The sequence below is a fragment of the Prunus avium genome, chromosome 5 (assembly GCF_965620075.1).
Source record: "Prunus avium chromosome 5, drPruAviu1.hap1.1, whole genome shotgun sequence".
Lineage (NCBI taxonomy): Eukaryota > Viridiplantae > Streptophyta > Magnoliopsida > Rosales > Rosaceae > Prunus > Prunus avium.
The window spans coordinates 18,083,791-18,322,818 of record NC_142288.1 but is presented as its reverse complement, the minus strand read 5'-3'; the positions used below and the strand labels follow the sequence as shown (position 1 = coordinate 18,322,818).

The following is a 239,028-nucleotide window of genomic DNA, read 5'->3' as shown; positions in this document are numbered from 1 at the left end:
TACCACCACACGCATTTTCATTTCCTGAAAATGCAAATTCGTTTTCTTATTTTCATTCTCTGAAAATATTCTCAAAAAACATTTTCCGAAAACGTTCCCTTCACATATGTCAGCCATGGAAATTGAATGTGCTATGGCGGAACAGGCTATATCCCACCCAGCCTATCCCAAAAAAAGAAGGAAAGATTATCGGGAACTATTCAAAACACCCAAGTCAAATTGGCGAAGCTCAATTCGCTTGTAGGATCTAAGCTTTTCTCCATGTCATTCATTCCACTCCCTGAAAAAATTGCAAAACTGGTTTTAATTTGTTTTAAAAGTTTTATTTAGCATTCTTTAAAGCAACTTTAAAAAAAAAAAAACAGCGCAAAGGACTCACAAGTGTAGTGGTTTGGAGCAATTGCTCCCTCAAGCAAGGTCCTGAATTCGAGTCTTAACATTTGTGTAGTGTGTGTAAGTTTAGTATATTATCGCCCCTCTTAATAGGAAAGTTCTTTAGAAAAAAATAGAAGAGGGAATTTGAACTTAACATTGGAAAGTGAAGTATCATTATATATAAAAGTTGAATGGTTATTTAAGAAAAATCTTATGGTGGATTATTTTGGGTAGAATCGCGGCTGTCGTAGAGTTAGGATTTAGGGCTAAGTTATTGAGTTCAACAATAAATCCCAAGCAATGAGGGGGAAGTTGAGTGGTAGAGCCATTCTTCTTGGTGGGGGCGGCGCTCTTCCTACGCCTGTGGAGATGTTGCATTCTTGCTTGGTCCCTCCTGGTGTGGCACTAGCTACTCAAGTTGATTGAGATCTTCTGCCTACCTACCTAGTGGTATGCTTCTAGTGAGTTGGGTTAAAAGTGTTGAATTCAATTTAACACTTAATTTTTTTTTTCCACGTAGCCACGTGGATTAGCAGAGTTACATGGACAACCAATTATAAATTTTCTTTAAAAATAAAAATGAAAAGAGCCGTAACCTACCAGATATAAGAGATAGATGAAAAAAAAGTCTCATGTGATATTAAACTTGTGTTCAGGCAAGTAAAAAATAATCCCAATGAGTGACAGGCTTACAAATAAGGATTAACTGCAAAGAACCCACTAGTGTAGTGATTTGGAGCGATTGCTCCTTTATGTTAGGTCCTGAATTCGAGTCCTAGCATTCGTGTAGTTTGTGTGAGTTTAGTATGTTATCGCTCTTCTCAATAGAAAAATGTCATTTAAAAAAGGGTTAACTTGAGTGTTAAGACGGACATAGGGGCTAATGGTGTAACAATTTGAAACTTTAAAGTAATTTTTTGCCTATTTTCAAAAGACATTAACCTAATAGTTACAGTGTCAAACCACAATGTTGGAAAATATAATTAACCCTTAATCATCATATTAGGTTCGTGACTGTATGTGTTGTGAAAGCACATATGGAAGGATCCAAAAAGTTGGAACTTTATTCATATTATATCCTTACAACTTGAAAGTACACCATCCCACTAAATCTAGGGGCAAGCCAAGTGCACTTGCTCCTACCCAGCATACAATAACAATAGTTCCTAGTCATGACAAGCAAGCAACTAGCATTACATGGAATAATTATAATATATTAACCAACATGAAATTTCTGTCCTAATATTTGGATAAAAGTTTGGGATGATCTCAAAACATGTGCAGTTAATTGAGCTGAATGTCTGTCTCATAGGAAACCCCAGCTTTCCAGTCTCCAGGGATGGCTTTGTTTGACTGCACCAATTTCAACCCTGCACTGCCACTCAATAGTATCCTCACGATAATGGCGCCACTAGTTGGGTTTGTAGTGTCCCAAACAGCTCCATATGCTCTGCGCATGACCCTCCATTGTTGGGCATCCTCCTGCCCCAAAAAAACATATTATATTCGACAAGTAATGCTCTGTGCATCACATTTACATACTACATTATAAATCGTATCAATAAATCACATTGTATAGAGATAACAAGTGAGTCTCGCCTCTATTAAAGATGTATATTCGGTTGTCAATGACCTTTTGGTCTAGTGACACTGTGCCAGCTTACGCTTTATTAGAAAAGGTTCTGAGTTTAAATTGATGCAGTGTTTCAAATGAAGTATAATTTACCTGCCACAACTCAACAGCTGTGATGTCGTATTGGCCAGCTACATATTGAATCACTATAGCCAAGTATCCAGGAAATTTGCTATTTTCATGGACTTTGACCACAACGTTGTTACCAGCGAACCTGCAGGGGATCCTTCTGTATTCAATTTCAACCACACCATAAGCAAATAGCCTTTCAGCTGCAGCTGGGTTACTTGCCAACTTTGCATAGGCTCTTCGGCTGAAGATGAAGTCTGTTCTGTCTCCTTCCCCATGATCTGTCACCACAGCATTCAACCCATCACTACTGCAATGTTGAGGGTCACTGCACCTAACCTGAATCACAAGCAAAAGACTTGATTAAGCAAATTAATTAGGGTTACAATTAAATTAATGGAGCCACTTGTTTAATTGTTTAATATTGTTAGTGCTAACCAACATAATTAGTGTTCATCAACTTTGAAAAATGATTGAGTAGATTCAAGAGTACCTGGTAACATGCACCACAGCCAGTTCCATCCCGGTACAGCCTAGCAACTGCAGACACTTGGCCGTCGTTGACTGTCCTTCCATATTCTCCATAGCCACAAGCTCCAGCTACATGAGCATACCATTGCAATTAGTAATCACCCCCTTTTCAAGATGATAAATACTATTTAATCTGTAATCTTTATACATGCATGTAGTGGCGGATCCAGGATTCAAAAGTCAAGTAGGCGAAACTTATGTTAAAAACTCGATGGTACAAGTGAATTTCATTAATACACATAAAAATACACACCTAACTATACATGAGTGACATACTAAGCCTTACCCTCAAATATGCATCTCTATACACATTGGCTAAACAAAGTTTTCATATGTGTGGGGGCTTCTCACAACATATAAATAATAAAAATTCAAATTCTCACAAGACATACAAAAACCCAAAAAAATCATATTATCTATTCATTACAATCATAATTGTCCTCGACGAGTTTTCATATTTTGAAATCATAAAATAAAATTAAAATTCACCAACACAGGTTCACAAGTTCACAATTGCAACAAAGGGACATACAATTACATACTAAGCAAGAAAATTTATAAGAAATAGACAAGTACATACTTAGAGTTGAATAGCGATTTAGAAAATATTTCTAAAAGCCCAATAAAATCAATAGAAAGAAGAAATCAAAATTTCACAAACTAAAAAAAACATAAGTAGAGAGAAAACAAGAGAAAGATTAACAGACTGTAATTAAATAAATTAAACTAATTAAATTTGATATGGAGTTTGAGAGAAAAACTCACAAGTAGTAAAAAAGTGTGATACATGTCTGTGCCAAGAAAAGAGAAAAAAAAAAAGGATAAATTTTTAAAAATTTATGTCAAAAGGTCATACATAATAATAATAGGTATAAACCTAGGGGGGTATGTTTTTCTTCTCTTTATTTTTTCTTTCCCACTTGTTTAGTCTAGGAGCCACATGATTGTACTTTTGAAGTGGGGGTATAAATCATATATCTTAATAATAGAGTAAGCTGCAGTGTACTTCTGAAGTGGGCCCCACATGATTGTATATGAGTAATTATTTATTTGGGAAAAACTGGAGTAGGCGGCAGCCTACTCTGCCCTTGGCGTAGGACCGCCACTGCATGCATACATGATAATGTTCTCTTTTCATATCATAAGATGTTTATCTTGTCAAATTGTGAATCTAAATCATTAGTGAGGTTAGTTGTATCCAGATTACGTGGCCAAAGTCCACAGTCTAGTAACAAAAGTATCTGACTCGAAACATAAATATGACTAGAGAATATATATTTTTTGCAAGACAAGTGGCCATGTCGGATCAATCAAGATCACGTGCTCAAACTATATTCTACCTAACAATGCTCATGATTAATAGTCTAGCAACATGGGCGTCACAAACACACATATACACAGGAATGAAAGCATACATTAGTAGGAAAGGTTATACATACTTGGGGTCCCGTAGCAATCTGGGCTACCATAATAGGTTGCTCTAGAGCTTGTAAATGTGCCTTGAGAGGTACACAGTGCAGGCAAGAGCACCATGATACAAAGAAAACAAATTTTGTGCTTAAGGGAAAATTCCATGTCTCAGTGATGACAAAGTTTCCCAAGCAATGAGAGGAGGTTAATTATAGAAAAAGGAAGCTGATCAAGTAGATTAAGCCAAAGGGTTTAGGAAAAGAGTTGTGAGAGCAAAGATATCTGAGTACAATATTTTTATAGTTGAGGCTGGGGTTAGTGCATGCTGAGGTGGTAAATAGTTTTTCTTCTTCTTCCACTTTGGAACCATCGGAGCTGGAGCTTAGGATTGGGTTGATGACGTGTACACTTATGTGGGACCCCTTTATTGAGCCCTTATTATTATTATCGATAAACAATGAGACATCTTAGGCACATGCTACAAGTTATCTCATTACATAACTAATAACATGACGAAAAAAATAGATACATTATTGTATGAAACCGGTGATAGTAATATCTCTCTCTAATTACATCACCATGTGTACTTAATCAAGAGAAAGAAGAGATTGTTATTTCTGCATTTTCTTTTGATATGAACTTAATCAAGAGTGGGTGAAAATAACGGACATTGTTTGTCTTCTTTCGAAGAAAATATTCTTCATCTGTGCAAAACGCAAAGAAATTTTAATTGGGCCGAGCCACTTCAATCCACTATCTCTAGTTTATCTAAAAGACACGTGTATACATATCCTAATCAAATTTAATTGGGCTTTCAAGTCAAATACCAAGAGCTATGAGATATAGACTGGAGTAATTGAATTGAAACCCACCAAAGCCACCACCAGGTTTGGTTGTAACGCACTGACGAGGTTTTCTTCGGGTCAAAGTTTAGATTAGAAGAAGAGCAAAAGAAACTTGTAGCCAACCAAAAGAAAGAACCTTTTTCGGAAATGTTAATGTAAGTAATGGGGAGGACTTTGACTTGTCTAAAAGTCGCACGTTTAAACGAAGTTTTGTGCCCTCCATTTGGGTGAATCTTGATCCTTGCCTTCCATTTGGGTGCTTCCAAGCAAACCAGGCACATGGAATATGAGCTTAATTAGGGATTATTGCCTTCATTATCTTAACCATTATCACGAACATTCTACCTTCAAGTATTTTCTTCAAGATTGAATAGGCATAAACTATAGAAATACCAGAATTGTACGGCCACGGGCGAGTCCTCCATCAAAAATATGGTTTTCATTTAATAACAAATCAACAAACATCTTTAACAAGTGTAAATTAAAAGAAAAGAACAGAAAAGAACATGTCACTTTCGTTTTTTCAACTGGTTTTACACTTAATCATGCTAGAACTAGATGTACCTTTGACCAAAGAAGAATACAATGACAGTTATTTGTACTTGATACAAATTTAGGCTATGTATTATGCCTTCCTTTGCTGCACTGGAAATATTTGTGTTACCAACTGCAGCTCTTGACTGGAAATATTTGTGCAACTCTTGTTCCAGAACTCTCGAAAGCTAATCGCCACATAAACTTCAATCTGAAAAAGTTGGTTTGAAATCACAAGTTAAAATGCACAACTGGCAATGAAAAATGAGACATCCCAGACCTCACTAATTTGGAGCATAACTACAATATTATCCTTTAAGCACCAATTTACAAACATGTAGAAATCCTATTTATATTTATATTGCAAATTGAGATTCACTAGTCTTCAATAAAAGTAATTAGCATTTAGTGCATAGACACAATTTGTTTTGTTATGACCTCAGCGAAAGTATTATTTTAATTAGCAACTGTAGACAAAGAATTTTTCTAACTTAAGTTTCTCGGTCCACATTTTAAAATAAAATTACATAACTATTACCAAGATTAAATTCATCTACGCCATAATAACATACTTGAATCAACTACAAACGACAAAGACTTTCTATCATATTAACTAATTCATACTGTCATAATTCCAGGAATGTGACTTTCACAATAAATAGGGCTCAAAAATGACATCACATCCATAAATGGGACAACCACTTAGAGCAAATAATGGAAGAGAAACTGTAGAGAGTGCACTGAAATATGTATAAGGTTCATATCTTCAGATGTGCTACTTTGACACATCCCTCTCTTACACTTATAACTTGGGATGACAGGAAAAGGGCAAAAGGTAATGTTGTTGGATAATGAAACCAAAACTACAAGCCACGATGCATACCCCACCAACCAAAATGGCCTTCATTAGTCATCTTCACTCCCAATTTTGGCAATCAACAAAGAATAAAAGGCAAATGTAAGCTGTAAAGCAAGCTAACCATATGGTCAACCCAACAACTTTAGACAGCACCTATTCCAGGTGCCGCTTTACAGAATCGTAAGGAAAAATAGTGATAAAGGTCCGGCCATGAAAAGAACACGCATTTACATTCCAATTCCAGAATAACCTACCCTCATACTAAAGCAACGTAATGGTTAATAATTGAAACTGGGAGTGATTGTGAGCACTAAATTTTTGAAAGGCATAAAAACGACACTAGAGAGAGCAAATTTCTCAGTCAACAGAAAGTACATATCCAAACAACCCAGTTCCTCTTCCATACTAGCCTGTTGAGTTTATTAAAGGCCATCATACCACAGCATATGTGGCAGTTCCAACATTACACTAAATATGCTAAAAAGAACTATAATGTCAACGTTGTGGAATGATGTCCTGTGGTCTACTATCCAAGAACATGGGTTTCCAGCCTCACCAGGGGGTTCATGTGGCTGAGGGAAGGGGATTTTCCACTCTTTCTCACTACCAGAACTTTTTATGAAACCAGAACTTTACACCCTTTCTCAAATAACCAGAACTTAATGCACAACAAAGTCAAATCCAGTAGTTCTGAATGACAACCCAACTAATTGGACTCCCATGAAGCCGTCAAAATTATTGAACAACAGAAAACATGCACTGCATAGAAGTTCAGAAAGTTTAGGACAATTTCTGACAAAATTCCAGTTGATTTTCATAATCAAATATTAGCCATTATAAATTTCATGTAATGAAAAAAAAATATGAACATCACTAACTTAAAATCTGACAATAACTCATTATTTCCCTGTACCTGAATATTCCTTCTGACGATCATTCAAAGTCTTCCTACGGAATAAGTTGTGCTTTTTTCAGGTCTGAGACAACTCCTCTGTCTTCGGTAGTCCTTTCATTGTATAGTACCTGGAAAAAACAATTGAAAATGGGTAAATATAGGTTTGGTATGAATTAGACTAAAAATGTAATAACTCTTTCTATTGGAAGTACCTTGTCTATGATGCCATATTCAACTGCTTCACTAGGACTAAAATATTTCGGACGTCTAATGTCTGCTTCAATTTGCTCAGTTGACTTTCCAAGATGCTTTGAAAAGAGCTTAACCTAGAACCCAAATTAAACAATAAACATTGAGTTGATAAGTCACCTCATGTTTAAATGCACTTTTTTGTTTGCATGAATGTCAAAATGCACATTCAAATGAAAAGTTCATAGAATTATTCACTTCTGGACTCAACACACAGATGTTTAACATACCACCGTATGTTCAAAGAACATTTAATAATATATTTATTTGAAAAGGAATGAGGGGGATGCTCTCCGTAAGAAGATTCTTTTTGTTATTGCTTGTTTTAATCAACGGATTTGTTTCATCTATTTGTCTATTCATCAATGAGGACTGAAATAGAAGCTGAAGAAATAATGAAACCAGTCTTTCCTTTTTCCTTCTTTTCGTTTACTTTCCCATTAATTATTACACCTAAACTAAATTCTGTAATCTTATACAGAGAGTAATTGTTTCATGGTAAAATATAAATACTCCCAAACTCAACCAACATTCAAGCGAGTAAATTCTGCAAAATTAATAAACATGCTACAGAAAAGAGAAAAATGGAAGAATAGAACAGAAATGAGCTCAACCACCAAAGAAGAAGTCTGCTATTCTTTGAAAATTTTAAAAAATCATAAGACCAGCATTCAAACTAGTCAATGAGAGCAGAGTGAAGAACGGGAGACATGTGGTGACCATCAATCTTACCAACTCGTCTTTAACATTCCTCACTTCCCTTCTTGCAAGTTCAATATCTGTTGCTTGACCTTGAAACCTTGCAATTGGCTACATATAGATAAAGAAAGAAGACAAAAGGTTAAGGTAAAATTTAATCCATGTATAAGTTCCACTTAACGAGATAAAAAGTACTAATTCCAGCCTTGCAATAAAATGTAAGAAACATGCCAGATAGTACACAATTTTAGAGCTAAAAAAATTTGTGATAAATATAGAACCTGCTTCATCATGATTGTTGATGAGGGTAAAGCAGAACGGTTTCCCTTCGAACCAGCAGCCAAAAGTAAGGCAGCTTCTCCCCAAGCATTACCAACACAAAGAGTAAATATAGGTGGTTTGACATACCTGCAGCAGTTAGAAATTAGTTTGAATCATTCGGGGAAAAATTCAGATCATCTCTAAAGTGCAATGAATGGAAACTAGTATTGATCAACATGAATAAATGACCTAACAGAAGAATAGAGATGGATGACCTCATGACATCATATATTGCAAAAGCCTCTGTTTCGTAACCCAACTTCTCACCACCCTGAAGAATACAAGAGAAGAGTCATATAAAATGAACAACTATTATATGGAAATAAAAGAGGAAAAACAAACAAGGCCAATTTTTTAACAATCTTCATTGTTCTATTAACAGTAGATGCAGAAGGGACGTAATATGAGAATTACTATACTTTACTTATGTAGTTATAAAGCAACTACACTGTTTTTTGGTCAAAGTGAAAAAGGACGAGCAGAAAAAAAGGGCTAACAGCTAAAGATAACAAGAATTTCTGTTTCTCCTAAGTCCTAACACACCTGCCAGCAAATTGATTAAAAATGTAGCACTTGTCAGAGATGAATTTGAATTACGACTGTGGAAGAAGCCCAAAAACTACCACACAAGAGAAAACTAAAATTGTAATTACAAATCATACATTCTTTAACTAAGTTCTTTCTAAAGGAGGTACCTTATGATAATACTGCTGCAACAAATGTAGATATTACTATGAAATCCTTACAACCACCACTATCCCACCATAAGGATCAATCACAAACCTTCTCCTTTGCAACCACCACAAGTTGGAATCACCTATGATTGTATCAGAACCGCTATTTTAATAGATTGGAACCAATCCATTAGCACTACTATAACTACCTTTGGCACTAACACCAACATCGAAGCAACTGCTGGAATGAGCTATCAGCACAATTACCAAACACAATTTCTTTTCTCATATCTCACCATATATGCACAATGACGCAATAAGCATGCACTCTGTAGCTACTACCACGTGATGAATTGACTGATACCATCAAAATGTAAAACCGTAGATATGGATACAAAATTGACAACAAAGGCGATCCCATTATTGCCTCCCCGGCATCGACCTTTCATCTATGACCAAACATTGGTCCAGTCATCTTCTAGTTATATCGTACTATCATGACTTAATAATAAAAGGCTGCTGACCATTAAGTTTGGTCGTCCTTCAATCATGCCAATCTGTTAAACAAGCAGAGAGTAACACTAGAACTAGCGAAAAATAAATGAAGGGTCCTGAATGTTAACCTTGGTTGTTCCAGTAGAATTTACGTACAAGTAAATGGGCTTCGTTTCATCTTCATACTGAAGGTAGAGAAACTCCGCCAGTATCAACTCCGTCACTGAAGGAACAAGTGACATGCCCAAGTACACAATTCGATTTTTGTACAGATATGATGCCAGGTCTGGAGGCGGTTGCTCCCATGCACTTCCTCTTTGGAACGGAATAACCTAAACACACAAATTTCCAACTTCATTATACAATAATCAATAACAACATTACCCATTACCCAAAATCCCAAATTTATTGGACGGTAATTAAAATTGAGCCTAAATTTTGTTATATTTAAAATGAAAAGAAAAAACAAAAACAAAATTGAGAGTGAAATGTGGGAAGGAAATTGGGGGAGTACCATGGTGACGACACCGCGTTTGGGCTTGGAGCCACGGAAAGACCCCGGGTTGAGGCTCGAGGGGCGGAGCTTGTGGCCGGAAAATTCGGAAGAGATGCTGGTGCCAGCGAAGGGAGAGAGGAAATTGGTGGAGAGGGAAGCTCTGGGAAGGGTAGGGGACGACGTCGTTTGGGTGCGGCTAGAGTTTAGGGCTCGGCGAGTGGTTGGTGATGCTAACATGCGCGTGTGAAGCGCGAAGCTTGAAGCCGTGGTGGCGACCTCCATTGATGGTTTGGAGCGGTCGTTAACTGGAGAAGGCTGTGGCCAACTGTGAGTCTGAGAACTGGAAAAGAGAAAAATGGAAGAAGATATCGAAACAAAATAGATTGGGCTTTCAGTTTTCGGGTTAAAACAATCTTGAGCCCACAAAAGAGGGAGGCTCCAGCCCAATATATGTTTATTAGGGCATTCATTTGGACGTAAAAAAGAAATCAGCACGTCTTCGATTTGAATTTGCTCACAATCTCTAAAGTAGAGGTTCGAGATCCTTTTTACATTACTTCCTTTTCTTTGAAGTGAAAGCGATAGATTTATTTTTTTGGTTACTTTTGGATTTGAAAAATTTCTTTAACAACTTGCTCACTATTGGATTGCTTCCTAATTTGAACATTCGTTTGTCACATTCTTAATCAATGCATAACATTGCCCTAAACTCAAACTTGCAACAATTGCACTTAACTTCATTATCATATTCAAGGATTAGAACTGTAAAGTTTAAACTCTTTGTTTTCACTCCGATCATCATACCTTTCCCCTTTGAAATATTAAATTTAGTATCTCAAATGATGAATTCGTGTGAAATATAGTCAGTACAAGATCAACAAATCCATGGAAACTTTAGTAATTCTTCCGCTCTCAAGATAAATTCTCCCGTTTGTGCCTCACAAAAGGAACTAGCAGGTTGATGGATCATTACCCAAATGATATAACATAATATTGCTAAAACATAGAGAATATTGAGAGTAGAGAGTGGAAAGTGTAGAGAGAATGAGAGTTGTAGAATATTTTCTGATTTTTCACTTATGTTTCATTACTTACAATCAACACATATATATACAAGTTCCTAAGACATTAGTCAAGCCCCCCAAGTTAGGCAACCAACCAAGTTAGGCAACCAAACTAATTAGGCAACCAAACTAATTAGGCAACCAAACTAGTCAAGCCCCCCAAATATTGTAGGTGCCAAACATTAATTGACTACATAATTAACACATTAATTTACTACATAATTAACACATTAATTGACTAAACATTGTAGGCTACCAACCATTGTAGGTGCCAAACTAATCCTCATTAATTGACTATTGCTAACACTCCCCCTCAAGTTGGTGCATAGATATCATCAATGACCAACTTGCCAAAAGATAGACTGTCGTTATTAATATTTCCGCATCAAGCTTCTTCTTAATAGAATGTCGATCCACTTCAACATGCCCCCTCACGTGGGACCACTACATGGTGGGCCACACGTGGAGCAAAGGCCACATCGAAGTTAATCATTTCGGTCTGTCGGTGGCAACACCAAATCCAAGTGCAGCCAATTGGTCGGTAGATCACATAAACCATGCGAACAAGGCAAAGGCAAAACAAAGAACACAGAAACCCTGTGAACACGGCAAAGGTAAGGTAAAGGACACAGAAACCCTGTGAACACGGCAAGGACACAGAAACCCTGTGAACACGGCAAGGACACAGAAACCCTGTGAACACGGCAAAGGTAAGGTAAAGGACACAGAAACCCTGTGAACACGGCAAGGACACAGAAACCCTGTGAACACGGCAAAGGTAAGGTAAAGCATGGTAAAGTGTGGCAAGGTAAAGCCAAACCCTAAAAAATAGGATAAGGCAAGGGTACGGAAAGTCAAGAGCAAAGGCAGGGTCAACGGGCATGACCACATCGGAAACACACCGGTAAAGGCAAGAACACGGTAGAAGCAACAACAACACTGTCCTCAACAAGAGACAACAACACTGGCAGCAGCAAGAGCAACACTGGTACCAGCAAGAGCAATATAAAGCACTGGCACCAGCAAGACAAGGCAGGGCAGACAACTGTGGCAGTAGCAACAGCAGAGGCAACTTCTCTTCACTCCTCATCTCCCCCTGAAGAGAAGGGGTCGATGAAGCCATATGATCAGTGGTACTGGCACAAGTGAGAGAAATCTAAGACACTGGCACCAGCAAGAGCAATATAACTATCCCCAGCAACACTGTCCCCAACAACTCTCATAACAGGTAGGAGCAACAACACTGTTAACAGCAAAGGGACACAAAAGGCAAGAGCTGGCACCATCAAAGGATGGTGTAAGCAGCAACAACAATACTAGCAGCGTCACAAATACTTCCATTATTGCAGACACAACTTCTCTTCACTCCTCCTCTCCCCCTGAAGAGAAGGGGTTGTCAGAACCATAAAAGCGGTGGCACTTGAGAAACAGAAGCTGACTGAAGCTCAGATGTAGAAGAATCAGTCATGGCAGATAGGTAACTGAATTGCAGGCAGCGGAATAGATGAGCAGCAGTGTCACTCCCCCTCAAATCCGACGACGTATGAGAGTCGAGATTTGGAGAAAGCAACACCGGTAATGACAATAAAGTTGCAGCACCCAAATAAAGTTGCATCTATCTCCCCCTCAAATTTGACACTGGTAGAGGGTCGAGATTTGGAAGAAGAGAAAATGAAATAATAGTAAAGAGACTCAAACATGCCAGTCTCGTGGTAGAAACAAATGCAAGGAAAGGTGGAATGGAGATGGGCATCCGACAACTGGAGAAAAGGAATAAAAGATGGAAAAGAGTCTGCAACCCAAAAAGAAAGAAGGATTAAAAATGAATGAAGGTGGATGACGTGTATGCACACATAGAGAGAAAGGGATGAATATTGTATAGATAGGGTAGGTGACGTGGACAAGTGTAAGAGGTGTTGAAACGGAAGAGGCATATGGTGCAAAACAAGTCCAATAAAATAAAGGGAAAAGGAAGCCAAGTTATTGGCGTGAAAGAGAAGAGGTAGCAAAGAAAAGATTTTCATATATATATATGGGTAGACAGAAAACTTTGATACCCACCAAAACATTGGGCAGAAATGTGGTGTGCATGAGAACGAAGAGATGAGGAGAAAACACCCGTGGGTAACACAGAGAAAAGTGAAAGGCAACAAGGGAGAAGAAATATATCAGACAAAAATGGGATGGAAATAGAGTGGAAGAAATAATTTAAGGAAATAAAGGGGAATAAAGTAAGAAGTATGTGATAGGTGGTGAGAAAAGAAACCATAAATAAGAAAACACAAGATGTTGGCGTGAGAGAGAGAAATAGTCAAATTGGAAAGGGAAAAAAAAAGGTAGACAAGATAGAAATAAGACAAGAAAATAAAACACCATTGGGCCTACAAGTTGGCAAAAGCAAATAAAATCATAAAATCAATAAAGAAAAGAAGAGCAAATAGGGAAGAGAAATCCCAATGAGAGAAACTCAAACACAGAGAAGAGCTTATACGGGAGCTAAACAATGAGAGGGGTTGGAAAGAGAGAGTTGAAAGGAGAGCTCGTTAGAGAGCAAAGAGATGATGCAAACACCAGAGTGGCTATGCAAAGGGAACAGCAGCAGTAGTGTAGCTCGGCATGACAGAGACAAGGCCGAGTAGGAAAAGGCTCAGCAAGCGGTGACGAGGCTCGCGGAGGAAAGGAAATGGCTCGGTGAGCGATGACGAGGCTCTCGGAGGAAAGAGATCATGGTGATCAAGGAACGTACTGCCCATAGGAAACAAATTAGGCCATCGTGGCCAAGGGACTTATTGCCCATACAGATAAAAGAGAGGAAATTTAATGGAAACAAGAGAATTTACAGCAACATGAAAAAATGCCAACGACTCTCAATTTGATAGAGGATCTTAAGGATTAGCCATTAGGCTCTGATACCATGCTAAAACATAGAGAATATTGAGAGTAGAGAGTGGAAAGTGTAGAGAGAATGAGAGTTGTAGAATATTTTCTGATTTTTCACTTATGTTTCATTACTTACAATCAACACATATATATACAAGTTCCTAAGACATTAGTCAAGCCCCCCAAGTTAGGCAACCAACCAAGTTAGGCAACCAAACTAATTAGGCAACCAAACTAATTAGGCAACCAAACTAGTCAAGCCCCCCAAATATTGTAGGTGCCAAACATTAATTGACTACATAATTAACACATTAATTTACTACATAATTAACACATTAATTGACTAAACATTGTAGGCTACCAACCATTGTAGGTGCCAAACTAATCCTCATTAATTGACTATTGCTAACAAATATTGAATGTTTATTCTATCTCACATGATTGGTACGTAGTAGTTGGAAAGTATTATGATGCTCTGTTGCTTCATATATAGATTAATGGCTTCGGTGACCCCTGCCTTGATCTGTTTTTCAAAGTGACACCACACGTCAAGAACTACATGGTGGATGAGGACAAGGACGACGCTAAGCGGGCTTCCAATAATTCCCGTTCCCTTAACTACCTGAAGCAACAAAACCTGGTCCCACAATCCCCTAACCACCCTCAAGCTCATCTGCTACCTCTATGCTGGAAAACGGTACTAATTGGAAGCTTTCGAAACTGCCGCCTCTTGGCTCCACCAGAACCACCCCAAGACTCTCGCATGCAACGCCGTCTCTATTGCCCACTCCTTTGGCGGCTTGAGGAGGCTGCTGCTGAAAAAAGTACTACAATCGTCAAGGCATGTTTAACGCGCGAAGGCAGTGTGCGGTTAAGGGGTATTCGGGAGGAGGTGAAAGCAGCAGCAGCAGCAGCCAAGTGACTGTCAAGGAAGATTTGAAGCCAGAGTAGATGATCAAGAAGTTGTTTGTGTTCACCTACTGCATGCATACCCTCAGGATTTTATGATAGCTGCGCTTGGGAGACTAAGTATGAGGCCATACAGAGAATGTTTAAGGACAAAGGGTATGGGGATGGGGATGATGGCGTGCCACATATTCTGTTTTGGAATATTTCCAACTGGAATTCGCCATCGATTGATTTACCTTTGATTGATTCGCCTCGTCCAGGGTTGACTCTGTTGCGTGGCTGGTCCAACAATTTGGTCAAGTCCTTCTTGGACAATGGCGGGGATTTTCGCCTGCATCATCTCATGGAAGCTTACAAAGAATTTTATGCCAAACCAATTAAGAATTCAAGGGAAGGGGAACTAGAGAAGACCTTACAGTCATGGGGTGGACCACAGAGAACTAGGGAGTTGTCCCTACCTATTTACTTCCATCCCACCATACAAATCTCTTTTTGTCTTATGTTTCTTGTTTTGTGGTTCCTGTACGTAGTTACAGTTGACTTCTACCTTGACGACAATTGACATGATGACTCTTCCTGCTTTCCCAGCAATACTATGAAGTTGCTTCCTAAGTTTACATGTTGCAGATTGGCTTCATGGTAGTGTTTGTGCCTCTGAAATCCAACGGCCATGCATGGATGGCCGCCGGTGATTGTGTTGTGAATGCGGTTGCGAGCGTGCCACTATTGGCGGCGAGAACTCCAACAGATTGAGACTGTAGATAATGGATTGCGCGCCGAATAAATGACTAATAATCAAGTGATTGTGAATTGGGAGGGGAAACATACCCAATAAAGTTCTTTTCTATGCCTTGAGTGCTAAGGACTTCAATATTTATCTAGTACAATATGTTATCAAATACATGAAAAGTGAAACGGACAGAAAGTAAATACAATGAAGCATACAAGTCAGACAAGGCTCGGAGAGACCCTATCAAACCGAAACAACTCCTATCGGACAAACTGTGATTTACTTGAGACAATACAGTGAATTCGAACTTAATATTGGGAAGTGAAGTATCATTGTAGTATAAAAATGAGTGGTTGTTTAAGAAAAATCTTATGGTGGATTATTTCGGGTAGAATCGCAGCTGTCGTAGAGTTAGGATTTAGGGCTAAGTTATTGAGTTCAACAATAAATCCCAAGCAATGAGGGGGAAGTTGAGTGGTAGAGCCATTCTTCTTGGTGGGGGCGGCGCTCTTCCTACGCCTGTGGAGATGTTGCATTCTTGCTTGGTCCCTCCCTGGTGTGGCACTAGCTACTCAAGTTGATTGAGATCTTCTGCCTACCTACCTAGTGGTATGCTTCTACTGAGTTGGGTTAAAAGTGTTGAATTCGATTTAACACTTAATTTTTTTTTTTTTCACGTAGCCACATGGATTAGCAGAGTTATATGGACAACCAATTATAAATTTTCTTTAAAAATAAAAATGAAAAAAGCCCTAACCTACTAGATATATATAAGAGATAGATGAAAAAAGTCTCATGTGATATTAAACTAGTCTTCATATAAGTAAAAAATAATCCCAATGAGTGGACACACTTAAAAAAAAGAATTGACTGCAAAGAACCCACTAGCGTAGTGATTTGGAGCGATTGCTCCCTCATGTTAGGTCCTGAATTCGAGTCATAATGTCCGTGTAGTTTGTGTGAGTTTAGTATATTATCGCCATTCTCAATAGAAAAAGTCCTTTAAAAAAGAGTTAACTTGAGTGTTAATGATGTAACAATTTGAAACTTTAAAGTAATTTTTTGCCAATTTTCAAAAGATGTCAACCGAATAGTTACAGTGTCAAACCACAATTTTGGAAAGTATAATTAACCCTTAATCATCATATTAGGTTCGTGACTGTATGTGTTGTGAAGCACATATGGAAGGATCCAAAAAGTTGGAACTTTATTCATATTATATCCTTACAACTTGAAAGTACACCATCCCACTAAATCTAGGGGCAAGCCAAGTGCACTTGCTCCTACCCAGCATACAATAACAATAGTTCCTAGTCATGACAAGCAAGCAACTAGCATTACATGGAATAATTATAATATATTAACCAACACGAAATTTCTGTCCTAATATTTGGATAAAAGTTTGGGATGATCTCAAAACATGTGCAGTTAATTGAGCTGAATGTCTGTCTCATAGGAAAGCCCCGCTTTCCAATCTCCAGGGATGGCGTTGTTTGCCTGCACGAATTTCTCCCCTGCACGGCCACTCACTTGGAACCTCAAGTTAATGGAGCCACTAGGTGGGTTTGGAGTGTCCCAAACTGCTCCATATGCTCTGCGCATGGCCCTCCATTGTTTGCAATCCTCCTGCCCCAAAAAAACATGTTATATTAGGCGAGTAAGGATATGTGTATCACATTTACGTACCACATTATAAACCGTATCAATAAATCACATTGTATAGAGATAACAAGTAAGTCTCATCTCTGTTAGAGATGTATATTCGGTTGTCAATGACCTTTTGGTCTAGTGACACCGTGCGAGCTTACGCTTTATTTGAAGACGTTCTGAGTTTAAATTGATGCAGCATTCAAAGTGAAGTATAGTTTACCTGCCATAACTCAACAGATGTGATGTCATTTTGGCCAGCTACATATTGAATCACTAAAGCCAAGTATTCAGGATATTTGCTATTCTCATGGACTTTGAACACAAGGTTGGCACCACCAGAGAACCGGCAGGGGATCCTTCTGTATTCAATTTCAACCACACCATAAGCAAATAGCCTTTCAGCTGCAGCTGGGTTACTTGCCAACTTTGCATAGGCTCTTCGGCTGAAGATGAAGTCTGTTCTGTCTCCTTCCCCATAATCTGTCACCACCGCATTCACCCCATCACTACTGCAATGTTGAGGTTCTCTGCACCTAACCTGAATCACAAGCAAAAGACTTGATTAAGCAAATTAATTAGGGTTACAATTAAATTAATGGAGCCACTTGTTTAATTGTTTAATATTGTTAGTGCTAACCAACATAATTAGTGTTCATCAACTTTGAAAAATGATTGAGTAGATTCAAGAGTACCTGGTAACATGCACCACAGCCAGTTCCATTCCGATACAGCCTAGCAACTGCGGACACTTGGCCGTCGTTGACTGTCCTTCCATATTCTCCATAGCCACAAGCTCCAGCTACACGAGCATATACCATTGCAATTAGTAATTACCCCATTTTCAAGATGATAAATACTATTTAGGAACTTTTAGTGGATGCTACTATCATTTTGCTACCAAATAGTTAACTTAAGTCTTCGTACATGCATGCATGATAATGTTTTCTTTTCATAGTACTATTTAACATCAAAAGATGCTTACCTTGTCAAATTGTGAAACTAAATCATTAATGAGGTTAGTTGTATCCAGACTACGTGGCCAAGTCCACAGTATATAGTAACAAAAGTATTTGACTCGAAACATATGTATGACTAGAGAATATTTGTTTTTGCAAGACAAGTTGCCACGTTGGATCAATCAAGATCACGTGCTCAAACAATATTCTACTTAACAATGCTCATGATTAACAGTCTAGCAACATGACATACACATGAATGAATGTTTACATTAGCAGGAAAGGTTATACATACTTGGGGTCCCATAGCAATCTGGGCTACCATAATAGGTTGCTCTAGAGCTTGTAAATGTGTCTTGAGAGGTACACAGTGCAGGCAAAAGCACCATGATACAAAGAAAACAAATTTTGTGCTTAAGGGAAAATTCCATGTCTCAGTGATGACAAAGTTTCCTAAGCAATGAGAGGAGGTTAATTATAGAAAAAGGAAGCTGATCAAGTAGATGAAGCCAAAGGGTTAAGGAGGAGGGTTGTGAGAGCAAAGATATCTGAGTCCAATATTTATAGTTGAGGCTGGGGTTAGTGCATGCTGAGGTGGTAAAATACCTTTTCTCCTTCTTCTTCCACTTTGGAAATACAGGGTGCTAAAGAAATCGGAGCTGGGGGCTTATAGGATTAGGTTGAGGACGTGTACATTTCTGTGGGACCCCTTTATTGAGCCCTTATCATATAAAACAAAAATATTTTGTTAATGGAGATTGGAGAGAATAGAATACATACTCACAAGAAGTGTAGTCTAACTTTTTCTCTTGTTCTTTGAATCTACAAGTTTGATTAAATTAGGGTGTTCTTAGGTTATAATTACAATCGGGACCATTCTCTCTTTATTCTTCCTTAGGTTGGGCGAAAACCATTTCGTATTTTGTGTACAAATTATTGTCAATAAACAATAAGAAATCATACTTGCATGTAATAAGTTATCTCATTACATAACTAATTATATGACAAAATAAATAAATACATTATTGTATGAAACCGGGTGATAGTAATAACTCTCTCTAATTACAACACCACGTGTGTACACATTTAGCAAGAGAAAAAAGAGATTGTTTTGATAATCAATGTTATTACTGAATTTTCTTTTGATATGAACTTAATCAAGAGTCGGTGGACACCGTTTGTCTTCTTTGGAAGAAAATATTCTTCACCCGTGCAAAACACAAAGAATTTTTTCAATTTGGCGTTGTAATGACTCAAATGGTTGTTTTCAATTTGGATTCTACTAGCTCCGAGCTACTTCAATCCACTAAGTCACTAGCCAAATACCAAGAGCTATGGGATATAAACAACTTGGAGTAATTGAAACCCACCAAAGCCACCACCAGGTTTGGTTGTAACGCACTGAGGAGGCCTATTAGACTGTGAGATAAAACTAAAAGCATATAGGGCTTCTTCGTGTCAAAGTTTAGATTAGAAGAAGAGCAAAAGAAACTTGTAACCAACCAAAAGAAAGAACTTTTTTTTGGAAAAGTAATGTAATGGGGTGAAGTCACACGTTTAAATCGCAAGTTTTGTGTGTGGCCAAAGAGGTTGATATTGGGGTAGGTGAATCTTGATTTGGTTGCTTCCAAGCAAACCAGGCACAAGGAATATATATGTATACCTTCAAGTATTTTGTTCAAGATTGAATAGGCATAAACAATAGAAATACCAGAATTGTACGGCCAAGGGCGAGTCCTCCATAGAAAATATGGTTTTCATTTAATAACAAATCAACAAACATTTAGGCTATGTATTATGCCTTCCTTTGCTGCACTGGAAATATTTGTGTTACCAACTGCAGATCTTGACTGGAAACTGCAGCTCTTAACTAATTCATACTGATTATATCATAATTCCAGGAATGAGACTTTCACAATAAATATTGGGGCTAAAAAATGACATCACATCCATAAATGGGACAACCACTAAGAGCAAATAATGGAAGAGAAACTGTAGAGAGTGCACTGAAATATGTGTAAGGTTCATATCTTTTGACACATCCCTCTCTTACACTTGTAACTTGGGATGACAGGAAGAGGGCAAAAGGTAATGTTGTTGGATAATGAAGCCAAAACTACAAGCCACGATGCATACCCCACCAACCAAAATGGCCTTCATTAGTCATCTTCACTCCCAATTTTGGCAATCAACAAAGACTAAAAGGCAAATGTAAGCTGTAAAGCAAGCTAACCATATGGTCAACCCAACAACTTTAGACAGCACATATTCCAGGTGTCGCTTTACAGAATCGTAAGGCAAAATAGTGGTAAAGGTCGTATGGCCATGAAAAGAACACGCATTTACAACCCAATTCCAGAATAACCTAAAGCAACGTAATGGCTTAATAATTGAAACTGGGAGTGATTGTGAGTACTCAATTTTTGAAAGGTATAAAAACGACACTAGAAAGTACATATCCAAACAACCCAGTTCCTCTTCCATACTAGCCTGTTGAGTTTATTAAAGGCCATCATACCAGAAAACACGCACTGCATAGAAGTTCAGAAAGTTTAGGACAATTTCTGACAAAATTCCAGTTGATTTTCATACTCAAATATTAGCCGTGTAGTCCTTTCATTGTACAGTACCTGGAAAAAAACAATTGAAAATGGGTAAATTAAGGTTTGGTATGAATTAGACTAAAAATGTAATAACTCTTTCTATTGGAAGTACCTTGTCTATGATGCCATATTCAACTGCTTCACTAGGACTAAAATATTTCGGACGTCTGCCATGAGGGCATATTGTATTGATTTATACAGCATTATAGATAGAGTCCTATATCAAGTATGATAAGAATACAATGTAATCAGATAAGCAAGAGGAATCCCACATGGGATAAACGTAAATACAAGATAGAGTCCTAAGAACAATAACCAACGCATTAGCACTACTATAACTACCTCTGGCCGCTATTTTAATAGTTGCACTCTGTAGCTACTATCACTTGGTGAATTGACCAATACTATCAAAATGTAAAATTGACAACAAAGGCGATCCCATTATTGCCTCCCCAGCATCGTCCTTTGCCCATCTATGGCACCGTCTGTTTCTTTTCTTTATCTGGCATTTTTGCTTTAACTTGTATCATGTTTTGGTCTTTGACTGTGTTGTATGCATGCTTGTAGTCCCCTCCTAATTGGACTCCTGCTTCTGTTTTTGCTTGCGCTATTTCCGCCCTGGTTTTAATCTCCAGGGTCCAACAAAAAAAAAAAAAAAAAGCATCGACCTATCACCTATGATCAAACATTGGTCCGGTCATCTTCTAGTTATATCCTACTGTCATGACTTAATAATAAAAGGGTGCTGACTATTAAGTTAGGTCGTCCTTCAATCATGCCAATCTGTTAAACAAGCAGAGAGTAATACTAGAACTAGCTCTAGGAAAATTCGGAGGAGATGCTGGTGCTGAGGAAGGGAGAGAGGAAATTGGTGGAGAGGGAAGCTCTAGGAAGGGTAGGGGACAACGTCTTTTGGGTGCGGCTAGAGTTTAGGGCTCGGCGAGTGGTTGGCACTGCTAACATGCGCGTGTGAAGCGCGAAGCTTGAAGCCGTGGTGGCGACCTGCATTGATGGTTTAGAGCGGTCGTTAACTGGAGAAGGCTGTGGCCAACTGTGAGTGAGAGAAATGAAAAAGAGAAAAATGGAAGAAGATATCGAAACAAAATAGATTGGGCTTTCGGTTTTCGGGTTAAAACAATCTTGAGCCCGCAAAAGAGGGAGGCTCCAGCCCAATATATGTTTATTAGGGCATTCATTTGGACCTAAAAAAGAAATCAGCACATCTTCGATTTGAATTTGCTCACAATCTCTAAAGGTGGAGGCTCAAGATCCCTTTTACATTGCTTCCGTTCCTTTGAAGTTGTTGAGGCCCAAAAAATCAAGGGTTGGGCCCAAATAAATTCCCGGCCCAGTGCGACACCTTATTAAGAAGAAACCCGATTCAGAGCATGCGAAATTCTTCATGCACGCTTGCACGAGCCACGATCCGCATGCCATGCCAAATAAATGTGTAATCCGTCATGCTAAGAATTGAAATGAGCCTATAAAATACACTAGCTCTAAGAGCCCATGCTAATTATCCTGTCAAGCATTATGTCTCTTTTCAAAGACGACAAAATTCAAGCACGCCAAGCGACATGCAATGCCAAGCGAAAATCATTATTATTACACCTAGCCACGCTACAAGCTTAAGTGGGCCCAAGCCACGTAAATGCCCGGGGCTTGCTGAGAAGGTTGTGGTATGGATGGGTACAAGCGTTCACAAGGCCTATTTAAGGGATCAAGGAATGAGAATTTTGGGCTACTTGGGAGTACCAAAATTCAAGCCCATTTCTTGGCCCCAAACACATGAGCTAGCATGAGAGAGAGAATATGACCCAAAGCCTTAGAAAGAATACAATGGTCTGCTTAGAAAACCCTGTGTTAATTAGAATGCCCAAAATACTTTGTTAAAAACGCAACAGGCAAACTGCTTCCAGCAGCTTGACGAAAACCTGTCAAACGATAGAAGTAACAAGCTAAAGACCCAACACTGTACATACGAGCCCAGCCCAAAGCCTTATGAAAAACCTGGCGTCGTGCTCCATTCTTGTTAGGACTTCAAGATGGTCAAATAGGAAGCCATGACAGAGACCAACGGAAATCCATGAGTGTAGGAAGAATACCCATCAGACAAAAGCCTCTATCCATATTCTTTTCCACTGCAAGCTCTATCTTGAAAAACCAGAGGGAAAGCAGGTGGTGCTTCACCCTTATGGAGAAGACCAGCTGTGTCAAAACCTTGGAACCACAAAGGGCTCCTTACCCATGCGCCTTGAATAGGAAAATTGCATCAAATAGGATCAAGTGGGAAGGAGCAACGAAAAGGGAGAAGAAGGTTAGATGAAATTAGGGATTCTTTGTGCCTATAAAAGGGAGCTTCTTCTACCCATCAAAACCAACCCACATATGGAGGGCAAGCTTCCTCTCTCACCTACAAAACCCTGCAATTTCGTGCCCTATTCCTCCATTTCCTCCCATTTTCGCTCCTGTTAGACTGTTCCAAAGTTTGATACAGCTCTCGTTGAGTTGCCGGAAACTGCTCAACAAACCCACCTTTCTTCCTCTTTCTCTCTTTCTTCAACAAATCCTTCCAAAATACCTTCCCCCTTTCCTTAGAACCCCTATTTCTCATACTCTCTCTTTAATGCTAAACTCATGATTGCTTTGCTCCCATGCCACAAGCCTCTCATGCCAAGCTAAAGGATTTATCTGTAAGCCATCGTTATTTTTGTTGGTGAAGACAACCAGGGTGTTTCCTAAGGTTCTACTGGCCTTTCGAAACATTCTTGGGGCCTAGTTCTTGAACTCAGACACAAGGGGGTAATTTCACTCATTTGCTCCTTACAGCAGCCCAGCCCATTCGTAGCTGCCAGAAGAAAAAGACCCCTACAACAGTATCAAGCGTGACATCATTTTACTTTACTTGCTTAATTTTATTATTTTTATCTCATCTGAAAGCAATTGTGAGGATCATATGTATTTCTTAAGAGGTCATTACAACTTAAGAGTGGAAATGCGTGTACCTAGTAACATTCCAGTCTAGATTCTAGACTCTGCATTCGCAAAACGATCAACATGATAAACAGTCCAGATTTATAGTATGGCAGGTGTGGTGCGGTTGGCAAACTACCACCTCCAGCTGGCTAGCTATTTGGTGCCTCAATGGCAGGGTTTGAAACTCATTGGAAGTACTTTGTAGTTAGGGGCAAGTTGAACTCCGAGCGGTGATTAATCCCATCCTTTGAGTGTGGGGACTCCTTGTGGTATTTACCAAAAATATAATGCATCTTCTTTTGATGTGTGGTCTGGCTAGAGAACTTTTTCCTATAATAGTACGTACAAACAATTAAAGGAATATATAAGGTCTTATGAAACTAGGTTAATTAAGTTTGCAGACTTTCAAGCAAGAATCCATGTGCTTTCAAGGAATATTTATACCTAAATGGCATCCTTAAAAGAAATTAAAGTCAACTTGTAACATCATTTCTCCATGGACTAACCTTTAAAATATGCATCTCGACCTAATTCCAGTCAACCCCATTCAACACGCTTTGTAATTAATTAAATCGTTCAAAGTTACTCAACTTAGGCACTCACACTCACTATATAATTATCATAAGGGCCATAGTTGTGATCAAGGGGTAAGAACTAAGTTCCAAACAAGAGATAATTTTATATAATCAATGGCTGGTCTCTCTTCCTTCGTCCGCTTTCTCATTATGTTTATGTTCATTGCATCCATCTTGCTCATGCATCCATCTCAGATTCATGCAGGTTCGGTTCGCGATTCAGAAACAGTTTTTGAAATTTAGAATTCCTTTTGAGAATTTGAGTTGTACCCTGAATATTTTTTTTCTTTCTCATTTCCTTTAATTTGTACTTTTATTTAGCAATTGTTGATCAAGGATACATTATGTTATGTGTTTTATATTTGGCTACAGATTTGAAGGTGAGCAAATTTGGCCGGAAAATCAGACCAAGCCCACCCCCTCCTCCAGCAGGAAACTTTCGGAAGCAACAAAGCCCACCACCTCCTCCAATGGGTGCACCTCTAATCTAAGACCTGCAGTCTCATCCATTTTTCTCAACCACCTTCGTAGCCATCTCCTTTAAATATTTGTCCAATTAAACCCTCTGCAAAAATCAGCAAATAGTTTTTCAGTTGTGTGATTTGTATTTTGGCCAGATTGCTGAAAGTGTTTGGGGTTTTAGGATTCTCTGCAATTTGGGTTCATCTATTCTATAGTAATTGGTTATAACTTGTATTTTCAGTATTGACCTTGTGGCTAATTTATTGTCCGGGGGAAACTCACACACGGTTACCATGGGACTTGAACCCAAGAACACTTGGGAGAATACCAGAGGCCTGCGCCAATCCAACTAACACCCCATTACTTGTCCTTTCATCTACATCATCTGTTAGAAAAATAGTCTGTTCTGCAAAAGTACATCAGACTACTTGTATAGGCAGTAGATGATTAACAGCCCAATAACTTCTCTAAAATTTCAAGTAACTAACATGTCAAAACCAACAGCTATAATCTGAATGAGAGATACGCATTAGTTATCACCAACAGCCAAAATATGATAGAAATGTTAAAAGGGATTTCAACAACTATAAAATTGAAACTAAAGATCTGCAACTTGTTTGACCAAAAATAAGTGTGCCATTTCACAGTGATATAATTCAATGACCAAACAATTTCTGATTTGGAGTGAATGAGGTCGTCTTGCATATATCTATAAGACAGGATATAAGAGTCTTAGTGATGGTATATCATTAGTTCTTGCATACTAGCCTCTCCGCACGCGCTTCCGCGCTTGCGAGAGGCTTTTAAAAAATAAAAGAAAATTATTTTAAAATTAAAAAAGATAATGGGTAGTTGTGTTCTATAAAAATAGGATCCATTATCTGATTTTTCTTTTAATTTTAATTTTTTTAATATGAAAAAGTATGAATTTACCATATTATCCTCATTTAATTAATAATTTCAATTCTTAATGTTTGCATTAACCAAGGGCATTTTTTGGTATTTTGAATGTTTCACCATTCTCTGCCTTTTGCTTTATATATATAGATATTTATAAGAAGAGGGATATAAGAGTCTTGATGATGCTACATTGGTTACAAGATGATTAAAGTACATTAGATAACAATACAAAATATATTATTGCAGTCTAAAATAATTAAGGGAATTAACAATTCATTGGAGGTGAGGCTAATTTGGATTGGAGTACAATTTAAGAAAAAAACGAATTAAGGGAATCGCCACAGCTAACCCAACACGACCCAATGACACACCAATAGAAAACATAGGAATGACCATCGTCTTCAGGATATTTTAATTTCCTCAAATATCTCAAAGATTTGATCGGAAAGGAGTAAACATTAAAGTGAATATATATTCATCTCTGAAACTTGGTTTATAAAAGCAAGAAGACGTTAGAAATGTACGTACATATAAGCACACACACACAAAGTACGAGTCTTTTGCATAAAGTGGTGAACAATAAGTTCGTGAATACAAGTACAAAACTCATGACTTTTAGTCACCAATTTCACCTTTATTTCCCTCTTTCAACTCATTCCAAAGGATCAACAGCACTGTCACCTCCAGTGAAACTTGAACCATTTACTTCAAGGCTGCCCGTTCACGCAAGCCCCTTGGATGCAAATTGAGGGGATTTGTCCTAACCTGCTAAACCAGGTGGAGCCTATACAGGTACACTTGTAATTACATAGCTGGAAGGTTTTGATCAATAAAAGAAAAATGTCCAAACTTTCAGACTTTACACTACAAACTTCATTATGGCCAAAGAGAAAAAGTAATGCTACACCTTGATTCAATTTTTCAAAGAAGGTTTTCAAAGACAAAAAGAACCCAACCCCAATACAGAAGAAGGGCTAGAAAAGACAAACTTACTATGATCAAATTCTGGCCCCAAAGTCTCAATAGTAACAAGTTAACAACCCTCTAAGTCTCTCCATCTTAGGTACACCAGCCCAGCACGATAGTGTGTGTAAGCTGCCGCCACAACCAAGATATGGAAAAGCTGGTGACTCTGGCCAGCAATATCAAACTTCCCCGGTCTCCACCGCTCCGGTATCCTTGTAGCATAAATCAAAGCCCCCAGTCCATAAAGAACCCCCATTAGCACTTCATAGCCGGTTGTCTGAAGGGCTTCTGGTTGATTCCTGAACACTATGAGTTTATGAACCAAAGGAACGACACCAGACACACCCATCCCAAAATAGAGAGAAGCACGAAAACTACGGAACTTGGGTCCTTGAAAAAGTGGGAGGAGGGAGAAAACAATGGTGGCGATACCTAGTATTGTTATGAAGCCCAAGTAGAGGTTGCAAAAGAAAGGGTTGCACAGGAAGGAGTAGTAAACAGGAGGGTAAAATGAGGTTGTGATGAGTGCAGCGATGCCTGCATAGTCACATCTAAGCACTATGTAGGAAAGGCGAGCTGAATGGCAAGCAAGGAGGTGGCATGTGCTGCTGGCTAGCAAGCAGAACATGGCTCCACCTAGGAAGACAAAGAAGGGCCACCTTGTAATAGGTCGATACATAAGGGGGGCCACCATGTTCATCACATCATCTGTAACTCCATGCTGCAGTTATTAAACAAGTAACAAAGGAATCAGGCTGTGAAACATGGAAACACAAGGACAACATCAAATTAAATATTATGTTCCCATAGGTATATAGAACGGCTTTGATACAGAAAATTCATAGAAAATGGCATGTATCAGGTAGCTTGAAGAAAAACTCTTGAATAAAAGGAAAACAAATGTGGTGAAAGAATTTGAAAAGTACTGAATGACAGTTTTGCATCATACTACAAGCAGAGTTACATTTCAATATCAAGGATGCAGGACAATACCAGAACAGAATTCTCTGTTTGATAGGCATGGGAGAATCGCTCAGGCAAGCACTTGGCGAGAAGTTCCCTTATATTCCCTGACACTGAGGAGATAAAATCCATAGAGGGCAAAGAGTGCTTAAAATCGTCTTTTAATCTATAAATATCAGACATGTTGGGTAGTGAAGGGAGGCAATTCAACAGTTCTGGATGAATTTTGTACAAATCAGCTCTTCTAATCATGTCAGGCAAACGTTGGAAGGAAGAAAGATCCATGAGGTCTGGAGCTTTTGTTGCTGTGTATATGGTTAGGAAAAGGAAAAGGAAGAACCCGATCAAATGCCTGGGAAAAAAAAAAGCAAACAAAGTTTAAGAGCAACGGTCTTAAAAGCATTTCTCAGCAATCAATGTTATTTTCATGAGAGGCACAGCTTCAAATATAATCCAAATCATGTATCACAGTGCAAGTATTGACCACATAGATGTAAAATAAATAAGAACGAGAGAAAAGAAAAACATAATAAGCTTTGGACTTGGATTATAAAAACGTAATAAGTTTTTGAGCTAAAGTACTTACGTCCACACATTGAGAGTCTCATTATGAATGGAGAAGATGCTTAGAAACACCTGCTTCAATGGCCATTCTGATCGGTAATAACCCAGAATGTACTCGTTGTCCCTTAAAAAGCTAGGCAATGCATGGTATTCAATAAGCTGATATTTCACTTTCTTCCATAGCCTCGTTCCCTTCCCTTCTTTCGAAGACACTTTGTTTCCATTTTCGCAGTCAAATTGATTATTTAATGCTCTCATCTCTACAACCCAGAAACAAGAAGCATTGAGGAGCATCCTCATACTAAAAACAAGACTACAAACTAATGTCTCATGAAAATTTGAGGAAAGACATCATAAGCTAATACAATAGGCATTGAAGGGCAAAAACGTTTCTTTGAGAAACAGAGTTATACAAGGGAACATGCATCACATTCACAAAATCTGAGCAATACCAGAGGGGTTCATTTCATTACTGATACGCACATCATCCCATATTCTTATCTTGCTTATATCATTTCGGAATTCGCTCTAATATCGGCATATGATTAAATATTTCATATATACCTTTGATATTACACAAAATTATCCAGACTATGGTTTCTTTTGTGGAATTTATTGCCTTTTTATCTTCTCCCCGAACAGCTAATCTTCAAAGACATCACAAATTTATTAACAAAACAGAACAATTCTCAACACATTGAGAGCTTTCCCAAGAAAATATATGCAAAGTAGTTGAGCCAGGCCACAATGTAATCGATGTTTCATATACCATGATTAAGATCAATAGATTATTAAATAACACAAAATTCGACGACAAAACATTAGATTTAGAAGACAGATGAGAAAACCACCTGATATTGGAGAATCACCGCCCATGATCAAAACCCAGAAGAGTTTTTTATTTTATATTTTTTAAATTTGGGTTTCTTTTATGGAAACTACCAAAGAAAAGCGTCGATAGAAACAATGGCAGGTCTAGATACTCTTTTTTTTTTTTTTTTTTCTCGGAAAAACTATCTTTCCTGGGAAAAAAAAAATTCCAGGGAAAGAAAATTCCCCGAGAAAAGTAGAAAATTCAGCAGAAAACAGTGTGGTGAGAAAGGGACAGACAAGTAGCGCTCGGTGGGATGAATTTTCGGTGCTGTCGTTAAATACCAGGGAGCGTTGAAACGACATCGCATATTTTAAAATCTTTTAAGTATTTAAAATTAAAAAATAAAGTAAAATAATAATTAAATACCAGGGAGCGTTGAAACGACATAACAGAACGGAGCATTTTTGCGTGTGTCTTCACCTCAGAAGCTCAAGAACACACCATACATCCAATGCTTTGAGGAGGATGAGGATGAAGAGAAAGCTTCAAGGGCTGTCCTAGTACCCATTGCTATGTCCAGCACTGGTTCTGATCAGAACTTCAGTAATGAAGGAACACGTCTTATCGATATTACTTTTTTATTTCTTCCTCTTTTCTTAATAAACATTTTAAATACTAACATTACACAAGTTCTAACACGCAAATGATGATCCATTTGTTTAGTTATCTAATTAAAAGTCAACATTTTTATTTAAACATGTTAGAATATTTAAATAAGTTATCCTCAATCTTCCCAGCAAAGAAAAAGATATTATATATTTGCTATGATCTCTAAATTATATTTTTCTTTTCCATACCTAAAATAAAATAAAATAATACAAAAGAAAATTCAAGAGAGCATAACCACAAAAGAAGTAGAAAAAACAAAAATTAAGTCTGCATGATAATCTTCTAAATAAAGTAAGCATAACAAAAATTGAGTCTGCGTGACAATCTTCTAAATAAAGTAAACATAATGCTCATCATCACCATCATGATTAGGCTAGCAATGGCTTGCTGCTCAAGAAACACTAATCGCTTGGCCCTGCCTCATAGCAGGGGAGTTGATCTCCAATTGAAAATTCTTCAATGCCCTCGGATGATTCGAACCGTACACCATTATCCGTTGAGACTGAGAGATATCGAATCTTTTTGCCATTAATAAATTTGTACCATAATAGACTGAGCGCGATTTCCTTCACATAGATCTCTGGTGTAGCATATACAACAACCAAAACTTTGTCGCCGGCCTCGAAACCCGTCTCAACTGGCTCTGCAACTGCAATCCAAAGGTGATCTCCCAACTTGCGGTTTTGCATTGAAAATACCCAGCCGTGAGTAGTGCCCTTACTTAAATTAAGCATTACAATTGAATGTGTGTTTATAGATTCCGGCTCACGAAGAGTACGTTGAGCGACACAAACAACGAACTCATATAAAGTATGAATAGCTTGAGGCACCTCAAAAGTGAGAGAGTAACCCCCGATGTAGGGGAACCAGTTTGGAATATCCTTTGCATTGAGAGTATGACCAAATCCAGGAACCGGTCTCCATCCCTAGAGGAGCAACATTTGTTAAAGCAATGTGTAAAATTAATACATGATCCTGCTCCGAGAGAGAGAGAGAGAGAGAGAGAGAGAGAGCGCACCTCTAGCAAAAACTTCTTAAGATAAACAGTGATTGATTTGCACCCTTGCATGTAAATCCACACTAGTTCCTCATTAAGATTACCCATGCCTAAAATGTGATTAGGTAGTCCATCAGATGTAATACACGTGATGTAGTTACTTGTCATTTCTGAAAAATTTGGCAATCTTTCCAGTGCAGTGCAGTAATTTGCCGACAGTTTGCACAAATTCTTTGGTAAATCTGTGATGGCTCGAAGGTTTGTGCAATGATCCAAGGATAGAAAGTTCAGCTTGGAAAGGCCACTGACGTTTGGTAAGGTATGAAAATGATTTCCACTTATATCTAAATGGTCTATATGAGGTAGACCCCAAATGCCATTAGGAATTGCACCATCAGTTAAATTGCAGTTTGCAAGACTCAACTTTTCTAGACAGTTCAAGCCCCGGAATGAAGGAAGCAATAAATCAGGCGATTTAGGAATATTTCGTGGCAAGGCCCATGACCTTTTAAGACCGAATCTTGTGGACGGAGACCATTTCCGGTCACATAGAGATAAGTTTCTAAGGTTCTTCAGTCTTACTATAGTAAATGGTACTTTCCGTATGGCTGTTCTGTCTGCAAGAAGAGTTGTCAAGGATACCATCTCCCCCAAGTCTTCAGCCAAGTTTTCAAATCTTGAACAGCCAGAAAGAACAAGAACTTCAATAGATTTTGACTTGTATAAACTCCTTGGGAGATCCTTGAGCAGATTGCAGTCTTCCAAATCTACAACAGAAAGTCTTCCAAGATGTCCAATGGATTCGTGAACCTCAGGCAAACTCACACAGCCTTTGAGCATCAATTGTTCGAGATTCGGGAGTTTTGAAAAGTCTGGTGACAGTGTTAGGTGATGGGAGTTACTTAGATCAAGAAACTTCAACTTCTCAAGCAACTGTTTGCGTAAACCCAAAAGGAAGCGGAAATCAAAGTCCAAATAAAAGAGAACAGAAAGCAACATGTTAGTATGCACAACACCAAAATCAAATCAATAATAATTTGGTTGAGCTGTATTTACCGGAGGATCCTTCCAAACCTGGCAGAGGTTGCTATACGTCAGGTCAAGAGCAACTAGGTTTTGTAGACTAAAGTCTTTCGGTATGAACCTTAGAGGGAACCCATGCCAACAGAGCCATCTTAACTCTTTGGGAAAACATTGATGGACTCCATTGAGCTGTACGTAGTTGAGTTGGAGCAATCTCAGTCTCTGCATCTTTGTAAATGCTTTTGCACTGAAACTAACCTTGTTACATCTTGGCAACTTTAGCACGAGCCCTTCTACTTCTTCAGTTCCCTGTTAAAAATAAATAATAATTAGGAAAGGAGTTTCTGTGTGAAGATTGCTCTAAATTGATCACAGAGAGATGCACGACGAACAGTCTGGTTACTGCATGGTTCTACTTAATACCATTACAAATTTTGTAGTTGTTGATTTTGCATAATCTTGGCAAGATATATCCCCTAACGGCAACACATGGCATAGAATATATGAGTATGTGAAACATAAAAAGCATTGATTGGAAAAGTTCTTACAGAGTGTTTTGTCAATACATCAGCTACATCCTTATAATGCCACAATCTTGTACGTTTTCCATGCTCCTTCGGGAATTTTTCACGGACAATTTCTCTTCCCATATCTCGAATCAAATCATGCATCATCAGCTTGTTTGTTTCGCTAACAGTTACAAGGCACCTTTGCAGGAGCACACTCATTCCTATTTCTGCAGAAAAGTCACAACCATCCAATATTTGGTTGACATTGTTCTTGTCCATACCAATAAAGAAGCAAGATATATCAAGGAATATATCCCTCTCATTATCATCATTTAGCCCATCAAAGCTTATTCTAAGCTTTTCATGAATTTCGTGATGAGGACTTCTTTTCAACTTCTCCAACACACTTTTCCACTCTGGTACGCTTCTTCCAACAAGAAAAGAACCTAGAACTTGTAGTGCTAGAGGTAAACCTCCACAGTAAGCAACTACACTTTTCGAGAGTTCATAATATCCTTCTTTAGGGTAACTATTTTTAAAGGCATGCCAACTGAGAAGCTCTAGAGCTTCTGTTTCATTCATTTCTGGAGCCAAATATATTGCATCAACTTCAAGTTGCTTCAGCAAATGTTCATCTCTTGTGGTTATAATGATTCGACTTCCTGGCCCAAACCAATTACGATTTGCAGCTAATGCATTTAGTTGGTCCACTCGATCTGTATCATCAATTATGACAAGTGCCCTTTTACCTCGAAGTCTTTCTTTGATCACATTGATCCCTCTGTCAACACTATCTACCTTTATCTTGGTTGGTTTCAAGACATCAGACAGAAGTTGTTCTTGCAAGCAAACCAAACCATTATATTGCTTTGCAGCTTCCCTAACGTTTGAAAGGAAACTTTTAGCTTCAAAGATATGATAAAATCGGTTATAGATGGCTTTGGCAACGGTTGTTTTACCCACTCCACCCATCCCCCAAATTCCGACTATGCAAACATCATCTGATCCTACATATAGATGACTGCTCATGTTTTCTACGCGAAAATCAATTCCAACTGGGTAGACCGCTTCAAATAAGTATGTGCTGTTCAGGTGCCTAGTAATCTCATCAATAATTTTCTTGATAAACTTTGCCTCATGCCTGGTAGGTAAATTGTATTCAGAAATAGTAAGCCTCTACAAAATTAAACTGAATCAATAACTATGTACTTATTCTTTTCCTCTGTACAAGAAAGTAAAATTCAACTTTTTTTCCTTTTCGGTTACGAACGTAAAGTTCAACATGTACTCATAAATTGAATAATCAAAATCTCTTCAAATTCTGTTAAGTAATAGAAAGTAAAAGAAGTTAAATAATTGTCCAGGGAGCATAAAATATATATTTACCCATCAGCAGTGTTTCTGAGATCCCAGCCAGACAAAGTTGCAGCTTCAGTAAGAGCAGATCTCCACCTCAGTACCTTATCCATATCTAACAGGAAGCGGTCAGAGTGTTTCACAAATGCTTCTCCAAAACTACCAGTCTGTTTCCTCACATCTGAAGGATCAGCATCATAGAATATTGGAAAAACCATTTGCCTTAGTGTTCTTTTACACTCCATGATCTTCACAAGCTCCTCAAGACACCAACTGGAAGTGGCATAGCTCCTCGAGAATACGATGACAGAGATCCTGGACATTTCGATTGCCCGCACCAGCTCCGCTGATATATCTTCCCCTCTTCTAAGCTCATCATCGTCAATAAAGACATTGGTTCCGGCGTCTTTTAGTGCCATATGGAGGTGACCCGTGAAGTTTTTGCGTGTGTCTTCGCCTCTGAAACTCAAGAACACGTCGTAAGTCCAATGCTTTGAGGACGAGGATGAAGAGAGGAGTTCATAGGCTGGGCAAATACCCACCATTGCTACCTAGCTCTCGGGGACGCAAAAGTTATTTGTTTGCTGATTCTTTTCAATGCAACAAGTTGCGCCCTCACATACATATAATACATACACCACTTGCTTAGGTCCGGCCGACATCAGGAGAGAACTCCATATATTTATTTTTAATTTTTATTTAAACATGTTGCAATATTTTATTAAGTTATCTTTAATCTTTCAGCTTAAAAAAAAGGTTTTTATGTTTCTATTATATATTTCAATTATTGACTTTTATTTAAATAAATCTGACAATTGGCAATAAGTGATCTTTACCAATTGTTTTTTGATCTGGACAACGTGCAGGTCAATTACATTTTGCACTAATCTTGCAAAATCAACTTCCCTCCACCGTCAGTCAAACTATCAAGTTAACCTTTTTTTTTCCCCGACTTGATAAGCCAATTTTTTTCTTACATAAACCCCCATATGGATTTCATGTGACACAAGTCATTAATCTGACTTTCATGTAGTCCCTGAACTTATCTAGCTTTTCAAGAGTTTTGACAAAGACTTTTTAAGAGCAATAGTCCTTGAACTTATGCCCAAATTTTCATTTTGTTATTCGAATTCGAAAAATGATTCATGTTGTCTCTGAACTTATGTTCCGTACCCTCATAACTTGTTATAATTTTTTATCAAATATAAGGGTAAAATGGTTATTTTAGGTAGTTCGCACTTACGATTTTTTAAAGATTTAATTGTCTGCTCCAAACTCGAATATTGGCTCTAATTGTCTCAACTTCATTTTCTCTTGTACCATTGGTCCCACAACAACCACTAGCGAAGTGTTGAAGTTTTTGGCTCACCGTGATGAGGGAGGAAAGAAGGAACCAAAATGGCTGTAAGGAGGAGCGGTTTGAGATGAAGAAGATGCAACGGGTGAAGAAGAAGAAGGTATTGACGCTCAAGCGGCATAGCCCAATTTTTGGCATGAACCCAGGTGCTCGAGTGGCAAGGAGGCACACTCGAGCAGCAGTTCCCAGACACGCAACATGTCCAAGCGGTTGGCGTGATTCTCTCCTATTTTGACGTGATTTCTTATTTTATTAGGGTTTCTTAGCCTAATTAAATAGGGTTTTGGTTTCCTATTCCTAGTTGTTGACCCAAAAAATCCAAGGCTAGGCCCAAATATAATATCGGCCCAATGCTATACTTTATTGAGAAGAAACCTGATTTGGGCACGTGAAAGTTCGTCATATGTGCTTGCACACATGCCACGCCAAGCAAATAAGCAACACGCCACGCTACAAGCTTAAGTGGGCCTAAGCCACGCGAACGCCTGGGGCTTGCTGAGCGGGTTGTGGTATGGATGGTTACGAGTATTCACAAGGCCCATTAATGGTCCAAGGAGTGGAAGTTTTGGGCTACTTGGGAGTACCCATTCCTTGAGCCCAAACATATGGGTAAGCATGAGAGAAAAACCTAGTAGCCCATCACCTTAAGAAAACCTAATAGCCTATAACACGTGAGAAAATCCACATTAGCCAAAGCTTCCAACAGTCTGACGAAATCAAAGGGAACTCACAAGCCGTTGGAAACAAAACAGCCCAGCCCAGCACCTTATAAAATATCCAACGTCGTGTATCTCTGTTAAAACCATATCGCAGCCAAACCACCAAAACCAAGCAAACCCATGTGCTGATCACCTTTTTGACCAAGCACCCTTACCCATTCTTTCCTCTTCAAGCTTTGGTGAGAAAACAAGAAACAAAAGTGGGCGGCTCCTCACCCACATGGAGAAGCCCAGCTGCCTGAGGACCTTGGAACCCCAAAAAGCTGCGTGCCTATGGGTTCAGGCTAGGGAAATTTCACCAAACAAGAGTAAATGGAAGAAAGTGAGGAAAAAGGGGAGAGGGTGGCTTGACAAAATTAAGGTTTTTAACGCCTATAACAGGAGCCACTTTCTTCCCAGCAAAACACACAACAAAACCGATCGAAGGCAAGCATCCCCTCTGGAATCCTTCAATTTCATGCTTTGTTCTTCCATCTTCCTCCTTTCTCTCTCTCAAAACCCACATCCAGAGAGAGCAAGCATCATCTCTCATCTCTGGAACCCTCCGATTTCAAGCCTTGTTCTTCCATTGCTTCCCATTTTCTCTTCTATCAAATCGCCCAGGAGCTTGACGAAGCTTTCGTCAAGCTGCTGGAAATATGCTAAAGCCACCCATGCTTTCATCTTCTTCCTCGCTCTCTCTCTCATAACACATATTCAGAGAGCAAGCTTTCCTCTCATCTTCAAAACCTAGCAATTTCGTGCACTATTCATCCTTCTTCCCCATTTTCCCTCTTGGCAGAACTGTTCCAGTACTTGACAGAACTTTCGTCAAGCTGCCAAAAACTTGCTCAAGCCACCCGTTCCTCTTCCTCATCTCTTCCTCTCTCTCCTCAACAAATCCTCCCAAAAACTCTCTCTTCCCCTTACTTCGAGCCTATGTTTCTCATAGGAAACCCAAGCCTTCTCTCTCTCATGCTAAACTCATGAATGCTCAGCTCCCATGCCACAAACTTCTCATGTCAAGCCTAAATATTTATCTGCAAGCAATTATCTTTTTTGTTGGTGAAGATAACTAGGGTGTTTCCTAAGGCTCCGCTACCCTTTCGAAGCACACTTGGGGTTTGATTCTCGAACTCAGACACAAGGGGCGATTCCAGCCATTTGCTCTTTACAGCAGCCCAGGCCTATTCGTCAAGCTGCTGGAACGAAAAAGCCCATACACTAGTCAACTTGTAACTTAAGTCCTATGCATTATAAATTTAGGTTAAATTAAGGAGAGGAAAATTCAAGAGAGAATTTTCAAGAGAAAGACACAATAGATTTCAAGAGGGAATTCTAGGGTGTTTTTCCAAGGGCATTAAGGGTTTGAGCAAAGGGTGAGAGAAAGGAGAGCTAGGATTCTTGTAAGAGCTAAGGGGGTTTAAGATTGTAACCAGAGTTGTTCTTACATACTAGTGAATTTCTCGGATGGATCACTAAGAGGACATAAGCACGAGGCTGATCCTCTATAAATCATTGTATTCTTGTGTGTGCTTTCTTTCTCTCTTCGATGTGTATGCTTTATTCTCAAAAGAATTTGTGTGTGTACTGTTGCATAGTCCATCAATGACAAGGTCTTGGAGTGTTTGTGCACAACACGAAGAATAAAGCGAAGGTCCCAATCTCTAAAGCCGTAATTGGTTTCAGTGAGAGATATTTTTGAGTGATCCAAATCCTCCGAGATTAATTTTCAATGCACACAAACTACTAAGATGTCATGGGGGTTCGAACCCGAGACCACTAATATGCAAGTCAAAGCCCTTTTACATTCATTATCTTGATTTCTCTTTCTCTTTCAATTGATCTGGTCAGGATTGAGGAGATTGGATGGATGGATGGATGGGTGGGTGGGGAGGGAAGAAGAAGAGAGAGTAGCCATGGGAGGTGGCTGATCAAATTTTGGAGTAGGTTTGTGTTGACATAAATTTTTTAATTTATTTTGAATGGTATAGTTGGATTTAAGGTTTTGAAAAAAAAAATAGTGGGGGAAATGGGTGTAAATAAACAAATGTAGAAGAATATTAAAGTGCCTTAAAGGTACAATGGATTATTGAATTTGGTATAGTGGATATTCTATAGTCAATTACATTGGATTATGGAATTTGATTTTCAAAAAAAGTATAATTAAACAAATGTAATTGGTAATACTTCGTGATTTTATGTGGACCCTCAAATTTCCAAGAGTGTTAGGGGAGCAGAGAAAACAGATGATAAGAATAACGCTTGTTCTCCACCGTCAAACTCTTTCTTCTTTTTATCACAACAATTTTTGAGTTCTTGGATCACAAGACTATTAGTTTTCTCCAACATCTCAACTTTTTATTATTATAAGGCAATAGGTTAACTTCTCGGGTATCAAGTCCCTTAATTTGTTAAGGGATCTTGGTTGGTTGTGTTTCCCAAATTTGAAGAGGTTGGTAAAACAGTTAGATGCAAGCTGGGTGGATTGATGCAGAAGAAGAAATACTCAAGGGAGGAAAAGCTTACGGGTTGAAAATGGATGGGGATAAGGAGTTGCTTTTACCGTATAAAAAAATGAGTTGCTTTTAAGCTTGAGCTATTGGGGAAAAATAAATGGAAGGCGCGAATTGCATGCACGTAGTAGATGAAAAATAAAATTTACCATAACATAACTCCTTCATGCAATTTGTTAACTTTCGAATTTGGATTGTTGCCATTGTTTACATGTGACTCTTTTAGTTACTATTGTGGGTACGCCTTTTGTTTACACACACACACACACATTTCCATCTTATTATTCCGTCTTTTTTATTTTCATGTACCAAATTCAATCAAATTTCACTTGCCCATATTTTCATTGCAGTTATTCCATCTTATTCCCCCACTAAAGTATTTTTGTCGACCAAAATCATTCAATCATAAAAGGAAGAAAATCTAGCAAGGACCACGCAAATTTCGCAACAAAAATAAAAATAAAAATAAATGTTTCCTATTTGATGCTCCTAAAATAACAATTACAAGTAAGTTTTTCTGCCTTATAAATATATACTGTAGTCACTAAGGTCATTTCCAATCCCTGAGGCCGAACCCAAAAAATCCTAAATTTTAGCCTAATTTCTCTCCCAACCAAGAAAAGTAGGGGGCTAAAATTTGGAAAAATCCAAACTTAGGACAAGCTATAGTCTGGACAGGAATTTTTGTGCGTGGAGCCCACACAACCATGATGCAACCTATGTGCAACGAGGTAACAATGGGGCCCGTACTTCTGGTGCTACAGAAGGTGTCGTGCACTAGTGTCACAACTCTTTTTTTTCTTTCTATTTTTTTTATTCCAACAGTAACCCAAATCAATGATCCATATTAAATCCAAGCTATTTTAATGGTAAAAAAAAAAATCCAATGGTTGAAATTTAAATCCAACGGTTAAAATAATATTTAAAATTAATATAAATCATATCCAACCCCAAAACTCAGTCCAAACTCTATAAAATATACCCACCTATTTCTCAAATAAAATTATATTTATGGAATTTCAATTTTTTACGTCAAATTGTTCAAAAAATTAAATTATGAAGTCATTTAAAAAGATTAAATGAAGAAAATTTATCCATGGAAAAAATTAAGTAGACTTAAACCATTCTTAAACAATTTAATAAAGTTGCAAACTTAAATTTGAGTATGAAGGGTTAAGGGGAAAATGGTTTGAGTTCGGGCAAAATCCAGATAGTTATTTTTTAGAGGTGGGAAATTTGAGTTTGGGACCAAATAGGTTGAAGAAGGCCTAATCAATTTTATTCAATACCAAACATTTATAGCTTGAGTGTAAATTGTAGTCATTGCAGCCTCAACAAGTCCACCGGCTTTTAAATAGTCACGTACTTCTCCCTTTTAATAGGCTTTTAAGCCAATGTTGCAATAATTTTAGAGCAATATGATCACAGTAGGAAAGCAGTCACATAATGTACTGTAAGGATTTATACGCATCCAATGTTATAAAATAATTAGAGTATGAAAGTACCACTGAATATTGAGGTGGAATTATATTTGCTCTTATGATTTTACACTGATAGAATTTTCTCTTTCAGATAAAACTCTATAACTCTCAGATTTCTCACTTTCTTTTCTCTCCTCACTGGCGTGCTCTCATTCTCTTCTCTAATGGTGTGTCTTGCAAAGCAGTAGGAAGCTGATATATAGGCAAATTGGATGGAAGCAGCCAAGGCTCTTATGAATGTGCAGTAAGGGCAAGTTACAGACAAGATTTATCCAAAGTCTTCAAATAAATAGTTAGTGGGCTCCACTCAAAGACTTTTACAACACTCCCCCTCGGAGACCACAAGTCCCTTGATTGGTTGTCTCATTAAAACCTTACTTGGAAAAACCTAGTAGGTACAACTTCATTTGGGACATTAGAACAATGTTGAATGCGCACATATTGCCTCGTTAAAACCTTGCTAGGAAAAATCCAGTGGGAAAAATCATAGTCAAAGGAAAAAAAGTACAGCTCACATATGTCCTGTGTTAGAGGACTCTTGAATGCTCCCCCTTATTTTGCATGCTTCAATTCAATAACTTGCAGAGTTGACGTAATCTGATACCATGCACTAGCTTTTGGAATGTACATTTTGGCATAGATGTGGTGAAGTGGTCTGCCAGGTTATCTCTTGAACGGATTTGTCTGACTTTGATTTCTTGACTATTCTCAAGCTCATGTGTGTAGAAAAACTTTGGTGACATGTGCTTGGTCCTATCACCCTTGATGTATCCTCCTTTGATCTGAGCAATGCAAGCTGCATTGTCTTCATTCAGGATGGTTGGAGTGTCTGTTGCTGAGGGTAGGGCACATGTGTTTCGGATGTGATGAATCACCGACCTTAACCAAACACATTCACAACTGGCTTCTTGGAGCGCTAGTATTTTTGAGTGATTAGAAGATGTAGCTATCAACGTTTGTTTCGTTGAGCGCCACGAGATTGCAGTTCCTCAACATGTAAATACATACCCAGTTTGTGAGCGTCATTTATGAGGATTATAGAGGTATCCTGCATCTGCATATCCAACAAGACTCGGGGCATTGGTCGATTCTCTGGAATAGAATAAGCCCATGTCTGTTGTCCCATAAAGATATCGTAGAATATGTTTGATGCTGGTCCAATGTCGGCTTTTTGGTGCAGAGCTATATCTTGCTAACAAATTTACTAAAAATGTTATGTCTAGTCCGGTACATTTTGCTAAGTATAATAAAGCATCTATTGCACTGAGGTATGGTACTTCTAGACCAAGGACCATTTCAGCATCCGTTTTTGGACGATATGGATCTTTCTTAGTGTCAAGGGACTGAACGACCATTGGAGTGCTAAGTGGATGAGCCTTATCCATGCCAAATCGCTTCAATACTTTTTCAGTATAAGTTGATTGAAGAAGCAAAATCCCACTAGCATTATGCTCAATCTGCAAGCCGATACAATATTTTGTCTTTCCAAGGTCTTTCATCTCAAATTCATGTTTGAGATAATGAGCAGTCTTTTAGAGCTCTTTAGGAATTTTGACTAGATTCATGTCATCGACATATATTGCCACTATTACAAATCCAGACTTTGATTTCTTAATAAACACAGTTGGGCAAATAAGATCACTTGTGTATCTTTTTTAAGTAAATACTTACTGAGACGATTGTACCACATTCGCCCAGATTGCTTTAGTCCATACAAAGCAGCTTAAGTCCTTCTTGGACTTTCATGTATTTATCTGCATCCAATTCTCCATACAAATATGTGGTAATGACAGCCATAAGTTTTATGTCAAGTTTTTCTAAAACCCCCAAACTTATTAAGTAACGGAACATAATTGCACCCATTACGAGAGAGTATGTTTCCTCGTAATCAATCCCAGGCCTTTGTGAAAAACCTTGAGCAATGAGTTGCGCTTTATACCTACGATCTCATTTTTCTCATTGTTCTTTCTCGTAAATACCCATTTATAACCTACAAGGTTCACATTGGGTGGAGTTAGAGCAATAGGTCCAAAAGAACTCCATTTTTTAAAAGAATTTAATTCTGCCTAGATTGCATATTTCGACTTGGGCAAATCTTGTCTCTGTGTGCATTTATCAATAGAGTAAGGCTCAATATCATCATCTTTTATGATCTCAGTAGCCACTGAGAATGCAAATATATCATCGATGAAATCTCTTTTCTATTCCACAATTCATTAGTTGTTGTATAATTTATGGAGATTTCTTAAATTTCAAGTATCACTACCAATTTAGAGGCATTTGTCTCACCAAGGACATTTTCCTTTCAGGAAGTACCTGTGCCTCTTCGGGGACATTTGAATCATGAATTGTGGGTTCTCCATTCATTTCATTTGGATTCATTTTGGCCATCGACTTCCTCTTTCAAGGAACTGAATCCTTTGAGCCTAGTGGTCTGCCACGTTTTAGGCGTGCAACATATGAATCATTTGCTGACATATTGTTTTGTCCATTATGGACATTAATCCTTGTAGGTGCATTTGTTGTTGGGATATGTGATTTTGTCACTTTTGTTGCATCATTAAATGCATCTGGGATTTAATTGCCAATACTTTGAAGATGAACGACCCTCCTCATATCGTTTCCGCATTGAGCGATACGAGGATCGAGATGAGACAAAGTAGGTACACCCCACGATAATTTACGTCATTTTTTAGGAATGAGTTTGCCTTGTTGTTCTTTAGGAACAAATTTTTCTCCCCTTAATAGTGGGAAAATTGTCTCCTTAAAATGACAATTCGCAAATCATGCGGTAAAGATATCACCCATCAGGGGCTCCAGATATCGAATGATAGATGGTGAATCAAAGCCAACATAAATTCCCAATCTGCGTTAAGGACCCATCTTAGTACTTTGGGGTGGTGCAATGGGCACATAAACCACACAACCAAAAACTCTTAAATGTGAAATGTTTGGTTGATTACCAAACACGAGTTATACTGGAGAATATTGTTGGCAATGGGCCTCAACCGCACTAGTGATGGTGCATGTAAAATGGAATATCCCCAAGAAGAAACTGGCAACTTTGTCTTCATGATCAAAGTGCGAGCTATTAACTGAAGATGCTTAATCAAAGCTTTGCCAAACCATTTTGAGTATGAACATGAGGAACATGATGTTTAATGTCAATGCTCAGTGACATGCAGAAGTCATCAAAAGTCTGAGATGTAAGTTCACCAACGTTATTGAGTCCAATTAACTTAATGGGATAATCTGGGAATTGGGCTCATAATTCAATTATCTGAGCCAAGAGCCTAGCAAATGAAATATTCCGAGTGGACAAAAGGAAAACATGTGACCATTGGGTAGATGCATCAACCAATACCATAAAGTACCGAAATGGTCCGCAAGGGGGATGAATAGGTCCACAAATGTCCCCTTGGATTCTTTGTTAAAATGATGGGGATTCAACATCAACCCTTGGTAGAGATGGTTTGATTACCAACTTCCCTTGTGAACAAGCCTAGCAAGAGCTATCACTTAACACCATAATGTGTTTTGTCAACAAGGGATGTCCTTTAGAATTGGTAATGATTGTACGCATCATGGTGGATTCAGGATGACCCAACCGGTTATGCCAAAGCTTAAAAGCATTTGAGTCAATGAACTTTTGGTCCACGACATTATGCGCCTCAATTGTCCATATGGTTGTACGGTACAACCCTGATGAGAGCGCACAAAGCTTCTCCAGTATACGCTTATGGGGATCACTGGATGTAATGCAAAGATATTCCATATTTCCCTAATTTTTTGTTTCAATGTGGTAGCCATTCAAACGTATATCTTTAAAACTCAATAGATTTCTTCTAGAGTTAAATGAATATAATCCTAAGTGGACAGTATTGTTCAATTTGGTAATAACTTGGGATGTTCCTGAGCCTTCAATCAGATTTGTAGGACCTGATATGGTTGTTACCTTTGCTTTTGTAAGCATCAAGTTTGAGAAATACTTTCAATCTCGAAGGATCGTGTGAGTAGTCGCACTATCTGCGAGACAAATATTTTGTTAGTGTTCTTATTTTGGGAACATCCATAATTTATATCCATATCTTCAAATAAATAAATAAGCTGAATCAATAAACAATTATTCAATGTAAAGGAAAAACATTGCCACTTTTATTGAATTGAAATGAAAGTTAAAAGCAATACTTCAAATAATAGAAATGGTACATAAGGGGAATTAATCTAATTCGGACCCATAAACTTCATTCCCCCTTTCAATAATAAAGTCAGATATATCCAGATGCGTCATGTCTAACTGACGCAATATTTCCAATGGGTCATGTCTGGATGGTAGATCTAGTATATCCATTGGATCAAGATGATCAATATAATTTGTCTCCACTTTATTATCCTTAAGTGAAGATTGACAAACATTCGCCAAATGTTTCGGTGTACTACAGGTACCCCTCCCGATGTCCCTTTATGCTACATCTGTGACTAGCACCCTTAATATTTCTAAGCACATAGCTTGTTTGAGCTTTCCCCTTATTCCGGGATGCATTTTTTTTGCTCGTGGCTAGATGGCTCATTAGACCCAAGCCATATGAATGGGTACCATGATCTTTTCTATTCCTTTGCTAGCAGTCGCACATGCCTCCTCGCCCACGTATGTGGTACTGCCTTGAGAGGAGGTGACATTCACTTCCTGAGATGCATCATTTTTAGGGAATGGTGTTGAGCCTTTTGGGTGAGATTGGTGATTTTTCAACTGAAGCTCGTTGTTATGCTTGGCCAATAAGAGGTAGGATACCAACTTTGAGTACTTTGTAAAACCACTATTCCTATATTGTTGCTGCAGGAGCACATTTGAGACATGAAAATTACTGAGGGTTTTTTCAAGCATATCCTCCTCAGAGATATTCTCGCCACACAACTTCATCAAGGAGATAATTTTGTGCATCGCCGAGTTGTACTCAGACACTGACTTGAAATATTGGAAGTGCGTCCACTCATATCTGGCTCTTGGGAGGATCACTGCCTTTTGGTGATTATACCTTTCGCATAAGGCTTTCCACAAAACTAGTGGGTTATCGACCGCCACGTATTCGCTTTTCAACACTTCATGAATGTGGCGGCAAAGAAAGATCATAGCCTTTACGTTTTCTTGTGGGGATGCATCACTTCCATCCACAATGGTTTTTCCAAGGCTATTGGCCTGCAGATGGATCTTGGCATCTAGGACCCATGATATATAGTTGTTCCCATATATGTCTAAAGCAGCAAATTCCAGCTTTGCTAAGCTTGCCATCTTCAAAAGAAAATGAGATGTATCAGAATTTGTAATGACATGTTTGCACTTTGTTAGAACTTCAGGTTCTCAACAAGATTTTGTTTTTGAACTTCAGGCCAAAAATATTTTGCAAATTTACCTTAAACTTCAGGTTCGGGATCTAAGACATTAAGCCATTTCTTAACAGAAACTTCAGGTTCCTTTAATTGTTTGAGGAACTTCAATCCCCTATTGTTCATGTATATTAACTGATGATTTCTTTCGTAAAAATAAAGTGCAGTAAAAGAAAAAAATTAAATGGCATATTAATATTATATATTGGGTTTACCACATCACACACTGGTATTTACAGATGCTTAATTGCATCGTCCAAGTTGTGTATATCATTGTGGCATTTATATATCCAATATAGAATAAGTTATCATATTGTGGGCAATATAAATGCGCCACTATTCAAGATATAATAAGATCAGTTTTAATATCACATCACCATTTTTATTACAATAATATATGTTACAACGTGATGGGCAATGAAACTACACTACCATAAAATAATAGGATAAGGGATAAAACAGCGTCATTCCAAATTATAGTTGTTCACCCGTTTTGATTTGTTTCCTGTGATGGTAGGGTAAAGTTCCCCATTAATCCAAAGACCATGGTTGGTCAATAAATTAACTTTCTTTGTGTGTCGAGCGTGCCACCGTTAGCAATTTTTCAATTCTAACAGACTTGAGAGTAAAAATAACTTGCGCCCCAAGCTATTGACTTTGAACAAACGATTGTGAATTTGGGTGAGGAATATCTCCCAAGTAAGTTTTTTTCTATACCTTAGATTGGTAAGGACTTCATAATTTATCTAAATAAAATTGGGAAGTAAAGCAAAAATACAAGTGTTTGAAAATAAAAACAAGTTCAAGGAGAACTGTTTGAAATACAGTAAATGAAAGGAACTACTAAGTCCGGAAATATATCAAAATATTGGACTTCGAATTCTGCCTGAAATGCCATTTCTGAGACTATTTTAGTCAAGCTGGATTGCACTGGATTGTGTGGCTGAACTGGATTGCCTGGACTGGACTGAATTGGATGCACCTTCAACTAATAAATATTAGCTGGAAATCGATACCAATGTTGAAATTGGCAGAGCTATAATCAAGTTGAGTTGTGAGTGGCTGGGAATTCTGAGCAGAATCTCAAGGATAGCTTTGAAGGTCCTTGGTACCTTGGTTGGCTTTGCTTCTATTGAAGGCTAGAATGATCAGTGAACTGATTGTTTCTTTTGTATTTGTTTTGTTGATTGTTGGTGGTCCTTTTTTCAGTTCTCATCCCTTGTATTTATAGGAATTTTGGTTCCTAAAAATATCTGGAAAATATCTCCTGGAAAATATCAATTGTGATGAATATCTTTTCCTTGTAACTTGTGAAGAAAATATCCCTCTTTTGAAGGCACATGGATGTTTTGCAGAGATACTCAGCATGCTTTCTCTAAGAATTCCTTTTGAATACCTTCTGGCCATTTTTGTAACTTGTGCTTCAAAATATCTTAATTGATGAGACCACACGGGTCTGTAGTTCCTGAGACTTAAATGGCTATAGGAGATAACTTTTGCTTTTACCTTTCTGTTGATATGGTCTTGAGTTAATGAAGGTCAGACCTCAAGTTTCAAAATATGTAATCTGGAAACTTGGGAAAGCTATTTTGGCTTATTTTATCTCTTGGAATGATATGAGCTTCTTTTCCAATTTTTGGCAAGTGGAGCCCGAATAGCCAGTTGGGCTGATGAGTAAAAAATAGGGAGTTTCACTAAAATACCCAAAATGGGGGCTGAAATTATAAAAATACCCAACACCCAAAACACTTTATAAACATACCCAAAACTCATCATTACACACACTCAAAACCCATTTATAAACATACCCAAAACCCATCATTACACACATACCCAAAACCCATTTTGGGTATGTTTCTATGTTTAAATAGTGCTTGGGTATTTTTATAAATACATGTCTAGGATTGGGTATTTTTATAAATATCTATAAAAAATAAGTCCAAATGTATTTTGGCTAGAATGGAGAGTTTGGCCAAAAAGTGCAAATTTTGGTACAAACAACAGTATGAAAAAATAAATTAAACAAACATGACTGAAACAACATAAAAATTGTGAGAGTACAAAAAAGAAAGTTTGCATGTTGTCGTAATAGTAAAGTGAGAGTAGGCATATGATAGATAGGAGATAGAGAAATAACCACATAATGTTTAACTAGGAAAATTTAGAGGTGAAGAAGAGAGACTATCGTGCTGATAACATGTTATAAAATAGTCATAGTATGAAGTATCACTGAATATTGAAGTGGAATTATATTTGCTCTTAGTGCTTACACAAATAGAATTTTCTCACTCTCTTCTCTTTCCTCATTGGCGTGCTCTTATTCTCTTCTCTGATGGTGTATCTTGCAAAGCAATATAGGCAAATTGGATGGAAGCAGCTAAGGCTCCTGTGAATGTGCAGTAAGGGTAAGTTGCAGACAAGCTATAAAGTCTTCAACTAAATAGTTAGTGGGCTCCACTCAGAGACTTTTACAACATCCAAGACATACATAGAATAGTTTTAGTTGCATTATTATCACATTGGCACTTTGTCAACCTATTAATTGCTTGCAGCAAACAAAGAGGATGATTGAACAAAAAATTGGGTCTTGTGTGGTCACCTAATCCTCACTCTATGAGTCGGGCTTGATATTTTGACATGAAACATCGCTCAACCACCGTTAATTAATACAGACGCAGAGCCACTAAGAGCATCCACAATGGGCTCCCTAAACCACCTACTTAGAAAAATTTTAGGGAGGAATTGTAAAAATACAACTCCAATCATGCTCTCTATCCACCTCCTAAAATAGGAAAACCTCTAGAAGCTCCTAAATCTGAGGAGAGAGAAATGACTCTTAGTGACTCCCTATAATTTAATTCTGCTTTATTTAATGAGTATTTCAAACCTTTATTTAATGCTAACTATTTTTTATCTTTTTTTTAATAGAGATGGACCAATCTAAAAAAAGATATATTATTTATGACTCTCTAAACTAGAGAGCATGATTGAACTTGTTTATTGGCTCCCTCCTCAAATTTTTATTTATTGGATTTGTTGTTTATTGTATGATATATAATATTATAAAATAAATTAGATTAGATTTGAATATTCCAATAGAAAGAAGAAATACAAACAATTTAGTAGATTAATTTTTATTTTATGTATGCACTTTTTTCATGACCAATTTGTCCTCATTAACAATTTATAATTACAATTTTATCCAACAACAAAGACCATTGGTATTCTTTCTTATTTTATATTTCTAATAAGGGTATAATTGAAAAGTTAAAAAAATTTGTTTTACATTCATACTCAAACCAAACATGAGAAAGGAAATAAAGTGGTATTTTCTAATTACTTACTTTTCCAACATTACCAAACATGAGAAATAAATTTTCCATTTACCGTTCGTTAGAAAAAGACATGAGAAACAATTTCTCATCAAATTATTCATAATCAAACGGGGCCTAGTGTGAAATTAACTCTACGATGAGGTAATAATTTCTAAATCCTTTTAGAAAAAGATTTTAGGTGGAAACAAAAGAGTAGTTGAAGGCGCATGTGCATGGTATCGTGTTACTACCATCCGCACCATAAAATACCTCATCTTTGCATAATGAAATACTTGCCACCACTGAGCTGCAAAATAAAAAACTTCTCATTTGGATTTTGGCCAATTCGGATAGCTCAAGTAAAGCGACCATGCTCTAATTCACATTCCCTTTTTCCTGCAATCAATCAAACAAACAATGTCAATTTCCATGGCCTTGTTTTCTCCCACAACCCACATCCCAACCCTCTCTCCCTCTTCATCTTACTCCAAACCCCACTTGACCCACAAGCCTTATCTTCTCAGACCCAAGAACCCTCTCTTCACGACCAAAGCTTCAGCCGAAAATGGAGCAGGAGCTCTCGCCCCAGCTGCCACTGCTGTGAAGCCAGAAGCAGAGTCCAAGGTCCCCGAACCCGTCGAGCCTGTTCCGGTGAAGACTGAGAGCTCTGCTGGGGCTAATGGGTCAGCTGCTGCACCGGCTGAGGAGGTGAAGGTGGTCGGCTTGTTTGAGGACAGCAGATGGGTCAATGGGACTTGGGATTTGAAGCAGTTTGAGAAAAGTGGCAAAACTGACTGGGATGCTGTTATTGATGCTGGTATGGGTTCTGGGTATCTGTTCTTTTGGTCTTTAATTCTTAATGCTTTTTTTTTTAGTTCTGATGCAACTGTTTGATTTGGAAGGAGATTTAATTTCTTTTTAATTATTGTTTAACTCTATTCAAAATAACGCCAATGTTAAATTTGAACTTACTATTTTCTAGTTTTTTCCCCTGCTCCATACGGATCCTTGAAACAAGTATTGGATGAGGGAGAAGCATGATTAGGCCCAATTGAGAATTTTATGTGTAGAATGGGAATACCTGCTGAAAGTGCAAGACCCAAGTGGTTTAATTTGATTTCTGAACTTGCATGTCAATTTGAGAGCAGATAAAAGTTTTGAAACTTAGATGAAGAGATTTCTATGTAAGTTGTCAGGAACCCAAATTTGATTTTTCTCAGACTAATCTACTTTGATCCTCACACTTCATGCTGCTTTATTTTCTTATGTTGGTTTTGGTCTTCATAGCTGGTTGTGTTCTAATTGTGCAATATGTAGATGCACTCTTTCCTTGTTCCTCAATTAAGAAATGTATTCAGGCTAAATTTGGAAATTGAAACAGTAAGTAAAAGAAATTGTTCACATAAGAAGTTGGGAGATATTTCCCAAAGATTTAGACTTTCATTTCTCTTTTTTTTGAGACTCACACTGATAAAGAATGAAATAACTGTCCCATTGACAAAAAGAGCAAGTTGTGAGTCTAGTTTACTTACTGCATATTCAGATATGAACCGTACCTACTATAGTTTCACAGCAGCGTGAATTTCTGTAGTTCTTTTATAATTGTTTTATAGTAAGATCATCTATCCAAGGCTTTTGTTGATTCTTAGTCTAGCATCAATTGCTGCCTGAAATAGAGTAGGATTAAAGGAGCATCCGTTAGATGTTGGTGCACCCTGTATTTAGCTAAAAAATTTATGAATTTAAAAGTTTTCTTTTGCAAAGAAGAGAAACAGATGAGGTGAATTTAGAATCCATTTATAATTGTTTCTTTGGTGAGTAACTTGCATCATTCTGATAATTCAGAAATTACTTGCTTTCTGATGCACCAGTTTGCATAACCATTTTCAGAGGCTAGGAGGAGAAAATGGCTCCAGGACAACCCGGAATCTTCCAGTAATGAGAACCCTGTATTCTTTGATACTTCCATTGTACCTTGGTGGGCATGGATAAAGAGATACCATTTACCTGAAGCTGAACTACTCAATGGTATGTTCAGATCCACTGAATTTAAAAGAATTGAAATGAGGGAAATGGCAATGCACCTCAGACTAATATATGTTCTGCTCTTTTGGGTTTTATGCAGGTCGTGCTGCTATGGTAGGATTTTTTATGGCTTATCTGGTTGATAGCTTGACTGGAGTAGGTCTAGTTGACCAAATGGGCAATTTCTTCTGCAAAACATTATTGTTCGTGGCTGTGTCAGGAGTGCTTCTGATCCGCAAAAATGAAGATGTTGAAAACCTAAAGAAGCTACTGGACGAGACAACATTTTATGACAAGCAATGGCAAGCAACCTGGCAGGATGAGACCCCAGCTAGCAGTCCCAAGAATAAGTAGTTGAATTGTTGATGTTTGGCAGTTTGAATGTAGGTTATTTTCTTCTTCCTTCATTTGAGTTACTGTAATTTCTATGTGCTAGTGGAGAATGAAGCCTCATATTCAATCTTTGTATTTTGGCCCTCATTGTTAGTACTTGTGCGTTTACAGTGACAAGTCACGTTCGAAATTTACTGTGGATCTGTTTTCCTTGTTGAATCCGTGACTCTGCACCATTTGCTCTCTGAACTCCCTCTGCTTCTCCATTGGAAACACTTTGAGTTAATAAACAAACGCCTTTCTTCCACCTCCCTTATATAGGCACAAGAAGTGGCTAAAATTGACCTCCCACTTCAAGCAGCCACCAACTGCATTAATGCAAGTCTAGCAAGGGTAAAAGCCAATGCCACAGATACATCTCCTGTCCTGCATATGCATTCAAGGATTTACCGTGTGCACCGTCCAACCCAGTTCAATTATGGGGATGGCAACGGGGTAGGGCTGGGTTCATGTTTGCCCTCTCCGTCTCCATTCCCATAAAAATTATTTGTCCCCATCCCCACCCTATATCATGTTGGGTATGGGCGTGAGAATGGGGACGGGTAGTCCCCATTTGAGGCAGGTCAACACTGGGATCTGGTGTAACATCGAAAATTGTCACCCTTACATTCAATGTAGAAGTCATTAAAGTAATGACTTGTCTAGCAACCATCACATAGAAAATAACAACTATACTCTCATTTCATCAAATAACTTTAACAAGTTCACAACTTTAACAAGTTTATGAACTTGTCATATTAAGCAGACCCACCCTTGCAAAGTTGCAATAAATGAAAAAAAATGCTTGCAATAAATGAAAGACTCTGTCTGCAATAAATGAAAGGAAAAGGTAAATTCCCATGAAAAATAGCCAAAAAGAAAGGGGACAAAAAAAAAGAAGGAGAAGAAGAAAGAACCACTACTGAGCTTAAATGGCGTCGTTTCGGCGTTTTGCTTAAATTAAAACCCTTTAAAACCCCTGTTGATGTCGTTGAATGTTCATGCATTGACTTGGAGTCTTTGATAACATTGACTTCGGGTCTTTGAGTCCATGAAAAACCGTTCGCATTTTCCATGATCTTTCTTTCTGTCTGTGACCCAAACCTGCTTCCCGAGTATATTCCAAAATCGCCATTTCAACCTCGAAGTTATAATCAATTTACGAATCAAACCATCGGTTTCAAAAAGAATCATCAACGCACCGCTCGTTTGTTCATTGTCGCGTTACGATTTTCCATTTCAATTGGACGCTTTGAAACTGCTCATACTCGAAGATTTTCCGGTAATCTTTTTTCTCTTTTTTCTTGTTCTGCATTATGGTTATTTTTTCATTTGATATTTTTATTTGCACATGTATTTGTTTGCTGGGATTTAAATCAAGTTCTTTGAATTTTGGTTTCTGTTTTCGGTGCCGAGAAAGTACTCAAAAATGAACCACATTGCCGTATTTATGAACATTAGGTTGTTTGTATTTTTAGTCTTCTTTCCATGTTTTCTGGGGTTAGTTTTTATGACCAAAGTTGGATTCTTTGAGTTGGTAAGGTGTTGTCTATCTCCCCTTTCTTACATCCTTTCATGAGCACTCTGGATGTAATTGGGGTTCGGATTCCTGAGTGCTTTAAACATTGTCTTGTAATCTTGTGGGTTGTGAGGTTTGTAGCTTTTAATTGTTTTTGTTGTTAGACCATTGCAAATAAGTGTGTTTTTAATAATTACTCTGCTTTTAGGTTTTTGAGCATTTCATTTCATTCCATTGGGTTAAGAGTTGGAATGGGGGTCGTAGGGGCGACGAAGCATTTGGAATCATCGAGAATAATTGCTGCGCTTGATGTAAGTCATTCTGAGGAAAGACTGGGACAATTTACCATGGAAAATGGTGAGTTATTTTTCCATACCAAGTCAACTAAGTTCAAGAGGCAGATAGTATCTGCTGTTCGTGATTTCCCCCCGGGGTGTGGACGATTTGCTCATTTGAACTCTTTGAGACATGCTAAGGATGCCACTTCTGTGGGTACTTCAACAGAAAGTTTGCTTAGTGGGGGTAAAAATGTTGGTGGACATCGTGGGGTTGAAAAGCTGATGCTCTCAAATGGTCAGGGAGACGAGACTGACTTGATGAATGGTAATGATGTGGATTCTGTGGAGACAGTTGAATCAGTAAGCGCCTTAGAGCATGAAAGATCTGATTCTCTGAAGAATCTACTTCAGTTAAACAATTCGAGAACTGTTGAAGAGGCAGCTTCTGTTGGTACTGAGGAGAGTTTGATCAGCAGGGATACTAATGTTCATGGAAAAAGGGTTGAAAACTTAATGCTCTCAACTGATCATGTGCATGAGACTGACTTGATGAATGGTAAGGCTTCTGGTACTGTGGAGACAGTTGAACCTGTGACAGATTTGGAGCATGAAGCATCTGATTTGCTGAAGAGTATGCATCAGTTGTCAAACAATTTGAGACCCGTTGACGAGATAGCTTCTGTTGGTACCGCTGAGTATTTGCTGAGAAGGGGTAAGAATGGTGATGGGCAGGAGATTGATAAGCTGATGGTGTCAACTGGTCAGGTGGATGTGACTGTCTCGATGATTGGTACGGCTTCTAGTACTGTGGAGACGGTTGAATCTTTAATGGCCTTACAGAATGAAGTATCTGATTTGTTGAAGAACCCATATCAGCTTGGTGTGGCTACTCCAAAGGAAGAGATGGTTGCTGTTCTTTCAGATAGAAATTTTTGTTCGCCACGTGATGGATCCATTTCTGTTTCTATTGGAAATGGTCTTGAGAAGACTGCAGCGAAGAAATGTCCTTCTCGAAGACTAGTATCAGCTGTTCGGGACTTCCCTCCTCTCTGTGGAAGAAATGCTTGTAAGTTTGGTCAAGTGAAGTCGTGTATGGGTGATGAACCAACACAATCGAACACAGCGAAGACTAGTGTAAAACAAATAAGAGAGGATTTTCAAGAAGAGTTTCATAAGAATGAATTGGGAGGGAATGTTTCTGAAGTTATTAGAGACAAGGTTCAACCTAAATGCAAGGGGCATGCTGTACAAGAAATGGAGAGACGGGATAAATGTAAACCAAGTTATAAGCTGAAGGCGGTTTGGAAAGATACAAGAGAAAAGTGCATTGAGAAAAGTCCGCAAGAAAGTTCACAGCTTCCGTCGAATAGAGTAATTGTGCTGGCTTTGATGGCTCCGTCAAATTCTCAATTTAGGAAGGGGAGAAGGGTCCGCAAGCATATACCAGATTGCATTTGATGAAAGGAAACGAAAGAAACTTCGTCTTAAATGTTAGCTAGAAAGACCTAAAACTGCTTCCAGGACAGAAAAGGCAGCTAAACTCATCAGAACCATTCATCAACAAATGAGCCTTCAAGTTTTGACGTGGAGGTTGAACGCTGACATTTTTCAATGAGCCGGCTGCCCTGTTTTTGCCTAAAAGCTAAAATGATCTGTTATTGGCACTTTGAAAATTACACGTGGAGGAGCATGATGACTTTTGTGGAGTGCCAATAACAGCTTCCGTTTTTTTTATTTTTGTAAAGTGAAGTATGAATCCTGGAAGCATGCTGTGGAGCATCACAATAGGAGTTGGTTAATTGTTACATCTGTTCTTTTTTACACCATGAAAATTTCCCCAAGCTACGGATTTCTAGCATGAAATTTGGCTTTACGTTTTGCACATAACACATGCATGTCAATCCATTATAATTCATCTTTTATATTGTCTGCTTCCTTTTTGTTAGTTTACTTTTATTTTAGGTTCGTCACGGAAGGGATTTTGGTAGCTTGCATTCAAGGCAAACGCCCAATGATAAACTTGATTGCCAAATAAAATTCTGAACGTGAATAAACTAAGTACATTCTGAATGTTAATAAACTGAGTACTATTATTTCTTTAATAACAACCCCATTACCTTCATTCATTTCCCATTACATGCACGACTGAAATTTAAAAAAAAGAAGATAAGTTTCTCTTCTTTTACCTTTTTTGTAACGACTAAGAGAACCATCTGATGGGCAAAAAAACATAGCAAATAAAAAGTAAATTCATGCTTCCCAGCCCCTCAAGGTCGTAGCACGCGCAACCCGGTTCACCCCAAGAGTAAAAGCTCCCATTCTCAAGTTGCAGTTATGAATTTGACACATTGCTTTGATGTCATGGAAAGCCTTGTGCATGTACCTTTTAAGCTCACAGTTAACTTTTTCTTCTTCCCACATAAATCCTTGAATATTCTGCAGACCAGAGATGGGAGGATTTTAATTTAAGCCATATATCACAATAGAGGTCATACAGGGCTACAATGGGGGTTCTGTTATCATTAAAGGCTAAATGATAGAAAAGAAGTATTCCCTATATTTGTGAAATGTTTGTAAATTAAATTTGACAAAAAGGACATCTTACGCGATTTATTTACCTGAACCCATTCAAAGTAGCTCACCGTCACACCACCGGCATTTGCATATATGTCGGGGAGAATAACAACTCCCTTGTTGGACAAAATCTGTAGAAGAGGAATTGAATACCTAAGTATGCAAGTTCAGCGACCGGTATGCTAATCTAAGTTTGTAAAAGTGAATTTGTCTTATTACCTCATCTGCTTCAGGGTCAGTGGGATGATTTGCAGCTTCTATTATGAATTTTGCCTTCACATCAGCTGCATTTTCCCTTAAATATAAAATTTGAATAAACTATTATCAAAAACAGGAAAACCGGTATACAATTTTTTTGACTCCACCACAAGTGGGGCTTTTGACACAAAATTTCTGATAAGTATTTAGACATATCCTTTTATGATGTTCTCATGAAGCAGAATACATACTTGTTAATGACCCCTCCTAGGGCACATGGAATGAGAACATCACATTCATGAACAAGCAAGTCATTCGGGTCCATAGAATCTGCCCCTTGGAATTCCTTCAAACTTGCATTGCTCTCTTTGTATCTCAGCAGAGCTGGAATATCAATTCCATCTGGATTTTTAATTGCACCAGTGATGTCACTAACAGCAACGACCTTACCCCCTCTATCATGGATCAACTTGGCTGCCCATGATCCAACATTTCCAAAACCCTAAAATGTATCAACATAATTGTGAAACAATGTACGAAATGGTTAGAAGCAGAACACATATTCATGTCATCACGAATAGACGCCAAGGACAAAGAAGTTTTGATCATGATTTAGGAAAATACCTGGATAACAAACTTCATACCAGAAATTGACTTCCCATATTCAGCAAGTACAGACTCTGTTGCGAAAACCACCCCAAGTCCAGTCGCAGACTCCCTTCCAAGTGAACCCCCAAGATCCTAAATTGGCAACATTATGAATAGAAGAAAAAAAAATTATATGGGTCATTTAATTCTATTGAGTGGAAACAATTACAAGCACTTTGGGGTGGGTGATACTTACAATAGGTTTTCCAGTCACAACTGCAGGTGAATGCCCATGAAACTTTGAGTACTCATCAAGAATCCAAGCCATTGTCTGTGATATTTGAGAATTAAGAAAAGTGCAACTTTCCACCAAACATAACAAAATATTCATCATTTCCATCAGCAAAGGCCGTATTATCAATTTAGTCTGACTGGAAAGAGGATACCTGCGCATTAGTTCCCATGTCAGGGGCAGGAACATCCCTGTGAATTCCAATGAGATCATGGATCCTCTGAGTAAACACACGAGTTAACCGTTCTAATTCACTGATACTCAAGTCCCTTGGGTTGCACCCAATCCCACCCTTAGCTCCACCATAAGGAATGTTTGCTACAGCTGTTTTCCATGTCATTAGTTGAGCTAGAGCATTCACTTCATCTGGGTCAACCTTGCACCATTGAATATTTGATATTTCAGCACACGATGTATATTAAGAAAGCTTAAATGCATGTGGATATTAATTGTGCCAATCCATGAGAGGATTTACTGGTAATACCAATTTAAGATTTATGAAGACATGTCAGCTCTTAGTTTCACTAAATTGCCAGTGGGTCAAATTTGGGTGCACAACAAAGCCAATCCTCATCAAAATATAGAGTTTACATGTCCAGAAGTCTTTCCTCTTATTTAAAAACACAGGAATAAAGGAAAATGTAGATGGGCATAGAACTGCTGCAGGACAAATGTGGTTCATTTATTGGTAATCTGTATGCATGAAGAATTAACTGCAGAAACATCAATACTAAATAATTTAACACAATGTGTAGGACATTTATAGCTAGTTGAACATTTTCACTGACAATAAAATTATTTTGGTGTTCTATATATGTGAGTTTAAGGTCATATGTGGAAAACCATTAAACATAAAGATCATGTTTCAAGTTCTTATTGCAGTTACTGCTTGAAGCAACACCTTCTTTGTTTGGTACGCAAGCAGAATTGTATTAACACTGATGGCAGCAACGCTTGTTAAGGACATCTTTTTATGTCTAAATTAATTTGTCAATTTCCTAATAAAATTGAATGTAGCTGTTACTACTACTACTACAAACAACATGTGTTGCTATTATAAGTGGAACTCACCATCAGCACAGTCTAGGTAATATATCCGGCAGTCACTATCATTCAGATTTCCCCTTCCAAATGTTGCATACTCCTAAAAGGTTTAATAGATTTATGGTGTCGGCCAACTTAAAAGGGAAACAGGGCATTCTATGTTTTCATGTTGATACAACGATAACTAACTGAAAAGGAAAGTACAGAAAGGAGAAACTTATTAAGCATAATAAAACCACACTAGACGACAACTAAAGATGTACTACATTAATCACACCAGCATGCGCAAAATATCAATGATGTTTGGGCTTTACAATATGAATACAGGTAATGTTGTTACATAAGGCGTTTATAGCCAATCAATCATTGGTCACCTATATAAAAACAATTTTACATTGTTCAATTGTCGTTTATCTTCCCATCATACGTTTTCTAGGAAGAATCCAACCTCATTGCTAAGAAACCCTTTTTGTTACATCAAATATCTTGAGGCACATGGATATGCTCATCAAACCGTTTAACAAAACACGGGTTTGACATAACAAACTGTGAAATTCTCCCAATTATTGAGGGTATGTGGGAATCAAGGTTTAACCGTTGATATAATCGTAAATATTACCAAAGGTCCAAAATTGGATGAATCTACAATCAAAACCACAAATGTGAATCCTAATATAAACATAGATAAGTCTTCCTGGCATAAACGCAAACACAATGAGCTCACTTTATACAAATACTGCAACCAGTACGAATCTACTTAATAAAACAAACATTCTTATGACCTTCAACCATTAAAGTGCTCAACTTTTACAGACTAAGAATTCAATTGGGTCAGAGACCAGAAACCCAAATCAACTTGGACATTCACGGGAGATATCAACATTGACATAAAACATCAACAAGATGAAGAGAGAGAAAGAAGAAAGAAATGTAAACCTCAGGGTGGTAACGGATTCCTCCTTTCATCGGCCCACGAGCATTGTCATGTTGGATTCTAAACCCAACATAAGAAACCAGAGTGCCATCATCTTTTGGAATTGTACACTCAACCTGCAAAAACAACATCATAAAAACCCAAAAAAGAAGAAAACCAAATATGAAGGAAGAATTTATGGAATGAGCAAGCAAGAGACAATTACTTTGATTTCTCTAAAGGGAATCAAAAGGCTTTTCTCAAGCTTAGAATCCAGCCCAAGAATGCGAGCTGCATGACGAAAGTTGCGGTTGGTGGCTGCAAGAGCATTCATGGGTGCCTGAAATAAATGAAATAGTGAAAACCCAGAAGCTGAAAGCAAGCCAGAAGAACACCAAGACAAGATCAAGATGAGCTGGGGTCAAGCGAGTGGTATTTATATATGCCAAAAAAAAATAGAATTTAATTGATGGGACATGTAGCTGAAAAGTATGGTTAAAAGCTGGGATCTTTATAAACTTATATTCCTTGAAGAATCAATAAAATAAATGTATTTCCATTGTTGGAAAATGGTGTAGTTGTTTTTGACTTGTAGGACTCTGACACTGCAGCTTTTCAAGTGCACGTTCAAAAGTAGAAAGTGACAGCAAGGTTGGTTACTAGGATATGACCACTGAGGGCTGCTTTTGGTTTTTGTCTTATGTGCTATTAGTGGCGGATTCATGATTCAAAATCCAAGTAAGCGAAACTTACCTTAAAAACTCAACGGTATGAGTGAATTTTATTTATAAAAATAAAAAAATACACCTAGTAAGGGGAGACATAATGAGTCTTACCCTCAAATATGCATATACATAAATAAAAGCTTAACAAAAGCATTGTACTAGATGATGACCCATCATTCTTTTTATTAAAAAAAGAGAACAAATTCTTTGTTTTCTTAGGGTTCCGATTGTGATCCGACATGATAAAAGATAACATATTTAATCAAATATCACAGCAAAAAATCAAACAAATTCTCATAATAACATCAATGTCTTTAATGAAACATTAACATACCAACATCAAATCAAACATCTCAACAATACCAACATCAAATCAAACATCTCAACAAAGAGGAGACAATACTCAATTTCAAAGACCTAATTAATTTCAACAAAATCCCAAATTATAATTCATTTCTAATTAAACCTTAGAATACTCAATTTCAAATTAAAATTAAAATTAAGATGCATACATGTATTTTAGGAAAACCCCAAAAAGAGAAAATAATTAAAGAGGAGAGAATGAGAAATACTTGTTAATAAGGAAGGAGAAGGTATCTTTTGTTTTTTTGAAGTATAATATAAGCGGGCATGGCACATGGTTGGAGTGGAGAATGTCGATTGGGCTGGAGCATTTGAGTTGACATTGCTTTTATTGTTTTTGTTAAATGAGAAAGTTTGAGTGGGCTGGGCTATTGTTTTTGTTAAGGGGAAACATTTGAGTGGGTTGGGGTTGAGTAGGCAAAAGAGATATAATTGTATTAAGTATTGGGTAATATTTGGTTTGGCTAAAAATGGAGTAGGCGGCTTGTTGCGTAGATTTAGCTCCACCAAAATGGATTAAGCTGCATCCTCAACTTGTGATACTCGCAAGTGCACGAACCGTTGGTAGTTTAGCGTATGTAAGTGCGAGGTCGATTCCACAGGGATTGGTGATTGAATGATCCAATTCAGTTTTCCTACACAAAACAGAAGCAAAAACAAAGAACATGAAAGAAGGAAGAAAATAAGAAAGTAACTCAAGCAAATAAGTTCCCAAGTTCAATTTAGATTAATGGATTGATTCTAGCTAAAGTATGATTAAGCCATGGTGTGTGGTCATAACCTTGTGTTCCTAATTCCCTAATTTGATCATTTGTTGTCTAACCTAAAATTAAGCATTAGGAACCCATTAAGCATAGAAGAACATTTTAAACAACCAAGTATGTATCTAATCCCTGTTGTCGAATGTCCATACATACTCTTCCTATTCATAGTTCAATTCGAATTAAAGCATGGTGTATACTCTTAATTCAAACCAAGATAGCTAACATGCAAGCCTAAATGGTGATCAATCATTCAAACTAGCATATTAACTTATAAGCATAATGAATAAGAACAAAAACCATAATTGAAACTTGGAAACTAATTCAACTTGAAAACTTAAGAAAAGAATTTACATAACAAAGAAAAATAAATTACAACTAAGAAAACATTAAGGAAACTAAGAGAACTTTGAGGAAGAAAGGAAGTGTTTGAGAACTTTGAGGAGGGAGAAGAAAGTGTTTGGGAACTTTAGAGAATTTTGGAAGAACATGTGTTTGAGAGCTTTGAGGATTTTGGAAGGGAATGTGTTTAAGACATGGAGAATTTGGAAGAGAGTGTTTGAGAACTTGGAGGATTTGGAGAAGAAAGTAGAGAGGTGTTTTGAGAGCTTTGTGGATTTTGGAAGAGAGTGTTTAGGAACTTTGAGAATTTGGAAGAGAGTGGTTGAGAACTTGGAGGATGTTTGTGAACTTGGAGAATTTGAGAACTTAGGGAAGGAAGAGAAATGTGTTTGTGAAGTGTTTGAGACATGGAGACTTTTGGAAGAGAAGGGAAGTAGAGAGATGTTTGAGAACTTTGAGGATTTTGGAAGAACATGTGTTTGAAAGCTTTAGAGAATTTGATGAAGGAAATGGGAGAAGTGTTTGGGAAGTGTTTGGAGAAGAGAGTATTTGAAGAATTTAGAAGAAGAGAAAGGAAAAGTGTTTGATATTTAGTACAAAGAAAATTTAATAGAATGATCTTATTACAACAATTGAGAACTACAAAGGGAAACTAAGAGAATTTGAGGGAGAGAAGGGAAGGGAGCTCTAGAGAAGTGCTTGAGAGCTCCCCCCCTTGGGGTGTTATTACAAGCTTAGAGAACCTCCCTATTTATAGGCCTAGGAGAAGTGAAAATCTGAATTCAATATGGCTAATGCATACAACACTTGTTTTATAAAATCTGAAATGGTTGATGCACTTGTATTAGAAAATCTAAATTGGGTGATGCACTTGTATTAGAAAATCTTGAATGGTTGATGCACTTCCCCAATAAATCCCACCAGCAGCCCTAGCTCATCTTCATGTCACCATGACCAAGCTTCCAACCAGAAATGATAGCTCATGCCTAGCTCACCATGACCAAGCATCCAACCAGCACATGCTGAGATCAGCATGACCAGCAACTTCAAGGGCTTACAACTTGGGCTTCTCTTAATCAAATTAGGACTTTAAGCACTTGAAATTGAAGTTCAGAATGTCTTCTTTCCAGCCATATGTTATTTGGGCCAATCCAAGGTCGGAGTAAGAAGTTAAGGCCAAAACAAATTGCTAACTCATTTTCCGCGCTGAAAACAATCCATCCTGAGCATGGCTCTGTGTTTGCTAGGTAACAGACTCCAGATATATCCAATGGGCCTGAAATTTGGATATGTTATAGTACACACCCATTGGAACAACTTTCATGAAGAATGTGGCCTCATCCGAGCTATGTAGGTTGCTGAAACAAAGCTTGCAATATGACCTACGGAACTGGACTGGCAAGGGGCTGTAGCCATAATGAATTTGTCTTTAAGCTCTTCATCAATTCATCCAAATTAGGCCTTAACATGCTTGAATTGCATGAATTATGTTCTCCAAAGCCATCATTGTTACCTAAAGCTCAATTAACTGAAAGATAAACACAAAAAGGATTAAAAGCACAAGTTTAACTCAAAAACATAACCAAATCATAAGCTAGAAGGGTAAGAAATAATATACAATTATGAACCGATCAAATACCCCCAAACCTAGATTTTGCTAGTCCTCGAGCAAAACAACACAAAACAAAGTTAAAAACAAAACTAGAAGTTAACTAAACCACTTTCGTAGGTAACTCGATTGCATTTAGCATATGCAACAAGCCTTTAAACCTCTAGGCATCCCTAGTAGGAGGAGTTGTGTCTCCTGAGGGTTTAACAGATACGATACCCACAAACGTTTTACTGACTCTGTAAAACAAAGTAATTAGAAAACTTAAAGATTGTTAGTCCTTAAGCAAAACCAAAAACAAAAACAAACACAAAAAACACAAAGAACTTAAAACAATTTTTCGGAACATTTTCTGAAGAGAAATGACTCATGCACATGACTTAAACGTTTTAACAGTAAAAGCTCAATTTTTAGACATTATTTACAAAGCGGCAAAGTTCTAAACACAATATGCTCAAAGTGTAGTAGTGTGATAGCCAAATGCAACAAATTCCCCAATCTTAGTTTTCACACAATTTCAAAAATCATACAAAGCATAAGTTCAACTTTAAATCTCACCAAAGTTGTCCTCTCACAAATGAATCACTCAGAAGAGGGCTATAATGCATCACTCAGTTATAAACATGAGAATAGAGTTAAACCATAAGGACTTAACTCGAAATAGAAAGATGAAGAACTTGCATTAATATGATCTCAAGAAGGATGCCAAACACTTAAAAGTAGAAAAATGAATGCAATTCAACCATATGACATTTAAGATCAATTTAGGTCTTTAACATAGGTTGTAATTGGGCCAAGGGTGTAAGGTGAGTAAGAAATGAAAGGTATGGATAATACAAAGTCCAAGGAACTCGCAATGTAAGAGCATCAAATAATTATTTACAAGACTTCGAATCATCACGATTAGATTTTTTTTCTTTTACATGATCAAAACTCCTTATACCTTCATTTACATTGATTCACTCATTTCCTTTAATTCAACAAACACCAATTTATTTTGAAGGCCCAAAAATGAAATTTCATTCAACCACCACTTTTCTCTTTTCTTTCACCAATTGTGTGAATTTTTTTTTTCTTCGAAATGTAACACCTCTTCCCAAACTTAGTGTGAAAAACACATCTCAATTAAAGCTCATGAGTTCCTTAGAAAGGTAAATATTTGTTTTTCAGGCTAAGGCGAGGAAATATAATTGGTAAATGAAAGAAAAAGGTTTACATGTAGGCTCAAAATGGTTAACAATGGAAAATCATGCTTAAGCATGCATAAGGTTAGCTTGAAAGGCACAAACGATCCAAAGAAGGCCTTAATATCATTTCTTTAAATGTCATGAAGTCAAATTGCACAAGAATGAATGACTTTTAAGTGTTCAACCAAATCAATGAATAATGAGATCAAACAACAACTTAGATGACAAGAAAATAAGAGTATGTATATAACACTCATGAAATGAAGTACAAGGCTCAAAAGCTCACTTTATATGGTTATATAAGTCTAATTTGTGCTTGATACAATTCTTTGGGTCATGCAAATCCTTTAATTGGAAAATTATGAAACAAATGGCAAGTGCAAAGGTTTCGAACATATCATGATAGAACAATGCCAATTTTTTTTTTTTTTTTTTTAATAAAGAAAAAAAACACTAAAATAAAATGAAATCCAATTTTCATTTAAGTCATGCAAACATTTATCACTATCTCATCATAAGTGTTCGGAAAGTGACTCAAAACAAAAACAAAACAAAACAATACTTAAAATAAAAACAAGCAAAAAAAATAAATAATTTTTTTTTTCAATTATTATTTTTTTTAATTTTTTTTTTTTAATTTTAAGAAAAACCAAATTTACTTGCTAAACTCCAATACCCCCAAACCTAGAAATGAACATTGTCCTCAATGTTTAAAAATTAGCCACAAACAATGTCATAACAACAAATGAAGGGTATTAAAGCAAATAAAAATCACAAAACATACAAAAATAAAATAAAACAATTACAAAATAAAAATTACAAAACAAACAATCAAATAAAAAAAATAAAAAAATAAAAAAATAAAAAACACGAAACAGTAAAACACTCAAAACAGTAAGCCCTAACAGATAGTCTTACACAAACTGAAACCCAAACAATTGAAAGCACAACCCAAAATGATATTAACCCAACAACGGTAAAACCCGACCCAACATGAAATCTGAAGCCCACACGTTTAAATTTAATTTTTTCTTAAAAAGATAAAACGTGAATTATGAGCGCAAAGCGGGATTTCTAAAAAGAGGGAATGTGGTCCCTGATGTTGTTTCATGGATAGTCACGGGCAGAAAGCAAGAGCCACGTGTTGACGCATAGAGGCGCCGCAGACTCCACAAGCAGAAATTACGGGGCCATGGAAAGGCGCGACGACTTTGCTGAACGCGTCCGTTCAGACAAAGCAAGTCGTGACAAATGAGTTGGAAACGGTTGGAAAGTGAGAAGATTGTGGGACTCGAGGAACGCTGGATATTCAGAAAACGCTTAGACGCTGCAACGGCTAGGGTTTGTCAAAGACTACATCTATAAGAAGGAAAAAGAAGGGAAAAAAAAAAAACAAAAAAAACACACAAACTCAGAAACACAAAAGAGAAAAGAAGCAAGAAAAAGAAAAAAAAAGTGAGAAATCAAATGGCTTCTTCCTACCCCTTTTCGTTAGATCTCAACCTAGCTCCACCGACTCAGACACGAGGCCAAGCAGTAGCACCAGTATGGATGCCCTACTTTGCCTCAGCACGGGGGCCTGTGACTGTAGCTGACTCAATACTCCTGGACAACGATGTTGCCATTGGAGTGGGCAGAAATTTAGTGACTCCTAAAGATATACGTGTTCTGGGGACAAGGGATGACAACAGGGTCGTGAGCGATGCACTGGCACTGAGCGTGCAGAGTACGGCAACAGTCGCAAGTTTGGGTCATCGCCTACTTGCGAAGTCCCATGAGGTAGAGGTGCTGAAAGGTCAGTTGGCGGCGGAGCGAAGTATGGTTGAGGAGTGTCAGACTGCTATAAAAAGCTTGAAAAGGGAGAGGTCAAGGATAGTGGAGGTGAATCGACACCAGCTAGAAGTATTGCGGGACGAGAATAAAAACCTATCAAAAATGGTAGAGTTGTACTCTCGCGACATGCGAAAACAGCTGGAGGACCTAGACCGACCGGGTAAACGCAAACAAGCAGATCGCGAGAGTAGTTACGCTCAAGCTAAGATTGCGATCTTTGGGAGCTCAAGTGATGAGCCCCAAGAAGCTGTGCGTGAAGCCCCGGAAGAGGACAGCCAGAGGGCCAAACTCAAAGCTCCAATGGTCGAGACACCAAGCACCGAGAAGAAATGATTTCCTACTGCATTATTGTTGTTTTTATTTTATTTTGTTGTTTTTGTATTTTCGTTATTTTGTTTCGGAAATAAAAGAGTAAGGTTGCAGAAAGAAAAAGAAAAAGAAAACACACTTCCCAACTAAAATAAAACAAAGACGACAAACGGAAAAGAAAACACATTTCCCTAACTAAAATAAACTAAAGATGATAGCCGAAAGGGAAAAGCAAAAACACAAAGCTCTAGAAAATGAAAGTAACGGGCAAAAACATTAAACACCAGAAAACACGGAGGAAAAAAAAAAGAAAAGTAAAGTAAAGGTGCTCCCCCTTGAAGCGATTAGGTCGAGCATGCCCGGGAAATCCGAAATGGTGTTGGCTCTCTCTCATCAGCATATGTCTATTTAAACCACACCTCTGCAAGCGGATGATACCCAGCATTTCTTCCTGCAAACTCAAGGAAAAACATCAAAAAATTCAGAAGCAAAACAAATGGCATCCTCATGCACTCACCTTGATGATCTCAACCTTGAGCTCTCACTTGCACCACCGAATGCCCAGACAAGGGCTCCTCCAAACACTGTCTTTCCAAACTCCACATATCATCATGGTACGGCCTCAAACTTTGCTGAGGTAATACCGAACTTTTCTGAGGCAGTGCCGAACAGAGCAGCGCTGCTGGAAGGCATGATTGGCAGCAAGCTCACATCGACAGATCATCTGTATGTGGCAAAGAGGTCTGACAAGGCAGCAGTGGAGGAGTCCCACAATTTAACTGTGCTCCACGCGGTCTCGGCTACCAATTTGGGCATGCGTTTACTGGCGAGAACACGGGAGTGTGCCGCGATGAGCGAGGAAATAGTTTCCTTGAAGGCTATGGTGGCGGACTTGCAGAAGCGGCTCTACTGTGCCAATCAGCACGTGGAAGCACTGCAAAGAAAAAATGAGGACCATGTGGAGCTGCTGCAGATTCTGCAAGTAAGAGATAATAGAGGCATGCCATGAAGATGAAGATGAAGACGAAGAAGAAGAAGAAGAAGTTGTTTTTTTTTTTAATTTTATTTTATTTTAAATTTTTTACTTTTTTTTTTCTTTGTTTGTAATGCAGTGTTTGAGTGAAATAAAAATAATATGTTTTTAACACTCAGAAATAAACTAACTAACCACACCACGTAAATAAATACATAAACTATCTTAACAAAACAAAAAAAAAAAAAAACAAAGAAGTTCCAAATTGATTTTTAAAAAAAATTTATTATTATTTACAACTAACTGACCACACAAAGAAAAATAAATAAATAAATAAAAAGAAGTTCCAAATTGCAATTTACAAGGATAAAAAAAATAAAAACTCAAATTTCAATTTTTTAAAATTTTTTTTTTTTTATAAATATTTTATTTTAAAAACACACAAATATACAAGCAACTCATGGATGACCAGTTAAGGGCCTCAGAAAACACAGCCAGGGGATCCGGGAAGGTTGGAGGGGTCACAAAGGTCCCACTTAAAACCCAAACTCTTAGACACCGAAGGTGTCGCCTAAAGAACTCCTAGACACTGTATTGACGGAGACGCTCACTGGAGTTACCACGAGTCAGCTAATATAAAAAATCTTTTTAAATTTTTTTTTTTAATAAAAGAAATAGAAAATTAAAATTACTAAAATAATAACAAAACAACTAAAGAGAAAAGATTGGAATACTCCCCCTTGAAGCGATTAGGTCGAGCATGGATGCATTTGGAGGTCGCGACTTCTCCCACTGCTCCACACTCCCCATTCTTATGATTGAGGTTGCCATCTCTCTCCATTTTTATTAAGCTATCATAAATTGCTAAAACGAACACGAAAAACTTGAAACAGAATTAAAGGATTACGAAATATAAAAAAAAAAAAACTAAAAATGAAAAGGAAAAATCAACACACGTCCAATTCCATGCTTCAAAGCAACAAGCACCAATGAGTTGTGTAAGCTGGGACTTAAACCCAGTTCTCTTGCTTGTTGGGCAATTGTCCTTTTCTGTTGGACTACAAACACAACTTGTCCATTAACGTCATTAACTTTAAAACTTGAAATTGTCCAGTTAAGAAAAAAAAATAAAGTAGGAAAGCCAAATAGAATCAAACAATGTTACCGATCCCCGGCAACGGCGCCAAAAACTTGTTGCGTAGATTTAGCTCCACCAAAATGGATTAAGCTGCATCCTCAACTTGTGATACTCGCAAGTGCACGAACCGTTGGTAGTTTAGCGTATGTAAGTGCGAGGTCGATTCCACAGGGATTGGTGATTGAATGATCCAATTCAGTTTTCCTACACAAAACAGAAGCAAAAACAAAGAACATGAAAGAAGGAAGAAAATAAGAAAGTAACTCAAGCAAATAAGTTCCCAAGTTCAATTTAGATTAATGGATTGATTCTAGCTAAAGTATGATTAAGCCATGGTGTGTGGTCATAACCTTGTGTTCCTAATTCCCTAATTTGATCATTTGTTGTCTAACCTAAAATTAAGCATTAGGAACCCATTAAGCATAGAAGAACATTTTAAACAACCAAGTATGTATCTAATCCCTGTTGTCGAATGTCCATACATACTCTTCCTATTCATAGTTCAATTCGAATTAAAGCATGGTGTATACTCTTAATTCAAACCAAGATAGCTAACATGCAAGCCTAAATGGTGATCAATCATTCAAACTAGCATATTAACTTATAAGCATAATGAATAAGAACAAAAACCATAATTGAAACTTGGAAACTAATTCAACTTGAAAACTTAAGAAAAGAATTTACATAACAAAGAAAAATAAATTACAACTAAGAAAACATTAAGGAAACTAAGAGAACTTTGAGGAAGAAAGGAAGTGTTTGAGAACTTTGAGGAGGGAGAAGAAAGTGTTTGGGAACTTTAGAGAATTTTGGAAGAACATGTGTTTGAGAGCTTTGAGGATTTTGGAAGGGAATGTGTTTAAGACATGGAGAATTTGGAAGAGAGTGTTTGAGAACTTGGAGGATTTGGAGAAGAAAGTAGAGAGGTGTTTTGAGAGCTTTGTGGATTTTGGAAGAGAGTGTTTAGGAACTTTGAGAATTTGGAAGAGAGTGGTTGAGAACTTGGAGGATGTTTGTGAACTTGGAGAATTTGAGAACTTAGGGAAGGAAGAGAAATGTGTTTGTGAAGTGTTTGAGACATGGAGACTTTTGGAAGAGAAGGGAAGTAGAGAGATGTTTGAGAACTTTGAGGATTTTGGAAGAACATGTGTTTGAAAGCTTTAGAGAATTTGATGAAGGAAATGGGAGAAGTGTTTGGGAAGTGTTTGGAGAAGAGAGTATTTGAAGAATTTAGAAGAAGAGAAAGGAAAAGTGTTTGATATTTAGTACAAAGAAAATTTAATAGAATGATCTTATTACAACAATTGAGAACTACAAAGGGAAACTAAGAGAATTTGAGGGAGAGAAGGGAAGGGAGCTCTAGAGAAGTGCTTGAGAGCTCCCCCCCTTGGGGTGTTATTACAAGCTTAGAGAACCTCCCTATTTATAGGCCTAGGAGAAGTGAAAATCTGAATTCAATATGGCTAATGCATACAACACTTGTTTTATAAAATCTGAAATGGTTGATGCACTTGTATTAGAAAATCTAAATTGGGTGATGCACTTGTATTAGAAAATCTTGAATGGTTGATGCACTTCCCCAATAAATCCCACCAGCAGCCCTAGCTCATCTTCATGTCACCATGACCAAGCTTCCAACCAGAAATGATAGCTCATGCCTAGCTCACCATGACCAAGCATCCAACCAGCACATGCTGAGATCAGCATGACCAGCAACTTCAAGGGCTTACAACTTGGGCTTCTCTTAATCAAATTAGGACTTTAAGCACTTGAAATTGAAGTTCAGAATGTCTTCTTTCCAGCCATATGTTATTTGGGCCAATCCAAGGTCGGAGTAAGAAGTTAAGGCCAAAACAAATTGCTAACTCATTTTCCGCGCTGAAAACAATCCATCCTGAGCATGGCTCTGTGTTTGCTAGGTAACAGACTCCAGATATATCCAATGGGCCTGAAATTTGGATATGTTATAGTACACACCCATTGGAACAACTTTCATGAAGAATGTGGCCTCATCCGAGCTATGTAGGTTGCTGAAACAAAGCTTGCAATATGACCTACGGAACTGGACTGGCAAGGGGCTGTAGCCATAATGAATTTGTCTTTAAGCTCTTCATCAATTCATCCAAATTAGGCCTTAACATGCTTGAATTGCATGAATTATGTTCTCCAAAGCCATCATTGTTACCTAAAGCTCAATTAACTGAAAGATAAACACAAAAAGGATTAAAAGCACAAGTTTAACTCAAAAACATAACCAAATCATAAGCTAGAAGGGTAAGAAATAATATACAATTATGAACCGATCACGGCTGCCTACCCTGCCCTTAGGGTAGGACCGCCCCTGTGTGCTATGACCGTGACCATATCATTAAAGTCTAAATTGTTCTAAAGGGTATACTGGTGAAATACCCCTGAACTTGTACCTCGCTTTCAATTAAGATAAATGTATTTCCATTGTTGGAAAATGGTGTAGTTGTTTTTGACTTGTAGGACTCTGACACTACAGCTTTTCAAGTGCACGTTCAAAAGTAGAAAGTGACAACAAGGTTGGTTACTAGGATATGACCACTGAGGGCCGCTTTTGGTTTTTGTCTTATGTGCTATGACCGTGACCATATCATTAAAGTCTAAATTGTTCTAAAGGGTATACTGGTGAAATACCCCCTGAACTTGTACCTCGCTTTCAATTAGCCCCCTATCCTTTTTTTTGTAGAAAATTAAGGAACCGATCTATTTTTTTTTCGCCAATGTGCCTCTCGACGTCAGAATTTGGCACTTTCCATCCATTCTGCCATGAAGATGGAGGTCACTTTAGTTCTTTCGCGTGTCCACGCAAGTCATCTCAGTGTAAATCCAAAAGTCGAAGGAGGCTAGGTCACTTTCAGAAAAGAAAAGAAAAAGCAAAAAAACTGAGATCAGAGCGTTCGAAAGTTTGGGGGAATTGGGGATTTCACGAAATCGACCTGCATAGTGGCTGACGTTGACAAATCGGTGAGGTTGTCATATGAATCTTGAAGCAACACGCCTGTATTGACCAAGAAAGATGCCTATTGAAGTACGGAGTAGTGAGCAGCCTCCCAAGTAGAGTAAGTCTTCAACTTTCCCTTTCTTTTCATTGTTTAAGTGGTTGTGGTCCATAGGTTGTCGGTAGAATTGGATTTTTCCATCTTCATGCCTTGCTGTAAGATTCCTTTTTTAATAGAAAAGTGTGGTCCCAAAGTAAAGCATGTGCGTTGGTTTGTCTGTGTGTGGCTGATGTTAGTAAAGGCTGGTGCCGATTGGTACGTTTGTTGTAGTAAATTGAAGTTGCTGAGTTCATTATTTGTTGTTTGTAGATGATCCAGAGTTACTTACAATTGAAATTCACCATGGGGGGTATTTTAAAAAGGGAAAGTATGTGGGAGGTACTGTCCAATGGGCAGACAACTATAATACAGATAAGTTGTCAATGCTGGACTTATATGATGTTGCTGAATCACTAGGATACAACCACATAAAAGTCGATTATCGTTATAGGTCCACAACATTGGGTTATATGGCAATTCGAGGAGACTTGGATGTGCTTGATTTTGTGCGTGAGACACATGCATCAAGGGTTCACGGTTTGTACATCACAGAAAAACCAGAACCACAGAGAGATAATGAACCCTCTGCAGCTGTATTTAACTTTCATAATTTGCTTCAATCACAATTGATACATTTAGATGTACAAGATGATGTGAACATTGCTGATGATGCCGATGATGAAGCTGAAGAGGAAGATGAGGAAGAAGCTGTAAATGTTGATGCAGAGGATGATGACGAAGAGTGCCTGCAGTTCATAGATAGTGACTATGAGCAAACAGATGAAGAACAAAAGAGACAAAAGGGAGCAGAAGATGACAGGTGGTTTGATATGCATGCAGTGGAGGAAGCTGCTGAAGAATCACAGAGAGAACCTGGTGAAGTTCCAAGTGATGACTACAATTCAGAGGACCTTCTAAGTGTTTCAGAAGAGGAAGATGAAGTTGATGAAAATCTAGGTGTGAAAAAGGTTAGTCGTGGACGAAAAGCTCCTAGGTTCAAGCAATTTAAAAGTGATACTGATTTATTTAATCCAGTATTTCATATTGGCATGGAGTTTGCTAACATGGAACAATGTAGGGAGGCCATAAGATTCTATGCAGTTTCAAGTGCTAGGCCACTGAGATGGGTGAAGAATGACCCTCACAGGGTTAGGGTGGTGTGTGGAAGTGGAGGAAAGGCTGAAAAAAAGGGTTTAGGAAAAAGAAATGCATAAAAAAAAAAAATGTGTACAAAATGTTGAAGATGATGGTGGAGAAGAAAATGGAGAAAATGGTGGAGAAAATGGTAAAGAAAAAGGTAAAAAAAAGAGGGATGTCAAGTGTGATTGGTTGCTATATGCATATTATGTGGGCAAAGGGCCTACTACTAGGATCAAGACATATCAACCAAAGCATTCATGTGGAAGGATGCAGAAGACCAAGTTTGCCACTTCTTCTTGGCTTGCTCAAAGGTTTGATGAGGATTTGAGAGATAATCCTAATATGTCTGTGATGGATTTCATGAAGATCGTGAGGAAGAATTATGGCATAGATATCACTGCAAACTAGTTTTACAAAGCCAAGAGCATAGCTAAAGAGAGAATACATGGAAGTATTGAAGAATAGTACGCAAAATTGTGGGATTACTGTGAAGAGTTGAAGACAAACAATCCAGGCAGCACTGTATTAATCAAGACTGATTTGCGTGGGGACAACCCAGTATTTAAAAGAATATATATATGTTTTGGTGCATTGAAGAAGGGCTTTATTGCAGGATGCAGGCCAGTTGTGGGTTTCAATGGTTGTCATGTGAAGGGAACTCATCCAGGACAGATTTTATCTGCAATTGGTATTGATGCGAATAATTGGATGTACCCTATCGCATTTGCTGTGGTTGAAGTAGAAAATACCGAGACTTGGACATGGTTTATGGAGATTTTCTTCGCTGATGTTGGGTGTGAAAATGGTAATGGTTGGGTGTTCATGTCAGATAAGCAAAAGGGTTTGGGGCAAGCCATTAGGGATTTGATACCTACTGCTGAACACAGGCATTGTGTTAGGCACCTCCACAATAATTTCAAGATTGCTGGTCACAGTGGACTAGCATTGAAGCAAAGATTGTGGGCAGCAGCTAGATCAACTACAATACCCACATTTGAAGCTGAAATGGAGAAGATGTTATCTCAATCAGATGCAGCTTACAGATGGCTTCAGGAAAGGCTAGCAAATCATTGGAGTAGGTCACACTTCAATACTCATTCTAAGTGTGATATGCTTCTTAACAACTTGTGTGAGTCTTTTAACTCAGCTATTATTGAAGCAAGGGATAAGCCAATTCTGACCATACTAGAGAGAATTCGAAGTTATTTGATGCTAAGAATGGCTAGACTTAGAGAAACTGTTTAGACACATGATGTTGGTCCTAGGATTTTTGGAATTGTTGAAAAGCTAACAACTGAGAGTGCTCAATGCATAGCGTCATATGCTGGTGGGGGAAAATATCAAGTTAATAACATCCATGGTGGAATGTATGTAGTGAATTTGGAGAGGCACACCTGCACTTGCAGAAAGTGGGACTTATGTGGAATCCCTTGTTCACATTCTATGGTTGCAATTGCCAAAACAAAGAAGAGCCCTTATGACTTTCTACATTCACTTTACAAAAGAGGTGCATATGACAGGGCTTATGAGAGTTATATATCTCCACAAGAATACTGGAGGAAAACGGGTCATAGACCCATCAAGCCACCTCTTTACCACAAACAACCGAGAAGGCCTAGAACAAGTAGGCAAAAGGAACCCGATGAGATACCAAAAAATGCAACAAAGCTGAAGAGATATGAGATTTTCATTTGTTGTAAAACTTGTGGAGGTGAAGGTCACAATTCTGCAACTTGTGGAGCTGAAGTTTGTGATTATTTCTGTTGATATGAACTTTGTTGAAGGTGCAAGTTGGTCCTTTATTTGTTATAAAATTTTTTTTAATTTTTTGTTCAAGGAACAAGCTAGAGGCAGGGGAAGGGTAATAAGAGTTCGAGGCAGGGGAAGGGGAACAAGTATGCCAAGTGTTCCTGTCAGACAACCAGATCAAGCTGAGACTTCAATCCAAGATAGACCTTTTAGAAGAACAAAGCTTGAGGTAATACCATATGTACTGATTTGCTTTCAATACTTACATTCAATGTTTAAACCAAATTTGGACTGATTTGCTGATTTTTGTCATTCAATTAGGCGAGAAGAGGGGGGCAAATGTCTGAACTAACAAGGCAGCTTGCTCAAACTGGTTCTACCTTACAAGAAATTCAAATTGGGCATGCTTCTCAACCAAACTCAGAAAATGTACCTCTACCGAAAAGACCAAGGCCACGGAGAATGTAGTTGAGATTTGCTGATTTTAGTTTTTTGGAACACCAAAACATTAGGACTGCTTATGTAATGGATATGTTTTGGAACATTTTACTTTGATGAATTTCTAGTTGATATGATCCTAGGATTCTCAGACTGATTTCAATGGATTAGTATTGGAACACAAATGTTTTGGTTGGATTACAGTTAGAACACATGTGTTGCTTGGATTCATGTTGGAACAGATGTTTTGTAATGGATATGTTTTGGTTTAATAGTGTTGCAACACTTATGTTTGCTTGCTTGCTTATATGACCTTTTTGCCAATTGGAAACAAAATTGTCAAAACACAACTCATACATGCCATTACATTCAACAAAAAGACCAAAAGTCCATGTATTACACCTCTGCAACACAACTGATACACGGCATGTCACATTGTCTTTGCCTTTCCCTCTCCCCTTTATTTATAGGACAGATTACATAGGCTTCTCTGGCAAATATCCTTCATTTTCTTTGCCTTTCCCATACATTAACCACAAAACTATCACAAACAACAAACAAGACATCCCAAACCAAGGGTTTTTTTTTTCAGCTTCTCTGGCCGAGACTTTTTTGCATCTTCCATTATGTTTATTTTCCGTAGCAGCCCAGGTATAATTTGCTTCGACCTCTCACACATTTGTGGGTCACCCCATTCCCAATATCTACATCTATTCTGCACATTTCTCCCAACAAATTGATACATAAAAAATAGAAGAAAAAAAGTGCATCAGTCCAAATTTCTACTCAGCAACCCAAATTTCAAATCTGCAAACCAAATTTCAATTATAAACTTACCCTCCCACAGATGTAAAATCTCCTCCCTGGATGTACAGCAGTCTAAGATGTTTGGACTTTCGCAGTCTTACCACAGTGGCATACGACTAAAGGCACCATCCATGAACTACCCTCTTCACCTTCTGCATTCCACCTCTGTGACCGATGACCTCCATGACCTCTGCCAGGTAAGAACCTCCTCATCTCCTAATATTTTGGGTTTTCTCCTAAGCCCTAGATCCCCTTCTGGTTTAGGGTACGAAAATGGAGGTTGGGAAAATGGAGGGAAATTCTTTGGGGGAAAAATAGAGCCAAAATGTAGGAACTAATAGGTGAAGCATGGGTTCAGTTCAGTGGAGACGCGAAATGACAAATTAACCTCCAACTTCACGGCAGAATGGATGGAATGTGCTAGATTTTGACGTTGGGGGATACATTGGCGAAAAAAATTTGTTCGGTTCCTTAATTTTCTAAAAAAAGAGGATAGGGGGCTAATTGAAAATTAGGTACAAGTTTAGGGGGCAAATCACTAGTATACCCTTGTTCTAAATAATCAAAGGCACAAGTGAAACTGAAACTAAGAGCACCTCCACCCCAAAAGGCAAGGGCAAGGCAAAGGCAAGGTAAGGGCGGATACTATTCATGTGAATAGTGTCAGCCTTGCCTATTTTGTTTCCATCCCAAAGGGCAAGGGCAAGGGCAAGGACAAACACTATTCACCTTACCTTATTTTCTATTTTTTTTTTAATACTTAAACCATTAATTTTGATAAGCTTTTCAGATAATATTTTCGATTTCCACGTGTCACTATACATTGGCGAAAAAAATTTGTTCAGTTCCTTAATTTTCTAAAAAAAAAAAGGATAGGGGGCTAATTGAAAATTAGGTACAAGTTTAGGGGGCAAATCACTAGTATACCCTTGTTCTAAATAATCAAAGGCACAAGTGAAACTGAAACTAAGAGCACCTCCACCCCAAAAGGCAAGGGCAAGGCAAAGGCAAGGTAAGGGTGGATACTATTCATGTGAATAGTGTCAGCCTTGCCTATTTTGTTTCCATCCCAAAGGGCAAGGGCAAGGGCAAGGACAAACACTATTCACCTTACCTTATTTTCTATTTTTTTTTTAATACTTAAACCATTAATTTTGATAAGCTTTTCAGATAATATTTTCGATTTCCACGTGTCACTATACATTGGCGAAAAAAATTTGTTCAGTTCCTTAATTTTCTAAAAAAAAAAAGGATAGGGGGCTAATTGAAAATTAGGTACAAGTTTAGGGGGCAAATCACTAGTATACCCTTGTTCTAAATAATCAAAGGCACAAGTGAAACTGAAACTAAGAGCACCTCCACCCCAAAAGGCAAAGGCAAGGTAAAGGCGGATACTATTCACGTGAATAGTATCAGCCTTGCCTTTTTTGGTTCCATCCCAAAGGGCAAAGGCAAGGACAAGAACAAACACTATTCACCTTACCTTATTTTCTATTTTTTTTTTATACTTAAACCATTAATTTTGATAAGCTTTTCAGATAATATTTTCGGTTTCCACGTGTCACTATTTATTATAAAATTCTCACATAAAAATTCAGATAACATTTTCGAATTAAATTTTCGGATAACATTGTCGGTTGCCATGTGTCCATCAAATTTTAGATAAGATTTTCGGATGAGATTCTCAGTTGTCACGTGTCTTATTTCATATAAGATTTATTTATTTATTTATTTATTTATTTTTATACAAATGAAAAGTAGTAGAAAAATATGAGTAGAGAGTAAAAAATATTGGAAGGAGAAGAGTTGCATGAAGATTTGGTGTGGAAAGTGAATAAAATTGTCATGTATTTATAGGGAAAAAATCCAGAATTTTTTTCAATTTTTTTTTTCAATTTTTTTACCTTGCCGACGTTAGCGCCTTCGGGCTGCAGCCCAGTCAAGATTTGCCCGTGGGCTTGCCCGGGCTGATTTGCACTGGAGGTGTTTTTGGGCTGGTAGGGGGCCTGTTGCCATGGCAGGCCTTGCGTGTTGCACATGCTCTAACAAGAAGGGGAGCTTTGTTATGGTGATTGATAATGACTAGATCAAGAATAGCAGACAAATAAATGGGAGTCAACTAGGCCAGGCCAAAATGAATGAGTTCGACCAAGTATTTTCGGTTACATTTAAGGTGACTGGAATTAAGTATGGCCGAGGTACTGGAGATTATAGTTGGCCAAAATGGTGAAATACCCAAAAAAGGAAAAGGCAAAGATTGTCCAATAGGTGATAATGGGGGAAATCAACCGCAACCACTGCCACTGGCTAGGAGAACTAGTCGACCGGTATATTGGTGCCCATATTTAGAATATGTCGGTCTTCAATTCGCCATGGAGAATATTGGCTGCATTATAGCCTAAAGCATGAGATAACTCATGAGGAGACACTCAAATTGAGATTGCTCTTTAGCACCCTTAATTGGCAAACTATGAAGCAAATCTTATAGGAGTATGAAGCAAACTATATATGAAGCAAATGGTATATGAATATCGTCCTTAAGTGGCAAACTATGAAGCTAATCTTATAATAGTAGGGGGTGGGCATTTGAACCGATGAACTAGGGATGGTAATGGGTCGAATCGGGGTTGCGTATGCCATTCCTATCCTCATCCCCATTAAGCATTTTTCCCCGATCCCAGCCTTCATACTCGCAATATTCAAATTGGGGATTCCCCATACCAGCCTTCATTGGGGAACAGGTTCCCCGACCCGCTCCATTACGAAAAAAAAAACAATAAAAAACTACTTTGTTGAATGAGAAAAGCAATCTTGTATATCCGCGCACGGCTATACTGTTGGAAAAATTCTATTTAACTAGTATAGCCGGGCGGCTATAATATTGAAATTTCTATTTACAGAGTATCGCCGTGCGGTTGTACTTTAAAAAAATTTCTATTTATAGAGTATAGCCGCGCGGCTAGACTATTGAAATTTTCTATTTATTGAGTATAGCCGCTCGGCTATACTGTTGAAATATTCTCTTTTCCACATTGCACTAAGAATAAAAATATAGATTTATTTTAGGGTGGGTTTAATAATGCTCTGCAGACATATTGAAGACATAAATCAATTTTCTACGCGGCGATATGTATGTTAATTAATTCTTTAAAGACAAATATCATAATGTGATGGGTAAATATCATGATAATTTGGACTTATCTGAGAGGATATATATATATATATATATATATATATATATACAGTTATTCTCTTATCCAGATGTCCGCACGTTATTATCGTGCGGATTCTATTGTAAACAGGCAGGAAAACAAAGAGGGGTAGTACAAAATACACTGCGTCCGCACGATAATAACGTCCGGATGTCCGCATAAGAGAATTTCTGTATATATATATATATATATATATATATATATATATATAGAGAGAGAGAGAGAGAGAGAGAGAGAGAGAGAGAGAGAGAGAGAGAGAGAGAGAGATGGATGCTATAACCTTTAAGAAGTAGAAAGATTTGTTAAGATATATATGAGGCTTGTATCCTGGTTAGGCGATCTTAAAGGCTTATTGGGAATTGATTATTTCCTTTAATTTCAGCGTTTAATATTCCCGATAGGATCCTAAGATGTAAACTCGATTGTACTATCAAGAGAATAAGGAACAGTTGACCCAAAAATAGGACTGATATTGTAGCATGTAGGGCTTGTAGCGTCATCCATTAGACCACCTTCACAGCCATGATCTTGACCTGTACTGTCACAATCCACAAGCTCTTGCTCTGATAGTGAGATTAAGTTTCCGGTTTTGAGCTGGTTAACCCCTTATGTCGCTGCCACTGCTGAGAACACCCAACAACACCCTATAAAATTGAAATAACATGCCTCATCATTCAAGAACATGTTATGTTGCGAAACAGTGAATGCATCATCATTTAACAACTTGCTTAACACTTACCACATTTGCCTTGGTCCTTGATAGGCGTCACTGCACCCTTTTCTCTCCAATCCACAGAAGGTGGCACATCAGTGGAGGATCGTTTCGTGGAATTGGACATGATCAATTTGGAGGATCGTTTCATGTAACCATTACGAATTTCCCGAAACTCCTCATTGGTTAGGTCTGCAAATTCATTTAATCTTAGCGTGAAGTAGTTCTGGCCCATGTGTTTGTTAAAAGCCTCAATGAACTCCAAGTTGGCCTTGAATATCACGAACACGTAGGCTCAGGTGGGAACTTCTTTTTGCAAACCTTTACTTGCGGCTCCATCTTAGCCATTTAAGTGATCTCAACGGCTGGAGAGAAAAACCAAACTTACAATAGAAACGGGTACACTGCACTTCCCCCTTAGCCCACGTGTCATGGCGCGCATTTTCCAATCTCGTCCCGCCCTTCTTCCTTCCAACCGCGTCCTTTTTTCTTTTTTTTTGGTTTCAGAATCCCTCTTATTCCTCTCAAACAGATTCGCCTCATCAATACCACCATCTCCTATTTTCTTATGTTAGAATCCATACATTTCTCTGGAACTCCCTTTCTCTTTCTCTCAATTCTCACTCAATTCCCTCATTTCTTGCTCTCTTAGTTTCTCTGCGTCAACCTCCATCCCCTTCTCTCTCTCTCTCTCTCTCTCTCTCTCTCTCTCTCTCTCTCTCTCTCTCTCTCACTATCACAATTCAAAAATCGAGATCTATTTGAGAGGGTAATGTTTGAGATCTATTTGAGTGAGTAATATATTTTCAAAGTTTGATATTATGTTTTGCATTTTCTATTGCATTCTTTAATGTTTAATTTTTGTTTAGGATTTTAGGCTTTGATTTTCTGGGTTTACACATATGGGCTGCTCCCTCTCTGTGCAGGTAAGAGTACTCTTTCTCGGTACTAGTTGTGAGCTGACGTTATATTTTTTTTCTAGAGAAAACTGAAAATCTGAGAGAAAAATAGAAGACATGGGAAGAAAGTGAGCTCTAAAGCTCGTTCTTTGACTGTGATACTCATTGCATCTTATATTAGCAGGTATAATCTAGTTGACCCTAGTACGATTTTCTTCTTCTTCCATTCCTTTTTCATTATCGTTTTTGGGCATGTATCATTTGGGTTATTTGGTATATGTTAGGATGCATTTTATATCTACTATGATGCATTTGCTATCTGTTATGATCCATTTTCTAAGTGTTATGATACATTTGGTATCTGTTAAGATCCATTTGGTATCTATTATGATGCATTTGGTATCTTTTATGATGCATTTGTTATATGTTATGATGATGACAGGTGGCGGCCTCCTTGCTGACCTGTGGAGCTGGATATGAGGATAAGGTTTTCCGATTAATTGAATTTTTTTTTATAATGAATCAAAACAAGGAGTATACAAATTCGTACGTATTTGTCAAGAGGAATACTTCGTATATGAAGTGAAATGGCTGGTGTACTTATCTCAACTATATCAATACTATTGTGTGGAACACAAGTTCCAGCAAAAATTTGGTTGTCATCGGGTTTCTAGGTAACATTGTTTAATATGGAACACATTTTATTATAAAATTATAAAATTTTCCCTATGAATATGGACACCTTGTGAGAGCGTGATTCCCAACTATTGCTTTATTAGGTGTGAATTCCCAACGTAGCATGGAATGAATGTCTCCATCCGCTTTGGGTGTCTCCATTTTTGGGCATCGTATTACATTATAGAAATGAATTTTTTTTTAAGGCAAAGCGATAGGTTGTTGAAGGTGAGATTCATTTGGCATGTTGGCTGTATTCACTCATTCATATCCACTGCACTTAGTAGCTCCCTAAAAATAACTAGAATACAACATAATACATTACATTTTTTAGTTTGGGAAGAAAATTTATTTGGAGACCATACACTTACATATGTGGTGAAGCACTTCCAATATGGTCTGCCCAGATTCCTTTCAAATTTGGAAATGAACATAACCATCTCAGCACACCTCTTTGGCTTAGTGTTGGCTGAAGAAGTCGACATTACCCAAAATGAAGACTATATCTCGACTATATCCATAGAAGACTGGGGATGGGGAAAGAAAATAAAATAAATTTAAATACAAAACATAAACACAATAAGAATACAACATAGGACCACACGTTCCCTCAAAAGGGAAACTTGTCATCGGTGATGGTGCACGTATTTGTTACATTTGTTATATTTGTTACATTTGAGCTCTCCTTGTGCTGACATGTGTCACATTTGTTATATTTTGGTTAGAAGTATTACCATTAACTTGGTTTTTGAAGATGACACATGCAGAATATTATTTAATACCCATCCCAAGTTATTCTGTTTTGATAGCATAAAAACACACACATATATATAGCATGAAAAGTTTGTCATATGAAAACGCTTTCCATAATACTCTTTACCCATAAACCCTAACCCTAACCCTAAACCCTAAACCCCAAACCCTAACCCTAAACCCATAAACCCTAATCCATCATATTTGTTATGTTTTAATCATATTTTTATTGTAAAATTGTTGTAAAATATAGAAATAAATGAAAAAAATACAAAAAATATACATACGTATTTCTCAGCACCAATACTTGTATCCCAAGTCCAAAAAGTGGTTTACAATTGTTTTAAAATTAAAATTTGGGGGTCATCCCTAAATGTGAATGATGCAAATAAAAACATAACTACATTTTGTAAACCCTAAGCTATTGTTTGTTTGATCACATAAGGATCGGATCGAAATTTGAATGCACTGGCGAAATTTGACGTACGTGCTCGAAGAAAATGTCATACCAATCCCGACATTATTTTTTGGGAATTTTTTGAATTATAAACGATTTTTAAATCAATTTTGAGGTAAAAAGAAATAGTTAATTGGATGAGATGCCAGGTGGCGGTTTACCTTGCCGACACATAGAAGTGGATGGGATGCTAGGCTCTCCTTGTGCTGACATGTGTTATGTTTGTTATATTTTAATCATATTTTGTTGTAAAATCGTTTCAAATATTAAAATAAATGAAAAAAATACCAAAAAAAAATTACATACATATTTCTCAACATCAATACTTCGTATCCCAAGTCCAAAAAGTGGTTTACAAAGTATTGATCACTACTTTACAACAACTCTTCCTCTAATTATTACTTCAAATTTCCCAAAGTCAAAATTTTGTTTTCACAGCTCATAGTTGAAGATAATGTTGCAAGGGATTTTCTGGAAATCTTCACTGCATTTTAAATATTTTTTAATTCATTTTTGTGAATCTTTTAAGTTTAAGATACAAAGATGAACATCTGATGACACATGGCGCTACGCGATACTGACAGCTGTCGAAAACTCTGATAATACATCAATCTGGGGCTACCATGTGTCATTCTCTTCCATTTATTACTATTTTACAATGCTTTAAGTTCCAAAAATCACAATCACCATAAATTCTCACAAACTCATTATGACATTTTCTTTATCTTTTAAGCTTTAAAATATAATTTTTACACATAAAAAAATTCAAATAGTTTATCAAAGTTTCAATTTTCTTCCTCTTGCAGCGCCACATGTCATCATATGTTTTTTTTTGTTTAACTGACAAAATTCACAAAAAAATGATTTTAAAAAACACCGTAAATTTTCTCCCTAGATTTTCGCGTATTTATTTGAAGATAATCATGTTTTGGAAAGTGTAGAGTGTCATAAATGTAATTTTACTTAATTTTCTCCCTAGATTCTCCTTAGTAAAAATGTAAAGTGTCATAAATGACTCCAAAGATTATCAACAGTTTATCAAGTTTTGGAATTTTAATATACATATTATGTCACAAACACTGATATGATTTGATTTTAATCTCTTGTTGTGCCACGTGTAATATGATTATGATTATATTTGTTTTCATAAAATTCATAATCCCCTTTTTTTTAGGGTGGGGCATGTGCCACATATATCCCTAAAACCCCACACAAATCTCTCCAACTCCTCCTCTTCTCCGCCTTCTTCTTTGCTCTTCGGAAAATCCAATCTTCTAAACAATGTTTTGATACAGTGATGTTGAATATGTGTTGTAGGTGCATAACGATAACCATAATGATACATAATTCCCATTGACAGCCTGAAATATGCAACAAGCATGATACACAATGATGCCATGATACAAAAGAGTTTCTCAGTGAATATTATCCTGCTTTTAGTGCATACAGATTATACAGCTTCAACGCATCCTTAAGGGAATCAAATTCAATTCCTAGTTTTGGTTTGAACTCCACACTAACTTCCGATGTCACCTGTGCTTCAGACTCCATTTCACAATTCTTGCAATTTAACCCTGAAAATCATATTACCATCATAATAATATTGCCACATACGTTCAAAGAGCTTTCAAATATATATTAAACACAATACTATATGCAAAATATAAACATAGAAATATCAAATTTTCAACAAATGTCAAATATACTATCAAAACTTTAGTAATAATGGAGTCTGAAACGAAATATTCTATGAATCATTAGTGAATACACATGCTTTACCTAAGAATACTTTTGGAGTCTCTAGTGACACCTTGAACAACCCACATCCAAACTAGCATAAATTATGCCTAGATACTTGGACAAAATTTTTCCTCTAGTATGCTCTAATTAACAAATATTGAATATCAGTTATCTCGTAAGTGATTTTGATCTTCAAATTTTCAACAAATATCAAATACACTATCAAATGTTAGTAAATAATGAAGTCTGAAACGAAAAATATCAACTATTAGTGAATACAAGTGCTACACCTAAGAATCATTTTGGAGTCTTTGGTGAAACCTTAAACAACCTGATTCAAAATAGCGTAAATTATGCCCATATATTTGGTCAAAACATTTCCTCCAGGATACCAAAATTAACAAATACAGGATATCTATTACCTCATAAGTGATTTTGATCTTCAAATTTTCCACAAATATCAACTAGACTATGCAACATTAGTAAATCGTGGAGTCTGAAATGAAATAATCTATGAACCTATTACTGAATATAAATGCTACACCCAGGAGGCCTTTTGAAGCCTCTACTGAAACTTTAAACAACCTACATCCAAACTAGCGTAAATTATGCCCATAGACTTGGTCAAAACATTTTCTCAAGTATAAATAGAGGTTGTCGCTTACCTCGCTGATTTTGAGCTTTTAAATTTCAACAAATATGATATTGTCGTCGATTTGAAGCGACAACCCCAAAAAAATTCAATCTTCGTCTTCTCAACTATTCGAACTCAATGCTAGTTTCCAGTTTGCTCCAACACTTTCAAACGACGACTCCAGTTTCTGATTTGCTCCAACACTTTTTCCTCCAAGTCAACGCTAGATTCGACTGTGCTCAACGATTCTATCAAGGTGTTACGCGCACAAGTTTTTTTGGTACCAGATGGGTCCTCAAGTCTTCACAAGTGCACAGAACACAATCATCAAACCAGAAAAATGAAAACACAAAATGAATTACAGTGCATGTGCTCATCAGGATAATACCTTGCTTTGTATGTTTTAAATCACCAAACCAGAAAACTGAACAGCTCTCTTTCCTCAAACAAAATAGCAAATCAGAAAAAAGAAGAAAATCATGTTTTTTGAGAGAGAGAGAGAGAGAGAGAGAGAGAGAGAGAGAGAGAGACAAACACACACACAAATAGAGACAGAGAAACAGAACTTCTTTTGGAGGGAGATATTGTGGTCTTCAAGAGCACAATGCGTCTGTTTTGGAGGGAGTAAGCCACGTTCCAGTGGAATGGTTTTACCCACTTTCAGTTACACTTGCTTCTTATCATCCGTTAGATTTGATCCAACGGTGTTCTCATTTAGAGATTCGCAAAATGACGTTCCCACCAGAGAATAGCCCATATCACGAATCGCCTCTCTTTCTCTTCTGCATCCTTATAAAAAAACTGGCCCAAATTGAGCCATCCAGTCTTCTCATCATAAATTTGGCGAGATGATGCTTGAGAGGAGCAAATGTCCAAAATGGAAAGAAAAGCTAAACAGAGGTATTGGCCTTGATTTGTGAGAGCCATGGTAAATAGTAAATAAGCACAAATGGTACGTATTCTATGGAAATATATTTAATCTTTGATGGGCACAAGACATTCAATGAGCATCTGGGATTTTATAGACATAAAATTGTTGTGAGCTCTCCTTTTCCTCATAGTATACTAGATGGGGACCTTTCTTTCTACGTGCCTTCGAAGATTTTCTAACTTAGGCACACAATAATTCAATTTTTTGGGGCCGTTAATCATTATTTATTTGTTAATTTCACATTATCCTTTACAAACAATATAAGAAGATTAGCGGAACTAACTTATCATTTTTTTGATAGACGAGTAATTGATGGAATTACGAATGGAGTCGGTATTGCGAGTTTATTTTTTATATTTTAAGGAAATGAACAACTGATCCATTACAAGTCATGGATCCTCTTCGATCTTAATCACTTCATAAACTACTTAATGTATTAACCAGGCACAGAATGATTCAATTTTTGGGGCCTTAATGATGATATGAGTTGTGATGTGTGTCAAATCCAATTTGAACACATCATTATTTATTTTCTACTTTCATGCTATCTAGCACATTATTTTAAAGAAATGACCAAGTTTTCACACCAAAATAAAAAATAAAAATCAAACTAGTATGGATCATGGAATTTAAGCTTAGTATAATTAAGGGCTAAATTGATAGCAGGTGACATGTTAAAAGTTTAATATTTTGATTATGAGATTATTAGGTTATAAGATAGATTTTAAATTGTATTTTTCTTCTCTTTAAATAGGTCCTAAATTGAATCTTAATTAAGAATTAATAAAGTAAAAATAAAAAAGACTAGATTAATCAACATGGCAATATCTTCACGGAAATAATACTTGAGTGCACTTCTAATTACACTTCCTTGTTTATACTAGTTGTGAATTCACGAATGATAACTGTGCATATATCATAATCGTAACTGTTGATTTCTTAAACCACAATTTATCTATCTTTGCAATCAAAAAGAAAAATTCATTGAAATTGGAGATTGATTTAATATCAGACGGTTTTCGTCTTCAATTCCTTAAATTAGTTTTGAAAATGCTTGCGCGCTTTGGCGAACTGCTCGCACTCGGGACGAGCTTTCTCAACGACTAAACCAAGAGGGTAGGAAACGCGATGGCTTGGACCGATGAAAACGACGCTGTCTCCTTCTAATAGGTTGAGCTTCCGGGTGGCCACCGGCGCAGTTTTCGATTTGTTGTTAGGGTCGACTTCGTGGGAAATCTTGCATTCAGGGTCAGGGCTGTGTAGCACTGTCACTTGACAATCATCCACAGGCTCCTCAGAATTGTCCAACTCAAACACGTACAGTCCAAGCGGGTTGGTTTCGCCCTCTTGGCTGGATTTTATGTTCCCCCCCCTCCCTACACTCCAATCGCACCTTTGCACCTGATCAATGGGCAATGCCAATGCATGCATGCATAAATCTCATATTCAAATCTTATAAACTACAGTTAGGTAGTTTGTTACTTACTTATTAATGTTACGTACCTGGAATCATCTTACTGATCTCGGTCATAGACTTCAATTGGCAGTTATCACAGTAGACCAGGCCGGAGAGGTAGATTTTGTCGTCGGTGGTGTTGGAGTAAGCGAAACTGAGGAGGGACAAGAAACAAAAGGCAAAGGCAAGGATGGTAGTGCTAGACTTTGTCGACATTGTTGATTTCGAGTTTGCTTGTGTTGGTTCTATTCTATGTATTGCTGATGATGAATTATACAGGGCTTTCTTCTTCTTAAAAAGGGAAAAGAAGCAAAGAATGCGTATATTTTGGAGAGTTTTGTGAGCCTTTCTTTGTTTACATGTGGAATTGAGACACTTGACCCGCTCTTGATGGGACTGGAGTTCAGGAGAATAACTTGCCTTCAACAGAGTTGATCAACAACTTAAATGAATAAAAATTGATGATTCGATTGAGAAGGTCACCACAGTAATTATATATGGCTGCAAGCCAATAGTTAAGGTTGGGTTTGTTTTCCTAGAAAACTGTTAATAATATTAGAGTGTTGTTAAACGTATTCTAAAATTAACTGAGTACACCCTATGATGATTTAAGTACACCCTAATATTTAAATTAAAATGTAAAATTAACCAAGTACACCATATTTAACTACCAAAAATACCCATGATACACCTTAATACACTCTATCACACAACACCAAACCCGTAGAGCTCCTCAATTGCACTTCTGGCATGAGCAATGCTAGAGAGGATTTACTTGCGAAAGTTTTCGTCAATCATCAGTCAAGCACACAACTTTCTCTTCCTCATCCATAGGCACACTGTCAATAGCATGCAACGATGCTAGATAATACATAAAAAAGATTTAATACATTTCTTAAGTGCATACATTATCTATGCAAACATAAAATGCCGCAATGAATCTGGCTGAGTGTATTGATTAGTTTACAATTAGTCGATCATCAATTGATGGAAGCTTATTGCCTGGGAGCGTTGTATGGGATGTATATGTCTAGATGCTAATCCTCATGTCTCGCCAACATGGTTTTCTCATCATAAATTTGGCGAGACGATGCTTGAGAGGAGCAAATGGCCAAAATGAAAAGAAAAGCTAAACTGAGGTATTGGCCTTGATTTGTGAGAGCCATGGTAAATAGTAAATAAGCACAAATGGTACGTATTCTATGGAAATATATTTAATCTTTGATGGGCACAAGACATTCAATGAGCATCTGGGATTTTATAGACATAAAATTGTTGTGAGCTGTCCTTTGCCTCATAGTATACGAGAGGGGGACCTTTCTTTCTACGTGCCTTCGAAGATTTTCTGACTTAGGCACACAATAATTCAATTTTTTGGGGCCGTTAATCATTATTTATTTGCTAATTTCACATTATATATCCTTTACTAACGGTATAAGAAGATTAGTTGAACTAACTCATCATTTTTTTAATAGACAAGTAATTGATGGAATTACGAATGGAGTCGGTATTGCGAGTTTATTTTTTTTTATTTTAAGGAAACGAACAAGTGATTCATTACAAGTCATGGATCCTCTTCGATCTTAATCACTTCATAAACTACTTAACGTAATAACCAGGCACATAATGATTCAATTTTTGGGGCCTTAATGATGATATGGGTTGTGATGTGTGTCAAATCCAATTTGAACACATTATTATTTATTTGCTACTTTCACGCTATCTAGCACATTATTTTAAAGAAAAGACCAAGTTTTCACACCAAAATAAAAAATAAAAATCAAACTAGTATGGACCATGGAATTTAACCTTAGTATAATTAAGGGCTAAATTGATAGGTGACATGTTAAAAGTTTAGTATTTTGATTAGGAGATTATTAGGTTATAAGATAGATTTTAAATCGTATTTTTCTTCTCTTTAAATAGGTCCTAAATTGAATCTTAATTAAGAATTAATAAAGTAAAAAAATAAAAAGACTAGATTAATCGACATGGCAATATCTTCACGGAAATAAACTTGAGTGCACTTCTAATTACACTTCCTTGTTTATACTAGTTGTGAATTCACGAACCATAACCGTGCATATATCATAATCGTAACTGTTGATTTCTTAAACCACAATTTATCTATCTTTGCAATCAAAAAGAAAAATTCATTGAAATTGGAGATTGATTTAATATCAGACGGTTTTCGTCTTCAATTCCTTAAATTAGTTCTGAAAATGCTTGCGCGCTTTGGCGAACTGCTCGCACTCGGGACGAGCTTTCTCAACGACTAAACCAAGAGGGTAGGAAACGCGGTGGCTTGGACCGATGAAAACGACGCTGTCTCCTTCTAATAGGTTGATCTTCCGGGTGGCCACCGGCGCAGTTTTCGATTTGTTGTTAGGGTCGACTTCGTGGGAAATCTTGCATTCAGGGTCAGGGCTGTGTAGCACTGTCACTTGACAATCATCCACAGGCTCCTCAGATTTGTCCAACTCAAACACGTACAATCCAAGCGGGTTGGTTTCGCCCTCTTGGCTGGATTTTATGTTCCCCCCCTCCCTACACTCCAATCGCACCTTTGCACCTGATCAATGGGCAATGCCAATGCATGCATGCATAAATCTCATATTCAAGTCTTATAAATGTTTGTGAGGTAGTTTGTTACTTACTTATTAACGTTACGTACCTGGAATCATCTTACTGATCTCGGTCATAGACTTCAATTGGCAGTTGTCACAGTAGACCAGGCCGGAGAGGTAGATTTTGTCATCGGTGGTGTTGGAGTAAGCGAAGCTGAGGAGAGACAAGAAACAAAAGGCAAAGGCAAGGATGGTAGTGCTAGACTTTGTCGACATTGTTGATTTCGAGTTTGCTTGTGTTGGTTTTGTTCTATTTATTGCTGATGATGAATTAGAGAGGCCTTTCTTCTTCTTATAAAGGGAAAAGAAGCAAAGAATGCGTATATTTTGGAGAGTTTTGTGAGCCTTCGTTTGTTTACATGTGGAATTGAGACAATTACTGACCTCCTTGACCCGCTCTTGATGGGACTCGAGTTCAAGAGAATAACTTGCCTGCAACAGAGTTGATCAACAACTTAAATGAATAAAAATTGATGATTCGATCAAGAAGGTCACCACAGTAATTATATATGGCTGCAAGCCAATAGTTAAGGACCTTAAGGTTGGGTTTGTTTTCATAGAAAACTGTTAATATTAATTTCACACATTCAACTCTTGGTCCAGCCAAATAATTGAATTCTTGTGAAGTAAATGAAATGCAATAAGATTTTAAACAAATAAATGAAATAATTGTGTCTAATTATGAACTTTCAAAGTAGGAATGGAACCTTTTTTCGGGCCTATTTGTAGTGCTTCGAACAGCAGTTAATAAACTGCCACTATGATGATGATACTACAACATGCTACTCAAACATTTACGAAACTCTTGCCTATCCTTAAGAAGGCAAGCTGGGTTCGCTTCATTATAGAAGGTACAACTAATAATTAGGGCCGGTTCTAAGATTTTAGGAACCCAAGGTCAGGGCCGGCCCTGGGGGTAGGCAAGAAGGGCCTTGGCCATGGGCCTCCAATTAAGGGGGCCCCAAAATTTTTTATATTATATATATATATATATATATATATATATATATATATATATTATTGTCTAACTAAAAATTAAAAAATTAAAATAAAAAAAAACAGAAAGTCAGCGTTGTAATTGAACAAGGAAGGCTCTTCCTCTTCCCATTCAGAAACTCTTTGTTTCCTACGCCACACAACCAGCCAAGAGCAACAGCCCCTTTCCTAATTATTTCTCCATGGAGCTCTATTTAATCCATCGATCTCTTAATAATCCACCATTATATTTTTCTATGTTATTCCCATCTCCCTTCAATCCATTATCCATATCCTTTATTTTTAGTTTCTATCATCTTTCTCATATCAGATTCATATTATAACCCTAAGTTTCAATCTCACCCAAAAAGCTCACAAATTGTCTTTGAGATTGATGGTGACCAAGAGGGGAGGAGCATGAGAAACTGAAAAGGTAATCAGATTTATAATTTTTTTCTTTATATTTGTTCCTACCCAGCAAACTATTGTTTCAATTCAATTTCCAATAGGAACAAAACACAGAGAGATACAGAGTGGTAATCAGATTATTGTTCAGATTTTATTCTTGTCTAACTTGTTTTTTGTCTCTACGAAACTCCGCAAAGGATAATTATAGATTCATACTACTCTAATTTGACTTTTCTAGATATCAAGCCGCTAACTTACAGCATACAGCTAGCTCACTTAATTTGGATTTGTTTCTAAAGCAAAACATCCTCTGCCTGGTGGAGATAATCTCCCAAGTCTCCTTATATAAGTCGCTATAAAACTGCACAATGACATCTACTAAACTTTTCTTAACAAAAGCTTGCATATATCTTATCATTGCAGATGTACATGAATCAGGTGGAGGTATGGAGTGGAGTTTCTCAAAGTGCTAGAAGATCAAGGATTTTTCAGTGTTTGATTGTACTTTAAATGTTACAGTTTTTACTTTTTTGATTGTAAATGGTGCAGAGGAAATCAAGCAGCTATTTGATAAAGGGAAAGCTTCAGATATTTGCACATTGTAATGGGATGGATCTCTTATTGGCTGCCTGTTTGGGAGGAAGAAGGCTACAGGAAGATTTTGTACCCATCCAAATTTGCTGCAACCATTTCATATGTTGTTTTTAAAGCTGATTTTGCTAAACTCATGTGATGAAGCTTGAAGCCAGAAGCTAATCTTAAGGGAAAGGGTTTAGTATTTTGTACAAACACTTAGTTTTAATGTATCTTGACATGTTCCCATTATTGGTTGTTGGAATGTTGGTTTGTAAATTTTTAATTTCCTTCATGATATTAAATACGTAATCAGAATTTTTTTGTTTTATATGGAGATATGGCTACACTCTACATAAAATCATTTTATTTGTTGTTTTTTTTGCAATTTTATATATACTAAGGGAAGGGGCCTCATTTAGTTTATTGCCTAGGGCCACCGAAAAGTCAAGGCTGGCCCTGCCCAAGGTGAACCTTGGCAATGGGGTCCTAGAGTTCTCTGACCCTCTATCCATGCGTTATGTAGTGCTAAATATTTTATTAAAAAAAAAATTTAATTAGGGCCATAAAAATTTGGTGAACAATAAATCATGAACTTAGTCTTGTCACTTCCATTCGATTGTATCTCACAAGCCCTAGGGTTTGATTGTTGTTAATAACATGTAACATTTGCAGAGTAACCAAGCCTAACAAGGTAATGCTCTAAAACTCTCTCTCTCTCTCTCTCTCTCTCTCTCTCTCTCTCTCTCATTTGGTTTAAGGTACAAACAATATGTACATGTAAATTTGGACGGCAATGGCATGTAAAAGAGACTTTTCCATTACACACAATAATTTATCGCAATATGCATCACTGTTATTGTCGACATTGCTGGTTTAGTTTAATTTAATTTCTATAAAATTCATCATGACCGGGTTTGTATTGGACCTTTGAATAATATATACAATGAAACAGGTTTCGTTTCAACCAAAGGAATATAAGAAATCATTTTGGCCCTCTCTATTTGGCTTCACATGTTCCATGCCAACAGAACCAATGCCGCATATTACACACGCACAACAATGCTATAAATCCCTCTTAACCATCAAGCAACAAACCTCTCTCCCTCTCCCTCTCCCTCTCCCTCTCCATGCCAACCAAAATGGTAATAGTTTATACGCTTTGGCACTTTTTTTTTTTTTTTTTTTTTTTCTAAAGTTAACTCGACGGTATGAGAGATTTTATTCTTCGAAGAAAAAGAGAAATACCACTTAACCTAATATTGATCACTTGAATTTCAGGGAACATGCTGCAAAGAGAAAGGGGTGTTGGTGAGCGTGTATGTGGAGAAACCGAAGAGGAGGACGTTCTCAAATCACCATCACCATCACCACCATCACAATAACCATCATCATATTCATCACACCATCAGGAGAGAGGTTGTTCATTACAGGCGTGGTGCTGATGGAAGAGGGTACATTAGTAGGAGAGCTGAGCTCCTTCAGTACTCTCAACACCTTCGGCTATCTGCTAGATCAGCACCAGCTGCTTCCACAGCCTTAAATCCAAGGCCTAACAATACCAATAGTCAACAATCTCATGCCCAGGTACTTTTTTACTGTAGACAAGTTTCTTGGATGTAATTTAGGGTTTAGAAACAGAGAAAATTGTCTTCATAATCTCATCTATAGTTGAATGATTAATCAGAAGTTTAGGATTCGTCTGATAACATCTTTCGTTTTTGGTTTCTGTTTTTTTTTTCTTCTTAAATTATAAGTGAGGAGAGAAAAAAAAAAGTAGCATAATCTTGTATTGGTGTTTGAGTTGTTGGATTAACAAACATCATTCTTTTCTATTTAAATATTGGCAAAAACACATTAATAAAGAGTAAAAGTCAACAGGTTTGCAAAAGCAAGTGAGCCCACTTAATAAAAAAAACTAGAGAAAATGAAAAAGAAAGTAGGCAAATTTCCTATCAATTTTACAGCAGCTTTCATTTTCACGTACAAATAGGTTGTTTGGTTTCTCTTTCCCTTAATATTACTTGTATATATAAAAAATAAGAAAAAAGTTGTTCGGTGTAGGAAAAATTAAAAAAGTTCTTCGTCGAGCATAATTAAAAAACTTTTAGTTTTTATTTCCAAGAATCCTTCTCGATATTATCTTTCCTCTAATTTATATCTCTCTATCTCCCTTTTCCTTTTAACCTCCTTTAATTTTTTATTATTATATAAAAAAAGCATTATCTATATATATAAAGCAAAAGGCAGAGAATGGTGAAACATTCAAAATATCAAAAAATACCCTTGGTTAATGCAAACATTAAAAATTGAAATTATTAATTAAATGAGGATAATATGGTAAATTCACACTTTTTCATATTAAAAAATTTAAAATTAAAAGAAAAATCAGATAATGGATCCTATTTTTATGAAACACAACTACCCATTATCTTTTTTAATTCTAAAATAAATTTAAAATTTTCTAAAAAAAAGCCTCTAGCAGGCGCAGAAGCGCGTGCGGAGAGGCTAGTAAAAGATAAAACAAAAGCAAAAATAGGGTTACCAAACATGCACTTAGCTTATTGGAAGAACTTGGGCTTAGATGTGAATTAGAGAGAGGCCATGATCAGCAATGACTATTAAAAAGTTTATTAAGGAATTACTTTATGTCATAGTCTTTACAGATTGAATGATAAAGTAGTTGTAGTTAGATTGTTGCTGTCAGAAGAAAGCCGAATAAGATTTCAAAAGCTCCAATCTGCTTTGGCAACTGGAAAATCCCAGACATGTTTGGATTTTTTCCAAGTTCACAAGCTAAGAAAGACAGGAAGACAAGAAAGAAGCATACTGGCTCTACTACCAGCAACAAAATAAAAGCTGTTATCAAAAGCTTAAAGGTAATTGAAGACTTTAATTATATTTATTTGCTAATTAGTTTGAAAATTCAGTCTAAACTCAAATCCTCCTTTCAGGTGCAAAAGCAACGAGGAGTTTTTTCCAAGATGTTCTCGTCTACAAAGCGAAAGTGAAACTTCAAGTTAACAACCCATGTAATTTTTTTTTTTTTTTACAAAGACCATTTGTTCTTGTAAACAAGCCAGTGAATCGGCTTTTTGGCTCATCGCTCTTTCCTTAACAAGAATAGCTTTTGGGAAATTACAAAGAGAAGCTGCGACGGAATCCCAAGTTCCGAATATCGTACAACAATTTAGAGATAAGAACTCACAATAAACTAAGTAATGATTTTTCAGGGTTTACTTAAGGGTGTAAAGAACCTCATGGAATCTTCCATGGCAGAAAAATTTGGTACAATGAGTGAGCAGCCGAAGACCTACAGATTCATGCGTTTTAACACACCACATTCCTCCCGTTCTTTAACCACTCAAAATATAAGCAGGTCTTGACCATTTTCCATGCTAATTTGTTCCCCCTTTACATCCCGTCTTTGAATTCCTTTTTCTTCCCATGAACAGCATTTTTTAACAATGAAACAACTGCCTCTGAATTCTGTGTTGCAAAATTGACTGTTAAAAGCTGCTCAAGTCTTGGGTTGAACAGGTTTTTCTTGTGTATAACCAAACAGAACACGTATGGCTTTTAGAAACAAAACCTATCGGGATGTCTGCTGTCGAGTATACTCCCACAGAGCAATGGCGCCGCTGACATGAACGTTAAGAGATCGAACAACTCCCAACTGTGGAATCTCAAGGCAAGCATCCAGAACACGTATGATATCCACCGGTACACATTCCTTTTCATGCCCAAGGACCAGTACCTGTCCAGTGGATGCAAATGAGTAACGCAACAATGTCTCATGATGGAAACGAAACACCTTTTACAAATTCCATTGAATAAAATAGCTGCCACAACCCTCGATATTACAATGCAACCGAGAAGAAGAAAAGGATAACAATAGAAAGAACAAATAGCTTTTGGGAAATTATATACACTATGGTTACTTGCAATATCCAGTATGATATTATATATACTGCTGCAACTAGGGCTCCACCTTTATTAGAGACGTGTTATACAATGTGGTATAAAAATGTAGTAAGCCTAGCATTTTCATTTCATTATTTAAGCTGACCCCTACATGAATTTTTATTTTGTCAATGTATTTTTCTTGCGTTTATTTTGTTAATGTTGAAGATTAGCATTTTCTTTGTTGGCAATGTCATCAACATCATGAGTGTTATATTGAAGTGTTGATTTCTAAAGCATTTTCTTCGTTGGCGTGAACATTTAACTACTATCTCTTTTTTCCACAATCACTTGTTAAACATAAATCTATAAAGTTCATGATGTCTCCAATGTAAGTCAAAATTACAGTTAATGAAACTTTAGGAAAAGCTCAAATACAACAGCACACCAAAATAATGAAACATAGAAAACGAACATCCAACTATAAAATTACTCCTCCATCATGGCGAGGCTTTGCACCTGATCAATGGGCAATGCCAATGCATGCATGCATAAATCTCATATTCAAATCTTATAAATGACAGTTAGGTAGTTTGTTACCTGCTTATTAACTTTACATACCTGGAATCATCTTACTGATCTCAGTCATAGACTTCAATTGGCAGTTGTCACCGTAGACCAGGCCGGAGAGGTAGATTTTGTCATCGGTGGTGTTGGAGTAAGCGAAACTGAGGAGGGACGTCAAGAAACAAAAGGCAAAGGCAAGGTTGGTAGTGCTAGACTTTGTCGACATATTGTTGATTTCGAGTTTGCTTATGTTGGTTCTATTCTATGTATTGCTGATGATGAATTAGACAGGGCTTTCTTCTTCTTAAAAAGGGAAAAGAAGCAAAGAAAGCGTATATTTTGGAAAGTTTTGTTAGCCTTTCTTTGTTTACATGTGGAATTGAGACAATTACTCACCTCCTTGACCCGCTCTTGATGGGACTGGAGTTCAGGAGAATAACTTGCCTGCAACAGAGTTGATCAACAACGTAAATGAATAAAAATTGATGATTCGATCAAGAAGGTCACCACAGTAATTATATATGGCTGCAAGCCAATAGTTAAGGACCTTAAGGTTGGGTTTGTTTTCATAGAAAACTGTTAATAATAATTTCACACATTCAACTCTTGGTCCAGCCAAATAATTGAATTCTTGTGAAGCAAATGAAATGCAATAATATTTTAAACAAATAAATGACATAATTGTGTCTAATTATGAACTTTCAAAGTAGGAATGGAACCTTTTTTCGGGCCTATTTGTAGTGCTTCGAACAGCAGTTAATAATAAACTGCCACTATGATAATGATACTACAATATGCTACTCAAACATTTACGAAACTCTTGCCTATCCTTAAGAAGGCAAGCTGGGTTCGCTTCATTATAGAAGGTATACAACTAATAATTAGGGCCAGTTCTAAGATTTTAGGAACCCAAGGTGAACCAAAGCCCTAGAGTTCTCTGACCCTCTATCCATGCATTATATAGTGTTATAAAAACTTTTTATTTTATTTTAATTACTCACAGAGTTAATATATATATATATATATATATATATATATATATATATATATATAATATTAGGGCCATAAAAATTTGGTGAACAATAAATCATGATCTTAGTCTTGTCACTTCCATTCGATTGTATCTCACAAGCCCTAGGGCTTGATTGTTAATCACATGTAACATTTGCAGAGTAACCAAGCCTAACAAGGTAATGCTCTAAAACTCTCTCTCTCTCTCTCTGTCTCTCTCACATTTGGTTTAAGGTAAAAGAGACTTTTCCATTACACACAATAATTTATCGCAATATGCATCACTGTTATTGTCGACATTGGTTTGGTTTAATTTAATTTCTATTAAATTCATCATGACCGGGTTTGTATTGGACCTTTGAATAATATATACAATGAAACAGGTTTCGTTTCAACCAAAGGAATATAAGAAATCATTTTGGCCCTCTCTATTTGGCCTCACATGTTCCATGCCAACAGAACCAATACCACATATTACACACGCACAACAATGCTATAAATCCCTCTTACCCATCAAGCAACAAACCTCTCTCTCTCTCTCTCTCTCTCTCTCTCTCTCTCTCCGTGCCAACCAAAATGGTAATACAGTTTATACGCTTTGGCACTTTGTTTTTTTTTTTTTTTTTTTTCTGAAGTAAACTGGACGGTATGAGAGATTTTATTCTTTGAAGAAAAAGAGAAATACCACTTAACCTAATATTGATCACTTGAATTTCAGGGCACATGCTGCAAGGAGAAAGGGGTGTTGGTGAGCATGTACGCGGAGAAACTGAAGAGGAGGGCGTTCTCAAATCACCATCACCATCACCACCATCACAATAACCATCATCATATTCATCCCACCATCAAGAGAGAGGTTATTCATTACAGGCGTGGCGCTGATGGAAGAGGGTACATTAGTAGGAGAGCTGAGCTCCTTCAGTACTCTCAACACCTTCGGCTATCTGCTAGATCTGCTGCTTCCACAGCCTTAATTCCCAGGCCTAACAATACCAATAGTCAACAATCTCATGCCCAGGTACTTTTTTACTGTAGACAAGTTTCTTGGATGTAATTTAGGGTTTAGAAACAGAGAAAATTGTCTTCATAATCTCATCTATTGTTGAATGATTAATCAGAAGTTTAGGATTCGTCTGATAACATCTTTCGTTTTTGGTTTCTTATTTTTTTTTTCTTCTTAAAATATAAGACGGGAAAACATAGTGAGGAGAGAAAAAAAAAAGTAGCATAATCTTGTATTGGTGTTTGAGTTGTTGGATTAACAAACATCATTCTTCTCTATCTAAATATTGGCAATATCTAACTAGCGTCTCTTGAGATGTCAACTGAAAAACATCAAAATTGTATTTGGATAGCAATTTGACATTTTTGCTTTAATTTCATTTCCCCCGATGTGCTAAATAAATGAGTTATTATAATCTTAAAAATAGGTAAAAACATTAATAAAGAGTAAAAGTCAACAGGTTTGCAAAAGCAAGTGAGCCCATTTAATAAAAAAAACTAGAGAAAATTAAAAAGAAAGTAGGCAAATTCGCTATCAATTTTTACAGCAGCTTTCATTTTCACGTACAAATAAGTTGTCTGGTTTCTCTTTCCCTCAATATCACTTGTACAAATAAGTTGCCACATATTACACACGCACAACAATTCTAGAAATCCCTCTTAACCATCAAGCAACAAACCTCTCTCCCTCTCTCTCTCCCTCTCCATGCCAACCAAAATGGTAATAGTTTATACGCTTTGGCACTTTTTTTTTTTTTTTCTGAAGTAAACTAGAGATTTTATTCTTCGAAGAAAAAGAGAAATACCACTTAACCTAATATTGATCACTTGAATTTCAGGGAACATGCTGCAAGGATAAAGGGGTGTTGGTGAGCGTGTACGTGGAGAAACCGAAGAGGAGGTACGTTCTCAAATCTCCGTCACCATCACAATAACCATCATCATATTCATCACACCATCAAGAGAGAGGTTGTTCATTACAGGCGTGGTGCTGATGGAAGAGGGTACATTAGTAGGAGAGCTGAGCTCCCTCAGTACTCTCAACACCTTCGGCAATCTGCTAGATCAGCACCAGCTTCTTCCACCGCCTTAAATCCAAGGCCTAACAATACCAATAGTCAACAATCTCATGCCCAGGTACTTTTTTTCTGTAGACAAGTTTCTTGGATGTAATTTAGGGTTTAGAAACAGAGAAAATTGTCTTCATAATCTCATCTATAGTTGAATGATTACTCAGAAGTTTAGGATTCGTCTGATAACATCTTTCGTTTTTTGTTTCTGTTTTTTTCTTCTTCTTAAAATATAAGAAGGGAAAACATAGTGAGGAGAGAAAAAAAAAAAGTAGCATAATCTTGTATTGGTGTTTGAGTTGTTGGATTAACAAACATCATTCTTCTCTATTTAAATATTGGCAATATCCAACTAGCGTCTCCTGAGATGTCAACTGAAAAACATCAAAATTGTATTTGGATAGCAATTTGACATTGTTGCTTAAATTTCATTTCCCCTGATGATGTGCTAAATAAATGAGTTATTATAATCTTAAAAATAGGTAAAAACATTAATAAAGAGTAAAAGTCAACAAGCACTACTACAAAAAAATGAAATAGACGACAGGGATTCACCGTCGTTGTGATGTTTTGAAAACAGTCGTTAAATCGACCATCTTTTGGAGTATCAAACTACGACAGCTTTTCACCGTCGTTGTTTATCTGTAGAGACGACGGTTTTTAGTAAAACCGTCGTTGTTCTATGTAAAGACGACGCTTTTTTATTACAAACCGACGTTATTTATGGTGAAAGACGACGGTTTGTTGTTAAAAACCGTCGTTATTTATGGGTAAAGATGTCGGTTTGTAACAAAAAAGCGTCGTCTTTTATGGGTAAAAATGACGGTATTTTGTTAAAACCGTCATTTTTTATGAGTAAAAACGTCGGTCATTTGTTAAAACCGTCGTCATTTATGAGTAAAAACGTCGGTATTTTGTTAAAACCGTCGTCATTATGGTAAAGACTACAATTTTTTGAAAAGAACCTTCGTCTATTATGTCTAAAGACGACGGTGTGATAAAAACTGTTATGGTACAGCTCTACCAATCCTACAATTCACCATTTACATGACAATAAACAATTAATTCAGGAAAAAATAAAACACAATAACCAGAGCAAAAGTCTTGGAGTTTTTTTTATCTAACTAAAGCACTCAAAGCATAATAAAGAAGGAGAAGAAAGTTGAAGGGAAAAAAACTCTCTATTTTGTTCCTTCTCTCAATATAGGAGGAGACTATTATTCTCCTTAACTTCTCTTCCTACACAGTAGTGCACTTAAGACCTCTATAGTCTTGTTCTCTTACAAACTAAAAGAGCTAATCTAATTAGGATAAGAACATCAAACATAAAGCTTTATCAGATAGAAGAGCAAGCTTATGCAAAGAGCAAACAGTTAGTCAATCCTAAATTGCATAACTAACAAAAAATCTTTATGAAAAGCTTAGACTATAAACCACCAGCCTAACAAAAGTCAGATATCAACATATCTGATATTCTAGGCGTTCCCCCTCTCGCCAAGTCTCTAGATATGTTTTTAAGGACATCGTCGTCATTGACTGTGATGATGACCGTCACCTCTTCACCTGTCTCTCTGATTTCTTTTATGTCGAAGGGGTTGTATGTCTTCTTGGTGGTGGTGTCGACCTCACGGCATCAGTTTTCCAGTGACTTTGAAGTCTGGGATGAAGATGGCGTCGATGACGACTGGTGATGACTGATGTGAAGAAGATGATGTGGTCGACGGCGTCACGTCGTCGATGGCTGGTAGGTACGCATGAGGAGTAGAAAGGTGAGAGGGGGAGTGTTTCAGAGATCTCAGGAGAGTTTCAAGGAAGGAGAGAGAAGAGCGTAGGAGGTTTCAAGGAGGGAGAAAGGTTTTCACACAGACATGGAGAAATCTGAATTTTAGGCCGATTTTCTGATGATTTTGTAGAGAGTTTCATGAGGGTGTTTTAGAGAGCTAAGGAGGGTTTCAAGGAGGGAGAGATAAGGTTTTCAGAGCTGAGGAGGGTTTCAAGGAGGGAAAATTTAAAAATTTGTCGAGCGCGAATTCACTTAAGCGGCCTTTTTTTAGCGTGTTTTAAAAGACGATGCTTGTTAGTGTCAAGCGTCGTCTTTTAAAAATCAAGTGGCCTTTTTTTGTAAATAAAAACCGTCGTATTTTGCCTACAATTAAAAAAACCGTTGTCTTTACATATAATAGATGACAGTTCTTTCAAAAAAACCGTCGTCTATTACATATAATAGATGACGGTTCTTTAAAAAAACCGTTGTCTTTACATATAATAGATGACAGTTCTTTTAAAAAAACCGTCGTCTTTACATATAATAGACGATGGTTCTTTAAAAAAATGTCATCTTTACATATAATAGATGACAATTCTTTCAAAAAAACCGTCGTCTTTACAAAAAAGGCCACTTGATTTTTAAAAGACGACGCTTGTCACTAACAAGCGTTGTCTTTTAAAAATCAAGTGGCCTTTTTTTTGTTCAGCGTGTTTTAAAAGACGACGCTTGTTAGTGACAAGCGTTGTCTTTTAAAAATCAATGTAACGCTAGTAGTGTATAAGATGATATATCATGACGGTTTTAAAAACACCGTCGTCTTTTAAAACATAACGACGGTTTTAAGATGCACTGTCGTCTATTTTGTGTCGTGGTTTAACTATTTTGTAGTAGTGAGGTTTGCAAAAGCAAGTGAGCCTATTTAATTAAAAAAACTAGAGAAAATTAAAAAGAAAGTAGGCAAATTTGCTATCAATTTTTATAGTAGCTTTCATTTTCATGCACAAATAGGTTGTTCGGTTTCTCTTTCCCTCAATATCACTTGTATATAAAAAATATATATATATATATATATATAAAGTTGTTCGGTGTAGGAAAAATTAAAAAAGTTCTTCGTCCAGCATAATTAAAAAACTTTTAGTTTTTATTTCCAAGAATCCTTCTAGATATTTTCTTTCTTCTAATTTATAGCTCTCTATCTCCCTTTCCCTTCTAACCTCCTTTAATATTTTTTAATATTATATTAAAAAAAAAAAAGCATTATAAAAGATAAAACAAAAGCAAAAATAGGGTTACCAAACATGCACTTAGCTTATCGAAAGAACTTAGGCTTAGATGTGAATTAGAGAGAGGACATGATCAGCAATGAATATTAAAAAGTCAATTAAGGAAAGGTTACTTTATGTTATAGTCTTTACAGATTGACTGATGAAGTTGTTGTAGTTAGATTGTTGCTGTCAGAAGAAAGCCAAATAAGATTTCAAAAGCTCCAATCGGCTTTGGCAACTGGAAAATCCCAGACATGTTTGGATTTTTTACAAGTTCACAAGCTAAGAAAGGCAGGAAGACAAGAAAGAAGCATACTGGCTCTACTACCAGCAACAAAATAAAAGCTGTTATCAGAAGCTTAAAGGTAATTGAAAACTTTAATCATATTTATTTGGTTTTTAGATCATTATTCATGCTGTTATAAGAGTCACATTTGCTAATTAGTTTGAAAATTCAATCTAAACTCAAAACCTTTCAGGTGCAAAAGCAAGCTTTTTCCAATGTTTTCAAAGGCATGCGTAGGCGCGTGTCGGAGCTCACATCGGAGCTCGCATCGGAGCGAGGCGGTAGCGAATCGCCTCAGGCGTTTACTTGTTTAGCTGTTTGCAAGCTTAGCGTGCGCGTCGACGGCAAGGCGTAGGGAGGCGTTGTGAAGCGCCGCTGGGTCGGTGAAGCGCCGCTGGGTCGGTGAAGCGCATCTGAGCGAGGAAGAAGACAACTGCGTGTGTCTTTTTTAGTTTTTTTTTTCGGAATAAAACGGTGTCGTTACATAGTCCAAAACTAAGTTGAACGCCTCGTTTTGATTTTAAAGCACCCGTTTTAAAAGGAACGTGCGTTTGATAAGCATCCAAATCATTTTTTAGTGTTTATTTTTTTTTAAACAATATATTTAACATATAGACCTATATCTAACTCTTTTTTTTTTTTTTGGGCCTGACCTATATGTATATCCCTAAGGTCATCTCCAACCCAAAGACCTAAACCCAAATTATTGTCCAAAACCTCCCCCAACCCAAGAAAATGAAGGACCCAAAGTTGGGCTACTTTGGTAAAGACCATCTCTTCTCCTGATAACCTAAAGAAGAGGCTTTTGCACAAATGCAAGAAGCGTACAGGAAGGATGTTGAAAGAGCATTTGGAATACTACAGGCTCGATGGGCTATTGTTCGGGGCCCTGCACGTATGTGGTGCAAGGATAACCTTCACTCAATCATGATGACGTGTATAATTTTGCACAACATGATTGTGGAGGATGAGTACGAATATGTTGAAGAGGAATATGATGATGAGGATATGTGTCCACAACGATCCAGGAGGGCCAGAGCAAGACAATATGAGTTGGAGCCAAGCATTACATACGAGTACTACCAAGATCGGCAGACTCTCTCTGATTACATGATTCGTCATAATAGAGTTCGATCTCCACATGTGCATCAGAGTCTCCGACATGATTTGATCAATCACCTTTGGAAGAGCTTTGGAGATGGTGAATGAGGTCAACAATTGTTTCAATCCTCCTTTTGTGTTTCAATTATCTTGTGTGTTTTTTTTTTTTATGTTGTGTGTTTACTTTTGGAATAAAATTAAATTTATGGAATTTAAATTTTTTTTTTTAGGTCAAATTGTTCAAAAAATTAAATTATGACATTATTTAAAAAGATTAATGAAGAAAGGTTTTCCATAAAAAAAAAAAAATTAGACTTAAACCATTCTTAAACAATTTAATAAAGTTGCGGACTTAAAATTTGAGTCCGGAGGGTTGGGAGAAAAAACAATTTGAGTTCGGGCAAAACCCAAATAGTCACTTTTTGGACCGGGAAAATTTGGGTTTAGTTCCTCATGGGTTGGAGAAGGCCTAATGCCATACTTCCCTTTTTTTTTTCCCTTCTAAATAAATACATTAGTGGACTTATATGTATATCCTAATGCGATAATCTGCATCAATTTGAATTCTCTCCATAAGTTGAAGCCTCTCTCTTCTTAAGTATGCAATTCTCTTTAAATTTGTACTAGATATATATATATATATATATATATATATATATATATATATATAAAATATGTTTTTATTTTCCAAACAACACAATATCCATAAAATCCACTAAAAATAACACTAAGTCCACACATAAATGCCAAATATCATAGCTTTAGATGTTTCGTGATGAGGAGTGGGATGCATGAATTGAGTTTTCTTTTTTATGTTGAATAAGTATTTTATGTTTTGACATTGATTATTATGCTTAAATGACAATTAATACTTATATTTGATAGAATATTTTGGCTCAATAAGAATCAGGAGTACAATTTATCTATATTGTATTATTTATATATTTTTTTTATTAAATTAAATTAATGTTCAAAACGCTTACGCCTCACTGCTTCAAGGCTTACGCCTCACATAGCAGACTAAAAACGCCTCGTCTCTACGCCTCACCTTTTAAAATATTGGTTTTTTCCAAGGTGTTCTCATCTAGCGAAAGTGAAACTTCAAGTTAACAACCCATGTAATGTTTTTTTGACAAAGACCATTTTTTCTTGTAAACAAGCCAGTGAATATCGGCTTTTTGGCTCATCGCTCTTTCCTTAACAAGAATAGCTTTTGGGAAATTACAAAGAGAAGCGGCGACGGAATCCCAAGTTCCGAATATTGTACAACAATTTAGAGGAGATAAGAATTCACAATAAGCTAAGTGATGATTTTTCAGGGTCTACTTAAGGGTGTAAAGAACCTCATGGAATCTTCCATGGCAGAAAAATTTGGTACAATGAGTGAGCAGCCGAAGACCTACAGATTCATGCGTTTTAACACACCACATTCCTCCCATTCTTTAACCACTCAAAATATAAGCAGGTCTTGACCATTTTCCATGCTAATTTGTCCCCCCTTTACATCCCATCTTTGAATTCCTTTTTTCTTCCCACGAACAACATTTTTTAGTTGACAATGAGACAACTGCCTCTGAATTCTGTGTTGCAAAATTGACTGTTAAAAGCTGCTTAAGTCTTCGGTTGAACAGGTTTTCCTTGTGTATAACCAAACAGAACACGTATGGCTTTTAGAAACAAAAACCTATCGGGATGTCTGCTGTCGAGTATACTCCCACAGAGCAATGGCGCCGCTGACATGAACGTTAAGAGATCTAACAACTCCCAACTGTGGAATCTCAAGGCAAGTATCTAGAACATGTATGATATTGTTCACCTGTTTTGATTTAATCATGTGACGACAAGGTAAAATTCCCCATTGACTTGAAAACCATCAGTGGTCAACAAGTTAATTTTCTTTTGTGTATGAGCGTGCCACTGCTAGCAGTAAAAAAACCCTAATAGACTTTAAAAAAAAAGATAACTTGCGCACCAAGTTTACTGACTCTAAACAAATGATTGTGAATTTGGGTGAGAAATATCTCCCAAGTAAGTTCTTTTCTTGCCTCAGACTGGTGAGGACTTCACAATTTTTCATAGTAAACACTTGTAGTTCTGGCCAGAATGAATATTAGAAAGAAATCAAACTGTTTAAGAAGAACTGCATATTACACAACTTAAAAAGAGAACTGCTAAGTCCGAAAGGACGACAAAGCGTTGGGCTTCGATTTTTGCTTGGGTGGCTACCTTTAACTCAGGCTGGATTGGATGTATCTATGCTGGATTCAAACGTCAGCACCTTCAATTGATGGTTTTCAGTTGGAAATCGATACCAATGTTTGAGATTGGCAGAGCTTTAATCTGTTTAAGCCATAGAGAGGCTTGTTGGATGGGCAAAATTGAGGCCTCTTCAGTCTGGATGGGATTGAAAGTGGCTGGATTGATGATTGCTAAACTTGGAGCTGCACCACAGTACCTGTTCTGCTTGATTTGGCTTAAGTTGAACCAAATTTGTAACGAGAGAAGTCTCATTTCCTTTGTGAATTGATTCCCTGAATTGAACTGGAGTCAGAAGTCTGAGTTTTGTCTGTTTTGTTTAGGAACTGGAGTCAGAAGTCTGAGTTTTGTCTGTTTTGTTTAGGAGCTGGGTGAATTTTCAAACCAAATGACTTGGTTGCTTTATAGTCTAAAGGCTTTTGTGATCGAATGATCTTGCTTTTAGTTTTTCAATATAACTTTGAGAGTTTTTGTTTTTGATTGATTTTTTGGCTGTCTCCCAACCTGTTCACCTCCTCTCATATTGATAGAGAACTTTGAATGAGGGTTTTAATCTTTAATATTTGGTGGGCAGATCCTTTAAAAGGATTTTCCTTTTCCGATGCCATAAAAGGGGTGAGTTATTATTCTGGCAAAAAAGAACCATCAACAGTCAGCTTCTATGACGATCTGTTTGCTTTTTTTGGCAAACAACTCTCAAGTCTCTTGTTTATTTCTTGAAAAACACATCTTGTTATAATGTAGAGCCCTCTATGAGTATAGAAAGGAAACTTGGCGGCCCCATTTTTCTAGCTTTTTAAAATGTATATGGAGAGTTTTCTTTTGGTTAACCTATTTTCATAACTCCCCATCACTTCATCTGCCTCAGTTGAAAACTTTGACTTTCAAAGTCACATGGGCCTTCTTATGAGAAAAAGATCTTCCAAAATATTTGTTGATTTGAATTGAGATCAACGGTGATGATCAAATTTATTGGGCTTTTGGAGATATTTGAAACTAGGCCTAATCTTAAAATCAATTAGCAACTGACTTGTCTAGATTAAATCACCATTCAATGGCAATTAATCTTTAATTTGTGAATTTAATCATTTCTAATTGGTTTACAAGGGTCTGGGCCTCCAAAACCATCTGGGCTGATCTCTGTCTTTTGAAACGAAGCCCAAAACTCCTGCTTTTGATATGAGCCAATGTCAATTGAGTTGACGTGTGGAATTTAGGCTCAAACATATATCCACCAGTCCACCTTCCTTTTCATGTCCAGGGACCAGTACCTGTCCAATGGATGCAAATGAGTAACGCAACAATGTCTCATGATGGAAACGAAACACCTCTTACAATTTCCATTGAATAAATAGCTGCCACGACCCTCGATATTACAATGCAATTGAGAAGAAGAAAAGGATAACAATAGAAAGAACAAATAGCTTTTGGGAAATTATATACACTATGGTTACTTGTGATATCCATAATGATATTGTATATACTGCTGCAACTAGGGCTCCATCTCTATTAGATATGTGTTACACAATGTCGTATAAAAATATAGTAAGCTTAGCATTTTCCTTTCATTATTTAAACTGACCCCCTACATGGTTTTTTATTTTATCAATGTATTTTTTATGCTTTTATTTTGTCAATGTTCATGCGTGTTATATTGAAGAGTTGATTTCTAAAGCATTTTCTTCGTTGGCGTGAACATTTGACTACCTCTGTGAATCATACTTGCCATGATAAGATATGCATGATATTGATCCAGCGCACAAATTTAAAATTTAAAATGAAGATGACTAAGATATGCATGTGAATCATACTTGCCATGATAAATTTTATATTTCCAAAAAGATGCCCATCACAATCTCTTTTTTCCGCAATCACTTGTTAAACATAAATCTATGAAGTTCATGATGTCTCCAATATAAGTCAAAATTACAGTTAATGAAACTTCGGGAAAAAAGCTCAAATACAACAATCTAAAGCACACCAAAATAATGAAACGTAGAAAACGAACATCCAACTATAAAATTACTCCTCCATCATGGCGAGGCTTTTGTCGGGCTGCTGTTGAGAAACCTTGACCTTGATCGGTAAGTTGAACGATGGATCTTGTTGTAGCACACTTGGAGCTTTGACCAAGCTGATGCTCTGTTCCAACTCTTTTGCTGCCTCCCTATGCTCCTTGGCCTTCTTGCCCTTCATCCTGCTCAAGTTTTTCAACAAATATCTTAATATATGAAAACCAAAAACACCTATTATTGTTTTTTCCTGTAGATAACAATGAAGCAGAGGAAAGTACCTCTTCTCGTGGTGTCTGGCCTCCCTATCGACTCTAACTTTATCGATCTTCTTAATGGCCTTCAGAGTGTTTGCTGTAAGATTCCTGTCATATCTCTCAGGCCTATTTCGCTTTCTCTCAAACTCAAAGGTCGAGTCCTACAAAAAGTGGCAAAGAATGATATAAGGCTAACAGAATATACCCTTAGCCTTCCAAAGACCCAATATTAAATAGTAATATGAGCACGATTAGATTAAGAAAAAGTAAGTTTGTTCACCTGTGTCATATCCTTCCCACGCAACCGCCTATAGGCCTTAGTCCATTTTACCTTGCGAGGATTCCTCTTCATTTTAAAGTTCTTGTGGCATTTGGATCTACAAAATCGAAAAATCTAGAACAGAAATGGTTGTCAGGGAATTGAGCTGCCCATGATGTTTCCTTAAACAGACATAATGTAAAGGCAAGCTTAGTCCTAAATGGCACTTCTTCTTCTGACACAGCAATGCAATTTCACAATCAATATCGAAATGAAGTGTTAGATAATTTCTTTCGACATTGGTGAACTAGAAAATCCCATACACATGAACATCATTAAAAGCCATCATTCAAGACACATTCAAACCACAAGGAATAAAGAAACGACCACACAACCTGACTGCCAAAGAAATTGATTCATCCTCAGTGTCAATCTCATTTGTGGAGCTTCATATAAAATTGCATCCCTATGTAACCATGCAAACCACTCTAAGCTCCCTAATACTTCCCTATATCAACCCAACCCCCGAACAGCACATTAGATAGCAGTTGACCATAGATTCAGGAATGCAACGAATACTAACATTTTCAGACTCTGAAAACTATGTTTTCAAATTAACATTTAAATTTGATAAACAGGACCAAACATCTGCAGGTAATATATGTTACTTAGAATAACATTTAGATGATAAATCACAAGTGTATGGAAATTACATGAAAGAGTAGTTCCTACCTTTGCATCATTACGAACGAACTGAATCCCATGTCCAGGATACACGGTGGAGGAACAGAACCAGCATTTCTCCAACCTCATAGCGCCCTTCGATTATACAGCACTATTTTCTACGAAACAAATTAGAAACAGAAAGGAATTACACTCGGTCATTGAAATTGTTACCCAATAAGAAATTACAAACAGAAAGAAAACAAGTTGTGATTATAACAATTCACAGCGCACAATGGCCCTGCTTGCAATTTATTAAATACAAAGGTTATGACAAAAAAAATTGTAAGGATTCTCCTAGAAGCAACAATAATATTATTCTATATTAATAGAATGCTCTACGATTATGCTCCTACAGTCCCACAACCACACCAAGTTAGCCTAACACTCGAGAAGAACACAAGATGAGCTTAAGTGGCTTGTTGGTTCTCCATAGAGAATACCAAGAACAAAAGGGATTATATAAGCTTATTAGTTCTAAAGAATACACCAAAAATATGAATAAAAGAACAAGGGTTGCTAAGATGGTTTTTACTTCTTACCTAGGGCTGTATTTCAGAGCTAGAACAGAGAGAGAGATAGAGGGACAGAGAGCTTAGAGCTTAGAGCTCAGAGCAAAAGAAACAGGTTGAGAGAGAGATGCTGTCGGTAGATGAGGGCAATGACGTATTTGGTGGAGGCGATGCCGAAAAGGGATTTTTCCTGGTGGCGGCAAGAGAAAGAGGGAGAGACAGAGGACATGTGAGGGGAGGGTGATTTTCTAGGGTTAGAGAAGAAGTGGAATGGAATCAATTGTTTATTTTATTTTTAGGTGGAGGTCAAAATAACAAAATAAAACATACTAAAGCAAAAATTAAAATAATAATAACGTTACACAACATATAAATTATTATAGATAGTGGGTCACAAATAATACGAAATATATGGTTTCAATTTTGTGCTCACTGCTCATTGATTTTATCTTTCGGGGTTTTTTCCCCGTTTAATTCAAGCCACTTAAGGACATGCTCTTATAAACATCCAGATTTATCTTATCTAATGCTTTTCTTTTCTATTTGCACAAGTTGACAAATACTCTTTTTTTTTTTGTTGACAGAAGTTGGAATATATATGTTGAAATTAACTATCAATATTCCCAATTCCCAGCAACCTATATTATGGTCTATCATCGAAAGCAGTACACATAAACCATGAGATGTGGTGTGGTGGTAGTTCACTTCATTCCTTAACCATGAGGTTGGGGGTTCGATCCTTGCCCATGGGAATGGAGCGCATTTCGTGGCCAGCCGTTTACCTCCATTGGGAGAGCTCCCGCGGCAAAAGGGATTAGTCACTGCTGTCGGCGGTGAATACCCTTGGGTCTCACCCAAAAAAAAAAGCAGTACACATACATGAGCCTGGGAATTCTCATAGTCAAATACGCATAACACATCAAAACCAAAAGACAAATATGCAGAAATCTAAAAATCAAGAAAGACCCATGAATTGATGAAGAGCATACTTAAACAGAATGTCATACAACAAGGTTTTGCAAATATGAGAGAGAGAGAGAGAGAGAGAGAGAGAGAGAGAGAGAGAGAGAGAGAGAGAGAGAGAGAGAGAGAGAGAGAGAGAGAGAGAGAGAGAGATAGATAAATCTGGAAGAACTTGGGGGCGGATTTAAGGAGAGGAGGTTGAGAGTGAGAGAGATTGAGTGAGAGAGGCAAAGGCGGAATGACAAAAAAATTGAAGCCCCTCAAATGTTTAAGGTTTCGCCGGATCGAGTGTGGCAAGGAGTAGAAATGGCATAAAATTGATGAATCATCCGCTGACACGTGTATTAATGATTTTTTAATAATATAATAAAAATATTTAGGTCGGTCTGGTTTTTGCCGGTTTAAATATAATTAAAACCGGTCCAATCCGATTCAGAACCTGTTCGGGCAATTTTTTTTAACGATTTTTGGATTTTTCAATATAAAAACCGATTGGTAGTTTATACGCCTTGGCACCTTTTTTGTTGTTGTGTTTTTTTGAAGTAAACCCGATGGTACGAGAGATTTTATTCTTAAAAGAGAATGAGAAATACCACTTAACCTAATATTGATCACTTGAATTTCAGGGAACATGCTGCAAAGAGAAAGAGGTGTTGGTGACTAGGGCTCATCAATTTAATTGGCTTGGGTTGGGTTGGACCGAGCTTCAAAGAGAAGAGAGAAAATAATGAGTCGGGTCAGGCTGAGTTTTTTTAGAAAATTCAAAGCCCAGGCCCGACTCATGGGCCGACCTTGAGAAAGCACATCGGGCCGCAGGGCTAGGCTAAGCCCAACGAGCCGAGCCGAAATGGGCCTACTTCATTCAAAAAGAAGAATAAGAAGAAGAAGAGGAAAAAGAAACAATGTGTCATTCAAAAAGAGGCACTCAACTGCATCATAATTAGATCGTAACACGTTTTAAGAAATAATTTAAAAAAATAATAAGTATCAAAAAAATATTTTTTTTTTTAAAAAGAATGGTATGAATAAATATGCAAATGCTTGGTGATGGGTTCAAGAAAAGCATGATTATATTTGGTGGTATGACTATGTTTGGTGATATGATATGTTATTCGTCTTATTCTTGATATATATAATTGTTGTATTAATAATTGACACAAATTAATGTGTTAATCATCCAATTATAAACTAGGAATGAGTAAAGAAAAGTAAATGAAACAAAATAAGAAACCCAAAATAAACACAAACAACAATTTCTATAACTCATTTATCGCCACTGTATCACCCTGGTAGCACCAGTTTATCACGAGACGAATTATGAACTTCCTCTGGTTTTCAATTTCGACATCTGTCCAATTTTTGACCTATAACTTTTCAACTCTTTATGCAAATTTTGTGTTCTTTATATGGTCGGATTCAGTACAAAAAAATGAAGAACAATACGGGGACCAAATGTAAAAAATATATAAAAAAAATGAGCAGAATTCAGTGGAAACAAACACAACGTTTCAAACAAGTAACACACACACACAAAAATGAAAGAGGGTGGATTGTGATTCAAGTGATATAATCCTAATCCCTTATTTATACATAATTATATATGTATGCGGCCCTAATGGGCCGGGCTTTTGTGAGCGGGCAAGGCCAGGCTTTCTTGGGCTTAACCGGGCTGGGCCTATGAGCCAGGCTGGGCTTCAGACATCTAAGCCCAAGCCCAACCCAGCCCAATGCGGGCCGGGCCATCCCAAAGCCCATAACGGGCCGAGCCGGGCTATTTCCCAATGGACCGGGCGAGCCCCCTCGGCCCATGAGCCCGCGGGCCAAATGATGAGGCCTATTGGTGAGTGTACGTGGAAAAACTGAAGAGGAGGACGTTCTCAAATCACCGTCACCATCACCATCACAATAACCATCATCATATTCATCACACCATCAAGAGAGAGGTTGTTCATTACAGGCGTGGTGCTGATGGAAGAGGGTACATTAGTAGGAGAGCTACTAGATCAGCACCAGCTGCTTCCACAGCCTTAAATCCAAGGCCTAACAATACCAATAGTCTACAATCTAATGCCCAGGTACCTTCCTTTTCTTTATCTTTTTTTGTGTCACAACTAGTACTTTCTTACCGTAGACAAGTTTCTTGGATGTAAGTTAGGGTTTAGAGGAGATAAGAATTCACAATAAACTAGGTAATGATTTTTCAGGGTTGATAAACTAAGTAATGATTTTTCAGGATTTACTCAAGGGTGTAAAGAACCTCATGGAATCTCCCATGGCAGAAAAATTTGGTACAATGAGTGAGCAGCCGAAGAGCTACAGATTCATGCGTTTTAACACATCACATTCCTCCCATTCTTTAACCACTCAATATAAGCAGTTCTTGACCATTTTCCATGCTAATTTGTCCCCCCTTTGCATCCCGTCTTTGAATTCCTTTTTTCTTCCCATGAACAACATTTTTTTGTTAACAATGAGACAACTGCCTCTGAATTCTGTGTTGCAAAATTGACTGTTAAAAGCTGCTCAAGTCTTGGGTTGAACAGGTTTTCCTTGTGTATAACCAAACAGAGCACGAATGGCTTTTAGAAACAAAATCCTATTGGGATCTCTGCTGTCGAGTGTACTCCCACAGAGCAATGGCGCCGCTGACATGAACGTTAAGAGATCTAACAACTCCCAACTGTGGAATCTCAAGGCAAGCATCCAGAACATGTATGATATCCACCGGTATACCTTCCTTTTCACGCCCAAGGACCAGTACCTGTCCAATGGATGCAAATGAGTAAAGCAACAATGTCTCATGATGGAAATGAAACACCTTTTACAAATTCCATTGAATAAATAGCTGCCATGACCCTTGATATTACAATGCAACTGAGAAGAAGAAAAGGATAACAATAGAAAGAACAAATAGCTTTTGGGAAATTATATACACTATGGTTGTAATATCCAGAATGATATTGTATATACTGCTGCAACTAGGTTCTCTATTATTTTTTTCAGGTTAAGGGTGTACAAGCACCACAATGATATTGTAAATACACAGAAGAAGAAAAAAAAAGGTTATATATCATGCATTGCAATATGGTGAACTGGACTTTCCCAAATGCAATGCAATGACAGTCAGCAAATTAAAATGAAAGACTGGGTTCACAGAGTAACACACCGTCTTTTTAGGAAAGATATGCTGGTCCAGAGGTATGCTATTTGCAGTTTGCTCTAGTCCCAAAATTGAGAAGCCTTCTCGTTTCTTTCTCTCAAGGAAAACCTTCAAACTATCCACTGGGACTTCGATCATAGGAACCCACTTTTCTGCGGTCACACTGGGGAAAAAATTGAGGAATTAATTTACTAAGACATTCATTTGAAAAATAGAACACAAAAGTTTTATTGGGTAAAATAATAACATTTATACCATATTGTATCAGATGAGAGGGAGATCAGTTTGTGACTCATAACAAAAATAGTAGACAAACAGAACCTAATTGGCAAGATATACATTTATATAATTCTTAAACGAGGATCTAGAAGGTTCCAATTATTGGACAATATCTCTATATGGGCCCCACATCTCAAGATTGGTCAGCGACCGTAATCTTACTTAAAAATAAACCAAAGTTTGAAGAAATATCTAGTTTATTGCCCACCAGAAATCCATATGTTGTGCCACCAAGTGGACCACCAGAGTGAAAAATTTTGTTTTGCAAAGTAATGTGGGGCACAGTACAGATGTACCACCATTGGGAACCTCCAGGCTAGAAGGAGATCTTTAGTGAACAATTAACATTATTTTGGAATTTTTTGGGGGGTTACTGATGAAGGATCATGCTCCACATTTCAGGTGTTACTAAACCCTGAGTTTACCATACATACCATTTTTCAGTTCAAAGTACCAGACTATATTTCAAGCCATTTTTAACTCCCGAAATCACCGAAACACAAAAAAAAACAAAAACAAAAAAAAACAAGAAGACTCTGTAAGTGTATAGGTATATATATAATGTAAGTTACAAATGGATGGTACGGAACTACCAACAAACCTGATGAGTTGGAACTGTTTGTCATGTACTATGTTAGCATCTGCAACGACCAAACTTGATGCCTTGAATACCTGGCAAGAACATTCATGTATGAGAAACTGGTCTGAAAAACTCTACACATAATACAACGAGCAGAAGAGTGGGAAAAATGGCCTTTTTAGTCCCAATCACACACCTCACAAGTTCGTGCCAGGCCAGCAAGGTTAGGTATGCGATCAAGCAGAGATGCTACAAGGATAAGATGCTGTCTGCTTGCTCTCTCTCCCTCTGCTGCCAGACTTCTAGACTGCAGCACCTGAGCAAGTAGCTTATCGTCCTTCTCGATTTCTGTTGTATTGCACATGAGATTACATTAATTTTAATTTTTTCTACTAGAGAAGTCTTTTAAGATGGACAGTGCTATGGAACCCAACATCTGTACAGTTTCCAAACCTATGTGCCATCTTCACATTGGGTTCTACAGCATTGTTAAGTGATGTGGTTATAACATGTGCCATGTGGATCGGGAGAAAAAGTTGAGATAAGTAGGCATTTTCCATTAAAATTTTGACTTTTCAAAAAACAATTAGCACCTTATAAGCTATCCGTCCAAGTTTGTACATACCCATGAGTTGTTTATAAGTTTCCTGGTCGCCCAAGAAGGAATTAACAGCCTTGTCTTGCTTCTCATGTTTAGAGAGGGTAATCTTTTTTTGAAAATCCAGTGAAATATCTTTAGGCAGCTGGGTATGCAATTTTCCTTCATTAGCATTAGACAGTATTTTTGTACAGTTTTCATCTTCATCAGATCTTAGGCTTTCATTCTTAATAGTCACGGCATCTTTTGCCATTGAACTCCGAAGTTCTTCTCTGGCATCCTGCAATACTGGAATCTGAGTTACCGAACATAGAAGAAAACTTCACAAGATAATGAAAATATACTTACATTTAAAAAGTTGAGCACTTGCTCCATAAAGGACATTGGTACACATTCAAACTCGAGTTCCTTTAATACAACAAAAGAAAATTTGATTCAGATACCCCTCATTTACCAAAAGCAGAAACAAATGCTGACTAGCAAACATAACGATTATACACACAGCTTGAACTGACAATAACTGTGAGGAGACAGCTTGTGTTGTTTTCTACATGAAAATGAAAGCATCTTATTCTATATGGAAAGAAGATATGCGTTCTCTTCTTGCTTCATATTTTGAGAGTAAAGGGAAGTTGATAAGAACCACTATGCTAAAAGTATTACTTAATGCCAAACATATTATAACTTAACTATCACAAACCAAAGACCCACCTCAACTCGGTTAACGAAAATCCCCGCAGGAGTGGCAGAGCTATTCGGACTGTAGGCATCAAGATATCCTCCCATTGATGCTCGTAGGCTGAAATGAAAACAGATCAAATTAATGTCAGATCTCACTATAATCATATGTATAAGAGGCACGAACAAAAGTCTGTTTATTTAAGCTATGCTTGATTGCAAGCAAAACACATACAATTTGTACATATGTTTTGCATGGAAGTTGATTGACTACCTTCTCTACTATTTTTAGTTGGTGAGTGTGTACGTGGTGTGCAAATAAAAATAGCTGCTGAAATATGATTTAAGTTCATAGAGGAATGGGACTAGGATTGGGTATTGAGTTTACATATTTCATTACATTTGCATTTAAAAAAATTATTTCTTAGAAAACAGTTTGTCTTTTAATGACCGATCAAAGTTACACTGAAACAGCATCGCTGGCTTTTACTGACCAAAACAAAAGAAAAAACAGATAAAAATTTTAAACAGGATTATTCTTCCAATTTAATGAAGTAATATGAAAAGATCTAAATATCATATTTGGAATAATTGACGTTTTGAATTCTTCTAATGGTAAATTTGTGAAGAAAAGTGAAAGTGCTCTTTGGAAGGCTGCCCCTTTAGGCATCCTGTGGTTTATTCGGAGGCAAAGACATGCGTACTTTTGAAGGTATGGACAATTCCGTTATGGAGATCAAGGCATCATTTTTTAGGTTTTTGCTTTCATGCTTTTCTTTCACCTCTTTTCTGGATTTTATAGATTATTTCTCTTCATGATTAGCATTGTATATTTTTTGTATAACTGGAATTTTCTGTTCTCTTTTTAACAAATTACTATTATCAACAAAAAACAATCTCGCAGCAAATTCTAAGTCACTATACCCCAAAAACAAGTATTGGACCCACAAACTCCCCACAAGTATCCCAGATTTATAATCAATTAACAAGTTATCTTTTGAGTAAGTACACTTGGACCAATAGTTTATTTGAAGTTTTTGCAATGGCAAGGAAACGAAACTTAACAAGGTTTATTTGATACCCTATTTTCAACACGTTTAATCATTCCAAACATTACCCCTAACATATAACCCAGGCACATAACAGCAGCCACTGCCGCCACTGCCACCACTGCCAGGTTAATTGATGAAATTGCACATCAGACATAACTACAGACTAGTATCAATTATTGAGAAAAGCTAGCTCAGGAGACAGATGTTTCAACTTTTTAATAGATAAAATGTTTGGGATAGATTATTTGTATTGCCCGTTTTATCACAAAGAAATAATAAGAAAGAAGGTGAAGTACACTTTAGTTCATGTTGAGATATCATACCGCATACAATCAGAGTTCTTTTCCAGGTAGGATTTCAAATCTTCAAAGCACCTCTTCTCTAAAGTCATAGTTTCAGAGGCTTTAGAGTCTAATGGAGGAAAAAATTTGCAAAGAACTTGGTAAACCAGTAACTGCAAAGTGAATCAACTCACAATAAATGAAAAGGCATTACACACAGAATAGAAAGAATAGAAAGGATTCAGTATTCATCAACTTTGAATCAGCCAACCTGGGCAAAACCACGCAGGCTGTGGTGATGTGAGGTTAAAAGTGGAACTATGGGAGGAAGTAATTCAACCAAATGCTTGTATTGAACAGCTTGAGATGCATGGAGTATGACATTGGCTGCTATAAATACATAAGAAGAGAGCGCCTGCATTTAATGTCTAAGAATTAGTAGAATAGATGTCTACCATACATCAAAGGATATTACCCTAAGGGGAGAGTATATGTAAAAAGTAGAATTCTCAAAATAAAGCTATAAACTGCTAATAGAACCAATGTCATGTCAATGGAAATGTAATGTTCTATCTATATGTAGTTATGTACCCAAATACAAGAAATTAAAGAAAAGTTAACTCTTCTTAGTAAGAACTGGATATGTGCACTTACAATGATCAAGTGGAATGAGAGCCCATGAACTATGAATTTCTGCTCAACTTATGAGTTTATGATATTTCTGTTCTTTATTTTCAGTCTAGATGTCTTTTGTCCTAGCTTACTGCAAATATTCTATAATTTTCATCAACTTGAATTTGCATAAAAGAGAGATTCTAAATTATGTCCACAAGAAACATTATGTGTATGTGGTCAACAGGCAACTGCAATCCTGAGAAGCTCTTCAGTAGGTATCATGAAAAATGTAGTTCTTAAGAAATAGTGTTCCCTTATAATATATCTCCTGCTCCTAAATACTAAGATTCCAAGAGGTACTAAAGGTAGCACTTTCAACCATTAAGAATATCAGAAAACCGCAAGAATAAAAGATTGAGAAGAAAGGTCATAAATTCATAATGACTCCAAAAGAATATATACCTGAGGCCGCATCTCATAATTTCTTAACGCAGGAACTAGTTGCTCCCCAACCTGCAAGTCCAGCAATAATGTAGGAATTAGTAAGTGTGGTTCTTTAATTTTTTAAATCCCAAAAGCTTGTTCAAAAACTTATGGAAGACAAAAATCAAGAATCCCAACAGGCTTGAAAGGCCTCATCCTTGAGTTAGGTCCTTGATCCTAACTCCACAAACATAGTACTCACGCTTAACATTATCAATTCATGACTTCCAGGCTGCATTTTGGACAGCACCATTCAAAAGAAAAGCCCATCCAAGTCTAACCACATGATTAACCAGTTAATTAACTACCTGCTTATCGCAAACCCAAGCCTGGTTACTTTGGACTGTTTACTTTTCAGTAAACTGTGACTTTTTCTGCAAATTAGGTACAAACGTACAGATTCCATTTTTCTCATTCCAGCAGTACACCACCCAAGTATACAGTGTAGGTGTGAAATCTGAACTGCCCAACATATGCCAAAATACATCATTGTCAAAACCTTGGAATATGTTGACCTAGGTTTTCATTTCATTGTCATCATCAGAAACGCAATCCTTAACCAAGCATTAATACCGGACATGGAGAAAAAGAGTAGGAAACTGAAAGCAAAAACTCAAGACAACTTGGTGACCACAAAAAAAGAAAAAAGGTCAAGACAACTTTTAGGTTTATTCTCGTATTCCAATATCAACAGGCACAACTAAGGTTCAATTACAATGGGTAGCCTCTATATCTCAGCAATCTTTTTTTTTTTTTTTTTTTTTGGGTTATAAGGTAAACAAAAATCCCACAAGTACAAGTAACCAATGAAAATAATTAAACCCTACTGTAGCAAATAATTAGCCTAATTATTGTTTTGCTCCTACACCAAAAATAGGTGCATAGACCACCAAGATTCCCATTAACCATATTGTGTTTTACTCTAAACATCAGACCTCCAATATGTGAGCTCCAAGATAGCTAGGAAAAACATGTTAAGGTATTATCATGATGACAACTCATAAGATACATATATACATACAGTCCTGCTCACCTAAGGACGTAAAAATGAGGTCATGTGAGGTCCTATTTAATAAAGGCCCTTTGATTAATCTAAGGGCACATATAGTTAATAATCTTAACCCTCACTCACACTCCTCTTTTTCCTCAAACAATCTCTTTTAATTTCCAAAAATAAAAAGAAAAAGGAATACACGTTCAACGCTTTTGTCTTCCTCCCGACCAATCTTCTCCTCCTCATCCCCTTCTCTCTCTCTTTTTAGGGTTTAACCCTCTATTTCAGTCTCGTTGAACCAAGCTTTTCAAAGGCGACTTCTTCCTGAGTGTTGATTAATTTGATTTCAAATTTGTTCTTTGAATGTTTTTTTTTCTTCAGAAAATTGGTATTACTCATCAGAAAACAATTTGGATGTTCTTTCTTTGATTGTGTAGCTTTCGAATGCAAAAATTTTGGATGCATACGGGTGTGCCCCCCTTAGTGTTTAAGAATCAGGAATTAAATTCAAGATGAATGAAGAGCATACCCTTGTGGTTCCACCACATTCGTTAAGAACCACGGCTATACGAACCTTTCGGATGCGAAACTCAAAGATGGGTTCAATCGAAATCAACCCATTGGATATTCAAGAGACAAAATTTTCTGAAAAAAAAAAAATTCAAAGAACCAATTTGAAATCAAGTTAAACAACAGACCCAGCAAGAAGTTGCCTTTGAAAAGGTTGGTTATGCCTACCTATGTTCAATAAGACTAAAAAGAGGATGAGGAGGAGAATATTGCTGGGAAGGGCTTGTTTGAGTAAAAAGTGGAGCATTAATGTGGGTTAAGATTATTAACTATATATGCCATTAGATTAATCTAAGGGCTTTTATTAAAGAGGACCTTAGACCTCATTTTTAGGTCCTTAGGTGAGCCGGACTGTATATATATATATAAATCTAGTAGAAAATATAACAAGGGCATAGAGTCCACAAGTGCTCATATTTTATTAAAAACCCAGGGGAAAATATATTGTAATAAAAACCAAGTTGCACAGAAGATGTGTCTTATATAAAGTAATTATTAATGGCGAGGAAAAAAAAAGGTGTATAAGTCCCCTTCAGAATGGAGCAATAAACTTAAGCAGCATACCAAGTAAAATCGAGACAGCAAGAGCACTAGATAAACCATCCTAAGCCGATTGTTAACCTTTTTCTCTTGCACTGTTATTAACAGTCAACACAAAACTATGACCTGAGCCAAACCAAATAAGTAAGTATTTGCTTAATGCAGAAGCCTTTTTCTCTACAGGCACGTGCATGTAGGTTGTAAAGTCCACTTTCAGTTACATGTCAATTTATAGAAAACCATTTTGCAATCTGACAAACAACAACTCACATTGCATGTGGAAATAAACATCCTTAAAGTCCTTGATTAACAAAACTAAACACACATACTCCCCTCCCTCTCCTTCACAATTATTATGAAAGTGAAAGAAGTTGTTTTTGCAATGTAAAACCACTAAAGAAAGCCTTACCAATGGTGGGAACTTCAAGTACATATTAATTGCGAATGTTTCCAAGTATTGACGAACTGCAGGTAAGTTGTTCCTCTGCATTAAATTTACAAGTAATTAATTTAAAAATAACAGATGTGTACCATCACAATTGTACAATTATACAACAAGCAATAAAAGTGAACACTATCACAGAGGAAGCCCTCTCCACTTGAGGGGACAACCATTACAAAAAAGATTATAATGTTGTAGTCCCTATCACAGAGCAATGACATGAGACAACGTTTACTTACATAGAGGGATATGTGCAAACAGCGTGCAACTTCCGAAACTATATCTTGACAGACGAAACGTGACAAAATACATACCATTTGCCACGCACGTACCTTACGCCTGTGGATCTGTTAAGATAAACAAAAATAAAGAAAAAGAATAAGGAAACATAACAAACAGAGAGGTTATAAACACCATCCAACCATCCATAACCTATATTCTTATTGAATAAGCACAATGTTGACATGTCTAATTATTCATTCAAGCATCTTCTAAAGTAGGTTTAGAAGATTTTACACAAAACAAACAGTTGCAGATTGTGTTTACATTATTATTTTCTCAATGACAACTTTCACTAGCCATTCAAAGAAATCCCATTCTAATTCTACTTTCAACTTAAAACAATTGCCCTGGCTCAGTAGTTTCAGCTGAGGTCCCTATTCTCAACAATTTAAAGGGAAAGGATACTCACAGCACTGTACTTCTTATACAGCTCTTTTGCAAGATCCTTGTCATTTACCTATATTGGCAAATGATCAACATCAGCACACCATTTTTACAATCTTTAGCCATTCTGTTAAACAAAAGTAATATGCACCTAAACTTTTTTATGCAGAATGCACTGCATGTAATGTAACTGGAAGTCTGTAACAATAAAAATCATACAAGCTAGCAATAACAACATGATTGACTGAATGATAATTTAATCATAGGAGTTGACCAAAGACAGATCTATTAAGGAAAAAAGAATATAATAAAACAAACAAGAAACTGAAAGGAGAAAACAGTCACACAGAGAGGGAGAGAGAGAGAGAGAGAGAGAGAGGATTCCCGTGTCAAAACATTTTATGTGGAAATTGTGTGGGTCCAGCAACTCAAAGTCCTAATAAATATGTACACCTTATTTGGGAATTAAATTTTTTGGGAAGATAAAAGTCCAACTACGCTGGTAGGTCAACCTGCTGTATCTTTTAGGACACAGGAAAGGATGAGCAGCGAAACAGAAAACACATGATAAGCAATGAACGCATCCTAAAGGTATTTAAGACAAAAAAAATTAGCAGATGCCTCTACAGGTATAAACAAAACTGAAGGCTGCAACTGCAAGAAAATATTATTTCATTAGCGTAAGGTGTTTTTTTTTTTTTTTTTGAAAGAAAGTTCTATTAAACACAAAAGACATGGGAAAGCTATAAATTAGAAGACATGAATACCGCAGAATCTAGAAGCTCAAGCAAAAATATTTTTCCAGATTCCAAAGCTGCATGGCAATCTTCATTTTCATTTGGTGATCCCACCAAATCGGACAAGTCTGCTAGCTTGGAAAACAGAACAGCAACAGAGGCACGTGCATACAATTCTGTGTTGATAAATTCCTGAGAATAGATTCCAAAAAATATTTAGACTACAAACTTCAAAACTCCCTAAAAGGTAACCTGGAAAGATTAAAAATATGAACCAGAATAAGACAAACAAATATGCTCTTTATGTTGTGATAAAAAATAAAAAAAAATTAATGATGTTCAAGTAAGGTCCAAGCAAAGAAAATATCAAACAGAACAATATCTCATGCAGACTTATCATACTTGTATATGATTTCCTTCAAAGGTCCAGGTCATCGACATGACCCAGTTCAAAAGAATATTAAAACAAACTACCTACGACAAGCAAGTTGCATCTAAATGGAAAGCCGGCTTATATTGAAGTTTCCTAGTTATGTGAAGCTAAAAATTCTATGATAACCAAAACTAGCTTCTACTATTGAAAGTGCCCCAAAGCTACGTATGAATATCAACGGAGTTATTCCCTTGTCAAAGGTAGATGATACGTGTTCATTGCCACAATATATTACCAAAATTAAATTCAATTACTATGTAGCCTACTTTGGTCAGCTCAGTATCAGGGCCTTTTGCCAATAAAGAAACTTCAGTCCTTGTGTCATGATTGTCAGCTAATTCACCTTCAAAGTCCTCATCGAATGCAACTGGGAAAAAAAATCATGTTACAAATCATATTCTATGACAATGGAAAACAATATAAATATCAACACACCTTAATCATATGAGATGTGTAGCGTTTGTTTTGACAAAGAGAAGTTTATATGAGCTGTGTAACTCACCAGAACCATGTAGTGACAGCAGCTTCAGCTCCTTCACATAGTACTTTATAATCCTAGGATATGATAGACACAGCCCTGTTAAGTGTAATGCAGAAAGACGAATTGTACGGGGACTTTTTGTGCCTTCCTCAAGAATTTTCTCAACAAACTATCAGAAAAAAAGATGTTAACAGATGATGCTCTTATGACCAAAAAATAAAGATGATGCTCAAAACATTATACTTATAAATCAATAACCTTATACTTGTACACTTGTAATCAACAGAAACAACATAAGTATTTGGACAAGTGTAATTTAGGGATACTTGTTTCTGGAAAAGAGAAGAAAGGAAATTGAAGAATGGGTTTCTAAAGAATGAAGTATAATTTGATAAGAAATGTCATACAGTTCCTAGAAAGGAAAAAAATGGGTTTCTAAAATTTGAAGTTTCCATATCTGCAAAGCTTAAGTTTGATGTCAGATTTAAAGGAAATTACAAGAGATTTCAATTTGATAAGAAATATCAGAGATTAAGAGGACATATGGTAAGCAAGCACATAACTGAATTTGGAGGTGGCCAGAAGGGCTTAGACCAAAGCGAGAAAGACTGAGACAGACTCAGAGAGAGATGCAGGGGTGTGACACCTGCACATTTTCTTTTCATTTTCAAGTTCCCCCAGTGCACTCTCCAACTCTTCATTTAAAAAATCAGATCCTACTAGTCAGCATAGGTTCCTGATATTGATTCTTATCTATAGTAGACAAAGAAGATGCCAGATTTTTAACAGGGTGGAAGGTGGAAGAAAAATATGGTGAGAGACAGGGAGATAAAGGATTAACTACAAAGGAGAAGGTGACTGCACAAATTATGTGAAGAAAATTAAACACGCCTCAGGCAGTGTGTTTAATGTTACCAATAGAATAATAATAAAGAAAGTTTTGTTTTGTGTCAGATGCATTTTCAACCTTTAGATGATAAAACATCTAAGGGCTAAAAAAGCTGTGTGAAAAAGCTGTGCGACAAAGCTGTGCGAGATTCATTTTCAACCCTATCGATATATTATTTGGGATTAAAAGTTAAGTTTTAGTTTAACACACTTATTCAAACACCTCATTAGAGAATGGTTCATATATGTAAACACGTACATAATATACATCTAACAATATATGTACATAGTTGGATAGATAGATAGATAGATAGATATTATATATATATATATATATATATATATATATATATATATATATATAGAGAGAGAGAGAGAGAGAGAGAGAGAGAGAGAGAGAGAGAGAGAGACCACACACCCACTTCAGAGGCCCAGGTGCACCGTCAGTTATATGCATGCTCTCATCACTAAATAGGGATGAATGCAGAACAGAAGACAAAAGTGCTGCAATAGGTGCAACCTTCCGCTTGTTGCAACTGACGTGCAATATCCAAGAAGACTGAACCAACTGCCACATCATCTGAATTAACCAAGAGTCAAAAAAGTTTAGCTATTTCACTTCAACAAAACCTAATCTAAATAAAATGCTATAAAATGGTACCGGTGATTTATAAACATTCCATTACTTCATAATCTCTTAAGAGGATCATTTTTGCCTTGGAGAGAGAGAGAGAGAGAGATAATGGGCATTTCAACACAAAGAAAGCAAGAACAAAGGCAAACAATAAAACCATCCTCAGTCCTGCAGGGACCCGTTCTACCATTTGACACCAAAGGAACAAAAATATCAGCCTCACACAAGATTAGTTTATGCCCTGGGCTTGAAAGCTTATCTTCGTCCCCAGGTTAATAGAACTAAATTAATGCGTCAAATCTCAATCTAAGATTCCCACAGTACCCCCATCAAGAATTCCCTTCACAATGACGTTTACACTGAATTAAGTACCACCAAAGGACATTGAATGACTGGAGCATATATGCAATTATACCACTCCAAGAGATACAGCAGGCATGAAGTAATTTTTATGCAATTCTTTTCTCCTAAAGGTGTAACTTTCAAAGCCCAAGTAGTTTTCCAAAATCAGTTGAAAACTAAAAAGCAATATACAAAAAAGAACTTAAACATTGAGGTTTGTATTTGAACCTCACCCCGCAATATTTTAACACCATAAACCCCAGTATTACACTTAACGAAACTTAGTACACAGTCCCAGCAAAAACTTTATATATAAAAAGTTTAGACAAACCTAGCCCAAATCCTCCTTCCTCTCCCACCACCACCACCTAACTGCTCTCTCTCTCTCTCTCTATCTCTCTCTCTCTCTCAAAATCAACATTAAATTAGCGGCGATCCTCAACTGTAATGATAATGGACTCAACTTGCTCGCTTAACAATTTTATCAATACAGTACAACAGACAGTCCGTGCTATTCAGAGTCCGAGGATACAAAAGGCTCATTGTTTGAATAACACATAAATGAACAACTACCATTCAATCGAATGGGAAATGGATTCAAAATTGGTGCATTAGTTATTCTATCAACACAGTGAAAGTTACAAACCAAAAGAATTTCATTCCAAAAAACAATTGGCTTTATTATCAGAACATGAAATTAGGCAGATTTGGTGTCCACTAATAGGCAAAGACTCTGATCTCGGCTACTCTAGATGGTCGGAAATGAGAAAGAGAATGAGAAAGTGGAGAAGAGAGGAGAGAGAGAAAGAGAGAGAGGTTCCCAGTGGTGGTGGAGTTTCCGGCGGTGGGAGGAGGAAGGGGCTGCTGGGATTCTATGTTCTTTTTTGTTTTCTTGTAAGTTTTAAAATAAAAATAAAAATTAAAGGGTAAATTTGGACGTTTCATGATAAAAGAAATTAGCTGGGTGTTCTTAGACATATGTCTAAACAGAAACACTGTAAACATTTCTTCCCCCTCAGAAAATCCCATCCAAATTAAAGAGCTCTCTCATAAGCCATGATATGGCCTACAAAAGTTTTATACACAACATGTAAAAGGATCAGCACCTAAATTAGGGTGCCAAAAAGGGAAAGTGGTTCACAATGGGACTGGAAAGTATTAAAAGTTAAATGGTAATTGATGAGTGAAATTCCACAGAAATATATCCAGGCTGTCATTCAGCTGGCATCACAACCACATGCTACCCTACCATGACACAGCATCCACACAAGCACAGTTCTAAGAGTTTGGAAATGAACCTGGGCATCCACCCCATCACATAAGGAGACAAGTAAACCAGACTTTCCCTCGGCAAATAGGCCCAAAACTAATCGGACTGATCTGAGCATTGGTAAAACAGAACCTTCCCCAGCGTTCTCAAGGCTGCAAATTTATACAGAAGAAAGGTGGTGGGTCAAAAAGGAATACATAAAATCTCCATCAGCAATAGCCATTATTATTGCTACAAAACCACATTCAGACAGCATGCAAGAGAGTACCTAAAGTATATTTCTCCAGTATTCAGAGAAGTGATGCAAAGAGAGATCTTTCTTTTTCTTTAATTTTACTACTACAAAACAACATTTAGACACCAGGCAACAGCAAGTGTTTGGGCATGCTTATGGGCTACTCTTTCTCCAGCCCTTAGGGATCTTTCTTTTTTTTGTAAATTTATTAGATTGGGGAGCTGTGGTTGGATAGAGTTGTATTACATTGTAGGAGGTTGTGTTTGCTTTTGTTATGATGGCTGTATTATTTCGTTGGTGGACCTCACTCTGGTTCACTCAGTTTTGTATTGCGGTTTTTAGCTGTTTAATGAAATTTGTTTCTTATAAATATGATTTTTTTTTTTTAAATGAGAGAAGTGATTCAAAGAGATCTTGAGCTACCCACCTGTTCTAGAATAATATATTGCCTCATTGCATTAATATAAACACTAATTAATAATAAAATAAATCAAGTGATTTATGCACAAACTGCTGAATTTGTTTGTACAAGACAGATGCTAGATAACAGCCCTCTTCCCAACCCCCAATAGAAAACCCAACAAAAATTAGATCTCTAATGGGAAGAAATCATAACGAAAGCAGTACACCATTGAACTCTTCTCATTTCGTACCTCTCAAGAAGATCAGTAAAAATCCATCTGAGAGCAGCACCCGAGAAGAAAAAGCTATTGTCCTCCAGATGAAGCCCATTTTTAAAAGCATAGCTAGGAATTGAAAGTAGGGATTCTAGGCACATCCACTGTATCAGTCACAGCAAACCAGTTAAAATCTTGTATTGAGTTAAATATCCATAGACAGAATAAATTCAAACTTTACACAAATGACAAGTACCAGCACTGAAATGCAAGAGAAAATTAGGAATGACAAAAAATAATACTTGATGTATTAGAAGTTTAGAGCAGAGAAACAGAAATAATAAAAGACTCAGCGACTTATTAGAAAATAACAAGGCCACATTTGGCTGTACTATTTACGAAATTTCAATGTTTCATATGGTATGAAATGCACTAATAAGACAAAAACCTTATTAAAATCTTTGACAATGTGTAGCTAGGAAATTAAGATTCCTCACCTTCCAATTCATTAAAACTGCACGTCGAGTCCGTACAAATACTCCAACTGCAAGGAGATTATTTATGTTCTCAAGAAAAGAAAGAACCAAGGAATCTAACAGAGGTTTTCCAACTGATGATAACAAGCTGTCATATTTCTTGACCAGATCCAAAGCTTGAGGAGAGAAAACAGACGCTAGTGCTGTGAGAGCAGGAGCTAATGCTTCATATGCTGCAAGACATATTTCAGCTCCAGTCTGCTTTAGAGCATACAGATAAGCCACTAAAATTAGCTCATGAAAAAACTGACAGTCTTTAAAACTAATTCTTCATATAACACAATCTACAACATACCTCTGAATTGCAAGCTGGAGAGGAAACAGTTTTCCAAAAGAATTCCCACAAAAAATTAAAAGCAAGGTCAAGTGATACATGGCTTTTAAATTGTGCACACCATGATGAGATAGTTGCAAGAGCCTTGATGGACATTATCTATTTATAAACAGAAGGAAGACAGGAAAAGAAAAATCAGCAACAATAAGATGTGCTTCGGTAAAACCACTATCATTAATGAGAAGGCAACTTAATGGTTAGTGAAAGATCACAAGATAAAAATGCACATATTCAAAACAATGCGCAAATGATTTGGTGAACAGGAAAAGCAAAGTAATAAATATTTCTTCGATATTATAATCTAAAATATGAAACTCCCATGCAGGGTATAAATTAATCACCAAAAACGATGCAAGAACAGAAACAAAAGCATGCAAAATGGAATACACAAGAATAATTACTACAAAAAGATGCACCAGAAGGTGCATGAACAACAAAACATTGTTGACTAAGGTAAACTGTAAACACTTGAAGTCACCAGTATTGAGATAAAGATGATAAGCAAGGGTACAAAGAGGATCATTCTTTAACTCCACCATGCAGGAACCTATAAAAATATTAACTAGTCTAGTCGTACTAACACAGAACTGTACCCACCTAAGTTTCGGATGAAGAAGTACACAACAATTAGGCATATTAAACGAAAATAGAATGCACACAATGTGCCTTTGTTTGCAGATGATCTACTGCATTTCAAATTTTTAAGTAAACCAAAGGTAAGTAGTAGGACACAGAATCATACTGCTTGCAACACCGGAGTGGTGGTAGAAGATGACAACCGGCGTTGACTAGGACCTCCAAGTTTTCCTCTCACAGAACCAGGAAGGATCACATCTGCCATCTTAGTGGTATCAGTACATGAGAATATGGAACAAGACAAGTTTGCAAAAGAGACCAACTCTTCCTGCAAGCAAGACAAACAGAAGACAGTGACAAGTTAAAGGGGAAGCACATTATAGAGGAAAGAAAAATTATGAGCTTGGTGCAATTTGGTCTCTATACCATTATAAAAATAAAAACGTTGGTAAACTTTTGACATAAATTAAGAGCATCTGCATGACCAAACTGATCGATTGATTCAAGCACACGAAATTCTGATTTGCCTCTAACTTTAGAACCATACTCAGCAACTCTTTCTTGCATCATCTGGAGCTCCAGAACCAAGCTCAAGGTGAGGATGAGAAACTTCACAGTTATTTGGTCCAACTTATTGTTTTCTTGGCAGAGCTCATGACCATGATTTTGAATAAACTGAATGCATCAGAAAAAACACAAAGTCAAAACCTTATCCTGGGAAAAATCATAAAAGAGTACTTCCAATACCTGACAGTAGGATAAATGTACCAAATTTGGTTTGTCAAAATATACTGACCAAAACTGGAAGACAAAGGATGAACATAAAGCAAATCACAATTTGAACACAGAAAATGTCTTACCATCAGTATAGGTATCAATTGATATTCCTCCTTGCATGAAAGAAAAAGCACTCTTGCCCACCGCTTCGCTTCAAATTCCCATGCATCCAATTCTTCATCATCAAAAGTGATTGAATCATCAACCATGTGACGACTTGTAAACCTATTGGGGAAGTCATGAATACTCTTAAGAAGCTTCATTTCAGTACTGAAGCAGTTGGCACTACAATGCTTCTTCCCACACCCCATAAGCCATTCTTGTAGTTTCACTCTTAAGGAACCTAGAAATTGGGGAGAGAGAGAGAGAGAGAGAGAGAGAGAGAGAGAGAGAGAGAGAGAGAATGTAAACGTCTCACAAGATTGCATACATCAAGTCTCAATATCCATTGATGGTAACTTTATGACTACTCATTAATTAATGTGGCAAAGTTTATGGATCAGTATCACATATTCAGTACCAAAAAAATATATATTAAGGACCACATGGATCTTGAATGCATGCCAGTATATGTATCTTCATGTACTCATCTATGATGTATGAATATAATATATGTACAGGGTAATGTTCTCTTACTAGACTTATCTTGCTAGAAAAATGCTTATGTTATCAGACTGTGAATCTGGACAAGAATCAAATTGATCAATGGTCCAGAACACAGATGTTGCCAGACAGTCAGGAATGAGAACATTGCCATGTATATACATATGTATAATAAGTAAGAATATGGCATGTACTCGCACATACATGTAATTGTGTATGTGTCTGACACACATGTATAAAATGCATAAGTAATTTCACTATTTCACAGATAAATAGAAAATAAGCTGGAATAAAAAGTGAGCACGATAAAGCATACCACCATAGCCAGTGAATTCCCATGGAAATGTTGAAATGAAGTGCATAAGTATATCAAGAGGCACATCACATGCACACACCACTGAAGCAGCGGAATCCAGGAGTTTTTCACAAACTGGAGCCATGAAGATGTCCGATCAGTTATGCTCTGGCCTTTTAACAAATAACCATTGCAATGCAAATATTCAATATAAAAGACAATATATTATAATCTAACCAGATTAGTGATTAGAGACCTCGAAGACGATAATTAGGATTGAAATGTTGTTTGCTGCTCTCAATAACAAATCTCAAAGCATCAAGTAAAACAACTTTGTCATTGCGAGGGGAATTTCCCACGTGGATCATGCCAGGAATTGCATCTTCAGACCACTGTGCTTCACTTTCATTATCATCTGCTCGAACTTGACAAGCAGTTGAAGAAATGCATTCAGCAAGGCACACCAATCCAGCTCTACCATATGATTGCGCCTTAGCAGTAGATGCTAAATTGATCAAAACTGCAACGCACATCCTGCAACCATAAGTAACAAAGAGTAAAGCATATATCAACTTCATCAAGCCCAACAGAAATTTCTCAGAGGACAGCATTTGAACTGAGCAAAGACACTGACGTGCAAGTTGTAAATGTAATAAATGAATGATGCGATTAATTTCCAGCCCCAACAATAATGTGCAAAGTAACTTTTGATAAATAATAAAATCTTTTAAAAGGTGAAACCCCAGTACATGGAAAGTATACAAGGGAAAAACTAGAAGAACTGAAGTGTACAATCTAGCAGCTGCAGAATAAAGAAGTCATCCAGACAAGAAAAAGAAAGGCGGCACAAGGTAGACACAACAATAAGGAGAATGTAAATATTCTGAAGCATTTTTGTTCCAATGGATTAAGGACACTAATTATCACATTCTAACAGTGCCAAGGAAGATCTCATAATCCACTTGCCTAAAATTTAAAAGAAAAAAAACAAACAAATGAAAAGAGTGCAACACCTAACAAAAGCAGGAACTATTACAACATATGAATCAAACGTAACAAACCAAAACACATAAAAACATGTTCAATCAGGAGTACCATACACATGTTTAAAAGTAATAAGCCCAAACGGGATTAGCAGAAATCAATTAAAAAGCAATAGAGACTTCTACAGAAAAGGCACTAAATTTCTCATGCAGCATGAAACTTTCTTATTTCTAAAGAAATTTTTTGTTCCAATCTGATGAACAGAATTCCACCACCCCAACTAAATAAAACAGTGGACCAGATGTCCACTTCACTGCAATACAACAAAATCCCACCACTCCAACTGAACAAACATACCACAGCTCTAAAGAAATGAAAAGAGCCATTGTCACAGACACGAATCCTATCTCGCAGCAGCTCTCCAATCTAACCCTATAAAAAGGAAAGATAAATCCCTAAAAGCAGGTATCCCGCAGCCTGTGATGACAACCAGAATCGAACTTCCTCCCACACCACCTTCACGTCATCCCCAATATGACCCCAACTCCATCCAAATGACGCAAAATACGGCTACCACAACACAGTTCCACATCACTTTTGCCTTCCTTCCCCCTCTAAGGGCCTTCAATTTTTCACAAGAAAATAAATTGCTATTTTATATATATATGATTCTATGTCACTATGTAGGTATGTGCATGCATATATTACATCCTAAAGTGAGTACAAACAACCTGCATATCATGTTATTTACTTGCACCACAGTGGAGGAAATATTAGCATATAAAAACTCAATTGTCTATGTAACACTGCCAATTAAACCAGAGAATAAGGCTGACATTACAATGCAATTACCCAAAGAAACCTACTTCAGATGCTCAAGTGAACTAAAATCTAATTAGATTTCATATGAGAAACCTCTTATTCTGTAGCTCCCTATTAACACTATATTCATTGATGAAAAAACATCAAGCAGATCGTAGCATACCCCGCGTTCAAGCAACTTGTATATTGGTGTAGAAACCTAGCTGCACCTTCAATTGTCATTGAGGAGTATATTCCTTTTACACCTTTAAGTGAAACAACAGAGTAGTAAGTCAACCTAGTGGGATTATAACACTCTTAATCAATATCATTGCTCAAAGGATTATATCAGGAAGAAAACAAAATGAGATAATAATGTATCCACCACCATGATATAGAAGATTAGTAATAGTTGCAAAAATTATGATATTTGAACATAGAAGCATGACCTATAAAATAACAAACCATTACCTTATACGACTAAGAAGTGACCTATAATATGATACAAAAGGTCAAATATGCTGAGTTAAGTTGTAAATGCAAACTCAAAAAGATAACAAACCAAATTCTTTGTGGTGCACAGGGTCATTTATCCCTTCCATCAATGGACCCAGAACAAAAGATACAGGCACTGATTTTGGATGAGTTCCATATTTCTTCCAATCAATGTCCAAAAATGACTGCATGATCAAGCACCTAACTGCATCGTACACAAAAAAGGGAATTATGTCTAGATTAATTTGTTTCTACAAATAAACCAGAAAAAGTTATTTAGAGTGAACTAACATTCCTATTAAACTAAAAATGATTATGTGGTTGAGCATGCCAGTCACTATTACCTTGAGGATTATCATGACGAAAACCCCGTTCCCACAGAATAGCTAACCAGTTAAAGATTTCGCCTGGGGTTTCAATATGGCTTTGATGAACTGCTCCAGTGACAGAGGTTGTTATTTTACGATGTGTGGTAGAGTATTGAAGCAACAGAGATACCTGGAAAACAAAATTAGTTATAAGATGGGGTCATACAAAATGTTGATAAGATTGTAACCTGACCTCATCAGTGCCAAACCATTATTTTATTTTTCCAAATCAGTAGTAAGTTATACTCATACAGACATTTGATATAGTCTATTATAACCATATCTCATCTGGATGAAAGTTAGAATAGGTACATGGTGACATGAAGAGAACAATAACCATCTAATCACACCTGGGAATTCCACACTGCTTCAACCAAGTGAGTGCCAAACTCTTCAAGCATTTCATATAGCAGTACAAATGCCTCCCACTTCTGGCTGTTCAGACAAGACCCAACTTGGCTGCATATTTTCCCCACACCCAGTGACTTTGCTTCCTTATCAGCCCACAGTTCCCTCTTTGTCATGCCATGAGGCATTGAATGAATTTCAGGTAATATCATCTCCTCTGAAACAGGGGAGGATTGACCTGCTTCATTTATCCGTAGTGCTGTCTTGAACATATGCAGTGACTGCTTCCTCACTAAACTCTCCTTATCAACCTGAACAGTGAAACTCAGAAAATAAAAATAATTAAAGATTATTATGATTTCGAACTGCTAGATTAATGAGCTTATCAATGAATTCTAAATAATAATCGAAAAAAGTGATAATGCAAGTACCAAGCCTTTTTTAATTTCGTCCCAAAATTCTTTTTGAGCTCTTATATCAAATTCTTCCACTTTATCACTTGGGTCAGCATCTCCGCATTCTTCTGTACAAGAGTAAAAAGACAAATACAGGGACAGTACACTATAAGCGTCTCTTCTCTCCACAGTTCCAATAGAAAACAGCAGCCCACAGCACTCCCAAATTTTCTTAAAGAAACTGTTCCTGGAAGACAATCACGTACATTCAGCTGAAACGATAAATACATACATAAAAGAATATGCACACGTATATATAAAAGAAAATATGTATATGTATAAAATAAAAATAAAAAAACCATATATGCATATACGAAACAATATATCTAGAATGCAGGTGAAATTAGGAAGACAAATAAACACTAATGCAGTTGGAAGAAATTTAAGTAACTACCTTGAAAGTATAAGGGTCTGCCCATGTATTGAGATTTCAAAAGAGCAATAAGAAGAAAATGCTTTGAAAATTATTGGGAGGAGAAAGCCAGTAGCACAGGACCGGTGTTCCAAACTTTGTAAAAGCAATCGTTCAGTCAAGCTACAAAGACCCCAAGTCAATTTACCAGCAAAATTTTGAGCATCAAAACACCTATTTGGAATCATTGATTCTGAGGAAGCGGCTGTTTTCATGCTATGAAGGGCAGCATCAAGGATTAAGGTTAGAATGTGGCATGAAATTTGCAGCGAAAGTGACCCAGATTGCGACGGGCTGTGTTTTTCACTCATCTCCAAATGAGTTACATGGTCAATAGATCCCAGCACCCACTGAAAGATATCTGGTACCTCATTTTGAAGCATACCCATAGAACTAGCAACTACTCTTAGAAAATATGGCACCAGGGTTGCCTCCACAACTACCCAGGTGTTTGTCTCGATCACAACACTAATAAATGATTCTGTAACCTAGTACCAGAATTGCACAAAACCAACACCATCATGCACAGCAAGCAACAGCTCGTTACAAGATGAAATTTTGTAAGGACAGTAAATTGACAACAACAAGCTTTAAAAAGTCTACCTGGTTAAGCATTTTGCGGTCAAATATATGCGCTATCTTCATCAATGGAAGAAAACTTCTCCAAATAAATGATTGCAAAGCATCATGATTAGAACCTACAGAGAAAATATATTCAACAGTATTGAACAGAATATTTAGCCCTAACACAATATTTATACACTTCGAAATAAACAGTAAAGAGCCTCTCCCACTATATCTTAGCAACGAGAATGACGACTGGGTAGAAATTAAATTATGATTAAGGGCTGGCAATGAAACCATAAAATAAAAATACAACATCGGGAAACAAAAAGATCAGAGCATTAAGACAACATTCTGGCACCCGATTGCCTAATCTCCAATGAGAAAGTGCACGCTTTAGGTTTGGTTGCATGCAGTTCAAGAACAAGGGGTCACTTGTGGGTTAGTTAAAATTGAACGTACTACTGGATTGAAAGTAGTTTACTCTTTGCTTGTTAATATACTTAACCAGTATCAATTAAAATAGGCCTATGTGTAGTCAGAAATTTTAAGAGTATAATTTTTTTTTAAACCTAACTAGAAGAAACACACAGGATGTAGTTTTGTATTTTCAAATATCAAACTTGGTCAAGCAAATTAGCACTTCAAAGATCCCTACTACAATTTATCAGAAGATTATATATATTTCCATTATCACACAACATGTTGGAAACCAATCAGAACATCCCTGTACCAAACTCAAATTTAATTGCATCAAAAAACAATAAAATCCCTTGGGGTTAGCCTAAGTGGTGAGGAAGGGTGGGGAAATGGGTTAGGATTAGGATAGGTCCAAAGTTCAATCCCTTCCAATGTAACCAAAAGGAAAAAAGATAAACAATAGTGAAAATCAACTGATATTAAAGCCACCTTTCACAACCATTTGATATAGAACTCCAACCATTGTATAAGAAAAGAAAAACATTTCTGAGATGGAATTAGGGACATGACTTACCAAATTTCTTTAATAGATGGCAAAGTGCACTAACCAATGATGCCAGATAGTTACAGTGATTGGAATCCAACATGCCATCATTTATCTTAAGATCCTATACAAAACAAACAAACCTGACTAACCATTAGCTCAAATTCAACCACGCTATGTTCAGTAAAATAGCAAGCTGGACAATAAATAAACAACAAAGTTCAAGAAATCATTCATGATTTTCATCACATGTATTTAAACCAAAAGCCCACCTCAACTAATCCAAATTAATCATTCTAGCAACTCGGTATTACTCAAATTGCAGACATATCAGCCCATTAAATACAAAAGAAGCCCCTTACATATTTAACTTGGCAATTTTCAACAAGAAAGCTGGGTAGAGAATAAATTTCTTATGTGCTTTCTTGGGTATTCCACATTATTTTCTTGACTATTCAAGATAGGAAAACAAAGAGTGCTCTGTCTGTACCACAAACATAGTAATGCAGCATTTTACTTACGAAAAACTCAAGCATTATGTCACTTAACTTACTAATAACCAAAAACCCACCTCAACTACACCAAATAATCATTCTAGAAAGTGGTATTTTTCACAATTCAAATGAACAGCATTCCGTTATAACCCAAAATAGTGCCTTTATCTAATTCAATTAGCATTTCCTCCACAAGCCAACATAGCAATGCAGCATTTCACAGACTGAGTATTTGATGAAGTAAATTAATCATACCTCAGAGAGCTTGGGAAAAGTATCAAGAAGTGAGTCAAAAAGTGAGGAGGGAGATAAGCCAGAAGAAGACAAAATGCAATCCAATACGGCTGGAACAGCGGCTTGAGGTACTTGATTGAAGCTAGTGGACAGTGAATTGATAAGAGCGGCCATAGAGCCTGTTTCTCTTGTAGACATTTCCCTCAGAAAGATTGCTTCTCTCTCTCTCTGTGAGAAGTAGTTGGTTTTTTTTTTTTTTTTTTTGATACGGGTGAGAAGTAGTTGGTGAAGATGTTCAATTGAAGTGGTTGTGATAAACCCTAGGGTTTAGAATATAATTTTTTTTTTTTGGTAACTTGGGTTTAGAATAATTAAACCGGGAAATTTCTACACAGAACTTCAGTTTTTTTTTTTTTTTTTTTGGTTCAATTTTTTTGAGCCTTTATTGGTGGAGAGACATTAGAACAAGTGTTGTTATTTCCACGTCCTTGTTCTATTTTCACACTCACTTTATTTTCAAAATTTTAAAGACAAATTTACCCCTTTATAAAATGATTTCTAAGACACAAAGAAAAAACCTCAATTTAACCCACCTATTTTACCATTTGACAAATGAAAAAACAAAAGGGCTCAAGGACTCCTCATCCCCCAGAATAATTTCCCTTTTTTTTTTTTGGTACAAGTTTTTTTTACTTCTGGGTTTTTCTAGTACCCTGTTTGAGTGACCGCTGAGTGCTTGAATTTTTTAGTATTGGTGATTGGGATTTTTCATATTTGATCACAAAAGAAGCCGTTGACTTGAGATTTTGGAGGATTGACTTTTGATTCAAACCGAGTAAATGAAATTGATTTGTGCGCATTCTCTGTCCCAAAGATGGAATTCAGATTTTTTTTTTCGTCAAATCAGATTATATGCTAGGCATACTGAGTTAGTTTGATTTGCATTTTGATGCACACTTCCAAGCGCTTCCATTTCCCATTTGGGCATTTTTCTGAACCTTTGACATGAGACCACCGTCATTTATGCATACTCACTTAACATGATTTGTGGTCAATTAATGGCCATTCATATAGCTTCTGTGGTGTTCGGAATGCAATAGCTAATCTTAGAACATATGGTTTACATAGTTTAATGTATAATTTTGGGGTTCGTAAACATGATGATATTCATAATCTTAGTAATTTGCGTACTAGGTTAGTTCTACACCATGTATGATTAGCAAAGAGAATTTGCTTGAGTTAATAATTAAAGGGTATTTTAGAAAGGCTTAATTACACTAATGCCCCCTGAAACTTCAGTCAAATCCCACATTGCCCTCCGAAACTCAAAATAACCCACTTTCATCCTTTGACCGAGATTTAGTGACCCACTTTGCCCCATACCATCAACTCCATCCAAAAGCTTTTTAACTTTGATGACATGGCAAGCGGAGCCCACATCCACACAGATAAAAACATAATTAAATATTCTAATAATTAAAAATAAAAAAAAAAACATTAAAAATAATCAAAAAATTTAAAAATTGATAACACAATCCATCCCACCCCATCCCCCACTCTCCCATCCTCAACCCCAGCCACCCCCACCTCCACCCTCTTCCCTAGCCACATCCACCCATTAGACCCCTCAACCCAACCCCCAACCCCGACCCAGTCTCTCCTTGTCTCCCTCTCTCTCCCATAATCCATCACACCAACCCGCCCTAAATCTGAACCCCACCACCATCGCAACCCAATCCAAGAAATAAAGAGAGGGGGAGAGAGAAGAAGAGAAGGATGGAGAGAGTGGGAGAGAAGGAGAGGTAGGGAAAAGAAATCCACTAGGGGCATGCATCACCACCCTCACTAGCCTGTGGAATTCCCCAACTCATTCTTTCCCTCTCTTTCTCCCTCTTGCACACACAGAAACAAATCACAAATAAAGTGTGATAATTAATTTAGAAGCCAGGGATTCTAAACAAGAGAGAGTTTGGTCCAATTAGCACCAGGCTCGACCCAAAATAGATTTAAACCCATAACTTCAAGCTTTGTTTTGATTTTAAAAAAGAAAAAAATTCTAACGTTGTTCTTCAATTCCAAGTTACAATGAATACAAAAAAGCTCCAAATCATACACATCAAAGTTGAGATAAGTAGGAACGTGAATAAGGAGAGATAGAATTGAAATTGCAATTGAACTTGTAAAACCATCACTGACTTCGGTTTTCACGTCAAACAACTCAGATTTGAAGTTGGTTGGAGATCGAGAGAGAGAGAGAGAGAGAGAGGGAGGATGGTGATGGTGGAGATTGGGTTGCGATGGTGATAGCGTTGAGATCTAGGGTGTGCTGCTACGATGGGTTCCATTTTCTGTGTGCAAGAGAAAGAGGGGGGGCAGGGTTGCGGGATGAGTTATGGGTTTTTGCAGTTGGGGGGTGCTCAATCTCTCTTTTCGCAAGGTGGGTTGTGAGTGATGGTCATGGGGACCACATGAACGGGGGTTTGTGGGTTGTGGTTAGAAGAAATGAGGTTGCGGGTGGGGGATGAGGGGAGGTCTGTGGGGCTTGATTCTGGGTTCTGCAATGGGGGGTGGGATGAGGGGAGAAGGGGAGTGCTGGGTTTGTTTTAATTTTGTTGTTACTTTTTAAATGTAGTTTTTTTTATGTTTTTAATTATATTTTGTAATCTATCTAGAGGTGGGCTCCACTTGCCACATCATTAATGTAACTACCCGAATCTAAATTAATTTTTAATTACTAATTTATTCTGAGAAAAGACTATTTTGCCCCTGGAATATTTTATTAGTATAAAAGTTGACTTTCTTACCGGGAAAGAAATTGGAAATTTCAATTGGACCGTAGCGTAGGAGTAATTTTTGAGTGTTCCCGGTACACCACGTGGTTGGTGTACCATCCAATAGACGGAAGACATATGGAATATGTCCAATGCAATCCGCCACATGTCATAAGAAGAAATGCAGTAAGTTGGATAATAATTCCACATGTTCTATGTTGTCGAGATGAATCCGTAGACACGTAGTGGGCTCGAATCGGAGTTGTAACGAAAAAGTTGCGATAAAAAACAGTACAGTGGCAAACTTGTAAATATTTTTAAATTGGATTTTAGAAAAACCCGGAACCCCTTTCTCTCTCCTCACGCTCGCGCGATCCTCTCTCTCTCTCTCTCTCTCTCTTCGATTCTCTCAGTTCCGGCCACAGCAAGGGCCGGCACCAATCCCATTTGAACCGGCTCAAGCCCACGATCACGAACCACCAGTTTTCCGGATCGGAATACTCAAGTCTCGCCGGTGGTATCGACTGGTTCGAACTGATTTCTCCCCGCCGTTGCGCCGCTCCAACCGCGGCCCATTTCAGGCGGATCAGGTGAGGTTTCTCACTCTTTTTCCAAGCCCTAGATGTCTGTTGGGTAGGAATTAAATGATACTTGCGTTTAGGAACCCAATTTTGAAACTTAGGTTTTGGCCGGATTTCAAATCGAAATTCCGGACAGTTGACATCCAAATTGGACCTCCCCGTAGTTGAATAAAATGATCCCTGCCTCGAGAAGTAGCTGTGGTAGGAAGCATGGCCGGCGGTGTGGAGTTTTCCGTCGTCGAAAATTACTCTCCACACCCACGCGCTGCCGGCGCGTGGGCAAGGTGGTGAGGCCACATTTTTTCCTGATGTGATCCTCGTGTTGTCACGAGCACGTAGGTGTGCTCGGATTCCAATTCGGAATTCGTTTGAACCTCGAACGGATTATGCCTATTACGCGTCATCCGGGTTCGATATGTTTGAATCGTTGGATCATCTCCAATTTAATATATGTTGATCTAGGCATTCCTAGTATCGTACAGGATTTCGCAGATCGTGAATCGGAGCCCCGGATGTGCCGATTCAACAATTTAAAGTTTAATTAAATGATAATCGTCCGATCGTACGATCGTGAGCAATCTGACCGTTCGAATTGGACCACACTTGTAGAACATGGTTATTAAAAGGTGTGGAACCTATAGGAACTTTCGGATTGATAATTGGAGGTCATGGACCCCACGAGGTCCCGGGTTGACTATTTCAAGAAATTTATCGTTTATTGAGTCTTGGGTCTTTTCAAACCGTTCTAATCGTCTGAAATGTTTAAGTGGGCATAGGAATGGTCTTAAACTATTTACACGCACTTTTAGAAGCCGGGGGTCAGGGTTTTGGATTAAATAATTCTATTGAGCAATTTTGTTAATTAAATATTTTTAATGACTTAAATAGGTACTTGGGCACCATCAGACCCGCAAGAGGGACCCTTAAAGGGGCAAGCTTGCTCGGACGTCCAGTGAGTGGACTTTTGTTTTGTAAATGTTTTTATGCGATTAAAGTTTCATAATTTAATCTTGAATGAGTTATAAATGACTATTACTTTCCAAACATAAGTATTTAAATTCAAATATTTTTAGTTATATTCTGTCATATTTAAAATTGGCTTGGAGAGTAGAAAGGATAATGCCAATAGGATTTACGGATGGAATGAGGAATAGTTTTATAATTTTCCAGTAAATGTTTTTAAACCACTATAGGTACCCATGTTGCCTTCGATTATAATGTTGCCTTCGATTATAATGTTGCCTTCGATTATAATGTTGCCTTCGGATATGTCAGCACGTTTGATAGTGGCCCCACGAGTCTTAAGGATGTCCAGACTTTGCGGAGCGAGGAATGTGGATCAGGTGGACTAAATGTCCCTTGAATCCTGCGAGGATTGCGGCTCAGGTCAACTTTCTGTTACCGAGGCCTGCGAGGATGTGTCACATCATGTGACACAAGGAATTGACGGATTAATTAGGGAAAATTAAGTAGATAATCAAGGAATTGTCGGATATATGATGGGTACACCTCGGTGGAAAAGATTTATTTCCTTATAATGTTTTCAAAAAGTCTCAATGTTTTGACTGAATGCATGATTAATAATATGTATATAAATATGCATGTCTTAGCAAATTCTGTACCAATATATATGAACAAAATATAATTGAAGTTTTCTAAATGTTTTAACAGTGGGGTTAGCATGTTAATATTCTATTTTACAAAACTTTATTTTTGTCCACTCACATTTTCAAATGTTTTGTGCCCCCAGGCAGTAATCGTGTACTAGAGCGCCACCACAGGGCAGACCCCACATTCCGCTCCACCCTTTCACTATGTAGGGTTTCTGTATAATTGAATTCTACTTGTAAATTAATCCAACTAGTATTGCTATGAGAAATTGCCCTAGGATTGTTGTAAGGCTTGAGGCCATTTGGTTTGGTAGTTTAAATTGTTTGAATGTAAACTTGATGCATTCTGAACTATTGGGTTATAAAATTGCTTTTTGTGCAGGTGTAAAGTTTTAGGTAACGTATAGCTACAAGGGAGACTCTGTTGAAATTTCAATAGAAGTCAAACCCTAAAGAAGCTTTTGTCTTGTTAGAATGGCAATTTGGTCATTTGTGCATGGCACCCGCCAGGTGTCGGACACGCAAAAGGTTCGGCTCAAATTCCAAAGTGGAATTTGGGTCGGGTCTTGTCAATCAAAGTTAACAGACTTTTGGATGGAGTTGATGGTAGGGGGAAAAGTAGGTCACCAAATCTAGGCCAAGAGATGAAAGCGGGTCATTTTGAGTTTTGGGGGCAAAGTGGGATTTGATCGAAAGTTTCAGGAGGCATTGGTGCAATAAAGCCATTTAGAAATTGTCTCTAACAGTTGACTAACAAATAACAAACAACATAAGTTAGTCCTAATCAGGGGTGGGCATCGAGACCGGAAAACTGGAACACCGAACTGAACCGGTGAAAAAAAACCGATTGACCAAAAAAGTCAACAAATTGGATCAAAATCGGACCGAACCAGTTCCCACCGGTTTCATTCCAATTTTACACCACACCGCACCGAACCGGACCAAACCGGTCATATTTATTATTTTTTTTTTTTTCAAAATTTTAAAATCTAATGCCATATTTTAAATGTTATAATCACTATTTTTCCAAGTTCAACTTCAAAAAATTTCTAAATGTATGAATTGGATTATTTGTTAATTTTTAAGCCAAAAAAATAAGTTATTTATTATAATTTTTTAATTAAAAAAAGTAAAAACAAATTAAAAATAATAATAAATTAATAATCCGGTTCAAAAACCGAAACCGGTCGATTTTGAAATTTTTTTGCCTAAATCGGACCGGTTAAATAGTACCAATTTCGATTCCGGTTTGAGGCGAGAATCGGACCGAACCGGACCGCGCCACCCCTAGTCCTAATTAATGCGTCTTTTAGGGTTTTCTCGCAAGGAGAAAAATGTCGTGTCTTCTAGAGTTTTCTAGAGCCTTTTTCTAGGTTTTCTTGACTGTGACGGCAACGACGTAAGATCTTCTGAGGACGTGTAGAGAGTGCAGAGCCAAGCCTGATACAACAGACTTCTCAACGACGCATGGAGGAATTAGAAAAACGATTTGGGGCTCATCTCAATCTGTTTGTAAAGGATCGAATTGGGGTTACCTTCGAGGAGGATGAAATTGATGATTTGTTGTTGAGATCTCCTTATACGATGGTTGCAAGCGTCCTCCTTAAGTATTTGAATTTATTTTTGTTACATTTTGCTTGTAAAAATTGCTATTGACAAGTTTCTATCAACGAATGTTATGATATTATGAAATTGTTAATGATGATGAGGGTATGGGTGGTGTTTTATGATTGGTTTAACTTTAGGTTTTTTGATTAGATGAGGATGTACCATTTTGCATATTGTATTTGTACTGGGACTTATCATTTTGCGTATCAAATTTGTACTCATCGCTATTTACTTGTTGGATAACCTACGGTATAAAAAAGAACTGTTGGATCAAACCAACTCCATTTTTAAATTCAAAATACGATGAGTACAAATCCGATATGCAACGGCAAACACAACATCCTCCGTATCGGTAAACACCACATCCCTCTCTGGAGCGATAAATACAACATCGTCCTTTAGAATTATAAACACAACATCCACCTCCGGAGCGATAGATAAAACATCCTCCTCCGTAGCAATAGACACAACATCCTCCTCATGTTTATGTAGCTTGTTTTCTTATGAAAACCGTTATGAAAAAGACATGCTCCATGAGTAGTAAAAATCGCTTCTAATAGTTGCCTAACAAATAACAGACAACATAAGTTAGTCATTGTTAAGATGAAAGAATAAAACAAATAATTAAAAAAACTTAACGAATAATATTCCTCAAGTAATGAACGTGACAATCTCTCTGACTCTTGATTATAATCTTGTTCTTATTCAAATTTTTGTTCCTACATAAAAGTCAATAGAGTGTAATCAAACTTGTCATAACAGACTATCTAAGTACCACCTTCAATATCAATACTATTACTCAAATTCGAAGAAGTATTTCGTTTGCATAAAATTAGCATCCATGGGCATAAAACACCCTAGTAAGATACACGTGAGGTTAAATTAAAAGTTGTATCTACCTTCTTCTCACATTCCTTAATCGTAAGCCAACTTATCTTTCAATGATAGGTTTAAGTTTAGTCTTTTTTATTAGATGAGGATGTACTATTTTGTGTATCGGATTTGTACTAGGACATACCATTTTGCTAGTTAAAGTTGTATTCATTATTTTTTAATAGTTGGATACCAAAGATAGATCATACCAACTCCATTTTTAACATGATGTTCTCTATTTTAACATGATGTTTGACTTCTTTTTTTTTTTACATATATATATATATTTACACAACTTCATTGTCATCTTAATGTTGCTTCTATGGGAGCAAAGACAAGGAGGTCGCTTTTCTTTACGTCGTCAAATTTTTCTACCACATTTGCTTTCAAAGTTGAAGATGAAAGGGGACAGATGCATAGATTTACTTGTAGTATGTTCCTTGTCACAATTACTCATCATATTACTCCATATATATATATATATATATATATATATATATATATATATATATATATTTGTGTGTGTGGTAGCTTTGAAATAACACTGGTTTTTTTTTCAACAAGAATAGTTTGACCATCTAACATTATCGTTTGACCGAGTTTTCTTTGTTATGGCTTTCTTTTCAGATATTCAGAGTTTGACAAACCTTATAACCATAGTTATTCAGTGAATGAGTGATGACATTGACCGCAACAACTGTGGGAGCAAATTTCCTCCCACGGGAATATTCGGTTGACAGATTCCTTCATCTTCTCCGCCTCTCTTTCTCCCTGCAAAATGAATAGCAATAAGAGGACCACACCCGGGGGGTGTTGGCCAAAGTCCCTCCAATGCCTAAGTCAGTTCAATCGATCTATAGAGAAACGATAGCTAAAATAGGGTACGGGAATATGTATGTGTGGTGAAAACCAGGTAGTCGGAGCCTTGTGTAAAAGGGAGAAAGAGAGTGGCGGCTAGGGTTTGTGAGAAATAATTTCTACAGAGATTTGGTAGTAATTTTAGACATACCTCAACCCTTGAAGGGCGTAAACGAAGGCGTCGAGAACTGCTTCTGGGGAGCCGCCTGCTCAATTTCGACAGTGAAAGGCGTGGAGTTTGCTTGGTCCATCTCCTTGCGTAGGGCACCTTCGAAGTTCCCGCCGGCTTTCAAGTCTCGTAGTTGGTCATTCACAAGCTTCTTGACGTCTTCTGCATGCATTGCTGGTTGGACACATTGGCGACCCTTGCGATTTGGGCGACGCTGATCGACCTCCTCGTTGATTCGCAAGGTTCGCGCTTCTCGGCTACGTTGCCTAGGCGGCGTGTTGGTAGACTGCGCTTGCGAGTGATTCTCCGTAGCTTGTCGACGAGAATCGGTTCTTCGAGAGTGAGCAGCAGAGCGCCTTTCCTCGCCATCCTCACCGTGAAGGTTGTCAAGTTGACCTCCCTGGGAGCCTAGCCTTTGAAGAACATTCCTCTGCGGGCCCAGGCGGGCGCGGACGTCAAGTCGTGGGCTCAGCCTTCCTCGCACGTTGCTCTGAGTGTGGCTTGCTGATGCTTGCAACATGTTGGCGAGCTGATCACGTTGTTGTCCCTCTCCTTGTCTGCTCATGCCTGCTCGACCTGCTCGGCACCCGTCGATCTGCCTGGTGGCGCAGTCGTCCATCCTTCTCTCTTCGCCTAGTGGTCCAAGGCCAAGGTTTTGAGCTAAGTTTATATGGTTGAGGAGCTAGTCAACTTTCTGAGCTAGCTGGTCAACTTTTTGATTAAGGTCTACTTGACTTCGTGGATCGGGAGGAGAGAAGTGTGTGGAGCCCAACTGCATACGGGCTCGGGTTTCATGAGAGGTGTAGCTGGAGCGTGCGTCGAGCGTGGAGGCAACGGAGGGAACGCTTGAAGTTGCTCCAAGATTGGGCCTAGGTAGGCGATGGTAACGAGCCCACCTTGATGGGAGGTTCCACCATGCTCGGCGGTGGAGCCACGAGGGTGGCTAGATCCGGCCAAAGGGCCTTGGGCAACTGCAGTGGCAGTCGCGGTGGTGAGAGGTGGTGGCGCCACTATGTCGATCGCGGGATCATGAGTGGAGTGGCTTTGGGCTGTCGCGGATTGAGCCATTGCGGCGGCTTTGCCTCTCGTCATCTTGCTTCCAACCATTGTTGTTTGGAAGGCTTTGGTGGATTGGAAAATAGGTTTGGAGCACGCTTTGAGTATATCTCGTGCTCTCAATGAAAGCACCAATTTGTGGTAGTAAATTTCCTCCCACGGGAATATTCGGTTGACACATTCCTTCGTCTTCTCTGCCTCTCTTTCTCCCTGCAAAATGAATAGCAATAAGAGGACCACACCCGGGGGGTGTTGGCCAAAGGCCCTCCGATGCCTAAGTCAGTTCAATTGATCTATAGAGAAACGATAACTAAAATAGGGTACGGGAATATGTATGTGTGGTGAAAACCGGGTGGCCGGAACCGTGAGTGGAGGCCGGAGCCTTGTATAAAAGGGAGAGAGAGAGTGGCGGCTAGGGTTTGTGAGAAATAATTTTTGCAGAGATTTGGTAGTAATTTTAGACGTACCTCAACCCTTGTGTGTGGCCATCCTTTTATAGAGGTCTCGGGAGCTAGGGTTTCAGAGGAATAATTCCGTAGATGGAAAGGAATTATTCCTCCCCAATTTGGCGAGATTTGACTAATTAGGGATTTGATTTATTTGATTTAAATCAAATCCCTAATCAAGGTAGGAATCAAATCAATACCTAATTTAATTAGGTAACTCCTCCTTTGATTGAGAATATTCGTAGGAATCAAATCAATCCTCAACCTAACTAGGTAACATTCTATTTAATTGGGTAATCACCAATTAAATTGAATAATTCCTAATTATGTCAAATAATCCCCAAATGGAAGGAATTATTTGACCTAGGGTTACGAATTAATTCGGTTCCCACAACAACCTTTCTCAAATTTTGGTATTTTTTAGATGAAAATTTACATGTTTTTTTAAAGGTTTTTGAATTTGACTTTGGAGTTCTCTCATCCTAATTTTCTTTTAAATTGTAGAAAACTGTGTAGTATGAAGATGATGACCGTGATAGAGTTATACTAGCATCAGATGATGACCTTGTAACAGATGTGGACCTAGCAAAGCTGGTTGGAATGTATGATTATTTGTGATAGTAATAGATAAATAAATAAAGTAGCATGTGCAATTATCCAAGTCAAATGAGGTCAAATGGTGGTATTTCCGGATGCAAGCTTTAGCATCTATTAAATAGTTTAATGAGAAAAAAAATATATGGGAAGAATGTAAAATAACATATGGGCATGATTAGTTCCAAATTTTGGATTATTTTGATGTGTATGTACATTGTGATTAGGGGTGGGCATTCAAACCGGCAAACCGGAAAGCCGAGCCGAACCGCACCGAAAAAAACAGAGAAAAACCGAGTTGACAAAAAAGTCAACAATCGGTCAAAAAATCGAACCGGACCAGTTTGGACCGGTTTTGGTTCCGACTCCATGCCTTCAAAAATCAAACTGGGCCGAACCAAACTGGTCAAATTAAAATATATATAATTTTATATTGTTAGACATCTCCACACCAAGCTCAACTTCAAAAGTCAAATAAATAAATTGGCCCAACTCCATTTGTTAACCATTTCACCAGGCCCAACTCTATTTCTTAACCAAGCCCAACTCTTTATATTCATTTGTACCAAGCCCAACTCTGTGCTGTGCCGACTCTTTCTTCTATTCTTCGTCTTTTGTTTTTGTTTTTTTTGTCTTCTTCTTCTTTCTTCTTTCTTTTTTCTTCTTCTTCTTTTCTCTCCTCAGTGCTACCGACTCTTTCTTACCTTTTTTTTTCTTCTTTTTCTACCTTCTTCTTTTTGCTCTTTGCGATCTCTCAGCCCAACGCCACCGCGTCTGCCAGGACATCGTCTCTTTCACTCTCTAATACGTTGTACAGATTTGTATTTTTTTTTTCTCAATGATATGTGTTTCTTTTGATGCTTTTATTTTACTTTTGATTTCAGCTGTTTCTTCTCATATGGGTATTGATATTTTCTGTGATTTTGTGCTGATGTTGTTACTGAGATCTGATTCTTTTTTTTTTTTCTCGATTTTTTCCTGTTTTGTTTTGACAGATGTGTTCTCTATGCCAGATATCATTCCCCAGTGGCATCTAAATCTTTGAACATTGTTGTCAACTTTAGATTAGAGTTCATTCATTCATTATTATTCAGGAAAAGAAAATGAAGTTACAACAATTGACAATCTATTGCTCTTTGGAATATGTACTGAAGCTGCATGGATAAAAAGGAAGGCTGAAGCAGAGATAAAAATGAAGATGTTGCAGAAAATTGAATATGTTCTTTCATTTGAAGCCCTGTAGATGCAGCAACAAAAGAACAAAAGAATGCAGTTATAATTTTAAATTTGATTGTAATTTAATTTGTTTAATTATGTGTATTTTGTTGTTAGGTTGTAATTTTAAATTTAATATTGGATTGTTTTATTATTTTTGTCAAAGAATAGTGGTTGTTTCAATATGGGAATTGGGCCAATTGTGATGTTTAAGCCCAAAACTGTGAGAACCGGGAACCGAATCGGATCCAGGCAGGTGTGGATTGGTTCGGTTTTATCTGTGGATTTTTGTCAAAACCAGACCGGATCGAACCGGTCTTTATTTTCGGTTCAAATTCCAATTTTATAAGAAAATTGATCCAAACCGGATCGTGCCCAGCCCTAATTGTGATTGTGACAAAAAAAATTATTTGTAGGAATGCACAAATCAAAATCAAATTATTTGGTACTTGCGTATTTGACTCCTAAATTAAAATAAGCAAGTAATTTGAATAACTCAATTTTATTTGTTTATTTTGAGTTTTGAATGCAACCCATAGATTTGTGAAGTCAGATATAGAACATATCAACTCTGCTGTGTTTGAGATTACATTTGAATTATCCAGTATTACGGCCAACTTTAGAAAAAGAAGAGTAATTTATTAAATGTATTACAATGGAGTGCAAAACAATTAGTTCACTGGATCTTGTCGTTGGGTGCAAGTTTTGGAAGTTTACCTTAACTACAAATTATTCCACTGAGAGATTTAGAAACGATGGCCAATTTCTCTTTAGAGAAAAAGGTTTAGCTAGAGATGTTAAGATGATTTATGTTAGTGCATTAGAGGAGTATACAGAGCGCATGTTTAACTTGATACGTGCGAAAGCTAGAGACATTTTATACCCATTTTGTTTTTGCTTTTCAAACAAAATTTACGCGAGAGTCTTTGTGTTAGCGAGTCTTTGATGAATTTTGGACTCTATGTTATTATAGATATGAGAGATGTCGTTGTCAAAGTGGTGTGAATTTTCCATGGTGGTCTTCATAGGCAGGAGAGTTATGTTTTTTGTGGCAATGATCTCAACATAATCGAGATAGGAAGAAATCTTGGTAACCTCAAAGTTCTAGTTTTTAAAAAAAGCATGACTTAAAGGGCTTTCGAACTATGTTAAAGTCCACTTTTGATTGTTTATGAAATCAACATGGCCATAAATGGATGATTTTTTTCAAATGTTTTGATGAATGTGTCACTATACGGTGAGGTTTCTTAAGTTTTTTAGGTTTGTTTTCTATTATATGCCTTTTATTGACATTTTGTTTTCGTTTTGTGTTTTAATTCAGGTATGACAAATTTGTTGAGAAGTCGATTGGACACCCATTATTGATGGATGTGAAGAGTCGAATGTAGTACTTCGATGATACCTACCAATTGAGGCACTCTGATCCATTTCAATTTGTTGTCCGTGGTTTAGGTTTCTATTATGTTTTAAGATTACTTGTATTCTTAGATTTTGTTGTAATGTTATTTAATATGATGTATTTTTATGTCTTTTTGGATTTTGTTTTGTGTTAAACTGAGAAATTAACTTAAATTTTCGGGTAATGGATAATTAAAGAGGGTTCTTTAACTTTGTCTCGAAACGACAAACACAACATCCTTCTCCGGAGCGACAAACACAACATCCTCCTTCAAAATGATGGACACAACATCCACCCTCGAAGCAATAGATGCAACATGTAACAACCCGATCCTTAAATAATATTTAACTAATATTTTATTAGAGAAAAAGACTAGTATACCCTTAGAATATTTTATTAGGTTTTAAGATGAAATTTTGACCGGGATGGAATTTGGGAAATCCACTTGTACCATTGCGTAAAGCGCGTCGAAACGAGTCCGCAGACACGCAATGGACTCAAATCCGAGTCGTATTGAAGAAAATACGATCAAAATAAGAAAAAGGGCCAAAATCGTAATTTGAGAAAATCAGATTTTTAAAATATGTTTTCTCCTTTCTCTCCCCTCACTCTCCCTCTCCCTCGCGCGACCTCTCTCCCTCTGCATCTTCAGCCGATCACCACCAATCTCCCAGCCACCACGACACCACCACCCAGCCGGTTGGACCAGACCAGAACGGAGCGCCACCGCCTCCGCACCTCACCCCAGACCCTCCCTGCCGTCCAGCTGCCACGAGCTCGCCGGAAAAACTAGAAATCGCGTCAGTTTTTAACAGATTTTCGTCGGCTCCGTTCGTAGTCTTCCGGCCACCAAATCGGACAAATTAGGTATGGTTTTTCGACTGATTTCATGCTCTAACTGATGGCTGGGTAGGTTTTGAGAGATTTTGAGGTTTGAAGGGTTGATTTACGAGTTGAGTTTCTGCCGAGTTTAGGACGCTGATATCAGCCACTTCCGGCCATTTTTTGGCCATAGTCCAAGAACAAAAGTGGTTCCAAATAGGTTGTATTACCTAGGACAGGAGTTTGGGCCGACGATTTGGAGAAAATCCGGCCACCGGAAATTGTTAGGCACACCCACGCCCGGCCGGAGCGTGGGCGGCGCATGGGCCAGGTAACAGGGACCACTCTTGGTCCTAGGATAATCCTCGTGTCCTCACAAGCGCGTAGGATTTCACGGATCTCAATTCGGATAACGTTTGAACCCCGAACGGATCTCGCATAGTGTGTGATTTCCGGGTTCAATACGTTCAGACCATTGGATCGTAGTCAGACTGGAGTATGTCGATCTCGGTACTTTCATGATCGTGTGGGATTTGACGGATTGTGAATTGGAGTCCCAGATACTCCGAAAAGGCCAACCGTCCGATCGAGACCAAACTCTCGGGACATGTGTCCTAGGCTAATCGAAACCTCTAGGAACGATCGGATCAAAATTCTGAGGTCGTGGACCCCACGGGGTCCCGAGTTGACTTTTTGGGACCTTATCGCTTTCGAGTCCCTAGTTACTTCTAAGTCATTCCAAGTGAGAGGAAAGCTATTGTGGGCTTAGGAATGACCTTTAAAGTGAGGCACGCACTTTTAGGAGCCGGGGGTCAGGGTTGTAATTTAATATTATTTTATTGTGCATATTTATTAATAAAATATATTAATGGTTATTCAGGCACCCGGGCACCAGGTGACCCGCATGAGGGACCTTTGAAGGGTCCAGCTAGCTCAGATCACCTGTGAGTGGACTGTTTGTTTTATAAATGATTTTATATGATTTATTTCATTATTTGATCTTGAATAAGTTTTATTCAAAGATTAGAGTTGCATAATTATTATATGCTTCTAAGTACTTCAATTTATTAAATTGCTGCTGAGTTGAGAATCCTTAAAGGAAAGGAAAAGTATAAATGGGGATAGTTATCAGATTGAGTGGTAGCAGGCTTTAAGGTTTTTTTTAAGACCTAGTTTTACAAAATTCTAGTTATTTTCAGAAAAGGTATATATATATTTCAGAAACCACCATAGGTACCCAAGATTAATTAAGGTTGCCTTCGGTATAATAAATGTTGCCTTCGGTTATAACGATATCTACGGACATCCAGTTGCCTTCGGTATTATTGATGTCGACGGACATCTAGTTGTCTTCAGATATGTCAGCATGCTTGACTTACGCTCTGCGAGTCCTAAGAGGTACCAGGGACCCTGGGAGCGAGGTATGCGGATCAGGCCGACTACGTGTCCCCTGAATTCTGCTAGGATTGCGGTTCGGGTTGACTTTGTGTTTCCCGAGGTCTGCTAGGACGTGTCACTCCGGTGGCACGAGAATGGAATTGACGGATTATAAAGGAATTGACGGAATAATAAATGGGTACACCTAGGTGGTAGATTTAAAGTTGATTTCAATGCTTTCAAGGACTTAATGTTTTAATCAAGGGTGTGATTGACTCTATATTTATAGATATAAATATGAATGCATTGATTCCAGTACGAGTATATATATAAGAAATGATTTAGTTTTATTACAGTTTTTACAGAGGGGTTAGTATGTTCATATTCTATTTTCTAAACTTTGTTTTTGGTCCACTCACCCTTTTAATGTTTTGCGCCCCCAGGCAGTAGATGTGCTTCAGTTCGCCACCACCGGGTCGAGCCCACCTTTCGCCATTTCTTTGTACCAACGTAGGGTTTTGTATAATTAAATTATACTTGTAATCTTCTGTATAGAGCTCTGATATTGCCCTTGAAGCATATTCAACTGTTAGAATGTAATTATTTGCATGCTGGCAGTTGGTGTTTGTTTTCTTGTGCTTGTCTGACAAGTGTAATGTTAGGATTGGTCTAAATGCAGGGAAGACTCTGCTGAATTTTCGGTAGAAGTCAAAGCCCTAGTTTTATTTAAAATTCGACTATAAGGGCAATCAAGTCAATTGTGTTTGGCACTTGCCAGGTGTTGGACACGCACAAGGTCCGGCTCGGATTCCAAAGTGGAATTTGGGTCGGGTCCTGTCACAACATCCTTCTCCAAAGCAATATGCACAACATCCTCCTCCGAAGCAATAGACACAATATCCTCCTCTGAAGCGATAGACACAACATCCTCCTCATGTTCGTGTAGCTTCTTCTTGTTTGTGCCCAAAATACGTGATCTATGCCAAATATAGGAAAACTCAAGATATTCTTGAAGATATTATCTCGGTTTTATGAGATAATCCTAATATGGCCAAGATATGGCTAATATTGGTTTAATTTGAAACCAAATAAATATTAGGTGGTAATTATCGTCTTCCCAACTAATGGTGATTTGATATGATTTGTCAATGATATTCATGAGCTAGAAAAAGGAATTATTATGCAATTAGAGGTCTTGCATATCAAGTAGTCTTGCCCATCAAGTAATCTTGCCAATGGATCATTCACCATATAAAGAGGATCAAGAGAAGAAGAAAGCCATCAACTCTCCCAAAAGCGCAACATATACAATATGCTTCCCACATCAGTCTTATAGCTCTGCCAGTTTCTATTTCCAATTGACGTGACATTTCAGTTGTAATTGTTCTCATCTCTTGCTCAAGTTCTTGCCATCTTTTGGCTTAATTTTTGAGTTCTAACAGGCGATCACCAAGCTCTCCGACGAGAAGTTGAACTTTCCAGGAGTTTTGACTAGTTTCCACACGATCTGAGGCAATCTCAAGTGGTCATAGTCGTAATTCCGACCAAATCCCGCTGTTTTGGCACCTTTTGTTGCTTTATTTTGCTTTCCATTGATTTTATTCTTATACTAGGAAAATAATAAAGTCCTCATTTGGATTGAGGCATAGAAAATAACCAATCTAAACTAGTTCCCCTCTCATAGCACAGTGGTTTGATTAGAAATTTGTTTATCCGAGGCACATATTATTAATATATTCATATTTCTATTAGGCTATTTCTCGCACTAATGGTGGCACGCTTGCACGATTTGATCTCTTGGCCTATTTCATATCAACTCCATTTTTAAGATTAAAAAAAAAAACAACGAGCACAAATCTATGACGCAATAAATATGAAAGAAGGTGTTTTTTCTTCATTTTGTTGAGCCGTTTTCTGAATCTACGACACACGAACATAAAGAAAATCCATAAAATCTGGACAATAATTCCTAACAGCTTCATTTACTTCATCAGCCAAAACAAAAGGCTTGTATTTAAACTCCAAGTAATGGTGGTACACATTCCTCAACAACAACACCAACAGCAACAAAAAAAAAATTCCCTAACCCTCCAAGCATCACTGTCATCACTAGATCAGGAGCAGGATCCCCTCTTTCTAGGCGACGAGGAGGAAGCTGATGAGTGACGATTGCCCTATCTCTTAAAAGGGGTTTGGAACTTAGGCAAATCATTTTGTTTAAAAAAAAAAAAAATAGCTGTAAGTAAGATGGGGTCTTCTCATTAGATTTAGGGTGGTTCAAATGGCGAGGATGGGTGAGTCGATATTTTGGCAAAAGCTTAGGGAGAGGCGATTGGGGGTGTGGGTGAGGATGGGTTAGCTTAGGGTGGGGTTAAGGGCTGCTAGGGCGGGGGAAGAGGAGCGAGTAAAGAATGAGAGTTTTTTTTCCTAATTTTTGAAAATTTTTGTTTGGTTATTTCGAAAAAAAAAATTTATAATTTTTTTATATTATTTGTGGACCCACATGCACATCAGCAGTTAACAGACTTGTTATCAGAAAAACGAACGAGAAGTATGAAAGTGATAGAAAATTAAATGTCATATACGAAAGTGAGACAAAAAAAAGTTCATGTTGCAAAGTAAGTTGGGAAACTTCAAGGTAATAAAGTAAAATTGCACATGGGGTGGCACCACAGTGGAAAAGTAGGTCAAACTCTCCCCTCCCCGCAAGTGCACCCGGATTTGATTCACGTAGGATACAATCTTGAGGCAATCCAATATATTCATTCCCCTCCCTAACAAATGACAAAAAAAAAAGGTAGTAAAGTAAAAGTATCCTATAAAAAATAAATTTATTTTAAAAAATTTTAAGAAAAAAAAAAAAACTCCATCCACAATACAAATGTTGCAAAACGTCTGGGACCCTTTGTTCTTACCCAATATCCTAGTCACCAATTCACCAACGATCCAAGACGGCCACAAATGGATGCTTTGTCAGCAGCCTTCGTTCTCTTCCCAAAGTCCAAAATTTGGTACAGCCAAAAGTCCCAACTTCTCATACTCACGGAGGAACACTTAACAAACAAGCATAACTCGGTTTTCCAGATCTCCCTCACTTCCTCCTAGTCGCAGACTCACAATGAATCACGCTCTTGCCATCATTTTCACCACTCTAAGTACCCACCCAACCCAACATCTCTTTTTTATCTGCTCCGTTCTGTTTGGTTACCGGGAAAATGTAGAAAAATGAGAAGAGAATTGAAATAAGTTGTTTTGATCATAGTGTCTGGCGTATGAACATAGGCCTAGTACAACTATTTTTCTTACTTGGGTTTCCATTATTTGATCATATAACCCATTAAACGGATGATTAAATTCTCAAACTAGTGATGGAGCTTCTCAATCTTCAACCTTTTTCAGGCTTGCTCAAAATGGCAATGGCTGAAGAGGAATTTTGCTCTGCTCCTTCAATCGTTGACTCGGGTTCGAACTCAATGCATTTGTATTGGAAGGTCACCAATCCCACACTTTCTCCTTCTCATCTTCAAGGTCAGTATATAGAAATCTGTATTTTGCTTGCAATTATATGTGAAGGTGGTTTTTGTTGGTGAATGGTGATTATTAGTTTGTAGAGTAATCAGAAGCATGGAGCTGGGTTGGTTTATCTTTAATCCCATAACATGTGTTTGGTTGCTGCGGAGAGAAAGGAAAAGAAAAAATAGTCCAATTTTGGCCAAAATTTTGCTTATAAAAAAAATGTTGAAAGTAAGAAATAGTTCATGGGATGCTTTGAGACTGTGTAATTGCATGTTTGGTTTAAGTAGCAATCAGAGGGAGCTAAAAATGAGACTTGTTAAACTTCATTCTGTGCTACGTTTTCTATTTTGTTTCTTAATATTATTTACAACCAAAATGCAGCTAAGGGACATTTAAATATTAGCTGAGGTTTATTTGGGTTCTTTCTTCTCAGACTTGCCAGGATTTACTCGTAGTGTTTACAAACGAGACCATGCTTTAATAACACCGGAAAGTCACGTCTTTAGTCCTTTACCTGAGTGGTACTTTCTACTCTGCATTATGATAAAAGTTCCTCTTCACTGCTGCAGTAATACAGATTGCTCTTCGTTATGATATATTGTTAGAATGGTTCTTCTTCACTGTTACAGGACCATGACATTGGGAGCCTATTTGATAACACCGGCTATGGGATCACACTTTGTAATGTACCTTGCGAAGATGCAAGGTTGGATGCACTGTGCTATGGTTGTGACATTCATGTTACTACATGGAATTGGAATTTGTTAATTGACGTTTATTTTCTCCAATGTGCAGAAAACTCACTATCTGGACTCCCTCCATATGATGCTGAAAGGTGTGGGCATCTTCTTTTTCTCATTTTTTATTTTTGCTATAGGATAGTTAAGTATAAGATTTCAGGATTTACTTCATAACTTTATTACTCTCTTATTATTTCCTACTAGCTAGGTTCATATTTGTGGTTCAGGGTGCTGTCACTCTCACTAATGTCTCTGGTATTAGCCACAAATTAACGGTAAGAAAGCTCGATATATTTTCATCATGAGATTGCTAGTTTTGGTGGATATTAAATTTGTATGACTCATTATTAATTTAGTACATTTGTCCTTTATTTTTCTTTTCAAATATAAATCATGTTTGGGTCACCCATTTTTGCACATAATCGTATTTATTGTCACTTTTTTAAGTTACACATATTATCCATTTCGCAACTATCCTATTTCTTAATGTGCTTTTATAATATGTTGTGTTTCAAGTATCCTGTGTACATTCTGTTTAACTCACCCACTAGGGGTTGTCTGATAACATTCTTTTTAAGAGATCAGAGAAGTGAGGATCCATGTGAAAAAGAAAACTTTGGACACTGATTGGTAGCAACAAGCATGAAGAGAAAGGTTAAAGGGTATGAAAGAGAGAATGAACAGAATGGAAAATGAGAGGGGAGAAAAGAGAGGATAGAGGAGAGAAGCTTTATAGAAATTGATCCCAACTTGATATATGAACATCTTAACACCACTTAATTTCTACACTTAATTAATTGATTTTTGGCATTGGGATGTATAAGTACAATGAAAGCAGCTAGAAGTCTGATATATTATTGAATTGCGTGAAAGAGAACATAAAAGTGTGTCATTATTTATCAATTTCTGCAACACCAATTACTAGTACTAGTAGGAATGTATTACATTGTTTTTATAGACAATATGAATGCTGCAAGTATGCATCTATTGCACCAACCAAGGACTCTAGATATCTGACAGAATGCTGCTTTGTTTCTAGTGCTTTTCGTAATGATGTTCCAAGTATTTTTCCTTTGTGGTAGAATAACGACATATCTAATTATCTGTGAGGTGGTGGTGCTCTGGTGAATTTTCATTAAAGGTGAAAAGAAGTCTGATTTCGTTCATATATGAAACACAGGTGGATTCATATGCTTATCTGCCTCCTAATTTTGATCATTCCCTCAAGTGTGATGGATCTGCCACTCTTGTGGTATTTGAAAGAAGGTTTGTCTCCCCATGCATTATGATTACTTGATGAACATATAGTACACGCAAAATCACCCTTACATGGCACTAATGCTATTTCAAAAATTCAAATGGAGTGAAAAACTTCATCTATCCTAGACAGTTTTCTTGATAATGAAACACTACTGAAACCAATAATGTTTTTCTTAGGAGGTCGCGATTTTACTCATCTCATTACCATTTCCTCACTTTCCAATTAACCATTATAGTAGTCTTCAAGTGGCTAAAGTGCTCTTTGATGCTTCCGTATAGGCATGCTTCTCTGGAAAACCAACCTACTGACCAGATTGTAGGTTCAACAGACCAGCAGCCACTCCTGGAAACTCCAGGGGAGGTAAGTACTGGATTTTTATGTAGGGTTGTTTTGATTGTTTATATCATTGCAATTTAAAATAAATTCAGAAAGAACCACCTATGGAATTATGTTGTGGATGTCTAGAATTCAATCCTTGAAACATATTAGTGAGGAAATCTCTCCACCAGATATAATTTTCTTCTTCTTGCGAATTAGATTATTTATGTTTTTGAGAATTAAGTAATGCGTAACTGTACCTTGTTGATACACACTGACATTTAATATATACATTCTTATTGTTTAACTTTAGTTGGGTTTGGTGATGATGATATATTTAAGCCTTCATAGCCTTGTGTTTCACTTATTTTTTTACCCATTATTAGGTCTTTCAATTAAGGAAGCTTATTCCAACATCTATACCCTATGACTTCAATATCCATGTAAGTCATCATTTACTTATCTGTGTCCAATCTTTGTATTAATGCTCGCCACCCTCTCTAATAGTTTTCAGCATTTTTGGGACCTTGCCTGCAGATTATGGATTTCCAGCCTGGGGAATATCTTAATGTGAAGGTATTAGTCTCTTCCTTGCTGATTAAGTTTATTGTTTTGTGTTCCATGATTCACATTCAAAAACTTTATTTTGGGCTTTAAATTTTGTTTCTTTTGGATTGGAATTAGTTTTAGTTGAGGTATGCTGATGCTCTTGACTTTTGTTTGGTCACTCCTGTAAAGAAACATAAAAGTTACTAAAGCTTAACGCCATACTAATTTTGCCTTTTCTGGTGCTGGCTTTCTTTATTTTTTCTTTAAAAAAAATTAATACTTCTTTCTCTTAAAAACTATTGTTGAGTAACTGACTTGAAATTATCTGTTAAGGCTATCCTCAATATCCAAAGAGTTCTTTGCGATGACATATTTCTACCACCCATTACTTTTGGAATGTTTAGCTAACAAGCATGATATCTATTTTGTTGCTTGCCTCAACCAATCGAGAGAAGCACTGGAATCAACAATTGCCCACTAATGATTGAACCTACAATCACTGAGTGAGGAAGCCCTGAAGTTTTTGAAAAGAAATATTCAATTGACTTGTGAATCACTTTTTAGTTTGTGAAAAGCTTTATTTAAAACTTGTTGAAATTTGTTGTACTTGTAATATTTATTTGGGTCTCCAGCTTGAAAAGGCTTTCCTGTCAAACATTGCAGGAGGTCCATTACAATCAGCATGGTTTGCTGCTTCTGGAGGGACAGGGTATTTATCGCTTAGGTGATAGCTGGTAAGCGTTCCGTTCACTGTTGATACTGCATGAGATTTTACTTTCATTACTTGCTCGGCAATTTTATGAGGTATGGTTATAATATTTATCATTTCATATGCTAGATGTGCATTAGAGTTTGTTACCATGCTTGCAAATGCAAATGGAATTATCAACGAAACTAAGAAAGTGAAAATTGCTGAATAAATGAAAGAATATACTCCTCACATGACACATCACTAAAAATCATACCCGTCAACTCTCCAGGTGGATCACTCTTTGTAAACAGTCCATCGAAAATAGTTGCCTATAATATCAACCATAGATTCTACTTCTTGTGCATGAAATCAGTCCCTGAAAACAAGATGACGGCATATGAGTTTTGTACCCCTTACCAATCATAAAATTTCTGGGGAGCCATGTCTTCCTCTTCTAGAGTGTCTGGCAATCAAATGAATTGCTTGTTTGGTTTTTCTTATCAGTTTTCAACTTATGACAGCATTCTACCCGCAGTTCTAAGCTTTACGTTTACCACTACTTTAACAAAGTCTATTCTCGTTGCATATTTTGATGACTATTCTGTAAATAGGTACCCTGTTCAAGCAGGTGATGTCATTTGGATGGCACCGTTTGTGCCTCAATGGTGAGTGAGGAAAGAAATGCATAATTATTGATTTCCATTTAATTTACAAGGAACTTTTTTCTTTCTATTTCCACATTGTAATGTAACCAAAGCAAATAGATTTGTAATGCAATTTGCAACTTCTACAGGTATGCTGCACTGGGTAAAAGCCGGTCACGATATTTGCTGTACAAAGATGTGAATAGAAATCCACTGTAGTCACATATATCGTTAGGATGTCAATTTGTACTATTTATCAAGACAGATTTGTGTACTGGAACGCGAATGACAATCTTCCATAGCCTCTGAACTTTGTACATTAATGGATTAGCTAGTAATTTTGAAGTTGTCTATAGATGCATTTAGTTGTGACAGATAACCTGATACAGAAGACCCTTTCTGTGGTCTTACACTAGAAAGTTCGGGGTAACAAAAATAACTATAGAATTAGAATTGGAAAACGGGTAAGGACAATTCAACATTTAACCTGCATCACCATACAATACTGTTCTTGTCCCACACCACAATTATCTTGTGATCCAAACCGTTTACTTTTTAGATCTTTATTGAAATATCATCTTTCCAAAAATCTACTCATAATTCAACCACGCTTATCAATGGCTTGTTTGGAAGTGATTCTGGAAGGGCCAGAATCACTTATGGTGAGAAATATTTATGACAATAATCAAGTGGCGAAATGAGTTCCAATTCGGAAGAAATTTTGCACTGATAATCTTTGACGGATTAAAACCTACTCCTAGGCCTAGCTATAGGCAACTATGGAATACCATGCTAGCGTGATCATAATTATGGAATGGAATGGAGCACTTTATAGGTTAGCTTTCTGCTTGATCCAGGTTGTATTGTCTTCAGAGCTAGTCACACCATTCATTAAGAGAAAATAATAATAAAAGTTCTGAAATCCTACTTTATTAAGAGAAAATAAAATTATTGTTTGCAGCTTATAAGCCAAACATGTTGTTTTCCTAGGTTTAAAATAAGGTCATGGTAAGGTCATGGTGCTAGCTGGGCACATAATAATGGAAAGTACACTATCAGATTCTAAGTAAGAGGACCAAATCCAGTGAAAGAGCTGCACCTTTGCTCGAAGATCGAAAGACTTAATTATATATATGAGCCGCAAAAAATTAAAGTTTCCTCCGTAGGCCACTTGAGTTTCAGCCTTTTAAGGCAAATGTATGAGGTATAAGGTTTTAAGCTAAACCACATGCATAAAGGTTAATCAGAGTGTGTTTGCTTTCGGGAGAGTTTGCATTTAGAACGTCTGAGTTTACAGCTCACCGCATAGTGGCACCTGGGGCACTTATTGGTATTCAGTTACCAATCTATGACAGCTACGTACATTTCATTAAAAGAATTCTCTTGTAGGTACAAGTTCTAATCATGAAAAAAAAAAAAAAAAAAGGTGGGAAAAGTAAAACTGTTTAAATTTAATCAAACCCTGTATCTGATCTTTCAAACCCATGCTAGCTTCAGCATATTGCAGTTGTGAGAAATTAGGACAATATAAAAGGTAAAGTCTTGGATGTGATATGAGTCACACGACTAACTTAAAAATGAAACAAAATTGATATTTCAGTTAATTTTTAAGACTCCTTCAAGGTACTCATTATACAAATATAATTTTTCACTGTGGGTAGAGTTTAATATGTTAAAATGGATATTATATCAATGTACGTATAGAGAACTGCTAGTGTCAGTTGTACTCATTCATGAAATGGCGATTAAAAAGTTGAAAACTATATATTGATAACTATTTTGGTGACCTTATAATAAATTTCATACCAGCAAATGGTTCGAAGGGCAATTGCGACGGATCGATATGCTAGCAAAACTTCGATTTAATGGATGAGTTTGAGAACAGGAAAAGCTCTTTGCAACCGCTGATGATTAGCATTGGTGTTAAAGCTGTTCTGGGTTCTACCCTCATTATTCATGTCTTACATGAAGTTTTGAAAAGCTTTCTATATATGATTCAACTTCATGTACTTCATAGGAAAAATGCGTGCCTCTCTAGGTATAGGCTACTATATATTCAATCAAAATCTTGTAAAAGCAAAAGATTGATTGCTCGTCCAGAGCATGAACCACACCGAAAACCCTACTTTTTTTGCAAAATATATAAATTTCCTACGCAAATAAGGCAAGTAGTACACTTTCCATGGGTAATGTGCTACGCATGGGATAAAGAAATTATTAGATTGTCTCTGGCGTGGATGATGACCAGACTATTTTATCAAGGCCCTTTTGTTTTTTGTTTTTTAATAAATTTATTGTTGTTTTTTTTTAATGTCGAAAGTAGATTAATGCTCTTTTGTTTTGTAGGTATAAATGGATGGGTTCTTTTTAATGATGGCAGACCAAATTTTCATCTTAAAAGAAATATTTTGATAGGTTATATCTTTGTCTTGTGTTATTTTTTGGTTTAGTATTTGCCGTCGTAGTTTTATGCATCAAAAGATGACGGTCAATTTTACGACGGTGAATTCCCATCGTTTATTGAGATTTTTGTAGTAGTGATATATGCAAACAATTCCTTAAGTACTGTTATTAACCATCGTTTTCATTACAGCTAGAATTAGTCATACTTTTAAACTCTTCCTTTTTTATGGAAAATTTAAAGCCTAATTTTAAAGTGAAATACAAGGACAGAAATATTCAGAAAAGTAAGAGTTTACATATTTATGTGGAATCTTATCTTATGTTGATGTGTATGTTCACTGGCACGATGAAACTTCCATTATGGTTTGCTGAGAAATTCTAGGACACTGCATGTCAATATTCAATGCATCAATGGTCTCTCCTATCCGACCACTCTTCGGGGGGTTGTATTGAGAATATATGCCACATTTATATGGAATATTTGGAAGTGAAAGTATCGTATGATAATATATATAAGATTTGAGTTTCTCGAAAAATTATATATAACATCACGTGACATGTTGTGTTACAAATTCAGTTAGATTAACATATATTGAGTTTAAGATTAAGTATTAATAGTGTAACATTCATTGAGCATATCACATGGCATTAGTGCCCCATAGAAAATTTCTCACGTGTAAGATTATGTGCATAGTAAAGTTGGCATGGTAGAAAATACATGACGTCCTGCATGTTATATTAGACGTCCGCGTAGAAGAAAATCTGTATTTATAGATCTTCCTTCTAACTTCTAAGGACACCTTCTTCATGTGGACTTAACATGAAAGCTCATTATACAAGGTACGTGCACATAAAAACCCTAGCTAGTAACTTAATCATCTTGCCTTCTCATATGCTTCAGCCTTGCATAGCCTTGTAAGAGCTCAAGTACTGGAGTTAGTGGGCCTTTTCGTAGCCTTTTGCAAAAGGCTATATATAGGTTGATCATTTTAGTTTACCAAGTGTGAACTAGGTTAAATAAAACAAAAGTAATGTCACCTAGTTACTCTACCAGGACCCACATTCATTTTCCCAACACTATAATCACACTAGCTAGTTCAACTATAACAAGTTGTTACAACAAAGATCCAAATTTATAAATTTCCACATACACCAACAAAGAATCCATAAGAATTATAAGAAATATATATTGTTTAGGAAAGGTATCTCATCCATAACTATAGATTTTAAAACTGTCCAAATACAACTTGAAATAATAAAGAATTAGATATAAGACACTACGAGCTAGGCTTTTTTAATTTTTAAAAACTACTAGGGGAGTGCGGAGCAATCGAAACTTAAGAGTCCTCCAACGTTGAAAAGAAAAGTGCCACTAAATTAATACTAAACTATAATAGTTAATTTTGCATATAGCAAGTGGCTGCAACCGCATAGGTTCTTTGTTCAGGGGTTAGGTTGAGGTTAGGGTAGGGATAGAAAATCCACTTTTCTCATAAAATCCATGGAGATCACTTCGAAGTTAGTGATGCATAGAATACCTACCTTAAAAATAAATTACGAATCATTTCATGAAACATTATATGATGCAAGCTAATCATCGAGTGGTTGACTGTTGGAATGTCCTTGTTAGGCACCACACCACGCCAATGTCTCCTTGACTTCCCAATAAATTTTGTGCACCACATATCCAAGTTTTCAATGAGATTGGTTTCCACAGTTGGATTTCCTTTCCTCCATTACCACCTATCTTGCCAAAAAGTTTAAATCGGATTTTCTCATATTCAAACACTTTGCCCAAAAATACTGTTCTGTGGCATGAATGACCCCTTCTAATTCCACAATCAATCATTGGCTCCAAGAAGACAGTATAATTTGTAAAGCAATTCTCTTTCTCAATGTGAGACAGAGACTCACCACCATTAAACATGTTGTCGTTGAGATTTATGAACTGTATTCTTTAAATTTTTTATTTTTATAAAGGGAAGGGGGAACTGTATTCTTTAAATTTTTTATTTTTATAAAGGAAAGGGGGCTTCTCATACACACACACTACTAAGGTGTCATGGAGATTTGAATTTTGAGATCATTAGTCTGCAAGTAAAGATCATTTTTCAATGGGCTAGAGACCAATAGTTGGACACTGTTTAGTCTCACATTCATATACAAACTTTTTGTTTACCATGCATTATGTCATAAAGAAAATTTTATAACTATTTTGGTTTTTGGGTTTTTGGGTTTTTTTTCCTCATACAAGCGATATTAGAGAGAAAAGAATCGTGAATAGAAGACTCTTAACAACTTGAACTACAAGCTCTTATATCAACTTTGTAACTCAACTCATCGTCAATTTGCAAAATCATCATTCTTTTTGTCTAACAAACTATTAAGATAAAAACTTTGGATCGCTCCACTTGCTTCGCACCAGGGCCGCCCCTCCCATTTAATATTGAAAGTTCCAAAGAATAATCAATTAACCCCACGAGCTTCACCCCCTAGGAATCTTTGAACAAATTCAACAAAGAGCAGATATGGTTTTTGAGAATTTGGGTTGCGTTGAGGCCTCTCATGATCTACTTTCTACCCCCTGAATATCGGCTTTTGATGGTAGAAAAAGATTAGGGTAATGAGCTTATAATCATATCCAATCAAAATGCTTGTAGTTTTTCCCTGTCTAGTGGGATATATTATGATATATACGACCATGGATTAATATATCCAAACGACACTGGCGGCTTATATCCGTATGGATCGTATAAAGATTTATATGATGGCACTAGAAAAGATGAAAGCTTTTGTCTTTAAGTAAATGGAGACCTAGTTTAGGAAATCAAAACCTTTCCTTCTTAGTTGCTATTAAATATATAGATTAAGCTAGCTAGCTAGCTACTCATATCACAGAGACTAAAGACATAAGACAAGTTGGGTTTAACTTATGATAAACATATAATGTCAATAGATATCTTATATATTGATCAGTGGGATGCTTTCATTTCATGTATATATTTTCTTCACATATATAATATTGGCAATAAACATTAATAGCGCTTAATCATTGACACATGAGGTGGCTAAAAACATTATTAGTATATCTAATATATAGCACAATAGACACAAATAATCGTGCGTCCATGTTATATCTAGTGTATTTAGCCACCTCATTTTGTGTCATTGATGCCAGTGGCCATTAATGTTTGTTTGTCTAGTAACATTTTTCAGGTTGTTACTCTCCATTAAAAAGGAAAAAGAAGTGAAGTTCATGTTACATCCCCTAAAAAAAGCCTAGTTGCTATGATCATGCTCGAGTTTATTCATATATATATATTCAAACTTTGCTTAAACTTCGCTTTCTTTACTTATTCGTGTTTATTGATTATTGTAAACCAATAACCTATGTCTAGGGTTGGCATATCCAAATCAACCTGATAATAATGAAGCTCACCTTCCTCACCGTCTCAATCATATCCTATGTAGTAGCCAGGGCACTCTTTCTCCCTCCCCCATCTATCTCCATTGGATTTTCTACTTATTTTGGCATTAGTCGGTGCTTAATACTAACCCCCAAAACTATAAAGATATAAAGCGCATTTAAATTCGTAATCCAAGGCCTATAGTTAATGGTCGATGTCAAAAGAAATTATAAAGAAGCGTGAGTAGCGCTCTCTCGTCAGATTGTCAAACTGCGAATCTGAATTACAAATCCTGGCAAAACAATCTGATCAAGTGATCCCAATTGACATAGTCTGCCAACATAAAATCAGCCCAACATTATATTATATCCTCAAATGTACGAATACCTTAGAAAGCTTACACCTTAGTAAGAGTACACAAAAGGAACTTATTAATTAAGGATTATCCATGTTGATTCCTTCCCTCAAAGAAAGGCATTTTGTTCCTCCATAGGCGACCTTATACTATTCTTTTTCTCCTCCTTTTTATTACTATTATATATTGTCTCTTCTGACGTATAAAACAAAGCACTTTTCAAGTATAACAGGAGGACCCTATATATATATATATGAAGGTTCCTTTGGCATTAAAAAACTCTAAGAAGGGACATTGGCCACACTCACTATGGAGGAGAGGTGAGGAATGAGGTCAATGGAAAAATAGATGACCCACTTGAGAAAATAATCAAAAGCAAAAGGCTCCCACTGCTTCCTACCACCCTTCTGAGTGCAACTTCACTACCCAATCACATTGAAAAGCATAAGAAAAATTCCATTCTTTTAATGCTTTTCTTATTATAGTTATGTGATTATGCCTACTACATTGTGATGTGTTATTATAATCCAATAAATGTTTAGTGGCACAAATTGTACCCTAATCTCTCTTTCATCTCAGTTCATACTTCATACAATGTATGACTCCAAATGCTTTAGAATATTAAAACCAAATCTTTAACTCTATTTAATTTCTGAATTTTCTAAAGACTACAGGATGTGCATGGGGCAGGCAAAGGGGCAATGTCATAGACAAGAGGCAAGGTAACTGTCACGAACACATTGTATCATTTAAGTGTTAGATTGATATACATTGTCTATCCATTTTTCTAAAGTGCAATATTTTGGGGTTTACCGGTTGTTTAATATAGTAAGATATATAGTTCTTGCATGTCACATAATCTATGTTTGATATACATTGTTGACTCATTATTTGATAATTTTAAGGAATCATTGTCTAACATTAAATTGTCCGCGAGTACGAACAATGATGCTCTGAGTGGGTTGTTAGAAAATTTTCATATACAAAGGATAAGTAACCCCACATTAGGAATTAATGATGATTTAGTAAATTTAAGTGCTAACAAGAGCTTAGTTATTTGTATGAGTTTAAACAAGCCGACCAAGGCGAATATCATAGTGCTTAAGCTTGGGTTGTTCAAACTCTATCGAGCTTTGATTTGGTTTGATTTGTTTCTTGTATGCCGAGTTGGAACGAGCAAAAAAAAAAATTCGAGCTTGACACGATCGAGCTCAAGTTGTATCGACTAACTGTTGGAAGGTCCTTGCAATTTACTTGGATGTACACCTTCACAAATTACATCAAATTTATATGGTTATAATGATTTCTCTTTTTGAAAGTCTACTTAGCAATTAGAGAACCACTAATTCAAGCAATATGATATGACTATATATATTCCTGATATATATATATACATATCTCAAGTGGTACATGCCTAAGCTTATAGGTGATGTAACCTCTTCATCAAATCCATCTAGACTTTTGACAGAAAGTTGCCTGCAAATGCAATATCTTCTGTAGTATCACATTGTGACGTGTGTGTATATATGCAAAATGGACCACTTAATCCCAAACAAATATTCTCGAGCTATCGATGCCTTTCAAATCGGGGTGAACAAAGATTAGCTATGATGACTTGAAGTGGATAATAATGCTAATTCTGTTCATCTTCTTAATCCTCAATGCCTATATGCCTATATATGTTTGATTTGATTCACATAAAAGAGAATTCTTTTTGACTTTTTTTACAACAAAAGAATATGAGAGAGAGAGAAAAAACAAACAAACAAGAGAAGAGATAATCTTCACATTGTGATGATAGCTAGGGCACCACTTAAACCCTAATTTGTTTTATTTATTTAACCGTCAACTGCTAAAACAGATTCCCATGCATCCACTTTCTATTGCTGAAAGCTACATAAAGCCTTTTGAGCTGCTAGCAAAGTAATTTGACGAACTCCTATAGGTTGAAGGGAGCCAAATTCTCTCACAACCTTAAGATGAGAAGCTTGTGCTTGAAGGGAGATGATGGGCACAGAGATTAAATTCGTCTAGTAAGTAGAATATACCTGCTAAAAATTAGAAAAATTAGTGGCACTAAACCCAGGATTGTAAACCTTAGAGCTAGCTATGGGACTAATAGCCTAGAAAAGGTAATTAAAGTAAGAGCAAGCGAAAATTTGAAAGCCAATGAGAAATCCACGAATGATTGTTAATAATGGCTATATTCTTTGGGGGCTTTTAGGTAACATATTTGCATCTCATTACTATCATCACCGATATTGTCGGTAATTTAATCATCTTTATAGTAGGGCATGTGTGAAGTTTTATATAAATGACCTCGATGTCATTATATGTTGTATTTATTTTTGTGAAGTTTTCTAATGACTTATGTATTCATGAGTATTTCCTCTTGTATTATTTCAAAAAGACTTGAGTATTATATGTTTTCTTGAAAAGTATATGTTTTCTTCTATTATTTCAAAATGGTAGACTAATAAGTTTGAATTCCATAGAATTTGAGCATTCAATCGAAAATCAATTTAGTGTAAAGGCTTTACTTTTCCGATATGGAATAATACTCTTAACAAAATTAATATTAAGACAACTGTTTAGAAAAAGCTCTCTCTCTCTCTCTCTCTCTCTGTGGCAAGGTTTTACAAGAGTACTCTAACACCACTCGTTTGGCACCTTAAACAGAATTTTAAATTGACTATAAACACAGCGCTCCATTAACTTGAGTTGATCATCTAAGATAGAGCATATCAAGACCGAGAAATAAAAATAAAAAACAGACATTGATCAATCCTAATGCACTAACATGTCTATTGCTCCAAAATAGATGGATATCTTCTGGATGCTGTACATTACAACTGTATCAGCAGCAACTGTGCATGACAACATATTTATATATTCTGTTGAGGAATCAAGTCCAATTATTCTTGACACTGTGAGAGGAAACCTTTAGCTGCTTTAACAAAGTGTGAATGGATGCTTGTCACATCTTTTCAAAGTTTCTGGTGAGGAAAAGATTGGGTCAAAGTCCCTTCTAATCTTCACACTATGATTCCTCTTTCAAAGCTCATTTCAAAATGGCTGGGCCTTTTTTCCACCTTTTTCTGCATGCTCTCTCCCATAACAGAAGAACCTCTTTGAAGGTACTTCTTGGGACACTCAAAAGCTGTTTGTATATGTGCATTAAGTATGTACTATATGTGTGTTTCTGTATGTGTGTGTGTGTGTGTGAGAGAGAGAGAGAGAGAGAGGAGGGTTTTATTGTCATTTTCAGTAAGGCCAAGGGCAAACTAGGTGCATGCTTTCAATAAAGGTGGGGACACTGATTTGGGTTCTCACATATCAACCTTTAGTGAAAGAATCAAGCAATATATCATCTCCCAAATGCATATTTAAACCTTCACACCCAGTTGTCCCATGGAAGCCAAAACACTTCCTTAATTGTTACACAAACATGGCCACCACCACCACCACCACCACCCAAACTTCTGCACCCAACAACACCACCACCATTTGCTTCTCCAAATATCTCCATTCCCTTTCTCAAACACCCCACAGGCTTAGGAAGAGAATGCTGGCCACATGGACCCCTGACCAAGAGCTCAACCAAGTGAGGCAAAGGTCTGGGGCAGAAATGAAAAGGAAACTCAAGTGGTATGATTTGATGGCCCTTGGTGTTGGAGGAATGCTTGGTGTTGGAGTCTTTGTCACAACAGGCCAAGTAGCCTTCCAGACATCTGGCCCTTCTGTCTTCATATCCTACATCATTGCAGGAATATCAGCCCTTCTTTCTTCCTTGTGTTACACTGAATTTTCTGTTCAAATCCCAGTTGCTGGTGGTGCCTTTAGTTATCTCAGATTGACCTTTGGTATGAACCATTAGATCCGTTGTTACCCTATTTGGTCATAAGGGTTCTAGCTAAATATATCAATTCTTCATTTTCTGTTTTCTTAATTACTTTCATTTTTATGTGAAGGTGAGTTTGTGGGTTATTTTGCTGGGGCTAATATACTCATGGAGTACGTATTGTCAAACGCTGCGGTTGCAAGAAATTTTACTGATTATTTATCCTCTGCATTTGGTGAAAATGATCCAAGGACATGGAGAGTAAAAGTAGATGGTTTGGTGGAGGGCTTTAATATGTTGGACTTCCCAGCTGTTGCTCTTATTCTTCTTCTCACTCTCTGCCTTTGCCATAGGTTTTGATCTGTTCCTACCTATTTGTTTGCTTACTTCTAGTTCTACCTTATATTGCTTTCCTATTTTCACAATCTAGGTGCCCTACAAATTGCAACTTGCTAGACCTTTTTAAGGAATGAGTTGGTGGGCATTTGGATTATTTAGTGTTATATATATCTTCTTTATATCAGTTGCCAAGTTTTTTTTTTTATAATACATTATCATTGCAACCATCACCATTACTGTTGTTGATAATAATTTCCTAAAGTGTTATTGGGTTATCAAGTGATGGTATCTTTTGTTTCAGTGGATTTTTAAAATGATGGGTGATATATTAATTTCTTTTGGGATTGCAGCACAAAGGAAAGCTCCCTGTTGAATCTTATTATGACAGTCTTCCATGTGGTTTTCTTTGGATTTATTATAATTGTTGGCTTCTGCAATGGGAGTACCAACAACTTGGTGAAGCCTAAAGGACTTGCTCCTTATGGTGTTAGAGGTGTTCTTGATGGGGCAGCTAAAGTTTACTTGAGCTATATTGGCTATGACTCAGCTTCAACCATGGCAGAAGAGATCCAAAACCCTTCAAAGAACTTGCCAATCGGAATAGTTGGCTCCGTTGTCATCACCTCCGTGCTTTACTGCCTTATGGCCTTGTCCTTGTGTTTGATGGTTCCTTACAACGAGGTAAAGTAATTAAGAACTTGTTACTTCATCAAATGAACTAGCAGGAACACTTTCTACCATATAACGAGAAAATTTCCGATATAGACACCGGCATGTTTTAGCCTACATACACAAAAATGATATGAATGAAACATGGTAGAAAGACACAATTAACTAAAGTGTTTTGTTCTGAGCAAATACTGCAGCTTCCTAATGATTTGGAATTCTTCAAATGGTTCATAGATATCAAAGAATGTGGCATTTTCAATGGCTTTCAGACAGATTGGTTGGGAATGGGCAAGTAATCTGGTTGGGGCAGGTGCAAGCTTGGGGATTGTGGCTTCACTCTTGGTTGCCATGTTAGGCCAAGCTAGGTACCTTTGTGTTATTGGAAGGGCCAGGCTGGTGCCTTCATGGTTAGCCAAGGTGCATCCTTCAACAGGCACACCCTTGAATGCCACCCTCTTCTTGGGTAATTAAGTAAATCTTTGCATATATGATTTTATAATTGCTTTGCTTATCCATGAATCATTATTCCATGTGCATCCCAAGATAGAAATAACACTCATAAGTGTACGTAGATGGTAAATTAGTTGTTACAAAAACATTCATAAGTGTACGTATATGAATATGTAAATGTATATGGTTTTTTTTTTTTTTTTATTTTAATCAAAGCCAAAGCTTTACCTTCAATAAGAAAATGTCACTTTCATCACACATCCTTATGTGGAAGTTTAAGTTTATATATAACCGACGCATATAAAAATTTCACCGAGGGTGGGTAGACGACCTGCCAAGTTATATATCAAGCACTTATTCAACACTTACAACAAGAATTCGACTCTTTATATGCATCACCTTTAATCTTTTTGAAGGATCCATATTAATTAAATTTATAGGAAAACTTGATCTCCCATTATATGACTTGTTAGACAACCAAACATTGCTATGGAAACAGAACTAAAACATTGAAACTTCCTTGGTTGACGTATGTTTCCACTTCCAAAGCTACACAAAATGGAGGGAAGAACATAGAGAATAATTTATAACCCCTCTTTACTCATATACTTTTAATATATTATGCTTTTATTGGTGTGAAACATGCATTCATTTTGCCAATAAATTCCCACTTTTTCTTTTTTCTTTTTTCTTTTTCTTTTCCCTCAATTACATCATATATGAACATCACTAATTAAGTTCTCATCAAATCATACAAACACAGAAACAGTTGAAGAAAAAACAGTATAAAACCAGAGACAACCTGATAAATCCTTTTGTCTTCCTATGATGCAGGACTTTGCACAGCATCAATTGCACTCTTCACCGACCTTGAAATAGTTATAGACATGATCTCCATCGGGACGCTGTTGGTGTTCTACCTTGTGGCCAATGCTCTCATTTACCGGCGATATGTGACCATTAGCAACAACCCCCCATTTCAAACTCTCTTGTTCCTCTTCCTCCTCTCATCTAGTGCCATTGGCTTTGCCATGTCATGGAAGTTTAAGCAACAACGCTGGGGGCTACCACTTTTCGGAGTGTCTACGATCACCATCATTGCCTTCTTCAACTACACAGTTCCTTGCCTTCGCCATTCCACCGGGTGGTCGATGCCCTTCATGCCATGGCCTGCTGCACTGTCTATCTTTCTTAATGTGTTTCTCATGACAACAATGACGAAGTTCTCATTCCAACGGTTTGCGATATGGGCATGTTTGATAACATTGTTCTATCTGTTGTATGGTGTTCACTCAACTTATCAGGCAGAGGAGATGGGGACTGGTGAAGATGAAGTGGATCCAAGCTCAGCTGTGCAACAAACAAAGCTAGACAACATTCAAGTGCTTTGACTAATTATGTTTATTGTCTTTTACTTCTTTTTTATCTGGTTTTTTTTGTTCTCATGCAGTTTTTGTGGTACTTAACTTGGGTTCAGGGAATTCCAATCAAGCAAAAAGGAATTCCAATCAAATAGAATGACAAAGTTAACTGTGCATAGAAATGCCACAGCAAAAGACCAGTGTTATCTGAATCGAGAAATGATACGGTACCTGTAATATAATAAACGATACGATATGTGTAATGGGAACTGATAGGGGGTTTGCTAGTTTCTGTGGTACATGTTCGTCAAAGATAGAATTACTTACCATCATCATGAAACTCTTAATGGGAGTGGACAAGATGATTGGGGTCATTCAGCAAGTAATGATGGAGACACTAAAGAACCTCAGGATCCAATATAAAGAAAGAGGGAAATTCCTCTAGCAAACTCAACTCTTCATTTTACTAAAATCTCCTTGTCAATAATGAAAACACAACTAAACTATGCTTTGTTTGTCTTACATGGATGGTAGAGCTACTCTTGACAATCCTCACCACATAATTAGAGAGATCATGATTCTCTCATATTAAGAAAGATTATGAACCTTTCTTGAGAAAGCTCAAGAGTGTTTGTCTGCATATCAGCGGTCTCAAATTCGAAGTCCAACTGCACATCCTCTTCTCCCTTCCAAACTTTGACAGAAAAAAAAAGAAAAAAAAAAGGGCTAAATCTTTTTTGAGATTCACTGGTTCAGACTTGGCCCAAAGTCCATTCTGGATATTTAAGATTTGGATTTAGGGAGCCAAGCCCAATCCAAATTCAGTATCTCTAAATATCAAAATGGTTAGGCCTTTTTGCCTACGTGTGAGAATTGACTTTAGCCCAGTTCTTTATATATATATTTGTTTTTTTTTTCATTGTTTTTTAAGTACACTTGAGAAGAATTTACTTTGTCCACAGAAGGGTGCTGAAATGGAAGAACTTTGTATGTTTTTCTTTCACTAACTTATCATTTGGTTAGGCGAATGCAACTACTCAGGCTTCACTTGTAAACACAATCTGTAATTAATTTTAAAATTACCTTCAACTGGAATTTGTTTTAACAGTCCCATTCACCTGGACACCAGGGTTTGTTTTAACAGTCCCGTTCACCTGGACACCAGGGTCAAGGGAACATCGTAATCACTTGCCGTTAAATCTCATCTAACGGTAAATACTGCACAAGCCCTCAATTTAAGAAAAAAAAAATAACTTTAATATTTAAAACACAAACTGAAAGTTCAATTATAATTATACCCAAAAAATAATGAATGCTTAACCCCATCCACTCCTCTCACTCTCACCGTCTGCCCCTTTCCATCCCCAGAAAAGCCTCCTTCCTTTTAATGGGTGGCTGGTTCTCTCTCTTATTAATTTCTGGTTTTAAGTTTTATGATTTCAGTTCTTACAGAACTATGTAGGTTTCCAGAAATGAGTTCAGCACCTTCAAGATTTAAAAATTTTCAATACAATTCTTGTGTTATTCTGGAAAGCTGTCCAGAAAACCATAATACAACACAAGAAATCATAATTTCAGAATGAGATTCTGTAGGTTGGTAATAAAAGCTGTAAATATCTAACTATACAATGAGACCTATAAAAAGTATGTTCGAATCCTTGGATTTGCCGAGATATTTTGAAGTACAACAATTTCTATAGAAGCGTTCATAAGTCGAGATCGTATTAAAAAACTACAAAATTTTCGAAAATGGAGATGAAGAGTGTGCAAGCAACCTGTTTGTGGATTATGGTACTTTTAATATCGACTTCATATGCAAGTGCAGATGATCAATCAATGTTACCAAAATTGCATTGGCACCTGTACATTGCTTACTGCAGCTATGTGTGTCAACTATGCTTGGGGCAACATCAAAGCTCCTAGGCCCCAATAATTATGTACAATGCAATGTGGTTGGAACAAGGCACATTTTGGTATGCTTGGGTTGGGGCAAGACACATTTATGATGTTGCCTAGCCCCCAACAATTATGCATTGATTGATGAGATAATTACCATTATTTCTCTTTTATATATGGAAATGATTGATTATGAGCTCATTTTGCCTCATTGCCAAAACCATAACTTATAAAGAAGAGGGCATCTAACAATATAGAATTGAAACACAAATGCATTTCACTGTTAGAAGATTAAAGTCATAATCCCACAAGTCTACCAACTAACATCTTCCAAACCTTGAATCTGTGAATCAGTCACAAAAGAAATTAGCCAAATTCACCAACCTATAACAAGTAAGAACATGAGCCTACAAATCTTACTTGTTGTCAAGGCACATCATCCATCCTATTATACAATCCTTCTCATTTACCTACACAACACAAAACATGAAAAAATCATTCATCAAATTTAAAAAATAAAAAGAAAAAGAAGTGGAACATGAGGCTGATTTAGCATTCAAATCAAAAGAGAACTTACAGAATGAAGAGCAAAATAGCAGGTTGCCTCAGCCCCATATCTAGGAATCAGATGACACCACCTTCATCTTCTTCTTCTTCTTCTTGCTTTCCAACAATGCATCCACACAGGCAGCCAAAACCTGCTTCTGTGACTCCATTATAAGCTCATTCTGCCTCATTTCCATCTCCATCCTCATCTTTACAATATCCCTTGCCGTCTCCATCTTCTTCTTCTCCATCTTCAAAAACACTTCTCCCATAAACTCAACCGATGAAGCCATCTGTCCAATCGGATCTTCCACCTCTTTCCCAACGCCATCAGAATCCAAACCCCCTCTGAACTTCTTATAAAACCCACTTCTTGTACCAGCTCCATAGCTGCAATCACGCTTCAAGTTCAGCTTGGGGCTAAACTTCTCATTACAAGTTTTGCCATAACTCTTGCTCCTAAATTCTGAAGGGCCCAAATTCCTATCACCCGAAGATTTTACAGGAAACCCACGAGCCCCGTCATTTCTACCACTCATATATCGATCAAAACCAGCTGAAAAGCTAGAATTCTCCCCTCCTCTACCACGAACACCGACGTTGACCCGAAACCCACCTCCAAAGCCAGCACCTTTCCGGGTTTCCTCATCTGGGTCGCTCAAGTTCTGATCAGATTCAGCCAAATACCTATCATTTTCATCCTTTCTCACCCGAAACCCACGTCCAAATTGAACACCTACCCGGGTTTCCCGATCCGGGTCGGACCCAAAAAGCGCAGGAGCCTCACATTCCAAGTCAAACATGTGCCGAAAAAGATCCCAGGTAGAGAGAAACCGACCCGGGTGCGTTGAACCGCGTTGTTTCTCATTCCGGTAGCGCTTCCGGAGCTTCTCCATCTTGTGGCGGCACTGTATGGCGGTCTTGGGCGGCGATACTAGCGGGCACCGGCTAGCCAGGGCGGCGGCCACCGTTTCCCAGTCGGAGGCTCTGAGATTGGATCGGCCGAGAGCGGACCAAGTGTCCTTGTAGATGGAGATCAGGGCTTGCGCTTCGTCGTTGGTCCAGCAGGGTGGCGGGAACTTGCGGGGCTTAGGTTGGGGGAGCGCGGCCATGGCGGGTTTGGGTTTGGGTTGGGGTGTAGGATAAGGAGGAGGGGAGCGTAGGTTAGGAAAGGAAGGAAGGTTGTGGTGGTTGGGAATGGCATTGTTGATTTAATGAGGGAGAGAGAGAGAGGTGGGGGCAGTGGAGTGGGTAATGCTAACGTGCGCAGGTGAAGCGGTGCGCAGAGTCTGTAAGGCTACGAGAGAGAACTATACTCTCCGCCCCTATAGGCCAATTTGTACCACCACGCCCCTACTGACAGTCAGCTGAGCCCACGCTACGGAAAAAAGTGCTTTTTGTGTTTGTGGGGGGACAGGCGGTGGTTGCTTCTGCTCTGGCTTCAAATTGGCTTTGGGCTTTTAGCTCAAGAAAGGGGAAAATAAGAAAAAGCACTTTCTGATTTGGGGGTTTTTTATTTTTTAGGTCTGACCTGATCTGGGATTGGGCCTCAGAAAGCAAAAATGTGAAAAATGTAACAAAAAATTTTGAACCCGACGTGAATCGAACACGCAACCTTCTGATCTGGAGTCAGACGCGCTACCATTGCGCCACGGATCCCATGTTGATGGCTTCCTGCATCTTTTGCTATATATTAGATTCGCATAAATTCTATTCCAAAATCCGCATTGATGTTGAGTGTTTCATGCATCATTTATCAATCTGATATAAATTCCATGATTTGTCTTATTTTTGTATAAATCTTTTCTTCAAAAATTCTAACTAAACTTCATGTGCAAATCTACAGTATTTTCTTCCTTCTGGTCTTTTGTTAATTTCATTATGGAACTTTTTCTTCACCATATGCACCATTGGTCTACTGAAAGAAACCATCTTTCGGTATGTTAAAATGGGATTAAGCCACTGTAATTGTGCCCTTCTCCCATGCCATGAACACATTTATCATTTCGAGTCGTAGGAATGTCATGATGATTAGATGAAGCACAATTGGGATTTGGACCGGTGAGGGGGGTCTGATAATTAGTCTGTCATTTGTCTTAACTTAGTAAAACTGACAAGATAAAATGCAGCTGAAGAAAGGGGGAGGGGGAATTCCTCAAAGGTCATGCCTTTTTATGTATACAAAATTTCATTATTCCAGAAGAACATAAATAAATCTATAAGAAGTGACGAAGGAAACAAAACTGCAAAAGCTTACGCAGCAGAACTACCATTGATCTGAAACTCATTCTTAGATCTTAACCTGTCTTTCCTCAACCTATCTGCTATTAAAAAGGCCAGCTCAAGTGACTGGGATGCATTCAGCCTGGGGTCACAATGTGTGTGATAGCGAGAGGTCAAGTCATTGGCGGTCACAGTCTTCGACCCTCCAATGCACTCTGTCACATTCTGCCCAGTCATCTCCAGATGCACTCCTCCGGGATAGCTCCCTTCTTGTTCATGGACATCAAAGAAAGCTCTCAATTCAGCCTGAGGCAAAGAAGATCACCTCCAAGTAATCAGTAAAGTAGATGAGCAACTCACAACTCACATTGTGCTAAAATATATAGAATAACCAGAGTTTTAGTTCCACGGATTTAGTACTTACCCTGATTGCATCAAATGGCCGTGTCTTCAGCCCACATGGAGCCTTTATAGTGTTCCCGTGCATGGGATCACTGACCCATGTGACAATAAGCCCAGCTTGACGCACAGCTCTGATCAAATGCGGGAGCTTTATCCGCATATTATCTGCTCCCATCCTGGTAATTATTGTCAGCCTACCAGGTTTGTTATGAGGGTTGAGAATTTCACACAATTCCACAAGCTCCTTTGGATCCATCTTATCACTCACCTGCACAATTTCAAACATCAATGCCTAATTAATGAAGGCAAACTATTTAGCAACCTTTTTACCCCCTTACAACACCATACTAACTACAAAAATGCAGAAAGATTTTTATTGCTAAACTGTGATACACAAAACCAACAAGACAAACATCACGAAAATAACATTTTGATAAAACAATCCCCATCTTTTATTGTTTCCTTGAATTCTAAAGTATCAGCTAATTTACCTTAATGCCAAGAGGATTGGATACACCCCGAAGGAATTCAACATGTGCTCCATCCAATTGTCGAGTCCTCTCACCTACCCAAAGCATGTGTGCAGAACAGTCGTAATAGTGGCCTGTTGTTGAATCCTCTCTAGTCAAGGCCTGCTCGTACTGTAAATGAAGGCATTCATGAGATACCCAAAACTCAACTGTATTCATTATCGGATTGTCAGCAGTAGCCCCTGCAGCATTAAGGAATCCAATAGCTTCATCTACTCTCTGTGCAAGTTCCTTGTACCTATCCTCGGCCAGGGAAAATCATTGCAAGCAACAAGAAACAAACCTTCGTCAATGTGTATAGTGAAGTACTATTTCACATCTAGAATTCAATACTAGGGGATGATAATAGGAAACCTGGGACACATAAGAAAATGTAGCAGAAACTTCTAGGTGTCTACCTCCACCATCTTGATTTTTAGCCGATGAAATATTTAATTTTGCAAAAGTACGCCAGAGAAGCTTTGGTTAGATGACAAAACCCAAATCTTGGCAACCTCTGGCATGCTTTATAACATCTGAGACCACTAAAATGGAGGTGCTAACTCCCTAAGAAAATGGCAATTGCTTGCTTGACTGGTATGTAACTTTCTGGCTCGTTCAGAGACAAAAGATTCTCAGAAGTGGAGGCTAAATGGAAGAAAACTAAAAGACACGATTGGAAGTATCACATGAAAGTCAAGATGTGATTTATACCTGTTTCCTTGCTCACTATGCTCTACGAAGTCAAGCTTCCAATCTGCAACTCTCTGCATGGCAGCATACCCACCAGTGGCAAATGCTCTAAGGAGATTCAGAGTGCCAACAGATTGGAGGTATGCTCTGAGTAACCTTTGTGGGTCTGGTGTTCTGGATTTCTCATCAAACGCGTCACCATTGATATTGTCTCCCCGATAACTTGGGAGTTTCACACCATCTTTAACCTCAAATGTTTCAGACCTAGGCTTTGCAAACTGGCCTGCCATTCTTCCAACCTGTCATATAAAGAAAATATCAGATTAGACTGTTTGTAGTGAAGCTGCATATGCCGAATCAGTGGGCCTTGTTTACTGACAGGTATACTTAGTTAATAAGTGGGAGTGACTTCCTGGCAATTACAGTACCAATTTCTTATGACAAGGATAGCTGCAATCAAAATCATCAACAACATTACGTTGTTGCAAAAGATTAAACGAATTTCCACCATATCACCCTTTACACTACACTCTCTATGGAAGATCTATTTAAATGTTTAGGATAACAAGACTAAAAACCCATAAGGTATGTTGTAGTGAAACCTAACAAATCATGATCTAAAGAATCTAGTAAGGCAACCATGAACTCAATTGTCATTGTTGTTGAGTGTATGCAGCAGCCAGTACTGCAGCACATTAATCCACCCAAATCCAATATAAGATTCAAACATTTCACTTCTTTCCAGTATATTTTCAGCAGCCATGATAGGCATTGAGGAGATGGTTGCAGTCAGCATCTCAATAGCTAATATCATGAAAGCCCAATTATATCAAAACTACAACTTATTTTCCTTTCTTTTAAATGCACAAAATCATTGAATACCTTTGTCAATACAGTGAGTGGGGCATACTTTTGTCAATATAGTGGGCGCTAATCCCCCAACCCCACAAAAAAAAAACATAAAAAAAAAACAAACCAACACAAAACAAAATCACTAAACTGATAATTAAGCAGAATGTGTATGTAATTAATAAACAAAAAGACTCAAAAGTGCAGAGCCAATCCCTTGCAAGCATAAAATAATCCTAAAAGGACAAGAATGAAAACCCAGATAATCAAAACAAAAACCCAACAAATTCACCAAAAGCCCAAATGATAATTCCAGAGGAAGAAGAAAAAGGGACCTTGATGACGGGCATTTGGGCACCGTAAATGAGAGTGATGGCCATCTGCAAGAAGACCCTGAAGGTGTCTCTGATGTTATTGGCATTGAACTCCTTGAAGCTCTCAGCGCAGTCTCCACCCTGCAGCAAAAAGGCCTCTCCCATTGCGGCCTTGCCCAGCCATGTCTCCAGCCGCCGCGCCTCTCCGGCGAACACGATTGGCGGGAACGTCTCCAAGGTGGTCAAAACGGTTCGGAGCTCATCCGGGTCCGGGTAAACGGGCAGCTGATGGGCCTGCTTGGATTTCCACGAGTCCAAGGCCCATTCTTGAGGCCCAAGAAGGTGACCAGTGGCGGATGAAAGTGTGGAAGAAGAAGAAGAAGAGGAAGAGGAGATTGATGAGGCAACGATGGTGGCGGGGTTGGGCTTTTTGGGGAGATTGAGGAGCTTGAATGGGTTTTTGGGTGGAGGGGTGATAGTGTTACGGGAGAGGAAGGGGTTTGGGGTGGTGAGATTAGCAGAGCCTGTGGCTGTGGTTGTCAGAGACATATCAGAATGTTCTTTCTGGAGTTCAGTTTTCTGTCAGAGACTGTGAGTGGGACGGTGGATCTTATTAGAAGATTTTCTGTTGTTTGTCTGTCTATTTATTATATAAAGGGGTATCAAATGTTTTTTCATCCTATGGACTCTATAGAAATTACTCACCACCACATCATCTTATATACGGGGATAAAGAGAGTTCAATTTTCTTTTGTCAAAAAAAAAAAATCGATGATGCATTCAAAATACGAGCAAATACATTTTCTTACCAACTCATATTCTAAATGAACGAAACTATTGACAACGGATATAATAGTAAAGGTCAATATTAGGAGTGTAATCAATTGAGATTTTAATGAATTCAAAAGGTATTTAAAAGTTTGTGTATTCAATCATGATTTTGTATTCAATCCAAACAAGAACACGAGAAATTCTTGAGTCTGTATCAATTAAAATCTGAAATTGTTGCCAATTATATTTGGGTAGCCGCTCAAACTTCAAAGCTTAGATAGATGTTGTGTCTAATTGAATTTGTGCTTCAATAGTTTATAGTGAAAATGTGAAATCCTGGTACTTTCAGTTAGAATCTTCCACCAAGTCCACACTCGAAATTCTAAAAATGGCGATGATGCAAGAAAAGGTATCAATTTAGATAAATCAAATATTTACAGTAATGACAATTAATTTTTGAATTAATTGTCTAAATATCCTATACGTATGACTAATCAAACAATGAATTGCCAAATTACAATGACTTGGACTAAAAGAAAAATGAAATGGCCAAAAGAAGCCCTTCAACACAACAACAATTTTCAAATGACAAGATCATCCGGGAGGAAAGTAATCAATCATTGCAACAATACCACCAATGAATAAATTATATAGGTACAATTATGCTACTGCTAATCTTCATAGCAGGGTTGGATACTTGGCATCGAGGAAGTCTCTGAGAGTGCGAGCAGCTTTCTGACCACCCATCAATTCGGCTAGCCTCTCCACGGGCATAAGAGCGAGTTCTGCCAAGCTCTTACATCCGTCCATTAAGGCCCTGTAAGTCGAATCTGTCACCCCCGGAAGTCGTCTCAAGAACTCCACGGCAGACGTATTGTAATTTTCAGCCCTGAACATTTAGTACACTATGCCATCAGAGTTACATCAGGAGTATGAAGGAACCAAATAAACCCAACTCCATGGTCAGGTCAGTGACTGAGGTCCATAAGAGAGGGAGTAGGGTTTTGCATGCAGAAGCACATACAAGTATTTAAGTGGAACTGACTGATGTGGTTCCACTAGTGACTAAATTCCACTATAAATATGCAGCATTGATTATTTATTTAAGAAAAAGTGCACAAGGAGGCCTTGTGTAGACTACATGCTCTACTAAAAAGAGTGAAGTCTCCCTATGCCCCCAAGAAGAATGAAAGATCGGAATACAAGCTTAAGAAGCTAAGACTGCAACATGCAAAAACCAGTTGAAAATCATGCATCTTACCTCACATCATCTTCCACAACTCCATCTTCGGAGGGTACACCAACTCTCATTGCTTTGGTTTCATCAGGTTCATCCTGATTTGCCTTAAGAGTAGTAAATATTTCAGCAGTAGCATGCAAACTGCGAGACCAGATGATTCGCAGCCGGGGGAAGTGTAGAGCAAGCAACGACAGCTTAGATATAATACTATTTGGTGTGACATCATCACCAATATCACTTGCAGACTGCAACCAAACATCCAACAAAATATACCAGCTTAGCATTAGGCCTAGCAATTGATCCATCTCTACAGATATGATTCATATTACCTGAAATGAGAAGCTTTTATCCTGTGAAAATTCAATCAGGAGAACAGGTATTCTATAGTAGCGAACCATTGTTTCCACTTGGTGATAAAGACGACCAGATGTGAAACTCATAAAAAGATCTTGGATACTCTTTCTCTCCACGCATATTAGTGGAGAAAGGATATAATCCCCAACTTCCAACGTCACGGGTATTATGTGCATGCCTTTCTGGTGGAGAACATTTGGGAGGCTGCTCATGAACTCCCTCATGTCCACTATGACCTGAAAGGTTGAGAATTCTTAAACAAACTGGTTCTGCTAGTAAAGGAGATATAAAACGATAACATAGGGTAAAGAAATGCACCTGCATTTCCTTCTCAACCTCCTTTCTTCCCCCAGCCTTTCTGGTTACAGAGTTTTGGGATGACATAGTTTGAGGTTCTAGGGAAGAATTCAATCCCAGGCAGTTCCCATCCTAATGTAAAATCCAGGCAAAACCCACTCAAATAAAGGAACATAAGCACTACACCATGAAGGGTCTAGATACGCAAATGATTAAAAACATGACAAAACCAATATATCGAATGTAATATTATCCAAGAAATATGTACTGAATAATGGTTCCACCAGCAGGCCTTGTTCACTGAGAAATTAGTCTTTAAGCAACACATACTTAACCCAGTGCCAGTAGTATATGTTTCAAATGATTTTACAATAAAAGACATAAATAGAGCTACGCACAGTGAACAGAAGAAACTATTCTTCCACCTGTACACTCAAGAGTAGTTTGGAGAAATAGTAATGCAGCAAAAGTTCATATAGTCCATGTAGAAGGCTAAAAGTCCAGCACTAAGAAGCAACAAGAAGGCAATCCTAAACAGTTTTTAGAAGCTATATTTGGTTTATTGAAGCAAATTCACATTATCCACTCGCAAATTTGATATAAAACTACAGTAATGATACCAGAAATAGACTGTAAAACATTGATAGCAAACAGTCCCAGAGAAGATTATAAATTGGAAAATAACCAAACCTGATCAACTGGTATCATCATCAGTGACTTCTGCCTGATCAAAGATTCAAATGCTGCATTCTCCCTTCTTATGCTTGCCTCAAACTTTTGCACCTCAGAAGATTCTTCATAGAAAAGAAAATAAACTTTCAGCTTCTTTGAGGGGTTCTCGGCTTTATGGACTTCAATTTCCCTGACAAAACTCATATCTGGATGGTAAACAATAATTATAGAGGGTCTCAGAATGTCAAGTATGGGTTGACCACTTTCTAGAGCATAAAAGTGCACTGGAGGTAGTGGCTTAGCATTTCTGGATACAGTAGAATCAGCTTCTCCAGTATGCTTCCTCAATACCCCTTGATCTACAGTGTCACCCTGGCATGTTGCTTCACTAGAATCAGCTGTCACCACCTGATTGAGTTGATCTGCTTGCCCTTCATTTTCTGAATCAGATATAACAAGCCTATCCAATATTGCTTCTTTTTTATCATTATTATCGTCATTATTTCCCAAACTCTTAACATTGGCTGGGCCTTTTTTATTCCTTACTTTTCCCCTACCCTTTCCACGCCCTGTGCCACGAAGAGGAGGATCATCTCCAACAGCCTCATCTTTTTTAGCTTGCTTTCTAATTTCTGACGCTGAAGCCAAAAGCACATCATGTTCCTGCTTGTTTCCGCTGCTAGCTTCAGCATTCTGTGGGGGTTTTATAGGAACTACGTTTCCCTTTCCACGTCCTCTCCCACTAACAGGAAGCTGAGGATCATCTCCAACAGCATCATCTTTTTTAGCCCGCTTTCTAATTTCAGCAGCTGCAGCCAATAGTGCATCATTTTCCTGCTTGTTTATGCTACTAGCTTCTGCATTCTGTGGGGTTGGTGCATGAACAACTCCATCTAGAATCCCAAAACCTTTGGGCTTCTTTGGTTTCTTTTTAAACCGTGTATGCAAGTCACGCAGCTCTCCTTTGCCCAGCAAGTAGTTTTCCCATTCATCCCGCATGACCTACACAAGAATACACCCCATTAATTGGTTGATCAGCTTTTATACAAGTTTATTCACCATTGATCCTTGAAAGCTAATTTATTTTAAAAATTTATAGAAAAAAATAGAAATTAATGCCCAGCCACTCTTAGATTGCTTAAAGAGTTCGAAAATGTATGAAACTATATGATTATTTATCTCATTGAACAAACAATGCCTACAAACCTATTCACAAACGCAATTTCCTTAAGGAAAAAAAAAACCCTTAATATACAAATTTGAATTTCATACTTGACTGAACAATCAAATCAAGACTAAGGTTGCATACCCTTTCCAGTTTTCATTTATTTGACAGTTAATAGACAATGCAAGCCAAAGGAAACAAACTTAGAAAAAAGAAATTAAGAAAACCTTATGTGGGCCATTGGTAATGAAATCTTCAAGCTGCAAGCATGAGCGTTCATCTTTGCATGCCACTAGAACAATGCCACTACCATCATCATCTTCTTCAACCAGATGTTCTCCTCTTGGAAAAGCCTGTTGTCTTTCCTCTTCTATCTCTTCAAGAACCTCCTGGAATTAAAATAAAACATTGAAATGTTGACAAATTTATCGCTTGAGTTATCAACTTCATTATCATCCCTATAGTCATTCAAACTGAAACACTAGAAGCAAATGATATAACTGACAGAAGAAAAGCCGTAGAATTGGATCACAACTAATATTTACTTCGTTATACGGTTTAATGGTATATTGATCCAACAGGCTGTGCATTCATAAAAGATGAATAACATTTTGACCACATAAAAATGGGAACTCACTCACTCACACTTAAGACCTTCCACTTCGGTGCCTCCTCTAAAACTTCATCTAAAACTACCCCACTACTTGTACTGGTCGATGAAGTGCCACCAACTGCTACATATGCAAATACAAAAAGGTTCAAAAATACAAAATAATAAAAGAAGTACCACGGAGACAATTATTATTCCTCACCTTGCTCCTTATCATCATCCCCCTTCAGTTTTCTTTTCTTGCCTTTCGAACTCTTAACCTTATCACTTAACATCACACCATCTGACGTCACAAATCGATACACCCTTTTCTTCGCATACTCAAATATCTTATAGCTCGACTCTGCAAATATCCAAACCGATCGAAAACTCTCGGACACTCGCAGTGTATCCAAGTACTTCAAATAAGTTACTGCATCATATCTACCAAAATAACGACATTTCAAAATCAATCACCACTGCTAACCCAACAGTTATTTCTCAAAAAAACCAAAACAAAATCCTTAATTCACAAACAAGTGCAACAAATCCCAGATACTAATTGAATCATATCTCTCTCTTACCAATCTAAAACGCAAACCAAATGCAAAACAAACCCAGAAAGAGTAAAAGGCAAGATTTTCAAGTACCGAACAAGGTAATCCAAGAGCTTCCTGAGGGTCTTCAAGTCAGACACAAGCTGCTTAGTCTTCTTCCCCAAGGTATGCCAAATGGGATCCAATTGCCTCCTCACAATCTCATCAAACGACTTAAACAACCCATTCTCCACAGTCAAGTCTTCCACATCAACCTTATTGGTCTTCCTCATCTCCTTCAAACAAGCATCCATGACCTCAATGATGGCCTTCTGAATGCCCACCATGTGTTTGGTCATTGGCACCCTTATATCCACAACCTCCGGAGCCTCCCTCTCCAACTCCTGCGACACATCAACGTGAAACCTCGGCCAAAGGTGCATCTTCCTGATGTACAAGCACTTCATAATCCTCTCAGCCTTGGCAAACCCAGAAACCATGGAGTGGGGCTTGTCAGAAAACGCGCGAACAAAGGCGGTTTTGTTGAGAGAACGGAAGATCCTAACAATAAAAGCCTCAGTGGAGGTTTCAGTGAGGGAATGGACGGTGGGGATGATGAGGCCGGCGATTTGGGAGGTGGGTAGTTTTTTGGCGAGGAGGTCAACGATGAGGATGCGAGGGGTGATGAAGAAGACATTGGAGGAGGTGTAGAGAGAGTGGCGATGGTGGGACGGGAGGTCTGCCGAGATTTCGGGAATTGGGTTTGGGTGGAAATGGTGGAGGAGTTGAGATTTGAAGGAAGGTTGGTGCGGAGAGAGGATGAGGAGGGTGCCCTGAGAAGGTGTGTGGAGGAGGAGGAGGGTGGAGATGAGTTTGGGGAGGCAGAGGCCTGCGGAGACTATGACCAAACCGCTGCCGTTTTGTGGGTCGTCGAGGAGTTCTGTGATTATGTGCTCGTGGAATTGGACCATTTGGAGGAGGAGAGTTGGAAGAGTTGCAGAGTGGAGAGAGACCAAGTTTTTCAAAGGGTTTTTGAGGGTTGGGGAGGATTGCTTTGGTGCTGTTGTATTAGGCTGTGCAACTGTTTCGAGTTCCCGGTTGTTTTTTTATTTTTATTTTTTAATACAAGTGATATTAAGAAGTGATATGGGGAATTCGAACCCAATCTCGGATGCCGTAGTAACTGCTCTTAACTACTTATAGAGTCTTCGGTGATTAATGTTATTAAAGATCTATAAACTAAAGAAATGTAACGAAGTGTTATTAATCTATCTAAATTACAACCCAAGTTGAGTTGAAAATTTAAAATTTACTTTGTATATAATAGTACATCACATATAAAAAGTTTAGGTCTGCTTCTCCATCTCCATTGTAGTCGTGCAAAAAAACTAGAATAGTGAGGGAAGACCAATTAAGAGAAATCGATTTTAGCTAGTGTCAAACACATCAAATTTGGTTTTGTTTTAAAAGATCAATCTTCTTTTCCTCAAACCTCTTTCACTCATGCCGTCAGTTTTCTTGATTGAATTCTTGACTATGTCATCAATTACTTAGGTTGAAGTTCTTTGTTTCTTTTGATTTTGCTAAGGTTTTGTGGAAGTTATCTGATTCTCTTTTAAGCTACGATTTTTTCAATGAACAAAATAATCATCAAATTTTGTTTAAATGAAGTGAAACATTCAGATTTGAATTTGGAGAAAATATGAGAATAAGAGGGAAGGATAAACAAACAAGAGAGAGGATCCTCTCCCTTTCCGCATGGTCCCCAAAAAGAATAGTTGCTCAGCTACATAAAAAGAAACCTGCCACTCACCATTTGCCATAATCAAATGATATAAACTTGGGCAAATATTCCTTTGCTTGGTATTTGATCTGATATGTGAATGAAGTTAGTTACATTAAATCACAAACTCTCTCTATGGCCCCATTGATGTGTTCTTGCTCCAAGAGAGCAATGCAAATTTAACTCAGAATAAGGACAGAACACCGCATGAAGGGACCAATTTCGTCGTATGCATACCAGTATTGTATGGATTCTTTTAATTTGATTTCATGTTTGCGGTGAGATCTCCATGACTTATCTTCATTCTTCGCAAGAACAAGGGAACAGGCTTTTCCAAGACAGATACATTGATACTGTTCCAAACATCAGCTGTGGTGGGAAGTTGAGCAATTTTCTCAGCGATGTTCATGTCTTCTGGAAGAACAGAAGCAAAGACGGTGTATTCTTTTTTCCACTCTTCGTGGTTTGCAAGGCTTATAAAAAATTCCGGGCCAGAACCAATCCACGCAACCGAACCCCTTCTTATGGTTGGGCAAACCTCAGTTGGAATCTTCTTAAATATCACTCCTTGGGCATCAAGTGTTCCTTGAACCAGTGCAAAAGGAGGACCAAAAGGAGCCTGGCAAATACACAGAAGACCCTTATATATTGAACACTCAGACCAAACATGGAATTGCCACAGTCAAAACAAACATCAAATTTAGGTAGCACATCTCCCATGAGAGAGCATAGGTGATATGAAACTGCATAACGAAACTTTAGACATGCAAAATCAACTTCAGAAAAGGAAAAGGAATTTAATCAAGCCTTACATTTTTTATGTGGTTTCCTTCTGAATCCCATGATGACCCCCGTCTCTCTGCACGATAAAACTGGCAGCCTGCACAATGGCGCAATGCCAACAACTCAAGAATGTAGGCTACAGAATGAGGGGCACAGTCAGGGAAAAGCTGCATAAATGAATATTAAAACTAGATATTGTTAGCGTGTGGCATAAATCAAAGAAACATATAAACCTGCATAAATGACAAGCAAAAATCTGAAGTTTTCTTCAGATTGGACAAAATTAACTGTGCAAACTGCATATCCTTACAATATACCAAATAACAAAAACTAATGTCTTTTTTTCATGAGAGAAACGCGTCTCATCAAATTATAACAGTAAGGCACATCAAAGCAACGAACCTTCCAGTGAAGACTCATAATTAGATACATTATTCTTTGCATGGTACACACATATTTCTTTAAAAGGCCTCCACAAATTATCAAGATAACATGTTTTAACAGATATAAACACAAGAGATTACAAGCTCGTATCATTTAATTTGCACATTTAGAATACATCTAACATGCACACCAAATTTAAAGACATAAAGTTTACTTGTTTTGTTTCTTTTTTAAGCGAAATAAAAGACTTATAAACAGGGGAGGAAGTGCAACAAGACCAGGGGTACCTTCAAAAAGTCCTACCATCTCTTTTTCTGTTCTATCCCACGACAGACAGACTTTTTGTTCCCTCTCTCTTTTGTCCTTCCAACCCACCACAGATAGAAATTAATAATAATCCATAGAGCTAAAACCTCTGAGTTTTATCTCCACTCCCAACTGGGCTAAGGGACTAGTTGACTAAGGTTTGTGAATCTTTTCTTTCTTCTCTCTATTGGGTCAACTGGTCTGATTAATTTCTCTGCAGATTGGAACAAAGATAAATCCTCCCGTAAGTTTCAGTATATCATTGAAATCAATGGACTAGAGGCATATTTTGCTGATTTTGTTAGAGGCCCTGTAAATATGAAGTCCTGGCTCCGTCACTGCTTCTAAAGTTTACTTCTCAAAAGGATTTTTTGTCTTGTTAAGGGAAATTTGAATAACGTTAGAGGCCCCGTAAATATGAAAACCTGACCCCGCCACTGCTCTTGAATAATGTTCTCTCATGATGCTATCCAATCATTATGAGAATAAGAAGGTGAGCCAAAACTCAGAATCAAGTTCCACGGGAATACTAGATTCTCAGCAATGCCTGTCTAGGAGGACCCCTCTTTGAATTATTGAACCAAGTCAGAAAAACAACATGAACAAAAATATATGGACATGAAGTTAACTCTAGATGTTGTACTCATACTGATTAGTGCATTGTAAACCACCCTCTAGAGTCCGCCCCTAAGAATTCATGTTCCTTTTGCAAATAGTTTCTAAACGCAGTTTTATGATGCATATAATAAGTTATAGAATAAAAAATAAATATGAAAAAGGGAGTTGAAAATTCAGATGGCATTAACACTTACTTTTAAATGAAGAGTTCCATACTTTGTTTCCAAGCCAACAATGCCCTACAAAGAGAAAATATAGGTACATCAACAGTATAATAAATTGATAATACAACCAATTTCTGAGAACCAACAACAAGGAAACATAATCAATAAAAAAGAGTCAAAGACTACAAGAATGACAGAACCCTTGCAATTGTAACGTGGAAAGCTACTAAGAAAATGCCCTATCATGTCTTCTTCCTGGTCTAAAAAAAACATGTGCTATTATTTTGAAGGTACATGTACTGCAATTGTGTGAAAAGCAACAACAAGCTGATTTCATCCTGTAACAGGTCATGAACTGGCTCAGGAGGTACAGAGACTTACAGTCCCACACAGAACAATGATGTAGAACATAGTGGCTCACCCTAGTTTATTTCTTACAGAGTGAATCCACCACATTCAATTGAATTTTCATTTTCTCTTTACCTAATGGATCTTATAGCTATAACACAGATGTTGTTATCTGTGTTAGTCGAAAGATATTCATAATTAAAAGCAGAGGTTTATAGCTGCTACCATCTTAAGAACTCCACCTTAAAAGAAACACATATACGCAATTAAAGGTCATATCCTTTGGATAAAAAGAATTATTCAGAAATATATTTTTTTTTCAAGAAAGGAAAGAAGATTTGTTGTCTTTGCATACAGGTTTTTTTTTATCATATTTTCATATATCAATTTGCCCATGGAATACATCTTGCAAAGTTTTAGACTTATATGCCTATCAAATTGCACATGGAATACTGGAACTAACAAGAAACAAAAAGAACAATTTGATAGCCATATAAGTCCGAAACTTTGCCAGATGCATTCCATGTGCAGGTTGATAGGCATATATGACAATGATCAAATTCCTGTATGCAAAGACAACAAGTCTTTCTGTTTTTTTGTTTTTTCTTATCTGAACAAGTCTTCAATCGCTACAAATAATGAGAAAATTTCCAAGAAACAGGACTTTGATTCCTTATATTCGAACAGCTCTACTGATTAATAGTCCTTGTAGCAACAACTTCTACTGGCTGAGAAATGGAAACTTAAGATGGCTACAAGTTTCAGTATAAGAAGAGCAAGAATAATAAAAATATAGTGGTCATCAAACTTTCATACCTCTCCTCTCCCAAAGATGAGTCCAGAAGTCCAACTAACTGTTTCCCCTACTTCCTGCCGCTCAGGAGCCAATGTATCTTTCTGTTTCTTCAGCCAGCACTGAAGTGACAAAGTTTCAACACAAAGAATTCAAAACTTAAGCACTTGAGATTTAGAATAATATTCAAAAAAGAAAATCCAAACTATGCGCACTCACAATTCATTGGATGGTAAAATGCAGACTTTGATAATATGCTCACAGAATGGCAAGTCCTATGTTATTCTACAGGGACTTTGAAAATATGCTCAAGGAACCAAGTACATAGCTCAAGACTAACTGAACTTATATCATGCCATCCAAATCAAAACTAACATAAGAAACTATACAATTTTTAATCAATTTTGACCAAAAAAATCAGGCTCCAGATTCAACTTACCTCACCAAATTTTGAGCCACATGCCTCCTTGTTTCCACAGAAAACCCAGCTATCACACAAACAAGGCCCATCAGTCCCAGTACACATGGCTTTACATGCCTTGCAACACTGCTCAGAAGAATTGAACTTAAACTCTGAACCCCACTTCACAGCAGCCCCCCAGAGCTCCAAATTCTCAGTCCCTCTGCAACATCCTCCACTCTCTCCCTCCACACCAACACCTCCACCCTCCTCTACCAATTCCAGGGACTCAAGCTCGGAAAATGAAGAGGCTTCATTGGGTTTAAGCACTACACAGAGGGCAGCGTAGACCAGAGCACAGGAAGCCAAACCCACCAAGAGGAGGACGAGAGGAGAGCAATGGGTGGCTTCTGGGTCGTTTTGCCTCCGACCCATTTGAGGATTGGGAGAGAAGAGTGAGACCCGGAAGGGGATTTGGGTTCTCTGGTCTGGATTATGGGCAAAGATTTGTGCTTGGAGATTTTGGCGTTGACTTTTGACAAAAATTGATCATGGAGAAAAAAGAGGGGCAACACCGGTATAGGGAACTGGTTCGACTGAGTCAATGTTGTCTTTGTCATTTTATGCCAATTGTTTTCTTTTTCAAGGATGCTTGCTTGCTTCTTTTTTTTGGTCGATAGGATGCTTGCTTTTAGTTTGTAATTAGGGGATCTTTGTGCCTTCTATTTTTGTTTAGGTGATGTTTAACTTTAATCAATGCATTTAGGTGGTAATTAATCAATGAAATTAGGTGTTACTTAATCAATGCCTTTAGGCCTAGTTTTTTTTTTTTTTTTTCCCTTTCTATAAACTATAATTGTGCAACACATCAAAGAGTCAAATGGTCTATAAAATCGAACTACACAATACTACTTCAATTTAACTACAATTTTTGTGCTCATTTAATTGTCCCAAACTGAATCAAAACTTATCGTCTTTACAAATGTTGGATTGGAATAACAAAATTCACATGGTTTTAAACTTTATTTGTACTTATATGGACATGCGTGGATACTAATAACTAATTTCATTAAATGGCTACTTTCTTACTTTCATAAAAGGATAAATTTTAGAATGTTAGAGATTTAGAAATTTGAAAAAAAATATAGATATAGTTTTATATTGAAAAATGAAAAGGATGCAGTAGCAAAAGCCAAAAAAAGGAAAGAGAAAAACTTTAACGTATAATGATTAAAAAATCCAACCCTTTTTCTGTCTTCATAGTTTCATTAACTTACGCCATTGTGTTTTTGTTGAAGGATCTAAAATTTGTTTGGTCACCATCTATTACATAGGTTATCGAATTGTTGGTTTGGTAGCTGTAATTCCACAAATTTTCAATATGAAAATGGAAAAATACCAAAAAGAAAAAAGAAGAAGAAAAAGGCGGACTCGATTTGGGTAGGCTGAGGGAATTTGTGCGTGGAGAGTAGGTGTTCCATGGTAAAGAGAGGAGGAAGGGGTTGTGAAGAGGGAAGGGGGAAGTGATTTCAAGGTGGGCGGGGTTGGTTGGAGCCGCCAGTGGAGCCCAGGGGATGGGGAAGGTGAGAATTTTTTTTTTTTCAATTTTAATTGTTTAAAAGATATACTATTTTTTTAATAATGATTTTTCTATTTTTAAAATACCCTTAAAATGGATGGAAAATTGAATGGTATTAAAGTCAAATGACAAATCATGGATTTTGAAAAAAATTAAGGGGACATTTCTCTTAAATTTTTCTTTAAGTTGACAAATTAAAACTGAGATATAAGTTCAGATAACATTTTTACAAAAATTTCTTATCCTAAATAACGTGTGTTATGATTTCATGATGGCGGGATGTGTTTATATTCACATTTTATTTTATTTTATTGTGTGTTTGAAAAAAAGTGTTAGTGGGGTAAAATCTCAGTATCAATATTGCCCACGCTATTGTAGAGTAATCCATAAATGAATATAAAGTATTTACTAGGCAGGTCTAGTAAACGACCCGGCCTACCCTAAGTCCAGCCTACTACTTTTGGACCATGAGAGCTGACCCACGTTACAACAAAATCATAATTTAGGCGGGCATTGTAGGGCGGGCAGGTATTAATTATAAATCAATCACATTCTATAGTCCTGATTTGCATGCACAATATATATATGGCTTGATTTGGTTTTAAGACTTTGGAGTTTTTCTTTTGTTGAAGTATAAAAGTTTAGACTTCTTTTAATCTGGATAAGCGATCACGCTTTTGGTTTAGTGACATTCAATTTTTATTTTGTTCTAGGATGTTATGAGTTCAAATCTCTGTAAGCTTCTCAACCATTACGTTCATTCCAGATTAATTTCCAATCCCTTTTGGCCAATCACTTTTTCACTACTTCAGAACTTCAGAGATTCAGATATATTATACAATCACCAACGGATGGAATTATAACCATTAATTCACACTCACTATTCATCAATTCATCATGATGTTACTAGAATTACAAACAAGAATTTATTTATTTATTTAACTTTATTATTACAACCTAAATTAAGATAGAAGGTTGTCAAATTAACCACACATGTGGGACGTAATTGGAAACCACATCTATAATATTATTTAGACTTGTGGCCTAAGAAATGCAGCAATTGGGTGAAGCCCAATTTTCATGGAGTAGTGATGCCTGCAATGAAAACATCGACACCAGAAGAACTTCTGGATAACACAAAACACGCATATCCAAAAATAACATGCACAAAACTGCCCTGCAACGAGCTTCAATACCATATTCTCCAATTAGCTATTGCAGAAAAGATCAACAACGTATATCAAGCCAACAAGATTAACGTAGTTTGATAAAGCAAAAATGTTTGGTTTCGATTTTATATATTTGGGAGAGACAGAGAGAGAGAAAGACAGAGAGAAAGAAGGAAAGATGGGTGTTTCTTACTCCCACACTTGGAAGTGGCGAGGCATCTTCCTACCACACCCTTCAGTGAGCCTTATGGCGCGGTTGATCATGGACGGAACTACCTTAATGACTAAGGTGGGTTGTAGCCTAGGGGGGAGTTTTGGGGATTAAACAAATCAAAACTATATATTTGACTTGTATTAAACATAGTCCAATATATATTAACCTATTACTAGTCCAAAAAAGTCCAATTCTTTATGAGTTTAGTTGCAAGACATCAATAAAAAAATATAGTAAATTGAGCTTTAGACCCATAAAATTCATTTTACCTACAACCCTTCCCTTTATTTTTCTATTTAAAATACCCAATTTTTTCAAATAATACCTGATGACTAGGATCCAACTAAGCAAGTTACCTAATATAACTTAAAATCTGATTTATTGTATTTTTTGGATTCCAAAACTACTCCTATTTATAAGTTAATGTGTTATGCGGAGGTGTAACTAATGACAGACGTTGAATTTGGAAAGATCTCCGAATGGTTGTAATTGATGTAGGAATTAATTTAGAAACTTATTTGAAATTAAATATTAAATTCAACATTAACGTATTAGTAATTTATAGGTGATTCACGTATTAGTAAATTCAACATTAACGTAGCAATTAATGAAATGCTTGGAATAAATTATAAATAAAATATGAAGTCTCATGGCAACAATGTAAAAACATAGGAATACTATGACCTCTTACATCCTATTGGTCATTTAAGTTTGAAATTGGGTTCTACACATAGATTTATAGAATGATGGGTATATGTCTAGGAAATAGAAATTATATAGACCTATATTGGACAAGCCCATAAAAATACACATTAAAATAGGTACACTTTCAATTTTGTTGTCGAACATATTTTTCATTTTATAATATGTGCTTTTTGGTTTCATTAATATGTATTTGTTTATGTTAAACCTTATTGGAAATTAGCATTTAGCCATGCACTCGAGGTCCTAGGTCTGATTCCCCTCTCCACAAATATTGCTTGTATAAAAAGAAAAAAAGCTTATTGAAAATTAGTCAATGAAATTATGAACGAGCGTGATTTATATGATTTAATGTATACTTTTATTTCTAGAAAGACTATAGAAAATGTAAGAAAAAAAAAATCATTAGATTTTAAGGTAATAACTTTAGCTAGCCCACCGTTGAAAAATTCTTAGTTCCGCCGTTGCAGTTGATATCAATGGTGGCTGTGAGCTTGGGGGTGATCACATGGCATATGCATTCAACATGACTGAACCTTGCGTGTTGGCAACACTGTGGTGATGGACAGGGACGGACCCAACCACAGACTAACCTAGGCTATAGCCCAGGTGGCTTTTATTATTTTCCAGCCCAAAGTCACATGTAACCCATCCTATAGCCTTCCCCACTTCATGCATCAGCCCTCCAACATGTTCAATTTTTTTGGTGGTTCATATTTTATTGGTGGAATGTTCGCAAAACAATTATTTTATTGGTGGAATCTTACAATTTTCTTTCCTCAATTTATTGTTATTGAAATTTGGGGATTTTTTAAGATTCAAGAAGTATAAATTAGGAATTTTCAATTTAGTGTTATGAATTATCAATTAGGGATTTGCTATTGGGTTTTATACATAAAGTAAATTTAGCCCATCTTATTTTGAAATTATGATTCGTCCCTGGATTTGCCAAACACCACCAGCATGCATGCCTTTATCGCGAGTGCCCTCTCCTCGTGGCACTGGGCAGCACTTGGAGCAGCCCCAACCATTTTCACTTCACGCATGGCTAGAACAACCAGAACTAGGAAGACCCCGAAAGCCATTGATGACCTTCTTTCTCGCTTTAACTACGTTCCTTGACACAATAGCTAGCTAGGTAGGTATTTTATGAAGAAGTTGAATTTGGGTACTCTATAATTTTGTTCAATGCTTCAATGTGCCTTTTAGTTTTCTCACTGCTAGAAAATACAAGACTGCCAACTGATCAATCATCAAATATTCATTGTTTGACTTCACTAGTTTGAGCTCTACTCATTCTTGGATTCGTAAGGTAATAGCTAGTTTTTTTTTATAAAAAAAATTAACCACGCATTGGTGCTCTTTATTAGAATGCTATAAATTAAATTTCCAAAAATGGTGATTATTTAACTTTAATCTCCAATCAATCAATTAGTTAAGCAAATTGGAGAGAATTAATTAAGACTTCAAACGAATTAAAACTTAAAAGGTTTTTTATTTATTTATACTAGAGATAGTTTAAACTACTCTATTACAGTTTACATTAATCTAATTTACGGAGAGGAAAACTCGAATTCAAATGCAAAAAGACGGAGTTCTGACCAACTGACCTAAACCATATTTGTCAAAGTGGACATGTTATGTGTGGACAATGGAAACTTAGCCGACCTGGGACATATTGCTTTCTCTTTGATGTTACTTTACACTCACCGATGGAAGAAACCAAGAGAATCAAACTGTGGCACTCTCTCTCTCTCTCTCTCGCTTTGGTCAACTTTGAGTGGTGAGCCTCTAGCTCTTTGGACTAGCTAGTCAAGTGTCTTGCAAATGCCAGCCACATCTATAATTTGCAGAAAAGGCCATATGAGTAATCAGACCCAGAAAAAGTTTATCATTATATGCTTTCTTTTTTGTTTCCACACCTGCAGTTTTAGACAAAACTAACTTCATTTCCTCTGCACTGACCATGATTTGTACTTTTACACCGACCTAGCTGCTAGAAGAAACCAAAAGAATCAAATTGTGGCCATCGAATCAATTTGGACTATAATAAGACTCTATCGTGGACTTTGCTAGTCAAGTGGAGACGATGGGGTCGGTCCACGGATTTTTCTTCCTTTTTGTCGCATTTCGCTCAAAATATGCCAGCCACTCTTCAAATTAATCAAATCATATTCGTTACATTTTTCTTAACTGACAAAGAAGTCTAGCCACTTGGTGCTTCTTAAATAAATCAAGACATTATTTTCAAAACAAATAAATAAATCAATCAACACATTCAATATCAAATTTGACATACAACCCAAAAACCGGATCCAGATCCGTTATTGATTTGAGCTCATGTAAAAACCTAAGTTGTTTTAAACTTTCATATAATTTAATTTTTGGGTTAATGACCTAAATGGTTCCCAAACTATTGCCCAAGTATCATTTTGGTCCACCAACTAAAATTTTCAATTCAAACGTCCTTAAACTTTTTATTTTGTACCAAGATGGTTCAGCCGTTACAAATTCTGTGACTTCTAATCACGCGATGGCCACGTGACCAAGTTTTGAAGGGTATATACGACTTTTTGAGAAGCTAACACAAAACTCCCGAGTTATTGATTTCAATGGTGCCCCAACTATTGCTCCAGTATCATTTTGGTCCCCAAAACTCTCATTTTCTTCTTCTTCCTCCTCCCTCCCAACTGCCACTAAATTGTTGAAAGATTCACTGTTAGCAATTCAGCAAGTTTCAATCTTTATGTCGGCCATGGATGATGGCATTCCAAGCTTCGCAAACATACACGAATCACCTAAAATCCTTGGGCGAAAGCCATAAAAGAATGTCGAACACAAGCTCCGGTGGAATGTATGGGGTGGTTGTTGAAAGCTTGGGTTTAGGGTTAGAATTTGGGGCCATTTCAATTTGTGCATCAATGGATTCAACACTCAACATACGCTCAGAGTCAACAGAAAAATCTAATTTCTTAACAGCTCTCCACCTATAACAAGAACCCTATAACAATCAAATTCAATGTATTTTATTTATAAATAAAGAAGAAAAGAAATTAAGCACAATAACAAACCTTAATGCTTCCGATTATGCCTCTAGCGCTTGTGTCTTGCGAGTATCTGATCAGAAAGAAATGAACAGGATGATGAAGAAAATGAAGAAGAAGATGAACGAAAAGAAAAACCTTTTCTAGAATTTCTTCACAACTGTTACAATTTCTGGAGTTAGACTTAACTCTAAACAGAATTAGTAACTAAAACTAACCAAGCTGCCTGCCTACCCTACTCCCAAATCCCTCAATCCCCATCCCCTGCAGCTCCCCAACCCCAACCCCTCAACACCAGTCACCTCCTTCAAAACCGAATTCATGCGCCCATTAACATACTTCTCTAAACTTAAAAGTTGTAATGAATGAAAGGTACCCAATGAAAATTCTTTGAGAAAAATCTGAAATTCTCAAAGTGATCTTCTGCCGATCAAGTGTTGTTGTACTGCATATGTACAAAATAGTGAACTTGTTCAACGAGATGGGACCACATGCCCTCATCCTCAAAGTCAATTTGAAAGTGATCACATCAATTATGCTTGAATACACATCATTTAGCATAACAACCAACCCCCACCAAAATGTAATTTTCCATAGAACATGGGTTTTATATCATTAACCCAAGTGACTAAATGACACCACTTATGCAAAGAAAAGATGGAACTGCACTTAGTTCAATTGTATTGGATGCAACCTTTCATACTTAAACAAAACAATTATTTTCATTCACGCATTAAAAATTAAATTTCCAACACTCTATTCAAGCTTCACTTAAACAAAAAGTAAAGGGATTCAATTGAAAACCGTCTGTTAATCTAATAACACGACGGCATAGAATTACTATATTACATCAATTATTGATCATCATGATGTTACTTGAATAAAAAGACAGGGTATCTGTTTATTTAACTTTATTACTACAACCTAACAGAGAGAAGGTCGTCAGACCAATCGTAGGAAACTATATCTTCAATTTATTTGTAGCCGGAAAAGGCAGCAATTGTTGAGGCAAGCTGAGCCCAACTATCATGGAGTGGTGATGCCTGCAATTAAAACATGAACAGAAAAAGAACCTGAGTTTATTTACAGATTAAAACATGATAATCCACAAATAGCAAGCAGAAAACTGCCCTGATCTAATAGCTAGAGCTTAGTTGAACCGGGATTTGTGTAAATTCAAAATTTTGCCATATTAGAGAGAGAGGTTCTTACTCCCACACTTGAAGTGGCGAGGCACCCTCCTACCACACCCTTCAATGAGGCGGACGGCGCGGTTGATGTCGTGAATGGTGGCTGCAACCTTGGGGGTGATGACAGGGCATATGCATTCAGTATGGCTGACCCTTGCGCGTTCGCAACACTGTGGCGTTGGAAGCTTACCAAACACCACCGGCATGCATGCGGTAACCGCAAGCGCCCTCTCCTCATGGCACTGGGCAGCACTTGGGGCTGCACCACCCATTTTGATCACCTTCCCCATGCCAAGAACAACCACAAGAACTAATAAGAGCCCGAAAGCCGGTGACGACGACGATGGCCTTCTTCCCTTCATGGTCTCTTCTCTCTTTAGTTTTCTACTAGCAGAGGGTTTTGGGGCACAGATGGACAGCAAGCTAGCTTGTGCACTTATAAGGAAGTGGTTTTTGGGAGGGACTGTTGTTTATGTTGAATATTTCAAAGCACTTTGTGGTTTTCTTTTTACTTTAATTGGCTTGTTGGTGGACTGGTAACATGGAAATGTCCTTTGGATTTCAAATAAGAATATGACTGTAAACACTTGGATGTTGATAAACTTAACATTCTCCATCAAAGTTAGGTGAAATCTTGGAAGATAACTTTACATGATTGAGAATATTTACGTGCCAATTTTATATTTGACATAAGACAAAAATAAGGGCTTCTCCAATATAGGTCCCTACAATTTCTATTTCCTAGATATATACCCATCATTCTATAAATTTATGTGTAAAACCCAATTTTAAACTTACATGACCAATAGGATATAAGAGGTCATAGCATTCTTACGTTTTTACATTGTTGCTATCATACTTCATTTTTTTATTTATAATTTATTCCAAGCATTTCATTAACTGCCATAATTGTAATTAAAACTCCCTATTAATAGCAAATCAATCACCCCCATTTCTTTTGGGTTTGACAATATCAATCACCCCATTATACTAGGTAAATTGTTTCTATACATTATTAGATAAAAAAATAGGTACATTATTTAGAGAAAAAAAATCATAAAACAAAAGTAAATAGATTATCAAATTATTTTTCATAAAACAAGTAATGGGTACATTATTTAAAGAAAAAATAGATACAAAACTTAGTGAAAAAAATAGGTTCATTATACTAGGTAAATTGTTTTAGTAGGTACGTTATTAGAGGGAAAAAAATAGTTATATTATACTAGGTAAATTGTTTTACTAGGTATATTATTAGAGACAAAAAATAGGTACATTATTTGGAGGGAAAAAATAGGTTCATTTAAAAAAAAATTGTTTTCATAAAACAAACAATAAAAAGACGATCAAATTATTTTTCATAAAACAAGTAATATGTGCTTTATTTAGAAGAAAAAAAAGGGTACATTATTTAGATTTTAAAAAAAAATAGGTACGCTATTTAGAGAAAAATAGTTTCATTTAAAAAAAATGTTTTTCAAAAAACAAACAATAAATAGATTATCAAATTATTTTTCAACATAATTAGAATGTACACTATTATTCATAAAATTATAATAAAATAGATTATTAGTCGTATAATTCATAAAAGGAAAACAACATAATTTTTTTATTAAATAAACCAAAATGTTAATCACCTATAGATTACTAATATGTTAATATTGAATTTTAATATTTACTTTCAAATAAGTTTCTAAATTAATTCCTACATCCATTACAAACATTTGAAAATCTTTCCAAATTTAACGTGTGTCATTAGTTACAACCCTCCATAACACATTAACTTATAAATAAGGGTAGTTTTGGAATCCAAAAAATTCAATAAAACAGATTTTAAGTTACATTAGGTAACTTACTTAGTTGGATCCTAGTCATCGGGTATTATTTGAAAAAATTGGGTATTTTAAATAGAAAAATAAAGAGAAGGGTTGTAGGTGATTTAAAATGAATTTTATGGGTCTAAGCTCAATTGACTACAAAAATAACTTATTAGAACACAAAAGAATAATTTCTACGCACTCATTGCAATGAAGGAGCCAAGTATTTTCCACATGTATACCTGTAATTGAGCAAGTCTCCAAATTGACCACATTATAATTACCGTAGAATTGAATGAAATGATGAGATCATATAATTTCCAAGCAATCAATTAGCTGAAAGCCTGGGGCTAATTGGAGAGAAGTGTATTAAGACTGAATAGAACATGTCAAATGTGTGAAAAAGGGTATGGAACATGTCCATGTATCATGTTTAATTTTTTTTGGGGTGAAAATCCATATATCATGTTGTTTTCTCTTTCATGTTTACTTTGACTTGTTCTAACCAAGAGAATCACATTGTGGCATGTCTCTGTTTTCTCTATGGCACCAAGCCTCTATTTTGGACAGGTCAAGTAAGGACAGAGCCGCCCTTAGAGCATTTCCAGCAGTTGCCCCTTGCCAAGGCAAGGGGGGGTGGGGGGGCGGGCTGGGCAGTTGGACAATATTTTCGGATAAGATTTTTGGGTTCCTACGTGTCCATACTATTCATATCTCATAATCGGATAAATTTTTGGATAAGATTTTCGGTTTCAAAATTCAATGAAATTTCATCTGAATTTCAAATTTCAGATAAGATTTTCACCCTCTAAAATTGCGCCATGTGTCATCTTTATCGGGCAAATTTTTTCTATAAAACCAAAGCCTCAGCTCATACCTCTCACACCATATCTTCACTTTATTTTCATTTCTCAGATTTTAGAATTCATACTCCAATGGCAGACATGAACGAGGTCTTGGAGAGGCAAATGCGAGAATTTACAGAAAGAAGGCTTAGACGAGCTGCAGGCAAAAGGCGCCGGCAAAACTGGATATGCAAATTGTCACAGCAGTGGCTATGCATGATGAAGAAAACCAGAGTCGCCGTGGTTCACGAGAAGGTCGTGGCCCGAATGTGGACAGACATAGACATTCTCGGGGTAAGAATCTTCTAGAAGATTATTTTATCCCAACTTCTATGTACTCTGATGTTGATTTTCGAAGGAGATATAGAATGTAACCCCATTTGTTCAATAAAGTCATGCATGATATTTGCAATTATGATGAATATTTTGTTCAAAAGACAAATGCTGTTGGAAATTTGGGACTGCTTCCCCAGCAAAAAATCACAGCTATTATACGAATGTTGGCGTATGGCTCATCTGCTGATCAAGTTGATGAGATTGCCCGGATGGGGAAGTCTACTGCTTTGGAGAACTTGGTGAGATTTTGTGATGCAGTTGAAACTCTGTACACTAGGGACTACCTGCGCAGACCTACGCCTAAGGACCTCCAACGGCTTCTACAAAAAGTCGAAACTCAAGGATTTCCAGGAATGATTGGTAGAATCGACTGCATGCACTGGCAGTGGAAGAATTGCCCGACTGCGTGGCAAGGAGATTATGGGAATCGGAAAGGCCAAAAAAGCATCATCCTTGAAGCCGTTGCAGGTTTTGACACGTGGGTTTGGCATGCTTTCTTCGGAGTTGCCGGATCTCAAAATGACTTGAACGTCCTGGGTGTTCAATGATGTTTTGAGAGGTGAAGCCCCAAATATCACCTATCAAATCAATAATACTATCTACCAAAATGGGTATTATCTAGCTGACGGCATCTACCCGAGATGGACCACATTTGTCAAGTCAATTCCACATCCCCGATCCTAGAAGCAAAATTTTTTTGCTACCTATCAAGAGGGGTATAGAAAAGATGTGGAGATGTGCTTTGGTATCCTCCAAGCGCGGTAGGCCATTATTAGGGGTGCAGCACGTCTGTTTGATGAGGAGGTGCTGAGGAGCATAATGATGACATGCATCATCCTCCATAACATGATTGTGGAAGATGAGTATGATTATCTGGCTGAAGACGTGTACGAACTGGATCCAATGAACACGGCCTTGACACGAATTTATGAAAAACCCATGGGGCCAAATGGAGAACCAGTGCAGCATGAACCGTTGGTTAGGGATGGTCGTGTAATGACCCGTATGATTGATCGATATAAGGAGATGCAATCGTCTTATATTCATGAACGACGTCAAGTTGACTTGATGAAGCATTTATGGGCGGTGAAGGGAAATGACGGTGAATGAAGTGAAGTGAAGAAGTTTGTTTTATTTATTATGTTTATGTTTAATTTTTGTTTCTACTTCTTTGTTTAATGCTTTGGGTGTGGTTTGTTTATTTTTAATGCTTTGGATGGGGTTTATTTTTTTATGTATGGAATGTTTTGAATAAAAAGGTATTTTATTGAATGCATAAATTACAACTAATTTTCAAAATAAAACATTAAAATACAATGAAAATAAAAGGCAAGCAAACTAACTTAATGGTTTTGATCATTTAACCAATCCGTATTGCTAGGTCCATCGTCACGAAAAAGTCTTCGTCTCATAACATCCCTTCGTTCTAGCTTCCAAAATTATTTTGTCTCATGGGACATATGGCTTGTATCCATGGCCATGGTTTCTCGATCCTGCTTCACAATGTTTTGATTGCGTACATACTCCCTTTCTTTTAGACATTCCGCTTGAAATATCCTCTCATCTTCTTGGTTTTTCTTCCCAATTTCAAGTCTCATGGCGCTTTGTCTTGCAATTTCCTCCAAAAATTTAGAAGAATTACTAGTAGAATTACTCACTCTCTTCGCCTTCGCCGTCTTTCTCCCAATAGGCCTTGGCTCCTTTTGGATGGGTGAGTCTTCGCTCATCGGGGAATCGAGAGGCGAATCCGATGCCGTTGAATTATAGAGTGGCGTCTCGTTCAACTGAACGGTCGGACCCGTGTGAATAATTCTGAAACGTTTGCAATTTTTGACTACCTCCCAACATTCATGATGGTTAAAAGATTTTTTTCCTTGCCCAGTAGCACCAAACCACATTTGTGCTTGCAGAATCTAATTATAAAAAAATATTGGAAATACATGAAACATTAAAAAATATTGGCAACGCAAGAAAGATTAGAAAGATTAAAAAATATTGGCAATGCAAGAACTATTAACAAAATATTGGGTATTTATTTAATATTAACAAAATATTAACAATGCAAGAAACATTTATAAAATAATATTAGGACATTAAAATTAATAAAACAAAAATTACAAATAATTTACCTCATCGGTAAGATTTTCCCTGCTTCTACAGTTGTCCATCGCTTTTGTCAAGGCATCTCTCCATTTCCCCAACTCTTTATTGAGAATTTTCCACCTACTAGACAATGTCATTTCCGTACGGTTCGAACTCAATCTTCCACAAAATTCGGAATGAATTTTTTTCCACAAACCCGAGAATTTTATCTCATTGCCCGTGACGGGACAATGAGAAATTTGGACCCAACACTCAAACAACAAAACATCTTCCATGGTGCTCTATGCCCCAACACTGTCGATAGAAGAAGCCATAAAGATTATATGGAAAAATAAAACTTGAAAGTGAATGAAATGTTGAGTAAAAAGTGAATAATAGTAGAAGTAGAAGAAAATGTATGAGGATTTGGTGTTGAAAATGAAGAGTATTGGTAGGTATTTATAGAAAAAAATTCCAATATTTTTTGGTAATTTTTTAAAAAAAATTTCGGAATTTTTTTCATATTTTTATTGCAAAAATATTGTCAGCCATTGGATTGGAGAGAAAATAACGATCGGAGCGCCCAGACGACGACACGTGGCCCTCGTTTTGGACTTGGGGCTCAGCTTGCCCTCAGGCCAACCCAGTTCGCTGGGTCCCACCTTCTGCCCGGGCTGCATTTTGCTGCTGGAAACATGTTTTTGGCCCAAACCCCCCTAGCCTGACCTGTTGGAACTGCTCTTAGGCTGCGGGGCGCTCCAGTCTAACGCAGAGCTCTTTAGAAATACATCAATTTTAGTGTTAATTTTTTAGAAATTCATTTCATTACGTGGAAATTAACCCACACAATCCGTGTAAGAATTAGTTCATTGCATTTGAACAACTCCTCATACAAAGTCATTCAATCAATCACGCGTAATAAATAAAAGAAAAAAAAAATTATAACCTAATTATGTGAAAATTTCTCAATTCGCGGCTTATATATGATTGAAAGTTATGAAATTAAATTATTATACAAAGTCATTCAATCAATCACGCTTAATAAATAAAAGAAAAAAAAATTATAACCCATTCCTGTGAAGTCTTTTGCAGAAGGACAAAAAGAATATTTTATGCGTCTGCCGGGAGTCGAACCCGGGTCTATTGCTTGGAAGGCAATTATCCTAACCGTTGGACTACAAACGCTATTGATTAGAGAACTTCCAATAGAGTAATATATTCATTGAAAATTAGGGCAGTAGAAGATTCTCGTAATTACAAGCCCCACATCGTGATGGGCAGCCCATACATGTACGGCAGTGGTGTCAAGTCTCTAATAGATACTTATCCTTTATGCCAAGTTGCCAACCAACCCACCATCCCTACTCTACTCATCTCAAACCTATTTTTGAGTCTTCCACCACCTTGAAAGAAAAAGTTTTAACAAAAAGTTTACTAAAACACCAAATTACTATCTTTCACAGCAAATCTGACAGCGATTATTTTCACACCATAGATAATGGAGGAAAACTTTCTAGATCAGTTGGTTTGTAACTTTGGTTTGTAGAGTTTCACGAAATTAGTAGTTTATTTATAATGCTTATAATAATAATAAAAATCTGCTTGTGAGTCTCAAGTAAAAGAGATTTTACCAGCCAAAGAATAGGTGAAAACAGATTTTACCTTTTCACCATGACAGATGTCTATAAGCTCAGGTTTACAATCATATGATTAGTGTGGCACACAATGTCATATCTACTTTGGAATTTATTATGATTTTAAAGCCCTTTTGCATTCAAGATAGTTTTGTTAAAATACTAGATGTGTTAAATTATGCAGATAAGTTCTTTAAGTATATATAAAAAAATCACATTAAGGATCAAAACATGTTCCAGTACAATCTACATGCAATGTAAAAATACCTCAATCCCCATATGAATATGGTCAAATTATTTGTACAAATGTGTATAGCATATAGTCTACTATACAATGTGAACAACATCATAAATGTTCAAACAAAGTACTGCTTTGTGTAAACAAACTCCAAATGCTCATGGAGGGGCTGCAAAGTCACCACTGACATCGACTTCGGAGTCCAAATCAGCCTCTAAATCATCAGAGTCGGATGGCCCGGCAATACCTAGGCCACCTGCTTTGGATCCTTGCACTGGTGTCTTTGCCTCATCTATGATCCTATTTATTTCTTCAATGCTCTGTTGCTGGTCTCGCTCCACTGCCGCATAGTTTGTTTTCTCAGCCTCAATGAGCTCTTTTGGCAGATTTTTCAGAAACCAAGGGTGCTGTTTTATCTCAGGAATAGTGATCCTCTGCCATGAGGTAATGGACAGGATTGTCAGTACAGAATCTATATATGGTTAAGTCTTAAGAGGGTGCTTAAACAGAATTTGATTTTAATAGCATCGGATGCTGCATTTATAATATTGTTCATACTCATCTGCTTAGCTCCATGTATTGTTCTTGTGCCTCAAGTGAACAAAAAGGAAACATAAGAAATTTATCAAGGAACTGGTTTACCTTGGAAGGGTTGGCAACAAAAATACGAGAAAGTAGCTGCTTGCAGCCTGCAGAAACACGTACATAGTCGGGTATGGAGAACTGGACACTCATAATTCTCTGTTTCAAAAATTGCAATAAATCAATTGTTGTGGAATGGAAACCATAACCTTTTGCCGTAAAGATCACTATGTTCAACTACCATGTGTGCGGAATAAGGTGAAGCTCACCTCGATGGTCTTACGAAAATTTCTAGGATCTTCAGGATCCTCAAAAGGATATGCTCCTACCAACATCACATATAGCGTCACACCACAGGACCAAACATCTGCAATCTACCAAGTTGTACCAACTTAGAAAGCAAATAAAATGGATAAATTTATGCCTAATACATAGATGGTCAGACTACTAAGTCCAACATAAAGTAAAATGCGAGAACATGATTGAACTTGTGAGACTGGCCTGGAAAACAATATGGAAACTAGATACCTTTCCGTCATATTCCTTCCGTGATAAAACCTCTGGAGCAATGTATGCAGGCGTTCCAACTGTTGATTTTGGTTGTGAGTGCAACAGAGCAGACTGCAAAGTAGTAAATAAACATTAACATATATTGGACAACAGATCACCAAAATAATTTTCCTGGACTCAACAAAATAAAGTCTGATTCAACAAGAAAATCATAAACCTTGGAGTATCCAAAGTCGCATATTTTAAGACGTGGTGTTGCACTTCCATCTAAGAGTGTATTTTCCAGTTTCAGATCCCTGTGACAAATTTCCTGCGGTAAAATTACTGGCAAATGTAAGAAAATGAACAGTAAACAGGAAAGCATTTGGTAATAAAAGTGCTTTTTTTTTCTTTTTCTTTTTCTTTTTCTGTTTTTCAAATATAAACATACCATGGAATGACAGTAGCTGACTCCAGATATCAGCTGCTGGAAGAAAAATCTTGCCTGCCATGAAGAGGAATTGCCATAAAAAACAGAGTCATAGACTGGATGCTTACAAATAATTTCCATATGCAGAAAAACTAAAGGAATTTCAATTAAACATGCAAAATAACCTAAACAAGCTAACCTCATCTTCGCTAAATCTACCAGCACTGCAGATCCTCTCAAAAAGTTCACCACCAGCTGCATATTCCATGACAATAGCCAAATGACTTGGAGTCAGCAAGACCTGCAGGAAAAATTGATGCTTTGAGCGTTCTTTTGTTCATATAAAACTCAAAACTTCCTCATCGTAGCTCTTTTGCGCCACTTGCAGTTACTGGTAATTAACATCTTAGAGTTATCTTCACATAATCACATATCATTGGCCAAAATTAGCATACCATGATGACATGTCGAAAGGAAAAGAAAAAAAGGAACAAAGAAATGCCTACACACATACACACACCCCCAAAAGTGCATGAAACATACACAATACTGTTAATGAAAGCTTGTGAATACCTCTTTGAACCTGACAATATTTGGATGCCTCAGGGATCTGTGATTTATGATTTCCCTCTGAACATTCTCATCAATCTGAAATCCAAAGAGTCAAAACAGAATTAATGTCCATATCCATACCAAAATCACATCTACATCCATTATAGGGTAATGAGAAGAAAAATGTAAAGAACGATATCAAATGAAAACAAAATATTGAAAATGCATGTGCAGGAGAAAATATAGGCCTTAATATGTATGTAATCAAGCCCTAATTTAATATCCAACTTTAGTTAATGATAAAACGGATGTAATTAAAACCTCAGACTTATAATGATATAACAAGCAATCATGTTCCATGTGCAAGAAAATTTGAGGCAAAACTCTGCATGATTGTTAATATAACCGAAAATAGACACAAGCTAAATGTATGAATGTGAACATTGTATATGCCAAGAAAACAGAACATCAAGTTTTTCTTTTTTACACAACTGAAACTTCAAGAACAGCATTTGTTATTGCAGATATGAGACTCAAGATCTGCTTTTCCAGCTAAAAGCATATAGAGAAGAAGGTCGGCGTCGTAAAACGGTCTTAGCAAAACTTATAATTATATATTCAGCATCTGGAATTAGAAAGAACTTAGCATCACAAATTCACAACCAAATAAAAAGCAGAACAAACAAGAGCTAATCAACTGAGAGGTCAACACCTCTGCTCCTCCAACTCAAAAATCACTTCAACTAATACCCACAAGATACTCATTATGTTCAACGTAATAAATATTTAGAGCTCATTCACACCAAGAGTTTTGAGGATGAATGAGAAACCAAGAAAACCACCTCCCCCCAAACACTAGCTTACCATTTTAAATGAAAAACAGAACTTCAAACAAAACCCAGTAAAGCTTTCAAAAAGTTGATAGAAAATTTCAATTCCCAACTCTCAAATCATCCAAAGAGCATAAAATACATCAGAAACCATGCAACCCTTAGCAGAAACATTTCCAGAATTCCATACATTAGTCAATCAATAAATTAGAGGAAATAAAACAAAAGAAAATCAATTACCTTCTTTCCCCTTTCTATGTATTTGACTGCAACAAGCTCCTTGGTCTTCTTATCTCTGACCAGCCTTGCCACTCCAAAATTCCCAGAACCAAGATCCTTCATTGCCTCATACCTCTCCTCCATCCCAACCCAACTCACCAAACAAGAAATAAAGCACAAAATATCCCCAGCAGCAGAGAGAGAGAGAGAGAGAAAGAGAGAGAGAGAGAGACAAAAAACAAACCCAAAATGAAAAAAAATATAGCTTCAGGTGGAGATAAGAAAGAAGACCCAGATTAGATAATTGAGAGAAAGATTGTTTCAAAGCAAGAAGACCACGCGTCAAAAAGAGCAAGGAGCTGCTACAAAATAACAAGGCAAACCTCAAACCAACCCAACCCTTCCCGTTTGGTCCAAAAAGTCTTCAAACCAAGCAACTGAATTTAATTTTAAATGGCGCAACAAGTCATTGTTTATAGTGAAAAAAAACTACAAGAAGAAGAAAATATCAAAATGGATTATTTTGAAAGATATGAAGCAATCCAAGAGAGTGATTTGTTTTTATGAGAGAATTAAAAGACACGTATTGACATCCAAGAGGTCCCTTCTAAGTGTCGCTCATCAACATACGAACTTTGACTCTGACACTGTAAAGCTTTCCTTCCATGTGTTTTATGTTTTGTGAACATGGTGAGCGGTGCGTAGGTTTAAGCTCTTGCTTCAACTTCGAAGGACCCAGTTGGGCGCAGGTTAAGTTACTTTCAGTGTCTCACACTCTGTCCAGGTGTACGGGTGGTGGAGCTAACGTGTGCCGCCGCGTGGGTCCCAGGAAAGTGTAAATATATGTCAGGGAGTTACGTTAGTTGAAGAAGACTATAAGGGAAGGTTTCAAAGTTGTTTGTCGTTTGTTTAAAAAAGAATATTATCCAATCATAAGTCTGCCGACGTTGAGAATTCTGAAACTGTGTGCTGTTTATTGGTAAATTAAGCTACTGCGACTGTGTGAACCTATTAGTGACAAATGAGTTTTTATAAAAATCATTTCATCTTTTTTGGAAGTTCGGATTTTTATTTGTGTAATTATTATATAATTTTTTAGTAAAGTTCTAGCTATTTGGTATACCAATAGAAAACTCAAATCTCCAACCTGAACACGACCCGTTTATAATCGTTGGTTGAAAAAGGGATGGTGGCTGCCCACGAAGACTTGTAGCGACCGAATGGTGGCGACGGATGGTGGCAAATGTGATGAGTCTGGCTCAAACAATGGTTTGGACCAAGGGAAAATGTATAATTTGTGTGTAACTTGTGAATATATGGATGTCGTGACGCAATGGAAGGCTTTTGAGACAAGTTAAATGATATAGGTGCAATAGTGTAGTGCAATAGTGTAGTGATAAAGTGAAATGTTTTCAATTTGACTTTGGTGTTGAGCCGAAAACTTCGGTGAACTAGTTGCCTAGGCAAAGTAAATGTTCATCATGCATTAGAATAGAGAAACATTTTTAGTAAGATAAGAGAAATTCTAGATAGAGTTTTATCAGTTTTAGTGTCGCAAAAGTAAATGCAATTCCACTCCCGCATTTTGTGGTTCTCTCACGTTCAGTCTATTTTACAACAGTGTGACATTTTTTTCCTCTATTCCCCCACTTCTACCATTTTGGCATTTTCCCCTTTCCTATGGTCATGGTGTGAATGCTAGCAACCATTCCACTATGGTGCAAACTGGAATTTGGGATCTCGAAGGCCATTTAGACCAATAGGGTTTTTTTTTAATCAAAGATAAACTTCATTAGACCAATACATTTTTAGCTGCATACGGTTAATTAAACATGCTACTAAATGCCATGTGATAAAAGTACCATCTAACCTAATTAATTGATAAATATTTGCAACAAAAAGGAAAATAATTCAAGACCCAAGGATTATGCATGTTATGGAAGATAGAGTAGGAAGAAAGAATGTGTTGTATATTAGCTAAGGGCGGATTTTGGTTGGCAAAAAGATAAAGAAAGGAAGGTAACTAAGAAGCAATTATGGGAACTCAACTCTCACCGCCCATCCATGACAAATAATTTTATAAGATATTATATAATCGCTTCTAAATATCAACATATTTTTTAGGGAGATTCACTATTATACCCAATATAGGAGCCCAAATTATAAAAAAACTCTATATGAAATGGACTTTAGAAACACACCCAAAGCCTATTTACAACAGAGCAAAAAGACTTTAAACTTCTTTTAAATTACAAAACTGTCATTGATTTCTTAAAACAAACACAACCCCAAAACCTCATAAAAAAAACCCAAAACACTCAATAGGGCATCAAAGTAATTTAATAATCAAAATTAAATTCAATAGGGTCAGCTATCATTTTTTGAGTTTTTTTTTAGTGTGTTTATAGAAATTAAATGGTGTAGGGTTTATTTATAGTTTTAGTGCTAAGAATGGGTATATGACTAAATATCTCTATTTTTTAGAGTTACGATAACAACGTCACATGGTGTTATTAGTTCGAGCATTAAAACATTAACATAGGATACGATTCATATATTATTAAATAAATATACTTATTATAATATGAATGGATTTTTTAACACCTCATGAGGGATGTGATTGTCACACACAAAAAAAAAAGTTACTCCTGAATATACGTGCATGTATGTGCACGAAAATGTTGGCCAGCCCAGGATGTGCATGTACGTGGATGATTTAGTAAGCAAAGGGCAAAGCATAGGGGTGAGCATATTCTTAGTAAATCTATAAGCAAAGTCGGTGGGTCCCTCCCGATATGTTAGTTGGTAGGCAGCTTTCGTTGATTAAAGAAATGGATTAACTTTAACTTGTGTGTCTTTGTACGTTGTAATTTTCGTTCTAGCCCCCCAACCCACAATCCATCACTTAATTAGTGGGGGCATTGACATTGTTAGTTAATCATGTGATGTTGATCTTCATTATATATGGAGGATGGTTTAGCATGCCCGAATTTTTCATGTCATCACGAAAACGACTCATTATTTTAACGAGTTACTAATAAATTTGTTATCAACATAACCTGTTCATATGTGTTCATGTCATATTATCGGGTTCATGTATGGTTTTAAACGTCATGTTAATTAGGAGGGTGAAGTAAATTAGTAATGTGTACGTTATGCCTTGGGGGGCCATTTCATTTGGGTCAAGAGGGGGAGAAAAGGCCACTGCTCCTCTCTCTCTCTCTCCTCTCTCTCTCTTTTTGTCTAGATGAGCTTGAATCTAGGGCTTTTTTGTTTGTTCTTTTTGTTTTGGTGTTGTAAGTTTTTGTGCGTTATGCCTTGGGGGTTAGGAGGGAGAGAAGAGGCTCTCTCTCTCTCTCTCTCTCTCTCTCTCTCTCTCTCTCTCTCTCTCTCCCTATTTTTGTCCATATGTGCTTGAATCTAGGGCTTTTTGGTTCGTTCTTTTTGTTATGGTGTTGTAAGTTTTGGGGTGGTTGCAATTTCAGTGGTGTTGTCCCTGTCTCCATGGCGGCGGTGGCGTTTCTGTTGGGTTTTTTGTTTTGGGTTAGCCTTCTACCAAATCTTAGTTGTGCATGAACTCTATTCGAGTTTGATGCGTGTTTGTGGTCTATCTACGGGAGAGTTTGCATTATGAGTGCTATACTAGGCTTTTCAGACTTCAGGCATTTATGAAGGATTGTCTTTGGTCCTGTATGACTTTGAGTGAAGGTATACCGCATGAGTTTGATGTTGTCATTAGATCCCTCCATATTAATTGTAATACCATGTGAATACATTGTGGTTATTATATTTATATTGCCTTGGTGACGTGATTTATAAATACAGTTTGTCTTTAATTTGTCAAAAACAAAAAATTAGAGTTCATAAACTCGTGTATGTTGACTTGACAAACGCTCAGTTATAAAAACTCAATTTTGAGTTAATAGAGAGATTAAAACAACAAATGTTCGAATATATTAAGAGAAGAAAGTCAAGAAGTTTGACAAAATATTTTGCAGTCAAACTCAGGTCCACTTATTCCAGCTCAAAGATTGGTTCCAAGTTCCAACCCATGGTCCAATCTAGGGGAAATAATAATAATAACTAGTAATGTGTTCTGTCTTTTGATTGGCCATTTGGTTTTTAATCCTTTCCCAAAGATCACCGAAAGCTGAAAGGATAAAGTGAAGAAAATGGGGCTGCACATGCCATGGGTTTGGATTGAAGAAAGGCTTGCTGTTTTTTTTGGAAGATATTGCCCCCTGGCTAGAGCGGGCACTAGAAAGCGATAAGATACAGTTTTAACCCTTTTTTTAATTGTCTTTGTTGTTTATTTGGAGGTGCTGTGCTACTCTTTTTATAAATTAGATTTTCCTCCATCGAGAGTTTTATAAGGCAAAGTTTTAATGAGGTCACTCTTAACCCAATAGTTTGTTGATGCAAGTTCAATGAAATTCTTCTCTTCAATTTAAAAACAAATACTGAAAGGATAAAGTGAAAAGGGAACAGAAAGAGGAAAAAGTTTTACTAATTTTATTTCGAAAAAGTAATATGAAAGGCCATAGAAAAGTCCAAAAGTATGTTGGATCAATTTTGTTTTAGCCCAATGGTTTTTTTATTATTTTTAAAGTAATGTAAAAAGGACATACATAAGTCCAAGAACCATGGATCATTTTCAGCCCAATATGGTGATTTTCAAAAGCTACCCATTATTTATTTGGTCTATAATATAAAAATAATAATTTTTCAAAGTTGGATCATGTACCTGTTTGACCCATGGCTGTTTCTGAATAACTGTTACTGTAATTTTTATATATTATTTAAATAGTAAAATGAAATGCTCAAATCTTTTGTGAAAAGCATACCAGAGCTTAGAACATGTGCAAATGTTAGTTCAAAGATGCAATCTGTTTGAGCTTGTCATCATCTAGGGCAAGATATCGATCGTCTGCATCCTCATATTGTTTATCCTGTCACATTCTGTTCACTCATTTCGATTTAGTTCCTGTGATGGTAGGGTAAAATTCCCCATTGACCTATAAACCATTTGTGGTCAACAAGTCAACTTTCTTTGGTGTGCTAGCGTGCCACTGTTAACAGTAAAACCCTAACAGAGTCATGAAAAATAGACAACTTGCGCCCCAAGTTACTGACTTTAAACAAGTGATTGTGAATTTGGGTGAGGAATATCTCCCAAGTAAGTTCTTTTCTTGCCTTAGACTCGTGAGGACTTCACAATTTATCATAGTAAAAAAAACTGGTAGTTTTGACCAAAATAAAGCTGGAAAGACTGTTTGAAATAAAACTACCTACTGCACAACATTAAAACAGAGGAAAAAACTGCCAAGTCTGGGAGAACAGAAACATTGGACTTTGACTTCTACCTAGTTTGGTGAATTGGGCTGGACTTGATATATCTATACTAGAATTGCACGTCAGTATTTTCAACTGATGAGGTTCAGCCGGGAATCGATACCAATGTCAAGATTGACAGATCTTTAATTTGTTATGGCCATGGAGAGGCTTGCTGGATGGGCAGAATTGATATTTCTTCAGTCTGGATTGGACTAGAAATGGCTAGATAGACGATTGTTGACCTGGAGCTGCACCACAGTATCTGTTTTGCTTGGTTATGAATCAACCAAGAGCTATTCTGGAAATTCTGAGCACTCGAAGTGACCCTGTAAATTTGTTGAGGTTTTCATATTGTGAAAAACCAGAATTCTGTTTGATTTGGCCTAAGCTGGACCAAATTTGTAACAAGGGAAGTTTTGTTTCCTTTGTGGATTGTTTCTTTGGTTTGAAATGACCTAAGTTTTGGTTGTTTTGCTTGAGGGTTGGATGAATTTTCAAACTGAATGGCTTGATTGCTTTAGAGTCTGAAGGCTTTTGAGATTTGAATGACTTGGTTCTTTTGAATTTGTCAATATAATTTGAGAGTTTTGTTTTGATTGATTTTTGGTTGTCCTGAATCTGTTTACCTCATCTCATATTTATAGAGAACTCTGGCATGAGGGTTTTTATTTTAATCCTTAATATTGGGCGGCAGATCTTTCAAAAAGATTTTCCTATTCCAATGCCACAAAAAAGGGAAATTATTATTCTGGCAAAGAAGAACCATCAACAGTCAGCTTCAGCTTCTATGATGGTCTTTTCTCGCTTTTCTGGTGAACAACTCTCTTGTCTCTTGTTTTATTTCTTGAAAAACACATCATGTTCCAATGTAGAGCCCTCTATGGGTGTAGAAGGGCAACTTGGTTGTCCTTTCCTTTTGGCATTTTGAATGGTTTATAGAGAGTGTTCTTTTGGTTAACATGTTTCCATTAACTCCCCATCACTTATTCAGCTGGAAATTTTGACTTTCAACGTCACATGGGCCTCCCCTTTTGGGAAAAAGATCTTCCAAAAGATCTGCCTTGATTTGAATTGAGATCGACGGTGATGATCAAATTCTTTGGGCTTCTGGAGATATTTGAAACTGGGCGTATTTTTTATTAGCAACTGGTTGGTCTGGATTAAATCACCTTTTTAATCGCAATTAATCTCCATTTTGTGATTTTAATCTTTGCTAATTGGTCTACAAGGGTTCGAGCCTCTAAAAACCATATGGACTAATCTGTTTCTTTTAAAACAGAGCCCGAAACTCCTTCTTCTGATATGGGCAAATTTTAATTGGGCTGGCGTGTGGAATTTAGGCCCAAACACATTCAGATCAGACCCGATCTCCCTTTGTTAATATCTCATGCATATTCTTTTATTTTCTTGATGTTATTTAATTGGCACCTCCACGTGCATCCGATTAAAAAATTTCACGTACCATGATCATGATAACCCTTAATCTAGTTTAATATCCCGGATTATTTCCGCAGCATCCATCACATCTTGAACTAACCTCGAGGGTTTCGTGCCGTAACCATTTTACATAGGTGCTAACTAGGGTTTAGTTCTTCGCATATGGCAAGTAAAGAATCTATAGAACAAGAAGTTGCTTTCCTTGCTTCTAGCAAAGTTGTTTGATTTTAAAAATTAGGTTTATTTGACTTCCCTACATATCCTACCTACCTAATTAGGTTTGCTTTTTTTAGTAGTATACTTTGGCCTTTGCCTTACTTTTGGTCTCAACTTGGTCTCAACCACAGCTCAATAAATTGCAGAACAAGACATGTGAACTTGCGTGCTATATTCAATAGTCCAAGACATAACAAAGAAAGTCAAGTATATATCCATTTGCATACGGATGGGCTGCCCTAAAGAAAACAAAGATACAAAATAAAAGAATATTATGGATAGATATATGAATGTCATGGATGCTAATTGTCACACGAGTTAGGGTCTTTGTGGGGCTTCGTCCCAAATGAATGGTACGAAGATTCTCCAAAACGGAAATACCCAAAATAAATGCAAACATAAAGAAACTTACCATATGTGCAAGAATTTCAACCCTACAGGTAACACACACCTCTCCTAACCAGTTGATATTGACTTTGTCCATTTACATCATAAACAAGAAAAAGGAAGAAGGAAGACGACCCACATTGTCTGGTTAGATTACTACAAGTGTCCATGATCCTTGTCCCAACACCCAACTTTTTCATAATTGTGATTGCACAAGAATATATATAGGCGCAAAGGGTTGACACAGACCAGCTTCCAACCCTCCGATTTAGGCAACAACATTTAGTGCATCTTGATAATTAAAGGTGCCCTAGAACATGTCTTTTTATTTCATCCATTCCTTCCTTCTCAGATAAATAATTCAAATTGAGAATTTTGTTAAACTCAATCCTTCAATTCAACCACCATATGGGCTGCTTTTGCTTTTGATATCAATTATTGCAAAGCTTGCAACAGACTTGTAGCTCATGTGGTTACGAATATGTACCTTTGCACTCGAGATCCCAGATTCGATTCTCTCCTCCCTAATTCTTACAAAAGCTTAAATTTTTTTGTTTTACTTTTAACTTTTGTCGGAGGGGTAACTTTTTGGTCGACATCCACACCTACTAAACCATGTAGAATCTCTCTTTTTCTAGTACAAATCGCCCCACTTAAGAGACATTGACAAGCAATTCCCTTTGTCTATTTGAAGACAAGCCAGGGCCAATGGATCTCCAGCCGACAAAAAGCACCACATATGATGCTAGTGGTATATTCCAAAGTTAGAGAAGAAGAAAAAAAAAACACATATAAAAACTTAAAGGTGACAGATTTGAATGGAAATTAAGAGAAGGCATAAGCATGAAGCCGTAAAGAAACATATAAAATATAAAGGAGACAAAATTAAGGAAAGCACAATCATAGTAGCCTATCAACTGCTAAAGATGTAATTTACATAATTAAACATCACTTTAATAACAGATTTCACGTGGGTTTTGTCTTTGGTCGGTCCAAAATGCCAGCCTCTCCGTGTGTGTGTCAATGTCAGATGTGCCTTTGAGTCTTCGATGCTGCGCGTTTAGTCCCGAAGGGAAAAATCAAATTGCTTGCTTATAATCTTGAGCAACTGCGAAAATTATTCTTTTATTTGCTCAAGATTATAATATAAGAAATCAAAGAATAAATTTTGAAGTCCTTTTTACATCACTTGTGATCTCTTTCAACATTCAAATTTGGGATCTTTTTCAACTTTCGGAATAGAAGTACCACTATATTAATAGCTAGTTGGTGAAATTCTCATATTACTCTTGTGGTTCGATATGGAAAAAATTGAATTTATTGAAGAATTTAGGTTCTATTTGATAACCATTTCATTTTACTTTTTCTGTTTTACAAAGAGTGAAAATTAGTTTTCCAAATCACCCTTATTTTCTAAAACAACTTGAAAATGTTTTCTTCTTTCTTTTTTGCCCTCCGTCATTCACCAATTTTACATCACCAAGCATACATTGCATTACAGTTACCAAAACTAAGCATTTGGGACCTACCGACTTGGATCCAGCTGCTCAACTATTGCGTACGGCGCCAATCCGAGCCTCGAGACCTCTAGATCCAAAACTCACCAAAAGTTCATCATAACTCCAAAAAATTCACTGAAAAATAGTACGAACTCTTTATAATATGCACTTTCACTCTATGACCTCAAAATCACAATTTGACCTAAAAATATTTAATTTCCAACTAAAATTAATTACCAAACAACTTTTAAACAAATTATGTTATTTTTTAAACAAACAAAAAAATTGGTTACCGAACAAGTTTCCTATTAAACTAGAATGTGAAAACTGAAAATTGAAATGGTTATCAAACATGCCCTTAAGTTATACATTTTTAGAAACATTTTTCTTGTGTTTCTATGGTTTAAACATGCATAAAATCACAAATGGTCAATGTGGTTTAATTTATATGTCAAGATAGGTCTTGTAGTTTACATTTGTTAACAATTTTAGTCAATTTTGTGTAAGGGGACGTCATTGTGTGCGTTACGACAAACGATGGTATACTAATTATCCATTAATTTCATTGGCTGAGTATCCATAATTCAGTAAAATATACTCAAAATGATCATAATCTATATATATAAAGCAAAGGCAGAGAACGGTGAAACATTCAAAATATCAGAAAATGCCCTTGGTTAATACAAATATTAAGAATTGAAATTATTAATTAAATGAGGATAATATGGTAAATTCACACTTTTTCATATTTAAAAATATTAAAATTAAAAGAAAAATCAAATAATGGATCCTATTTCTATGGAACACAACTACCCATTATCTTTTTTAATTCAAAAATAAATTTAAATTTTTTAAAAAAGAGCCTCTCGCAGGTGCGAAAGCGCGTGCAGAGAGGTTAATACCCTTAAAGGTCCACAAGGTCATTTTTAACAAAATTAAAACCACAAAACTAAATTGGACATAGAAGATTAACCACAAGGATCATTTGTGATTTTTAGATGTTTAAAAATGGAAGTGCAAACAATAAAGTTCCAAAGCATAAAAAATTCGAAATTCGAAACAAAAAAATTCTCTTGATTAAAGTAGGACAATTTTAAAAGTTAGATCAAAATATGTAGGAACCTTTCGAAGTGGTAAAGAACTTACTTACACAGTAACCATTTGACTCCCACTTTTCTTTTAATTTTCTATCAATATAATATGGGGACTCGAAGTTGGATATCTTCCAAGATTGAGAAAGAAAATATCACTAGATTAATAGTTTAATCCCCAATTTCTTGTGTTAGTAAAAAAAATTAAAGAAAAGCTTAGAGTTAGGTCCTTTTCTTTTTAGGTTTCATTGGGGCCAAAGACAACAAAGAATAACTACAATATACCATCCTTGGGTCTTGCGCATCTTAAAATAGGAGGTGGCATATACCTTATGGTAGTACTCTACTCTAAATAGTGAAACTCAAATGCCAAATACAGTCTAAGATATGCCAAACTATCATTAAGATAATTGCCTTGTCACACTCCGGAATCAGGGTATAGTGGAAATCCCGTATTCGGTGTGTGATAAATAAAAGGTAAAATAAAAAGGGCCGAAACATAGGTGTAAATAAACTTTATTTTTTATTTTTATACAAATAGGTATAAAATCTTACAAATGTATAAGAAATAGATAAAGTTTGACCACTCTCATCTACTTTAACCTTAGCTCACCTACCACTTGTTTATTGGATTTTAAGGCTGCAAGGTCTATAAAGGGGTGAGCGAAACCACAACTCAGTAGATATATAAACTTTACCACAATAGATTGATATAACTAAATTAAGTGACATGCAATTGTATAACCACATATCAAATCAAAGATAGTAATAGTAATGTAGACATTCCCATTAATTCATATAACTGAACATGTAGACCTAGCACATCCCATACCATGCTTATACCATTTAGTCTTGAGTGCCCATTTATATGAACTAACACACATCTCAATAATCTCATAATTCACCGTTTGCTAGTCGTCTTGCCTAAACCATTGATCTCCAAGCCTAAATCACCAAATCGATAATTATACCGTTGATATCCTATTCTATTGTGCATACGGACTCGCCTGAACTTGATCCCCATAATGGTGACACTCAACTACACAAAAGGTCCTTATTACCTTATTTTCCATAATTTCTTTATCAATCCAAGATTTCCAACCATCACCGATAATATATGAACATGTCAACATTAATCAAATAATATTATGATAATTAACAACACATAACCACCCATATCAAGAACACCGATGTAGGGTGAGCCAAAGGGTCTCTGACACCTAAGTTAGACTTAGAATATGCAACTTCAAAGAGGTAAAGTTCTTGCTTCTAGGGCACGTTACCTTCTTTGTTTGATGGATGGTGGCTTTTATGGTCTCGGGGTGATTAGTTTCTCGCCATTTGGCATGTTTACTTACCAAAAAAGGGGAAAGCCAAGAGTCGAGGAACCTAGATATGGGAATCAATGAAATGGTTAGATCAACTACTTCTCCATGGTTGATCCCATTCCTGAGTTTGAAGTTGTTCCCTTATACAACCTTGCTTGGGTTTCAAAAGTATTGGGTTGAAGCGTGGCTCAACTTCTCAATGGACCTGGCAGAGATGACTTCCTTTACCAGTTATTGAAACAGTGTCCTCTGCATCTAATGTACGTGTTGTTACATTATTGGTTGGAGAATTCTTGCTCCCACATAGTATATAATGTAATAAATTAAGAAAGTTTGTTAGACCAAATAAGAAGTACTAATTAAACATACAAAGAAGTATTGGAAATCCCTTATGCAATAATAAATTGGTTAAGCATACAAAGAAGTATTTGCTAATAGATTTGCATGTATAAATTAGTTCTCATCATCGTAATATATAGTAATATAAAAGTTTTTTTGGGGATTAAAGTAGTAAATAAGTTTTGTTAGACCAGAAAATAAGTGCTTCTTTGTATGCTAGTAGTCGAATTGGGAAAGTGATTTTCAGTTCTGGTTGTATTTGTGACTATTATGTTAGTAATATATTTTAGTAACATTTTCTTTATATGCTGCACATGTTTCTCGATATTTGGTTTTAAATAAAATTTCTATTTCTTTAAGAAAGCAAATAGTCAATGTATACCTATTAGACTCTAGATATGAGTAAATAGTCAATGTCAGGTGTTTGGTGTCAACTTGTATTATTTAATTACCTGACTATTTTATACGGGTTGGGCTTTTAATACTCTCCTTACTTGACTAACTAATACAACTCACACACTCCGGTTTAGATAATACACACTTAATACAGCTAGGGAAAAAGAACACACACATTCACGTGAAAAATCCAACGACGTTATTTTCATCTTCTTCTCCCTAGGGTTCTTCTCTGCTATCTTCTCCAAGGTTATTCTCTTTACTCTTCTTCAGGTATCCATCTCTCTCTCTCTCTCTCTCTCTCTCTCTCTCTCTCTCTCTCATATGCTTCTTTTCTCTTCTTCTTTCTTCATATTCTCTTTCTTTATATATTTCCCTCTTTTATTAAATTTTTCTGGAAATTAGGTTATGAATTTTTCCTTTTTGACGTTTTTTTTTTCTTGCTGTATTGGAACAATACATGCGGCTGTGTATCCAACTCAATAATCAAATAATCATCATGCGGTTGTGTATACAACTCAATACATGCTATCTTCTCGGAGAGTACTGACTGTTTATCCATAATCTGTTTCGGAGAGTACTGACTGTTTATCCATAATATTAATACTATCCGACAGAAATTAATTAGTGCAATTTGACCGACGTACCAAATGAGCCCATATAATTTTTAGTATATGATAATTATGGTTTTACATATGGTGACAATTATTATACAAAAAAAGTTTGGGGGAGGAGGTAGTGGAAGTTAAGACTAAGGTTGGGTGAGTAATAGCTAAACTAGATCACATTACGTGAATAGATAGAAAAACGTTTGTCAAAATCTCTAAGAAGAAACATAAGATTTATTCTCTAGAATCCATCAAGGGGCTGGCTACAAATTATTGTTGAAGGAGATACTAAATTAATCATTGATGCAGTCCAAACCAAGTTTTTAAGTCCTTTGTGGCGGATGCTTTAGCTAGTTTAGGGCATACACTTTCTCCTTCAAATTATGGGACAATTGTTTACCCTTATCTGTTGTCAATAGCTTCTATTTCGACCTCTTTGGGCTTGCGTGTCCTAGAGTTTTCTGTTGTAATTTTCGTTTTCTTAAGCCCAAAAAAAAAAATAAAATCAATTTTTGTATTTCATTCAAAATCGATGACGTTTTTTTTTAATACATAGACTTTTGTAGAGTTCTTACAAGTCTTGATTGAATACATCCAAATTTTTATGGACTTTACTCAATTGAATACCCTACGAATTTTCAGACATGGGCTTAGCCTCATGAGAGAAATTCTCATGCAATGGGAAATCACTTTTTTCTATTTCTGATCAATAATACAACAAAAAGTGGGATAAATTCATTTTAGGTAATAACGTGAAGTTATTGATTTCTTTGCTGATTTTTATATCTTTCTCTTTTGAGCTTTAGTAGATATTGATTTTTAAGTATAAAAATTAAAAATAGATACCTATACTTGGATAGATTTAGTTGGAAAATCTTAATACTTATCATAACTAACCAAATAGGTTTAAAAGATTTGATTATAAAAAAAAAAATGGCTGCAGAGCTTAAAGTATTTTAAAATCCCTTTCTTTCTTTTTAAGCCATTAACATCCTTCTCTTTCTTAAATATTCATAATTGGAATATTCTGATCTGCAAACCAAAATACCAAAACCCATTAAAAAAAAAATTAAAAACCCAAACCACAAAGTCCAATTCCCATCACGCGCTCTAAACCCACGTGCCCTGGACTGTCCTCCTCCCTCCTCCTGCTACTTATTTGTTTCCTCGTTGGCTTTTGTTTCTAAGTTCGCCAGCAGCTCTATTAGGAGGAATTTTAATTTCTCCTATTTTAGACAAATGAGCGTGAACTTCTCGAGAACTTCGTGATCAAGATCAACCTCAGCCGTCCGATTTACATCTCCAAAAACACTTCTTTGTCTTCCCCAATAAACCCATTTCTGTTTTTCTGCCTCTGTTCCAGTTCGTTGCCTCTCTGATTCTATATAAAAGCATTTCCCTCTCCAAAATTGGTAGCGGAGCTGTAGTTTTCCGGCCAATTTCTTGGTCGGTAAGTCTCTTTTACATTGCTTTTCTTTACACTGTGCGATAAAGTTGGTCCCTTTTGGGTTAAATTTTTGTGGGTATGATGTAGTTTTGGTTTTTGTGGTGTGTTTTTGAGAAATTGCTCATTTTTGTGATATGCAGGGGGTTTTGTGATCTGGGTTTTGGTTTTGATGTTTTTCTTGGAATTTTTTGTTTGGTTGCCGGGAAATTGGAGGAGAAAATATGAGTGAGGAAAATTAAAATTTTTATTCTAGGATATGTCATTCACTGGGACCTCTAAAATGATATGAACTCTACCAAATCATTTGTTCGATTCTGTGTTAACTACTTAATTTGTTGCTTAGAGCTTATCTATGTCCAATCGAACTATTTCATTGGGTTGATATTTTAAGAAGAAAAAGGAATATGATTTATTTTTCTTTAGTTCTTTTAGGAATTTAAGAGAAAAATGGAGCTTGACATTTTTGCACCTTAGTATGTGAAATAATTTATACCTTTCTTTATTTTTCTCTTCCTAATCTATTTTCCAAACAGTTAGATAGTAATTTTTTTTAGGTATTGGATGGCTGTTATAAGTTCAATTCTGGTTGTCGATGTTTTTTTTAAACAAATTGATGGATGGTTTTAATTATTCCTTTGCATTTGATTTTTTTACTTTTTAGAGCTACAAATTAAGTCCAGCAATGTAATTATGGGATTCTTTTATTTACTAATTATTTTTGCATGGCAATGCTTGAATTTGTGTCTGTAGATGCAATGTTAAGATGGGCTTGATGATGTATTTTAGTGATGCTAAGCGTTATTCAAGAATTACTGCTTTGTCTTCTTCACTAATATGCTGTTTTTCTTTTTGGGTACAAAGGAGGCCTAAGGCCTGGGGAGGGGAGGGTAAACTGACCTTTGGCGTGGGATAAATGCTCTAAATGGGTTGTTTTAGTTCTAAAGCAAGGCGGCAGTTTCCTGGACACGAGGATCCAGTGAGCCTTGCTTCGCAAACAGCTTGTAAGTTCACTGTTTCGTTAATGGTTTTGCATTTTTCCTATCATTATGTTCTAGGCACTTCTCCTTTTGACTCATGATGACTAAATGTTTTTACGTCCCTGAGTCTCTGGTAATTCTGGATATGATAGCTGGTCCATCCAACCAGCATTGATTTTAATCTATGGTTAACAATGAAAGCCATATATAGTTTGTTAATCTTAACTAATTATTATCAGGTTCTCCTACTTGTTTCAGTTGTCTCAGCCAATATTAAAAAAAAATTATCCTTGTCTGGATTGTAAGACCAGTTGATCTCATGTTACTTCAGAGTGCTTGTTTATAGGAATTGGGCTTTGGCTCCTATTAAAAAAACCCATAAGATGGGAGAATAATTGAAGTCCTCTTGAGATGAACCTTTAAATTCTCTCTCTCAATTAACTGGTGTTAGCTTTGATGGTTATAGACCCAATTATGGCCTCAAAGGAGAATCAAGGGCTTTAAAAAAAAATTATCTTCCTTTATCTCAGAATTTTCTTTTACAAGATAGTACTGTTAAACTCATCATTTCATCATTTCATCATTTCATCTCTCTCTCTCTCTAACGCACACATGCAAACTCACTCACTCAGTTTCCTTTAATGATATCATTTTGTTCCCCAGTTACGGTTAGTGAAGTTGAAGCACTCTTTGAGCTATATAAGAGTATTAGCAGTTCTGTGATTGATGATGGGTTGATAAACAAGGTATGTATCTCCTTGCAATCATCATGCTAACTGTCTCCCCTCCTCTTCCCCAGTCTTCTTTATTTTAGATCTTCAAGTTTTTATTATTGTGGATGGAAAAGGACTGGGGTGTACTGACTATGGGATAACAGTTAACAGTATCGATATTATATAATTGAAAGTTTCAATAGCATTAAAAGGGATTGCAGTGTATCATATGTTGATGAACATGGAGCTTAGCCTTTACAATTCGGGTCCAAATATCTTCAAAATCAGCTTCGAATTATAAGTGATACATATTTATGTTAAAGATATACACTTATCTGGTTAACATGTTTTGCTAAATATCTATTATAGTAACATAATATTACAAAGCATTATATGCACAAATCTATTAGGAAAACGTGACATTGAATTTTCTTATGCAGGAAGAATTTCAGCTAGCCATTTTCAAGAATAGAAAGAAAGAAAATCTCTTTGCAAATCGGGTAAGTATTTTATCATTTTAATTATTTCTGTAGTTTTTTGTGCAGATTATGTTTATACATATAAACATTGAAATAATGCTGTTAATTAATTAGAAAATATTACCAGGAACATAAAACTAATTTCATGAAACTTGTCGGTCTTTCCATTGAAAATTCTTGTATTAGAAAACTTGTATTCAATTTTTTTTTGGACACAAGTGATATTGGGGGAGGGGATTCAAACACAGGACCTCTGGTGCTGGGTATTCTATTGTCCCAGTTTGCACTGTTACAAAAAATGACTGATGATAAATATCACTTATCTTTGCTCTCTAGATTTCCTTTTTTTGACTTTTGGTCTTGAACCAACTCTACATGCAGATATTTGATCTGTTTGATGTGAAGCGAAAGGGTGTTATTGATTTCAGCGACTTTGTGAGATCACTCAATGTCTTCCATCCCAATGCCCAACTAGAGGACAAGATTGATTGTAAGTTGAAAGGGCATATAAATATCTTAGAAGTATTTCAAAGAGCAGGGTTCTTTTATGTGCCACTGCACTTTACATACCTATACTACGTTCTAAATTTGCGCTTTTTTTTAATGTTGTGTCGCAGTTTCATTTAAGCTTTATGATTTGGATAGCACAGGATTTATTGAGCGCCAAGAGGTATGTTGGTGTCCATCTTCCTGTTTTCCCCCCCTCTTACATTGTATGCCTCATTTAGTTATGGCCAAATGGTTTAGGAAATAAAATTAATTATAACCCTTTGCACGGGTGGTTAAGCATTGTGTCTCCTGTGGGAGTGGTAATGTAACCAGTATCTTTCTGTCATGAAGTTGGCAAAACTAGAACTCGTTGCGGGGGTGGTCAAGTATTATGTTCCCTGTGGGAATGGGACTGTAACATGAAGTTCACATAGCTAGAACTGATAGCGGGGGTGGTGAAGTATTGTGTCCACCATGGTAACGAGACTGTAAAAAATATCTTTGTATCCTGAAGTTGGTTTAAGTAGAGCATCAATGGCCCAGCAAATTGAATTTTATAAAACCAACCTTTTAAACACTAGAAGGATGAGGAGTTGAAAAAAAAGTTTAGAATTCTCAAGAAATAAAGTAAAAGGAAGTGAATTTAGTAGTCTGCGTGGCTCAGCAAATTGAATTTATAAAACTAACCTTATAAAAGATTAGAAGGATGAGGAAATGGAAAGATAATGTTTAGAATTCTAAAAAGAAAGCAAGTGAATTTCCAGCAACTTGTGAATTTTTGTTTCTTTTTTTAGTAATCTCTGAGATCGAGAGCATAAAGATCTGAGGTGACCTGAAAAATAATGCCATTGGAAGGGTTCCAGCATATATATATTTTTTTCCCTTTTCACTTGAATATTCTGAAACTCCTTTTCCATAGATGCGGTCTGAATATTTCTTCCTGTATAGATTTTTTTTTCAGATCTTTTAAAGGTTAGGAGTTAGTCTCTGTATTTTTTTCTTCTCAGATGTTCTCTTTTATATTACTTTTCTACTATGGTGGCACCTATTTGCAAGTTTCTAATCAGACCTATTCACTTATGGATATGTTAAACCTCCTTGCCCACATCTTCATTGTTTGTGTTTTTGGCAGGTCAAACAAATGTTAATTGCACTTCTTTGTGAGTCTGAAATGAAGCTGGCTGATGAGACTATTGAGCTAATTCTTGACAAGGTAAGTTGTCATTGATGACATGCCTGAGCACATGAGGCACAAAACTGTATGCATTTGTCTTGTGAAACTCATTGAAGCCTTCCAGATTGTTTCTTCATGAAAACACGGTTAAGTTAAATATTTGGAATGCAGATAGCTGATCTTATTTGAGCTTATGAATGCCAGTCCATTGGGATTGACACAAGACTTTTATATAATAATTTAAGTGCATTTTGGGGTACCGATTTGGAGATCCATAGTGAATACATTTTAGAGTCATTCTTTGTGTTTCAGTATCTTGATAAGACTAAACTGAATATCTCAGCATTTTATTTTCATCTCTGCTTTTTCTCTTTTCTAATTTCCAATTTCCCTTGCTTCTAACATCACAAAATTAATTTGGCATTTAATTTTCTCATATTTGTGGCCAGACTTTCTTGGAAGCTGATGTAAATCAAGATGGGAAGATTGACAAATATGAATGGAACAATTTTGTCTCTAAGAATCCGTCTTTATTAAAGATCATGACCCTCCCCTATCTTAGGTATGGAACAAGTCTTTTCTATTTCATATACAGATGTGATTCTTTCATAAATCTCTTAAAATTTTATGATTTATCTATGCAGGGATATTACTACTACATTTCCAAGTTTTGTATTTAATTCTGAGGTTGATGAGATTGCTACGTGAGAGGCAGTAGCTTAGAAAGATCCTGCATTAGCGTTTAATTTTAGTGGCTTGTAGTGTTTTTTTTCTTTTTCTTTTTGGGTTGAAATCAACTGTGAAAACAAAAGAAATGAAGGAAATTGGTATATTTGATGCAATGCAAGGAGGTAGAGCTGCCTGCGATGGGTTATAAAATCACCCAGTAGTAAGTTCTTTTTGATCGATTTGTAAAGCACCTTCCCTATAATGGAAATTTTCTAGCCATTGTTGGTGATTTTTTCATGCTTGGAGAAGTGAGATAATGTATATTTTTTTTTCTCATATTACTGAAGATAACCATGCAATTTGGAGTGGGCAAAGATGTTTTTCGAGGTTCCTTTTTTCTTTACTTGTTTTCTTTCTATCAGAATACAAGTTTGTGTATAGGGTTTGTAGGAAGTGTTATGGGGCTTTCCCAAACTATCCATGCCTACACACAGAAAAGTTGACGATGGTGAACCTGAGGAAAAAAGAATTGTAAAATGAAAGTACTGGTAAACTCTTAAGTAAAATTATGCTAAGAAAGCTTAATTCAAAAGCATCGAAATTCTAACCCGGCCGGTTTTCTAAGAGTGCTTTCTCCCCTACCGACCCTCCCACCCTGGAAGAGGAAGAGAGCGAGGTGCCACTGACAACCATAGCCGGGGGCGACAGTGGTAGGTTGTCGGTGGTAGGTGGGTTGGTTTAGACAATTTTGGTGGCTTAGTTGTGAATTTGCTGCGTACATACAGACCAGCTTTGTATAAACAATAAGATATGACATACAATTATATTTGCTTCATAACACATTTTGTGTTGGGTACAAATGAGGTTCAGAGGCGCAGAGAGGCAAAAATTACAATGCACCACAATACATTATCTCCCATGCGACTATTTCTGTGCAAAAACTGGTCGCTTGCACCTACACAATATGATTCAAAACCATACCTGCTACAACCGCCTGACTCGTGGCTTACCAACCTGTCATGTATAAAATACGGGTGTAGCAGAAAACATTGGCGGTTCTTGCAATAAAATTGATTGGAATGAAAGAAGGGAATTACATGAAATGTGCAGACCTTGCCACCAAAAAAAAGACTGCCAAAAAATTTAATGAAAATTTGGTAACACGTCCGGAAAAAAGGAGAGAAATACATTATAGGTCAAAACTAGAGCAGCAATTTGTCTGGAAAAAGAAGCCATCCTAGCACTTGAAGAATGGCACCTTTAAGTGAATCCCAAGATAAACTCTTTCTAGACCAATTTAATTGGAAATGTCGGTAAACCTTACCTATAAGTGATCCATTACTGCCCCTCACAACATTCACCCTATGCATGATGGTAATGATGCAACTTGTACAATAACACTTTTCCAGCAGCATTACCCACAGCCATGATGCCTCCGCCAGGACTAAAATCCAAACATCGGGGATAATGTAGGGCCTTTTTCTGAGGAGGCCAGTTGGAAAATACAGTAAATGATGGAACATGTACCAACTTTAAGCTGTTCTTCTGCATGCTTGAACAAATAGCCAATATTTGAGCATCATTATTGAACTTCAGAAAATCTACTTTGGTTGTAAGATTCTCGATGGCCTTGATAGGTTTTCTCTTTCCCCCTAAAAACTCCTCTCTATTGTAGATATTGACAATCCCACTGTCTGAACCAGCTGCAAACATGGTCCCATTTGGAGATGTACATAGAGCTGTACCATTTATGCAACCTTCATCAACTGCCTTGTGGAAGCAGGCCCCTGTTCTCAGATCCCAGTGGTAAACCTGTCCATCACCGCCGGAGCTCAATAATTGCTTCCCATCATTGGCAAAAGATAAAGAGCGAACAGTTCCATTCATCTTGAGTGTCCCAATCAATTCCTTCGTTTTAGAGGAAACCAACAAGATATAACCTTCATTGCCCACAAAGGCAATTGTGCTAGAATCAGGGGAAACCTCAAAAACTTCTAAGCTTTTTTCCTCTCTACCAACCAGGGGACCTATTTTATCAACCTTTGCCTTCTCTAAATCAAAGCTGTAAAAGAAGTTCCTCCTTCCAGCTATAATAACCTGAGATCCATCAGGCAAAAAAGATGCCTTTCGAATGGGACAATCATCAAGGAAAATGCTTTCTATTTTAGTATTCCGTTTTCCATCAATCTGAAAAAACCTAAGCCTTCGATCCAACCCAGCAGTGAGGAGCAACTGAGCATTTCTATGAAACTGTACTGAATTAATTGGACCTTTAGAAGGTTCCTCTGCATTTCCATTCACAAGTACTGAATATTCAAGAAGTCCAGGCAACAATTTGCCACTGCTCTTCACAACAAGATCCTCATTTGTACGAAGAAGATCATCAAAAGCTTCTACATCCTTGTAGCCACGGGCCACTACTGCCCCATTTTCGCCATCTGATGATTCATCATCAGAATATCTATTGTTCCTCAACTTTGAATCAAGTTGAGACCATTCTGTGCCTGGGTTCAGCTTAGCATGTTGAGCCCTCAATCTTAACACATACTCTGAACCCGAAATCAAACTCTCATCCTCTTCCTTCCTCAGCTTCCTTAGTCTGTTAACTTTAGCAATATTTATGTTGGCCTTTTCCTCTTCATCATCCACCCAGACAGGTTTCCTTTCCTTATTCTCCTCTTCCGAGAAGTCCGCATCCTCTTCATAAATAGGGGCCAAACTATTTGCAGAACGGTCCACGAAGAATAAAGCAGAGCCTTTATCCACAGTGTCCCCAGCTTCCTCCTCATCATCCTTCCCAAATTTAACTGGGGAATAAATTGATCCAAACAAAAAGCTTTCCAGCTTCTTCATTTCCCTTTCCTGCTCAACTGCCACCTTCTCATCATCATCCTTGCGTGCTTTCTTTCTCTTCTTTGTCCTCATAATATCTAAACTAGATTCTTTTCCATCTCCATTGTGTTCATTCCCTTGCAGAAATGATGGCTCATCTGTATCCTCCCTATTAGTCTTGCGAGCTTTAAAAGCCGACGGAATATTTTGAGATATGAGACTCATCTTTCACAAGACAACCTCTCTGATTCTGAAAAACAAAACAAACGAAAGCTGAGGTGGTATACAATATTAACAGCCAACATGTCTTCCAAAAAATGTAGAAAACTGAAACACACACTCAGGTAATAAATTATAATTCAAATACCCAACTAAGAAAAATCTTATCTTAGACAACTACAACTCCCAAATTACAATATTCTGCATAATTCTTGTAACTCAGTTGTTAACATAAACATTCACATTCCCCAAGTTCTAAGCACATCAGCTCAAACAAACTATAGACAAGTTATGCACATTAGCTCCTGGTGGCCAAAATTGAGAAGAAAAAAACGTTTGAAAACCAATGACCTGAAGAAAAAAATAAAAATAAAAAGGAAGCTGAAAGCCCACATCAACATTAAAACCCATGACACAACTTTATACCGTCTCCTTCTTAATATTGATCCTGCCATCAATCCAACATATAGTTAACCTCATTCATCTAAAAAAAAATTGACAAACCCAAATGGAGACAACCAAGAACAGTACACAGCGACCAAATAAACCCTCAACACAGACCACTAGCCTACACAGCATCACAAGAGATAATTATATTTTTAGCTAATAACTGCCGGAACCTTACAACCACCAAGCTCAATTCTCAACTCGACAAAACAAATTGAAAAAATTAAACAGATTTACAAGAAAATATAAATTAAACCTAAAGAAGAAAAATTGGGCAATTAAGAAATACCGTGGCCAAATCGGGAGCAAAGCAGCGGAAGAAGAACTGAAGCAAAGGGCGGTCAAGACTTGGCTTCAGAGTGTTCAAACAACAAAAGAGGGTGAGGAGGGAAGGAGGAGGTGGTGGCTGTCAAGAGGGTGAGGAGCTCTGTTAGTGAAGGGGATGATGGGTTTTAGGGCCAATGGAGGGATGAGAAGCAGGGTTTTAGGAACTTGGGGGTTGGGTGAGTTACTTCTGGTAATGGCTGCAATGCTGGGCCGTGAGATGGGTGAAGTGTTTTGGACCTAGACTCTTACATGTAACCTTTTTTCTTTTGTAAGCACAAACCAATAATTTTCTGTTCTTTTTTATTTTTTTTATTTTTTCAATAATTTTTGGATGAATCCAGGGTATCCCCGCACGTGGGCGAGGACTAATCCCTCAAGCCGGGTCGACCCCATTTTGGGGGCAAGCCCTCTCAATGATGGCTGCTCTATTCGCAAGGCTCGAACTCGAGACCTTACTTAAGGGGAACAAGCTCTTTACCACTTGAACCACCAAGCATTGGTATTTTTTCAATAATTTGAGCTGTGCATACAAATGCCCAAATTCTGGTTATTATTATTATATATACCAATGGGGGATTTTAAATTGGTATTTCTTTTTTAGTTCATCTTTACTCTTATAATACGAAGAAAAACACTGTTGTATCAATAATTAGTGAAGAGAAATATCACTAGAGTAATAGGTTCATGAAAATGTTTCCCCGTGGTTATACTTTGAGACTCTAAAAGCATGATTTACATTCAATTGAATTTCAATAATAGAATACCTAATTTGTGGGACTTAAAGTTAAGTGGTTAAGAGAATTCACCCGATGTCTTGTATCGATTTGGCCTTTCTATATCGCTGGTATAAAACAAATGAGTTTTCTCTATAAAAAAAAACACATAAGAGAATAACTGTATATATATATTTTTGTACACAATTCAACTTTATACTTCACAGCACACAACGCAAAAACACACATTAATGTTGTCTAATAATATGAGCAGCATGTGTTTCTATGTTTCTATTCGAAATGGCCTACAAGTTGATGGCTCTCCTGAATTTGGTCAAACCCCTCGTTTATTTTATGAGTCCATTCAAGTCCTCAACATTTCTTTGTATTCAACCTAACTTTCTTTCTCTTGTTTCTTGGTTGTTAAAAAGGGCAAAAGCTTTACCTATTCCATATGAATATTCCTCCCTACAAATTTCTCATACTGATTCATTACTTCTCCAATTCTTAAATTCTCAAATTCCTTATTTCCTTCATTCCTACTATGTACCTTACATAGAATAACCATAAAATCTCATAACTAGATTCAATGTATTTGAAAATTCATTAATAAAGATCAAATTTTGTTAATCTAATCCACCTACATCAAGTAAGAATTTACCCGGCTAATAGTCAAGATTCAATATATATATATATATATATATACAGTTATTCTCTTATCCGGATGTCTGCACATTATTATCGTGCGGATCCTATTGTAAACGGGCAGTAAAACAGAGAGGGGTAGTACAAAATACACGGCGTCCGCACGATAATAATGTCCGGATGTCCGCATAAGAGAATTTCTGTATATTATATATATATAATATTACGTGTGTATTTTCTTAGAGGAACAAAATCATCATCACTCTATAGAAATACCTAAACATCAATTAAGAAAATGGCTGGTGGTAGCAGCAGCATATTGGTTTTAGTTGCCATGGTGGTCCTCACATTAGACCAAACTTCCCTGCAGGTTTCGGCATGGTTGGGCGGGACGGTTTACCTGAGAATAACCAACCAACTAGAACCTTCAAACGCCATTGTCACAGTTCATTGCAAATCCGGGGACGATGATCTGGGAGATCATCTAGTTGCATTAGGCGAAACTTACAAGTTCACTTTTAAGAACAATTCCTGGGATACGACCCTCTTCTTTTGCAACTTTGATTGGGTAAGTAGTTCTCTAGGCAAATCGGTGTCTGGTACCATAGACATTTACAAGGCCAAGAGGGATCAAGAACGGTGCGTTCATCATTGCAACTGGTTGATTCTTGAAACAGGGCTGTATTCCTATACCCTAAGGACTAAATTTTGGGAAAATCTCTACAGTTGGCCTCAGTGAAAACTACTACTTTTTGTACTCGTTCATGATTTAGTAAAATGTCTTATGCGAGAGTTAACAATGAACAAGATTTTTTCTTCTTGTTTAATTATCTTGATCATGTCTTGGCCCTCGTCATCTTGGATATCATTATTGAACTATTTTTTCATCGTGCACGTTCAAATATACGTTTTTGTTGTGTCGATGTTGTGAGTACTTAAAATATATGTTTTTGCCCTCCTGTTACGTACTGTTGTAGTGGCTGTTTGTGCCTTTATTTTAAAGGTTAATGAAATTTTCTCTTGATAAAAAAAAAAAATATTACACCTGAAGTAAAGTCGTTTTAGAGTTTAGGATTTTTGCTCTTATACCTTTGAGCCCAGTTCAGGATGTACGTCTGCATATGAACATTTTGTACAATCTTGAGGTGTATAGACTGTAGAGACATGCATATGTCATGCCAACGAATAAAAAGCTTAGAAGAACTCATTGTGCAAAGAGATAATTAATTCATCTCAAACAATGCCGGATCATAACATTATATGGGTAAGCTGCCAAATACTCCCTAGACTATTTCGATTGTTGAAATGTCCACCCTGAATTAATTTTTCAGGCAATTTAGCCTTCGTATTAAATTTATTCGCCAATTTCGCCAATGCCATTAGCTTTTTCACAATTCCATCCAAATCCCCGTCAAAAACACCACGTGAATGGCATGTGAGACTTCTGTTGAGGGTAATCTCGTCCTTTTATTCCTCAACCCCTTTTTATTCCACAGAAACCACCCCTTTTAGCCTTTGTATGAAATCAGACTTGGAGATTCAACAAAAACCACCCCTTTTTGACAGAACCCACCCTTGATGACAAAACCTAACCCCATTTGCAGGCGTTCTAACCTTCTCATATCGCTTATGTTCATCAATTTCATGAACAAGACAAGAAATTACAGTTGAAGATAGGATGCATAAGAACATACGTGCAGCTTTTACTGAATCAAGTTCGACCACTTTTATTACGGAGGATGATATGGTGCGTATTTGCCGGTGTAGAATTGAGGCTGAAACGATTGTTTGCTGGTATGATGATAATGCAGGGAGGAGGTTATATGTGTGTTGTAGAGAGAAGTACGGTGGTGGATGTGGTTGGAAGGATTGGAAGGACTGAAAATGTCTGAGCGTGCCAAACATGTCATATGTCGATTAATGAGACGAATCAACTCATTGGAAGAGAAAAGAGCTAAAGACAAGAAGATTGTGCAAGAGCTAAGAGACAGAGAGAAAAAATTTCGAAGTGGGCTGCTGAGTTGTTTGGTTGTAATTTTGTTGTTGTTTACCGTATTAGTTAGCTTTTTATTTGGTTGAATGTAGTGGCCTTCTTGTGCCTTCTTTTGGCTTAACGAATGTAGTGGCCTTTTTATTTGGTTCAATGTAGATTTGGCTTAATGAATTTGTTTGAATGTAAGCCTTTTTTTTTTTTTTTTGGGAAAAGAAGTGATAACTTTCATTAATTGTTCAAACAAAATACAAAGAGGCAGCAGAACCTATAAGAGAAGGGTTGTGCAACAAAAGAAGAGAAAGAAGCCTAGAAGCTTCAGAATTTCAATCAATAGTTTATCTCCTTGAGAACCCAAAAGTAGCTGATTAAGCCTATAACTTTTACAACAATAATTAAAAATATTAAAGTGGGCTTTGGTTTAACTTCCAACAAGCTATGGGGCATGAAGTTATATGATACATCTCATTTGATCTTTCCAATTCTATTTTCTTTTCATTTTTTATCAGAACTATTTTTTTTTTAAAACTAAGCATTCATAAAGCGAATGCAAACTAAGACATGGTAATGAGCCAAAAAAAAAACATGATTAATAGGGAAACTAAACAAATGTGCTCATAAACCTATCACTATTGCTTAATTTTTTTTTTTTAATTTGAAAAAACAGAGGTGCAAATATATATATATATATTAAGAGTCTGGGCCAGTACATGGTATCAGAGCCTAAAGTCCCTAGAAGAGTTGTTAAGTTTAAGGTTCGAACTAAGTTGTTAGTTTAATCTTCTGGTTTTTCTGTCAAGTTTCCTTTACTCACTAGTCATCGAGTTGTCTAGCTGTCAGATAGGCTCGTTAGCCGTTGCCCGGTAAGCTAAGGCGTTGAGGGACCTAGGCAGGGACTAGTGATCGGTGCATATTTACATATCATTTTGTACCCTTCTAGCTTATGATTTGGTTATGTTTTTGAGTTAAACTTGTGCTTTTAATCCTTTTTGTGTTTATCTTTCAGTTCATTGAGCTTTAGGTAATAATGAGGGCTTTGGATAGTAAATGATGCAATCCATGCATGTTAGGGCCTAATTTGGATGAATGGATGAAGAGCTTAAAGACAAACTCAATTTTGGCTACAGTCCCCTGCCAGCCCAGTTTCGTAGGTCATATTGCAAGCTTTGTTTAAGCAACCTACATAGCTCGGATGAGGCCACATTCTTCATGAAAGTTGTTCCAATGGGTGTGTAATATAACATATCCAAAATTCAGCCCCATTGGATAAATATGGAGTCTGTTACCTAGCAAACACAGAGCCATGCTCAGGATGGATTTTATCAGCGCGCAAAATGAGTTAGCAATTTGTTTTGGCCTTAACTTCCTCCTCCGACCTTGGATTGGCCCAAATGATATATGGCTGGAAAGAAGACATTCTGAACTTCAAGTTTGAGTGCTTAAAGTCTTAATTTGCTTAAGGGAAGCCCAATTCGTAAGCCCTTGAAGTTGCTGGTCATGCTGACCTCAGGATGAGCTATTATTTCTGGTTGGAAGCTTGGTCATGGTGACATGAAGATGAGCTAGGGCTGCTGGTGGGATTTATTAGTGAAGTGCATCAACCATTTCAGATTTTATAATGGAAGTGTTGTATGCATTAGTGAAGTGCATCAACCATTTCAGATTTTATAAAACAAGTGTTGTATGCATTAGCCATACTTAATTCAGATTTTCAGCTTCCTTAGGCCTATATATAGTGAGGTTTCCCAAGCTTGTAAACAGACCCCAAGGGGGGGAGCTCTCAAACACATGTTCTTCCAAAATTCTCTAAAGTTCCCAAACACTTTCTTCTCCCTCCTCAAAGTTCTCAAACACTTCCTTTCTTCCTCAAAGTTCTCTTAGTTTCCTTAATGTTTTCTTAGTTGTAATTTATTTTTCTTGTAATGTACATTCTTTCTTAAGTATTCAAGTTTAATTAGTTTCCAAGTTTCAATTATGGTTTTTGTTCTTATTCATTATGCTTATAAGTTAATATGCTAGTTTGAATGATTGATCACCATTTAGGCTTGCATGTTAGCTATCTTGGTTTGAATTAAGAGTATACACCATGCTTTAATTCGAATTGAACTATGAATAGGAAGAGTATGTATGGACATTCGACAACAGGGATTAGATACATGCTTGGTTGTTTAAAATGTTCTTCTATGCTTAATGGGTTCCTAATGCTTAATTTTAGGTTAGACAACAAATGATCAAATTAGGGAATTAGGAACACAAGGTTATGACCACACACCATGGCGTAATCATACTTTAGCTAGAATCAATCCATTAATCTAATTGAACTTGGGAACTTATTTGCTTGAGTTATTTCCTTTTTTCTTGTTGTATTTATTTCCTTTCTTTTTCATTTCTGTTTTGTGTAGGGAAAATGAATTGAATCATTCAATCACCAATCCTCGTGGGATCGACCTCGCACTTACATACGCTATACTACCGAACGGCTCGTGCACTTGCGAGTATCACAAGTTGAGGATGCAGCTTAATCAATTTTGGTGCAGCTGAAATCCACACAACAAGTTTTTGGCGCCGTTGCCGGGGATTGGCAACATAGTTTGGTTCTATTTCTTTTCCCTTGTTTTATTTTTATTTTTCAGTTTCATGTTTTTCTAGACAATTTCTTGTTTTAAAGTTAATGCCATTGATGGACAAGTTGTGTTTGTAGTCCAACAGAAAAGGACAATTGCCCAACAAGCAAGAGAACTGGGTTTAAGTCCCAGCTTACACAACCCATTGGTGCTTATTACTTTGAAGCATGGAATTAGATGTTTGTGGTCAAGATCCCTAATCTTGATGTTTTAGTTTAGTTTATCCTTTTCATTTAAGTTATGGTTTCCTAATCCAATAAATCTAAAAATCTGTTTCAAGTTTCCTTGTCTTTCTTTAAGCATTTCTGAAGTAGCTCAATAAGAAAGAGGGAGAGAGAGGAGACAACCCAATCCATAGAGACATGGAGTATGGAGTAGCGGAGAAGTCGACCTCCAGCTGCTATGGCCAACCACTCTCCAGCTAATCGCTTCAAGGGGGAGCATTTCAATCCTTTCTCTTCTTTGAATTCTGTTTATTTTCGTAGTTGTTTTTGCCTTTTGGTCCGCGTTGAGTTCTTTGTTTTTCTATGCTGAATCCAACTATATAAAGAACGTAAAATTTGGACTTACGGTTGGAAAGTTATAGCCTAAAAACTGAACAGAGGTCGAAGCTGAAAAACTTAGAAACGAATCTGTCCAAATGGTGATAAACGGGTGATAGCAAGTGCTGTTTGTTTTTTTTTTCTTTGGTTTCTTGGTTTGTTTCTTTTAGTACAACAATTTATGTTGTTTGTTTGAATTTGTTTAGAGTACTTAGTTCATTTTCGTTTATGGTTTGTTGTTCCATTTTATCTTAATTTGTTTTTGTTTCTTATCTTAAAAATTTTAAAAAGATTTTTCATATGAGCTGACTTATGGTAACTCCAGTGAGCACTTCCGTCAATACAGTGTCTAGGAGTTCTATAGGCGACACCTTCGGTGTCTAAGAAGTTTGGGTTTTAAGCGGGACCATTGTGACCCCTCCAACCTTCCCGGATCCCCTGGCTGTGTTTTCTGAGGCCCTTAACTGGTCATCCGTGAGTTGCTTGTATATTTGTGTGTTTTAAAAACAATAATAATAAATATATAAATAAAAAAATTGAAAATTGAAATTTGGGTTTTTATTTTTCCTTGTAAATTGCAATTTGGAACTTCTTTGTTTTCTTTTATGTTTTTTTTGTTGTTTTATTAGGTTAGTTTATTTATTTACGTGGTGTGGTTAATTAGTTTATTTCTGAGTGTTAAAAACACATTTTTATTCAAACATTGCATTCAAAAAGATAAAAAGTTTAAAAAAAAACAAAAAACAAAAAAAAAACAAAACAAAACAAAACAAAACAAAACAAAACAAAAAAACATTCAAGTAAATTAAAAATAAAAACAACTTCTTCATCTTCATCTTCATCTTCATGGCATGCCTCTGTTTTCTCTTACTTGCAGAATCTGCAGCAGCTCCACATGGTCCTCATTTTTTCTCTGCAGTGCTTCCATGTGCTGATTGGCACAATAGAGCCGCTTCTGCAAGTCCGCCACCATAGCCTTCAAGGAAGTTATTTCCTCGCTCATCGCGGCACACTCCCGTGTTCTCGCCAGCAATCGCATGCCCAAATTGGTAGCCGAGACCGCGTGGAGTACAGTTAAATTGTGGGACTCCTCCACCGCTGCCTTGTCAGACCTCTGTGCCACATGCAGATGATCTGTCGGTGTGAGCTTGTTACCAATCATGCCTCCCAGCAGCGCTGCTCTGTTCGGCATTGCCTCAGAAAAGTTCGGTATTATCTCAGCAAAGTTTGAGGCCGTACCGTGATGATATGTGGAGTTTGGGAAGACAGGAGTTGGAGGAGCCCTTGTCTGGGCATTTGGTGGTGCAAGTGAGAGCTCAAGGTTGAGATCATCAAGGTGAGTGCATGAGGATGCCATTTGTTTTGCTTCTAAATTTTTTGATGTTTTTCCTTGAGTTTGCAGGAAGAAATGCTGGGTATCATCCGCTTGCAGAGGTGTGGTTTAAATAGACATATGCTGATGAGAGAGAGCCAACACCATTTCGGATTTCCCGGGCATGCTCGACCTAATCGCTTCAAGGGGGAGCACCTTTACTTTTACTTTACTTTTCTTTTTTCCGTGTTTTCTGGTGTTTAATGTTTTTGCCCGTTACTTTCATTTTCTAGAGCTTTGTGTTTTTGCTTTTCCCTTTCGGCTATCATCTTTATCTTATTTTAGTTAGGGAAATGTGTTTTCTTTTCCGTTTGTCGTTTTTTTTTCTTTTTCTTTTTCTTTCTGCAACCTTACTCTTTTATTTCCGAAACAAAATAACGAAAATACAAAAACAACAAAAGAAAATAAAAACAACAATAATGCAGTAGGAAATCATTTCTTCTCGATGCTTGGTGTCTCGACCATTGGAGCTTTGAGTTTGGCCCTCTGGCTGTCCTCTTCCGGGGCTTCACGCATAGCTTCTTGGGGCTCATCACTTGAGCTCCCAAAGATCGCAATCTTAGCTTGAGCGTAACTACTCTCGCGATCTGCTTGTTTGCGTTTACCCGGTCGGTCTAGGTCTTCCAGCTGTTTTCGCATGTCGCGAGAGTACAACTCTACCATTTTTGATAGGTTTTTATTCTCGTCCCGCAATACTTCTAGCTGGTGTCGATTCACCTCCACTATCCTTGACCTCTCCCTTTTCAAGCTTTTTATAG

At 37.0% G+C, this 239,028-nt stretch overlaps 27 protein-coding genes, 4 long non-coding RNA genes, 2 other non-coding genes and 1 pseudogene across 40 annotated transcripts; 15 read left to right on the top strand and 19 right to left on the bottom strand.

Annotated features, from left to right (window-relative positions):
• Positions 1-1,402: 1,402 nt before the first annotated feature.
• On the bottom strand, positions 1,403-4,290 carry LOC110756453 (expansin-like B1). Its single transcript, XM_021957891.2, has 4 exons — positions 4,048-4,290; positions 2,571-2,677; positions 2,102-2,416; positions 1,403-1,857 (listed from the first exon to the last, which is right to left on the bottom strand). The coding sequence occupies exons 1-4, from the start codon at positions 4,181-4,183 to the stop codon at positions 1,660-1,662; spliced, it is 756 nt and encodes a 251-aa protein (XP_021813583.1). The 5' UTR covers positions 4,184-4,290; the 3' UTR covers positions 1,403-1,659.
• A 997-nt stretch (positions 4,291-5,287) lies between these two features.
• CLPR4 (CLP protease R subunit 4) lies at positions 5,288-10,440 on the bottom strand. Of its 2 annotated transcripts, none has more exons than XM_021957886.2 (8): positions 10,104-10,440; positions 9,718-9,921; positions 8,636-8,691; positions 8,381-8,507; positions 8,133-8,210; positions 7,364-7,477; positions 7,170-7,279; positions 5,288-5,608 (listed from the first exon to the last, which is right to left on the bottom strand). In XM_021957886.2, the coding sequence occupies exons 1-7, from the start codon at positions 10,365-10,367 to the stop codon at positions 7,205-7,207; spliced, it is 918 nt and encodes a 305-aa protein (XP_021813578.1). In that variant the 5' UTR covers positions 10,368-10,440; the 3' UTR covers positions 5,288-5,608; positions 7,170-7,204. The 2 variants fall into 2 exon arrangements, with proteins under 2 accessions (XP_021813578.1, XP_088109485.1); XM_088253359.1 differs by lacking the exon at positions 5,288-5,608 and adding an exon at positions 6,115-7,015.
• Positions 10,441-16,852: 6,412 nt separating this feature from the next.
• On the bottom strand, positions 16,853-18,820 carry LOC110756397 (expansin-like B1). Its single transcript, XM_021957826.2, has 4 exons — positions 18,570-18,820; positions 18,011-18,117; positions 17,539-17,856; positions 16,853-17,294 (listed from the first exon to the last, which is right to left on the bottom strand). The coding sequence occupies exons 1-4, from the start codon at positions 18,703-18,705 to the stop codon at positions 17,097-17,099; spliced, it is 759 nt and encodes a 252-aa protein (XP_021813518.1). The 5' UTR covers positions 18,706-18,820; the 3' UTR covers positions 16,853-17,096.
• Positions 18,821-24,473: 5,653 nt separating this feature from the next.
• LOC110756477 (uncharacterized) lies at positions 24,474-25,135 on the top strand. Its single transcript, XR_002526683.2, has 2 exons — positions 24,474-24,633; positions 24,801-25,135. It is a non-coding gene; the product is annotated as an uncharacterized LOC110756477 (long non-coding RNA).
• Positions 25,136-26,321: 1,186 nt separating this feature from the next.
• Positions 26,322-29,411, bottom strand: LOC110756468 (heptahelical transmembrane protein 4-like). 3 transcript variants are annotated; one of them, XM_021957910.2, is made up of 5 exons: positions 29,135-29,411; positions 28,306-28,543; positions 27,750-28,071; positions 26,784-27,477; positions 26,322-26,602 (listed from the first exon to the last, which is right to left on the bottom strand). In XM_021957910.2, the coding sequence occupies exons 1-4, from the start codon at positions 29,157-29,159 to the stop codon at positions 26,824-26,826; spliced, it is 1,239 nt and encodes a 412-aa protein (XP_021813602.1). In that variant the 5' UTR covers positions 29,160-29,411; the 3' UTR covers positions 26,322-26,602; positions 26,784-26,823. The 3 variants fall into 3 exon arrangements, with proteins under 3 accessions (XP_021813602.1, XP_021813603.1, XP_021813601.1); XM_021957911.2 differs by having other exon boundaries at positions 26,322-26,574; XM_021957909.2 differs by having other exon boundaries at positions 26,322-27,477.
• Positions 29,412-29,996: 585 nt separating this feature from the next.
• Positions 29,997-34,228, bottom strand: LOC110756406 (TMV resistance protein N). Its single transcript, XM_021957840.2, has 5 exons — positions 33,682-34,228; positions 32,335-33,436; positions 31,820-32,095; positions 30,785-31,696; positions 29,997-30,692 (listed from the first exon to the last, which is right to left on the bottom strand). Exons 1-5 carry the CDS (start codon positions 34,194-34,196, stop codon positions 30,168-30,170), a joined length of 3,330 nt encoding a protein of 1,109 aa, XP_021813532.1. The 5' UTR covers positions 34,197-34,228; the 3' UTR covers positions 29,997-30,167.
• A 10,045-nt stretch (positions 34,229-44,273) lies between these two features.
• LOC110756419 (uncharacterized) lies at positions 44,274-44,993 on the bottom strand. The gene has a single exon (XM_021957854.1). It carries the CDS (start codon positions 44,991-44,993, stop codon positions 44,274-44,276), a length of 720 nt encoding a protein of 239 aa, XP_021813546.1.
• Positions 44,994-48,705: 3,712 nt separating this feature from the next.
• LIL3:1 (Chlorophyll A-B binding family protein) lies at positions 48,706-50,979 on the top strand. The gene is made up of 3 exons (XM_021957888.2): positions 48,706-49,219; positions 50,293-50,430; positions 50,528-50,979. Exons 1-3 carry the CDS (start codon positions 48,820-48,822, stop codon positions 50,779-50,781), a joined length of 792 nt encoding a protein of 263 aa, XP_021813580.1. The 5' UTR covers positions 48,706-48,819; the 3' UTR covers positions 50,782-50,979.
• An 820-nt stretch (positions 50,980-51,799) lies between these two features.
• Positions 51,800-54,518, top strand: LOC110756391 (uncharacterized). Its single transcript, XM_021957819.2, has 2 exons — positions 51,800-52,081; positions 52,527-54,518. The coding sequence occupies exon 2, from the start codon at positions 52,570-52,572 to the stop codon at positions 54,052-54,054; it is 1,485 nt and encodes a 494-aa protein (XP_021813511.1). The 5' UTR covers positions 51,800-52,081; positions 52,527-52,569; the 3' UTR covers positions 54,055-54,518.
• Positions 54,519-54,666: 148 nt separating this feature from the next.
• Positions 54,667-58,662, bottom strand: LOC110756482 (glutamate dehydrogenase 2). Its single transcript, XM_021957925.2, has 9 exons — positions 58,432-58,662; positions 58,229-58,342; positions 56,403-56,624; positions 56,213-56,287; positions 55,993-56,109; positions 55,620-55,870; positions 55,390-55,465; positions 55,215-55,301; positions 54,667-55,032 (listed from the first exon to the last, which is right to left on the bottom strand). Exons 1-9 carry the CDS (start codon positions 58,537-58,539, stop codon positions 54,847-54,849), a joined length of 1,236 nt encoding a protein of 411 aa, XP_021813617.1. The 5' UTR covers positions 58,540-58,662; the 3' UTR covers positions 54,667-54,846.
• Positions 58,663-70,857: 12,195 nt separating this feature from the next.
• On the top strand, positions 70,858-74,144 carry LOC110756407 (uncharacterized; annotated as a pseudogene). Its single transcript, XR_015835776.1, has 2 exons — positions 70,858-73,628; positions 73,721-74,144. The product of XR_015835776.1 is annotated as an uncharacterized LOC110756407 (transcript).
• A 4,729-nt stretch (positions 74,145-78,873) lies between these two features.
• LOC148294447 (uncharacterized) lies at positions 78,874-80,253 on the top strand. The gene is made up of 3 exons (XR_015836096.1): positions 78,874-79,359; positions 79,438-79,651; positions 79,910-80,253. It is a non-coding gene; the product is annotated as an uncharacterized LOC148294447 (long non-coding RNA).
• A 7,877-nt stretch (positions 80,254-88,130) lies between these two features.
• LOC110756485 (olee1-like protein) lies at positions 88,131-88,988 on the bottom strand. The gene is made up of 2 exons (XM_088252912.1): positions 88,788-88,988; positions 88,131-88,685 (listed from the first exon to the last, which is right to left on the bottom strand). Exons 1-2 carry the CDS (start codon positions 88,954-88,956, stop codon positions 88,324-88,326), a joined length of 531 nt encoding a protein of 176 aa, XP_088109038.1. The 5' UTR covers positions 88,957-88,988; the 3' UTR covers positions 88,131-88,323.
• Positions 88,989-89,892: 904 nt separating this feature from the next.
• On the top strand, positions 89,893-91,062 carry LOC148294446 (uncharacterized). The gene is made up of 3 exons (XR_015835710.1): positions 89,893-90,148; positions 90,547-90,567; positions 90,673-91,062. It is a non-coding gene; the product is annotated as an uncharacterized LOC148294446 (long non-coding RNA).
• Positions 91,063-91,769: 707 nt separating this feature from the next.
• LOC148294445 (uncharacterized) lies at positions 91,770-93,869 on the top strand. The gene is made up of 4 exons (XM_088252821.1): positions 91,770-91,841; positions 91,978-92,283; positions 93,390-93,575; positions 93,651-93,869. Exons 1-4 carry the CDS (start codon positions 91,827-91,829, stop codon positions 93,705-93,707), a joined length of 564 nt encoding a protein of 187 aa, XP_088108947.1. The 5' UTR covers positions 91,770-91,826; the 3' UTR covers positions 93,708-93,869.
• A 3,031-nt stretch (positions 93,870-96,900) lies between these two features.
• On the top strand, positions 96,901-102,044 carry LOC148294444 (uncharacterized). Its single transcript, XM_088252869.1, has 5 exons — positions 96,901-97,195; positions 98,019-98,080; positions 98,163-98,316; positions 101,462-101,647; positions 101,762-102,044. The coding sequence occupies exons 1-5, from the start codon at positions 96,932-96,934 to the stop codon at positions 101,921-101,923; spliced, it is 828 nt and encodes a 275-aa protein (XP_088108995.1). The 5' UTR covers positions 96,901-96,931; the 3' UTR covers positions 101,924-102,044.
• Positions 102,045-102,381: 337 nt separating this feature from the next.
• LOC148294443 (uncharacterized) lies at positions 102,382-102,777 on the top strand. The gene has a single exon (XM_088253753.1). The coding sequence runs from the start codon at positions 102,382-102,384 to the stop codon at positions 102,775-102,777; it is 396 nt and encodes a 131-aa protein (XP_088109879.1).
• A 3,943-nt stretch (positions 102,778-106,720) lies between these two features.
• LOC110756410 (putative ribosome biogenesis protein RLP24) lies at positions 106,721-108,984 on the bottom strand. The gene is made up of 5 exons (XM_021957843.2): positions 108,719-108,984; positions 108,186-108,295; positions 107,475-107,588; positions 107,219-107,355; positions 106,721-107,122 (listed from the first exon to the last, which is right to left on the bottom strand). Exons 2-5 carry the CDS (start codon positions 108,264-108,266, stop codon positions 106,948-106,950), a joined length of 507 nt encoding a protein of 168 aa, XP_021813535.1. The 5' UTR covers positions 108,267-108,295; positions 108,719-108,984; the 3' UTR covers positions 106,721-106,947.
• Positions 108,985-111,837: 2,853 nt separating this feature from the next.
• Positions 111,838-135,784, bottom strand: LOC110756409 (tRNA/rRNA methyltransferase (SpoU) family protein). The gene is made up of 35 exons (XM_021957842.2): positions 135,488-135,784; positions 134,769-134,862; positions 133,814-133,908; positions 133,193-133,698; positions 132,775-132,985; positions 132,346-132,654; positions 131,972-132,125; positions 131,695-131,832; positions 131,317-131,398; positions 129,604-129,881; positions 129,369-129,482; positions 128,533-128,792; positions 128,099-128,347; positions 127,839-128,000; positions 127,058-127,195; positions 126,724-126,960; positions 126,263-126,390; positions 125,403-125,526; positions 123,547-123,708; positions 122,262-122,409; positions 122,026-122,126; positions 121,357-121,518; positions 120,615-120,662; positions 120,163-120,270; positions 119,891-119,965; positions 117,357-117,407; positions 116,551-116,694; positions 116,322-116,452; positions 114,980-115,067; positions 114,617-114,676; positions 114,296-114,548; positions 113,867-114,018; positions 113,692-113,762; positions 112,818-112,974; positions 111,838-112,412 (listed from the first exon to the last, which is right to left on the bottom strand). The coding sequence occupies exons 1-35, from the start codon at positions 135,662-135,664 to the stop codon at positions 112,248-112,250; spliced, it is 5,532 nt and encodes a 1,843-aa protein (XP_021813534.1). The 5' UTR covers positions 135,665-135,784; the 3' UTR covers positions 111,838-112,247.
• A 10,921-nt stretch (positions 135,785-146,705) lies between these two features.
• On the top strand, positions 146,706-147,318 carry LOC148294442 (uncharacterized). Its single transcript, XR_015835685.1, has 2 exons — positions 146,706-146,843; positions 147,028-147,318. It is a non-coding gene; the product is annotated as an uncharacterized LOC148294442 (long non-coding RNA).
• Positions 147,319-153,827: 6,509 nt separating this feature from the next.
• Positions 153,828-158,919, top strand: UGLYAH (ureidoglycine aminohydrolase). The gene is made up of 13 exons (XM_021957926.2): positions 153,828-154,000; positions 154,245-154,373; positions 154,795-154,882; positions 154,991-155,067; positions 155,157-155,196; positions 155,310-155,376; positions 156,282-156,367; positions 156,641-156,722; positions 157,067-157,123; positions 157,218-157,256; positions 157,893-157,963; positions 158,532-158,585; positions 158,714-158,919. Exons 1-13 carry the CDS (start codon positions 153,964-153,966, stop codon positions 158,781-158,783), a joined length of 897 nt encoding a protein of 298 aa, XP_021813618.1. The 5' UTR covers positions 153,828-153,963; the 3' UTR covers positions 158,784-158,919.
• A 9,044-nt stretch (positions 158,920-167,963) lies between these two features.
• LOC110756454 (cationic amino acid transporter 6, chloroplastic-like) lies at positions 167,964-171,901 on the top strand. The gene is made up of 5 exons (XM_021957893.2): positions 167,964-168,592; positions 168,701-168,923; positions 169,260-169,590; positions 169,813-170,041; positions 170,863-171,901. Exons 1-5 carry the CDS (start codon positions 168,022-168,024, stop codon positions 171,417-171,419), a joined length of 1,911 nt encoding a protein of 636 aa, XP_021813585.2. The 5' UTR covers positions 167,964-168,021; the 3' UTR covers positions 171,420-171,901.
• A 1,638-nt stretch (positions 171,902-173,539) lies between these two features.
• LOC110756471 (uncharacterized) lies at positions 173,540-175,312 on the bottom strand. Of its 2 annotated transcripts, XR_002526681.2 has the most exons (3): positions 173,863-175,312; positions 173,706-173,755; positions 173,540-173,628 (listed from the first exon to the last, which is right to left on the bottom strand). XR_002526681.2 is itself a non-coding variant. In XM_021957915.2 (2 exons), exon 1 carries the CDS (start codon positions 174,941-174,943, stop codon positions 173,903-173,905), a length of 1,041 nt encoding a protein of 346 aa, XP_021813607.1. In that variant the 5' UTR covers positions 174,944-175,311; the 3' UTR covers positions 173,540-173,755; positions 173,863-173,902. The 2 variants fall into 2 exon arrangements, 1 of the variants encoding a protein (XP_021813607.1); XM_021957915.2 differs by having other exon boundaries at positions 173,540-173,755; positions 173,863-175,311.
• A 106-nt stretch (positions 175,313-175,418) lies between these two features.
• TRNAW-CCA (transfer RNA tryptophan (anticodon CCA)) lies at positions 175,419-175,490 on the bottom strand. The gene has a single exon. It is a non-coding gene; the product is annotated as a tRNA-Trp (tRNA).
• A 446-nt stretch (positions 175,491-175,936) lies between these two features.
• On the bottom strand, positions 175,937-179,499 carry LOC110756474 (phospho-2-dehydro-3-deoxyheptonate aldolase 2, chloroplastic-like). The gene is made up of 5 exons (XM_021957918.2): positions 178,843-179,499; positions 177,680-177,957; positions 176,948-177,224; positions 176,479-176,724; positions 175,937-176,360 (listed from the first exon to the last, which is right to left on the bottom strand). Exons 1-5 carry the CDS (start codon positions 179,368-179,370, stop codon positions 176,085-176,087), a joined length of 1,605 nt encoding a protein of 534 aa, XP_021813610.2. The 5' UTR covers positions 179,371-179,499; the 3' UTR covers positions 175,937-176,084.
• A 491-nt stretch (positions 179,500-179,990) lies between these two features.
• UVH1 (Restriction endonuclease, type II-like superfamily protein) lies at positions 179,991-185,537 on the bottom strand. Of its 2 annotated transcripts, none has more exons than XM_021957873.2 (9): positions 184,560-185,537; positions 184,133-184,353; positions 183,966-184,051; positions 183,548-183,709; positions 182,174-183,157; positions 181,505-181,615; positions 181,162-181,422; positions 180,854-181,077; positions 179,991-180,481 (listed from the first exon to the last, which is right to left on the bottom strand). In XM_021957873.2, exons 1-9 carry the CDS (start codon positions 185,414-185,416, stop codon positions 180,271-180,273), a joined length of 3,117 nt encoding a protein of 1,038 aa, XP_021813565.2. In that variant the 5' UTR covers positions 185,417-185,537; the 3' UTR covers positions 179,991-180,270. The 2 variants fall into 2 exon arrangements, with proteins under 2 accessions (XP_021813565.2, XP_021813564.2); XM_021957872.2 differs by having other exon boundaries at positions 183,966-184,054; positions 184,560-185,535.
• Positions 185,538-186,232: 695 nt separating this feature from the next.
• Positions 186,233-190,627, bottom strand: LOC110756449 (peptidyl-prolyl cis-trans isomerase). Its single transcript, XM_021957887.2, has 5 exons — positions 190,064-190,627; positions 189,648-189,746; positions 188,514-188,558; positions 187,041-187,178; positions 186,233-186,847 (listed from the first exon to the last, which is right to left on the bottom strand). The coding sequence occupies exons 1-5, from the start codon at positions 190,457-190,459 to the stop codon at positions 186,485-186,487; spliced, it is 1,041 nt and encodes a 346-aa protein (XP_021813579.2). The 5' UTR covers positions 190,460-190,627; the 3' UTR covers positions 186,233-186,484.
• A 6,876-nt stretch (positions 190,628-197,503) lies between these two features.
• LOC110756440 (uncharacterized) lies at positions 197,504-198,380 on the bottom strand. The gene is made up of 2 exons (XM_021957871.2): positions 197,945-198,380; positions 197,504-197,775 (listed from the first exon to the last, which is right to left on the bottom strand). The coding sequence occupies exons 1-2, from the start codon at positions 198,282-198,284 to the stop codon at positions 197,759-197,761; spliced, it is 357 nt and encodes a 118-aa protein (XP_021813563.1). The 5' UTR covers positions 198,285-198,380; the 3' UTR covers positions 197,504-197,758.
• A 2,294-nt stretch (positions 198,381-200,674) lies between these two features.
• On the top strand, positions 200,675-201,468 carry LOC148294441 (uncharacterized). The gene is made up of 2 exons (XM_088253752.1): positions 200,675-200,839; positions 201,022-201,468. The coding sequence occupies exons 1-2, from the start codon at positions 200,675-200,677 to the stop codon at positions 201,466-201,468; spliced, it is 612 nt and encodes a 203-aa protein (XP_088109878.1).
• A 2,647-nt stretch (positions 201,469-204,115) lies between these two features.
• On the bottom strand, positions 204,116-204,187 carry TRNAG-UCC (transfer RNA glycine (anticodon UCC)). The gene has a single exon. It is a non-coding gene; the product is annotated as a tRNA-Gly (tRNA).
• A 647-nt stretch (positions 204,188-204,834) lies between these two features.
• LOC110756439 (serine/threonine-protein kinase SAPK3) lies at positions 204,835-208,662 on the bottom strand. Its single transcript, XM_021957870.2, has 9 exons — positions 207,998-208,662; positions 206,949-207,023; positions 206,575-206,676; positions 206,397-206,450; positions 206,184-206,276; positions 205,985-206,077; positions 205,726-205,830; positions 205,517-205,615; positions 204,835-205,308 (listed from the first exon to the last, which is right to left on the bottom strand). Exons 1-9 carry the CDS (start codon positions 208,118-208,120, stop codon positions 205,033-205,035), a joined length of 1,020 nt encoding a protein of 339 aa, XP_021813562.1. The 5' UTR covers positions 208,121-208,662; the 3' UTR covers positions 204,835-205,032.
• Positions 208,663-221,773: 13,111 nt separating this feature from the next.
• On the top strand, positions 221,774-226,856 carry CBL1 (calcineurin B-like protein 1). Of its 2 annotated transcripts, XM_021957849.2 has the most exons (9): positions 221,777-222,061; positions 222,920-223,059; positions 223,699-223,781; positions 224,189-224,248; positions 224,609-224,717; positions 224,845-224,897; positions 225,849-225,929; positions 226,340-226,452; positions 226,535-226,856. In XM_021957849.2, exons 2-9 carry the CDS (start codon positions 222,981-222,983, stop codon positions 226,596-226,598), a joined length of 642 nt encoding a protein of 213 aa, XP_021813541.1. In that variant the 5' UTR covers positions 221,777-222,061; positions 222,920-222,980; the 3' UTR covers positions 226,599-226,856. The 2 variants fall into 2 exon arrangements, with proteins under 2 accessions (XP_021813540.1, XP_021813541.1); XM_021957848.2 differs by having other exon boundaries at positions 221,774-222,061; positions 226,340-226,856.
• Positions 226,857-227,615: 759 nt separating this feature from the next.
• On the bottom strand, positions 227,616-230,614 carry LOC110756414 (U3 small nucleolar RNA-associated protein 18 homolog). The gene is made up of 2 exons (XM_021957847.2): positions 230,347-230,614; positions 227,616-229,641 (listed from the first exon to the last, which is right to left on the bottom strand). The coding sequence occupies exon 2, from the start codon at positions 229,614-229,616 to the stop codon at positions 227,922-227,924; it is 1,695 nt and encodes a 564-aa protein (XP_021813539.1). The 5' UTR covers positions 229,617-229,641; positions 230,347-230,614; the 3' UTR covers positions 227,616-227,921.
• A 1,423-nt stretch (positions 230,615-232,037) lies between these two features.
• Positions 232,038-232,481, top strand: LOC110756417 (S-protein homolog 6-like). The gene has a single exon (XM_021957851.1). The coding sequence runs from the start codon at positions 232,038-232,040 to the stop codon at positions 232,479-232,481; it is 444 nt and encodes a 147-aa protein (XP_021813543.1).
• Positions 232,482-239,028: the final 6,547 nt, after the last annotated feature.

Excerpts from the sequence above, each read along its gene's own strand:
- LOC110756453 (XM_021957891.2), bottom strand. The coding sequence starts at position 4,183 with ATGGAATTTTCCCTTAAGCACAAAATTTGTTTTCTTTGTATCATGGTG. Across the intron at positions 2,678-4,047 it reads AGATTGCTACGGGACCCCAA|CTGGAGCTTGTGGCTATGGA; the intron begins GTATGTATAACC and ends ATGCTCATGTAG. Across the intron at positions 2,417-2,570 it reads GCTGTGGTGCATGTTACCAG|GTTAGGTGCAGTGACCCTCA; the intron begins GTACTCTTGAAT and ends CTTGTGATTCAG.
- CLPR4 (XM_021957886.2), bottom strand. The coding sequence starts at position 10,367 with ATGGAGGTCGCCACCACGGCTTCAAGCTTCGCGCTTCACACGCGCATG. Across the intron at positions 8,508-8,635 it reads GCAATATATGATGTCATGAG|GTATGTCAAACCACCTATAT; the intron begins GTCATCCATCTC and ends TAACTGCTGCAG. Across the intron at positions 7,280-7,363 it reads AATATGGCATCATAGACAAG|GTACTATACAATGAAAGGAC; the intron begins GTACTTCCAATA and ends TGTTTTTTCCAG.
- LOC110756397 (XM_021957826.2), bottom strand. The coding sequence starts at position 18,705 with ATGGAATTTTCCCTTAAGCACAAAATTTGTTTTCTTTGTATCATGGTG. Across the intron at positions 18,118-18,569 it reads AGATTGCTATGGGACCCCAA|CTGGAGCTTGTGGCTATGGA; the intron begins GTATGTATAACC and ends ATGCTCGTGTAG. Across the intron at positions 17,857-18,010 it reads GCTGTGGTGCATGTTACCAG|GTTAGGTGCAGAGAACCTCA; the intron begins GTACTCTTGAAT and ends CTTGTGATTCAG.
- LOC110756468 (XM_021957909.2), bottom strand. The coding sequence starts at position 29,159 with ATGGGCGGTGATTCTCCAATATCAG. Across the intron at positions 28,544-29,134 it reads CGGTGATTCTCCAATATCAG|AGATGAGAGCATTAAATAAT; the intron begins GTGGTTTTCTCA and ends TCTGGGTTGTAG. Across the intron at positions 27,478-27,749 it reads AAACAGAGAATTCTGTTCTG|CATGGAGTTACAGATGATGT; the intron begins GTATTGTCCTGC and ends TAATAACTGCAG.
- LOC110756406 (XM_021957840.2), bottom strand. The coding sequence starts at position 34,196 with ATGGTGGGTATTTGCCCAGCCTATGAACTCCTCTCTTCATCCTCGTCC. Across the intron at positions 32,096-32,334 it reads ATGTATTGACAAAACACTCT|GGAACTGAAGAAGTAGAAGG; the intron begins GTAAGAACTTTT and ends TATTTTTAACAG. Across the intron at positions 30,693-30,784 it reads TTAAGAAGTTTTTGCTAGAG|GGATGGAGACCGGTTCCTGG; the intron begins GTGCGCTCTCTC and ends TTGCTCCTCTAG.
- LOC110756419 (XM_021957854.1), bottom strand. The coding sequence starts at position 44,993 with ATGGCAAGCTTAGCAAAGCTGGAATTTGCTGCTTTAGACATATATGGG.
- LIL3:1 (XM_021957888.2), top strand. The coding sequence starts at position 48,820 with ATGTCAATTTCCATGGCCTTGTTTTCTCCCACAACCCACATCCCAACC. Across the intron at positions 49,220-50,292 it reads GGATGCTGTTATTGATGCTG|AGGCTAGGAGGAGAAAATGG; the intron begins GTATGGGTTCTG and ends AACCATTTTCAG. Across the intron at positions 50,431-50,527 it reads TGAAGCTGAACTACTCAATG|GTCGTGCTGCTATGGTAGGA; the intron begins GTATGTTCAGAT and ends GGTTTTATGCAG.
- LOC110756391 (XM_021957819.2), top strand. The coding sequence starts at position 52,570 with ATGGGGGTCGTAGGGGCGACGAAGCATTTGGAATCATCGAGAATAATT.
- LOC110756482 (XM_021957925.2), bottom strand. The coding sequence starts at position 58,539 with ATGAATGCTCTTGCAGCCACCAACCGCAACTTTCGTCATGCAGCTCGC. Across the intron at positions 55,466-55,619 it reads CTAGGAGGGGTCATTAACAA|GGAAAATGCAGCTGATGTGA; the intron begins GTATGTATTCTG and ends TTTATATTTAAG. Across the intron at positions 55,033-55,214 it reads GCTACTTTGAATGGGTTCAG|AATATTCAAGGATTTATGTG; the intron begins GTAAATAAATCG and ends TCTGGTCTGCAG.
- LOC110756485 (XM_088252912.1), bottom strand. The coding sequence starts at position 88,956 with ATGTCGACAAAGTCTAGCACTACCATCCTTGCCTTTGCCTTTTGTTTC. Across the intron at positions 88,686-88,787 it reads GATCAGTAAGATGATTCCAG|GTGCAAAGGTGCGATTGGAG; the intron begins GTACGTAACGTT and ends CCCATTGATCAG.
- LOC148294445 (XM_088252821.1), top strand. Across the intron at positions 92,284-93,389 it reads GTCAACAATCTCATGCCCAG|ATTGTTGCTGTCAGAAGAAA; the intron begins GTACTTTTTTAC and ends AGTTGTAGTTAG. Across the intron at positions 93,576-93,650 it reads CTGTTATCAAAAGCTTAAAG|GTGCAAAAGCAACGAGGAGT; the intron begins GTAATTGAAGAC and ends TCCTCCTTTCAG.
- LOC148294444 (XM_088252869.1), top strand. The coding sequence starts at position 96,932 with ATGTACGCGGAGAAACTGAAGAGGAGGGCGTTCTCAAATCACCATCAC. Across the intron at positions 97,196-98,018 it reads GTCAACAATCTCATGCCCAG|GGAACATGCTGCAAGGATAA; the intron begins GTACTTTTTTAC and ends CTTGAATTTCAG. Across the intron at positions 98,317-101,461 it reads GTCAACAATCTCATGCCCAG|ATTGTTGCTGTCAGAAGAAA; the intron begins GTACTTTTTTTC and ends TGTTGTAGTTAG.
- LOC148294443 (XM_088253753.1), top strand. The coding sequence starts at position 102,382 with ATGCAAGAAGCGTACAGGAAGGATGTTGAAAGAGCATTTGGAATACTA.
- LOC110756410 (XM_021957843.2), bottom strand. The coding sequence starts at position 108,266 with ATGAGGTTGGAGAAATGCTGGTTCTGTTCCTCCACCGTGTATCCTGGA. Across the intron at positions 107,589-108,185 it reads TCGTTCGTAATGATGCAAAG|ATTTTTCGATTTTGTAGATC; the intron begins GTAGGAACTACT and ends TTTCTGTTCTAG. Across the intron at positions 107,123-107,218 it reads GCCAGACACCACGAGAAGAG|GATGAAGGGCAAGAAGGCCA; the intron begins GTACTTTCCTCT and ends AAACTTGAGCAG.
- LOC110756409 (XM_021957842.2), bottom strand. The coding sequence starts at position 135,664 with ATGTCTACAAGAGAAACAGGCTCTATGGCCGCTCTTATCAATTCACTG. Across the intron at positions 134,863-135,487 it reads CTTTTCCCAAGCTCTCTGAG|GATCTTAAGATAAATGATGG; the intron begins GTATGATTAATT and ends TGTTTTGTATAG. Across the intron at positions 122,127-122,261 it reads GCTGTCACTACATGGTTCTG|TTGCATTCGATGAGGACTTT; the intron begins GTGAGTTACACA and ends TTTTTTTCCCAG.
- UGLYAH (XM_021957926.2), top strand. The coding sequence starts at position 153,964 with ATGAATCACGCTCTTGCCATCATTTTCACCACTCTAA. Across the intron at positions 155,197-155,309 it reads CCTCCATATGATGCTGAAAG|GTTCATATTTGTGGTTCAGG; the intron begins GTGTGGGCATCT and ends CCTACTAGCTAG. Across the intron at positions 157,257-157,892 it reads GGGAATATCTTAATGTGAAG|GAGGTCCATTACAATCAGCA; the intron begins GTATTAGTCTCT and ends CAAACATTGCAG.
- LOC110756454 (XM_021957893.2), top strand. The coding sequence starts at position 168,022 with ATGCTTTCAATAAAGGTGGGGACACTGATTTGGGTTCTCACATATCAA. Across the intron at positions 168,924-169,259 it reads ACTCTCTGCCTTTGCCATAG|CACAAAGGAAAGCTCCCTGT; the intron begins GTTTTGATCTGT and ends TTGGGATTGCAG. Across the intron at positions 169,591-169,812 it reads TGATGGTTCCTTACAACGAG|ATATCAAAGAATGTGGCATT; the intron begins GTAAAGTAATTA and ends AATGGTTCATAG.
- LOC110756471 (XM_021957915.2), bottom strand. The coding sequence starts at position 174,943 with ATGGCCGCGCTCCCCCAACCTAAGCCCCGCAAGTTCCCGCCACCCTGC.
- LOC110756474 (XM_021957918.2), bottom strand. The coding sequence starts at position 179,370 with ATGTCTCTGACAACCACAGCCACAGGCTCTGCTAATCTCACCACCCCA. Across the intron at positions 177,958-178,842 it reads CCCAAATGCCCGTCATCAAG|GTTGGAAGAATGGCAGGCCA; the intron begins GTCCCTTTTTCT and ends TTTATATGACAG. Across the intron at positions 177,225-177,679 it reads CATAGTGAGCAAGGAAACAG|GTACAAGGAACTTGCACAGA; the intron begins GTATAAATCACA and ends GGCCGAGGATAG.
- UVH1 (XM_021957872.2), bottom strand. The coding sequence starts at position 185,416 with ATGGTCCAATTCCACGAGCACATAATCACAGAACTCCTCGACGACCCA. Across the intron at positions 184,354-184,559 it reads CTCTTGGATTACCTTGTTCG|ATATGATGCAGTAACTTATT; the intron begins GTACTTGAAAAT and ends TTATTTTGGTAG. Across the intron at positions 181,616-182,173 it reads TGATGATACCAGTTGATCAG|GATGGGAACTGCCTGGGATT; the intron begins GTTTGGTTATTT and ends ATTTTACATTAG.
- LOC110756449 (XM_021957887.2), bottom strand. The coding sequence starts at position 190,459 with ATGGGTCGGAGGCAAAACGACCCAGAAGCCACCCATTGCTCTCCTCTC. Across the intron at positions 189,747-190,063 it reads GTGGCTCAAAATTTGGTGAG|TGCTGGCTGAAGAAACAGAA; the intron begins GTAAGTTGAATC and ends TTGTCACTTCAG. Across the intron at positions 187,179-188,513 it reads ATGGAACTCTTCATTTAAAA|CTTTTCCCTGACTGTGCCCC; the intron begins GTAAGTGTTAAT and ends TCATTTATGCAG.
- LOC110756440 (XM_021957871.2), bottom strand. The coding sequence starts at position 198,284 with ATGAAGGGAAGAAGGCCATCGTCGTCGTCACCGGCTTTCGGGCTCTTA.
- LOC148294441 (XM_088253752.1), top strand. The coding sequence starts at position 200,675 with ATGGCAGACATGAACGAGGTCTTGGAGAGGCAAATGCGAGAATTTACA. Across the intron at positions 200,840-201,021 it reads TCGCCGTGGTTCACGAGAAG|ACAAATGCTGTTGGAAATTT; the intron begins GTCGTGGCCCGA and ends TTTGTTCAAAAG.
- LOC110756439 (XM_021957870.2), bottom strand. The coding sequence starts at position 208,120 with ATGGAGGAGAGGTATGAGGCAATGAAGGATCTTGGTTCTGGGAATTTT. Across the intron at positions 207,024-207,997 it reads ACATAGAAAGGGGAAAGAAG|ATTGATGAGAATGTTCAGAG; the intron begins GTAATTGATTTT and ends TTTGGATTTCAG. Across the intron at positions 205,831-205,984 it reads GGAAGGAATATGACGGAAAG|ATTGCAGATGTTTGGTCCTG; the intron begins GTATCTAGTTTC and ends ACAACTTGGTAG.
- CBL1 (XM_021957848.2), top strand. The coding sequence starts at position 222,981 with ATGGGTTGTTTTAGTTCTAAAGCAAGGCGGCAGTTTCCTGGACACGAG. Across the intron at positions 224,249-224,608 it reads AAAATCTCTTTGCAAATCGG|ATATTTGATCTGTTTGATGT; the intron begins GTAAGTATTTTA and ends CTCTACATGCAG. Across the intron at positions 224,718-224,844 it reads ACTAGAGGACAAGATTGATT|TTTCATTTAAGCTTTATGAT; the intron begins GTAAGTTGAAAG and ends GTTGTGTCGCAG.
- LOC110756414 (XM_021957847.2), bottom strand. The coding sequence starts at position 229,616 with ATGAGTCTCATATCTCAAAATATTCCGTCGGCTTTTAAAGCTCGCAAG.
- LOC110756417 (XM_021957851.1), top strand. The coding sequence starts at position 232,038 with ATGGCTGGTGGTAGCAGCAGCATATTGGTTTTAGTTGCCATGGTGGTC.